Genomic DNA, 288358 nt, shown 5'->3' on the forward strand with positions numbered 1-288358 from the left:
TTCGATATTAGGTATACAAATTGTGATGAAACGATCAGTTTGAGAAATAACCTCTCAACACTCTTCCAAATCTCAATTAATTGAAGAAGTTAACGGGTGTTTTTTTTCGAGGTATATAACTTTAAGTTGGCATTACTGTTCAAGATGGCGACCAATTTAACAGCTGTCAAATGATTTAGTCTCAGTTTGGTTTGGCGATTCATCATGAATAGACTCACTCCTGAACAACGCTTGCAAATAGTGCAATTTTATTTCGAAAATAATGGTTCTGTGCAGAATACGTATCGCGAACTACGTCCATTTTATTTTGTTCAGCGATGAAGCGCACTTCTGGCTACGTCAACAAACAAAACTGCCGCATTTAGAGTGAAGCTTATTTTAAAGTGTATGTCATAACACCGTTACATCCAGAAAAACTGACTGTTTGGTGCGCTTTATGGGCTGGTGGAATCATTGGTCCGTACTTCTTCAAAAACGATGATGGCCAGAACGTTACAGTCAATGGTGATCGGTATAGAGCCATGATTACTAACTTTTCATTCCTGAATTGAACAACCATGATGTCCAGGAGCTGTGGTTCCAACAAGACGGCGCAACATGTCACACAGCTCGTGCCACAATCGAAAGACACGTTTGGTGACCGCCTAATTTCACGTTCTGGACCTGTGAATTGGCCTCCAAGATCTTGTGATTTAACACCGCTAGACTACTTTCTGTGGGGCTATGTAGAGTCATTGGTCTATGCGGATAAGCCACAAACCCTTGACCATTTGGAAGACAACATTCGCCGTTTTATTGCAGATATACGGCCACAAATGTTGGAAAAAGTCATCGAAAATTGGACGTCCAGATTGGACTACATCCGAGCCAGCCGTGGCAGGCATATGCCAGAAATCATATTTTAAATGTACTGCCACAAGATTATCTTGCGGATAAATAAAATACAGGTCAATCGAATAATCCATCGTTGTTTTATTGCAATTTAATTATTTAAAGTTTTATAGCTCTAAAAAAACACCCTTTACATATGAATAAGTGAAAGTTTATCCATTCAAGCTCAATATTCCAAAGAATACCAAATATTGGCTCATTATTATACCTTATTATGACCCAAAGGTAAAATTGGAACTCTAGTTCTCTAGTGAAATATGAAAAGCCCCACACCACCGCACTAAAAATGTCATGAAATATAGAGTTATATTTCTATTCACATTCGAGAGGTGAAGAGAATGGAGTTATTCACAAATTCTTGTTATCAGGCCGGAAAAGACTCAATTTCCCTCATTGTGGCACGATACGAAAGAGAAAATGAATATTATGGTCGGAAAAAACCCAGAAACATTCCGTCCAACCCCATATTTCCGGAATATGTAACACCATACGGCGGCACCGTATTTCCATTTTCGTTATTTATTGCGTCGTTTTTCCTTATCGGTCTGTTCGATCCAGACCAGTTTTTCTTTGCCGAATCGATTTATCAATTCACTGATCATTGATTAGATTACATTACAGTTTTTTACGATAGGATCCCGCGTTTTTTGTGGTTTCCGGAACGTACCGATTTCAGCATCCGGAAATAGGACATAGTTTCGTTTTATCTGAGCTATTGGAAATTATGGAAGCGAAATGATTGTCGACCAAACAAACAATGACCTCGGGCAGTTCTTGTTGAACTATTTCGAATATTTGCTTCAGTTGATTTCGTTGATTTATCTTACCGCCTGTCAGAGACAGAAAGAAGGTGTTTATGTCGATAGCAATGTTTACATCTGAATTTTGAGACGTGCATGGTATAAGGATGGTCTTAAGAATAAGCTCGATGTATAAGTACCAGATAACTTAACGCAAAAAAACATGATCGACCGAATTTCCAGCAGCGAATCGCAGCAAAATCGACCTCTTCTGAAACGGTGGGTGACTGGGATGAAAAGTGGATCTCTCACGACAACGTCAAGCGAAAACGGTCGAAACGCGATGAGCCAGCGGAAACTATGAGCTGCTCCCTTGCGGCACAACTGTTAACTCGAAACTGTACTGTCAACAATTGGACCGTTTAAAAAAAGCAATCGCCCAGATGCGGCCTGCTTTGGCCTATAGGAGAGGAATTGTGTTTCATCAGAACAGGCCACACACATCGATAGTGACACGTCAGAAGCTCCGGGAGCTTGTATCGGAGTTTCTTATGCATCCACCTTAAAGTTCGAACCTGGCATCAAGTGATTACTATCTCTTCCTGTTCATGGCGAAAAATTTCACTAGTTGAAAATTTTCTTCAACAGAGGCTTGTGAAAATCCTACTTCTGTTTCCATTTGCCAATAGGGACGAGGGCTTCTATGATAGAGGAATAATGACAGCGCATATTTGAGCTAAATCAGATAATTCTAACTATGGTAATTATTAAAGCTTTGTTTTTTATGCAAAAATTATGTATTGCTATTTACCACAACTTAAAAATTGTTAATCGAGTATCAACTATATTGACAAAGGTAGAACATCCAAACAGTGAATATCTAATAACGTTATTGGATCGGTTGAATATAGAAAATAAGAAAAAACGTTCTCAAATATAAAATAAATCCATGGAATTATGAACGAAATTGAACGGATTGCACTCCCACTGCTTAACATACTGTCTCATACTCCAGAACTGGCCCCCACTGATTACTGGCTTTTTGTAGGCCTCAAAAGAATCCTCCATGGAAATAATGTGATATTTTTTCTTGCCGAGGTTCAAGCCTATTTCGCAAGTAAAGACGAATCTCTTTACAGATAAGTGTTCAAAAGTTGGAGGGTCGTTGAAGAACATTCATCATTCATGAAGGTGACTTTATTGAAGAAAAGAGTCGAGTTTTCAGAAAAAAAAATTTCTTTCTAGTGAGGCTCGAAACTTATTGAGTGTTATTTGAGTGAATATAATTAAAATTGTTTAATTACTTATTGACAATTAGAAAGTCAATTGAAGATGCCACAATTCAAGTATTTATTCAGGAGGACTGTAAATTAGCGAATGAAATTCAAAATATCGAACATGTTCTCACAAATCCCAGGAGAACTATAAAAATATATGCAGCGTGAATATTACATGTCGCTCTTATCTACATCGGATACATAAATATCTTTACCACATACAATTGTAGGTTGGCTTATTCTGCCAACGTTGAAATTATTTTTGTCACGTTACATTTGTGAATCAACATATTCTTATGATATGAATTTTTTCTGTCACTTTTGCAATTTTCATTTAACTTGACTCTATTATTGAGAAAAAGGAGAAATTCCAATGCAACAAGACATGAGTCAAGACAAGGATTCGAAAAACAAGATTAACGGAACAATTTCATTTATGCTTTGATGCGTTACAGTCGTTATAAAAATTTATCGCTTGTGAAGAAAGCAATTCTTCATCCTTGTAATGAAAATAAATATCTTTCAGAAATGTTGAGAAATGTCGATTTCATTGATTTACAAGGCGTAATTTTTCCTTCCTGTACAATAATACACCATTTTGTACGGGAACGGCTGCTCTCAGATTTTGTCCATAAATGAATAAATAAAAAGCGTTTTTATTTAGGTAAGATAAAATGTTTTTGAATCGAAGTCCAGCAAAGGTATTCTACTTAACTCCAGAATGTCGTTCAAATGAAACAGAATTTCAGTATAAGAAAAAAAACACAGATAATTAAAATGATCTGTGGCCACCGTGGTCTCTGTATTCAACATTGATAGATTTTTTCCTTTGGTCACATTTAAAGAACAGCATTTTTCTTGTGGTAATCTAATAGTGGTAAATCCGTATACCCGATATCAGTGCTCTTTTTTTTTAACCAATAAGGAAAGCCCAATATATGGGAAACCATTCTGTTGATGTTAATCATCAACAAGTTCAACAGGCTCATTAAGATTTCAAATCTATCCTTAAAATTTGAAGGCAAGTTATTGCATTCAAAATTCAAACGTTTCTAAAGGGTGTTTTTTTTAGAGCTATAGAACTTTAAATTGCAATAAAACAACGATGGATTATTTGATTGACATGAATTTTATTTATCCGCAAGATAATCTTGTGACTTTACATTTTAAATATGATTTCTGACATATGACCGCCACGGCTAGCTCGGATGTAGTCCAATCTTGACGTCCAATTTTCGATGACTTTTTCCAATATATATATCGGCAATAACATGACGAATGTTGTCTTCCAAATGGTCAAGGGTTTGTGGCTTATCCGCATAGACCATTGACTTTACATAGCCCCACAGAAAGTAGTCTAGCGGTGTTGAATCACAAGATCTTGGAGGCCAATTCACAGATTCAAAACGTGAAATTAGGCGGTCACCAAACGTGTCTTTCACTAAATGGCACGAGCTGTGTGACATGTTGCGCCGTCTTGTTGGAACCACAGCTCCTGGACATCATGGTTGTTCAATTCTGGAATGACAAAGTAAGTAATCATGGCTCTATACCGATCACCTTTGACTGTAACGTTCTGGCCATCATCGTTTTTGAAGAAGTACGGACCAATGATTCCACCAGCCCATAAAGCGCACCAAACAGTCAGTTTTTCTGGATGTAACGGTGTTTCGACATACACTTGAGGATTAGCTTCACTCCAAATGCGGCAGTTTTGTTTGTTTACGTAGCCATTCAACCAGAAGTGCGTTTCATCGCTAAACAAGCGTTGTTCAGGGGTGAGTCTATTCATGATGAATTGCCAAACCAAACTGAGAATAAATCACTTGACAGATATTAAATCGTTCACTATCACGAACAGAAATGTCAGTTTAGAGTTATATACCTCGAAAAAAACACCCTATATAACGGTGAGTCAGTCAAATGCAATTTGATTTGATCCTAGGTTCTTCATTGATACCAATTCCAGCCATTTCATTTTATATAACCAAGATTAATTATTAATCATTTATCTTCTCGTCGAGTAGTGCTAGCTTTAAACTCCTGGCAGAGCGCACAAAATGCAAACTGCTGACGGAAGAAACAACCTGTCATTAACGGGCCTGAAATACTTCCGAGGCACTTTTAATTAGTATTCGAGTGCGTTAACCGGAAGTAAGAGTAGCCAGAACAAAGATCAATGAATCGAACCCCGCCATACCCCCATTCATCCATACCCTTCAGAAGCCCCCCTCTATCGAAAGGGCACCGCAAGCGACAAATCGAGTGCCTCGATGTAAAATCGGAAGAGAATAACGACCCGGTAAATTTAACTACCGCAAAGATAAATCCTTTAGACCGAAGTGTTTGCAGGACTTAATTAAAACCTTCTTATCTCATCCGGATTATAATTCAACGAATCGGATTTGACGGAAATACTGGAAGCTTTTCCAGACATACCGATTCCGTAAGCTGGGCTTTAGGTTCATTACGGATACCGGGATTTTTTCAAAAAGGGTGTATATGATGAACTAAAGGCTAATAAATACTTGTTTTTTTCTGTGAATTCGGTTTTATTTTAGTTTGAACTCCAAAATTCCTTATTGAGCGCTCGTTTCTGATTGGGAGATATAGGGTGTCCGGGTTAGTGGTAGACTTTATGGTTATTTTTTTTTCACAAAAAACCCTCATATGAGTTACTTCTCATTACTTCCTCTGAGTTACAGCATTTTCAGGGTGTAGATAACCATAAGCTAGTCAAACATTGGAATAATAAGTTTGTAACATTAAAAGGGCATCATTTTATTATTGATAGATGGCCAAAAAGACAAGCTATCAGAAAAGTATAAAAATCATTACATTTTAAATAAGAAACAAACAGATAAAGTTTTTTTCAACGGTTATCTCTAAAAAATTTTTCAAATTACACAAAAACAATTAATCAACAGTAAAAACACAAGAGATTTTTTTTATCGAATAAATTTCTTTTTGCAACGAAACAGTTTACCAATCACTAATTTTACGAGAAAAACTGACATGATAAAATCGCGACACCGAAGTTGGAGCGATTTTATCCGATGTCAGTTTTTCGAGCAAATTTAGTGATTGGCAAAACTTTGAGTTAAAGAGAAATTTATCTGATGAAAGAAAAGCTCGAGTGTTTTTTGGCTAGACAAATTAACGACAGAATATGTGGATGAACAACAACAATGTTTATCTTTATTAATACAACAAAGTTGGATAATTACCACACCGATTCAAAATAAAAGCACTATATGTTTAAAATTCAAAAATCTGAAAGACTAATTGACAGTTTAACTAGATATTGAAAAAGAGAAGTTTTTATCCGATAAAAAATGATGCACCTTTTTTATCGATGTCAAAGTGACAATAAAATTTCCAGGTATATGACATTTTAACATTGGAGTTAATATATCCATTATAAATTTCCGTCAAGTTTAGTCCAAAACAATCAAACTTTGTAATCCTCGCACGAAAAAATCCTTCAATAGATTTCAATTGAAAATCCGTTTTAAGTGAATATAATTCTCATGAAGCTGAAATTTATATGGGAGTCGTCGCGTTGCAGCAGAGTCACCTCTCCTCAATAATGTGAGAGGGTGTCTTAGGCAAAGATTACTGGATTTCCTAACTGAAAAGTGCATCAGAGATCTCGGGACAAAACACGTATAGGGTGCACTTACGTAAATTTGGCTTGAGACCGTCTTACCAACGATAATTTATGTTCATAAAGAAAAAAAATTATTTAGTTCTTCATATATATTCATAGAAAAACATCAAACCATGAGCAAACTGTCACAATGACAGTCAAAATGTCATAATCATTTTGAACTAGTCGTCACTTTGACATAGATGACCATAGTTATTCATGGAAACATAAAACGAGTTGTCATTTTGACAAAGATGAACATATACATTTATCTACTCCTATTGAATTATATATTCATTATTCAACTGCTTTTGAGCAATTAATAGTATATATTAACAAACAGCGTGAGTTATAATAACTCACTACTATAACTCACTATAATAAATCGGAAAATATGGATCTGTGCTTCTATACTTCTCTGCTTCTATTCGATTGGCCGAAAGGGAACATTCCATTATTGTTATTGAGGGGAGGAATGTCCGAGGTAATGTCACTTTAATAATTTTGACATTTTCAAATCAAGTTGGTATCTAATTATTGTGAATGTTTTGCTGGGAACGATCAATTCAGATAGTGAAGATGAAATATTATATAGGTATACATTTCAAAAAGACGAACAGCTATAGAATTACTTGCCTGAAAAAAATATAAAGGAGTTTGAAAACATTTTCAAGATTGGTGTAGCAGTAAGATCATTAAGTCATCGTTGACAGGGAATGTTTTTTGGTATATTTTAATGCATTCTTATAGGCAACTATTAAGGTTTTTCAATAAAGTTCTATGTGTGTACTCTATACTGGATTCGAGCTAGCCGAAGCTAGTTCGATTGTGATTGGTGACACTAAGTTTCCATCTCTCTTCTACTCGGGATCGAGCACATATGTTTATTCCCGTTCCTTCTGTCTATATTCTAAGTCTGCATTTTTTTCTTAGCATTTATTGATATAGTCGTAGATAAAGTATAGTATTCAACTTCCGGTAATGGTCATAACTCACTTGATGAATTACAGCACTCGCCTGCGGCTCGTGCTGCAAACTTCATCTGCGTGAGTTATAACCTACATTACCGCTCGTTGAATAATATACTATTTAACTATTTCTTATCCGACTTTCTCGGGAACTTATGATTATCAGATGCTCTAATTCCAAATGTAGAATGAAAACGTCAAAACGAATCATTATACATAATATTTTCAAAATTTGAGAGGGGAAGTTAAACTAAACATTCAACTAACATTTCAGTCAGATATTACTTTCGCTGAAAAGAAAGCATATTTCATGCCCAATCTTAAATTATATCGGTCGAGTGTACGGGAAGTCATATAACTTCTTAATTTTCTGGGGAACAAAAAGTTATAAATTGTTATAGTATATCCAAAGTCACTTGAACTGGTCCACAAAAACGCTTGGCCAGATATCCTTTTAAAGTGGACACCGCGATCCGCTAAATACCAGGGTTTATTTGAAAGTATTGTTAGGCAATAAATTCTCTGGCCTCGAGGGAATTTTTGGAAACTTGGACAACACTTGTATAATCGAAATATTCTGGCTTCCACCAAGCGACTTTGGCTATACTATACCAGATAGATTACTCATTTTTTTTGTGTATTCTGGATTTGCTCAAATTTGTGTGAATGCTATGTCAAATTTTGACGCTTATAAAATCAAAATAAATAGCCGCTCATATTTCTTTATTTACTGAATAGTCATATTGCATATCAAGTGAATACTTTTCATTGGCGGAGCACTGGTTGACTATAATGATCGTTTCAATCAACCTTTATCAAATGGAAGTTTCACCCTAAACATTCCATTTCACCCATTCCCAGCCATTAATAATCCGAACCAACAAACACTGCCTATAGAATCCTTTTCTCTCGCAAATCTCCAGTACAAACGTCTCAATCAACCTCATGTTGCGGTTCTCGACCTCAGAGCATCGTAATTCAAAGGGTTTAGTTTGGAAGTATCTGGAATCAGGTGGGACCATCAATTTGTCGGGTGCGACTGCCGTTCCATAGGGATGGACGGAATTCCACTGACCACCACTGATCCGGATGCGTTAAACAATTTATTTAGCGTTCAGCCATTTGTTGTAATAAGACAAGGTCCAGAGAAAAGGGTTTCTGCTTGAAGGGTTGAGAGATGTCACAGTTATTTCGTTTCCTGTTAAGGTAATGAGATGAATCTTAATTTAAACGATAATTGTTTGGTAGTATTCCATGACTTCTTAGGGTGAGGATTCTTGGATACCGTTGTTACAATGGTTTGAGCATGTTTGTAAATATGTCCGGGTAAAAATATATTGTTCCTACAGAATTCATTTCATTGAAGTATATTATCTGATAATTTATTTCTTATCAATCTATATGTCATAAGAATCTGTGAGTGATGTGCTTAATATAACCTACTGGTCTTATTCGAGGATGAATATATTTCCTCAACTTTTTCAATAATGAGATGGATAGGTGAATGTAATTGGCGATTTCTTTGATATGAGTAAACTGATCTTCAAAACCCAAGGATATTGAATTAATTTGAATTTTTTCGTCAAAAAACCTCAATTTTTTTTTCGAAATATATATTATATAAAGAGTATTTCAGGTGAGAACGATAATATTTCAAAAAATTGATGCATTGTCAAGAACAAAAACCCAGTATTCGAAAAAACATGAAATTTTATAATGCATACTTGTAATATCCCTATCATCCATACAAAGTGTGAATAATACGTGCATCGACAAATGCTTTGCATTTTTTTCGCATGATTTCCACCCAGTAATTGAGAATATTCTGCTCAATTTTTTGCCAAAGTTATGACAAAACATCTTTGAGCAGTTGAAACGTTTTTGACTATAGTCTGTGGGCATCAAGAGTTTCTAGAATTGGAGTCAAGTATGCTCAATTAGATTTGAGTGAGGAGAATCTTGGACATGATGCTAGATGTGGAATACTCCGGTAAGACCTGTGTAGCGATAAATTATCATCAATTTATTATCCAGAGAAAGATAATGTGCGGAAGATCCATAGGAAGAAGAAGGAACTCATGGTTGAAGAAACTTAAGAGAACTGCCAACGTTTTAGATATGCAGTATAAAATATGCATAGGTTCGATGACGGCACCTAAAGAAGAAGATACGTTTACGTATTTGAAAATAAAATATTAAGATGCTTATCTGACATATGCATCTTCGGAAATCATCAATACCCTCAACTTTTGAAGTACAGGGTGGGCAAATTTTGATGTTTTAGCACTACAACTTGGAGCGAAAATTGGAAAAATGGCGATATCGAAAAACATTTATATCTCCGCTAATACTGATGACAGAGCTCTGAAATTAAAACATTATACAGGCACTTTTTTACGTAGAATCCAGTGGCGTGATCGTATTTTCAGAAGGGTTTTTAATTACGAAGCTATGACCCAAAGTTATGCTTTTTTAAAAGGGAACACTAGATTTTTGTGCAATTTTCTGAAAGCTTAATTTTTCCTGATTTCAAAAATATTTAACATCGTATGATTCGGATCAATATAAATAAAAGAAAATGGCCAAAAACCTCTTTTCACCTAAAGTCTCAATATTTCTATGGTTTCAACTGTTGATGAGCACAGAAAAATTGAGCTTTCTATAACAAGAGCAGTGTCCTTCCGTCAATCTGATTATTTCTATGCTTTTCACTCATTTCTACAAAATTCGAATCTAGATATGTTTTATAAATTTTTTTATGTAAAAATTGATTTGGAAATAACGGAGAAACCACAAGATCGAATTTTTCAATCGAAAGAGTTCTATTGAGATACATGAATCAGAAGATTATTCACATAGCTCCCCAGAATCAATACGCATAAGTACCAATCATTTTAAACAGCATATGAAACAATGCATATATGATTGAACTCAACAATTTAATTACGAAGGGACAAACAAGGAATAATATTTAACCTAATAATGACAACAATTGCACAATGCACAGTCGACACCTCTTCTCGATATTTCAATAGATGGATATTTGAAACTGTGTTCAAGCTACCTAAGAAACTTTTTCCAAGTTCGTTTATCTTTTCGAAACTATTTGTATAAAATAAATATAGATCTGAATTTTGTAGAAATAAGTGAAAAACATAGAAATAATCAGATTGACGGAAGGACACTGCTCTTGTTATAGAAAGCTCAATTTTTCTGTGCTCATCAATAGTTGAAACCATACAAATATTGGGACGGTTAGATAAAAAAAGGGTAATGACCATTTTCTGTTATTTATTTTAATACGAATCATACGATGCTATATATTTTGGAAATCAGGAAAAATTAAGCTTTCAGAAAATGGCACAAAAATCTAGTGTTCCTATTTGAAAAAACATAACTTTGGGTCAAAGCTTCGTAATTGAAAACCCTTTTGAAAAGACGAGCACGCCACTGAATTCTACGTAAAAAAGTGCCTGTATAATGTTTTAATTTCAGAGCTCTATAATCAGTATTAGCGGAGATATAAATGTTTTTCGATATCGCCATTTTTCCAATTTTCGCTTATAACTCGAAAACAAAAGAAGGTGGCCAAAAATGAATACTACCCTTGTTAGTTTCTCAGAAAAAGAGACCGAGAATGGGGTATCAGATTTTGTCTATCATCTGGTTTAAAAGTTGTAGTGCTAAAACATCGAAATTTGCCCACCCTGTACAGTTTATTGTTCATTTCATAACTCGATCCAAACTTGACAGCACCGAAGAGTACCATATGGTGCTTTAGCCGTTCGTAAGAGAATAAGAGAACTATTAGCAATCAGCTAAAGCTCCAGGTACGATTGATTTTATTTTATGAATTGTATCAAATGACAGAAAAACCCTGAGGTTATAGAATTCAAACCATTATTAAAGTTAACTTTTTTGTAGGAAATCTCAGTTATAGGAAGTGATTGAAGTTTCGTGTGAAATTTTCAGTGTTTTCCACTTTCAAGGGAATGACTCAATCTATTTCGATCTATGTATCAAACTTGAAAGCTTTCAACCCTGTCCATGACAAGCCCTGACCGACAGACCCATTCTCATCTCGAAAGTTAATTACAATCCTATAAAATTGGACAAGCGGAAACAAATCATCAACTTCGATGGAGATTGTTCATTCGTTAACCGCCCTTGTCGCTCATCAAGCTTAGTCAGCGGACAAAATAAATTATCCAATTCAATTTGAATTGTTATAATTAGCAACTTCCACTCCTTCACCCCCCGGGCTTTAACACAACTTAATCCCTTGTCAGGTATAACTCAACCCTTGATAACTCCGTAACCAGTTCCAAGTATGTTTATACCTCCCCTGGTCTGGGGGTTGATATCGAGAACATCTCGTGTAAGTCACTCCTAACGGGAGAGAGGATTGTCGACTAACAGTTTCAGAGGCGGTGCTTGAGGGACTGGACGATTAAGGTAACATGGAAACGAGAGGGCTAATTCATCCCTGCTGAAGAGGAGATGTTGAAATGAGAACAAATTAGTGGGATTAGATCTATTGTCGATTTGGGAAGCTTGCGATCTTCGATGGTCTGATTGAGGGGGTATGTTGGCTCTGATCTATTGAACTCATCGTCAAAAGGATATCGAATTAATCTTTGTTTCTCAATTTTTTTTTTGTAATATGTATACAGGTCGATTAACAACCAAAGAGATAAACTAAAAATGTGAGTAAAGAGAACCAGCTGTTTCTGAAGTACTGCCATTTATGTATACTCATGGAGGTGGGTGCTAACTTCGCATTTAAAGAGTGTTATTTTCAAATTGAAGCTTAGGTTACGAACACAATTTTTTGTGTTACAAATAGTTACTAACGAAGAAATATCGGAAATGAAAAAAAAATAGAATTGTTGAAATGTGGTTACTAACTTAGTTTTCACGGGAGACATCTCCCCATCGAAGGTTCGGTTAGAAAAAAAAATTGTGTTACAAACAGTTACTAACGAGTAACGAATGCAAAAAATACCTTCATTTCAGGAGTGATATTTTTTCATTATAGGTTAGATTACAAACAAACATTTTTGTGTTACAAACAGTTACTAGCGATGGACTGATTTTTTCTTTCTAGAAAAATCTAAAAATCAGAAAAAGCTTGATGTTGGCACCCCAGTGGAATGCGATATTTTTCTACTAGTATCCTTGAGGTACAAACGAAAATTTTTGTGTTACAAATAGTTACTAACGAGTTACTAATGAATGCCAAAAAGACATTCTTCATTTTCGAAAAAGACAATATACAGGGTGTTTCCTGAAATATTTATGCAGAACTTTTTTAATAATAGATAGATTCGACTGAAAGTTCAATTATTATATGAAAATGCTGTTTTTTACCGAACCTTAGTGATAAATAATAGTTCCTTGATAAATTTTACAGTGTGCCTACAATTAATGGCCTTATTCAGTTCGGACCTGATTTTTTCCAATTTGTTTTTATTGTTGTTTTGATATAATAGATCTTAGGCATATAAGGTAAGTTTGTCCATTTACTCAAGATTCACCCGGAATGTAAAGTGTTTAAGATTGAAATGATAAGATTTCAAAGGAATTATGTAGTCGCAAGAGCAATAATAAAATATTGAAAAATAGTATATTTCAAAACAGTCCGAAGGAATACAGTCTTATTATTCATAGTTGGGTCAATGCTTAATTCAGGAAGGGGAAGCTAGGGTTGGGCTGATTCTATCTCTACGATTTGTTTATAAACTGAAATAATAACGCAAATATCAGGGAACATTGAAGGTAACGTAAAAACAGTGTGATAGATAGGCTTCACAAGAAGAGAAGATACATTCCTATGTGATGAGTTATTTAGGTCATTACCAAACTGTTCAAAATTGTAAACTTCTGGCTATTATATAGATATGAGACCGAAGCCCAAGGTTTTTATTACAGTGATAAGGATTTCGATTACTTATAGCAATTAGATAATTCAGCCCGTTATCTTGCAGGAAGCATTACATTTTTTTCAGGAACATTGCGAAATTCCACATAATTAATGTCAATTCATGATATTGAAGTGGAATTGCACTGGCTTCATTTTTCTTTGAGTGTGAGACACAAATACAATAATAAATTTAAGTTGAAACCACTAACTATAATAATCAATATTCATTCATTGAATGAATCCAATTCTTACCATAAAAAATAATATTTGTCTGGTTTCCACCAATGTTGAAGATTCAACATTCCCTTTATTTCAATATCGTCTGAAGGCGGGTCAACGAGAGCAGGGAAATCTAATGGAAATTTTTCTAACGATACCGGTGAAACCTTTCATCAGCGAAACGTATTGTTATATTCACTTGAGGAGTGGAAAATGAAGTTATAATCAAATTACAGAGCCCCGATATTAAAAGGACCATTAACAGTGAATTACACCTCAACCTAAAAATTAGGAAAAAACGGTAATGGAGTGGATAATTGCTTGTTATGCGGCTTAGGCAGGGTTGGATTTGTGCGAAAACAAGGATTTTTCACGATTAAGTTCCTTTCAGCAACAGCTGTCGACGTTCTTGATGACAACGTGAGTAGCAGAGGGAGAGTAAATTGCCTTTGGCAATTTTTTTTTTGGGAGTTTCATTTAACACACATACCTACAAGTACTGTACAAGTTGGGGTTGAATCTTTGCGTGTGTTAAAGGATGAATATCCGGGATAATTCCACTTTTTTTTCTTGTCCCTGTCTATAAAACCTGCCCTTGTTGGGAAAAGTTCCATTCATTTCCTTATATTATTGAATATCTGGAACACAAACTTCTGAGATTTCTAATTTTGTTTATGCTGATTTTTACTATAAATTCTGAATAAAAACTGAAAGGGATTTGTGAATGTATTTTTATATGTATATTTGATCATTGCTATAGATATTTTCTGCTGGGATCAGAATTATGTGTTTATTCACCATTATTATCATTTTTGTATAGGATTATCTAAAAAGAAGTTTTATTTTGAATAAACCGCTATCTGACCACGTGTTTCTTTTGAAGCTGTCATCTATTGAAATTTGAAAAATAATAACTACGCCATTTCAAAAATGGAACGATACGCGCTTCAACAACAGACTTTTCAAAAATGTCGTCTGTTTAAAGATATTGAGATTATCAACTTTTTCTCATGGAACACCTTATATAATAATTCATTTCCAGATTTAATTAATTTTACGTCTATTGTATGATTGCATTAGGTTTTTCTTCGGTTACTTTTATGTTTTATACAACACTCATAGCATAGAAATTAATGATATGCATATACATATAGGAGAGTTGGAGTTTTTGAATAGGATTAAATATCGAAATCAATGAGAACTATTTATATACCAGATGTCTCATTTAGAGAATGGAGTTGAAAAACTCAATATCTTTGAAACAAACGACATTTTCGAAAAGTAGTAGCGGGATGGTTTTCGAAAAATCTGCTGGTAAAACAATGCGTTAAAAAACTTAGAATGTTCCTTTTAAAAATCACAAACTCTCCTTTATATCTTTAAAACGGTAATTAATTATAATAATAATAATAATAATAATAATATTTATTAATTCCATAAAATTACACAAAGTAAAAATGGAACAGGTCGGACACAAACATAATTAACTTCCAGTACAGTTCTCTTTAAATTCACAAATACTATATGGCTCACAATTCAGAAGTAAAACATATAGGGCCTTCTTAAATTTAATATGACTCGATAGATTTCTGATATTTAAGGGCAACACATTAAATAGACTGATTGCCATAAATTCAACATTTTTTTCTCTCAACGTAGTTTTATGTGTTGGTACAATAAGAGGACACATTCTTCTTGTATTATTCAAGTTTTTATATGGCTCAAAATACTGGCTATGTTTACTGACAAAGATTAACAGTCTATAAATGTACAGTCCATAAACTGTAAGTATATTGTTACTTTTGAAGAAACCCCTGCATGATTCCCTATATCCAAGATGTAACATAGTTCTCAAAGCTCGCTTTTGCACAACAAAAAGACCACTCACATATGAGGAGTTACCCCAGAATATTATACCGTATGACAAAATGGACTGAAAATTAGAATAATACACCAGTTTTAGAATCTCAAGGTCAATCTGATTCCGTAACATGAAAAGCAGGTAACAAACAGAATTCAGTCTTCCTCTAAGTTGTTCTGTATGAGGTCCCCACTTCAGATGTTTATCAACTACAACCCCCAGAAAAACAACACTATCTTCAACCATGACATCTTTGCCTGAGATGTTAATTGACAAAGGATATTGTAGCTTGGATCTTTCACTATAAAAAAACATACACTGGGACTTGTCAATGTTCAATAGAAGATTGTGGTTACAAAACCATTCTCCTACAGACGTCAGCAATCCTTTAGATTCCTCGGTGGCGGTGGAAACATTGCGGAGTTTTAGTAGATAATTGGTGTCGTCTGCGAACATACCCATTGAATGTCTCACTGCAACTCTAGCCTTTGGTAACCGGTTTATGTACATAATAAAAAGTGCAGGTCCTGGAATGCTACCCTGTGGCACGCCCATAGATATCTCTCTTTCATCCGATATTAGAAGCTCACCATCCACCTCCATGACAACCATTTGTTTCCTGGATGACAAATAACTCTCAATGAGTCTCAACTGATTGTCTCTTACTCCACAGTCATCTAAAATTTCCAACAGTCTTTTATGCTCCACACAATCGAAGGCCTTCGACAGGTCCAAGAATAAGCCCATGGGAACCTCATCTTGTTCAATGGTCACGAGAACTTCCTTAATCAGCTCATAGACCGCAGTTTCTATATTTCTGTTTTTCACAAAGCCATGTTGATGCACTGAAATAACATTAAACTTATGAAAAAAAATCATTAATCTATTTGTCAAGATTTTCTCAAAGATTTTTGAGAACGATGGCAATATGCTGATAGGTCTGTAGCTATTCGGATCCCCGATAGGTCCCTTTTTGTAAAACGGTTTCACCAAGGCAATTTTCAGTTGATCAGGAAAAATGCCCTCCTTGAAGGAACGATTTATTATAAAACAGAGAGGTGATAGGATTATATCAATCGAGGATTTAACAACCTTCATAGGGATCTCATCATAACCCCAGGATTGTTTATCTTTTAAAGACCTTACCGTTTTCAGAACCTCCTCGTGAGAAACTTCAAACATGAAGAAAGAGTTTTCAAGTCTTTCTCCACTCGTTGTAGCCGTTTTATTCAGGCCATCTGTCAGTGTAGAGGGAAAATCAATGAAAAAGTCATTTAATTCATCTGGCAAAGGAGAATCCTGATTGCTGGAAACAGATGATGAAATCTTGCTCTTCGTGAGGGAATTTATGACCTTCCAGGAGGCTTTTGATCTATTATCGGAGTTCCTAATGATGTTACTGAAGTGCTCTTTCTTTGCTTTGGACAGAAGAAGATCATATTGTTTTTTAGTCAAGTTATATGTGGCTTTTAATTCAGGTCTTGAAAAAGAAATAATATGGAGTATGTCAAGTTGCTTCTTAATATCAACCAATTCAGGTGTTAGTTTAAACTTTCTATTTGACGATGAGGCATTGATCTTTACTTTAGGAAAACAGAGTTCAAAAGTTTCAGAAAATCGTGTATGGAATACATACCAAAGTTGATTTGGATCGCCTGGATGAGTAAATATATCATCCCAATTTAATTTAGATAGCTCTTGCAGGAAGACTTTGATGGTATCGTCATTTATTATTCTTCTTTCAAGGGTTTTTTCTTTATGATCATAAACTGAACAAAAAGTTGTGGTGAACTTCAGAGCTGAGTGGTCTGAAATATGGTACTCGATCACCTGAGTTTGGCCCACAAGAGATGTTACCACATTGTCTAAACAACTACCAGAAGAGGGGCGTGTTGGCTGAAGATTGGTGACTTTCAGGTTGAAACATTCCAAAAGTGATACAAACTCACTGACATCCGTGGAGCAAGACAGAATATCTAGATTAAAATCACCCACCAAAATGAATTCTGCTCTTTCCAGTGTACACCGTTCCAGAATTGTTCTAAGTTTCTCTAGAAACAGATCTACATCAGCTAAGGGCTGGGTATTAGGTCTATAAATACATATGATCAGAATTTTTCGATTGTCTAGAAAAACTTGGGCAGCACAACACTCGATAACATTTGGAATTGAAAGTAAATTGTAATCTGACCTTTCAGTACAGTTGAGTTCTTTCCTACTGTATATTGCAGTTCCACCATGGCTTCCTCTCAAACGGCAAAAGCTCGACACTAGGTTATAATCTACAAGTTTGTATATCTGAAGTTCCTCCTCACACTTCCAATGTTCCGTGATTGCTAGTATATCAGCTTTTTCTTCCTGTGCCATCAACTGCAGCCCGTTCAATGCTGTGCCCAAGGACCTAACATTTTGGAGGATGAGACTGAAGCTTTTAGAAGGCTTTGATTTTCCAACTGCATTGGAGGAAATTACGTTTTCTCGTTTTGTCTGTTCTTCCGAAAAAAATTTCTGTCAAAAGAAAAATCTCTCAAAACAACCCCCTGAGGCCAGAAGGATTCACAAAACACACTCTTGTAAGCATTTTCATTCGGTAAGCCAATACTAAAAGATGAATTTTGTCCAAGAGTGTTAAGTTTCTTTATAATGATATTCTCCTTACCTTCGATATCTTTCAAGAAAGTTAGTATATCCTTTTCTGAAATCTCTTTACCAGCAATTTTACCTACGTACATCCAACGTCTTCGTATTGCACCTTTAATTGTTGGGTTATCCGCACTATTTTCTTTCGTTCCAAAACAAACCTTAGTGTTTCTTGACTGACGTTTTTTATTTCGAACCGTGATCCAATCTTCCATTCTATCAGTGTCCTTAATCTTATGTACGGAGGTAGAAATATTTTTATTTGAATTGTTGATATTTATTTCAGGAATCGCGGGAACAGAATTGTTTACGTTGTTTACAATTCTTTTCGGCTCTACAAATGACATTTGCGCCTGCGGACGGTGCTCATGCGCATTACTTCTGTTTTCATGCACCACAGAACTATATGTATTCTTGAAAGCTGTGGCTGAGGCTACGGTATCAGTGACAACTGCAGGTACCTTATCTTGAAGCGTGTTGACAAATTTTTTTGTTGTGTTTTTACCTGATTTTATTTGGTTTTCGAGGATGGTGATCTTATCTTTCAAAAGATTGTTGTTTTCAATTAAAATTGAATTCTTACTCTTTGTTTCCTCCAATAAGAGCTTCAAATATTCAACTTCCGTACGAAGTGACTTATTTTCGGACTTGGCTGAAATTTCCTCTGCTGAAGCATGATGACAGGTGGTGTTTTTTCTATTAGCTGCTTTAACTAGGCAAGAGGGGTGAAAAATATCGTCACACTTGATGCATTTAAGAAATTCTCCCACTTTCCGATTGCAATAACTGCAAATTTTATCTGAGTTTTCACTTGAAATACTCGGACTCGCTGAGCGATCATATTGCACATCTTCACACGTGGACATTCTGAACATTCTCTATGACCTTTTAGGCGTATCATATGAGCCATAAGTCTTATAGTTCTCGAGATGCTTTTAGTAAGCATTGAATTTGGGACCCCAATTTACTTACTTATAACTCAATGTTATTCATCAACAATTGCTTCTAATAATTCCAGATGTTACTCAACTCGATGAAATTATGAAATGCTCAAAAATATTAAAAAAAATCCAGTGGTTATCGTACTTATCAGGAAGTTCATCCCTGGGCTGTGCAAACTATATTCATAAAAAGTGTAATCATGGAATTGGATATTTCCGGTGCAATTTTTTTGGGGACGCCTACCCTGTTGTTCTGAGGCATTTTAGTGCCCGAAATTCGAATGATATTCTGTGGAAAAGGCATAATACTACTATGGATCTATAACTTTATATTGGAATGACTTTTATGAAATGTTCGAGGCGAGTATAATGATCTTCATGGGAATAACGAGGTTTTTAATGATGCAATGAAAAAATGCCAAGGGAGAGTTGGAGGTTTCAGATAATTATAATTGTGGAAATTTTTATGTTTTTCATTGTTCCCCCAATTTGTATTTACTGATATATGCGTTTTCTCTCAGTTCCTTTACGTACATCATTTTTTGTTATGAATTTTTCATTGTTCTGACGATGCTATAAATAAACGAAATTTTGCACGGAGCTTTCAATGACTTTTTTTCAATTTACTCCGATCTGCTGTCACTGAATTTTTTACTGTTCTGACGCTAATCTTAACACAAAAACAAATCCGACTCTTCACATCGTATCTTTTTTTCGCGAAACTTTTTGTTACAAAAACATTACAAACGTGTTAAATATGGCCCCAGCAAAGAGAATATACGCTATATTTCACAGTTTCTCTTCAATAATAACGAAAATACAAACCAGGTAGCTGAAAATGTAAATAGTGTTTATGGCCCTGATGGTGTATCAGCCATTCATGCGCAATTTTGGTATCGTCGATTTCGTTCCGGTAATTTAGATGTTGAAGGTGCACCACGCACTGGAAGGCAGTTGTCGAATATGTCGATAAAATCATGGACATTGTGGAGTCCTACCTTGTGAGCACTAAAGCCCAAGGGTGAAAGACTGCACAAAATAACTTTTGGAATCATTTGCATAAGGTTTGTCTCAAGAAGAAGATAGATGTATGGGTACCACACGAATTGAAGCAAAAAACCCTCATTGACCGAATTTCCATCTGAGATTCGCTGCTGAATCGCCACCAAAATCGACCCATTATTGAAGTGGTTGGTGACTCGTGATGAACTGTGGATAACTTACGACAACGTCAAGCAAAAACGGCCGTAGTCGAAACGCGGTGAGCCGGCTCAAACGATGGCAAAGTTAGGATTGACTCCCAGGAGGATTTTGCTGTGTGTTTAGTGGGATCGGTAGGAGATAATCTACTATGAGCTACTTCCCTACGGCACAACTCTCGGAATTTTACTGGGAACAATTGGACCGTCTGAAGGAAGCAATTACCCATATGCGGCCAGCTTTGGCGAATAGAAGAGGAATTGTGCATCAGGACAATGCAAAACCACACACACCGAAAGTGACTCGCTAGAAGCTCTGAGAGCTTCGGGGCAGTTGGTAGGTCCTTATGCATCCACCTTATAGTCCGAAAAGGGCACCAAGAGATCACCTGTTCCTGTCCATAGCGAAAAATTTGGCAAGTGAAAAATTCGATTCAAGAGAGGCTTGTGAGAATCGACCTTCTCAATTTTTTGCCAATAGGGACGAGGGCTTCCATGAGAGAGGCCTAATGATATTCCCCCCAAAATGGCAAACAGTTATAAAACAAAACGGCGCATATTTGACCTAAATCGGAACATTCTAACTATGTAAATCAAAGCCTTGTTTTCCATCCAAAAATGATGGATTCCTTTCCACTACACCTTATATCATTGCGATTTACACATGGAAATTAAGTCCATGAGGAAGGTGTAATACCTGAACATCGAGCTTTTTTTTAAATAAAGGTGGCATAGATAATTTACAAAAAGTACAAAATAGAGGTATGAGAATTATTTTGAAATGTAATAAAAGAACTCCCATAAGAAATATGTTAAATTGTTTGGAAGTGATGAGTGTCAATCAGAAAATTATTTATAGAACATTAGCCATGGCCCCCCTGAGATTCTGATTGTCTCATTTTTCAGCACAAAACCCTCAATATTACTTTCTCAATCAAAAGGACATGGAAAAAAGGAAAGTAATGGATTTTCAACAATTTTCCGGTTTTCAATGACAATCATGGACGCCTTATCGTTTTTCAATAATTCTCATTTTGCCCCCGCTGAGAAAAATTTCTGCGGGCGCCCATGTACCTTTTGAACGCTGTATCATATCATCTGAAGTGGCTAGCCTAATATACACATAATTAAAAACCGCAAGAACTAAACCTAACAGAGTTAGCGCACGATTTGATTTTATTCAGAAAAAGTAAACTCTTCATCATTCAAAAAAGAAGGAAAAGCTTTTCACGATGAATTTTCGTCCGACCAAAAGAAAAAACAACGGTGGAAAATATGAGTGAAATCACCACCAGATTTCAGCGCCCTGATATATATTTCCATTTCCCTGGAATTTTCCCGGTGTGGCATTAAACTGAAACTGACAAATAATGAATGAGAACACAAATAAATTTAACAGTCTATTCGCGAAACCCACTTCTTTCCAAAGCTCTACAATCAACGGTAAAAAAAAGTAATATAACCTTTTTGTGGGCAACCTCAGCAAAGCATCTGCATTTCAAATGAGAAGGGGTGGCACTTTCAGTAGGATGAGAAATTAGTTGAGAATATCTCACGGTGATATCATGAGGATTTATATTCAGATATACCTCCTCAAAGGACATTCATTATCATTGTTTTCTTTTAATCAGGAGTTAAATACTGGTATCATCAGAAATTCAATTAGGAATTCCTTCAAAGGAATATCACCGACGATCTAGATTTTCACCGGTAGACTTTCGAAGGAAAAATGTATGATTATGACGGAGTGTAAGACGGTTAACCCGTAACATCAAAGATCTCATTATAAAAAAAAAAGAAAAATGGATTCCTTTGACCTGAACTTAAACATGAACACGAAAAATTTCAAGTAAGGTTGGATTTGTTGTGACTGAAATAGTAGGTTTATTTTCGATTTTCTGTTTTGAATTTCTATGGTTCTAATGACCATGATTTTGAAATAACTTGTAAAAATATCGTTGACATATTATATGTAGAAAAATATTCATTTATAAGGAACAAATAGGCATTGAAGGCGACATCTGGAAGGTTTTTGATCACCATGACTACTGAGATAATGTAGAATCTGCTTCAAAATCGAATTCTAAGTGATGAAGCGATGAGAATATTGAAGAAGCTGCTGCAAAAATAGTGGTGAATTCATTGCTTTAAAATTTACGAAAAATTCTTCAAGGAATTTTATGATAGGTGTCTGATAAAACAGAAAGATTGAATTCAATTAAAATCAGTTTTATAAGATTTTAATTTGGAGAGTCAAAAATAGCTAGATCACAAAAGTCATTACATATAAAATAACTCCAGATTCATTGGTATATATCAACTCAAATGTTATAAAACTTTCACACTTTGATCACATTTATAATTATAAAAGCCAAGCTTGCGGTCAAAAATGTTGACATCAATATGTATTCGAAATTATTTTTCAGAAGAGACAAAATATTGGATACCAAACAAATAAATCATATCAGACAGCAAATCGATCCATTTCTAATTAAAAATGAATCCATAATATTTCTAGTAGCAACCATTATTGCCATTGATGGGGCGCTAATATCAGATGAAATGATGAGACTAACTATAATCGATATCCAGGACTTGTGATCAATCATTTTGGTATCTGTAAAGCAATAGAAAAAACTATTCTATTGATTTTATTGCCAATTCTAAAATAGTTTTCTATGTCCGTTATAGATTCTTATATTGGCGTTGTAAAAATATATCACTGCTGCAGAGAGTTATGTTTAAAAGTCATAGAGAAATAAGAAAAAAATATGTGGTAAAATTCTTGTAGAGAAAAATTAAATGAAGGAAAACCAACTGTCAACTTCCAGCTGATATGTTTGTTTGATATTATGGTTACAATATAAGTGAAAATGTTAATATTAAATCAAACTAATAACAAAATCTTGAATTGGGTTGGCTATGCTTTTTTAGTCAGGGAAGTCAAATAGTAAGTTACACAGCTTATTAGTCCCCGGTCTGATGCACAGATGGCGGAGCTAGTATTAAATCCATATGATTTTTAGTTTGTACCCACCTTCAAACGATACATGCCAAAATTTGACAGAAGTCCGACTATCATTTTGTGAGATATTGGGTTGTGAGTGTAGCTACTTTTGTTATTTGAAAAAAAACGAAAGAAAAGAATTTCGTGTGCTGATAAACTATTTCTTTTTGAAAGGAAAAATACAGTTGAAACAAAATCTTGGCTTGATGAAGAGTTTTCTGGGTCTGCAGCAGGAAAATCAACCATCATTGATTGGTATGCTAAGTTAAAGCGTGGTGAAATGGGCACCGGAGACGGCGAACGCAGTGGACGCCCAAAAAAGGCTGTCACCGACGAAAAATCAAAAAAGTTCACAAAATAATTTCGAATGACCGTAAAGTGAAGTTGATCGGGATAGCAGACATTGTGAAGATATCATCTGAACGTGTACATCTTATCATTCACATATTTGTACATGAGAAAGCTGTGAGCAAAATGGGTGCCGTGAGAGCTCATAATAGATCAAAAGCAACAAAGTCTTAATGATTCTGAGCAGTGTTTGAAGCTGTTTAAGTGCAATAAACCTGAATTTTTGGGTGGATATGCGACATTGGATGAAACATGGCTCCATCATTTCACTCCGGAGTCCAATCGACAGTCAGCTGAGCGGACTGCACACGATGAACCGAATCCAAAGCGAGTAAAAACACAACAGGCAGCTGGCAAGGTTATGGCATCAGTATTATAGGATGCGCAAGGTATAATATTCATTGAGTACCTCCAAAAGGGCCAGACCATCAACAGCGATTGTTATATAGCGTTATTGGATCGTTTAAAGAATGAAATCGTTGAAAAACGGCCCCATTTAAAGTAGAAAAAGGTCCTGTTTCATCAAAACAATGCGCCGTGTCACAAATAAATGGAAACAATGGAAAAATTGCATGAATTGGGCTTCAAATTACTTCTGCATCCCCGTATTCGCCACATCTGGCCCCCAGCGACTTTTCCCTGTTCTCAGACCTCAAAAGAATGCTCGCTGGAAAGAAATTTAACACCAATGAAGAAGTAATCGCCGAAAGTAAGGCCTATTTTGAAGCGAAAGATAAATCGTACTACAGAAATAGTATTGAAAAGTTGGAAGATCGCTAAAATCTCTGTATCGACCTCGAAGGCAACTATGTTGAATGATAAAATCGAATTTTGCTAAAAAAATGTGTTTTACTGTGGTAGACCGGGGACTTTTCAATCGGCCTGTTATTATGGTATATATTGGTAATACAAAATGACTTCTCCAAGGCTTTCATAGAGTGGGAACTTACAACAAATGGCAATAGTTTTGTGCGTTGAATGTTGAACGCATGATATTCAATTCATCTAATTGCTACAGAGCTGTCTGTTGCCAACTATATCAGGCAATTTATCTTACTCCCAAGCGGAAATCTGACCACAACCGAAATGGTGAAGTGATGTATAATTCAGAAGGTAACAAACTGCATATTCTGAGAATTTACTAATGGAAATACGCGTTTGGTGCAACTAGAATCAACATCCTGAATACATTTTCACATGACAATTCCAGATGGCTGGATAGTGTTGATCCTACAGGAAACAGTGGTGTTGGGTTCTATTGAATTTCAGATGTGGTTGAATAAACTATGTATGATTATTCAGAAATGGCGATTCCTTCTTTACTATAGTCAGAAGTTATGTCAGATATTGAAGATCAATAATACATCCATTTTTCGTCAGATATCTTTTATAAAGTTGAACAAATTATATAAATTATTTGGAGTTTAACATTGCTACTTCGAAGTGAAAATGGTGGAGATTGAGAAGTAACTCGACAGGTTTCGAATTGTGGATCTATTTAATTAAATAGAATTTCAGAGGGGATGACTGAAACAGAATTTTCGGAGGAGAGAGTGCACATACAGGCAGGCTCTCATAAAACAGACCAAACTGATATTACTGATATAGTTGACCTTTCATGTCGATATATTAATTTATAGTGCTTACCATGTGCTTACTAGTAGTGTCGTTTCTCTCCAGATATAATACATATTCAAGTAAAGGGTGTTTTTCAGACCTAAAGAACTTTAAATTGCAATAAAACAACGATGGATTATTCGATTGAAATGAATTTTATTTATCCGCAAGATAATCTTGTGGCATTACATTTTAAATATGATTTCTGGCATATGACTGCCACGGCTGGCTCGGATGTAGTCCAATCTGGACGTCCAATTTTCGATGACTTTTTCCAACATTTGTGGCCGTATATCGGCAATAACACGGCGAATGTTATCTTCCAAATGGTCAAGGGTTTGTGGCTTATCCGCATAGACCAATGACTCTACATAGCCCCACAGAAAGTAGTCTAGCGGTGTTAAATCACAAGATCTTGGAGGCAAATTCACAGGTCCAAAACGTGAAAGTAGGCGGTCACCAAACGTGTCTTTCAATAAATCGATTGTGGCACGAGCTATGTGACATGTTGCGCTGTCTTGTTGGAACCACAGCTCCTGAACATCATGGTTGTTCAATTCAGGAATGAAAAAGTTAGTAATCATGGCTCTATACCGATCACTATTGACTGTAACATTCTGGCCATCATCGTTTTTGAAGAAGTACGGACCAATGATTCCACCAGCCCATAAAGCGCACCAAACAGTCAGTTTTTCTGGATGTAACGGTGTTTCGACATACACTTGAGGATTAGCTTCACTCCAAATGCGGCAGTTTTGTTTGTTGACGTAGCCATTCAACCAGAAGTGCGCTTCATCGCTAAACAAAATAAAATGGACGTAGTGCGCGATACGTATTCCGCACAGAATCATTATTTTCGAAATGAAATTGCACTATTTGAGGCGTTGTTGAGGCGTAAGTAAGTCTATTTATGATGAATTGCCAAACCAAACTGAGAATAAATCACTCGACGGCTGTTAAGTCGGTCACCATCTTGAACAGTAATGCCATTTTAAAGTTATATACCTCGAAAAAAAACACCCGTTATATATAATTTCGTTCGGCCTTATATATTAGCTATATTTATATCCAGTAATGAAACTCACCTTTAGTCTTCCCGGAAAATGCCAAACTTGGGATTACAGTAGAATGACACAAATTTTCAATTCTATTCATCCATATGCTGAACAAATTTCATTCATCCCAGTGTGATGAACTCATTAGATGTGATAGGTTAACACGATTCTTCATTCACCCATAAATTCCCCAAGAAGTAGTTTCATTTAGTCAAGTGGAATATATGGACGTCATACTAGATAGCAAACTTAAATAGTAGAAAATTACCTACGTTGGTGTAATAGGAGCTGCCAATTCAACCCCTGCAGTGGTGATTGAGATCACATTCAACTTGCTTACAACTTACACCTACATGTAAGGAAAATCAGCCTCCTTGATGCTATAAACATCTATCAGAGTGGGAAGCTCCTGCCTCAAAAATGGGAACACAAATCCTCGTACTTGAAGTATTAGATTTCTAAATATTTTTTGGCGATCATTCTTTAACAACAGAGCGCTATGAACTTCGTAAATCAATTGGACAACTTTTTCTATATGTCTTAATGGTATATCATGACGGTCATGAACCGTCTCTCTTGCAAGCAGTAATTCGAGCTCTGTGCATATGCGCTCAAAAGTGTTCCAAAAAAAATCCAAAGGTATATTATATGAGCACAACAGACTGCCAGAGGTAACTAAAAACATTCTGGGAATGCCGTAACATCATAAAGCAACTGGCTAGAATTGACAATGACACATTCCTATGGGTGCCAGGGCACTGTGGTATTGACAAAAATGAAAAGCCAATGAACTCGTGAAAAAAAGTATAAAGAGTTAACATCTGCCGGACCCCTACTTTTCTGTGGGCTTCAAAACGAACTCTCAGTAAAGTTCGAATTTTTTTGTTCGAGCAAACTTTAGTGTGTTCCTTGAGAGATGTCTTTGCTTCTCAGTGCCCCCTGCAGAATCACTACCCAGAGGCAATGATTGCTGGCGAAGATCTTCTAGACTTTCTAGAGGAAGTAGGTGCTGTCTCAAACATTATACTTTAGAGAGAACCATACCTTCACGAATTGACTTTCTGAATGTTTGAATTATTACAAAAACTCCATCAGACACCTCCAGAATTTGTTTGTGAGTTCATTTGGATGTGACGTGTTTGGGACAGTATTTACTTGCTTAGAAGAAATAACTCTGAATATAAAGTATTCAGAGTTATAACAACACAGATTGAACAAATATAAATGAAGATTATATGAACATCATGATCCTCTGTCAACCTCAGATATTTCCTCATTGAGGTACGTGACAAAATAATGAACAATAATGAGGAATACTTTTAGAGACTACATAGTATTCTTTCTCAAAATCATATGACCAATCCTCGTTAAATCACGAAAACGGGCAACTGAGGCAATTCATTATGCTCAACTTCATAAAATCTTTATCTACAGACCGAATGTGCATTGCTTTCCTATTTCAGACGGAAGCACATTTATCTTCATGAAAAATTCAGCAGAATAACATCCAAAGTCGTGCAACTACGTTTGCTGCTGCCGAGTTCCATCACATAAGGACATATATATTTTTATAGCCCATATTCCTTTTATGCCGGCACTCCTGAACGTATAACAAACTTAAATCTAAGTATGGAAAAGTTGATCCGATTTCCTGACCGATTCTATGTCTGAATTGCATACGTTTGAATCAAATCTGGTTATTCTCATGACTTGCGAGATTTACGAAAGTGCAATCCAAGGAGGATGCAGTGACGGAGATGGATGGAGGACTTGAGTATGATTAGGGTGCGTCATCCTAGTGATCTGTAGTAACTTAAAAAAAACGCAATCAGCCTAATAGATTTATTTTCAATTCATATGTCTTCTATTATACTTAATATTATGTATAATTTGAAAGACCTTGAGTCCTGTCAATTTCTTTTATTGCTAACAAATTATTGAGTTTTCCGTTTGGCTTTGGTCTTAAACGGTATGAGTTGACTCATGGATCACGAATCCCTTCTTAAATTCAAGGTCCTTGAGAATCATGAAAAATTCAAGAAGAATATTGAATAGGACATACTCAATATTTCAGTGATAAAAGGATTGAAATTATGCTTGTACTTACATATAAAATAACAGTTTCCAGCATCGTACCAGATTTTGTGAATCATTATCAGAAAAATAGAAAATAAAAATAAAATATCAAAAAAAAAAAATAACATTGATCCGACCGATCCCACGATATTGAAAATATATAGAAATTCCAAGCTTCGAGCGTAATTTGTGTCAGCGGCATAAGAACCATAGAAAATGTAAGCAGACTATAGAAAAAAAAATGAGTTGAGCACTGATAAGGAGTAAGTGGCTTTTGAACGCTTGTTCATTCAAGCTACAGTTCTGTGCTCATCAAGAATGTAATCGATGCGGCGTAAAAATCAGCGAGCACCCAAAAGATTCTGAATTGACGTCAGTGGTTTCCTCATTCCAAATACATATTTCTCTAATTCTGTGGTTATTCCGTTCATTCTTCTACATCTTGTAGAACAAAATCGTGCGAGAATATATCAGAAACGCACAGTTTTCATGGTTATATTTTATTATTATATGTTGGTACTACGAACATTCCGCCACGGCTTTATCTGTCAATTCATCAATTTGCCTTAAAGAAATCAGTTCTGCCAACCAACATTTTTCAATGCAAAAATCACTAAATGAGATTTATGGAAATATTTCATAAATTTCGATAAAAATGAAATGAATTAGAGAAAATAATGTATAATACTCGTACAGAAGGCTCATTCTACCACTCGTTCCTTCAAAAACTCGCCACTTCGTGGCTCGTTTTTGAATTTTGAACTCGTGGAAGAATATCAATGCCTTCTGCACTTGTATTATAAATAACTATTCCCTACCTCTCAAGAATACCTTCTCACGTCTTCGATTCTACGAAATATTAAACATGCAGAGGAATTTAAATATATCATGCTCGATATTACTTCAATAAAGAGCAGGGTTTAACAAGGAGGAAAACCTTTTCTTGTGAAAATCGAAGCCAATACTCACAGATCTGTTTCTACGTAGCTCATAGATCAATCTCTTTGTAGCTCACAGATCTCTTTGTGTTTTGCTCATATATTTTTGACGATTTTCAAGTCGGGATTTTGAAATCTTTCCATAATGGCGGTGTCATGAAAGGAATATTTTCATATGCTTGTACTTTCTGCCATCCAAAAATAGGTACTAAGTTCTCTTCGCAAAGGGGAACAACACCTGAAGGAAATAGGGAAGTACGGTAGTAAAACTGAGACCATGTGGTAGTAGAACTTATCTTATCTTGTGTGATTCGCTAGCTACCAAGATATTTGTTTTAGTCTATACATGACAGGGTGTCCCGAAATTAGGTTAAAAAATCAAATGGTATATCTAACGTCAAGAAATCGGACGGAAACTGCATATGGACCTATGCCCTGAAAAGTTCAGTTTTCAAGAAACAGGTTGTTGATGTTGATTCTCGGATGGCAGTCATCTTAAATTTCTGCCGAAATTAAGGACAAAAAGGGTGTGAAAATTTGTGCAGGGTGGGTCAAATTAGACACTTTCGAATGGAAAGTCTATACTTGATAGACGGAAACAAATGTAGGAGAAAATCGCAACCCCGTTGCTATCACTATCAAAATTTAAAACAATCTTGGCCAACATACAAAAAATTTACGAAAAATAAGTTGAGTGAGAATTTTTTTAAAAAAACCACAGGAACTGAAATATCTCAGAAAATGTTGATTTTCGGTTATCAATAAATGTAGGCTTGGTTATCGATCGTCTAGAGGTATGATTCGATTACCTGCCTTTCGTCTCCTTCTCCGTGACTTTGGCGGATTTGTAATAATTGAACACTTTTGAATTATTCACATCTATTTACAAAGCCACACTTTTACAGTACAAACTCAGTATTGAGAAGATCTTAATTACGTCTTAATTACAAGTTTCTGACTACGGTACTGAATTTCGTCTTTGACTCGAGTGTTAATTACTCGAAACGTCTTTGTATATCACGTCTTCGTCTTTAATTCAAGTTTCGGTCGTCTCGTCTTTGACTCGTTAGCGACTCGTCTTAATCTAGTCCGTGAACCGTCTTTACGTCTTAAGTTGATCAACCGAACTTGCTCTCAACTCGTCTTAGACTTAACTTGAAGTTACTTTGACTTAGACCGAACTTGAACTCTCTACCAGCTGGAATTAACTTTTTCTCCTCTGAATATCGACTTCCCTTCTTCCGGCTTGACCACACCCTTAGCACCACTCCGATATCGGGGGAAGTACCACCCCCTGGTCCAATAAGCGTTTTACTGTACCGCCCACAAAGCTCTTCGCGGATTCCTGGAAATCGAATATTCTCGAAGGACTAGAACCTGATACACAGATGTGACACATCTGGTACAACCGTCTTGTTTTCGATCTTTCCTTACTCCAGTAAATCTCCTAAGATTTACAATCGAGTAATCGACCTGACATCTCGAAGAATTTACACTTCCTTTCTGAGTTATATACAAAAGCAATTCGTTCCCTGTAAATTCATTGAAACTGTCATGCCCTCGACACTTGAAGAAACTAATAGGTCTCCAAGCATCCTGTTGACCATCTCAATTATATACAGGGAACAATAACTGGATGCTACATAAATATGGCCCAATCGACAGAGAATAAGTTATACTAACACCTCCTTCATATGATTTCGTTTTATTTTTTGACGTAGAACCATTGACTTTTTTCAACCTAATTTTGGGACACCCTGTATGAATGAAAAAAAGTAACCATTTCCAGAACTTTCCAATTATTTTTTTTTGTTCGAATGATTCAGAGTTACTCCATCGAAATAACCCGCATTTTTCGCCGCATTACAAACAGCTAGGCCCTGAATCAATTCATCAGGAAACGCTAGGAATGAAAAATTTTCCCACATTCCATACCCACCGGTCCTGAACATCGATAGAGACGACGAAACGGACGTGTCCATAATGAAACCGAGTTCTATGGTGAGATTTATATTCACAATTTTTATTGGCGGACAGATATGGATGGTCCGGACCTATCCGATACTTGATTAAATTTCCAACTCGTCCATGTGCAGCATCAATGGCCCTCGCTGGTTAAACTCAACGTTTGACGAGGTCATTACTTTGTTTGCGAAACATTTTCGGATCACTGAATTGGAATTTCAAGAATGAAAACATGAATTCGTGTTGGCAAATGAGCATGAATGCGTAGAGAGGGATATGATTTCATCTGTATTGCCTTTTTTTGTTTTTTTCTTTCAACTGGAGAACGATTAATTGCGCTAGTGATAAAACCGAAAACCAGTAGTCGAGTGGAAAACTCGGATCATTTTGCTCGTGCAGTGCTTCATTCTGTTATTGATTTTTCAGTACATATACCGTACTCTAATGAAGCCAGTTTGAAATCTATACAGGGGGCATCAAGTTCGAGTGTCTATTGGATATAAAATCTGGAGAACAAGCCCTACATGAATTATAATACTATTCGACATTCTCTTTTGAGCCTGCTACATATATGCAACTAATTCAGCCTACCTTGGCTTGATCAGACTAAATTGAGAGACTTACATAAGTGTGTAGCGGAAGTTGGAGCTTGAGTTGGGAATTCAGACAAAACCAATTGAGTACAGTCGTATCGTAAAGCAACCGTTTTTTGGATTTTGATTCCACATAAAATGCAACAGCTGTAGCAATAGGTACCCCATCAGACGCCATTTTTTTACGTTACCGAGCGAAGTACTGAAGTTGTTGTAGAAGCGAACAACAGACTTCATAGCAGATTCTGGCTTTGAAGAGAAACATTTTTGCGGCCATAGAACGACGAATGAAAATAAAAAACAAATACAATTTTCATTTATAGCTTTGAAGAACGTTTTTTCCAATTTTTCTTCTCTTTGGGAGTACAACTTTGTTTCCACCGTTCTGCAATAGATGGCTGTAGTCGAAATAAATAGATCGTAGATGTTACAAAATATGCTCTGGTATTTGCAAACATAACGCCATCGAAATATTAGTCGATTCCTGTCTGCATTATAAAGTTATTGCCGATTGAACATGTCAGCTTACGGCTTTTGTTTCCTTATGAACAACTGATTGCAAGGCAGAGATTAAAGTGATATTTGTATCGCATTGTGACTGCAGACGAAAAATGAGTTCTTTACTATTATTTCAAGCACAGAAAATCAAGGGGATCTCCGAGCCATGCTTCCACGTCGACGGCCAAACAGAATATTTAAGGTTCCAAGGTCATGCTCAGTATTTGCTGGGACCAACTCGGTGTAGTGTATTATGAGTTGTTAAAACCAACTGAAACAATCAAAAGCGATCGTTTTCGAACGCAATTAATGCGTATGTGCAAAGCATTGGAAGGAAAACGGCCGCAATACGACGAGAGACATGATAAAGTGATTTCACAGGATGACAATGCTCGGCCTCATGTTACAATCATGGTCAAGACATACTTGGAAACGTTGAAATGGGAAGTTCTAACCAACCCGACGTATTCTTCAGACGTTGCTCCCTCGGACTCTCACTTGTTCCGACAAATGACACACGGCCTGGCTGAGCAATGAGCATCACTTCCGGTCTTATGAAGAAGTAAAAAATTGGATCGATTCGTGGATTGCTTCGAAAGATGACCAGTGTTTTCAACGTAGGATTCGTACGCTGTCCGAAAGATGGGAGGAAGTAGTGGTCAGCGATGGACAATACTTTGAATCATAAATGTATAACCAGTTTTTCACAATAAAGCTTCAAATTTCGGGAAAGAACGGCAGAAGCAAAGATGTACGCCTATGTAATTTTTCAATTCTGAAGGACTCTCCATTCCAACTGCTGCCATATTTCAAATAATTTCCAATTTATCGATGAAATATATAGAAATATGCATAGTCATTATTCAGATGATTAGACATATAGTCTCAATATCCTGAACTGGAAGCCGCCTGCAAAGGTGTAGGAATATTTTCAATTTCTCGCCGCACCAATGTAGATAAAGAGCTAAACAAGGAAGCACATTAGGCATGCCTCAGACCGTTTACTTCTTGAAGAGGAATTTAGATGAATATACAAGAATCGAGAGATTGAGATGGAGATAATAGAACAGAGACTAGGTGCCTTACCGAATGATGTGAATTTGAGCCTGAAATGTTGTAATGAAATATTAGATTACTTTTCAGAATTTATTCGATAATTTATTTGTTGAGGCACTGCCTCATAGGACAAGTCTTCACTGGGTTGTTCTCTTTTTTCGAGTGCGAAGTCAAAAATCATAATGGAGCCACGAAGAATATCACTCCAACATAATGAATTATCGAGGTCTCGCTTTTCACATACAATTTCTCAAATCGGCTACAATCACCGTCAAAGGATCCCATCACGAGTCTGGTTTCATCAACAAGTCATCCTGCAACAACATAATGACTTGTGAATTAATCACAATACAAAATCCCCACTCTCGACAGCTTCGATGGGTATACTTACCGAGTCTAAACACACTTCGTTATTCAGAACACGCAGATACTGCGTGTAAATATTAATTTACCGGCTTGTCAAACATATTTCAAACGGATCGATTGTGTTTGGTGTGCGGCACAGTTCAATCGATTCGATATTGTCAATTTGCAGCTTTCAATCAGGACAGTTATCACTCAACTCAACCAGCGTTGTACGAGTCTAAACCTGCGTAGATGTATTTTGCCATACAGAATATAATCCTCTGAAAACAATTCGATTTTGATTATTTGTTCGCTTTGTAGACGATCAGAATAGCACAATTGTCTCTGTTCGATTTGAATTCTCTTCATTTGGATGTTGACAGCGAATTTCGTCAAAATAAAGTGGCACAATCTATTTTTTGACGGTAAACGAATGAATTGAAAATTTTCTCATATCCGCGGGTTTTAATTGAAAAACAGCAATGCAATATAAAGAAATACGACAAAAAACAGTTGCTGCTTTGAATTCCAGTCTCCTTTTTGTGCCGCTTAATGAATAAATGTTGTAGTGTTATGTAACAAATGTTGTAATGGTTATCCCAGAAGGATCTACTTGGTTGCTTCACAATGAGATGTCATGGTGTCGAGCGTGGTTTGATAATGCTCAAAATCGAAGAAGAGTCGGCACCAGACGTCAAAGAGGTACAAATGAAGTTCAAGATCGACATCTAAGACTTATGGCCATTAGAGACCGATTCGAGACAACTCGATCTTTGGCTGATGAGTGGTTAGGAGAACAATCTCTATCTATCTCTATCTATCTATCTATCTATCTATCTATCTATCTATCTATCTATCTATCTATCAAGGCCATCCTGTAACTGTTCGAACGGTTTACCGCCGGATTAGGACTTTTGGACTGCGCATTATCGACCGCATCTTCAGTTTCCTCTAACGGTTGAGCATCGCCGGCAGTGATTACAGTGGTGCAGAGAACGTCAACATTTTGAATGAGGAATGGCATCAGGTCGTCTTTTCTGATGAATCTCGATTCTCCTTGGGTGCACATAATGGCCGAAGAAGGGTTAGACGACGATGGGGAGAAAGACGTGCACCTCAGTTTGATGTTGAGCATCATGTACCTCGGATGGTAGGCGTTATAATATGGGGTGCTATTGCACATGCAAGTAGGTCACCCCAAGTATTTTTTCGAGGTAACATGACAGCTGCATTACCTTCAAGAAATAGTGGAGCCATATGTTGTCCCTTGTCTTAACCGGCTTGAGCATCGAATATTTCAGCAAGATAATGTCAGATCTCATGTTGCCAAAGTTAGTTTGAATTTTTTCGAAGCTAATCATGTGAATATTTTACCATGGCCGCCCAGATCCCCTGATTTTTCGCCCATTGAGCATGTTTGGGATATCATGGGTAGAAGGCTTGGAAATTTACCTTAGCACCCACGGAATTTGGCAGCTTTGAGACATGAAGTACAGGTAGCTTGGGATAGTATTCCTCAAGTAGAAACAGACCATCTTATTGCATCAATGTCGTGACATGTTGGGGAGTGTATATATAATCGCGGTGGACAAACACATTCTCATAAAATTTATTACAAAAAACTGTGAACTCTCGGTTTTTTTTTCTCCAAATTTCAATCATTTACTACTTGATGTGCTATCTATATTTCACAGAAAAAAAAAATAAAATTTAAACAGCTCTTTCTCGATGCTGTAGTTTCTTGCAGTATATTTTATGAAAAATAGGAGAGACCTATGTCCAACATATTTTCAAGGGTAATATTCCTATCCACCTAAAAAGAAAGGCGTTTAATAAGTGCGTGCTTCCGGTTTTAACATATGGCGCCGAAACCCTTACATTGACAACTGCAACTGCCAGAAAACTTAAAGTGGTGCAAAGAAGGATGGAAAGATCTATGCTGGGTGTAACTCTGAGAGATCACATAAGAAATGAAGACCTACGAAGGAGAACTGGCGTAGAGGATGTTATCACCGTTGTGGCCAAACTTAAATGGAGCTGGGCAGGTCATGTCGCACGGATGGGACAAGAACAGTGGACAAAGCGATTGCTGGAGTGGAGACCACGATCAGACAAAAGAAGTAGAGGAAGACCGCCTACACGATGGACGGACGACATAAAAAGAATATCTCATAACTGGATTCGGATACCACAGGACAGAAGCGAGAGGAATAAAATGGGAGAGACGCAAAGGGTTGTATGATGATGATGATGATGTCCAACCGAGGACGCAAAGGGTTGTATGATGATGATGATGTTTTATCTGTAGAAATATATATGATCTTGAACACTAACAAAAAAGTTTTCAAATGAACTTAGGGTAAATCAGAAAGTTACGAAACGTGCAATGGTTGGCTTGAGACAATATGATAAAATATGAAAGAATTTTTAGAATAAAGTCAATAGAACATGGGGGTCTTGAATTCTCTTTTATTGATTGGAAATTGTTCATATATTAACATAACACCAATGCTGGAGATTTTATTGTGCAAAACATCTATCAGCTTTGCGTTGATTCAGTATGTTTCTGCCTTTAAGGAATATAAATAAAATACGACGAAGAACAAAAGTCATACCGGTATAATACTACGCGTTGTAGATCAGAAGTGGCAATGGGTAGATCATTTGATTCACCAACATCCCAACGGATGGAAATGAAATATCGAATTCACGAATATTACGTTGGGTAAAATAATTGGGAAAATTCCAAATTTTTCCGAACAAGGTTATTTTTTCAATATCCGCTGAACGAATATAAATTAACACAGAAATGAGACGTCATTTTCAGATTCCACCCGATTCATTCTGATGAAATCAATCAATGTAATGAATGAGCAATCTGAATATCGTTATTTTGAACTTTCCTTTGAGCACACGGGCCGTATTCAGTCTTCCATGTTTATATCATGATGGTTCGGAAATATTCACAGTTGGATGAAGTCCAGCTTAACATCGATGTTTTAAATCGAAGAGCCCCGTGAATAGAATCAATTCGAACACGTTTTCGTTGAGTGATACCTTTTGTTTTTGAGATCGTAACACATTTGCCTTCTATTGATACGATGTAGCGGAATTGGATTTGTTTGAAGTTGATGGCCTTATGTTGTTGTTTCTACAGATATATATATATATATAGAAGTATAAAAGAGTTCTACGTAGTCGGTATTACTATCTGTTCGTATTAAACCATCAAATCTGACAGCACTATGATTTTCAACAATCACATTGCCACACAATGGGGGCTATCACGTATGAATTTGTCGCTAGGGGCGCTAGTGTAGCGTGAGGTCTCCGATCATTTGAATTTTCGAATGTCATTGTGTGTTGATGGTCTTTTATCAGCCATTATCATTTTATCAGATTATTTTTGCAATGATGCATTATAGTTCAATAAATGTGTTTCTCTATTTCTGTATCGTAATGAGTTCATTACAGTTCTAAAAAACAGTGCTGTAATGAACTCATTACAGCATCGTTTTCAGATATATTTTTCGTTTTGTGGTTGTCTATGCTGACTTCCAATCCTATCAAATTTCAACAAACGTCAATAATTGTCAATATAATATAATTTGGGGATATAGAGAAATGATTCGCTACATATTCGCAAATTCTCATAATTCTGGTAGTGTTCAATCGATTTCGTCAGACATAATTCACGAATTTAATGTGTAATTGTAAATTATGTCTAAATTCGAAACATACGATTCATATTAAAATTCCGTAATCTGTCAATTTACGCAACAGTCACACCAACTGCCAAGATACAATAAAAAAGTCACTAGGATATATAATCTGAATTTTTCATTGAATTTCGACAATATTTCACGAAATTTGACTGAAATAGAGAAAATATCGTCTAATACTCGTTGCAGAAGGCAATTCCAACACTCATGCGTTCCAAAACTCGCTCCTTCGTCGCTCGTTTTCGAATTTCGCATTCGTGTTGGAATAGGAGCCCATTCTGCAACTTGTTTTAGAATATACTATTTGAAAACTGATTTTTCAGCCAAATTAAGCGGCTTAAAAGAACAGCTGATTCAATGCTAAGATTGTTCACTGGTTCAATACACTTTTTTTTTTCCAAAGAATGCTCATTTTGCGAGTTAGGAGCTATGATTCTTTTTTTTTGCTGTCTCAAGTCAAGACTATTATAGATATAATAATTATAATGAAAACGTAAGTTTTACAGATATATTCAGATATAATTCGAAAATAAATGAAACCTAGGTAGTTCACGTGTTTTTCCAATTGAGATTTGAATCTATATACATATAGTATATGTGTTTTGATCGACGCCCTGATAATACTTGCGACACTGTACAATGGAATAATCATATAAATAATAGTGTTATCAACTATTGCTTAACTATGACAAGATCTCACGCAATAGTAACGCCAACTGGTGAGCAGAGAAACGATAGCCCCTATTGAGTTTTTCTTTTATACATCCTGTTAGATGACAATATTCTTTTATCGATCTGCTACAAGTAAGCATCACCCAGTAGTTACGAATTTACGAAAAATGGCTTTTCCAATAGGAGATTCTCGCTATCTGGGCAAGTGTCACTTTTAAAGCTGTTATATTTTGACAGTTGACAAGTGAAAACTATGCAATTACTAAAAATAGAACCAAACACGCATCAACAATGCATTGATGTTGTAGCATTCCTCTTTATTTATACATTTCAAGGTATAGATTTATTTGGTTTTCAAAATGGCAATGAATGACCATTTGCTCAAAATGTCCAGATATCAAGACACTTATTTTCTCAAATTTTTCATGAATTAGTTATTTCAGTGAATTCCTGCATTACATCCGAGATATTGAGAGGACATTGGATTCTGACTTAGAGAAAAAAGAATTGGTTCGAACATCATTGAGTTGATTCAATGAATAAAAAGAAGGAACAAGCTTGACCTTCAGATCTGAAACAGAAAGATTTATGAGGAAATTTCTTCAGGAGAAGGAAGTAGGAATCTGAAAACAAAACAAGATATAGAAGTCAGTTGAAGTCTTGATAGATTTCGACACATTTATTTATTTTTACTTACAAATTCAACAAATCGGTTAAATGTCTGAAATAATAAAAGGAACATTATGTTACAATAACAAGTGGAAAGTGATTTCGAAAATTTTTTTGATTGAAGTTTTGATATCATTTCCAGCACATTGTGAAATAGCACATGGTTTCTGCTTTTTCGAATACACATTTTCAACACAACGATTCAAATCGGACAATCCTTCCGTAAAACAAACAAATTCTGAACATGGAAGGAGGGAACAGGTTCACGATCAAGGATATTTTATTCTATCGTTTCTTTCGGGACAGTCTATATACAGGTGCTGATCATATTCCACGTTCATGCAATTCAATAATCGAAGTACTTTATGAAGTGCATCAATATCTCAAATGATGAAATAAGTAAATCATACATTTTTTAGTTCTTCAAACTGTTTTTTTTTTCATACATCTTGGTTGTTCAACAACTAGTTCACTAATCATCTATTAGTTCACGGAATAATAAGTACATCAATTGAATGGTTCTTCAGGTATTTTTTGAAAGTGGCAGTGATTGGCATTCGACGTGATGAGCTAGCTGTTAATGAAATATGGAACTCCCAATTCATATAAAACATAGAATATGAAATGATTTCGTTACATATGTAGGACTTATTAACATTCAATTCAATTTAATGTTCAAAATTGGCACAAAGATTATGTGTCAAAGTTTGTCATAGAGCTTTTGAAACCAGCTGTATATCGACGGTTGAAAGGCAAAAAGGCATTTTTCGACTGAGTTACATACATCGCTAGAATCACCAGATTTTTCCGCGTCAATGGTTGGAGTTTAAATTTGTGATGACAAAATGTCTGTGTTCAGCCGAAATTGTCGTCACAATACTTAATATAGAAGTACCTGCATTAGTGTACCAATGGTCTTTTGTGGTACTTGTGCATACAACTTTCTCATTTATAGAGTTCTCAGAAAGATACAATAAAGAATATCTTTTCCCTAATATTTTCCGTGTGCAGGCACCTTGATACCATAGCGCAGGCATACAACTCAGAGAATAAGAAAACGAAGAAGAAATTCACGGTGTACAATATGATTTTATGTCTGTAACCCAGATATAAAACTGGGAAAAGAAAGGAAGTAAGTTACGAAGTGATGATCATTTGAGTTAGTATAGTGTTCAAGGATGTCTCCAAGTGCTGTACCACCATAAAGTTCTCGTCTCTCGTTCATCACTATCAGTGTTTTAATATACTAACCAACTTGAGTTTTGATTAACTTATATATTTTGGTGATAAGACGAGTCTAGCGGACTGAAATTGTATTCACATATTCTCTTCTTCCTTTGAGCAGTATTATTAAAATGTTACTTATGGTGTTTTACTCAAATGCAGTGAATGTGTATTATGGTGATTATGTCGTCTTACTTCAATGCGATGTAACCCTTTGTGTACAGTGCATCCCATTTTGGGTGAGACAGCCAGGTTTCTCGCTTGTTATTTAAGATAGAGCCTTGCGGTTTTCACGTTCCTGTCCTACTTTTTCGTGAAACTCAAGTTGGTCTAATCAGATTCTGCATAACTGTTTCCGTTCAAAAGATACAGGGTGATTTTGGAAATTGATACTTTTCGGACCCCTCCTTTATCTCCGAAATTATTAGAAATAATGCTGAGCTGAAAACTACGTCTGAATCAGAATTCTGCGTAGAATCCAGTGGCGTACTCAATTTTTTTTTTCGGGGTATGGTTTTGAAGAGTCAACACAAACCTATATTTTTTTAATGGAACACCCTATATATCATTACTTCGTTGAATTCGTTATTTTTTTTTCCTTCAAAATGATATATGATACTATGTAGGTAGGATGTTCAGAAATGTTAAAAAAAACACTAAAACGTCAAATAATGATGATTTTTTGTAAATGGGCCATGAATTTTCTATGTTTCAATAAGAGGATTATTACTTTCGATTTTCAAGAGTAGTAGGTCATTGATGACACAACCATCCTTGTTGTTATTATGGCTACTATGCATTTGGGAGCATTGTTTTATCAAGTAGGCATTGGAGGGAAAAAACCAATCTGATCTAGCTGTCATCGCTATAAATTATTGTTGTCATTATTGATTCTTCTTTTCTATGGAAAATCCATTGCCCATTAACAAAAAATCATCATTATTTGATGTTTTAGTGTTTTTTTAACATTTCTGAACATCCTACCTACATAGTGTCATATATCATTTTGAAGGGAAAAAAATAATGAATTCAACGAAGTAATGATACACATGGTGTTCCGTTAAAAAAACATAAGTTTGTGTTGAATCTTCAAAAATATACCCCGAAAAAAAATTTGAGTACGCCACTGGATTCTACGCAGAATTCTGATTCAGACGTAGTTTTTACCTCAGCATTATTTCTAATAATTTCGGAGATAAAGGAGGTGTCCGAAAAGTATCAATTCCCAAAATCACCCTGTATCTCTTGAACGGAAACAGTTATGCAAAATCTGATTAGACCAACTTGAGTTTCACGAAAAAGTAGGACAGGAACGTGAAAACAGCAAGGCTCTATCTTAAATAACAAGCGAGAAACCTGGCTGTCTCACCCAAAATGGGATGCACTGTACAAGAGGTTACTCCATATTTCATTTTGGAAAGATAGGTACTATCCTTTATTAGCGATTTCTTGTTTTGAAGGTTTCAGTTTCAGTGAATTTGTTTTACCCAAACTCTTTTTTCTGTGATAATAAGTAACGAAATTCATATGAAAAAGTATAGTTTGCCAAGTGTCGCTCATTATATAGCCTTCGCCTTCAAATTGGTCGATATATAGGATGTATAGTATCAATTGAAAAAAGACGGCTATGACATAACGGATTTTTAGAATGTTAACATAATTCTCTTCAAACTCTAGGTAAACCTATCCCTTATTTCATTTCATGTGGGTACGTTTATCAGTGTATAGACTGTCCCGAAAGTAGCAATCAGTCGAAGACTGCTCCGTCCGTATGCATCAGACATTTGGGCAAACTTTTCACGGCATCACTAATGTTCGCAACACCGATCACGGGTGAAAGCGGCACGTTCTCGATATCCGCGTGGATGGTTTTCAACGGCAGTTGATTCTTTGAGGTCCCAGCCGACTCTTCGATGCACTCTATGGAGTTCGTCATTGGGACCTGATTCGCCAACCGGAGGGCTACACGTTGATCCGTAACATGCCTACGCTGTACACTCAGATCCGAAACGAGCCGGCTTTCACCTGGAAAAAAGAGACATTATTTCGATTTATGTGAGTTTCTCGACATGCTGAAGTGAGTGGCTGGCAACCTCAAGGGAGTATACAAGGTGCTTCATGAAGTTGGGTTCAATCATAGATCTATCTTGTCGAAGGACATATTTTTTCATCTAGAATTTTTACAGATTTGTCTAGAATAAGAAAATAGTTTTTACGGCAAGCAGACAAAATTTCAACTCTGGAAAAAGTACCTCCCTTGGCGGGATTCGAACCCGCAACCCCCGAATCACTAGTCCGTCGCTCTACCAAAATTTGTCTGCTTGCCGTAATGGTAATTTACGTAACAAGTCCGGAAAATAGGGTTTTTTTGGACGAATAGACAAAATTCCAGGACGAGCGTAAGCGAGTCCTGGAAGTCTGTGAGTCCAAAAAAAACATTTTCGGGCGTGTTGCGTACAATATTTTTTCGGCAACCATGTAAAATAACACTATCGCTTCTGCTTTCCATATTTTATTGCGATTGCGATCAAAAAACATGCAAATCTTTGACAACTAATTTCATATGAACTGTCAGCCGTTATCTCGGTTGCTATGGATTCTATGATTCTTTTCCGGCCTAGTCCGGGAAGTACGTACTTTCCGGACTAGGCCGGGAAATGCTACTTTCTCAGAGAAAAAGCGTCCGGGAAGTGAGCACTTCCCGGACGGTTGCCGAAAATAGTAATTTACGTAACAAGTCCGGAAAATAGGGTTTTTTTGGACGAATAGACAAAATTCCAGGACGAGCGTAAGCGAGTCCTGGAAGTCTGTGAGTCCAAAAAAACCATTTTCGGGCGTGTTGCGTACAATATTTTTTCGGCAACCATGTAAAATAACACTATCGCTGCTGCTTTCCATATTTTATTGCGATTGCGATAAAAAAACATGCAAATTTTTGACAACTAATTTCATATGAACTGTCAGCCGTTATCTCGGTTGCTATGAATTCTATGATTCTTTTCCGGCCTAGTCCGGGAAGTACGTACTTTCCGGACTAGGCCGGGAAATGCTACTTTCTCAGAGAAAAAGCGTCCGGGAAGTGAGCACTTCCCGGACGGTTGCCGAAAAAAACTATTTTCTTATATTTATCTCACAGACGTTAAACTCACTTTCGTTTGTCTAGAATGGTATGGTGTCATAATGGTATTATGATCTCCTGTACTTCCCATGTTTACACCACAAACTATTTATCAATAAATGTGAGCATAGACTATTAGTTCTATTATTAATATCATTATTATATTAGGTGGACATCTTTGCTTCAGCCGTTTTGCAATACATATATGGCTGTAGCGATCAGTGATAGTCGAAATAAATAGATCGCAGATGTCATACAATAAGCTTAGGTATTTGTAAACATAACGCCATCAAAATATTAGTCGATTTGTACAGTGCATCCCATTTTGGGTGAGACAGCTTGGTTTCTCGCTTGTTATTTAAGATAGAGCCTTGTGGATTTCACGTTCCTGTCCTACTTTTTCGTGAAACTCAAGTTGGTCTAATCAGATTTTGCACAACTGTTTCCGTTTAAGAGATACAGGGTGATTTTGGAAATTGATACTTTTCGGACCCCTCCTTTATCTCCGAAGTTATTGAAAATAATGCTGAGGTAAAAACTACGTCTGAATCAGAATTTTGCATAGAACCCAGTGGCGTACACTATTTTTTTTTCGGGATATGGTTTTGAAGATTCAACACAAACCTATAGTTTTTTAATGGAACACCATGTATATCATCACTTGAATTCGTTATTTTTTTCCCTTCAAAATGATGTATGATACTATGTAGGTAGGATGTTCAAAAATGTTAAAAAAACACTAAAACATCAAATAATGATGATTTTTTGCTAATGGGCAATGGATTTCCCATATAAAAGAAGAATCAATAATAATAATAATAATTCATAGCGATGACAGCTAGATCAGATTGGTTTTTTTCCTCCAATGCCTACTTGATAAAACAATGCTCCCAAATGCATAGTAGCCATAATAAAAACAAGGATGTTTGTATCATCAATGACCTACTACTTTTAAAAATCAAAAGTAATAATCCTCTTATTGAAACCTAGGAAATTCATGGCCCATTTACGAAAAATTATCATTATTTGATGTTTTAGTGTTTTTTTGAGATTTTTGAACATCCTACCTATATAGTATCATACATCATTTTGAAGGGAAAAAAATAACGAATCCAACGAAGTAATGATATACATTGTGTTCCATTAAAAAAATATAGGTTTGTATTGAATCTTCAAAACCATAACCCGAAAAAAAAAATTGAGTACGCCACTGGATTCTACGCAAAATTCTGATTCAGACGTAGTTTTTACCTCAGCATTATTTCTAATAACTTCGGAGATAAAGGAGGGGTCCGAAAAGTATCAATTTCCAAAATCACCCTGTATCTCTTGAACGGAAACAGTTATGCAAAATCTGATTAGACCAAATTGAGTTTCACGAAAAAGTAGGACAGGAACGTAAAAACCGCAAGGCTCTATCTTAAATAACAAGCGAGAAACCTGGCTGTCTCACCCAAAATGGGATGCACTGTACGAGTATCATGAAGTTATTCTCGATTAAACATGTGAGTTTACGAGCCAAATTCTCGTCATTTGCAGGAGGTTTTAATTTTCTGCTGTAATATGGAGAAATCCGGCTGAGGCTTATCAAATGCTCTCAAATACCTATGATGAGGCCGATAATATTGGAACAACGTGCCAAAAGCGGTTTTAACGTTTCAAGAACGGTGATTTTGACGTTGAAGACCAGCATGGAAGAGAAAGAGAGAAGGTTTTCGAAGATGCAGAATTGGAGACATTACTTGATCGAGACTCCTGTCAAATGCAACAAAAATTGTCAGGATAATTGGGAGTGACGCAACAAACTATTTCAAAACGTCTGAAAGTCATGGAAATGCGTAAGAAACAAGGACATTGGGTGCCGTACGAGTTGAAACCGAGAGATGTTGAACGGCATTTGTTTGTTTGTGAACAGCTGCTGGCAAGGCAAAAACGAAAGGGATTTCTGCATTGCATTTTGACAAGCTCAGTATTTGGTGAGACCAACTCGGCGTAGTGCACTATGAATATTTAAAACCGACTGAAACAATCACAGGCGGTCGTTATCGAACGCAATTAATGTGCTTGAGCCGAGTATTGAAAGATAAACGGCCGCAATAGAACGAGAGACATGATGAAGTGATTTTACAGCATGACAATGCTCGAACCAATGTTGCGAAAGTGGTCAAGACATACTTGGAATCGTTGAAATGGGAAGTCCTACTCCACCCGCCGTATTATCCAGAAGTTGCTCCCTCGGACTATCACTTGTTTCGATCAATGGCTCAAGGCCTGGCTGACCAGCACTTCTGGTATTATGAAGAAGTAAAAAATTGGATCGATAATTGGATCGCCTCAAAAGATGACCCGTTTTTAAAAGGCAGGATTATTACGCTACCTGAGAGATGGGAGAAAGTAGTGGCCAGCGAAGGACAATACTTTGAATCATAAATCTATAACCAGTTTTTTACAATAAAGCCTCGAATTTCGCGAAGAAAAACGGCGGAAGCAATGTTGTAGGCCTATGTATGCTATCCTTTAAAGTATATAACAAATTCGATAGCTCAAACAAACAAAACTGTGGATGAATCTGTCCAACAATTGAAAATTGGCATTCACAAAGAGTGATTTCTTCATATTAGCTACATCTCCTCATGCATAGAATTGCAGTTTTCAATCAATATTGGAATGAAAAATTCCTCTGTCTGATCAGAAAAGTTCTTCATGTATAAAGTAAACAAAATTGGATTAGTTGCACTGATCAATTACAGCTGGACTGAATATTATGATCATTGATTTGTCTGCGTCCCAAGTAATACAAAATTTCACTGTGAAATTATAGAATTTTGACATTCAATAAACTAGAATCGCAGAATAATCAGAAATCTACATTCCAAAGTTTAGCGGAGCAAGGTAGGTATTCATTTAATAATTCTTCAATACACAGTGCAACAAATATCCTTCAAAAATGCATAAAAATTTGATAAAAGAGAAACAAAAATTGACCTGTTTCAGGATTTTGTTGCCAAATATTTTTCTTCTGAGAAAATGAAATTGTTCCATAATTTTGACGCGCACTGTATATTTACCTTAGAAAAATAAAAATCTTGGATACTCACCCGAGACGCGCAAAAACTTAGACAGAAACACACCAGCAATAGGAGAACTGCAAAAGCTAGTAGATACACCGACCATGACAGCTGACAAGTCCCTGGAACAAATGTTTTATAATTGAAAATTGCTGTCGTGGTATGTATCGGTACATGCTGATACATGCCAATATGCAGGAACAGAATGGCAATGTATATATTATATATGCTTTGGGCATGCAACCATCCTTGTACTGTGCATAATAGTTATGCTGTGGTGTGCTAGTTATTCAATAATATATTGATTGTGGACGTTATTACAGGCAGAGCGTAGAACACGTATTCTGGGCGTTTGGGAGTTATCTATTGTTAAAGTTAACGAGAAGAAATATATCAAATAATGATATTGGCTCTGTACATGTACGTATATTGTTAAATGATAATCTGCATTTGTGGTAATTTAGCGCATTTGAATCTATAGATTGGATGATTAAATATACATGCGATTTGAATGTTTGATAATTGTTGAATGTTCTCTATGTGGTTTCGTGTAATAACGATCATTCAATAATTTTGGTAAACAATTTTTTTTGTAACACAGAGCTTTTGAATTCTTCGTTCTACCCATTTAATTTTTATTTTTGCTATTAGTTCGTTTGTCATCAGTAGGTTCTCCGAAAGAAGTAAATATTTTTCAAATGAATAGCAATTGAAACCCTACTTGAGTCACATTTTATTCCTCTCCTATTGATGACGGTTATTTTATCATCTAGAAGGAGTTTACTCGAGCATTACAAAATATAACTATAGTGTTAAATTATAAGAACATACCTACTTGAATGGTCACTCATCAGTGATCATTACTGTGGATGGTGTGCTTTTGGTTTTTTGTTAATTTTTATTATTTATTTAAATGTGTTAATAGAAATTGATTTTGATTTATGAATTTATTTGAATACTGGTCACTGTATTATATTTTGTTTATTTAGAAGTCACGTACAAGCTCACGCCTCTGTTATTATATGTAACTTACAGAAAAAACCATATTATTATTATTTTTCCATTCTGCCTTGTTCTTTCTGTTATAGGTAGTCATTTTCAATGTAATGAGTGGCATAGAAAAAAAAAAAACTTTTGGTTTCATCCGTCTTATAATGATAAAGTTCTTTTTGCTTTTGAGGTATCTCATCACATGCTATTCGATTGGAAAACGCTGTATTCTTTCAGCAATATACCAGACATATTCAATTATAATAAGAGAGTTTATTCAAGAAAATACATTCAATAAACTCTATAATACTGTAGAGTTTTATGAAAATATAAACTGTGCACAGTAATGAACATAAAATTTACTCTTTATACACCGCAAAATATATTAGCTTCTAATTAAGTGGAACAAACGTGTGCTTCATCATAGATAATGGTCGAAATCCTGTATTATATTTGTCAAAATCCTGTAGTATACCTGTCGAAATCGTGGTTTTAGTGTGTCATGTTCTGTATTTCTCTTTGTCATATTCGTGTGTACATTAAAAGTTCTGATTTATTATTTTATGTAATTTTGTTTTATCAAAGTCTATTATCCATTTTTTCAATTTTCATTTAAATGATATTTTGTTCTTCACATTTTTTATTTCTTGTGGTATTAGGGGAAAAATTCTCGGGGCTATGTAGGTGCAACATCTTTGGCCTATCCTCCTTACTGATCTTGGGCGTTCAAAGTCTTTTTCGGTAGTTCTTGTACGATATTGATGGTCTTTCGCTTTGACATTAATTTTTCGTTCGTAGATGTTCAGAACGATTTTCATTGCATAAACCTGTCTTGTATCGGGTACTTTGGCCAGTTCATAAAGTTGGTTGATTATCTTCGAAATGGTCACCTCAGTTCTGGTTATGTGATCTTGCACTATCATCCATAGTCTTTCCATGCTCACTGATAATTAATCTTGTGGAAAGGAAGTCATCTTGTAGAATCAAAAGCTGTGCTTACATTAGCGAAACTCGCGAAAGTCACTCGGGTGAAACTTACACGAGTGCAATTTTACACTACTCGAAGTAGAGAGCAATTTAGTGCGAAAAGTTGCTCGAGTCGGCCGAGCTGCCTACAGTTGTAGTGTCGGTTTTTTCCTCAGCCGTGTTTCCTGTCATATGAATGTTATTTTTGAGCAAGAAAGGGAAGAAGAAAAACACCGCTCTCGAAGATGGCCACTTTCATATTGAGCGAATCTCCATGAGTTAAACCCTTTGACGCATTCATTATTCAGGGGTCGGATAGCGTCCATACTAGGTGCTTTTTCCTCGCGAAATTATTTCGCGAGGGAATTGTGCCCAGTTAGAACGCATCTTATGACGACAATTTTAGAGGATATTCTGAAATTCTCTTCATTTGTCGTTTTAATTTTTTTCCTACGTTCCTTTTGTAGGATTATTAAGATCACTCATTCAAACCTTCTTTTTTGTACTAGACTCTGTTTCAATATGTTGGATAAATGTTTTTTCATATTATTTTTGATTTCATTACATTAACCTCGATTACTACAGATTGTGAATCTCCATTGTATGTAAACCGCAAAAGTTCCAGCGAGTTTTGGAATCACATAATACTCAAACGTTTCCAATTCAACGTATATTACTCGAATTGACGAATCAAAAGCACCATCGGAAAACCATACACCTACATAACTGAAGCGAATCTATTCGATCCGAGCCCATAATACTCAATCGACCTGGCGTAGGATTTCCACCTAACCTGAAAATTACTCGTATTCAGATTGCGTGCAGCGCTGTAACAGATCGCAGATTCGTGAATCAGGCTGAATTTACTGCGATAATGATGTTACCGGGATATTTGAAAGTGTATCAGTTCCATTCTGGTCTAATAGTTCTGCTGCTCGTCGAGAACAGTCTGATTACAATAGGTCATTATATCGGAGACCGAAACTTTAGGGTTTGGCGGTGAATTCGATCTATTTTGCAGTTTAGAATCAGTCGAACGTGACGAGAGTTGGCGAAGCTTCTCGGTTGTTTCTGTCGTCACGAAGTGCTTTCTGGGCTGTGTCGTGGTGGTTGCCATTGGATATTCGATAATGAATTCTTTATATTGAATGTTGACTAGTTGAGTTGTTCTGTCCCTGTTTAATGTTATTGTAGGAGAATGTATAAGTATGAGAAAGTGAGAGTATTAGTATTTCTGCAAAATAAATATCCAACCAAAATCTTTGATGAAAAAATGAAACAAATCTATCTAATCCATTTTTCTGCATGATTGTAAAGGGTGTTTTTTTAGAGCTGCAGAACTTTAAATTGCAATAAAACAACGATGGATTATTCGATTGACTTGAATTTTACTTATCTGCAAGATAATCTTGTGGCATTACATTTTAAATATGCTTTTTGGTTTCCCGCCACGGCCGGTTCGGATGTAGTTCAATCTGGACGTCCAATTTTCGATGACTTTTTCCAACATTGGTGGCCGTATATCGGCAATAACACGGCGAATGTTGTCTTCCAAATGGTCAAGGGTTTGTGGCTTATCCGCATAGACCAATGACTTTACATAGCCCCACAAAAAGTAGTCTAGCGGTGTTAAATCACAATATCTTGTAGGCCAATTCACAGGTTCAAAACGTGAAATAAGGCGGTCACCAAACGTGTCTTTCAATAAATCGATTGTGGCACGAGCTGTTTGACATGTTGCGCCATCTTGTTGGAACCACAGCTCCTGGACATCATGGTTGTTCAATTCAGGAATGAAAAAGTTGGTAATCATTGCTTTATACCGATCACCATTGACTGTAACGTTCTGGCCATCGTCGTTTTTGAAAAAGTACCACCAGCCCATAAAGCGCACCAAACAGTCAGTTTTTCTGGATGTAACGGTGTTTCGACATACACTTGAGGATTAGCTTCACTCCAAATGCGACAGTTTTGTTTGTTGAATTTGATGGTATCGATGACCCTTATGAAAAATCCCAGAATGAATCCTAATCATTCTTTTAATAATTTACAGAGTGTTCCATTTGGGTACATATAAATATAATCACAAAGAAAATATGTAATACTAAATAATACTAAATAATACAACAAATTCATGCTAATCCATACTTAATGATATTTTAAATTCTTCAACAAAACGCACAGAATCTATAGAATATAGATTGAGTATATAAAAGAATTAATCCCAAAGTTCGTAATTGACGCCAAATATTTTACCAAGAGCCAACCCTACTGTTCAATCTAAAATCTGAATTATCGGTCGAGCAAATTTACTCCCAATTCAGGATTCGCTCTCACACGCTTCCAAAATGCTATGCAAACATTTTTGCGCTCCGACAAAACTACCCTTCAATTACTTTTTATCCAGGTGCTGCAGTGGATGGTAAATCTACATGATCTGCGGATGTGTTGGAATTTAACATTTTTTACTCTGGAAATGGGAGCGAGGTGATTGGGGGACAATGATCGAAACACAATGTGTAAGGATTTTGAGAAAATGAGTTTCATTTCATGGTTTGATTCAGATCTCCAATCACCTTTTCCAATATACAGATGTTTCAGAATGTGATGTTTAGTTTTCGGAAGGTGTATCTTCTAATCAGAAAAGTTTTCAGAAACCTATGCCATACATCTTTCATCTTTGAAACAAGGTTTTGAAGTGTCAAGGAAAAAAAATTATCATAACCTTATGAATAATATGAATGTTGTATCGACTTTGCCACACTACAAATATCAACGAAAGAAAATATCAAAAAATTAGCTCTATATTTTAAACGAATTGAAGGTACTATTTTAAACCCCTTTATTACCTGTTACCTGCCAAAGTAACCACAACCAAAACTCTATAGTCGCTTTGCAGTTTTTACAGAAAAACTAGCATGTTTTTAGTTTCGCATATAACGGGTGTTTTTTTTCGAGGTATATAACTTTAAGTTGGCATTTCTGTTCAAGATGACGATTCAACAGCTGTCAAGTGATATATTCTCAGTTTGGTTTGGCAATTCATCATGAATAGACTCACACCTGAACAACGCTTGCAAATAGTGCAATTTCATTTCGAAAATAATGGTTCTGTGCGGAATACGTATCGCTCACTACGACCATTTTATTTTGTTTAGCGATGAAGCGCACTTCTGGTTGAATGGCTACGTCAACGAACAAAACTGCCGCATTTGGAGTGAAGCTAATCCTCAAGTGTATGTCGAAACACCGTTACATCCAGAAAAACTGATTGTTTGGTGCGCTTTATGGGCTGGTGGAATCATTGGTCCGTACTTCTTCAAAAACGATGATGGCCAGAACGTTACAGTCAATGGTGATCGGTATAGAGCCATGATTACTAACTTTTTCATTCCTGAATTGAACAACCATGATGTCCAGGAGCTGTGGTTCCAACAAGACGGTGCAACATGTCACACAGCTCGTGCCACAATCGATTTATTGAAAGACACGTTTGGTGGCCGCCTAATTTCACGTTTTGGACCTGTGAATTGGCCTCCAAGATCTTGTGATTTAACACCGCTAGACTACTTTCTGTGGGGCTATGTAAAGTCATTGGTCTATGCGGATAAGCCACAAACCCTTGACCATTAGGAAGACAACATTCGCCGTGTTACTGCCGATATACGGCCACAAGTGTTGGAAAAAGTTATCGAAAATTGTACGTCCAGATTGGACTACATCCGAGCCAGGCGTGGCGGTCATATGCCAGAAATCATATTTAAAATGTAATGCCACAAGATTATCTTGTGGATAGATAAATGTCAATCGAATAATCCATCGTTGTTTTATTGGAATTTAAAGTTCTATAGCTCTAAAAAACACACCCTTCACAAGAAAACAATTTGAATGCAGATTCTTCAACAACTCAAAGTAGTTCATTTGATTTGAGTGAGATACTAAGTAGATTAATATTAGTGGTATAAATGGTTTCTAATAACCTGCAGCTCAGGATGCCCAAACCTTTCTTACGGAGAGTTGAAAATTGCCTATAGTTCTCCAAAAACACTTGATACATCAATACGGAACATGTTGTGGGCTCAGCCATAGTGGTGAAAGGGCAATCTTAATTTTCGTAATTGGATAGTAGAGTGTCTGTTTATTATGCTGTGCGATGTATTCTGTTTTGTGTTGATACTCACGGCTTTTGTGTTGACATCATTCGAAGTCTATTATGCAAAATAAACATTCATCTGATGATCGAGTAACCGAGTTCTGCTGGAAATGAGATAGCTGTCCAAGTGATACATAAAATTCCTTTATGTTTAATTTGTTTATGCTACAAAGTGAAGAATATTTTCGAAAGTATCTTCAGATTATGAGAATGACAATATCGTAGCCGAAGGACTACATATTCGGGATAAGAGTAAGGTTGTTTATCGTGTAAGGAGTTATATTGACCTTATGTTCTCCATGAAAGCTGTTCTCAATACTATTCTCAATAATGGCTTCAAGGAGGTCACCTTCTGACTCCTAACAGATTATCATTCAAAGCACCATTTTCTTGACCCACAATGGAGAGACATTCTGTGAATAGGTGATCAGGAGGTTCTTCCTACTCCCAATAGAATCTGCCGCCATCATTTTTTGAAAATTCTATTCTCATAAGCTGATTCTTGAGTCGGAATTGCCCTGTTATGAATCCAGTGAAGATGAATCGCAAATTCTTCTGGGATTCAGTTACATTTTTAGCTCTTGCACCATTGAAGTTCCGATGGAACTTGTTGGAGGGATACCGGTTTCATCTTTTCCTATTTTGAAAATGTGTATTTTCTATTAACACAGAAACGTTGCGGATAGTATGAGGTATTCGTGGACTCTTCTCGATGAGGGTATTGGCCTCTTAGATTCCTTTTAAGAGTGCACTTGTCATTTTTTGCTAAACCAATTCTCATGAGGTGTTTCCTAAGAGACAATGCCCTGTGAGGAATCCAGTGAGGAGATGTATTATATTCTTGCTAAGATTCAGATACTTCTTGGATCTCGCAGTGTCGAAGTTTCGTCTGTTAGAATTATTCCCTCCATAGCGTGATCTACAGTTCGCCTTCCAGTTTCAGAGTTCTAATGAACCCCAGTATCTAGCATAGATTCAAGGAGGCTACTTCCTCACTTCACTTCATACTTATGCAGATTGTGCCTTGGCTAGTAATCGCGATGAATTCTATCAACAAGTGCTTCGGAGTTTCTTCCCACTCCCCACAGAATCTGCACTCGTTATTTTCTGCTAGACCCATTTTCATGAGGTGTTTCCTAAGGCGAAAATGCCTTATGCGGAAGCCAGGGAGGATTTGTAGTATATTCTGGCTAAGATCTAGATACTTCTTGGATCTATTATTGTCAAAATTTCGAAGAAACTTCTTGAAATGATCCCACACAGGAAGATTCCACCAGAGTATTTCTCTTTCGGTTTTTTCCTACTCCTGAGACTTTTACTTGTCTATACCACATAAAGGTTTCGGGCCAATGGAAGGAGTTTGTGCTCCTTTTCTGGAAAGAAGATTGTCCTCTTCATTCCCTTTAAGTTCCGAGTGGTCGGGAACCCAGACTAAAAAGACCCGGTTATTCTTGCCTATATCATTGAATTTTCTTCGGCAGTCCAATACCAACTTAGAATTATGTTAGCTCAGTGCTCATTGCTATAAAAATGTAAAGCTATATCTCATTTCTGAGTTTCTTGCTAGGTTAATTTCCCCACATTGTTCTATTGCAAGAATCTCTGCCTGAAAGACACTTAGACAGCGATCTAACGATAATGAGTATTTGGTACCAGTCCAGAATACACCAGTGTCAGTCTCTATCGTGGTTTAAGAACCATCTGTGTACCATTATATGGTTTTTTTTTGGAACTGGGATTGTGGACTCCCAATCTTCTTTTCTACTTAGTAGCCTAGTGAAGGTTTCCTCAATGCAATTTTTTTTGTTATCTTGTCACTGGGAAGGTTTGCTGATGGTATTCAATTAGTCAGGGAGATCCAGTCTCTGCAATTCCTAATTCCCCAACTGCCAGTACCTGGAGATGAAGTAATAAACTTCTTATATCGAAATCAACAATCACCGGGTTAAGTCATCAACTGAAAGTTTATAAAGTTTACATAATGGCATTTAATACAAATTAAGATTTCGTGAATAATGTAATTACTCCAACTCTCGAGTGCACTCATCAACCTCTTAAAAAAAAGTCTTTTACCAAGAAGATAGTTAACCTTTTCATCTGCAAAGGCAAACAAATTCTCAACCACAGTAATCACATCAGTTAATTCCAGCAGCAAAAACCACCCATTTACGTTTCAAGTTAATAAACGTCCACTATATAGCATCGAAAACTGAAAAGGGTTATTTGAACATCCAACATACAGAGTAACAGTCAAAAGTAAATAATCGCAAAAACGATATCCATGCAACGGAATGCGGAAAAGGGTGCTTGGCAGAAATCGGGTTGAAATACTGACCTAGTCTATATATATGACTGCTATTCCCGCATGACTCCCGCATTTCTCTGTTGTCCCATCCCACAGGGTAGACCGCTGCTCCCCCTACCACCAGAAGAGCTGAAACAAAACGAAACTGGGGTGGTTAAAATGTAGGAATGCCGCGTCCGATGTTGATATTAATGAAGCCATTATTTCTGCTTTGGGGGGTGAGAACGCACATAAGGGAAATTGTTAGAGGGTTGCTGGTGTAGGTGTCCGTGAATTTTTGCCATTATCAGGGGATAAATGATATCGAGAGGTCCGGTCAGTTCGAGAGGCATGCAAATATTTTCGTTCTTCTCGGCATGAATTAACGCAATTAAACAAAACAGAATTGGGGGCATGTATGGCGTCGGTGTTTGTTTTCGGACGGCGGATTGTTTTAATGCTAGATGGCGTGGGGACAATATTGCGAGAAGATAAAAAGAGGGGGGTGACTTATTGCAGTGACAATGTAGCGGAATTGAACGATTATTTTCACTTCGTTTCGAATAATGTACCATTTTGATGATATAGGAATTGTTTTTTCCGGAATTTTTCAGATACAAATCAAAGAAAAATCTATACAGGGTATTTCTAAATTGAAGGTACAAACGAAAATGACAGATTCCTCGGGTAATTTTAAGAAGAACGCTTCGTTTTCGAGATACGTGGTGTTAGAGTTTGATTTTTTTTAGAATTTTTTTCTCATAGCACCGTTCGTTCGGAAGATATTCAACTTCAATTAGGAATAGCTATTCCAATTTGATTTTCTCATCATGTGATATGCTGATTTTGAATGCAAAACTTCGGGGTAATATTTTCTCATCCAGAATTTAATTATTGGTTGACCACTGATTGTTTAGAAAAATGTAGAACGAAACTATGGGCTAATCTACACTTTTCGGTGTGCTTCAGTTTCGTCGGATTTCTTCTGATTTCAAGAAATAAATTTCAAACAATTCTCTGAAAATCCTCAGGATTACCCAAATTTTTTATGAAGATTCAGTAAGTGAGCTGTGATGAATGAATTGAATATGTGTTTCACCCAATGTAATGAAGAAAATATTGGCTAAACTGGTGAAATCATCACAGAAAAGAAGGGACACTAAAAATACCTTGTATCTCGAAAACAAATCGTGGGTCCCATTTTTCATTGTACATTCAACCAAGGAACACCCGGTATGTAGTTATGAGTAAAGTTAAAATTCTTCAAATGAAAATTTATGCTTAGTGATTTGATTGAAATTCGAAGTAGGATGTCTATCAAAAACATACCTAATAAGTTCAAGGCTTTTATGGATATATTGTTCATCTCATTTAGACGATTTCAGGGTGATTCCGATAATTTATAAGAGTGATTATTTTACCTTTGAGAAAAAAAAACTCGAAATTAAAAACTGATTTCCAAACTGGTCAATATTCTATCCAAACTTCGAGCGAATCTCATGGAAAATTCAGGAGGAAATCTCAAACAATAAGGTTCAATTCAATGATGATGAATCAGTGCAATTCTGTATATTCGTCTGTAAACGCGATAACTCCCGAAAGACAATATTTCAATAATGGGCAAAATCCGATTAGGATTTTCTTGAATTCAGAATTACGAATTTCACTGAAATACTTCAGCCTTCAGATGTAAAATAATAGTTCCTGGGAAATTCAGAGAAGAATATCCTCGAGAATATCAGAGAAACAACTAAAACCTCAATAATTTTACTCGGTAGTTCTGAGATTTTGCGTCTAGATATAAAATAAAAGTTGCAAGGTCTGTGCAAAATTTCGCCTCAACAGTGTAATAGCATATTAGAAATTTTTGTTGAAAGAGATTCCTTCGATAAATTCCAGAAAAAAATGTCCCCGCAAACGCTTTCTTTTCGAGATATGATGAATTCATATAAAAGATCAAGCTTTGATAATTAGTTCTGATACTTTTTTACCCATAGTGTGCAGAAGGACTACAAGAAACACCCTGTTTTCTTGTGGTCCTTCTGTACACTATGGGTAAAAAAGTACCAAAACTAATAACTAATTATGTAAAGCTTGATCTTTTGAATTTCTTTCTTCCTGATAGTAAGATAACGGTTTCAAATTTTCTCCTCAAAATCGAAAGTAGATAAGACAAATCTACAAGAAATCAACTACCAGTAGTCCACAAAAAACTTCTGGGTGAAAGATGTGGGCACTGATCCAAAAAAAATACACCGTGTAGATTTACATTCAAAATTAGAATATCACATGATGAAATCTTTAAATTGAAACATTCATATTAAAAAGACTTGGAAAAAATCAAACTTAACACCATGCATTTCGGTTGCGGACCGATATTGATAGGCCTTTTTTTTTAGAATAATCCGTGGAATCTGCCATTATTGTTCGCACCTCCATTTAAGGAACATCCTGTATAATTGATATCTAAGGTCTAAGCTGTTGACACCACGTAAATATTGGTGTACAACTTTGCTTCCGCCGTTTTGCAATAGATGGCTGTAGCGGTGAGTGCTAGTCGAAATAAATATATCGTAGATGTAATACAATTGTTTTAAGTATTTGTAAACATAACGCCATCGAAACATCAGCAACATGAAGTAATTCTAGATTAAACAGCTTACGAGCCAAATTCTCGTCATTTAATTTTCTACTTTAATATAAGCTCATCGGATGCTCTCAAATACCTATAGTAAGGCCACTAGTAGTGGAAGAACGTGCCGAGAGTGGCTTCAATGCTTCAAGAACGGCGATTTTGACGTAGAAGACCAGCATGGCGGTAGAAGAGAGAAGGTTTTCGAAGATACAAGACTGGAAGCATTACTTGATCAAGACTCTTGTCAAACGCAACAAGAATTGGCAGGATCATAAGGAGTGACGCAGCAAGTCATTTGAAAACGCCTGAAAGTCATGGGAATGATTCAGAAACAAGGAAATTGGGTGCCATACGAGTCAAAGCCGAGAGAGGTTGAAAGGCGTTTGTTTGCTTGTGAACAGCTGCTTGCAAGGCGAAGACGGAAGGGATTTCTGCATCGCATTGTGACTGGGGACCAAAAATGGCTCCATTACGATAATCTCAAACGCAGAAAATCATGGAGATATCGCTGCCATGCTTCCACGTCGTCGGCCAAACCGAATATTCACGGTTCCAATGCCATGCTCAGTATTTGGTGGCACCAACTTGGCGTAGTGTATTATGAGATGTTGAAACCGACTGATACAATCACAGGCGATCGTTATCGAATGCAATTAATGCGTTTGAGCCGAGTATTGAAAGATAAACGGCCGCAATACAACGAGAGACATGATGAAGTGATTTTACAGCATGGCAATGCTCGAACCCATGTTGCGAAAGTGGTCAAGACATACTTGGAATCGTTGAAATGGGAAATCCTACTCCACTCGCCGTATTATCCAGAAGTTGCTCCCTCGGACTAGCACTTGTTTCGATCAATGGCACAAGGCCTGGCTGATCAGCACTTCCTGTCTTATCATAAAGTAAAAAATTGGATCGATTCGTGGATCGCTTCGAAACATCACCAGTTTTTTCAACACGGGATTCATTCGCTGGCCGAAATATGGGAGAAAGAAGAGGCCAGCGATGGACAATACTTTGAATCATAAATGTATAACCAGTTTTTCACAATAAAGCCTCAAATTTCGGAAGATAACGGCGGACGCGAAGTTGAACGCCTAATATACATTCTTGAATATTTCGATGCATTATAAGAAATACAGGAGAAATAATAAACCCCTAATGTTAAATTTGCAGAGTTCTCCCACACAATATTGAAATCAATGAAAAACACCTTTCAAGGTTCCAACAAAATACGACAAAAATTCATTATTAACATCCCCCCCGATACAAGCCGAGAAGCAGATGTCGAACGACACGTCCGCAACCGGTATAAAATCGTTCCGGAATATCGGATGCGTCCCGGCCGAATATTTATTATAGCCGCCAAAAACCACCATCAGTGCCGCCAACCGTCCCCGGAGACGGCGTCGGTAGCGCCGCAACACCTTTACGGCCGGGCGTTAAAAACAACGCCGAATCCATATCCGCCCAAAGTCGCCGCTGACGCTAACTTTATGGTAGTTTGCCGGCGGAATTTATGAATATTTATCCCCCCCACCCCTCACGGGCCCCACAAAGGGCCCCGACGCGGTTCTCGGGTTTTAGTGGGTATACAAATCGCGAAATAAAATACTCGGATGAATTCGTTATCCTCTTTTCCACGGGAAATATTTGGCGATTGGCGCGTACATCATTTTTTGTCTTGGGGGGGAGTAATCAAAAAAAATTTTTTGAAGACAATGTTCACCCATATCTGTAATTTGAGAAAAAGATGATCGATAACGATTACTCGAAATAATTTTTTTTTTACCAATTAGATTGCTCTTATACTTTTATTGGATGTTCCTAAATTGAAGTTACGGAGGAAAATGAGAGATTCCTTGGATAATTTTAAGAATCAAAAGTCCCATGAATAGGAGCCTGCAAACGCTTTGTTTTCGAGATACTAGTGTATCGTACTTTTTAGTGATGCTTATATCAGTTTATCAAATCTTTATTAATCTTCGCTACAGAGTGGGTTAATAAGTACCAAAACTTATAATCAATTCATTAATTACAGTTTACTAGCAGGATCTTTATAAAAATTTACGTCGATATCTAACGAAATCGTTCGTACTGAAGGTGGCATTTCAACCGATTTCGAAGCCACTTCAACAAATATAAGATAAATGTCATGGCTAGTTCCCACAATTCAAAGTACTTTCAAAGAACTTTTGGATTCGTCGATTCCGTTCTGGTTATTTTGATGGCACTGGAATGCCAATTGTCGGGAAAGTCGATAAAATCATAGACATTGTCGAATACGACTGTCATGTAAGCACTGTTTCGATTGTTCAAGAGCTAAAGATTGCACAATAAACCGTTTGGAACCATTTGCATAAGGATGGTCTCAGGAAGAAGCTCGATGTATGAGTACCATACGAGTTAACGCAAAAAACCTCTTGGACTAAATTTCCATCTGAGATTCGCTGCTCAATCGCAAATTCGACCCATTTTTGAAGCGGTTGGCGGCTAGTGAAAAGTGGATCACATACGACAACGTCAAGCGAAAACGGTCTTGCTCGAAACGCGGTAAGCCGTGGCCAAGCTAGGATTGACGGCCAGGAAGATTTTGCTGTGTGTTTGGTGAGATTGGCAGAGAATTATATATTATGAACCGCTTCCCTACGACACAACTGTTATCTTGGAACTGTAGTGCCAAAAATCAACAACTGGACCGTCTGAAGTAACCGCCCAGAAGAGGCCAGCTTTTTCTAATAGGAGAGGGATTGTGTTCCATCAGGATACACATGAATAAGAGCCTGCAAAGGATGTGTTTTCGAGATACTAGCATGTCGTACTTTTTAGTAATGCTTATATCAGTTTATCAAATCTTTATTGATATTCGCTACAGAGTTGGTTAATAAGTACCAAAACTCATAATCAATTCATTCATTACAGCTTACTAGCTGGATCTTTATAATAATTTGGATATTCCTGATGATTACTAGAGAGCTGTTTGAAATTTTTTTCTCGAAATCGATAGCAGATAAGATGAACCTAGAACAAACCAAAAAGTATAGTACTGGACCAGAGTTTCTCTTAACATTTTTCTGAACTACCAGCTAACTAAAAAATGCTTCTGAAGACACTCTTCCAGAGAAAATATAACCTTGTGGATTTGCTTTCGAAATTAGCATATTACATAATGAAAACTTTGAATTGGAATAATATCTATGGCCAATTCAAATTAAATATCTTGCGAAGGGAAGGTTCTATGAGAAAAAAACTCAAATTTTAATAAGTTTTTTCTTGAAATGATCCGAGATATCATTCATTTTCATTTGTACCTCCAATCAAGGAACACCGTGTAGATATAGTCAATTCAAAACTAATGTCTTCACAAATAAATTGCAATTTGAATGAAACACAATAAACTGAACAACACAGCCCAGACAATTTTTCGATGCGAATTACTTAGTTCTCAGTTTTTTCTACATACTGAAATTTTATGACGAGAAGATACAAAAAACCGAAAACAACGGGTAAGTTTATACCGATAACGAATGCAAAAATCACAGATGGCAAATAAAGGGCGATTCCGAGAAAGCGGATAGATGAAGGAAAATAATAAACCTCGGAAAAGACGAGCTCGTAGTGCAATAATAGTACTAATCTTGAAAGCGATATAAACTCATAAACCGTAAAATGGTCTGAGTTTTTACTGCCGTGCGGATTTGGAAGAAAAGTGAAATGATTCATTCAATTTATGTAAAAATTTTCGTTTTTCGTCTTTGCGAGAATTCTGCAATTTTATATTTTGGAAATCTTGGGGGGGGGAATTAATTACCCTCAGTACTCCCCCCATTTCTACGCCCTTGGCCGGGCGTTAAAAACAACGCCGAATCCATATCCGGCCGAAGTCGCCGCTGACGCTAACTTTATGGTAGTTGGCCGGCGGAATTTATGAATATTTATCCCCCCACCCCTCCTGGGGCCCCACAAAGGGCCTCGCCGTGGTTCTCTCAGGTTTAGTGGGTATACAAATCGCGAAATAAAATACTCGGATGAATTCGTTATCCTCTTTTCGACGGGAAATATTTGGCGTTTCGCGCGTTGGGAGCGTTCGATAGGATCCTGTTATCTCGGAAAATATTTGTTCTCCTTAAAGGGGGGAAGTTATCTCGTTATCTCTCCTGAGCGTGAGGAGGAGAAGCGAGGGGTTAAGGAAAGGAAAGAATCGGAGTGTGCTGTGGAGATGTGTAGTAGTGGATGATGTGTGCGTCTTCGCCGATAAATTATGCATACTTATCTGATCGTTTGTTTGTGGAAGGGGGGTTTGTGGTTTGTTGTTAGAGTGGGGAGGAGAGGGGGTCGAAAGCTATCAGCAATGTTCATTTCTAGGTCATATCAATGGTTCACTGTTTGCTTTTAAAAAAAATATGATGTTGACTGAAAACAACCAGAATGACAATACGTCAATATCCAACGAAGTCGTTCGTAGTGAACCATTTCAACCGATTTCGAAGCCTCTTCAACTAATATGAGTTGTGTCTTGGCTAGCCACATCATTTCAAAATACTTTAAAAAAATTAGATTTGATAGGACTTATAGATGGCTTTAGTTATCTGTATCTGTCTTTATATAACTCCGATCCGGTTTCACTAAATGGTGTTAGAAAGATGAGTTTTCATACTACAAAAACTTCGCTGACAGTCTTGTGATTAGTTGACTCAGTTCAATTTGTGCGCGTAACAAAGATGGAGACAGAGAGTAAATACGCTATATTTTACAGTTTTCAGCGTCTGAAAATATAACTTGTGTTTATGGTCCTGATACTGTAACAGCCAATCATACGCATTCTTGGTTTCGTCGATTGCGTTCCGGTAATTTCGATATCAATGATGCACCACTTACTGGAAGGCTAATGGTCGAAAATGTCGATAAAACCATGGACATTGTCGGGTCCGACCGTCATGTAAGCAGTATTCGGATTGTTCAAGAGCTAAATATTGCACAGTAAACCGTTGGGAACCATTTGCATAAGGCTGGTCTCAAAAAGAAGCTCGATATATGAGTACCACACGAGTTAACGCGAAAAAACCTCATGGACCAAATTTCCATCTGCGAATCGCTGCTGAATCGCAACAAAATCGACCCATTTTTGAAGCGGTGGATAACAGAGAATGAGAAGTGGATCATTTACGACAACGTCAAACGAAAGTGTCGTGGTCGAAACGAGGTGAGCCGGCAGAAACTGTGGCCAAGCTACGATTGACGCCCAAGATGATTTTGCTGTTTGTTTGGTAGGATTGGCACAACTCTTAACTCAGAATTTAACTGTGAAAAATTGGACCGTCTGAAGGAAGCAATCACCCAGAAGCGGCCAGCTGTCTAATAGGAGAGGAATTATGTTCCATCAGAAAACGCCATGCCACCCACAGGGATAGTTACTCGCCACAAGCTCAGGAAGCTTGGTTGGAAGGTTCTTATGCATACATCTTATAGTCCGGACCTGGTACCAAGCGATTACCATATTTTCCTTTCCATGGCAGACAATTTTGCTGGTGAAAAATTCGCTTCAACAGAGGCTTGTGAAAATGGACTGTCTCAATTTTTTGTAATAGGGGCGAGAGCTCCTGCGAGTATGAGAGAAGCGTAATGCTATTACCTTCAAAATGCCGAAATATTATCCAAAAAACGGAGTATATTCGACCTAAATCGAAACATTCTAACTATAATTATTAAAGATTTGTTTTTTATGGAAAGATATCGGATATCTTTCAACTAACACTCGTAGAAACTGATAGGTCGATGGTATTTTCGTTGATAATTGTAGAAAGTTCGGAATACATCATCCAGGGAAACAAGGTAGAACGTTAAGGAATTTAACAATCTTTGTTTGTTTCATTGTTTGGATTGTGTTTTTCAGTTTGGGACGTATTTGGAAAACGAAAAACTCCATGCTCCGACAAATATGAATTTCCAAAACTTAAAAGTTAGGTCAGTTACATGCTCACTAACATTTTATCCCTTATCAAAAGAGAAACGATCAGAACCTATAGATATTTAGAACACTGAAGCTAAAAAAAAAACCCCAATTCAAAATTTGACTCGTTGAAATATTCTACTCTGCTTCAAGATGACTAAAAAAATGGTCTCTTCAGAACATAGCTTGAACTGACCTTGAATACTTTCATCTCTATATTGCCACCAAAAAATGTCAACTCCAAAAGCCTCAACAACACAATTCAAATAAGAATAGAATTCGCCAACGATAATAGCAGTAATGGGGTTGTTTACTCCAACGCAACGAAGATCCATATCTACCATTGTGTGCGGAAGGTCTCAGATTATATTCTTGGAATTCTGTCTGACACGGTTTGAGTTATGCAGTCCGATAACTTTCAGAGACCCCTCTCTCGTTTTGATCCACAAGATTTAATCATTGTTAAACCCTTTAATCTACCCCTAACCGTGGGGAGACATAAATTTTTCACAATCCCCCCGTTATTACTTGGGAATTCATTTCATGCTCGAAACTTTTTGGAAGTATTCAAATAGTAGGTGTTCCCGAATTGAAATTAATTCCAGGAGAAGTGTAAAGTTTTAATTGCTAGAATTCGGGATGAATTCAATTATGGATCCACCAAACTGTCCAGTGGATCAGAAATTCGTGACAGAAAAATTAATATCCTGCGATACTCATTACGTAATACGGAGCCAGGGCAGTCCTCGCAAGATGAATTTGATGGATGATTCGGAGCCTGGCGTTGCAGTGATTGCTAGATGGGCAAAATGATAAATATCAGATTAGCGAGAGGTCTGGCTGAGTCCGGCTAGACACGCAATGATTAATTCTTGATTGAACGGGTGCAAGAACTAGAGAACTAATGGAACATCACAAAAATTTTATTACCATACTGTAGATTTGGACACATTGTCTGACAAAATGATGAATTGTGGTAGTCCAGTCTCTGGATTAATTTTTGGGGGATTGAAGGTCAATTTGAAAAAGTTCGAACATCTTATTAACTTTTCTCTGAGCTTCCAAAGACCAATGAACCTAGGATGAGTTCTCAGAGAATTCATTTACGAGGTGTGTATTTGAAGTGAGGTCTGCAAGGCCATTGTATCGCCGCAAGTAGCGCTAGATGAAATCCGGCAGAACTGTTGAATACGTTAGGCCCCCTCCCACCAATCGACACCTGGTGGAGCTCATTAGGACGCTCAGTCTTGACGTAGCCGCAATGGAAGTGCCGGTTGTCGCTCCCGCCAGGTGCAAGCTACGTTCAGTCATTAAGTTGGCCGAAAAACTCCAAGATGTGTGCAGTAGAGACATTCATTCAATTTTGGTGAATAACCTGCAATACCGGAAATTGTCTGCCAGGTGGGTCCCGAAAATGCTTACCCCGGAGCACAAAGTCAAACGTGTCCAATGTGCCCAAGACTTTCTCGCCAGTTTTAAAGAGGAAGAGAAAGAATTTCGTGATTCAATCGTCACAGGAGATGAAACATGGGCTCATTATTACACACCGAACGATGAAGAAGTTCATGAAGCGGTCATTTCGTTCTTGCGCGAGGCGGCGGGATCGTGGTTCGAGGAGGGGATACAAAAGTTTGTCGTACGAATGAGGAAGCTCATCGAAGTGAATGACGATTACGTAGAAAAATAGCTTAGATTTCAAGTTTTACAGCAATGTACAAAACTTAGTATATAAATGTTATTCAATGTGAAAAAAATAAATGGAGACCTTACTTTAAATACACGCCTCGTAAATGTTTCGAAGTCGTAGACATAATTTGAACTATGACGTCTGATCGAAGTTGATATTTCGGATCAACATGAAACTCAAGATAAAGCGAAATTTTGTCCAGATCATTAATCCAGAACCCTTTTCAGCTAAATATAGAAAAATAATTATTTTTTCCCAATCCGAAGTGGAATTCAGTTGATAGATGTTAAATAAAGAACCGAAATGATTATGCCAAACTTCTAGAATATGTTGGTGCCAGATTCAGACAATAAGGTGAATGCATAAGAACCTCCCAACCAAGCTGGTGTTGTCCTGATAGAACACAATTCCTACCTTATTGGCCAGAGCTCGCCACATCTGGGCAATTGCTTCCTTCAGACGATCCAATTGTTGGAAGTGCAGTTTCGAGTTAACAGTTGTGCCCTAATTGGCAGCTCATAGTAAAAAATTCCCTGCCAATCCCACCAAACACATAATAAAATCTTCCTGGTCGTTAATTTTATCTAAGCCACCGCATGAAATCCGGTCTATAAGTTCCTCTATATCTAACTCTAACAGAAAAAAATCTATCTCATATGTGCATAAGAATATTAAAATCTTCAACAGTTTGCCAATTGATCTGAAAATACTACAAGATTAAATAATTGTCATTGATGTATCTTTACCTAATACATGTTTGCAATGTCTTTTATACTACATATCAAATATTTACTTCATCCAAAAAGGAAGGAGAGCAAAATACAATTTCCGACATCAACGTATTCTCCTTCATTCTAATTTTGTTTCAACGGGGAATGTGAGATTCCGAAATTCTATCAAGATAAGTAGTACGGCGAGAGTGTATTTCTTATATATGAACCTTCCAACAGAAGCAATGGCACTGAAGTTGCCTCTTCGAAATATACGAGGCCATTAAATGGAAGATGGTTTTATGTTAGGTGAAATAATGCTATTGAATCAATGAGAGGATGCTAGGATTTCTATTGTGATCATTCTCTTGCGATCAGATAAAAGAATCTTAGGACTTGTCGTATTTCAATTCGTAAAAGAAATATAGTTCGGTGATTTGTTTCAGTGATATAAATCGATGGTGAATGGTTATCTTTTATGAGTGAGGAGTAAATGTGCTCAAGCGTTATGGCCATAGTGAATCCACATCTCTATTAATGTTTCAAAATATTTTTTTGTGTCTGTAATTGGGAAATATGATAATTGGAAAGGGTTATGAAAGATATGTTGAGTTCTGAACAGGACTTTGACATCCCCAAATTGATTTGTGATAACTAATATCATGACCAATAGCAGCTCAAACTGACAAAAGTTACGAAAAAAATGATTATCTATAGATGATCGAATCGAGTTTTTCTACTGGACCACAATATTTATTATTAGATCTTACATCCTATAGTGGAATTATCTTCAAGTTATATCAAATGAGAGACTGTTATTAGTATGCTTATAGATTCCTCATTCAAATATCTTTTTATATGTATAATAGTTGTTTTTTACCTGATAAAAGTTGTGCAGATCCTGCAATTTTCGCATTGCCTGAGTGAATGACATATGTTATGCAGCAGGCAGCACTTGCTGTGACAGCTATCAGTAAACTGAGTGCACTCCCCGTACCAACAAGTATGGTACTTGCTTGCCACCATGGACTGGGGATATCCCAAAATCTGCAAAAAAAACCATGACATTACATGAACTGTCCAATGATCAATGTATTCATTTCAGAGTTATTCATATTTCATTAGAACGACGGAACAAACTAGTAAGCCAGCAGATCTATCTAGTTGGTTGATCTACTTATTTGGTACATGAACCTAGATGATCGATCTATATGGATGGTATATCTATCAACTGGGTGTCCCAGATTTAGTGGTCAATTATTCACCAACGTGTTCGTCGATCGAATGATTGGGGGAGACTTCAAATTATGTTCCTTCGAAAAATGTTTTTGATGGAACAACAGCTTCTCAAAGCTTCGTCCTTTAGTATGGATTCCATTTATTTCTCAGTGAGGCAAAACTCTTGAAATTTGGTATGACACTTATTATCTAGTAGCTCTAACTATTCTCACAAAAATTTCAATCAGGTGTTCCTCATACTGAGGTTTTCAATGGTTCATTTCACAATTTTTTGGGACGTCAATGTATTTCAAGTTTGATTAGAAATTTTTCTTTCCATTTTCCTCCTAAATTTTGCTACTGATGAAAAAAGGGATTGCTTTTTCAGAATAAATTCGAACTGGGGCTCGGGTTCGAAGATATCGCAGGGTATCCGGTTTGGGATATTTTTTGAGAAATGCTAACTCGATGAGATCCCTCAAAGAACTATGTTATAACCCAAATGACTATTCAAAATGCTATAATAAACGCTCAGTAAAGAGGAGACAACTCCTGAAACGGGAAATAGCGTAGTAAACTTTGTTTAGATTTACACAAACATAGACTGTGCGGCAACGTCACCTCAGGATAATGCCAACATGAAGCCCCAGAAATTTCCGAACTCTGTTGTTTTCAATTATCCTATCTGATATTCTATGATAAGAGGATAAATATTTCGAAACCTAAATATCACTGACTTCATCAGACTGATGATAAGTGTGTCCCTGTGGTCCAAACAATGTACAATGATTATGCAATGTAAGTTCACGTCCTAGCAATTTGATCTTCTGATCGTGATCGTAGTGTAATCGGCAAATATGATCATTATTCATGCAATCTGATATGCAGGCAGAAAAGTTGAAATAAAAGTGGGCCTTGAACGGACCCCTGAGCAAAACCCAGGTCATTGCTAAACTCGTCAGATTGTCGTTGAGTCCAACTCACATTCTGCGACCCTAAAGAAAATTTCTCAGAATATTATCTTATTTAGAAACAATAAAAGAGACAGTTTGAGTTGGCCTGTGAAGCTTGACGGATAGTTAATTTGGAATATTTTTTTGAATAATTATACATGCAATTATACCGGTTTTTTTGAGTTGACTCAGTCATAAATCTCGAAAAGAAAACATCCTATGGAAAAACTTTTCAAATCGGAATGGATACTTCAAGGTCATTCAGACGGAAAATTCAAATTCGATCACAGACTCATCTGTGACGAAGCATGAAAGAGTGTTCGTACAAAACGTCTATATTCTTTTCGTAAAATCAGCAATAAAAACAGCGAATTTCCATTTGAAATTCCAAAATTGACCACACCCCCAAAAAGGGAGAAATTAAGGATAAACATTTCATCATAAGTAGACTTCCCGCTCAAAACCATCAATATTTTTTTTCTGTGAGAGGTTTTCTTTTTGAGATTTTTGACTGATTCAACTAAAAAAATTCATCTGAACTCCAGAATTATAGATAGCTATGATGTGGAAATACATCTATAATTCGTTATAAGGTGGGTGTCTCTTTTTTTCTTCTCATGAATTGGTATAAACCTTGGTATTTTGAGGGTAGATGAAAACTTCAGAAAATGGGTATATAAATTAGTGCAAGAACTAGACCAAAAGCCACTGAAGTCATCTAGTACAGTGACAAAGTAAATAATAGTAGTGAAAGCCCTCAAGTGATAAGACTAAAAATAAATTTAATCAATTTCACTGGTTTATAAAAATTGTAATTCATCTCAAGGGTCATAGCTTTGAAATTCACCCTATATGGTGGTGAATTATTGACCACTAATTAGATTAGGGGACATCCTATATAAGGCAGTTAAATTAAGAGCTGTATACTTCACATTACATATGGGATTCTTTGAATTAGTAATGATATAATTTTATTTTGGATATTTCGTGAAATTGGGGAAGTATTGAACTTTGTGGAAAATTTGCGATGCTCTTATTTCACGAAAGAATAAAAAATACCCATCAGCTGCCCCGAATTCAAACCTATTTCGGTCCCAACCAAAGTGATTCCCCCGAAACACGTTCGTTTCCAAGTATTTTCCCGGGAAAATTCCGTAGAAGCCCATTCTTCCGAAAATTGAAGTTTACGTTCTGGAGTGAAAACCCTATTGACGAGTTACAAGGTCCAGATGATCTAAAACTCTTTGTGGAAATCCCCAGAGTCCTCTGGTTAAACCGAATTGTACGTTCAACACGTTTTCAGGCTGCCTTTGGAATGCAGCTGAGCGGAGGAAATCATGACTGGGAAAGTTTTTCAAGGATCAAAGAAAAATGAAACTATACTTCGTTTTATGAACGCCTGGAGTTATGGACCATAATTAAGTTCCTGTGAATAACTATTCAGTACTTAATCGAAATGTTCACTCTGAAGTGAGAGGTGGAAAAGAAGGTGTGGAATGCTCATTCAGTAGGTAATAATTCTATTATCGCACTTTGGATTTTATTCCACTTCTCAACGAAATTGGGAGTTGCATTTCTCATGCTGATTCTTGTCACGTGCTTTTCTTTATTATTTTTTTTTGTTGGGGTTCAGATTTATTTTCGACTTCCATCATAGTTTTGCTCGTAGTTTTGTTACCGAACGTATTATGCATGTGTGCCTTGAAGAATGTTTCTGTATAAGGAGAAAGAGGACGTTCACTCGTATGGTTTAGTATTCATTCGAAAATTTGAATTCGTAATTGCATTAACGATTTTCTTAATTTCAATGCTCTTCGTACATTAAATGAAGAGCAAATTGATACTTTGAGTTCTTCTAAGAACATATTTAAGGATGAAGAAATATACAGAGATGTTTTGAAAGAAAACTGATGTTTCTCTATATTACAGTATGTAAATGAAACCCGAACACTGACATATTCATTCCTAGAAAATTCTGAAAGTTCTGATATTGGAGGATCTCATTAAATATAGATTATTTCATGTTCGATTCCACGAAGAATATTGAAGCAACACCAAATTCAACTTTTTGGTGATAATGTAAAATCATAGCGTCACATTTTTTTTGCTTGTGCTGCTGGCAAGGCAAAGACGGAAAGGATTTCTCCATTGCATTATGACGAAAAATAGGGGTTTCCAAAAAATGCGAAATTCTACTTATCAACGTAGCCTCCGAGATGAAAATAGACCTCTTCATTTAAATTGGTTTTTCGATGAAGATCAGGATCATTTTTATGTATTTCAAGCTCCCATCAGCGAAGATGTGATATTGCTGGTGATTGAGTTTTGGTGTCAAATGAACTTTAAAAGTCTGAGGATCTTACTCTTCGAAGGATTTCGGCGAGGAATAGATAATCCTGAATTTTTGTCGAGGAATATGATTCTTTACATCACTAACTCAATTTTTTCACCACCATTGTCGGCCGCGAAGGTGCTTCACGACGACACATAAGTTTTTCACTTTTGCGAACTGTGACTGCAAAATTCTTACAATGCTTGTAGTGAATTTCAACAACTTCAATTCATTTTTCAGGCGTATTCCATTTCTATAGTAATGGCATATTTTTTACTTGACAATTATCAAATGATGACAGCTTCAAAATTTACGCTCTCCAGATAGCATGCTTTTCAAAACGTAATCTCTTATTGGAAAAACCTTTATTAGTTTAAAAGATTTTTCAATATCTCTGAGTTTCATACGAAATTTCGTGAAGAATCACATGAATGTAGGCTTGGTTAATCGATCGACTAGAGGTATGAATCTATAACCTGGCCTTTCGTCTTCTCCTCCGTGACATTACCCGGGTTTGTAATAATTGAACACTTTAAATTATATACATCTATTTACAAAGTCACACTTACCGAACAAACACAGTATTTAGAAGATCTTGATTAGCGTCTTAATCACAATTTCTCATAATAAGATACTGAATTTCGTCCCAAACTTGTCGAATCTTAATTACACGAAACGTCTTCGACTATCGCATCTTCGTCCTTCTTCAAGTTTCGGTAGTCTCGTCTTCAACTAATTAGCGACTTGTATAATTCTAGTCCGCGCACAGTCTTTTCGTCTTTACGTCTTACTTCTTGAGCCTCGACGGACCGATAACCAATAGGCTGAACTCCTCTGGCTATCGACTTCCCTTCTTCCAACTTGGTCACACCCTTAGCATCACCCCGATATCGGGGAAAAGTACCAAGTACCACCCCTAGTCCAATAAGAGCTTGGCCGTACCGCTCACAAATTTGTACGCAGATTACTGGAAATCTCAGTCGTGGAATATTCTCAAATGACCAGCACGTGATACGCAGATGTGACATCCGGAACCACCGTGCACGTTTTCGAGCTTTCTCAACCCTCAGTATATCTCTTGAGATTTACAATCGACATGACATGTCTTCGACACCTCGAAGAATTGAAACTTTCTTTACACATTACTTACAACAGCAATTCGTTCCCTGTAAATTCATTGAAACTGTCATGCCCTCGACACTTGAAAAAACTAATAGGTCTCCAAGCATTCTGCTGACCATGTCAATTATTTACAGGGAACAATAACTGGATCCTACATGAATATCAATTTGAACAGCAAGCAAAACCTCCTGACACAACATCAGTTCTTTTCTCATTCTTCTAGAATACTCCCAGTTCATAAAGTCGTGCTAAACTGGCGCACAAGCAAATATTAGGCACACAAGCGGAGTATCGACTGCAACTCCTGGGACCTAACTCCCTAACCATCCGTCATGGACATTCCATTCGAACGGAGCGCAAAAATCTCCCCTCGCACGTGGAACAAGTTCAAAGAAATAAATGTCGCAGAAAGTCGCTTTCCAAACTGCAATTATATCGCGACGTACCTGATTTGCGACTCGAAGTTCCAGCTGCTCCCGGGACTGCTCGAAAGCGATCTGCTATTTTTCCCCGGCCGGCCGAATTATGACACAATAACCGGAAGCGGGCAAGTTTATTCGGTTTAAGTAAATTATTATGTCGTTCGTTCTAGGCGCAGATGCTACACAATTCTTATAACGGCCGCCTTGAAAACTTAAGGAGTTTCGAGTGACCGTGTGCTTCGTAGCGTTCCTGGTTTAAATTGGAGCCTGGCAAGCTGCGATCGAGCTGAGGGTTTTTTTTTTCTTCAGCTCGATCTTAGCTGCCTGTGATCTAGGATGGACTTTATTGAAAACTTGTCGACAGAAATTAGTTGATGATGTGTTTGAGCGCCCGTTGTCCTAACTTTCAAATTTCAGTTAGAATAGGAGAATGTGTACTCGTATGGTTTACAATTCCTTTGATGATTTGAATGCATTGTATCAACATTTTTTCCTTACAATGCACTTGACAAATTCGGAAAATGAACAAACTGACCATCTCCAACCATGAGTTTCTTCTTTTTCCTATTGATCTTTGGCCCATTATCTTTCCCTGGACAATAAGCTGTAGCGACTGGTATGTATCTTTCCTCATAATATCTCCCAGGTATTGCAGTTTGCGAGATCTATTAGTACCTCAATGCGTTGAGGGCATGGCGTTTTCAATTGAACTAGTGGAACCATTGTCTCTTGTACCTACATTCAAGACATGTTAAATTTGTTCTTGAATGGCGAATGCTATCAGTATTCCACACGTAAAAGACAAGATCTTTGCGTGCCTTATCATGGAGTAAGCTAGCACAGAAAGCCACGAATCATTTGGCCATCAAAATATATTACCCTCTCCTAGAGTAAATAAAATTATGGCATTCATGTAAAAGACGTCTCAGACTCTTTTTGTTTTCTAGATGTTACTACTCTGTTGACGAATATATGCCAGATGAGTTCCAGTGAATTTCATTGAAATTTTGTTGATATTTTGGTTCATTGTAGTTTTATTGCATGTTTTTAATAATTTGTGAAATAACGAGCGAACATGTTGCGGACCATCTGTATATCATAAAAGCAACACTTGCAAAATACCCTTGGCTCGAAAATATTTCTAGCGAAAATCCACCTAAATTCTAGGAATCATAGAGTATTTCGTAGGCGGTACCGCCAAAGCTTTTTATTGAACAAGAGGGGTGGTAGTTAGTACTTCCCCGATACCGGGAGACCATGATAACCATGGTGGAATGATACGAGAGGACAGTTAACGATCAGTCTAGAGTCGAGAATTACCGGTCAGTGGTCAGCCTCAGACTTAAGACGAAGTCGAGATTCAGTCAAGAGTGATTTGTAGATTGGTCGCGAATTGAATACGTGATGAAACGACCGAATTAAAAGTTAGTTGTGGACAATGGTACACAAAGGACGGTAAAATAAACACTTGATTAAGAGAAATTGACTAATGAAAAAAAAAAGAAAAAGAATGATTCAAGAAAAACAAAACGTTATCAACGAAGCTTTGGTTACGAGAGGAAGAATATTTCTTCAATATGAATTTGTGACTGATGAAGCACTTTGTAAAGGCTTTAAAACTAGAGGAAAATAGTTTTGGATACTTTCCACTATACGGTCCACAATTCACTATACCGATAAAACAAGACTGGATGGTTTTCATTTGTTCAAGTAGTACAAAATTTTCTTGGGAATCATAAAACAGATAATTACATAGAATAGTGGAAACTATGCTTCGAATGTTAGAATTCTCGGTTGTGACAGAGCAGAAAAGATCACTACCCACACAGCCACCTCGATTACTTTCCAGAAAACCTGGATGATTTTAGTGAAGAACATTGGAAAGATTCCATCAGGACATTGAATCTATGGAAGATTGATATCACAGCCGATGGGTTATCCACATGATGCCCGACTATTGAGTGAGACTAAAGCGAAACCACCTTACTAATCTCCATGCTAGGAAAGCATATAAAAAAATTTTGAAATGATAAGTGACAAAGGTATTTTTTGATTGATTAATCAATATACAGGATGAACGACTATTGAGTACCAATTAGACTATCCTTGAGAAGAAGACATATTTGACATCTGAAAATTTGGATTATAATATCAGTTATGGGCACTGGATATACTGGCAATGTGGATCTATGGGCAATATGTATCTATGGGCAATGTGTTTCTATGGACAATGTGGATCTATACGCATTCTGGATCTACTAGCAATGTGGATCTATGGGCAATGTGAATCTTTGGGCAATATGGGTAATGTAGATCTATGGGCCTTATAGATCTATAGGCAATGTGAATCTATGGGCTTTATTGATCTCTCTACAAGGTAGATCTATGGGCTCACTAGTTAGTACTCAAATCAATATTCTTGTCGAGGAATATTTGAATTGATGCATTTCTTTCAAACTGTAAATATTTACAATCATAACATGAAATATATACAACTTACACATCCCAAAAAATAAATCAGATAGACAAAATCTGAGAACTATTTCCGATTCTGCACCAAAAAATCAACCATGAGCAGTTGAAAAATCGCGAGCACTAGAATATCTGTTGACCCGTGTAATCTATGATTGAACGACTCCTAGAAATTCACCAGAAAAATTTATAAGTCGCGAAATAAAGTAAAACATTGGGCCTGTCACAGAAACGAGTGGAAATTCTGAACTCCGAAACTTTAAGTGTTCCCATCTAGCATAAAGACTGCACATTCATTTCGAATCTGAAAAATGAAGTTTCCCATTCAACCACTCTCTCGGAAAAACTCATCGTTCATATTTTCCTCCTCGCGATCCTCCAGAACTGCGGCCATTGTTCACTGGATGCAACCGGATCGAACCCGATGAAAAATTGCCAAGAAATAACATTTGTGTCAACTGGAGACGGACTTTTAGGTTTTAATATTTCATACCGAGAGTGGGAGACTTAAGTGAAATCAATCAGTTGATGTTCAGGCACAAAAGGGAATGGCCGGAAGGATCTAAGCATCGACCGTTTGTGCTCAAAGCTTGTCGCATTAAGGCAGGACGTTTGGTGGTGCGCTCTCTGAGCACATAATATCCTGAAGGATATGACAGATTGAGTTGGGGTTATGGGACGTGTTGCGACCTAAGAAATCTGGAGGTTAAAGCAGCGGAATGAACGTGATAAGTGGGGGTACGGCTTGCAGCGCATATTGTTAGCAGGTTCTACCCAAATCCGTTGACAATGGCGTTTTTGCGACTCTTTTTCTTGGGGTCTAAATGTGATACAATACAATACTTTATTGGTCCATTAGGACACTGAAAGTGTTTAGGAGGAGTCAAGATAAAACGGCAAATAATTTACAAAATAATTACTTTCTACTGGTTTATAGTCTTTGAAAAATATTTCCATATCGATTTATCATTTCCTTCTTGTATTTATGTACATAGGCGAACAATTTTGCTTCCGTCGTTTTTTTCCGAAATTCGAGGCTTTATTGTAAAGAACTGGTTATACATTCATAATTCAAAGTATTGACCATCGCTGGCTACTACTTTCTCCCATCTTTCGGACAGCGTACGAATCCTGCGTTGAAAAAACTGAACATTTTTTGGAGCGATTCACCAATCGATCCAATTTTCAACTTCTTAATGAGACCGGAAGTGATGTTCAGCTAGGCCGTGTGCCATTGATCGAAACAAGTGATAGTCCGAGGGAGCAACATCTAGAGAATACGTTGAGTGGGGTAGGCCTTTCCATTTCAAATTCTGAGTATGACCACTTTCACAACATGGGGTCGAGCATTGTCATGATGTAAAATCACATTACTCATGTCTCTCAATGTATTGTGGCCGTTTCTCTCTTAATGCTCGGCTCAAACGCATTAATTGCGTTTGATGTCGATAGCCTGTGATTGTTCAGTTGGTTTTGACAATTCATTTTGCAGTGCGCGAAACAGGTCAATTTTTGTTTCACTTTCACCAAATTTTTATGCATTTTTGAAGGATTTTTTGATACACCCTGTGCCATCTCCATCACCGTCTAAATTTTTTGAATAGAGAAGTAATTAGTACGTTTCTACTGCAGTTGAAACGTACTAATAATTACCTACTTAAGATTATAACTGAAGTGCAGTGTTTCACACATTATAATTTTTCACGTGAGGGTGTTAAAAGGGGTGAAAATTGAGCATGAATAAAACTGTAATAGTCGACTTTCATTCGGTGACAAATTTCATCAGGTACCATCGGGTCGAAGTAAATGAGCCATGACATAGTGTACATACTAAAAACCTCTTTGAACTAACTGATTTTTCAACAAAAAAATTTTTTCTTGAAAATTTCTTCACACCTGTAAAGAAGATTCAGAGACCTTGCTAAAAAAGTAAACGAATAATGAGTCGATTGATTGAATAATTAAAACTGATTTTGAAATACCAATTTCACAATTCATAAACGTTGTTGAAGCTTGTATATTTTCATAACTTCTGAACACAGATGACAGGAGAAATGTAAAAAAATAATTCAGTGTTTCCGTTATAACCTTTTCAAATCGTAGCATTCTTAATGGAAAATACATACAAGGCAAATGTAGAATTTTAGAGAGGTTAAAATATTGATTTGAATGATCATCCATCTAATTATTCTCTTATGTGCAATAAACATTATTCAAACTGAAGTGTTGTTACCCCAGAGTAAAATATTTCACACAAGGTGGCCGAAAACAAGACCAAATGAGACGTTAATTAGAGAACCACGAGGCCAATAATTGTTGAGCTTATTTATGGAAGTGGAGGAATTATTGATTTGTTTGCATGAATAATGATATAGGATGACCATTTAGCTCCCTGTCGATGTGTATTCTAAGAAATTTCGTGCATTCTGTTGAAGTTATTAATATCACCAAGAAATCAGGGTGGACATCACTCTCTTTCTCTCTTTTTATGGACATTACTGTTTGTTACTCGGAATAGGACTGTTTTATTGATATTGAATCATTTCACCAACACCAACTGAAAAACTCATCATCGTCATCAAGTTTTTACAAGCTTATTGAAGCTCCTTACAACTCAGTGCCGAAACCGTTACTCATGCGTCGTCTGCAAACAATATCAACAAAGGACCAGTCAAAAATGGTCAATCATTGCTGAACAATAGAAAAAACAGTGGTCTCAACACGGAGCTCTGAGGATCCCCCTTTCCATATGACTTTCACATAAAAAGCATTCTTCTGATTCGACTGACAGTTCAGATGTGAAAAAAAAGTTCAGTAACAATTTCCTTTTGTAACTCAACGTATTAAGAGTATCGCATTATATGGAAATCAATGTCGAAGCTTGGTTCAGCTCTCTATTCAGATTCTATAAGGAAGTCCCTACAATTCACTTTATCAGCGTAATATTTCTCTTGGATATATTTGAGTATTCGTTCCTATAATTCTTCAAATGTTTTAATTATGTTTTTCTTCATTATTGTAAAACTTTAAGAATGTAATATATAAAAGGCTAATTAGGGACTGCTTCATCAATTCAACTATAGTTATCTACTGAATATTCCAATAATTCTAAAAGGTTCAAAATGTCAGTTATTCTTCTCAAGTGCACTTTAGAAATTCTTCAATATTTTTTGTTAGTTCAATAACATCATATTCTTATATTCGCAGATGAACATAATACTGATTCAAGCATAAAATAAAATATCAAGAAACCATTTCTCAGAACCAATTTCTATTTGCTTTTACCGATAAAGCATCTACGATCAGAAAACGAAGCATAATTTTATTGATACTGCATATTCTCTCCATTTGCATATCTGAAATACGACAACTTGAATAAAGTACAAATAAAACGATACAACTCAGGGAAGCGCAGTGAGAATAACGAGTGAAGCTTCACGACATAAACTTTTCATGATATGTCATAACTTTCCATTTGCAATTTCATTCGATCGCACAGGAGATGATAACAATGCTCCTCCTGCGGCATTTCAATGAACTTAAAAATATGAGTTTTATGTTAACGTCAAAACCAAACAGGCTCTTTCTATAATTTTATATACAATTCATTGTTATTGCTCTGTAGGTAATTGTATGAAATATCTCACATGGCATCAGTATATTTGAATTTTGTCCTATATTGGCTAAAATACATAGGCGTACAACTTTGCGGGCGGCGTTTTTTTCGGAAATTCGAGGCTTTATTGTAAAAAACTGATGAACTGTTTGTATATTATTGATTCAAAGTATTGTCTATCGCTGGTCACTACTTTCTGCTATCTTTCAGGCAGCGTGAGAATCTCACGTTGAAAAAACTGGTCATCTTTTGAAGCGATCCACGAATCGATCAAATTTTTCATTTCTTCATTAGACCGGAAGTGCTGGTCAGCCAAGCCGTGTGCCATTAATCGAAACAAGTGATAGTCCGAGGAAACATCGTCTGGAGAATACGGCGGGTGGGATAAGACGTTTCCAAGTATGTCTTGACCACTTTCGCAACATGGTGTGGAGCATTGTCATGGTGTAAAATCACTTTATCATGTCTCTCGTTGTATTGTCTATCAGTTCTCGGCGCGAACGCATTATTTGCATTCGATAACGATCGCCTGTGATTGTTTCAGTCAGTTTTAACAACTCATTATACACTACGCCGAGCTGATCTCACCAAATACTGAGCATGACATTGGAACCGTGATTTTCTGCGCTTGGATTATCGTAATGAACCCAGTTTTCATCTCCAGTCACAATGCGATGCAGAAATCCCTTCGACTTTGCCTTGCAAACAGATTTTCCCAAGAAAGCAAACGCCGTTCAACATATTATCTCAGCTTCAACTCGTACAGCACCCAATTTCCTTGTTTCTGAATCTGACTTTCGGGCGTTTTGAAATGGCTTGTTGTGTTACTCTCAATGATTCTGTCAATTCTTGTTGTGTTTGACACCAGTCTTGATCGAGTAATGCCTTTAATTCTGCATCTTCGAGAACCTTTTTTCTTCAATTGCCATGCTGGTCTTCGACGTCAAAATCACCGTTCTTGAAGCGATGAAACCACTTTTGGCACTTTCTTTCACTAATAGCGGCCTTACGTATTTGAGAGCATTCGATGAGCCTCAGCAGCAGATTTCTTCATTATACAGCAGAAAATTAAAACCTCCCGCAAATGACGAGTATTTGGCTCGTAATCTGACATGTTCAATCAAAAATAACTATTTGATGCAGATACGAATCGACTAATATTTCGATAGCGTTATGTTTACAAAAACCTTTTTAAGATTATTGCAAAACAGTGGAAGCGTAGTTTCACACCTAATAATATAGAAATGACCTTAAAATTAGTTGTTTTGATTTGGTTTTCTCTTATATTTGGTGGAGGTATAGACATGCTTTTGGTAAGGTCAGTAGAGATATACGTAGCCTGTGTTGAAGGAAGGCCAGATGAGCTGGAGTTGGGTGAAGATGTAGATAGCATAGATGATGTTAGGATGATATTTACATTATTTGATGAAATTAAGATTACATGGATTACTTCCTCAAACAATGATGTTTCAGATTAGGTTCAGTAAGGTTTGACAGGTTAAAATATTGGAAACATTCTTTTTCATATCCACAATATGGATAATGTCCGATTGCATGAAATCATGACGCTATATAAATTCCGAATCAACAGGAAGATTCATTCTGATTATGCTAAAGCCGAGTACCTATTCCCGTATTTCACATCGATGTGACGACTCATAAAGGGAGAAGAGGAGTGTAATACATGTTTGGAACAATCTATGTGTTTGGAACAAACTATGTGTTACATTCAAATACACAACATAGTACATTTTCGCATGATTTGTATAACAATCGCCTATAACCTTCGTCGGGAGTGGGCGTTTTGTAACAAGAGCGCTCATACGAACTTAATCAGGCTATTACATTGCTATTAAAACCCAATCGACCTCTCCCAGTTCACTTTATTATCCATGTTCATCGACGTTCCACGAACACGAACGTAATCTTCCTCTCACGAATAAATTCGATGCGTGTACCATTTTGGTTTTATACTAGCAATAATAAACTCTTGAAAAATTTTAACACCTCCATGAAGTACCCTTTTTCGAATGTGTAGAATGTGTAGATGTGTAGAATCAACCATTGGAAAGATGGTTTAATTCTTATTTTTTCTTCAAATACCAGTTTTTTTCCTTTTTGAACCGTTAGCGATCTGCAGCGTGTCCATTAATGAAGAATATATTTACGGCCTTCCGTTTATATTTGTAGTCAAAATAAGATTGATGGGAAAAGACCAAAAGACTGACGTTTCGGTTTATTCCTCAGAGCTCTGGAAGAACGATACAAATCAAATGAGGAGCTAATATTAATTTGTCCTAAGTTAAATAATGAAAACGTAATAAAATATAAAACAAGAGTCATATAAGAAAACATCACATTTCAGTTGACAACAAAAAGATAGCATATCTGTGTGACGTCTGAGGGTGAGAGGAAAATTGGAAAAACAAAACAAAAAACCACAAAAAATGAAACACAATCGGACAAATCATATAACAATTCTGAATAATTATTACAATATCAACCTGGTCTCTTGTCAACAAAAGGCAAAATCTTAAAAAACTCAAGTATTTAAAAAAATGGGCATATAAATGAAAAGAGTCAACATTCTAAGTGCAATATGAACCAGCCATCCAGGTTATTTATATGCGAAGAAATAAATGAATGTATCTCTCATTTTTTTTTGAATGACTTGAGTTTAAATATAAAAATAACAAACGTATGCTGCCATGTGAACACTAATATTCTGGCAAGGTATCTTTCAATGAAATAAGGAAAAAAGATAATGAATAATAATAAATTTCAATTCGACTAGCGAGACATACATTATTACATTGTATGTATAAGACAAGTCACAAAACTTTAAAATAGATAATAATACAGAACATCTGTTTCAAAATGTTTCTTTTGTTATTGAAAGCATTATTTATTGTTATTGATATAAATCATTTATGAAATATAGTAATAGAGGAATCTACTTGATTTTAAGAACCGAAATCGAATAAACGTCTCGAAACCAAGGCCGTCAAAATCTAAGAAAAAAATAATAATGAAAAAGAAAGGAACAATAGAGAAAAAATAAATGGAATAGAAAAAACTTGAAATACCCTGTGGATTGCTAACTGTTTAAATGAAAAAAAAATTATATTTGAATGAAATAATATTTCAAATGGCCTACAGGGAAAAAATGGCTGCGCCGAGACGATTAGTGACTTTTATTTTCGCAGACTTTCATAGAATAAAAAAATTTGCAACCTTTCAGAGAGAATTAAGGTAATCAAGATAAGTCAATCACCCTGTAAAAAAGCATTATAAACATTTCGCAAAACCTTTATTTTTTTCAAATGAATTTAGTATTCTCTTTTCAATGATTTATATATTTCATGCAATAATGGGATATAGTGTAAAATTTGCAGGGTTTATTTCCAAATCAGACATCCATACAAATCCTTTGGGTTTATCTCCTTACGATATGCATCCAGGGGGTTGTGGAGTCCACACGGGGTATTTCCAACAATCGGCGTAGAGAGACTAGCCATTAGAGTGAAAAACAGCGCCCGCAAAAAAACGTATAATACAGAGCATCCATCATAAATTCCCCGAGGAAAAAATATTCTCGTTTCACTCCTGACACGAAATTGGCCGGAGAAAGTATGGATGCTTCGGGGACCGCTCTATTTTGGGCAAAAAACCGGCTTTTCCGCATTCATATTCGCTGCCTTCTCCCGAATATGCAAAAACAAGGACATATAAGGATATCAGCTGAGGATCGATTGGAAATTTTCAGTTCTATAGAAGTATATGTCGAACTGTAAAAGTTTTAGTGGGATAACTGTGAAAGTACGTACTCTGAATAATATTTCGATTTCCTGATAATAAACAGAGTGATTTATGAGAATTATTCAAAAGTTCGGAGACTGCTATGAAGGGGATTTACCTACTTCGAAAAATTTTATATGAAGTTAGGTTCCATTTGACCTACTTGTTAGAGTGGAGAGGTTATTAACGGACATAAATTACAACAAAACCACTTTTTTTATACTTAGTTAGGAGACATACTGACATATTTTATGAGTAATTTCAATAAATAAATATTTTCTAAATGTTCGAAATGTTTCACAAATCTAGCCAATAATCTGTTTAATACAATTTAAGAGTTTACATTCATAAATTTGTATTATTAATTCTTATTCTTCATTTGTGTAAGCAGTCCTACGATAAATATTTTAATTAAAATTGAATCAAAGGCTACGATGTTAACACAAAGGGCTCCTATTTAATCTAAAAATTCAACTACTGTTCTCCACACACTGGGAGTATATTGTTCGATAAGGGACTGATGATGAGTGATTAAAAGTCTACTTCTACTGCAATCAAAACATCTCCCAGATTAATATTACCATGGAAACAAAAGGCACTCACTCATTAATGTCAGTGAGAACGCGTGCTGTTTGTGTATGTATTTGTATTGTGATTACTATTTCACTCCTTCCATATTCAATGAAAAAGTTCCCGTAGCGACGCCTGTTTTACTTCAATAAAAATCACAAGCTGGCAAAACCAACAAGTTGGCTTTTTAGCAATAAAATTGTACATTTCTCAAAATAAAGATGGCTTGGGAAATGAATAATTGTTAAATATTCAATTATTGTAGATCGTAAACGTATTTGTTACTGATTCGAAAAATGAGACACCAAGAATGGTAGGGATAAAACTAAACATGAACGACTGTGTGTATTCAGTTCTCGGAATGCCTACTGAACAGGAGCTACCTCTTAGATCGAAAAACATGTCCAGAAAGGTTAGAGAAATATTAAAACACCACTACGCTTTCAATTGAAGAAGAAAAACGGCAAAGATCAAAAAGAATCCAGTGTGGAATCTTTTGGCAATTGACTATTGAAAACTACGCCAGTACTGAAAACGAAACAATACAAGCTCCAACAATTGAATCAACTATTGAACTGTTTCAGCCCTTACTCTTTGGTAGTTGATCATGATAATAATGATAAAAACTAGTATTAATTGAATCAACATTGAAATTGTTCAAATTCACTACAAAAATGGTGAAAATTTTGTAGTCACAGTTCGTAAAACAAAAGCACTTTTGAGTTGTCATGAAGCACCTTCTCGGCCAGCAATAGTGAAACTGGTAGAAAAATTTGGGCTATTGAAACAAGTTAGTAGTATAAAGAATCGAAACCATATACGTCGCTCAAGAACTACTGAAAATTTTGCTGCTGTAGCTCGTATAGTTGGTCAAAACCAGGTTTGTCGATTCTTTGTCGATTTCGGAGTTTGAGCATTCTACAAACGAGACAACTCCGTATTTTGCATAATGCCGTAGGTCATAAGGCTTGTAAAGCTTAGTTGATACAAGAAATCAAGCTAGTGGATCACCAGCAACGTCGTATCTTAGCTGATTTGTTCCTTGAAATGCATCAAAATGATTAGGATTTTCATCGTCAGTAATGAAGGCCATTTTCACCTCGAAAAAAAAATGAACACTAAAGGTTAGTTTCCATTATTCGTCTTCGACTTAACTTGAACTGACTCTCGAGTCGAACTTACTTCGTCCCCTGACCGCAACTTACCCCGTCCACTCTGAATATCCTTCCCTCCTTCCGGCTTGACCACACCCTTAGGGAAAGTACCATCCCCTAGTCCAATAAGAGCTTTGCTGTACCATCCACAAAGATCTTCGCGGATTCTTGGAAATCGAATATTCTCGAAGGACTAGAACCTGATACACAGATGTGACACATCTGGTACGACCGTGTTATCTTCGAACTTTCCCAACCCCTCAGTAAATCTCTTCAAGATTTACAACTCCATGACATATCTTCGACACCTCGAAGAATAACACATCCTTTTTACATTACATATACAATAACAAGTCGTTCCCTGTAAATTCATTCAAAATGTCATGACCTCGACACTTGAAGAAACTAATAGGTCTCCAAGCATCCTGTTGACCATCTCAATTGTTCACAGGGAACAATAACTGGATCCTACACGTATATTGATTTGAAGTTAGCAACCCATTCCAAAAAAAAAATTCGAAACTGAATGGATAGCTTGGAAACCACCATGAAATTTATAAATTGGACAAGTATTAACCAAGTGCTCAATGGTTTCTTCTTTACCACACTCACATAGTTGGCTATCAATAGAAGGCCATTTGAAGAGCATAATATTACAACGATCATGACCAGTCCTAAGTAGATTTGAAATACACCAAATTTTCCTGGGAAGATTGAAACCTAGAGCTTCATCTGAAGGGTCAATGATAATACTTTTGTTGAAGACATTACCAGAACTCCATTCCGAACGCCAAATTATCTTGTCACTACCATTAGATTGAAGGAAAGTATTAATCCATAAAGGTTTGCGAGACTTTAATCTGGCATTTTTAATTTCTAGGAGCTAAGATACAATTGGAAATAAGTTTGGGTAGAAATTAAATTTTTCTCTGAGAGGCAAACACATTTGGACAACTAGATCTCGTGATTCGCGATCTTCAGTATTTTTTTTTTGATCACGTGGAAGATAAGGTCTATACAAGGATCCAAAATCGATTCAAAACCTTGAAGTTGAAAGTTATCGAGAACATAAAGCCGCAAATGTGCGAATTGGTCATGATTTCCTTTAAAATGTACCCGTTTTTTCAATATCGACATAACATTTTGTTCCGAGATGGAATTGGTGGCTTTCTTTTACCTATAACATTTCATGTTAAAAAATTCTCATATGGTGTCTATCGATTTGTTAGACTGTAATCAATACGTAATTGTAACAACCAAATTTGCGTACAAGTAAATCTTGTATGCAGGCACCCAGAACACGAAAATTTTCTCCGATGCTGTTTCTCCGAAATACCTCTAGGTAAAATATAGCGAATTTGAAAGTTTGCTCTGAACTCATCCATTTTTGCATGAGTTGTCGCGCTCTGCTGATAGGATCTCAGGATTAAACTCGAGACCTTAACGGAAGACCGCTCCACTCTCAGTATCGATCCAGCGCACATAAATCTCCGAAGATATGAAGGTTCATTTACTCATGATTGCATAAGGAAGGAAAATTCATCAAGCATAAATACGGAAGATCACACTAACAGTATTATTCATCCGCCCTTTCGTATAGGGATCAGCTTAAGATGGGAGCTTCCCTTTCACTATGATTGATACATTTTCTAGAAAGGTTTCGAGATGAAGACGTCCCCCGTCTGCTGCTTATCGGTCACCTTGTGCTCTACTTTATCCGGATTGAATAACTTTGAAGTCCTTTATCAGCCGTGATTTCGAGGAGATCATTTTCCGCTCGGAAGGTTTTTCAAGGAAACGTAAAGGAAGACTGATAGCGGGATGTTTTTAATGGGGGATTTTTTTAGTTGAATCTGAACAGGATTTTCGGATCGTGGTTTTGGAATATTTACACGCGGCGTATCACACACGGCGCTAAAAAAGTCCCGAGCATGGCCGGTGACATACCACTTTTTTTCTTATGAGGTTAGTCTGACGATATCAATTTAATCCTAGTTCCCTAGGTCTAGGGTATGGAAAATTTTACGAGAATTTTTGACAATAAAATATTTAGGTGAGTTCGAAATTGGGCTAATTATGGATCGTCAATTCTAATACCGCTTACCTAGTTTTCGTAGAATCATCAGTTTGGAGAAAATTTGAAATCGAAATTTGGGAAGAAACACTAAAAATTTAATCTCTATCCGAAAATCGTTATATTTTCTGAAATATTCGAAACAAAACCCTCAAAGATCGAAGATCGAGTTCTGATCTAAAACATAGTGAGGTTTCAAGTGCGTAGCTCACATCCAGGAGAAGTAGCAGCCTCGGCAAATTATCAATATTTTTCTCGAAAATATCAGATATTTACCTATAATTTATAAAATAATTGACTAATTACCCAATCGAAAGAATTTTCGTGACCTTAGTAACCAAAATTATCAATGATAAGGTACAATGTTCCCATGAAGGAGCTTTTAATTTTCTTCAATTTTCTAAGGTCTAGAGTATGGAAAATTTTACGAAAATTTTTGACGACAAAATTTTCAGGTAAGTTCGAAATTGAACTCATTAGGGATCATCAATTCTGACAACGGTAACCGAGTTTTCGTAGAACTCGCAGTTTTGAGGAAATTAACAATCGAAATTTGGGAAAAAAACACTGAAAATTGAATCTCTATCCAAAAATCGTTATATCTTCTGAAATATTCGTCATAGACCCCTCAAATGAGGACGTACAATATTACCACGAAGGAGATTCTAATTTTTTCAATTTTTTAAGGTCTAGAGTATGGAAAATTTTACGAAAATTTTTGACGAAAAAATGTTCAGGTTAGTTTGAAATTGGGCTCATTAGGAATCGTCAATTCTGACACCGCTAACCGAATTCTCGTAGAAGTCACAGTTTTGAGGAAATTTACAATCGAAATTTGGGAAAAAACACTGAAAATTGAATCTCTATCCAAAAATCGTTATATCTTCTGGAATATTCGTCATAGACCCCTCAAATGAGGACGTTTTTCAAAGATCGAGTTCTGATCTAAAACACAGTGAGGTTTCAAATGCGTAGCTCACATCCAGGGGAAGTGGCAGCCTCGGGAAAATTATCAATTTGTTTTTCGAAAATTTCAGATTTTTACCTATAATTTATGAAATAATTGACTAATTGTCCAACTGCAAGCATTTTCGTGACCTTAGTAACCGAATCAATCAATGATAGGACAAGGAGCTTTTAATTTTCTTCAATTTTCTAAGGTCTAGGGTATTGAAAATATGGTTAGTTCGAAATTGGCTCATTAGGGATCGTCAATTCTGATAACGCAAACCGAATTTTCGTAGAACTCGCAGTTTTGAGGAAATTTACTATCGAAATTTGGGAAAAACACTAAAAATTTAATCTCTATCCAAAAATCGTTAAATCTTCTGAAATATTCTTTATAGACCCCTCAAATGAGGACGTTTTTCAAAGATCGAGTTCTGATCTAAAACACAGTGACAAACACGTTCAAAAGAAGTGGCAGCCTCGGAAAAATTATCTGACGCCCATGCTTCATGGAATAACCTCGTATCTTTGGTATAGCCTGAATCATGTCACAATAGATAGCGTTTAGCGGAAAATGTTCAGAATATCGATTTAGTATATTCAATATGCTGCAATATGCTCAAAAAATGTTCCCTCAGGATGCCTGGAGCTATATAACAATATTACATGATCAAACTGAAATGAAAAACTGTATTGAAATTTCCATCAGTATGAACCATGTACGCGCCATAATTTTATTCAAGGAAAACTGTGGAGCAGCATCTGTCCTATGTATACTTTTTATCTGCGATATTTCATGAAATAATTTTTAATAAACGAGAAGACAGAAAACTCTTGTATGGTTTAGCTGAATATAATATTCTCTCTATGATATTGTGCCTCGAGAATACCATTCATTCGAGGTGAATTTTCTTTTGATATAGCTTTCGTGACATATTACATGATATATCATTATAGAGAGAATCACTTTTCCTAATCATTACCAGTTATGTAGTCTGTCTTTATTTCAATAAATCAATACAGAATCTTCTGAGAAAAACGCTAACTAATTCAAAGAGCAATACAAGAACTGCAACAAGTGCAACATAAAATTGATTCGCTTTCTGAAGGAGATATATGCAGGATATCTTGTCATCAAGGAAAAGTTAACATTAAGACTACAAAAAGAAACATTCGACACAATGTCCAGGAGTATGAATAGTTTTTGCTGACTAATCCAAACGGATAAGTATGGACTTGCTGATCATGCTCTTACCGAAGGACATTAAACCTTATTCTCGAGGACAAAATCATCTTACATATCAACAGCAAATACCCGTGGAAAAATTTGAAAGCCATCGAAATATACAAACATTTAAACAACATCAAGAGAAGAGGAGAAACACCAAAAGTACAGACCACTTAGTTACTAGCATTGATCTCACAAAAACGAAATTTCTCAGAAATAGAGAATGAGATGCTCACCGCAGCATTATTGAAAACCTCAGGTGAAAAGCCTTCTAGATCACAGCTAAAGAGACTGGAATTTTCCAATTCGGTCGAACAATCCAGCCGTGATAGACTTAAGCATTATTATCTCCAGCTTTGATGAAAATTAGTTAGGCAAATGAACCACTAGCAGAAATCTTCATTCGAATTCAATATTCTCTCCAATTATTTGAAAATCCCTGAAATCCATGTGGAGAAACTTTTAGCATTACCAACCGTTCCGACTCACTGTGCAGCCAGTCGAATGATTTCATTCATAGAAGGAACTTCGTGAATTAAACACTCTGTTGGAAGTTTCAAATACACCTATTTATAACAAGTTACAAATTCGGAAAATTATGTTCCTAGCAATGTGTTCACATTAACCAACTACAGAAACTTTATAAGTTTGAAGCTTCCCGTAGCTTCAAGTTTGAACTGTGTCATTTCAGGTTGGTGCTCTCATGAATTATGAGTTTCCGTTGTTCTTGAGTCTTCCAAAAGATTAAATCAGACTTTGAGAGAATATTCTAGGATGCTTTGATATGCTATGATGAAAGGTTTCTAGAGACCATCAAAACTAACGACGTAAAAAGTTATTTCATCTTACTAGTACAGTGTATTTAACTAACTTGAATAGAGGTAAAATGGCTTGATAGTCTGGGTTACTTTATGACTTAAGAATCACCCTCTTCTTATGTATAGTACTGAAAAATATCTGCTCTGTCATGTTTGACTTTCTTTCCAGACTTAGATATAGCTCTGCTCGACATACGAGTACTACACAACACAATAATCATTACATCATCATCAATCTACATCCATAATATTTTCAATTGATTTTTCGAATTGAATGTGCCACTTTGTTGATTTTTGTACTCAATACTCGTCCATTTAGGCATAAGCTGTACTCTTGGAGAACATAACACAAGGAATTCAGTGTAAACTGAAGTGATTATTGATTCCATAATTTGTTTGTTGCCTGAATAAGTTGCCTCCATAGAGCTTTAGGTTTCAATATCGAATTCTGATAAGTTTCTCCCTCAAACTTTACTACCGATTCTTCTGCATATGAGATTCATAATATCATGATATTATGAATATAAGGAACAATACAGGCCCTAGAACAGTTCCTTGAGGGTCGAATGCACGAATCTCATTTTATCCATTACAAATGTAAATTCACTTCAATATTTCAATCCAGCTTGACACCTTGTTCTGAAATTTCGCTATGCATTTCTTGAAGCTTAGTACGAGTAGAGGAAAGTGATATCAACTGTGAGCAGGCTCTTATCCGATCATCTTGTGGCGGCTTCTCATAGAGCTCCACATAGCAACAATAAACACAGCACTCGGTGGCCTAGAGGTTAAGACTGTAGACTCACTCACCGAGATGCGACAAGGTGCCGGGTTCGAGTCCCGGCGGCTCCCGATAATAATAAATTCTCCAAGCGTTTGTGACACGGCACACACAAATATAACAAAGTCACACTGATGAGTCCGGTTTGTGTGTGTGCCAGGGACGAAACGCATAAGTAGGCATATGTGGAATCCTACAATCTCAAATGATAAGTAGGTACCTAGGAAAGGGTCACGATAACTTTTTCAGATAAGCAGCTCAGTCTTTGCTTTATACTAGCGAAAATTCCCATGTAAACTTTCTCCTATCCAGGCAGAATTCGATAAGAGGCAGTGTCGACAACGAGAGCTGTAAATCTTCGATTTGGCTTGTTACAGCACCAGGATAGTTACTTTTTCGATGTAACTAGATCGCTCGTAGCTATAACGTCCGGGTCATCATCAATCTCTGCCTGCTAGTTGTTGAAAAAAATTTGATAAAGATGATAAATTCAGCTATGGGTTAGAGGAGAAACAATCTTGACGTGGAATGATAATAGATGTCATTAATCTTCCAGGCTACTATGTTCTCGGTTTCACGAGTTTCGCTGTTGTACAATGCAGGGAACGCTGAAAGGAAGACGTGTGTTCTCATTTGTGTCGGGTTTTCGTTCACTTGAAGGGGATATGTGATCTTCTGGATTACTGCATTCATGGCAGTATCTGGAGAAGAGACCTCATTTTTGATTGGTCGGAATTAATGTGATGAAGTTGAACTTATTTCTGGGGTAGTTCGTATAGAATATGTATGTTGGCTGTTCCTCAATTTTCTGGGTTACTTCGAAATATAGTTCACCAAGAATTCTTTGGAAATATAATTACTCTTTTTTTCTATCGAATAAAATGATTTCAAAAGAAATCAATGGATGTTTGTTTCATTAACGTTGGAAAATGATATCAGCCCAATGACAGCCACGGCTACGGATGCCTGAATTCTTTTTTTGAAATTCATACATTTGCGCCAGTATGTCGTCGATAACATCACGAATTACATACACGAATCGTCAAAAGTCTTGGCCCCTCTAGGTTTCTGAAGAAATAAACAATCTTTCCGGAAATGAGATGAATATCTTTCTCTATTTCAACTGCAATATATTTGATAGAAAATCTTTGTTTGTAACTCTTTGATGTATGCAGGATGAAAAAAAATAGGAAAAGTGAAAAAAAAAATCGAAATTAATATATTATTTATTATTACTTTTTGATTATTTATAGTTATTTCCCAACTGATCAAGTCATTATTGAAATTTTCAGGCAAATCGTTTCATTCTTCCTGAAGAGCTAAATTTCATCCTGAGATGTTGAAGGTAGGTTTAGGCTATTCGATATTGCTCTCCCTAAGTAATTCCAAACGTGCTCTACTGGATTCATGTCTGATGTGTTTGCTGGCTAGTTCATTATCTGGTTATTGTGCTCTTGAAAAAAATGTTTTGAACCCTTCGTGTACAGTGTGGTGGGGCGTTATCATCCTGATAAATTAAATTATCCCAAAATTCGTCGCGCAAAGGAACAATGATTGCTTCAATTATGTTTTCTACGTAGATGGCATCAGTCATTATTCGTTCAACGATAATAAGAGGGGTACAGCGACACAAAATTATACCCCCCCGCACATTATTGATGCGTCTTGAAAGGACACATCTTCCCGAGCGAAATTGAGTCGCTCTAGTCTGCCTGGACCTCTCCCAACCCTATCTCGTCGACTATTACTTTGTAAACCGAATTTTATATAGTAAAAGCCCCTGACCATTGCCGGCGGGTTGCTCTATGTCCAGATGAAAGCCGAGGTACTCTCAAAGGTCTTCTTGCCTTTAAATTTTGAGGAATGCAACCGTCTTCTATGGTACTGGTTGAGACTACCCGTCTCTAGGTCCTCAAAAAATGACTTCGAAGTGATGTTAAAGATTTCATTCGATTCCTTCGAGTAAAAAAATTATGATATAATAATCTGCCCTTGTAGATGTTACTCTGGGTGGACCAGGCACTGGTCTCCGGGCAACGCTGCCGATTTCCAGGATTCCAGGAGAAGAGCCACTATGCGCCTTACTGAAGTTCGTGGAATATTCATATGTTGCGCATTCTGGTGATTCGACGAAGCTTCTTGATGTAGGGCTTCTATTTCTGCCCAACAAACGGATTTATTGGATAACCCGGTATTTTCCAAGAAATATTCTCAATATTACAACTCTCGTTATTCGCTGAAAACTGATTAAGTTCGAAAACACCTGTATTCTCCGGAATAAGGAACTTTTTTTGCTGCTCTATTGTTTTCATTTAAGTTATAAGATAGTGAAGATTCCATGCACAAAAAATTGTTATCTGACATTCAACAAGTTGATAGTTGATAGGGGGGCCAAGACTTTCTTGACGAAGTGTGTATTTAAATTCTTTAATTGATTGTGGAGTATTGGCAAAGATCTCATTTTTCAAGTGGCCCCAAAGAGAAAATTCTGAAACTGTTAAATCACAAGATCTCAGTGGCTATTTATGATCATTTCTTCGAGAATTTACATGGCTTGGAACTTTTCTTGTAGAATTGGGATTGACATCATGAAAATAAACTTCGTCTACATAAGTATCTTCCAATTCCGGCCATAAAAAATCATTGAGCATTGCTCTGTGGCGCAATCTATTCGCCAATAGCACCAGCCTCATTTTCGAAAAAGTGAGGTCACACCACCATCCCAAAAACCAAACCGAAACAGTGACATATTAAGGATGAGAAGGCTTTCCAACAAGTATTCTTAGATTTTCCGAGTCCCAAATGCAACAATTCTGCTTATTAACTTAGCCTCCGAGGTGAAAATCGGTCTCATCACTGAAGGGGGTTTTTCAATGAAGCACTGTATCATTTTGACGAATTTCAAGGACCCAATCAGCAAAGATATACGAAATTGCTCATTTACGGGCTAGAGTTCTTGAGTCGACTGAACTTGAAAACGCTTAGGACCTAGTTCTTCATGCAAAATACGGTGTAATGTCGTTTGAGGAATGTCTAATTTCCAAGATTGATGAGGAATGGAGAAAAATGGGTTTTCGTCAAAATTATTCGTCAGAAACATTCTCAGTTGTTCTTGCGTTGCACACGGCTTCGATTTTTCATTAGCTTGTCCCAATAGCTCGAAGTTTTTACCCAAAAGAGCTTTGGTTTTGGGAACTGTGACTGCAAAATTTTCACGATTTTTGTTGTGAATTTTAACAATTTAAATACGTTGTTGAAGGGTGTACCGTTTCGTTTTGGCATAGTTTCACTTGTCAAATGTCAAAAGGTGGCAGCTTCGAAAGTGTGCTGCTCAGATATCAGGTATTTCGAAATGAGATCTCTTCTTGTAAAGCCCTTCATTTACTTCCAGAGTAACCTTTGAAAGCAAAGTATGAGTATTAAACTTCAGATGACCTGAGATTCTGGAAGCAAAAAACGATTCTTCTCACTAATCACCCTAAGAGCGTCATTCTACCAAGGGAATGAAACACTAAAATCGAGATAATGAAAGAACCGATATAAAAAATTAATGAATGCAAACGAGCCCTTGGCGCATTCAACGAACACATCTTATTGCACGGCTCTCCGTTTGCATGGAGGGACAACTTCAAAAGCCGAGCACGAGAACATGTCCAGTATCGTCAGCCAGTTCATTCTCTATGGATGAGATTCCCATTCTAGTCAAAGAAACGGTCTAGAGCGTGACGCCCTCTGAACCCGAATAGCAGAAACGAGGGCCGAATGCAAAGCGAAGACCGTCTGGCATCGTTGTTGCAACTTAACGAGAATAACAAATAAGCACGTGGATACTTACCTGGAGTATCGACCGCATTCCTCCACAATTTCAACAACACCCTGAGGGTTCACACGAGGGTAATTACACCGGCGAAAGGAGCTGAAATATGCATCCACTCTGCCGAGCAAACGACCCTGGAAAAAGAGAAAAACGTCAGGTTTACATTTCAACGGCGTTAAATATCTAAAGGGGGAAATCGGTTTTTGTGTATTATTCAAGAGGATGTGCCTGCCGGTGAGAATTTTTTATGATGCGTTGAGTGAGGGAGAACCGTTTATTTCAAGTTGTCACAGAATGTGCATGCTCGTTAATATGATGGTGAATTTTCGATACTATACTCAATGACAATGCACAGAAGGAACGATATGTCCATCTCTTTTCCCTCCCTAAAACTATAATAATTTATTTGAAAACCAAAGTAGGAAGTTAATTGGAACAAAAAGGAGACAAACTGATTTTTTCATCATTCCAGCTTTAGCATATGAGCGTAGGAGAGAAAACTCTTCTCGAAGTCGGCTTTGTCACTTCCTGCTAAGGGAGACATTCGCTCACTCCCGGATACCTAAAATATCAGAAGGATATTTCTTAGGTATAGGATGTTTTTTTTCGAAGTGTATAACTTTAAGTTAGCATTACTGTTCAAGATGGCGACCAATTCAACACCTGTTGAGTGATTTATTCTCAGTTTGGTTTGGCAATTTATTATAAATAGACTCACACCTGAACAACGCTTGCAAATAGTGCAATTTTATTTCGAAAATAATGGTTCTGTGCGGAATACGTATCGCGCACCACGTCCATTTTATTTCGTTTAGCGATGAAGCGCACTTCTGATTGAATGGCTACGTCAACAAACAAAACTGCCGCATTTGGAGTGAAACTAATCCTCAAGTATATCGAAACACCGTTACATCCAGAAAAACTGACTGTTTGGTGCCCTTTATGGGCTGGAAGAATCATTGGTCCGTACTTCTTCAAAAACGATGATGGCCAGAACGTTACAGTCAATGGTGATCGGTATAGAGTCATGATTACTAACTTTTTCATTCCTGAATTGAACAACAATGATGTCCAGGAGCTGTGGTTCCAACAAGACGGCGCAACATGTCACACAGTACCACAATCGATTTATTGAAAGACACGTTTGGTGATCGCATAATTTCACGTTTTGGAACTGTGAATGGGCCTCCAAGATCTTGTGATTCAACACCGCTAGACTACTTTCTGTGGGGCTATGTAAAGTCATTGGTCTATGCGGATAAGCCACAAACCCTTGACCATTTGGAAGACAACATTCGCCGTGTTATTGCCGATATAAAGCCACAAATGTTGAAAAAAGTCATCGAAAATTGGACGTCCAGATTGGACTACATCCGTGCCAGCCGTGGCGGTCATATGCCAAAAATCATATTTAAAATATAATGCCACAAGATTATCTTGCGAATAAATGAAATTCATGTCAATCGAATAATCCATCGTTGTTTTATTGCAATTTCAAGTTCTATAGCTCTAAAAAAAACACCCTTTATAAGTGTCCAGTCCTCGTAGCACCTTTGGTTCTTGTGGACGAGATTTCGTATCCTAGGTTTTTTTCTCACCGTCTTGCAGTACCTCAGAAGACAGCTCTTTGCATTATGTTGCTTTTATTGATATTTCTATTGAGGTTTTTCAGTACTATTCTAGTTGTTGAGATGTTGAATATAAAATTGTATACCAATTGCGTTCTGGAGGTCGTCGAATCTTGTTTCATAAAGATATTGGTCATAACAATTATGCCTCAGGATGGAATGAAAACTAATCTGAATCTGCTCTTCTACCTAGTACCTAGTTGATCATCTTTCATTTTTTCTTCAAGCTTATTTCGATTGCAGGCTTGATCAGTTTTTATATTCCTATTAATTGCATTCCACAATCTATATCCCAACAATTAAATTATGTCAATAGAGGTAAACAGCTTTACATTACAATGTTTACCTATTTCTAATCCGATTATGGAATTGTTCGTATTTATACCTTAATATCATATTCAATTTTGAATAATTATTCGAAACAGATCAAACTGAAAGCCAGTGTGGGTTATAATCATTCCCAACACTTGCGATGAAAGTCCTTTAGAGAGAGGTGGAATTTAATCGATTACTTTATATGACTTTTCCACAATTCAGCGCCAAAGTATTTTGTCGATAACATTAAAATTTTACCAGAATTGACAACCGAAATAAAAAAATTTCGATATATTCATTCACCAAATTACTCTAACAACCTTGAATAAAAAATGTAACTAGTAAGTACTATTATTTAGGCTGATGCCTCACGCATCGATGGAATTGGTATTCACTGGAACCAATATAATCAGATTTTGATATTGACGACCAGAAGTGTTTTGCTGTGTGTTTTGTGGGATTGGCAGATAATTATCTACTATTCTCTGCTCTCCTATGGCACAACTGTTAACTCGGAACTCTACTGTCAACAAATGGACCGTCAAAAGGAGCCAGCACTGACTAATAGGAGAGAATATGTGTTCCATAAGGACAATTCCAGTCCACATACAAAGATAGTGCACGCCAAAAGCTCTGGGAGCTTTGTTGGGAGGTTCTTATGCATCTACCTTATAGTCCGGAACTGGCACCAAGTGATTACTATCTGTTCTTGTCCATGGCGAACAATTTTGGTGGTGGAAAATTCCCTTTCAACATAGGTTTGTGAAATCTCAATTTTGTCAACAGGGACAATCGCTATTCTACCTTCAACGTGGCAACAAGTTATCGAACAAAGCGGCGAATATTTCACCTAAATCTGATCATTCTGACAGTGGTAATCAAATCCTTGTTTTTCATGCGAAAATAATGGATTCTTTCTGCTAGAACTGAAATAATAATTATTCAGTAACTGATGAAATTAAATCACTGAATAGAAAATATATATTGAAAGATATATCAAATTCAAAGGCATGATAGAGTTCATCAATTCAATATTTGTGAACAAAAGGGCATGATTGAAACGTAGAACATTTTGGCCTGGAAGTTAGCTGCTGGCTATGCTCCCACTCTATCAATACATAAATTTTCCAAAAAACGAGTGTGAATAAAACGTGCATTAGCAACGTGCAAAATTCTATCTAAACCGTTTCGAATAAAGCAATTTACCAGTGAATTGCCTGTTCATTGAACGCCCACAACGGCAACAAAAATGAATGCTGGATAAAAGATAGGAACGAAAAGTGATTGAGCCCTGAATTACTTGTTTTCATTTACATGCTGATAATTTCCATCATGAAAGCAATCACGTTTGAATTGTACCTCAAAGAAAATGTCATTCTCAATATTGGAAGCTATACGCACCGCTGAATTGATTGCCTTTCAGCCTGTTACAGATTTATTAAACTGAAAATGGATTTTCAATGTGCCTTTCGCATTCCCTCTTGTTTAGGTCCATCGCCATGCCTGGAATTCTTCGATCCCTTTTATCCTGACAGGCCGTGTTATTTACTGGTGTCTCTATTAAGAGAGATTACATAAAATTTTAGCTGGGGTCAAATTTCATAATTCTCCTCTTGATACTCATGAAAACATTTTGCTAGAAGCTTAAACTTGGTGTCGGGGGCTTTTGAAGGCCCGTTTGTTGCACCTTTTGGACACCACAGAAAAATTATACTCTGCGAGATAGAAATGCATCACCAAGAAGATTCGAGTTTTCTGACCAAATATGATAAAAATGTGAATAACTGATCGAAGAAATCAAATGAAATTTGAAGGCATTTTTTATGAATGTTGTATTACACCTTCCTTTGACAAACAAGAAAAAGTTTCAGGAGAAGGTAAAAACCGAAAGAGAAACACTCTGGTGGAATTTTCTGGGGTTGGATCATTCCAAAAAGCTTCTCCGAAACTTTGACACTGCGAGATCTAAGAAGTATCTAGATCTCATCGAGAATATACTACACCTCTTCACTGGATTCCTGAAAGGGCACTGTCGCCACAGGAAACACTTTATGAGAGTGGGTTTAGAAGAAAATGTTGAGTGCAGATTCTTTGGAGAGGAGGAGGAAACTCCGGATTATCTGATGACGAAATGCCTCGTCATCACTAGCCAACGCAAAATCCGTTCTGGACAAGAAACTTGTAGAAGTAAGGAAGTAGCCTCCTTGAAGCCTGGAGTTCATCAGAATCCTGGAACTGAAAGGCGAGCTATAGATCACACTATGGAAAAAATAGCTCTATGGCAATAATAGCCCTGTAATTAATTCTTAAATCTTAGACCTTCTCTTTCAGTTTGAAACTCCGTACACTTATTGGCATGGATTCGACCAGGTGATCGATTTCTTCCAGATGTTTCTGGATTCTTGAAGAAATTGATGAGCTCTTTGAGAGACGAATTTTTGTCACCCAAGTTTGGCCTCTTTAACTATTTTGGGTAGGTTTGAGTTTTCAGGAAAGAAGAGTTGACAAGAATTTTTTAATTCTTTTGGGTTGTCTTGTTGTACCTATTTTTCTACTCAATTGTATGTACATCTTCTTTGGAGCCTGATTGATAAACTTTTGGTTTATTATAAAAGTTGACTAGATGTATTCGGCTTTATACGAACTGGCAGTAGATAAGTACTTACTAAGTTTGAATATATGGGATTATTGTTGCATAAAATAGGCAAATAAAGTATGAAAGATCAGGAAAGTATTGTTTTAGGAAATTAGAATTAGAAGAATTAGTAGAGTCAAGGTACCGAGATTCTGGATCGGGTTCATGATAGGATTATTCAGGCGTAGAAGAACTGATTGAGTTTAGAAGGAAGTTTTCATTCTCTTTATAACAAAAACAATATATTTTATATTTGGTATTCCAAGAAGTGACCGGGCTATCAAACATGGTGCTCATCTTCTGTTATTTCTTTTTGGGACCTTTTGACAACGGGATTTTTAAATTATTGAATTTTCTATTGCACACGATAAAATTCGATGAAAAAAATGAAGCTTAACGTCATTATAGTTTTAAGGTTAATTTTTGACAACTTTTTCTTCTCGCGTAATGTTGAAATTTACACATTAATATAGATAGTAAAAATAATTAGCATGAATCATAGTCATGATATATTATACAGAGTTGCTAGTGGCTGGACTAGCTCTATTAGAAGATACGTCGAACAAAGCGCTGTGACTAGATCTGCGTATAACCATCAATGCTGCTTCACACAATTAGCAAGTCAACCGCTCGTTCAACAGAAGCCCCTTGAAAGCCTGCTCTGACTTCAATGGGGATGGAAATTTGAGACGAACTGATAGCTACTCGTCAGGAATTTCTCTGAATTCCTCCTGAAAATTTAACTATGTAGTTCTTTGAAGTTTTACTGCTTTATAATATATTTTCAATACGACTATCTTTGTGATGCAATGCAGAATATTTTCTACCAAAAAAAAAATTTCGAGTGTTCAGATCAAAGAATAATATTTTCAAAAACAATATTCATTGCCTCAAATGGGTGGTATCATCTATATTTGCTGATATTTTCTTTTTCACAGGTTCGAAATTTTTATTTTTTTTTAAATACACAGTCTGATCGATAAAAAAAAATGATAGAACTGACTTGGTGTCAGAAGCATTTGATCACTTGCCATCATACCCCAATTGGTGACTATAGCACTACTAGATACCTAAATTTATTACATTGATAAGATTCATTATGATATCTTCGTCGTCGTTTATTTTATCTTAACGGATCCTAATGATCCGATCTTTCTGAAATTTGGCATGGACATTCGAGTAATTATATGACATAATATACAAACAGAATGTCCACTTTATCTTATATGTTGTTATGGAAATATTTCGCATTTTTGTCCATATGCTGCTTCTATTATTACGGAAACGCGATCAACATGTCCCAGCTCTACGTGACTCTCAATTGTGAATAAAATATAATATAACGAGTCAGGAATGAAAAATAAGAAAAAGGAGTACGTTTTCCAAGAGTATAAAATATCATAAGATATCACTTATCTGGTAAATGTTTCGGCAAAATGCCATCCACATAACCATTGTCAAACAGAAGATTTCCACGTTATTACGTAGGAATCATATCGAAAGTTACCCAAGGAGAATGCACGCCATCGAAGAAGAGTAGCGATATACCGGTTTTACCCTTGTTAGGGATCATCAGTACCTCATAACTCAACCCAAGATGACGAACAAACGAAATAGCAGGCACCTTATTGAACGCTGGCAAATGCAAAGCAGTTTGTTCACTGCGATGTGTCACCCAGCGGACAAAAACCTAACTACTTCCTCCACGGGTACCTCGAAAAAGTAGATTCCCACGTCAATTAGGAGTCAGGAATGCCTTTATTTTGTTTTCCTACAATTGCTATGAAAAGTAGCTAACTGCACAGCTTACTGAATTCCTAAACGATGTATTGCTCATACTGTAAGAAATATTATTCCTCACGGCTCTTTACCCACACTATGCTCGATAGACCAAAGAAATTGGGCTTTTTGAAAGTCGTTTCTATGTGAACTCAATCCTAGGTACTGTCAACGAAAGCTATTTTGAATTGAAACAGGTACACTACTTGTATTATTTGAATTTCTGGAGTAGGGAAAATTTCTTCACTTGTTGCACAATATACTGATCCTACGACTTCCTCCTGAGAAGATATGTACCTCCAAATGGTACATAGTTTTTCTATGATAACTTCCGAACGAAATCTAGTACTTTTTTGAATTTGAGTAAAAACAAATATCAGTACCTATATAAAGTTTTGTTTCTGATACTCTCTTCATAAGTCAAACACTAGGAACAGACTGAAGTATTGTAGGAGAACCATTTAAAGGCACATTCTTAGAAGGTCGTCGTAGGAAGAAAAAAAAATCAAAGCATTCCTGACTTCATATACTTCAATCACACCTTAGAAAGCGTCACGTGCTGCCAGGTCACCCTGTATATACCCCTAAGATTGGATATGTTGATTGAATCTGTTGTCACGGAAATATTGCATATTTCTTTCCTCATATTTTTTTTTGATTTTCTATGGTTTTGATCTGTTTAGAATTCTTTAAAAGCTTAAAATACTTATTTAAGATGAACATCCTAATAACCTGTTGGTTCTGTAGTCTGGAAAATATTTGATAATTTTTTTGGAGAATATTTTTTAATTTTCTCTGCTTCTGGTGATCAATGAAAAATACCGGAATGAGCTTCAAAATAATTTGTTTCATCTTCAAAATCCCATACTTTATTTATGTTCAAACTTAATGTATACAGTGAAGCTTTATTGAAAAATTGAACAAAACAAATATTGACAAAACAAAAAAACAAAGAGAAGAAACCTTCAATACAATAATTTGATGGCATTTCAATCTTGATGAAGAATTTCTCACCACAATGCCTTAACCTTGAAGTCTTCTAAGCGCACAAAAACGAACCCCTTCTATTAACTAAAACGAAAGGGTTAAAACACCATCATTCTGAAAGAAATCAATACTTGACATTCGATCTCCGCCACTTCCAATTATCTCCTCAACGTCGATCTTCAATTCGGGTTTTTCCCCCCGTTCATTCTGGAGTTGGAGGGCCCGGAATCAATGAAACCAAATATCCGGAATTCAATTCCCTAGGCATTTTCACAAATGAACAGTTCCATAAGAACTAATTGCCTGACCGTCGTCTCTCCGTGGAATGGTCACTGCCTGTACAACGTCCGCAGCGATCCTCAGGCTCTCGCAGGATCGCAGACGTCTGGCTCCAGTGGCGGCGCTGGGCGTCAGCTATGTCGGCGACCGCCGACGGGTTAGCGCCCAAGAGACCCCGCAAAATGATGGACAATGTATATTACCATATATTGGAAATTCCAGGCGTTTTAGCAATGCTCTATAGTCGGCTATTCATCTGACGTTTCGCCTGCTGCAACGACAGGCATCTGCAGAGGTTACTAGGTCGTAGTTTGTAACTCGTCGCTAAAATTTTCAGAACGGAATGTCTTCCAAATTGACGGCTGTTTTCTGTTGTTGACTCCGTTTGTTTGTTGTTTCTTTCAAGTGTTGCTCTTCCTAACACATGTTCACCGTACTGATGACGGCCGAAAGCCCGAAACACGTGTCTACGGTTAGCACTTCTCTGTGAGGGACTGTCCTTATCCTTTTATACTTTGTTTTATGAACAATTAGCCTCGTAAGCCTTTTCATATGTTGTCTTCGGGAATGTCTATCGCATCTGGACGCTATGAACTGGTGGTGTTTCTTCTCTTTAGTTGAAATTATTCGATCATTTGTAAATTTTGATTCAGAACCTAGACTTTAAACGAAAATCTTGTGATTTTCTTTTTACTTTTTAAAATTTTTCCATTAGTTTAAGGACGTTATACATATGAAATATTGCATTGAATTTGCAAATTTCAACGAAATACATTATAGGATATGTCGCTATCGAAATATTAAATTTTTTTTTGATAATCGGCTCGAAAATTCAATAAATCCTATAACGAGATCAATCCAAAATTTTGAAAAACGCTTGAATTTATATTCTTGGTTCACCCGCAAAATCATTCAACTCAATTGGATCGGTGGTCACTGAAATATTGATTTTTTTATCGATATTCTTCTTAACTTTTCTCTGCTTTAGTGTTGGGATCAACATTAACTTAAATCCTTCATTCATACTAAGATGACAATTTTCATTTCCATTAAATTCTTAGATTTGAAATCATCAGAGAAATGAATTTCGGAACTGCCATTTACATCAATCAGTCAGATTTCGTTCATTAACGACCTCAACCAAGGCTCAACAATAACTTATTCTGAAAATTTCACGTTTTTGGGTGGTTCTTGATTCTTGAAGTGAATAGGTACTGATAGAACAATTTCTTTAAACATTGTTATAATCATAACGTTTCGGTAAATTTGGTTTTGAAAAGGGAAATAAGGTCTATGGTGGCGAATTTTTGCATCGAAAGCACTAGTCCTATTAGAATATCAGGATATACACTAATACTGCACTGAGAGATTGTATACGTGAGGAACGAGAGTATCCAACATAGCAAGACAGTTGGAAAAAAAAACAGGCTGGTAGCCTATAACAAGAGAAAGAAGAAGACACTAGGACGTTATTACTTAGCTTTTTTCATCTATTCACACAAGAGTCCAAGTTGGCCTTGTTGGTTCAATTCACTATTTCATGATTTGGCTAAGTATATAACCTTTTAATTTAACTGAATCTGCATAGTATTTTGTGTATTTCATTATGAAGAGAGATTTAATAGTATTTCATATGATATTTTTGATCTTGAATGTGACCTGATTGCATTGGATTTGATTTTATGATTGTATTTCGATTATGTATTACAAGATCATAGATCATATTATATACTACCACTTACAAAAATTTGGATTCATCGGTTGAATTTTTTGATTGTTTTTGAAGTTGATGATAAAATAAAAACTTTATATTGAAAGAAAGAATTGAAGAAATAAATATAAAAATTATCTTGTTAATAAACCCTCAAAAGTAATGAAGCAGGAAATGTTTATTGGTTTGTTTCATCTATTAATTATTGTACATAGAATAGAATAAAAACATTGTTTCTTGCCAGAATTCTTACAAGATATTAGCTTAACTACATTTACCGTTTTTTTTTTGCTGGGGAATGAATGTGGCGTCGCAAATCTCATTTGACCGATTTCTAGCGCCGCCACTGCCTGGCCCTTAATTGATGCGAATGTTCAATTGATTCCGGGTGGGAGAAATACAGATGGTCCGAATTGGATACATTCTTTCACGGCGGGCCGTAGGGAATCTTATAATTACGTTCGGCCTACCGCTTTTTTTTCAGGGCCCGATCGCTAATTGAGATTAGATTGGTGACATCCAGAGGGAGACATGCTGTATGGATCACAAATTATGTGAAGAAAGTTAGGGAGTGATCGAAGTTTAGGAAGAACTGGAAAAATTCAATTCACTGATGAAGAATTTGAGGTCGATCCTGTACCTGTTTCGGTTGATTTCGTTAACTGGCAATATTTTTCCGATGATTCACGACTTCAAATGGAATTTTGTTTCTCCAATGAAAATAATACTCTTTCTATAGTTGTGAGGTTCCTCGTCCTTAGCACTTAAAAATTTATATAAATATTTGTAGGTTTGGTTAATCGATCGTCTAGAGGTATGATTCGATTACCTGGCCTTTCGTCTTTTTCTCCGTGACTTTGTTGGATTTGCAATAATTAAACTCTTTTGAATTATTTACATCTATTTACAAAGCCACACTTATACAGTACAAACTCAGTATTGAGAAGATCCTAATTACGTCTTAATTACAAGTTTCTCACTACGGTACTGAATTTCGTCTTCAACTCGTTTGTTGATTACTCGAAACGTCTTCGTTTATCAAGTCTTCGTCGTACTTCAAGTTTTCGGTCGTCTCGTCTCTAACTCGTTCGCGACTCGTCTTAATCTAGTCCGCGAACAGTCTTTTCGTCTTACATCTCAAGTTGACCGACCGAACTTTACTCGTCTTCGAGTTTACTTCCACTGACTCTCTGCCGATTGGAACTACCCTGTCTCGGATATCGACTTCCCTTCTTTCGGCTTGACCACACCCTTAGGGAAAGTACCATCCCCTAGTCCAATAAGAGCTTTGCCGTACCGCCCACAAAGATCTTCGCGGATTCCTGGAAATCGAATATTCCCGAAGGACTAGAACCTGATACACAGATGTGATACATATGGTACGACCGTATTGTGTTCGAACTTTCTCAACCCCCCAATAAATCTCTTCAAGATTTACCACTCCATGACATATCTTCGACACCTCGAAGAATTACACATCCTTTTTACATTATATGTACAATAACAATTCGTTCCCTGTAAATTCATTGAAACTGTCATGCCCTCGACACTAGAAAAAGCATCCGGTTGACCATCGCAATTATTTAAAGGGAACAATAACTGGATCCTACATATTTATCTTGATGTTCTTTACGTATGAGCTACACGCACTCTACATTCAAATGAATTCAAATTCTTATGGAACCTTCACTGTCTACTGGAATACCCATAGCTACCAAATTTCATAAAATTAATGGTGAAGAAAAAGCTAATCGGCTAGAATGTCTGAAACTACGTATATATCTTTAGTTCAAGAGTTCGCATTGTCAAAATGGAGAAAAACACTCTTGGTCCACATAATTTTATATATCTATGTTGTGTCCAATTGGTGAATAAATGAAAGAGAATTCAAAAGCAGCTTTGTTTGCGATATGTATACTGCCGAATGGACGGACAGAATCGAATTCAGACACGGATTCGTTATCGTGTGGGACCATTCTTGGCACAAAATTCAAAAATTACAGACGATCTCTCAATATATAATCGAAATAATTACAGACTTAATGTCCGATTCCAAGGAAATATTTATAAAAATTTATTTTTCGAACATTTGTAGATACCTCAGCTTATTGATTCACATTGATTTCTTTATGATATATGAAAATTCAGTTTTATATGCCAATATACAGTTCTGAGTCCCAGGGCTAGAAAGCTTTCAGCGCTTTTCTAGAATTTTTATTTTTTTCATTAGGTACATTCACTTGTATCCATTCAGAATGGTATTTTTTCAACGGAGGAACAAAATTCATTTCAGTTAATAAAAGCTATCTTTTTTTTCACAGTAGTCTTCAAACTCCCTGAAATGAACTGGGTATGTAGTGGAATAAACTGTTCAAATTAAAAAAAAACAGAAATCAAATGTGATTTCACAATGAAAATAGACCGAGAGAAATATGCTTTGAAATATAAAACTCATTCGATATACAACAAAAATCATCATTTAATATCAGATTTCGATTGATGTTTCTGGTCATCAAACAGTCGATGGTATGATAAAATATCAAACCGCATCATATTTCATCTAGAGTCGAATGATTGAACGATGAACTCCAATAAATTAATCAGTGGACTGAACTTTGTGACACCAAATTCCAGAATCCTCGAAATACTTTCTGTTGAATTTATACCGATTCGATTGCTTTCTATGGTTGGAATATAACTGCCAAATATTTTATGCATTTATTATATCGAATTTCGAATATAAATTATTCTTTATACAACGGCTATTTTGACAGATTTATAAATGAAAAATTCCAATATTACGCTGGAATCGAGTGTACGAGGCCTTCGAAACCGTAATTGAAAAGACTCTAAATACCACCCATCGTTTAGAATAGCGCAACAGAAATTCATATCGACATGCCACAGAATAACCTCCATCTGACCTCTGTTCACATGGAAATTGAACTTGCGATAGAAAGAATTTGTATTCATTTTCCACGACCGAATTTTGAATGAGGAATTCCTGATTATGGCGGATTTGGGAAACACGAAACTCATTTGGATTTTCCCTGTAATATGTCACAGGTATTTTTCGTCCGTTCTAGACGAAAAATTGATGAATTCTAGAATTACGTAAATTGTATTGATGGCAGTCAATGATGTGTTATTTAACAGGTAAATTTTCTATATAAAAAATCATCTATGAAAAAATCAACAGACTTATGCGACATTATATTTTTGTTATTTTTAGTTATGAAATTATTATTATGTAATAATTATAATTATAATGATAATCATTATTATGTAATATTATTATTAAAAAACAATAATATTCCTAGTTCCAAGATTGAAGAGGAATCGAAAAACCTGGATTTTCATACACATTGGAGGCTATAGCGATTATATTCTCAGTTGTTCTAAAGCGAAGTACTCGGCTCCAATTCTTAACTTCATTAAGTTTCAGCATTACCGACCGAGAAGGCTCTTCATGACGATACCCAAAAATTGCTTAGTTTTTGCGAACTTTCACTATTTTAGTGAAGTGACTTTCAAAAAATTCAACAGGGTTCTTAGGTTTCTCGTATCATAATAATTTAAACTTACTTATATATCAAAGATATTACTATTTTTGAACAGCAATATCAAAATGTTCATAAATGTATGATCCTTGAAGAAACAGTTAATAAGTACTTATGTAGGATCCAGTCTATTGTTCCCTGTAAATAATTGAGATAGTCAACCGGATGCTTAGTCTCTTCAAGTGCCAAGGGCATGACAAATTCAATGAGTTTACAGGGAACGAATGGTTATTGTACATAATGCACAAAGGATATGTTATTCTTCGGGGTGTCGAAGAAATGTGTCAGGTCGGTGGTAAAACTTAAAAGATTTATTGGGGGGTTGATAAGGTTCGAAGACAATACGGTCATGCCACATGTGTTTCATCTTTTTTCTCAGGCTCTAGTCCTTCTAGAATATTCGGTTTCCAGGAATCCGCGAAGATCTTTGGGGGCGATACGGCAAAAGCCCTGATTGGACTAGGGGGATGGTACCTTCTCCTAAGGGTGTGGTCAAACCGAGAGAGATCTATTTTCGAGAGAGGGTAGTTCCAATCAGCAGAGAGCACAGTTAAGATTAAACCAAAGATGTGTACAGACGGTACAGTTTAACTCAAATCAAAGACGAGACAAGTTCGGTCGGTCAACTTAAGACGTAAGACGAAAAGACGGTTCGCGGACTAGATTAAGACGAGTCGCGAACAAGTTAAAGACGAGACGACCGAAAACTTGAAGTACGACGAAGACGTTTCGAGTAATCAATTAAACGAAAGTTAAAGACGAAATTCAGTACCGTATACCGTATAGTAGTGAGAAACTTGTTATTAGGACGTTAATGGGATCTTCTCAATACTGAGTTTTCACTGTATAATTGTGGCTTTGTAAATAGATGTAAATAATTCAAAAGAATTTCATTATTACAAATCCAACAAAGTCACGGAGAAAAAGACGAAAGGCCAGGTAATCGAATCATACCTCTAGACGATCGATTAACCAAGCCTACACTTTTTCCATTATATGAATATATAATCGAGAAGTCATGTAGAATAAAATAATGGAATGCTTTGATTTCACTCAAATTTCATCATTAATACCTTCTTTTGATTCTGTTCAAGTTCAAAAAAATAAAAAATTTATTTCTACCGTAAATTCTGCTCTCCCATTTACATAATTGATTTGAGAAACCTCCTCAATTTAAAAACCTACATTTTAATCATCTATCGGATTCATTTCTAGTTTCTAGACCTGAACAATAAATATAGAAAATAAGGTTATATCCTTATGGTCCTCAACGGTCAATGCCCTCAACCTTCGGTTTGAGGTCAAAACTCTATTCTTTTCACCAGTTGGGTCAACTTCCAGTTGAGGTCGAGCTCAACCTACGGATTGAATTTTAGTAGTTGACGTTCGGTTGAAATCAACCGACGGTTAATCACCCTTTATAATACCGGCTCTGGGTCCATTCTAAAACCCGCGGCATTCGAGATCAGAACCTACCTTGAAAATTTTAAGTTTCTAATTCTCTGCGGCCGAATATGAAGAATCTAAGCATTCACGACCAAATCAGGCTTCGAATTCGAAAATTCCGAACATCTCGACAAAATGATAGAGCGATCCGTTTGTCGAACGACCACCCAAAGACATCCAAACCAACACAATCGACAAAAATTTCATCACCCAAAAGATTATCTTCAATCTTCCCCCAAAAATTCCACCGATTGAAAATATATATCCTGCACAATCACGGAGACAGAAAACGTAAAGAATCCCCCCAGGGGGGTTACAAACTTCCCGCATCCGCCGCCATTTCCGAATTCATCGGATCTCTTCACACAGCCATCCCATCAGAATCGAAAATTTCATTAGAAAAATGTTAACTGAAATCGAAGCGACCGATCCGCCAGGGGGAATATAAAAGCCGATCCCTCCCTTTCATATCTTCGGGGATGCGAACGCCCTAGATGGCAATTCTTAGCGCCGCATAAATAGGCATCGGCGGGCGTCTTTTCAGGATCGTCCGCTCACCTGTAAATCTGGGGGAGATATAGTCGACGATGACCTCCGGATGTCTGAGACCCACGGAGGAATTCGAATGGGGAATTAGGATATGAAGGAGTGGCGTTCTGATGTGGACATTATGTTCATGAGAGTCGTAAAATGTAGAAAGTTTCGAGGATTTATGTATTAGGTGTACAACTTTGCTTCCGCCGTTTTGCAATACATGTCTCTAGCGAAATGAAGAGATCGTAATGGATGTTTTTTTTCGAGGTATATTACTTTAAGTTGGCATTAATATTCAAGATGGCGACCGATTTAACAGCTGTCAAGTGATTTATTCTCAGTTTGGTTTGGCAATTCATCATTAATAGACTCACGCCTGAACAACGCTTGCAATTAGTGCAATTTTATTTCTAAAATAATAGTTCTGTCTGGAATACTTATCGCGCACTACGTCCATTTTATTTTGTTTAGCGATGAAGCGCACTTCTGGTTGAATGGCTACGTCAACAAACAAAACTGCCGCATCTGGAGTGAATCTAATCCTCAAGTGTATGTCGAAACACCGTTACATCCAGAAAAACTGACTGTTTGGTGCGCTTTATGGGCTGGTGGAATCATTGGTCCGTATTTCTTCAAAAACGATGATGGTCAGAACGTTACAGTCATGGTGGCCGGTATAGAGCCATGATTACTAACTTTTCATTCCTGAATTGAACAACCATGATGTCCAGTAGATGTGGTTCCAACAAGACGGCACAACATGTCACACAGCTCGTGCCACAATCGATTTATTGAAAGACACGTTTGGTGACCGCTTAATTCCACGTTTTGGACCTGTGAATTGGCCTCCAAAATCTGGTGATTTAACACCGCTAGACTACTTTCTGTGGGGCTATGTAAAGTCATTGGTCTATGCGGATAAGCCACAAACTCTTGACCATTTGGAAGACAACATTCGCCGTGTCATTGCCGATATACGGCCACAAATGTTGGAAAAAGTCATCGAAAATTGGACGTCCAGATTGGACTACATCCGAGACAGTCGTGTCGGCATATGCCAGAAATCATATTTAAAATGTAATTTATTAGATTTATTTATTTAGAATATCTTGCGGATAAATAACATTCATGTCAATCGAATAATCCATCGTTGTTTTATTGCAATTTAAAGTTCTATAGCTATAAAAAAAACACCCTTTAGATATCATACAATAAGTTAAGGTATTTGTAAACATAACGCCATCGAAATATTAGTCGATTTGTGTCTGCATCATAAAATTATTCTTGATTAAACATGTCAGCTTACGAGTAATTTGCGGAAGGTTTTAATTTTCTGCTTTTATATGAGAGAATCTGCGGCTGAGGCTCATCGAATGCTCTCAAATTCCTATGATGAGGCCGCTGTCAGTGAAAGAACGTGAATAGAGTGGTTTCAACGGTTCAAGAAAGGTGATTTTGACGTCGAAGACCAGAATGGCGGTGGAAGAGAGAAGGTTTTCGAAGATGCAGAATTGGAGGCATTACTTGATCAAGACTTGTGTCGAACGTAACAAGAATTGGCAGGATCATTGGAAGTGACCAAATTATTCATTTAAAAACGCCTGAAAGTCAAGGAAATGATTCAGAAACAAGGAAATTGGGTGTCGTACGAGTTGAAGCTGAGAGATGTGAACGGCGTTTGTTTGCTTCTGAACAGCTGCTTGAAAGGCAAAGATGGAAGGGATTTCTGCATCGCTTTGTGACTAGAGACGAAAAAATGGGTTCATTACGATAATCAAAAGAGCAGAAAAGCATGTGGATATTCCGGCCATGCTTCCACGTAGACGGTCGAATCGAATATTCCAGATCCAAGGTCATGCTCAGTATTTGGTGAGACCAACTCGGCGACCGGCGTAGTGTATTATGAGCTGTTAAAACCGTCCGGAACAATCACAGGCGATCGTTATCGAACGCAATTAATGCATTCGAGCATTGAAAGACAAGCGGCCGCAATATAACGAGAGACATAATAAAGCGATTTTACAGCATGACAATGCTCGACCCCATGTTGCGAAAGTGGTCAAGACATACTTCGTAACGTTGAAATGGGAATTCCTGCTCTACTCTCCGTATTCTGCAGACGTTGCTCCCTAGAACTATCACTTGTATCGATCAATGTCACACGGCCTGGCTGACCAGCACTTCCGGTCTTATGAAGATGTAAAAAATTGTATCAATTCGTGGATTTGTTCAAAAGATGACCAAATTTTTTCAACGTGGAATTCGTACGCTGCGCGAAATATGGTTGAAAGTAGTGGCCAGCGATGGACAATACTCAATAATCATAAATGTACAATCAGTTTTTTACAATAAAGCCTTTCTTTTTTACAATAAAGAATTTCGAAAAAAAAAACGGCTTAAGCAAAGTTGTATGTCTATGTATTTATCTTCACGTCATACCGTTTTTGAGCGCTTGTTCCAGGCTAACAATAATAATAATAATAGTTTATTGTGAAATACAGTATAAACCTTCCACACGGAGGTATAACCTGTACGTATAACAATGGACTATCATTCTTGTTTTTCAATTCCGAATTTTGACAGAGGGGGCACGTCCCAAAAGTTTCGACACCCTAATAAAATTTCAAAAAGAAAACATGGTCTTACTTTCTTTTTCCAGAATGAGCTTAATTATACAGGGTGGTCCAGATTTCAATGCAATAGCTTTGGCATCGGATAAAACTTTTTCAATGAGGAAAATTCCTATAAACATATTTTGACTTCAATTTCATACGCAAATTTTCTTATTTTGAAATTCAAAGAAGAATTAAGTTCAACTCGAAGAGTATGATTATGCTTCAGGGCGGAATTATTGAAAGTTACATTCCATTTTCCTTATTTTCTTTAGTTTGTTGGTTATTCAAATAAAAACAGAAAAGTTCTGTTTTATTTGGATTATGGCATAAACGCCAATCAAAAAAATAGTTTTCCATAATTTTTAGTTTTTCATTTATAGTATTTCATAATTTCAAAATCAGAATGACAAAACACAAGAGCAATATCATCGGCATAGATGGAATTATTTATTTCGAAAAAGCCCTTAAAGTAGGTTTTCGAAATGAACAATTACCAAAACTTCATTGAACGGTTGTATGGATGTAAAAAATGTTCATCTTTCCTGTGAAGCGTAACCTAAAATCTTATAAACCCAATGTTCAGTTCCATAATTTTTTTGTATGTAGAATAACAGTATCTTTTCTCAGTAACAGCCTGTAAAGGTGAAATCCCACTAATGTGTGAATACTGCTCGTTCTCAAAGAAAATTCTACTCTCTGTTATCCTGCAGAATCCTTTATCATACCAGTATAATTCCACAAACTCCCACATAAAAGAGATTTAAGAATGCAACCGCACACTCCAAGCAATATGAACTATAATAACTATATCCGGTAAATGCGACACATAAATTCGTTTTTTGTTTCTAGAACGAAATGCATAAACGTAATTTAGACGTAGCCAGAGGTTTGAACGTCAACAAAATAAAGTTCCGAGTTTCAATCTTTCCGAGAATCCAAGAAACCGAAACGTCGTCTTCATAAAAGTTCAATAATAAGGTCAAAGGTAATTTGTGCTACGAGGGCTGTTCTTTTGTTGAAAAACATTATGATAATCGAGTTAGGAGTTATATCTTGACTTCTTGTCGTTTGTTACGGCAGTTTTTCGAGAATATTCGTGGAAATTGAAATTCTTGATTCGAAATGAGACTGGGAAAAGGGGATACCGAATGCATTTCTTCTTGTTTTCGTGACCTACATTTTAAGAATCTGAAATATTTCGTTCCTGATCAACTCTGAACTGAATGGATTATGTTATTCTCTTTCGTTATTGAAAGGCTGGCATCTCAACAGGATCCCAATTTTGTATCTTTGTAGAGATACAGAAATGGAACAGATTCCATTGGATGACATAACCGATTCTACTTTTTGGAATAACTGACTGAATGTGATTGCTTCACAGATGGTGGTGCAACTATAGCGACTTTATATTACTGTATTGAAAAGTTTTAATGATATAATTGGGTAAAGTGTAACTTCTTCCAATTTGTTCAACAATGTGATACTTGAATACCGATATTTGAACATCAAAAATTACTTCATTAGATACCCTGTATATATTACAATGTCGTTCATTTCAGAAATAATATTGGCGATATCACTCAATATAGTTCTTGTTCCAATTTCGTACGTTGAAAACAAAATAAGAGTTCAACTGAGAATAGATATTTCATTTTTCAAGAGCACTTATGGATTGATTTGAGTTTTGCTTTGCTTGGACCGAAATTAGATGATTTTCAAACAAATGAAAATCAATTTCCATTCAATCCATGGAAAGTATTGTTTTAATTCGATATATTCTTATTTCAACCCTATAGATTATTTTTCTGGAATGTACAATGAAGTTGTTCAGAGAAAGAGTATACTCAATTGAAGTATTCCTATCTTTGCCTTGAGTAGAAAGATAATTCAATACAAATGTAACTAGGGTTTTTTGAAACATACTTATTCTTGTTTGAAGTGAAGCTGTTTTTATTCTTATACTTATTTGGAGTATTTATAATTCAATTAGAAACTCAAGGAAGTTTCGCTTGAAGACTATGTTATATGCATTTCAATGAGACTTATTCTTAATTGAAGTATTTTCAGATTGTGAAACGAAAATTACTCTACTTTATCCAATTTTATTTTTCATGGAAACAAATGTGAGTTTCAATTAGGTATAAGAATAAGGTGCTCTTTAAATTGAGTAGAGTTATCTTTGCGGATATATGAGTCTAGGTCTGCTTTCAGTCAAAAGTACTAGTCTTGGCTACAGTGTACATTTTTTTCAGTGCATGAAGAATAAATAGAATATAATAGATTTTTGAGCATTCGTTGTATTTTGTATCTTTATGAGGTGAAATACTTTAAATAGTAAATAGGCAAAATACAACTAGGAGAATAGGGCCGTTCGAAATATTGGTAATTTCGCTCCTTCATTGATACCAGAATGAAACACCGCAATTATCTGTGAGAGAGAGCCTTCAATATTGGCTGAGAATGCCTCGCCAAAATGAAATTTGTTTTCAGTAGTTCATGCTATTCGACCATGAAAAGATACACGTTTCAACAACATTTATAAAGTGGGAATACCACCACGTGACTGCTTAGTTCAAAATGAAATTATAAAAAGATTTTTCCTCCTACAACCACCGATTTAATGGGATTTTCACATGATTTCTTCAAACAGTAAGGTGCATTGTAGAATGACAATATTTCTAATTTACGAAAAGAAGGAAAAATATGTTGGTAACGTCCGCTTTTCTCAAAAGGATTGATGAAACTATGTTCAATGTACAAAGTTTGTAGTGATACCTATATTTGTGAAATATTCGAGAAAAAAACTACAATAAATCATTACAAAAGAGGTATAATTTCGTGAAAAAACTAATCGACCGTCGTACAGTGCTGCCCTCTACATACTCGTATATGTTTTATAAAGAGGAAGAATATGAAGTGAATGTACAACTTCGTACACCGTACAAAGTTTGATCTTCGCAGGAGTGCCATAGGGGAAATATGTAACTAATGTTTGACTGATACGCCACATAGTGGTAATCCCTCTTGAATTATTTCATAAAAATCAGTAATTTGTTTTGAATATTCAGGAAAATTTAAGAAGAATTCATGGACGACATTATTCAGTTAATCATCTCAGTATAACTTATATATTAAACAAAATCATAATAAAGTACCAATTCGACGAAAAAATGCACGCATAAAAGAGAATAACGGTTTCACGCCATTCTCAACAATGGAGTGTTTCAAAGATAACAATATTTTTTCAAACAAGATGAGAAATTTCCATTTCTTTATCAATCCTCAATGAGTAATGTGAAAATAATATATCCTGAACAAAACAACATGCCTCAAACGTCAAAACCTATTTCATTATGAGACTTATATTTACTGTATTTTGACAATTATTGAAAATCAAAACTGCAGAGCGGGTGATATTTATAGTTGAGGGTTTGTTTAATACCTTGTTTGATCCAGTTATTGAAGAGATCAAGTTTTTTGTCATATATATCCGATTTCGCATCGAATTTTCAATGTATCCTTCCATTTCATTGAAAAATCATGAAAATATGCTTATAACCCGTCTTCTTTGCTTCTTTCCAGCCCATAAAATGAGCAGTAGTAAACTTTTAGCTGCTCATACGATAACTGTTATCGTATGAGCAGATTTAATAATTGAAATATTTCGGAATTTCAGATTCAATTCGCATGATGCACCTTTTTTGTTTGTTTTAATGCTTAATATTGACCCATGTTATTCAAATATAAATATGAGGTTTTGAAAACTATAATTAATATGGCAATTTATTCGGATCATAGATAGCTTTTATTCTTTCTTTTATCACAATATTCGCGTAATATTCATTCCGTAACAAGTGAACACTTCAACGCCTGTTAATTAATGCTCTTATTGTACCCTTGAAGACTGTAGAACTGCATATAGGTATTTATGTGGTTCTAATAAGGGCATAATTATCGCATGACTGAATGTACGCTCAAAAGCTGATGACTTCACATCAGTGATTTTCTCTTTTCATAATACTTCCCTAACTAGCTTTGATAACGAACTTTCGAAACTTTTCCCACTATTCGAGTTTTTCGTGGTGCACTTTCCATCAAAATTATCTCCACCTCACGGTTGACTTGTGCTCTGGAATAGCAAAGTTTATAACTCCATCGAATTTCCGTTTAACCTATAAAATTTAACATTTTATGGAAGTTCACTGCTCTGAAGTGTCTCGTGAATGAAAATTAACACAAATCAGCTTATCGAGATAGAATTAGGACGCTTCTTCCATTAGAAGGTGAAACTTTCTGTCTCACATAACTCCTCTCGAATTTTGAAGTGCTTTTTTGTTTATGGGTGTTTTTAACCCCCAGGGTAATAACCTTCCGAAGTGCCCAAAAGGAATGGAAGCTTTACGGAGAACTTCATTACTTCCTTTGACTCCATTCGTAATTTTAAATCATCATATTTCATTTCACTTTCTCATTTCCAGGGCAGTTGGTCTTATTACGTTTTTCGGTTCGCAAATGTATACGCCTGAGAAGAATATTTCTCTTGTTTTGGGACCTACTGATGGAAATCGGGGGAGATATGAATTTCTCATGATTTAATTTTATCCAGAACAGAAGATATTGATTGTAGTCGACTGTTATAAGATAATCAGTTCGATATTCTGTCAAATGTGAATTGAATGTTGAGTGAGCGGATATTTGAATTATTGAATAGAGAAAACTTCAAAAAAAGTACTTATCTGGCGTCAGGATTTTTTGAGCGCTCGTCATTATTGGGCATAACAGTGTGACGACCGTTTCAGGCGCCTCTATTTGAGGACCAGGAATTCGGCCCAGTTTTTTGACTGCCTTTTCATATTTCAACCTTGATTTTCAAAAACATCATGAAGTTATTCCGCTCCACTGCATTTGTCAATATTTCCTGCAATAAAAATTTTAAAACCGCCTTTATTGAGCCGTCTGTACAAACATGCCATTCCAACCGATATAAACAGAATTCTCTATTACCCTTATTGAAAAAGAGAGAAAAATCATTATGTGTTTCACAAAGACAAAAACAACACTACGCTTCCAAATTATTTGGAAGCCGATGTCTTATGGAAATTTCTTTGATTTTTATTCGGAACTAGTATTTGTTAAATGCCAAATGTTTTCAGCGAAACCCTTGTTTGTAATCCCAATTAGTTTACGAGGCAATACTGGAACTTTGCATGATCTACCGCTCTTTGTATCTTGTGGTGTGATAGGTAATCATTCGTCGATAGTATGCAGTGCTATATGTGAATGCAAGGTGGTAATGAGGGAGGTCATATTGTTATTGATATTTGAGTAGAGGCGCCTAAAAGTTCTTTGCTTCAGGTGCCAAAATTACTCGCGCCGTTCCTGATTGGGTCCATGAAGAACACATAATGTAACAGAAGCTTAAATCAGGTCATAAACGGAAACACGACTTCTAAAACACCCTGTATACGATATGGAATTGTTTATCATGTCGGTCTATTCATTCAGATCCTGCTTAAATTTGTATTAAAATTCTTAAGAAGATTTTACGTGATATTAGATGGGTTTACAATAGAAGGTTTCATTTTGAATAACACGCTATCTTGGAGGCTGTCACCTTTGGTGATGTCATCTTTTGACACTACACGCTTCAACGACGCATTGAAATTGTTGAAACTCACCACGAAAATTATGATAATTTCGCAGACACAGTTCGCAGAACTAAACCAATTATGGGTTGTCGTAAAGCAACTTTTCGGTAGTCAAAAGTAAAACTGATGGAGCAGTTGGGACAAGTTAGCGATGTAAAGAATCGAAACCAGGTGCGTCGCTGAAAAACAACAGAATGGTGTGTAATTAGAAAATGTGGCTGGTGCAACTGAGAACTGTGATCGTTATATATCCTAAAGTATTCGCCACAGACCCCTCAAATAAAAATGTGTTTTGAACATCTAGTTCCAGTCTGAAACAAAGTGAGGTTTCATTGGCGTAGCTCACGTCCAAGGGGATATGCAGCCTCGGGAAATTCATCAATTCTTTATTCGAAAATTTCGGATTTTTACCTATAATTTCTAAAATAATGTACTAATCGCCAAACTGCAAGCAATTTCATGATCAACATAGTCCAATCAATCAATAAAATGGTTCAATAGTCCCATGAAGGAAATTTGAATTTTTTTTTAATTCTTTAGAGGAAAATTTTATGAAAATTTTTCGACGAAAAAATTTTCAGGTGAGATCGGAATTAGGCTGATCAGGAATCATCAATTCTGGCACCGCTCATCGATTTTGCGTAGACCTCATAGCTTTGAGGGAATTCGAACTCGAAATTAGGGAAAAAATTGAATTTCCAACCAAAAATCGTTATAACTCCTAAAGTATTCGTCACAGACCCCTCAAATAGAACGTTTTTTGAACATCTGGTTGTGATCTGAAACATAGTGAGGTTTGGTGGTCGTTGCTAACGTCCAGGAGGAGATGCAGCTTCTGGAAATTCACCAATTTTTTTTTTCGAAAATTTCGGATTTTCACCTATAATTTCTGAAATAATATACTAATCGCCAAACCGAAAGCAATTTCGTGATCTACATAGTCGAATCAATCAATAAAATGGTACAATAGTCCCAAGGAAGAGATTTTAATTTTTTTCAATATTCAAAGGGTTAGGTGTGGAAAATTTTACGAAAATTTTTCGAAAAAAAAATTTTCAGGTGAGATCAAAATTCGGCTAATCAGTGATCCTCAATTCTGGCACCGCTCACCGATTTTGCGTAGACTTCACAGTTTTGGGGAAATTCGAACACAAAATTTGGGAAAAAATTGAAATTCCTTCCAAAAATCGTTATATCTCCTGAATTATTCGTAACAGACCCCTCAAATAACAACGTTTTTCGAACATCTAGTTCTGATCTAAAACATAGTGAGGTTTCATGGGCGTAGCTCACGTCCAGGAGGAGATGCAGCCTCGGGAATTTAATCCATTTTTCTTTCAAAAATTTTTATTTATTTTCGCTTTTTCATTATTGCGGAACAATCTATCGGAAAAACGAAAAAGGATGTAAATAAAATGAATGCATACTAGTTTTTCCATTTCGATTCACTTGTAATCGAGACTAATTCTCAAAACAATTCTCGAAACAAAATTCAAGATGAAACGACATTTTTAAAAATGAACACCTAAAATTCCCATGATAGAAAATTGCAGTATTTAATTCCTCTGGCGAGAGTCTGAAGAGACTTCATTTCATAAGAGTACTTGCGAATGGCTTAAAGCCATAAAAAATACAATTGCTCCTCATCTACTGCATATCCACGAAATGAAGAACGTGATCTCAGAATGAAACTGTCCTCTGGAATATTCAAAAATTCTTCAAACACACCCTTCAATATTAAGCCCCACTTGAGAACCGCTTACAGTGTAATAAAGTAATTTCTGGAGGAGGCGTTATATCCGTTAATTTTCTAGCACTCCATTAGCAGAAACCCACAGTTGGCTTTCTGGTCACGTACTTCCTTTTAGCAGGTCGAATATGATAGGAATATTGATGAGGTTGATAATTTTCAACAGTATATTCAGATTTATTCAATCCGGCTTGATATTTGGCGTCTCCTGGAAGTTTGCCAGTATTCGGTCGGTGATGGAATTGCTTCGATAACCTATATGATGGAAAAACGGGGATAGGTTATTGTACCGTTTTGATTTTGATGAGATTTTCTCGGGATCTAGATATAAACAGAGTTCACATAAAATTGAATTCAGTACAGGAATCGGTTTGCTACAAGCAAATGAAAAATTTGAAGAAAGTATTTGATATTTATTTTGAATTATCTCAAGTAAACTCATTTAACTTTAGAATATGCAGAAAGCACCCATGTAAAGTCAGCAGATTTCGAGTCCATGTTCATTCATTTCACAATTGGACCTTTGGACACAACAAAATTTTATACACTATGGACAACTATTATACGTTTTTATATTGTGAATATCCAACGCCAGGAACATATACAGGGTGGCCATTTGAAAACGAAACAGACGAGATTACAGACGAAATGAAGTTTTTCGATAGAAATGCTCGGACAGGTCGATTTCTGTTTCGAGGGGGACAACTTAAGATGTAGGTTACGGACGCATAGCGCTTCAACCCTTGCTACTACAACCCTCACCCCCAAATTTTGAATAGGGAAGATGGGGTGAGTGATACCTCATTTGAAAGGTATTTTTATACTGATTTCAGCACAGTGATTGTTTTTTCATTTTATGCATTAGTTCTCGAAATATTCTCAATTAAGTATTTGAAAATGAAGTGGTGTTTTTATGGCACTTGTAGTGTTTTGTGAAAAATCGACATTTTGAGCTTCAAAACAACCATGACTGTGGCTTCCTTCCTAACTAACTAACGCATGAATATTTCGAGAACTAATGCATAAAATGAAAAAACAATTACTGTGCTGAAATCAGTATAAAAATACCTTTGAATTGAGGTATCACTCACCCCATCTTCCCTATTCAAAAATTGGGGGTGGGGGTTGTAGCAGCAAGGGTTGAAGCGCTATGCGTCCGTAACCTACATCTTAAGTTGTCCCCCTCGAAACAGAAATCGACCTGTCCGAGCATTTCTATCGAAAAACTTTATTTCGTCTGTAATCTTGTCTGTTTCGTTTTCAAATGGCCACCCTGTATAAAATATAAAGCATTAATCAAATTACCATTGAATAGGAAAAATTCCCTCTCCAACATATCTTTCAAGAAAGGAAGGTACACGTAGGGGTGTTTGAAATTACTTGGTCTGAAATATTTGAATTTTGAGTTTTTTCATAACTTCATATTATCATATCTTTTATTTTGCGATATTATCATGGCCAATTTGTTGAGAAATTTCAAAGCTGAACATGAGCTAATTTAATTCTATAGGGGCGCATACATAAAAAAAACTCTCTCAACTCAGTTTTTTCGATAAAATATGCTACAAACACAAATAATAATATTTATTTTTGGTTCACTGTACAAATTCTCCTTTGATATTAGAATTTTTACTCTGTTCAAAGCTCTGGAATATTAGGAGTTTTTTTCGATATTCTGCATGTATTTACTATGTTTCTGTTGATGCTATCGAATCAAGCTTGAAATTGTTGCAATCTTCATTGTTCTTTTTGAATTTTGTATGATATTGGTTATGTGATAAGGTTGGAATTCTGCACAAAAGTTGAAACATTGTTTAATATGAACCATTCCCATATTTTCTGTTTTTCTGGTTATGCCATAAATATAAAACTTTGCGCGAAATTTGAAATAGTTCGTTATGTCCAAATGCAAATTTTCATTTCGATCGAAATCAACAAGACAACAGAATTCAATTTGAACGGTCATATTTAGCATGCATAGCACAAACCGTGTATTGAAAACAAATAAAATTCCTATGAAATATTTTATGTTATGTCTCAAACATTAATACGGAATTGCATTAGAATCAGACAAGTAGAACGTAATAAATTTTCTAATATTTGCCCATAATCAAAGAACTTGAATTTTTGTGGATTCACTTCACATGACCCCAATACAAATACCAATTTTTGTCAATCAGTGGAATACAAGACATGAAAATCCCAGAATATAACCTTTTCGGAAAATAAGGTTGACCTTTTGCAATCGGAGACCAATATTATTATTTTCATCCTCAAAATGCTCCAATAGACTAAAGTTTCGAGAACTGTATAGGCAGAGTTCGATTGACCTCTCAGCTATTTAATATAATATATTATTAATGGCACGAGATCCAACAATAACCGCATGGACGGATATTCACGAAAGCGATAACTTTTGTGATATTTATGTAGATTCCTGCAAAATGGATTTTTTCACATGCAATCGGGGAATTATTTGATTTAATCGGAGTATCCAAGAGCAAACAACAGAAAGCTTTTGCAGGTTTTTATTTCGAACAATTTTCGTATTGAGATTAGTGGTAGAATTCTGGATAAGGTAAATAAAGGTAACTCAGGATGTGAATGAAAAAAATTGTAACAAGAGAAATTATGCGTTTATTAGCATCAATTGAGTGCTTTGTGTGTCTGAAGAGCAATAATTCAAAGAATCTTCCATTATCAAAAATTTTCAATTCGAGAAAAATATCAAAAAACAATTTAATTCTAAGTGATAATAGATCCGATGGAATTGGAAATTTGCTTGTATATAAAGAATAATTTCATGCCTATCGCAGAATTTCAGGCTGTAGTCTACATGAAATTATGACAAGCACTCAAAAGCTACTGACTTGATGAAACCATTTTTTTTTTCATGAGAAGTAGAATATTTGCCAGATATTGAATGAGTATGCAGATACAAGAAGTAAAAATTAAAAATAATTATTTATTTTTGTTTTCTCATCAATTGAAAAAATGTGTTGAATTATTACGGTTCCATCTGCAATTTGGTTTCCGTTATCTATACAAAATCCTATCATTCTATTCTGAATATATCAGTAAACCAACCCATAAATATTTGCCGTACCGGCGCCTGCACCATTCTGCAACACAATAGATTCCAAGCACGCTCTACGTCTATAACTGATATAAAGCAAGATTGATTTTCTCAGAATAGAAAGGGATTATTGTCTTATATTTAATTGTTCTGTTTATCATTACCATTCACTGAATCAGGATCCATCAACTAAATGCGAATATGACCTTCATTTTCGTATCTGTATCGAATAGAATATTCATAAGGAAAGTTCATCACGCATCACAAAAGCCAAATATCCTCAGGTATATTCAGCCCAAACTATAAACCTAAACTCATGGGTATTCTCAAAGAAAGAATTATTAGGTATTCACTCTCCAGTAATCCAACCATGAATATTTCAGACGACTGTGATGAACAATGAATGAAATCAAGAACAGAGGGCGGGGTTATTTGATGAAACGGGAAAAATGAGGTCCACAAAACAAGGGATCTCTGTTTCAACTCCCCTGTTCAATTTTCGACATGAAGTTATTCTCGAATTGATGCTTTCTCGAAATAAAGAGAAAGGAAACGGCTGTTCAAGTGATGTAGAAGTGAGTAGGAATTTCAGATGTTGAATATTCGTTGTTTCGCTTTGAGGAAATGATGAAACCGACTGCTTTGTTCGGACCAATTGTTAGCAATGAAAATCATTTGATATCGTTTTTTATCGTTTGAAATGAAGCTTTCAGAAAGGAGGAACTAACAGAAGTAAGACGCCCTTTTCTCCACACAAATGAGTTTGATCTTCATAAATTGAAATTTTTTTTCTATCATAGAGAACTCCATAAAGTCAGAAGGACCAACTCAGTAGAAATCATCGATTTCAAATCAATAGTTGTTGATGTTATTACACTATAAATTAATACTTTACATTAATTTGGGTCATTTTCTGAACATTGAAGCTATATTACTTGTCCCACAAACAAAACTGTTATAAATACAAGGATGAATAAATTAAATTCTTTCATTCAATGTGTGGATTAAAATATAGGCACAGGAAATTAACTTCATATATTCCTGGCTAATTTTGATGATTTATGAACCAAATAGCTCATCAGAGACCTCTATTTTTCTTTTTAAAGATTCTTTAATTTACCCTTTAGCCAAACTAGGAGAAAAACATCCTCTATGTCTCTTAAGGGTGAGCTTATCTCCTCCATTTTGCACCAACATGGATGCTGAAGATGTCCAGTATAATCTTAAAGGTTTTCTTCAGTTTTACCAACACAAAGAAATTAAATTAGAAAGCTACATAATAGATGTTTAGACTGATTCAATTTTATTGTCTAAAATTTCAATAAAAATTAAAAGTATCTCTGCAAATAAAGACTTGTCTTTTGGAGATTTAAATCGAATATTTATACTTCGTTAGTTGAAACTTTCGTTTTTTTTTGTATATGCATCCAATCGATTGTTTGAAAAACACAATGGTGTTCCCCAAATCAAGTACGTTTATATTCTCTTTCAAAGCTAGACAACTTTTGATCATTGAGTTTCTGCTCCATAATTTTGAAGGTTTCCTACTGCTTAAAGCTCCTTCAAACAGGTATTCAAGAATATTGTCGCATAGAATATCTTCGCATAGATTACTTCGTATAGAATATCGTCGCATAGCAAGTACTGTAAATGTTTTTTGGCTCAGTGCAAAAGCAAATCCATAATGTTGAAGGTTTTATATTGCTTAAAGCTTTTTCAGATAGGTATTCAAGAATATCGTCGCATAGCATATCTTCGCGTAGAATATAGTCGTATAGAATATCGTCGCATGGAATATCTTCGCATAGAATATCGTCCCAATTCTGTACATGTTTTTTGGCTCGGAGCTGAAGCCAATCCATAATGTTGAAAGTTTCATACTGCTTAAAGCTTTTTAAGATAGGTATTCAAGAATATCGTCGCATAGAATATCTTCGCGTAGAATATAGTCGTGTAAAATATCGTCACTTAGCGAGTACTGTACCGGGTTTTTCACCATAATTTGACCCCCCCTTCAACTCTGTTACTAAAAGAGGTACAAAAAAATGTTTTCTACAAAAGTTTCACGAAATCGACTAGTGTTTTTTAAAATGATTTGACAAAACGAAATATATACAAAGTGAGCCACATATTGATTGCAACTTCATTTTTTCTAATGAAACACCCTGTACATTTTTCTATATTTGACTAGCTCTTTTTCCCCTGATTTCGAATATATAACATATGTTTGACCGATCTCCCTTATTCTGAGTACCACAGAGTTTCAAATTTTAAGAACCACCTGACATGCTCAGTAATCAGTGTTCAAGTGGTAGGCTGCGATAACTAAAAATGCCTTTTTTTGAGTTATCTTGTGGGCAACGATATGACATATAGTCAAATTGCCAACGAGATAACTCAAAAAAGGGCATTTTAAGAACCACCTGTCATGCTCAGTAATCAGTTTTCAAGTGGTAGGCTGCGATAACTCAAAATGCCTTTTTTTGAGTTATCTCGTTGGCAACGATATGACATATAGTCAAATTGCCAACGAGATAACTCAAAAAAGGGCATTTTGAGTTATCGCAGCCTACCACTTGAAAACTGATTACTGAGCATGACAGGTGGTTCTTAAAATGCCCTTTTTTGAGTTTCAAATTTTAAGAACCACCTGTCATGCTCAGTGATCAGTTTTCAAGTGGTAGGCTGCGATAACTCAAAATGCCCTTTTTTGAGTTATCTCGTTGGCAACGATATGACATATAGTCAAATTGCCAACGAGATAACTCAAAAAAGGGCATTTTGAGTTATCGCAGCCTACCACTTGAAAACTGATTACTGAGCATGCCAGGTGGTTCTTAAAATTTGAAACTCTGTGGTACTCAGAATGGGGGAGATAGGTCAAACATATGTTATATATTCCACATCAGGGGAAAAAGAGCTAGTCAAATATAGAAAAACATACAGGGCGTTCCATTTGAAAAAATGAAGTTGCAATCAATATGTTGACCACTCTGTATATATTTCGTTTTGTGAAATCATTTTATGAAATACTACTCGATTTCGTGAAACTTTTGTAGAAAACATTTTTTTGTACCTCTTCTAGTAACAAAGTTAAAAGGGGGGGTCAAAAACTCGGTACATGCTTTTGGCTCTGAGCAAAAGCAAATCTGTTGAAAAATTCATATCAAAACTCAGTTTTTTTCTGAAATAATTTGGCATTTATTCTTACGGATGCTTTTTCGCGGTTTATTTTTTGTATTTACTGCATATTCAGCTGACAACATTCATGCCTACTGCTCAAAAAGGGCAGATTTTCACATTGCTACAGCAATTCTTCCTTCCAACACCATACAGGACCTCTCTAAAGACATAAAGAGCATTCTTCATCCTTTCCCAATTAAGCGAATGAACATTAATCAAGACGAAGTGCCAGCCCGGCCTACCTTGCCATTCGAACGTAACCATCTTCTCCTTCCCCATTGACAACCACAGAACACGATATTTTATATGATTATTCTCACCGCCGCGCCGCCAGCAAGCAGGCTAGGAGAGAAAACAAAACCCGATCCGTTTCTGTGATATATCAGACAGATGACACGTGATGGAATTACGAGATGTTTTTCGAGAGGCTGCGGGATCGATCGCTGTAACGGGATATACCATCATCATTTGCTTCAGTTCTATGGAGTCGCCATAGAGCTGGTTATTCCATTCTGCTTCGAGATTTCTCGGTTTTGGCATGGATCGGGTTGCATTTGTAACACGTGATCGATCTATTATATTTCGTGCGTTCTGGGTTTATGTTTCTCTTGAATATTGGCATTTTCGTAACAACCTTCTAGCCTATAGGCCCACGACGGCCAGACCTTTGTCATTTTATTGGAGCTGAAAGTTTTTCTGTGCACATATAAATGTGTTATCTGACAGGAGACTTCGTGTTTTTGTCGATGACGAAAGTAGTAGTTTCAAAACGTTGAATATTGGACTTCCACAGGGTTCGGTTTTGGCTCCCATACTTTTCAATTCATACTTGTGTGACATCCCTGCTACCTTAACTGTGCACAGTTTATATTCCTATAAAACTCTACAGTATTATAGAGTTTATTGAATGTATTTTCATGAATAAACTTTCTTATTATTATTATTATCCCTGCTACCTTAACTGACCAATTCATCTATGACGATGATATTGCACTTGTATTTCGTCATTCTGATATAAATACTTTAAATGAAGGTCTGAAAATCATGAAAAATTATTTTCTTGAGCGGCGTTTTTGCCCTAAACCAACTAAAACAGGAGTTTTCTGTTTTCATTAAAATAATTGCATCTTGACACATAATTACAGTCTCAAATATCTTGGAGTTAAACTTGATTCTTCTTTCTGGATTTCAAGGTCCATTTGGAAAATTAACGATGAAATTGAAGTCGAAGAATATTCTTCAAAAATTAGCTGGTTCTTTATGGGGTGCTAATACCAGCACTCTTTGTACGGCAGCTTTGGATTTGGTTTTTTCTGCTGCTGAATACATTTGTTCTGTTTGATTCAATAGAGCTCACAGCTTAACATTCTTATGATAATTATCAGTAGAACTATTATTCACATTGGTTACAGTACTATCACATATACTTACGCCTCATATTCGTAGACAGGTTGCAGTCAAGTAATCTTGGGATAAATTTCATTTCTGCCCGAGCTTATTTCCAATTGTATCTCCCAGATACAAGAATTGCCAGATTGAAGTCACTCAAATGTTTATGAATAATACTTTCCTTCAATTTAATGATAGTGACAAAGAAATTTGGCGTTCGGAATGGAGTTCTTGTAACGTCCTCAACAAAGGTCTAATCGTTGATACTTCAGAAAAAAATGCAGGTTTCAATCTTCCTAGGAAAATTTGGCAAGGGGGTAGCAACCATCATGAGTGTCCGGCAATGGATGAAGAGTTTTTTTGAGTTAACCCGAAAAAAAACAAAAAACAAATTGAGCTTTATACTTTAACGAAGGTACTATTTTATCATCTTTACTACCTTCCAAAGTAACCAAAACCAAAACTCTATAGTTACTTGTCGTCTTTACGTGCGTTGAGTATATTCACAGAAAAATTTTCAGCTTTTATAAAATGACGAAATTCTGGCCATTGTGGGCTCTTGCTCTTACGAAAAATTTAAGGAAGTAGAATGACGAACACAAAGACTATTCGATCTGATTAAGCGATCAAGATTTATAGAAACAAGTGGAAAGTTACTGAAAGAAAAATTCCAAAAATTAATGTTGAAATGAAATAACAATTTCAAGTTCCTGGTAAGATTCCAATTTGATTACATCATCAGAAACATAGGAAATTCAAGAGAAAATTGGAAAGTAATACCCAATATCTCCTGAATAGGGTTTCGATCATATTGAGATTTGCGAGTTTCTGAAGCAAATTCGTTACAAATTTCGGGCGAAATTTCGAGTAGTCAGCTTTCCCGGAACCTTGAAAATTTCAAGGAAAAACTGAATAAAAAACCCACAGATCCGACTGCGTTGAAATGCTTATAGACAAGTTTCAAGCATAGTGCAAATTTTCATGTTAGAGCAATGTAAGTAAAAGATAAAATTTCACCGGAGACTTCTGGTGTTCATCCACAAACTTACAAAGTGCGATTCACTGAAACTTTGATATCTCATCGATGAAACAAATTAAATAGATAGTTTATATGTTCGAATCGAGTGATAAATGGTATCAGATATCCATTTCACAGCCTGAAACGTTAGCTCCCTTCAATTCTCCATTGGTGTTTCGTCATAGACGGAGAAATACCGAATGTAAAAGATACTTGAATCTTTGCCAATTGAATCCAATACGTCCGTATTCGTTGACGTAAAGAGGGCAAAGCTCTTGGATCCGGAGAATTGCTGGAAGACGACATCGATTTATTCGGTACTCTAGTTGAGGAGGTGATGAATGTGACAGGACTCGAGCACGTCTACCAATTTGATGTGAATTACACTAATATAATTCATGATCAATAAATTAGTACTAACGTCTCTTCGGGAGATAGCGCTCCAACGAGGAAATTAATCTGGCACAGACAATGATTTGCTACATCTGTGATACTCTGATAATGATGAATAGGAGGAAAACTCAGTTTTCAGTTTTGGAACTCGAATAATACTAATATTAGGATATACATTTTTTTCGGAAAAATTTCTAAACGAGGTTGATGCCTATGTATGCAGGATCCAGTTATTGTTCCCTGTGAATAATTGAGATGGTCAACAGGATGCTTGGAAACCTATTAGTTTCAAGTGTCGAAGGCATGACGGTTTCAATGAATTTACAGGGAACGAATTGTTATTGTACATATAATGTAAAAAGGATGTGTAATTCTTCGGGGTGTCGAAGATGTGTCATGTCGGTTGTAAAATTTAAGAGATTTACTGAGGTTGGGAAAGTTCGAGAACAAGACGGTTGTACCACATTTGTTACATCTGTGTATCAGGTGCTAGTCCTTCGAGTATATTCGATTTCCAGGAATCCGCGAAGATCTTTGTGGGCGGTACGGCAAAATTCTTATTGGACCAGGGGATGGTACTTTCCCTGAGGGTGTGGTCAAGCCGAAAAGAAGGGAGGTCGATATTCGAGACAGGGTAAGTTCCAATCGGCAGAGAGCACAGTTTAACTTAAGCCGAAGACGAGTCAAGTTCGGTCGGTCAACTTGAGACGTGAGACGAAAAGACGGTTCGCGGACTAAATTAAGACGAGTTAGAGACGAGACGACCGAAAACTTGAAGTGTGACGAAGACGTGATAAGCGAAGACGTTTCGAGTAATCAACAAACGAGTTAAAGACGAAATTCAGTACCGTAGTGAGAAACTTGTAATTAAGACGTAATTAGGATCTTCTCAATACTGAGTTTGTACTGTATAAGTGTGGCTTTGTAAATAGATGTAAATAATTGAAAAGAGTTTAATTATTACAAATCCAACAAAGTAACGAAGAAGAAGACGAAAGGCCAAGTAATCGAATCATATCTCTAGACGATCGATTAACCAAGCCTACATGTATTTATTAATGGTATAACCTTCAAAAGCAAAACCTACAAATTTGACAGATAAAAAATGAATCCGTGACATGAAACTTTCGAGTACCAACATAGAATAACAAAATAAAACAAAGAAATCTATGTGAATCTGCAATATTCTCGCAAAATTTCGTTCTACAAGATGTGGCAGAATGAACGGATTAGCCGCAAAATTAGATAAACTAGAATTCGAAGCCAGGTATAATTCGAAGCGGAACAAATCTAGATGAATATTCTCCCTCATGTGCCTCAATCTCTTGGATATCGACGATCTAAGCAAATGCAATCCAATTAGGTTATCTCATCAATCATCTTTAGACGTATTGAGCGAAGTTTGTCTATTAGGTCTTCATATTTCGGCTAATGAGGAGACGAGTGTACCTTCGAATGATATTAACTGATACAATTAGGAATTTCATATAACCTGGACCCATAATTTGTCAGTCTGAAGTTATGCTAATCTTTGGCTGGTGGGTGCTCCATCTTGAGGATGGATTAGGAAGTTCTATGTGTTCATGATTGACATAAATCAATTTATTGTTGGGTTAGAACAGCTCTCATAATACCCCTTCAGAAAATCATCAAATGAACGTTAAATATTCAGTGCAGTGAGGCGAATTCGAAATAATGATATAGCATCATATGGTGTGATCAAAAGCTCAAACTGAAGTCTTTTCTGAGCTTGGCAGTATCCAAGATGGTCTATAAATTTTCTTTGAACCTTGGTGAAAGTTTGTCCTAGTTTTCAATTCCTCGATATTAAAATCATTGTAAAATCAATTTTCTCGAAAATTTCCTTATGTAATATGGTAAAACTTTAGATGTGTTGTATGGAAAAAAATATGCTCTTTCGAAAGGCACAATCAAAAATAGCGGTTGCAATTTGAAAAAAAAATCAATGACTTCATAGCCAAAATATTTCGTCATCAATGCGACTAAACCTTGAAAGATGCGCATCTTGAAATAAAAGTTGACGTGTTCCTGGATTTTTCCAAAAAGCTCCACCTTTTTTGAATTATTGATTTATTCTTTGCTTCATGTACACACTTTATATCGCCAAGGGCGAAATATGGGCATGAAAGAACGGGTAATGAAAAAATACTGATATTCTCGATGTTTCTTTCGATATGAAATAAGTCTCAGTGAATATTTCGTCTTGTACTTTGTACCAAAAATAAAGCATTCTTTCCCGTTTACATCAAAACAAAGAGGCACGAGTAAAATCATACTTCGATTTGTTTCGCCATGGTGACCTATACCTTATTCCCTTTTTCCTCCTACAAACCCTTCTCGGGAACACATGTGACAAGCAGGGCAATCTGAATTGCTACGAATCCGAAAAAAATTGAACGTCAACCGCTGTTTTCGTGACCGATATTTCGCATTGAAATGATTTCCAATCTGTGGGCTGAAAACAGGCCACTACAATATTAACATAGCTCAAACCCGAGTTCGCAAATGCTCACGCAATCAGAGCAGGCCTTGCTAATGGAAGTATGAGCGTAGCGAAAGGCCCAATAATTCGAATCAACAATCCAGGTTGACTCTAGCGTCACGAAATCTCACAAGGGATCTCATAATTCTATTTTATACAGAATATTTCTTCGAAAGAATATGCCTAGAAAACTATTAATTCTTTCAATTCGAAAATGCTTAAATTTTATGTAATCGTCAATGTCTTGATTTGAATTCCCATATCAAATTTCAACAGAATTGTGCTAGTAAAACGCGAAATAATGAAATCCCAATTATTTGACGTTTGTGCAGGAGCAAGCTTTAACATCCGAAAGAGCTTAGGTTTTTATGGAACCACGTACAATCCGATCCGAATATCTACAACAGTAAAACACGAGAAATGAAAATCTTTGAAATGCTCAACGCGTTGCCTTTATCTGAAAAAGTTGAATTGTGTATGGGACGATCTACTATTAATATCGGATAAGAATTGTAGAAGTTCATGGTGTTATAAGGATGTACGGATACACAGATAGACAGGCAAGAAACCTAAGTTGTTCAAGATGGTTTGAAATGTATTTTGCGGTTGGAGATTTTGGTATCGAAGACTAAAATTGTTTTAATTCCTGAAGTGATCACAATGTACCTTTGGTAGTGTCGAAAACGAATCTCAAATTACATAAGACATTCTGAAAACTAACCAATTTGAAGATAAACAATCGATAAATCACATAACTTAACATAGCATGAAAATTTAAGATAGGAAAATGGAGAGCTTTCAGTTTTGATTGGATCCCGGATCTGGCGCACAGATGGCACGCCAGAGCCATTCCATAATTTTTTCTTGTTAGTACCAAGCTTCGAAAGATTTCTGTAAAAATTTCGGAATATAGATATGAAACTGAATTCAAATATTGAAGGTTAAGTTGCGCTACATTCGTTGTTTTTGAGAAATGAATGAAAAAGAGTTTCGTGCATTGATTGAAAACTATTTTTCAGGGAAAACCACTGTGCAAGCAAAGCAATGCCTTGGTAAGTATTATTCTTCAGTCAGCTCCATCGACAACAACGGCTGAAAGTAGATTCGTTACCTTTTTTCAGGTCGAATAACCAATGCTGAAAGCTTTGCTCTCATGCATTCGGCAGTTCTTTCAGAAAACCTCAAGCAAATCCACAAAATGGTTCTAAGCAATTTATAAGAATATTATATTAGGTTGTGTTGAAAGCAAATAAACTTTATTATTATTATTATTATTAATCGTTGAGATAGTTGACGCTACGTGAGATAGTGGCGGAGTTGAAGACATCGAAAAGTAGTGTAATTCACTTTTTTGCGTGAATTTGTTCATAAGAAACTTTTATTCAAAATGGATACCGCTGATAACATGCAACATTGCATCTTAGATCCAGAACATTGTTTGATATGATTAGGCAGAATAAATAGGATTTTTTGCATCGATAAAAACCCCAGATGGCAAGGTTATGGTATCTTCTGTATTTTGGAAAGTGCCTGGTATATTGTTCATTGACTACCTTGACAGAGGTAAAACCATCAGCAGTGAATATCAAATAAACCTTATTGGATCTGTGCAGAAATCAAAAATGCCAAAGGATAATATTCCCTTCCACCAAGACAATGCTCCTCTTTACGAATCGATGAAAACCTAATTCAAATTGTATGAATTGCGCTTTATTTTGCTTGGCCACCCAGTTTATTCTTCCAATTTGGCCTCCAGTGATTACTGTTTTCTTGGGGTTGGAGATCCCAAAAGAATGCTCCAGCGAAAGGAATTTGATTTTAATGAAGAAGTGATTGCAGAGGTTAAAGCCTATTTCGAAAGCAAATATGAATCTTTCTACAGAAATGTTAGAAAAGCTTTATACTACATGTATCGCTATTGAAGATGTGTTTATCTATGAATGAAATTGTGTTTTTTCTGGTGAGATCAGAAACTCATTGAGTGAAGTATTATGAGATTTAATAGTTCATTGTTTACAGCTTCTTCTCTTGACAATTTCAAAACTTGTGAAAATTTATTTGGTGGTGATTTTATAGACAATGAAGGAAAAATGAAAAAAGTACGATTTCCAAGTGTATATAAATATCATAAGATTACTTATCTTGTTAATGTTGCGTTGAAATGCCATCCACATAACCATTGTCAAACAGAAGGTTTCCACGTTATTACGTAGGAATCAAAATCGAAAGTAACCCAAAGAGAATGCACGCCAACAAAGGAGAGTATTGATATACCGGTTTCACCCTTGTTAGGGATCATCAGTACCACATAACTAATAACGTGGAAATCTTCTGTTTGACAATGGTTATGTGGATGGCATTTTGCCGAAACATTAAACAGATAAGTAATATCTTATGATATTTATGTACACTTGGAAATCGAACTTTTTTCATTTTTTCTCGATTCATTACCGAGTGTCAGCCATTTGTATTTATTATTTTTATAGACAATACTTTCAAGCGATTTGTATTTGATTAATTCGGTCTTCACTCGATGGAAATTCATTTTAAATAAATAATAATAAACTGCTAATTTCCACAAAATTTATTGATGTTAAATGACGACAATTGTTTCACTACACTGTAGCTTTTTCAAGTCGGATGCTGAACTGAGTATTCCCAAATTATAACATTCGTTTAAATAGGTATTGATAACATAGTTGAGGAGAAAATGTGTTTTAAATGAGGTAATAAACATTATATTGGAGGGTGCCGCTGGTTATTCCAGGATTGTATAAAGATGTTAAGTAGCGGTGATCTATTTACATCTGTTTGTTCATTCAAAAGGACATTCTTGGAATTATACCTGTTTATTTCTAGAGATTCTAAGAGTGTGAGACTAGAACTCTTGTTTTCTGTATGGAGAATCTGGTAATTATTGTTGAACTCATGTCCGCATTCTTTCAGGTGGTTGGCGTATGTAGAATGGGTGGTGTTAGATGTGAAACTCTTCTGATGTTCATGGATTCTCTTTTTGAAAGATCTTCCGGTTTGGCCTATATAAACCATGTGACAATCCCCACATTTTAACTTGTAGACTCCAGATTTGTTATCTTTGTTTGTTCTATCTTTATTATTTCTGACGAAAGTTCCCAAATTATTGTCTGTCTTGAAGGATACTTTGAGATTGAATTTATCTTTGAAATACTTAGCAATACGCTCGGAAGTTCGATTAACGTAGGTTAAAGATATATACTTTTTGGTGTCATCTTTTATGGGGGAAGGGTACGCTAACAGCAAAGCATGTTTTATTTGCTTATTGAACAAGATCTTATCTATGATGGTAGGGTTATAACCGTTATTGATTGCTATTTGTTTGATTAAGTTTAATTCTGTGTTGAAATGATCGTGATTCATAGGTGTAGTTATTAGTCTATGGATCATAGAATTGTAAGCCGCCATCTTGTGACTATATGGATGATTAGAAGTGATTTGAATGGTGGTATCAGTATGGGTAGGTTTGTGAAATATACTGAAGTTATGTGTGTCGTTCAGTTTAGAAATTGAAATGTCTAGGAAGTTTATTCTACTATTCATTTCTTCTTCTACTGTAAATTTCATGTTAGGATGTATTTCATTGATAAACTTCATAAACATGCTTAGCTGTCTATTAGTACCTATAAAGCAACAGAATATATCGTCTACATATCTGTACCAATAAAGGAAATATTTAAATAATGGATGTGTGCGGATTTTCTCTTCTAAATCGTCCATGAAAATTTCGTTTGTTTAAAACAGAAGTACTTTCAATTCAATGAAACTATTTATTGCTCCGACGAAGGTCTAATCATGGGTAATCCTCTAAGTTCAATATTAGCCGAAATTTTCATGGACAATTTAAAAAAGAAAATCCGCACACATAAATTTAATAGAATTAGCAGTTTATTATTATTTATTTCAAGCGATTTGAAATCGCTTGTTGCGTCACTCACAAAAATCCTACCAATTCTTGTTGCGTTTGACAGGAGTATTGATGAAGTAATGCTTCCAATTCTGTATTTTCGAAAACCTTCTCTCTCCTACCGCCCTGCTGGTCTTCGACGTCAAAATTACAGTTCTTGAAGCGTTGAAACCACGCTCAGCACGTTTTTTCATTAATAGCGGCCTCACTATAGGTTTTTGAGAGCATTCGATGATCCCCAGCAGTATATTTCTTCATATTCAAGCAAAAAATTAAAACTCCCTGCAAATGACGAGATTTTGTTTAATCGAGAATAACTTTATGATGCAGAAACAAATCAACTAAGTTCTCGATGGCGTTATGTTTACAAATACCTAAGCCTATTGTATGATATAAACACCTAATACATCTACCTCTTAACTTCATAATTGGAACATTTATTTTACGATTCCAGGAAACCTAATAATTTCCAAGTTTACTCTATTCTCCGACTCAATCAGTGGAATCACTGAACGTCAGTGCTTCTACGGTATTTTTCAAAGTTTTCTCGCGCAATCAGTGGTTGTTTTTCTGGCACCGAGACTAGATCTCGTTGAATTTTCGTTTCAAAGAAGAGGTATCGAGCTGTGAATTATTCATCGACAGCAAATTGAATTGGCGCGGAGCAAAGAAGGAATATTTCTCGAACTGGAAGTGTGTTGGAATTAACGAGGTTCCTGGAATATCCTTGTTCGAGATGGCGTTCCTGATTGGATCGGGCCACGGTGAATGGTGTGATGAATTCGATGTCATCTCGATTATTTTTCGCTAGATTTGACTCGAGTCGTCCGGGATGCAGATTACTATGGGAAAGTTCGTGAAATCTTGGATTAGTCGATGAGTATCAACTTCTGACACGGAGTTTGCAACTGAGATTTCACTGGATTATCTATTCGCGCTTAGGAATTGGAAAGATTTCGTCACCTTCGGGTTCAGTGAGCAGCTAATGCAGAGGCGGCCTCGGATAAATTAAAAAGAAGGTCAAGCTATTCCTCTGCAGCTCGACGAGCTGGACCAAAGAGTTTCTCCTCTCGCTTAGTTAATTAGAATTGAGTTAATTGATTAGTTTACGAGACCTTGTCCTCCGAATTGTCATCTGAGGAACATGAGAAAAAAGTCTAATTTTTAAGAAAAAAATTCTATTGGTAAAGGGTTCGATGTAGCACAATAGATCTTTAGGTCAAAGTGGTCTTTTCACGCATACCTAAGATATATCAAAATTATCTACGATGAACTAGTATTCAGCAAGGTGTCTGTCATATTTCAAATAACAAGTCCCAATCTTATCATCTTGAATCTCAATTCAAAAATGATAAAAATGTGAGCAATGCTAGGAACTATATATTCAATTCTTCCCAGCTTTGGAGATGGCTGTAACGATAAGTGGTAGTCGAGATAAATAGATGGAATATGTCATACAATAAGCTCAAATATTTGTGAACATATCGTCGACGAAATATTAGTCGATTTGTGTCTGCATCCTAAAGTTATTCTCGATTGAACATGTCAGCTGATACGAGCCAAATTCTAGTAATTTGCGGAGGTTTTAATTTTTGTTTCAACATGAAGAAATCTGCGGCCGAGGATCATCGAATGCTCTGAAATACCTATGGTGAGGCCGCTATTAGTGAAAGAACGTGCCGAGAGTGGTTTAAATTCGTTGGAGTCTACGGAGAAAAAAAAAGGTAGTGTCTAAACATAATTATGCTCCAAAATTCAATAATTTAAGAGTTATTCGAGATTTTATGAATTTGAATCAGTTTCACCATGACTCAGGGAGGCAGGTGGGTTAAGTATGGAAAAAAGGAGACAAATGCATTGTGCATGCTTTCACAAAGACATTGTTTTTTTCAGCGCCCACATTACCTTCATAAGAAAATCATCTTCCGAATACTTAACATTAGATTCAAGGGAAAAATCACTCCAACATATCATAAAACCTCGATGTATGAAAGAGGTTTCTCTTTCAATATGGCAAGATTCTCCAATAGTCACCCTGAATTTTTAATGAAACTATCTAGAGCTGAAGTCGAAGACCAGCATGTCGGTGAAAGAGAGAAGGTTTTCGAAGATGCAGAATTGGAGGCATTACTTGATCAAAACTCGTGTCAAACGCAACAAAAATTGGCAGGATTATTGGGAGTGACGCAAGAAACCACTTCAAACGCCTGAAAGTCATGGTAATGATTCAGAAACAAGGAAATTGGGTGCCGTACGAGTTGAATCCGAGAGATGTTCAAAGGTGTTTGTTTGCTTGTGAAAAGCTGCTTTCAAGGCAAACATGGGATTTCTGCATAGCATTGTGACTGGAGATGAAAAATAGGTTCACTCCGATAATCCCAAGCGCAGAAAGTTATGGGGATATCACAGCCATGCTTCCAAGTCGATGACCAAACCGAATATTAACGGTTCCAAGGTCATGCTCAGTATTTGGTGGGACCAGCTCGGCGTAGTGTATTAGGAGTTGTTTGAACCGACTGTCACAGGCGATCGTTGTCGAACGCGATTTATGCGTTCTGAAAGACAAACGACCGCAATACAACGACAGGCATAATAAAGTGATTTTACAGCATGCCAATGCTCGACCCCATGTTGGGTCAAGACATACTTGGAAACGTTGAAATCGGAAGTTTTATCCCTTCCGCCGTATTCTCCTGACGTTTTTCCCTCGGACTATCACTTGTTTCGATCAATGGCACACGGCCTGGCTGACCTGTAGTTCTGGTCTTATGAAGAAGTAAAAAGTTGGAACCATTCGTGGATTGCTACAAAAAGATGACTTGATCATAAATTTATAACAAGTTTTTTTTCAATAAAGACACAAATTTCGGAAGAAAAGTTGCGGAAGCAATGTTGAACGCCTATATGTATTATATTTTTTTTTTTTTTGCATGGATACATTCTAACGAATTTTATAGTATTCAGGAGTTCTTCAATTATGCGAAAATAATTGGAATAGGTATTTGGTATATTAATATCTAAAGTCAGATTAATCACGACTTGTCAATATTTCGACTCTACCAAAACCGTATACTGCTCGTGGAATTTGCTATTCATTTTCATTTCCAGTGCGAATTTGCGACAAATGAAATATCGAACGCCTAGTCTTCTAACTGCATGAAAAAATGCATACGATTTTTTTTCCAACATAGGTTTAATTCCCAAATGCACAGAAATCATCAGTTCGTGGAACGTAATCCTCTTATCACTCCTGCGGTTTTTTTTCCGGGCTCCTCATTCATTCCAGTAGTGAAATTACGTTTCAAACCCGAATGTACATATTTATAGCCACGTTGCGGGAAAAAGCCAGATTCGAGCGTAGAATGGCTTATATGTAATATCTGCTATGCAAAAATCCTAAATCCATCACTGAATTTACGATGCAATGTTTGGATATCGGTAGTGAGAAATAAAATGGGCCATTGCAAGTGAAAACTGCCGATGCGTTGAAGCCAGGGGTGGATTCGATTCTCTTCAAACCAACATCAATTCTATTTTCCTTGACTCTCCAAGTTGCTAATTGATATTGGCAATTTTTCGTTACTAAAAATGGAGAAACTGATATCATTTATTTAGAGCCATTCCATACCTCAAAACAGGCCTTCCTTACAAGTCGCTTATGAAGACATCAAAGGCAGACGAGAGCAAATTCTGTAGGGATATCGGAAAAATTGCCTTTCATTTCCGTGACAATAGACCTGTTTTGAATGAGCTTGCTCTTGTATATTTGAAATGACAATTTCCAGCTTCGTGGAACATTTCGTTTGATAGCCAATTTTTTCAAGTGCTTGTTCATGTATAAGCTTATTACACGCTGAGATATATCTATGTATACACAGGTCTAGAGCCTCCAATTGAGCAATTGGCACCAGGAGGAACGAGCATCCAAAAGCTTCTGCATTCACGTCAGTGCCTTCCATTCTCTTTTCTCTTTGAAATGAAAAGCCAGGAAAATCTCAAAATTAGGACACTCCCCGATCAGAGATAATTTTAAAATAAAATGGATGAAGAATTAGGATGAACTTGTTAGCGTTTCAAGTGCTCTAAACACGCAGAGCGTCATGACTTTACATAGCCCCACAGAAAGTAGTCTAGTGGTGTGAAATCACAAGATCTTGGAGGCCAATTCACAGGTCCAAAACATGAAATTAGAGGGTCACCAAACGTGTCTTTCAATAATTCGATTGTGGCACGAGCTGTGTGATATTCGCGCCGTCTTGTTGGAACCACAGCTCCTGGACATCATGATTCAGGAATGACGAAGTTAGTAATCATCCATACCGATCACCATTGACTGTAACGTTCTGGCCATCATCGTTTTTGAAGAAGTACGGACCAATGATTCCACCATCCCATAAAGCGCATCAAACAGTCAGTTTTTCTGGATGTAACGGTGTTTCGACATACACTTGAGGATTAGCTTCACTCCAAATGCGGCAGTTTTGTTTGTTGACGTAGCCATTCAACCAGAAGTGCGCTTCATCGCTAAACAAAATAAAATGGACGTAGTGCGCGATACGTATTCCTCACAGAACCATTATTTTCGAAATGAAATTGCACAATTTGCAAGCGTTTTTCAAGTATTAGTCTATTCATGATGAATTGCCACACCAAACTGAGAATAAATCACTTGACAGCTGTTAAATCGGTCGCCATCTTGAACAATAATGCCAACTTAAAGTTATATATCTCGAAAAAAACACCCGTTACTAGAAATTCTTCTATTTGAGCATTGTATGTCTATTCATTATTGGGGTATAATAGAGCATGTCTGAGTCTGTGAAACGTATCTGAACTAAAATTGGAATCAAATGAAGTGTACCCAGTCCCAGAGTCGAACGAATTCTCTAATTGGGGCCACTTGTGGAGAACAAAAGAATAATAGTTTAATAGGGATTCATACTTCATTATGCTGTTTAATTGGGTTGATTTGGTTGAATAGGAGAGCTGATATATTCAATTCAGGAAATTATATCGGATTGCAAAATGCAGTACAGGTTAGAATGGAATTAGATTATTGAAAATTGTCAGCAATTCATATATACCAACTAAAATGATAAAGTGACTCAGGTTTTTCGTGAAAAAAAAACATCTATCAGATTGTTAGGACCTAGAAACTTTTTTGATGACTTAAGAATGACATTTCTGTTTCGAGCGTTCACCAAACAGATCGCTTTATTATTCATCACAATATCTGTATTTCCTTATAAAAGTTAATTGAGTCTACTTGATGAAGGTGATTCAATATGAATATGATAATCATGAAATTATGAAAAATCATCTATCCCTGCGTTTTCAGATGATCTGCTTCTATTGAAGTCATTGCAGATATTTCCGGTGATTTTATGTCTCCTTTAATCTGAAATTACCTGTACCCAGATCTCAAATCGCAAATATTCAGTTGTCCAAAACAAACACACCATACAATATTCGAAAGCTCGCCTCATTCGGTATATTTCAACCGCAAGTTATAAAATTCAGACGTCTCGTATTTCAGCCGAAACGTGTGCTGGCCCATTGCATCCAATTTTCTGGAGGAAATTACAATCTCTGGCATGCCGGAGTGGTCTAGTACGTACCGAAACTTTTTCATCGTACAATCCGTTGGCTGGGACGTCTCGCAACATTAACCGATATGAAATACTGAACAAAATGAGATTTTGTCGGGAGCGCCTGAAGTATTCGATAATTTTCTCATCACGTTGAGATCTATTGTACATTTTTGGAATTGAGTAGCGCATAAGCCTGAACGTGGAATCGAAGATGCAGAATATTTTTTGATTCCAGGGAAATATTTCCAACTGATCAGAATCAATGAACATTCAAAAAAAATATTGGAGGAGAAAATGTAGAATATTTCTGTGACAATAGATCCGATAGAGTTGAAATTTTAAGAGAATATATATACAGGTTCAGAGAATACAATCGCATAGGATATTCAACATAATGCCAGAGATCACTGATTGTCCAGTGGAACAGTAAAACAATTAAGACATATGCGTAATAGGATATCGAATAAACTAATATTCTCTTCCAATGACGAAGTGGGGATGGTCACACTGGCGACCTGCGCTATGGCTTAGTCATCGAATATTTATCGCTCTCTAACCGTGGGGTGAGTGGTAAGCCTATATCGGTTGAAAATAAATACATACCTTAATTTGAATCCATTATATGCGAGGAATCCACACAAATAATATAATTTGTGAAAATGAGAACTTAGGCTCCTTTTTGCCATAACCGGTTTGAAAATTAAAATTCAAAACAAAAATCTGGCATACATTGTTGCGTCCTTTTATAAAACAAGATTATTGCCACTCCCAGAAATATGCAACTCATACTCTTACATTGTAAAAAAAGCCCCGTGGCACCGATTTTCTCAACAATTCGATATTATGTCATTAAAATGTTTTTTGAACTACCACAAATTCATTCATTATTTTCAAATGCTCTAATATTCCAAAGAAGAGTGTTCCAAGAAATTGATGAATGTGTAGCAAAGTATAATTTTATTTTATATTCTCATGATATTATGCCGCGTCCAGGAAGTTTTGACTTGAGATTTATAGTCAGGAGGAGGATTTAATGTCCTTTCCTCATTTAAGTAGGACAGAGAATGTACAATAAGTTATCACAATCAACTGAAAGTTGTGAAAGAATGAATTCGTGGAAGTCGGCCTCAATGATGGGTTGAAACATTTGTATTTTTTTGTTGTTTCAAATTTTGCTTTATATTCAATTTCAGAATAAGTTTATTATTTTCGGTGTATTGGCAAATCCTACACAAATTTCTGTTTGTCTCAGAGAAAATGAAGTTAATAAATGAAAAAAATTAGTAACACTAGATACTTGTTCTTATTCAATTTGTAAGCAATTTATATGTCGTGAAAAACAAAAGCCTATCTGATGAAAACAAGCACAATTACACAAGCAACAATTATTAACAGCAACTGATAAATCAAAAAATTATAAATTTTGATAACCATAGTTTTTGCAATCGTTAAAAAGTTACTCAATCCATCTTGTCCTTGGATTCACTTTCAAAAATTCGCCACATATTTGCTCGATAGAGTAGATCAGCAGGTTCCTATCAAAAAGCCAAAAACCTCCCTATTATATCGCCAAGGGAGGTAGCATACTGTGAATGATTATTCAATATCATCCTTCTAATGGGTGAGAAGTAAGGCGTAGGAAAACCCATTAGTTGACGCAGATGTTCTGGAAATTTGACATCTTGACATGTTCGTTACGTATTGCTGGGTAGAAATTCAGCCCCCACTGCGTGAAGTTCAAAGATATCGCATATAAGGGATATACATCGTTATTATCGCTCTCTTGTTAATGGGTCGACCTTGGAAGTTAGGGTTTAATGAAGTTGGATTTTAGATGAGCCCAGATGCCACGACTGAAGTTTGCCAAACTACTGCGTTATTATGTTTCCTTAATTACATAACTCTCCGTTTCGTTGCGTAATGAGCTGATCATTCAGAATTAGCACTATAGCGGTCATTATTCAATATCCGTTTATCTATTCACAGTACGAGACGCGAAAAAAAAATGAACGAGTTTTAGATTGTCATAAAATTATGTCCAAGGGATATCACTACTGAAAATAGTGATTATGTTATCAATTTGAAGTATAATGTTGAGTTCAAAATGATCTGATTATCCCTCTTCTCTTTCTTGTGATATAAAGAGTGTTTTTTTAGAGCTATAGAACTTTAAATTGCAATAAAACAACGATGGATTATTCGATTGACATAAATTGTATTTATCCGCAAGATAATCTTGTGGCATTACATTTCAAATATGATATCTGGCATATCACCGTCACGGCTGACTCGGATGTAGCCCAATCTTGACGTCCAATTTTCGATGACTTCTTCTAACATTTGTGGCCGTATAGCGACATTAACACGGCGAATGTTGTCTTCCAAATGGTCAAGGGTTTGTGGCTTATCCGCATAGACCAATGACTTTACATAGCCCCACAGAAAGTAGTCTAGCGGTGTTAAATCACAACATCTTGGAGGCCAATTCACAGGTCCAAAACGTGAAATTAGGTGGTCATTAAACGTGTCTTTCAATAAATCGATGGTGGCACGAGCGGTGTGACATGTTGCGCCGTCTTGTTCGAACCACAGCTCCTGGACATCATGGTTGTTCAATTCAGGAATGAGAAAGTTAGTATTCATGGCTCTATACCGATCACCATTGACTGTAACGTTCTGGCCATCATCGTTTTTGGAGAAGTACGGATCAATGATTCCACCAGCCCATAAAGCGCACCAAACAGTCAGTTTTTCTGGATGTAACGATGTTTCGACATACACTTGAGGAATAGATTCACTCCAAATGCGGCAGTTTTGTTTGTTGACGTAGCCATTCAACCAGAAGTGCGCTTCATCGCTAAACAAAATAAAATGGACGTAGTGCGCGATACGTATTCCGCACAGAATCATTATTTTCGAAATGAAATTGCACTATTTGCAAACGTTGTTCAGGCGTGAGTCTATTTATGATGAATAGCCAAACCAAACTGAGAATAAATCACTTGACAGCTGTTAAATCGGTCGCCATCTTGAACAGTATGCCTACTTAAAGTTATATATATATAAAAAAACAACCCATATAATGGTTAGTTCAAAATCTGATCTGATTATCCCACTTCTCTTTTTATTGGTTATTCCACAACACCCTCACTTCCAGCAAGCATTGTGAAGCATTGTGGCTGTTTTGAACCACATCATTATTTTAGAGTTTTTGCAAATAAACACTATTTGTCTTTGAAGTGTGAAGAGATAGTACCCATGTTTGCAGAAAAAATGTTCTTCCTTATTAATACCTACTACCTACCCTATGAGTTTTGCTACATCATCTCTTGGACACTCTAGATTACTTATTTACTTATTCGTTGTAACATTGAAATCATGCTTCATGTCATCAAACCAAACCAAACAGACAATTCATATAAAATCATCCCAAATATCAACCGGAATTGGCTCAATAACTGACAAAATTACATAGGACATTCGCTCATCCAATGGCTCATAAATGTAACAATAACACCGTGATTGGCGTTTCTCTGGTGCTCAGTGTCAGAATACGCTGAATATTTAACCTCCTTGATGAACGCGAGCGATTGAGTTGATAATAATTTAACATTTCTACTTATGAGCATTTATCTACCTGAACTGACATGGTGCACGTTAGTTAGCCGATGTAGTCAGTTATTTGTTTAGGTTGATACGACGTACAGCTCGTTAATGCATAATATAACAGGAGTCAGGAAATATACGATTTAATTGGATATTTGAGTCAAGTTAAACTGATAATCTTGAGTCAGGTAAAAGTAAATTAGTTGATGTAACTCTTCAGTCCATGAATCACGGGCCTCACCAGTGATTTCTTCTTAGAAATTTCTTTTTTTTTTCAGCATAGTCACCTTTCAGGAGTGATACATGTAATCCAACGCTCCTACCAATTTTCATTGACTTTTCTGTAGAGACATTCGCCTTTGCTTCAACATCGACAATCACTTCTTCATAAGAGCCAAATTTTTTCCCAGTAGCATTCGTTTGAGGTCTGCAGAGAGACAATAATCACTGTTGGACTAGATCTGGAGAATGGACTAGATGGTCAAGCTGTTGGAAGAGCAATTCCTTCGAAACATTACAATAATAATAATTTATTCCCAATTATATTTCACTGACAAAAGCACACAAGCACCATCCAAAAAGTAGTATTGAGGGACGACACTTCGAGGAATAAAGGAGGCAGAAGTCTTCTAGACATCACGGAACTTGTTCATGGGCAAATAGAATGCCTACGAACGTACTTCAAAGACAAAGCAGGTACGTCAGAGTTCTACAAAATACTGTGAGAAGCTGACGGATCAACATCTTTACAACTGGGGCAATTCCCATACAACCACCAGACAATCCAAGTACAAAGATGGAGAGAGAAGCCCCTGCATGGAAGACATTTCAACGAGGTGAACCAGGATCATGTCTACATTGAAGCGTAGAACAGGTACGATGTGTCCAGAAACAGAAGGTTTTCTTTTAGCCATCCAAGATCAAGTGATCTACGGCAAGCATATCATGAAGAATCGAACTATTGCTGACTATCTATGCCGATATGCGTGTCCAACGAATGAGGCAATCCAATATATCATGGGAGGATGACAAAAGCTTGCAGGAAATTAATATAAAGAGAGACACGATATAGAAAAGATACTACACAAAGAATTGGCAACCATATTGGAACTAACTCATCCTGAAAAAGTGCCATGAAAAGTACCAGCTGGAGATCATCCTGGAAAACGAATACTTAAAACTGTACTGGGATCGTACGACTGATAAAACAGTCCCTCACAACAGACCAGATATACTAATAGTCGATAAATATCAGAAGACAGCCATACTCATCGACGCGACGTAGCAATACCAAATAACAACAATATTTCAACATATTCTGGAGAGTGTTCAAATATAGATGTTCTGTGCGCGTCCAACACGTATTGCTTCTCATTTCTGAACAGACATGGTTTTTTTGTCCGTCTGTTTTTATATCGTTTCCACAACTATGATATGATTTGTACGAAATTTGGTATAGATAAGACAAATTTCCGCTTTTCCAAGCACGGCTGCATGTTGACCATCTAACCTGATATTCCCGAGATCTCAATATTTCGTCTTTTACTTAATAATCTAACGATGATTAAATTCAGTATGGGTATTAAGGTCATAAATGGTCCCAAAGAGTATTCAGATTTTCTGGATCTTCAGTATTTAGTTACGCTTCCTGTGAAATTCGCAGGAACCGGTTTGGGACCTGAATAGGACCATAAAAATGTCAGCTCCCTCAAATATATCGCGCACAGGCGTGAATTTGGAGATAACATTGTTACACAGAATACGGATCATACACACTAGCTTTCCTGTGCACAGAACTGAATGGATAAATGTTCAAGGGGTCCCAAATTCGGAGGTTTTCTCGTTATCGTGCTACATTTTCAGTAAACCAAAAATACTTTAACCCGTTTCGATCTTTCTGTTATAATTTCTGAAATACATGGTAATTTTTGAATGTTGCTCTTCTTATCTCTTGGCTATTGCAAACTATATGTTGAAGCTTTCCAGAAGGAAATTCAAGAAGTTGCATCATGGACTATTTCAAGGATATTTTATCCTCTGATGATTTTTGAGATAGAGCTTTGTTGCGAAGATGAAGCTCGAAAAACATCTTCAGCAAATCCAATTATGGTATTTTTAAATTATTATTGTAGGTGTACGGAGAATGAAGCTCAATAAAAACATTTCCAGCAAATCCAATAACGCTATTTTTAAATTATTATTCTAGGTGTACGAAGATCGCAGGATTGGTCGAGGTGGACCTCACGTATGGCCTGCTTGATCCCCGGACCTAAAATCCTTGGATTATTTCCTTTGGTAATCTAAAATCATTGGTTCAAAGATCCGTGGAAGATGTGGACGATTTCAGAGATCGGATAGCTGCTGGATGTAACTCAATAAGATACGACCCTGGTGTTTTTGAAAAATTCGGCAGTCTATGAGGAGAAGATTGGATGTTTGCATTCGAGCTGGAGTTAGCCATATTCAACAATTGTTGTAGGTTGAGAAATGTTCCATCTAATTTTTAGTGATAAATATTTATTTGTTGGAAATTTGTTTCGTCCTATTGGCAATTAAATGTTTGCCTCATGTTTACCTAAGACCCTGTATACACGCAAAATCCCAACTCGATCAGTTCTGTAATCATGAAAATATTGGATATTTATTATCACACATTCTTCTTGAACTTTCTGATCATGTCATCAGCTTGAAAATTTGTACAGGGTGGGCAAATTTCGATGTTTTAGTACTACAACTTTTGAACCAGAGGAGATAGACAAAATCTGATACCCACTTCTCGATCTCTTTTTCTGAGAAACTAAAAAGGGTAGTATTCATTTTTGGCCACCTTCTTTTGTTTTCGAGTTATAAGCGAAAATTGGAAAAATGGCGATATCGAAAAACATTCATATCTCTGCTAATACTGATGGTAGAGCTCTGAAATTAAAACATTATACAGGCACCTTTTTACGTAGAATTCAGTGGCGTGCTCGTATTTCCAAAAGGGTTTTTAATTACGAAGCTATGACCCAAAATTATGTTTTTTCAAATGGGAACACTAGATTTTTGTGCCATTTTCTGAAAGCGTAATTTTTCCTGATTTCAAAAATATATAACATCGTATGATTCGGATCAATATAAATAATAGAAAATGGTCAAAAACCTCTTTTCACCTAAGAGTCTCAATATTTCTATGGTTCCAACTGTTGATGAACACAGAAAAATTGAGCTTTTTATAACAAGAGCAGTGTCCTTCCGTCAATCTGATTATTCATATGCTTTTCACTTATTTCTACAGAATTCGAATCTAGATATGTTTTATAAATTTTTTATCTAAAAATTGATTTGGAAATAACGGAGAAACCACAAGATTGAATTTTTCAATCGAAAGAGTTGTATTGAGATGCATGTATCAGGAGATTATTTACATAGGTCTCCAGAATCAATACGCACAAGTACCAATCCATTTTAAACAGCATATGTAACAATGCATATATGATTGAACTCAACATTTTAATTACGAAGGGACAAACAAGAAATAATATTTAACCTAATAATGACAACAATTGCACAATGCACAGTCGACACCTCTTCTCAATATTTCAATAGATGAATATTTGAAACTGTGTTCAAGCTACCTAGGAAACTTTTTCCAAGTTCGTTCATCTTTTCGAAACTATTTGTATAAAATAAATATAGATTCGAATTTTGTAGAAATAAGTGAAAAGCATAGAAATAATCAGATTGACGAAAGGACACTGCTCTTGTCATAGAAAGGCTCATCAACAGTTGAAACCATAGAAATATTGAGATTCTTAAGTAAAAAAAGGATTTTGACCATTTTCTGTTATTTATTCTGATACGAATCATACAATGTTATATATTTTTGAAATCAGGAAGAATCAAGCTTTCAGAAAATGGCACAAAAATCTAGTGTTCCCATTTGAAAAAACATAATTTTGGGTCATAGCTTCGTAATTGAAAACCCTTTTGGAAATACGAGCACGCCACTGGATTCTACGTAAAAAAGTGCCTGTATAATGTTTTAATTTCAGAGCTCTATCATCAGTATTAGCGGAGATATAAATGTTTTTCGATATCCCCATTTTTCCAATTTTCCCTTATAACTCGAAAACAAAAGAAGGTGGCCAAAAATGAATACTTCCCTTGATAGTTTCTCAGAAAAAGAGATCGAGAAGTGGGTATCAGATTTTGTCCATCTCCTCTGGTTCAAAAGTTGTAGTGCTAAAACATCGAAATTTGCCCACCCTGTACAGAGCTTGGAATCATTTTCTGATATCATCACCCAGAATCTCGACTCCGTTGTCTGGTCATACAAATATTGAGTTATTGTTGTTTCGATATTCCTCTTCAATTTACTATAATGCTGATCCACAATCAATATATGAAATTTTTCTCTAAGATTGAATTTGTCATTTTTCCTCCCAATACAAATTTCCATCTCGATCGAATATAAAGCTTTGAAATTAACATTTACGAAACAACTTGTCTGATATTGACTATTATCAAACTCAGCTACGCTGAGAATTTTAAGGTTGTAAGTCATTCCATTCAAGAGTTATTCTCTTGTGGGTCAGCTAGACGGACGAATAGAGTCAAATTTGATGAGGGATTAGTCTTCAATCATTCGATTTCGAACTAACTTCTCCTGAGCCTAATCTTTCTGAAATCATTTCGTATAAATCATCTTCACATATACGAAATGGGGAAATACCTGAATCCAAAAAAAAAGTTTTACAATAGTAAATATAAGAGGACCACAACCTTTGGGATATTTTCTCGGATAATGTCATCCGTAGCTTGAAGAATTATACATTCATACAACATACAGCCCTCTACAGCATTCAACAAGATGCTCGAATTGAGTTTCATTCGTATCCCGGACTGAAATGGCGAATTTATGAATAGGGAATGACATGTCAGAAAATTCAATGGGTACCTAGTAACCGATTACATTCGCTGGTTGAACACATGATATATGCTCAGAGTTTCTTCACGATGCTGAACCTTCGAGCAAATAATATTTAGATTCGGGTATTCATTTATATTTCGACATAAATTCTACTTTTCGCACTTTTTATCTTTAGAAGGTTTTTTTTGTCATCAGTTTCCTCATTGTGAAATAGACCAATCACAGATAATCGTTTATGGAATGAATTCTGAAATTTACTAGGTAAGTGAAAAAAGTGAATTGAAAACCTACCTGTTTTATTGTGAATAGAATTGTTTGTTCAGAAAAGTTGAGACAGCATTTGAATGTTCTTGAACATTTTCTTCTGTCAATGATTCACTCCACATGCAATTTTGAATAAAAGCTTGCTTTTATTCAATCCTATAATTCATCCCTATATATAACAAAAAACGGAGTAACTGGGGATGGCATCTAAGCGAAGAATCTTGGTCCAATGCAAAAAAAATAATTGCTACAATCGGCCGCAGGGTTCAAGAGAAATTGAACTACAAACTTTGTTGAGATTTTGTCCGTTCTCCAAAGTTTGACGTTGTTTATATTTTCACAGGAAGGCGACAATATCAGGAGATTAAAAACGTATAAATTCAAAATTGGTTAGATGACTTTCGACTAAGGCTAACGACGCATTTATAAAACTTTGATCGGCCGATCAACTCATTGATTGATTGATTGTAGCTCGAAATCTGTGGAAGTGTCAAGAATGAACTGAAATTTAACACATAAATGATTTGATTGAGCAAATCATCTCGATGAGAGTTTTATGAAACCAATCATTAGTCATATAAAATGATGATCAGGAGTCATATATTTTCTCAAATCAAATTGCATTTTATTTATTCGAGAATGATTTCTGATCTTCTGTTGCTTCAAAAATGTAATTTTGTTCCAATTTTAATATTCCTATGTTATCCTGTTCTGCAATTCTAACATTTCTAATATTTCTCCCAACTTTAACTGACTGTACTGAAAAAAGAACTATATCAATTCAATAGATATTCCTGAATAATTTCAGAAAACCAATAGCGATATTCTGATTCTATGAGTTTCATTGAGGTTTAAAAATGCATTTTATACTGCCGCGCCCTCACTGAATTAACTATCCTTTTTGAAGGAGGTGTAAACCTGTGGCATATTTAATAGATTTCGACCGAAACATCTTTTAGCAGAGAATGAATTAAATGTATAATTAAGTTATGGAAGTGGTTTCAATGGAAATAAATCGAATTGTTGATTGGCGAGTTACTAGTCGATAGAATAATGATCCACTAAATTTGGTAGTGCAGAATATACCGATAATAAAACTCACGAGCCACCACTGCTTGGGACGTCCGGAAATATGACAAAAAAAAACAATGGTGTAAATCACACAAAGAGAGCTAACTCTTCAATGAAATTCAGCGGAAATCATAGAATGAAACAACATTCATCATCAAAGTCAAGTAGTGCCAACCAACAAACAAAAAATCTTCCACGAAAAATTCTCCTTTTGACACGGCCTGCTTCCATTTATGGAGGAAGTTCGAGAATAAACTAGCCCGATTCAGACCAAAGTGCCATTAATTAATGAATTTATGTGAGAGCTTTCGAACTCAATAGAAACTTTGCTGATTCCGATTTTTCACAGGACCTTTTTTCTGGAGGAATTTCGTCGTCAAAGCCTGTTGAGTTGTGCCGAGTTCTTTGTATTCAAATTCAGTCAGTTCAAAGAGAAATGACCCCATTACGATTTTTTTTATAATTTGTCAATTAGTATGAGAGTCAATTTCGGTGCAAATTTTATTCTACAAGCGCAACGATAATTATGAAATAATTTCATAGAATTGCTAATAAGAGTGATGAAGAAATGTTATATTGTCAAACATACTCAATGAATAAGAAAAGTAGAGAAAGAAAAAAACTGTATTAAGAATAGATTTTTTTATAACCAGAGAATGCTTTTAATTCCCATTTTAGCTTACTTATTACTTGTTCATAATTTTCCTTTAACACCTCCAATTTAATATTAATTCAGTAATAGTATATTCTAGAACAAGTTGCAGAATGGGCTCCTATTCCAACACGAATGCGAAATTCGAAAACGAGCGACGAAGGAGCGAGTTTTCGAACGCAAGATTGTTGGAATTGCCTTCTGCAACGAGTATTAGACGATATTTTCTCTATTTCAGTCAAGCTTTGTGAAATATTGCCGAAATTCAATGAAACATTCAAATTATACATCCTAGTGACTTTAGTATTGTATCTTGGCAGCTTGGTGTGACTGTTACGAAAATTGACAGATTACGGAATTTGAATTTGAATCAAACGTTTTGAATTTTGAAACAATTTAAAATGCCGCATTAAATTCATGAATTATGTCTGACGAAATCGATTTAACACCACCAGAATTAAGAGAAATTGCGAATAATGCTGCAAATCATTTCTCTATATCCAAATTATACATTATGTTGACAATTTTTGTCGTTTGTTGAAATTTGATAGGATTGGAAGGCAGTAGAGACAACCACAAAACGAAAAATATAACTGAAAACGATGCTGCATGATGAGTTTATTACAGCACTGTTTTTAGAACTGTAATGAACTCATTACGATACTGAAATAGAGAAATTATATTACATGATTTATACATTTAAATGCTTGCCCAGCTGTGAATTAGCATATAATAATATCCCTTTTTGCGTACTCATTCGTTTTCCCTTTTCGCTATGTCATTTCGTTCCGAAGGCTGTAATTTTCAAATTTTGAGGCAGAGGTGGTCTCAAACCATAAGGTTCGACCCACCGATGACGAATGAGTCCTCAAATTTGATTCTATCCATCCAGTTGAACGGCAGATCGACTCCAATCACGATTACTCTCCAAACAGAAAGACCTAGAAACTCAAAGTTTTTTGGGTAGATTCAGATATCGAATACAGCGGTTTAGATATTGTAGGTTAACAATATCAAGTTCCATTCAAAATTTGTTGTTGCTCCGGTCACCAGAACCCGAGAAAATTATCGAAAAAGAAATTACTCAATATTTCCGAGACCTGGAAACTAACGAATTTGAGATTGTGGATGCAGATATAAAATAAGATTTCAAGCTTCTTCAGAAATTGAGAACATCTTCAGAATCATTGAAAATTTTAAAAAATATGAAAAGATTACCAAGTAGATCCGATCTTGATTGTATATTCATAATTACTATTACAAATTTCCTCCGTTCCTTAAATGATATGCCAAGCATTTCTCTCATCACAATTAGGTAGAAAAATTTCAAGGGAAGGGTTAAATAGTAGGTGAACCAAAACCCAGGAGCCTATGGTTAATATGAATGGAAGAGAACGTGAATCGGATCAATCGGACTGTTCGTGATGATCCCGAACTTTCGATTAGGAAGCGTGCTTTAAACATGCATAGACCATCGCTTCACTGCAATTAGCTCTAAGTCATCAAGATTCCCAAATGTTCCCGAGCGAATTCTAGTCTTGTACTACGATGGTGTGCGCCAAAATTTCATAATGAATTGTTACGTTTAAAAATAGTGAATCTTTTTTAATAACAGACATCATGGAATAAATTAAAAATCAAATTGTTCAGAAAATATGGGCCTGAAATTTGATTAATATATTCAGCGATATGGCTAAAGCGCCCCACATGGTAAATAAAAATTTTTTGAAAAAAACATGATCTCGTTCTTTCACCTCGTTTTTATTCAAAGATAAATTGTTTCTGAAATTTTATATCACAGTATTATAACTAAAGAAACTCCTACGTTCTGTGTTCAAAATTACGAAAATTGTTCAAACGGTTCACGAGAAACTTCGAATTTTTCCTTCATTTTTAGTGGTGCGTTAATTTTAAAACGCAGTGTTGATCAGGTGGATCCGATTGAATTTTTGAATTTAGATGAATTTCAATTCCTGAAGATATTTATTGAAACAGGAATTACATTTCTGTACATATGAATAGTTTTTATCGGATTATTTGATATCATTCTAATTATCCGAATCGACCGAATCTCTGGTATATTCGCGAAATAATCATCCTATATTGCCGCTGCTAATAGCTCTTAATCGACGAAAAAATTTGCAGCCAATGAAACACATGTGTTCAACTGAATACCGTGCCATTTGCATCCGTATATGCGGTATATTCAATATTATTTAATAATTTACCCCTCGGGGATCGAATAATTATTTTCTGTATCGTGTGCTGCAGAATACGTGAACCGATATCGAAATAAATTTGTATGGAGTACTTATGGCTCGTATTCGCCAAAGCAGAATTCTGCTGGCAGAATGTTTTAATTTATATTGTGCATTAAATCATTATTGTTCCACATAAATTAACGATGGTTTGCTGGTTTGCGAATGCATTGTTGCGAGTTCTGTCAGTAACAGTGGTATAATCTGTTTTTTCAATATAATGGAGTAAATTGGTCCAAACGACCCATGGAAATTTATATTTGAACTGGTATGAATTGAATTGATGTGATTTTCTGAATCATTAGTGAATTAGGATATGCTAAGTGCACTCGCTCTTGTCATGAAAATTTCTGAATTGTTAATGCTAGAAACCATAGAAATCGTACTGGATGTTTCACAACCGATGGAAGTATCATAATAGTAATAGTATAGTAGCAAAAATGTAATAATCCCTAGTCGTGTATCATTATAAGAAATGCTTTATTTTGAAAACCATTCATTATCTCATTTGCTATCTTCCTAGGTTTTGTCCTTAGTATTATGTCTGTTTTGTTATGAAGAATAAGGATCTATAGCGTGAGGTCAAAGAGCTTCTGAGAACTCATTTGCCAATAGCGCACTTGGAGACCAAATAACTGAAAAATTATTTTATGAGGCAAATCACTACGATCGAAGTTTTATGAATCACATCACTAATGCCAAAAATGAAATTGTAGCCAATTGTCAATTGTAAGTTGTAATTACAGTTTTACAGTTCAAAATTTCCGGAAAAGTTGATAAAAAATCGGTCGAAAAGTGAGAAATGTCCACAATATACGTCAAATCAGTTAGATCGAATACCGAGATATTGCCGTGCTTTGATGCATTCATTTTGTAAATTACAACGTCATCGTCATGGATGATGAAAAGTAATTCACTCTGAGTAATTCCAATATTGGAGGAAACCGACATTATTGGAAATTGTCGAGACCATGTTAAATTCAAGCAAAAGGCCTAATTTGCTATTATGAACTTATGCGGGACAAGTTAGAGGCGAAGCTGTGGACAGTCAAAGATACAATCAATATTTCGCATATTACATATGCGTACAACTTTGCTTCCGCCATTTTTTTCCGGTATTCGAGGTTTTATTGTAAAAAAAACTCATTACACGAATCAAAGTATTGTCCACTCTGCTGGCCACTACTTTCTCTCATCTTTTGGCGTACGAATCTCGCGTTGAAAAAATGAGTCATCTTTTGAAGCGATCCACGAATCGATCCAATTTTTTACTTTCTCATAACATTGTGCGCTTTGGATTATCGTAATAAACCCATATTTTGTCTCTATTCACAATGCGATGTAAAAATCCCTTACGTCTTTGCCTTGTGAGTAGCTGTTCACAAGCAAACAAACGCCGTTCAACATCTCTCGGCTTCAATTCGTACGACACCAATTCTCTTTGTATCTGAATCATTCCCATGACTTTCAGACATTTTGATATGGCTTGTTGCGTCATTCCAATGATCCTGCCAATTCTTGTTGCGTTTGACACGCGTCCTGATCAAGTAATGTATCCAATTCTGCATCTTCGAAAACCATCTATCTTCTACCGCCATGCTGGTCTTCGACGTCAGAATCACTGTTCTTGATGCGTTGAAACCACTCTCGTCACGTTCTCTCACTAATAATGGCCTTACCATGGATATTTGAGAGCATTCGATGAGCCTAAGCCGCTGATTTCATCATATTAAGGCAGACAATTGAAACTTCCCGCAAATGACGATAATTTTGTTTTTAAGCTAGCATCTTTAATCGAGAATAACTTATCATGCAGACACAAATCGACTAATATTTCGATGGCGTTATGTCAACAAAAAACTAAGCTCATTCTTTAACATCTACGATCAATTTATTTCGACTACCACTAAAATTAGTTCGACTTCGATTGAATTCAGGATGGGTATTCGATTTGCACACGTGTAAATTAGAACTTTTAAGAAAATGACAGTGTTACAAGACTGAAAATTACGTACCGCACAGGGTTGGTTTAGAGACGAGAACGAGAAAGCACAGTGCGACACCAATTTGCAGAGAATTTTTGTTTAAAAGTGAAAGTTCCAAGCATATTATCTAATAATTATAAATCTAAAAGAGGTAATATTTTTCTTCTCGAGAAAACAATAAATCAAACCCATAAATCCAGCCCCGCTCAAAGTAGTAGCTCTGTACACCCACAATAATTCAGTATCAAAGCGATAAATCTTCATCTAGCAGATGTTTAAACACTCCCTTCCCCTACCCTCCCGCACATTAAAAATGCAGCGGCGGCGGTGAATTAATAATCGTCTGAAATGTCTCGGGTGTGAAACTTAGTGCAAACAAGTTACCTATTACGAAGAACGTGCGGAGGTGGCTTTGCAGGGCGATGGGATTTTACCCGGGGCGCGGTTGGCTATTGTACTGCCAGGATTGGGATTATTATTGCGGGATCGGTTCCGGGCGCCGTGTTATGTTTAATTGGAGTTTTTGTTCTGTTTATCAAAATGGAAATCGAGTTCGGTTAAGATTGCATAAAACCCGGCTGCTTAAGTCGGTTGTAGTCGATATTATTTATTCATTGAAGATTTACTGCCGGGTTTGTAGAATTAGGGTTTATTGATTATACCGGGTGATGGTCTAGATTCTAGATATTTCAGGATGATAACCGTCGTTTCCTCTCAAAAAGAGGTTTGAGGTTACATTGAGATATAAAAAACGAGTATATATCAAGAGGAATCAATGAATGATTATTTCATTGTGTTTTTATTATACAAGGGTTGTCCCAGTTTCAAGCAACTCATTTGGAGCTGGTGCATAAATAATATCATACTATATCTAATATCTCTTTGTCGGCACTTTGGAAAGCACATTAATAATTTAGTGACTATTGAGCCCCACGTTGGGTGCCAATTGATATGATTTCGTTTTTCTGCTGTTGGACAACAGGAGCTCCGCAACGACAGTCTTTGCAACAATAGTTAAAAAACTCCTATAGTATTTCCAAAGTCAATTGAAGGAAGCCAGAATGTTTTGATTATACAAGCGTTGTCCAAGTTTCCAGCAATTCATCAGGAGGCAGGGTATTTATTGCATAACAGTATCTACTTTTGAATAAACCTTGGTGTTATAGCGGATCGTCCCTGGAACTAAAATGTGTAGATTTGGTTATTTCTATTGGCTAATGTAGTCCACGTTCCACCGCATGCCGATTTGGTTACTTTCGTCAGCTGCAGCTGTCATTTCTTTTTCATCTTTCCAATGATTCGAATATACAAGTACAGTTCATCATGTCATGTCTTTTATCATCAAGCTTCTTATTATTTTTTTAAACTTTTTGTTCAGTTCTTTTCATTTGTTCATCTATTTTCCCAGCGAATTAATCTAAAACAACCATGAGTTGTGGAATCAATTGATTTGTACTACTTGCTCTGGCCTTATTCATCTTCATTTCTTCTATTCTTCTTTATTTATTCAATTATCAACAATTTCCCTTTTAAAAAAATTCTGTTTATTATTTTTAGAATAATTCTTTTGATTACTTCAACAAATTGAAATAACTCATATGGAGTATGAATTTGAATCAAATTGGAAAGCAAATCAATTATTAAGTGATTATCCAGCCCCATGTCGGGCGCCATGATATAATTTCGTTTTTCTGAAATCTATCTTTTTATGTTAATTTCTAATTATTTGTTTTATTTATCGATTTCCACTAGAATCCACCCCAATTTTCAAAATTCAAAAAAAATAATAAGTAATAAACATAGAAGGATAGATTTCAGAAAAACGAAATCAAATCAATTGGCGAACAACGTGGGGCTAGATAGTCACTAAATTATTAATTTGCTTTCCAATTTGATTGAAATTCATACTTCATATAAGTTACATCAAATTATTGAAGGATTTTTCCAGAAAAAATGAACAAAATTGTAATTTTGAATAGGAATTGTTGATAATTAAATGAATAAAGAATAATAGAAGAAATGAGGATGAATGAAGCAACAGCAAGTAGTACGAATCAATTGATTCTTCAAATTATGGTTATGTTAGATTAATTCACTAGGAAAATGGATGAACAAACTAAGAAAATAGACCAACAAATGAAAATAATTGAACAAAAAACATAGAGGTGACATGAAGGAAGAATTCAAAAGATTAGAGGGATGATGGATGATTAAAACAGCAAATCAAAATTAAAGAATTGATGATGATGAAAACAAGATACAAAATAATCAGGAAGAATTTGGAATGATTCACTTAAATACAGTTCTGTGGTCTCGAACTCCATTGGAGGAGCAATTGATTGTCTATTGATTTAAAAAATGTAATTCCATATTCTGTTGTGTACAAATAATTTCCCGAGCAAATTTTGTATTCATCTAATATTTGGTGAGTCGAATCGTGACCTAATCCTTCCAATAAATTCCACATAATTCATAGCAAAGGATGCGCGAAATAGCTTATAACAAATGCAATTGAATAATCAAATAAGCGTGAAAATCGGTTCCAATTCTGTCACAGTTGGCAGAGTAGAATGGACTTTTCATTAGACCTTGTTATTTGGATACAGAGAATTAAGAATGATTATAACGTTCATATGGAACAAATCGTTCATTAATTGGATAATAACAATTTAATTCCATCAGCCGGCCAGAGACATTAAACATCTAAATTGAGGCAACCGCAACGCGTGTGTTTATTTTTAAACGCATATGGCGGATGTAATGGAAATTGTACGTGTTTGTTTTCGATGCTGTCATTTGGTTTTTTTTACCATCGATGTTCGATTTCAACGATGTGATATCACTACAGAGAGAACGATTATCGCTTTATCAACAAGAATATTGTTTGTTGACACATAAAATTGTTTATTTATATCTAAAACAATCTGAATGGATACCGAAATGCTCCAGATTCAACCACTATATATTATAATCGAATCGTTCTGTTCTTGTTGAAAAAAAAAACTGATTCTTTCAGTCGGTTTCAACAACTCATTATACACGATGCCGAGCTGGTCTCACCAAATAGTGAGCTGGACCTTGGAACAGTCAACATTCGGTTTGGCTGTCGACTTGGGAGCATGGACAGGATATCTCCATGATTTTCTGCGCTTCGGATTATCGTAATGATTTTTGTCGTCTCCACTCACGATGCGATTCAGAAATGCCTTTCTTCTTTGTCTTGAAAGCAGCTGTTCACAAGCAAACAAAAGATGTTCAACATCTCTAGGCTTCAACTCGTATGGCACCCAATTTCCTTGTTTCTGAATCATACCCATGGATTTCAGACGTTTTGAAATGGCTTGTTGCGTCACTTCCAATGATCCTGCCAAATCTTGTTGCGTTTGACACGAGTCTTGATCAAGTAATGCCTTCAATTCTGCATCTCCGAAATATTTGCTTTTCCATCTTCGAAGTTTCCATTTCAGACGTTTTGAAATGGCTTGTTGCGTCACTTCCAATGATCCTGCCAAATCTTGTTGCGTTTGACACGAGTCTTGATCAAGTAATGCCTTCAATTCTGCATCTCCGAAATATTTGCTTTTCCGTCTTCGACGTCAAATTCACCGTTTTTGAAGCGTTGAAACTATTTTCGGCAAGTTCTTTCATTTATAGCGGCCGGTATTTGAGAACATTCGATGAGCCTCATCCGCCGATTTCTTCATATTGAAGCAGAAAATTTAAACTCCCGCAAATGACGAGAATTTGGCTCGTAAGCTGACATGTTCGAGAATAACTTTCTGATACAGATATAAATTGACTATTATTTCGTTATGTTTACAAATACCTTAGCTTATTGTATGACATCTACGATCTATTTATTTCGAATACCACTTACCGCTACAGCCATCTATTACAAAACCGCGAAAGCAAAAATGTATACTAATAATTTACCATTTTTTTAAATTCGGCCTAGGTGGAAAGTTAGAAGTGTTCAATTGTTTCATAATGGACTATTGCTCTTTTGTACTTTCAATGTTTACAATATATCAAGCTAACGCAGAAGTCAATTAATGTGGACATCGAAGTTCTATGAATTAAATCATTCCTTGGATGAAGTTTGCCTGATGTATTCAATTGAAGTGAAAATCAATAAACTTAAATGAAAAGAATATATGATCCTCAGATATCGATATCAGTTTTCGGTAATCTATGACAGGAATAGAACATTCAAAATTGTCCAATTTGGCCCACCCTGTACATCACAATCTGAAACCATCGATATATCGTTTTAACCGTAGAGACTTGGAAGCAACGCAAAATTAATTCCTTCTCAGAATGCTGGCTAAACTCGTTGATGTCTACGATAAGGCTATTTCGGGTTCTCGAGAAATTGGAGAAGAAAATTGCTAATTTCGCACAGCGTGGTTTTTATTTGGTTGGTTGAAATGCCACATTGAACGTCAGTCACTTGATATCTCATGGCAGAAGGCCCGATGAAGAACGAGCTGTCTTGATTGCACCACTTTGCGGAAGTTGGAGAACTCATCACTTGTAAGAGTTCTGGAATTACTTATGTTGCATCTTAGCGCCTTCTGTTGAAGTTATTTCCTCTCTGGTAACAGTCTTGTTTGTGGACCAACAAGATGGGGATGATTATAATTCATTACTTTCATTATCTTTTATCGTTTCCGCAATATAACAATGAAACTAGAAATGTCAGTGTTAAGGTGGTGATTTTACGAGAACTTAGCTACTTTCCTTATTTGTATTACTTCTGCTACAAACCAGAATTTTCAGTAATACCTAATGGGATAAAACAAACGAAATAAAACGTTCACTTGCATACTCACATGCTTCTGGGAACAAGTATTAAGGGTCATTTCTGAAGATCATGTTAGCAGTTCTCCCTTTCGCGCATTCTTCAACAATTTTTGCCGCTTTTGATGAAATATTCATTGTAGATTATTATCATTCAGCTATTTTATGTACGAAATGAGCTCACCGCACTTGCAAACGTTGAAGTCGGCAAAGCTTATTACTTTCATAACTGTGATACAGTTTTAATGAAATTTCAAATAGGTAATTGGTTTGGACCCAGATCTTCCTCTAATTTCAGCTGCTCCAAGTGTAAGGTATGCCTAGCGGCAGTTGTAATTATTAAATCCCTACAACGAGCATTGTTGCCATGTCCCATTCCATTGATATCCTTTCCAAAATGGTCGCTCTCCGATGTGAAGTGCTCAGTTTCTAGCAGTTTCTACCTACTATCTTTGCAATTATTTTTCATGATTACAATTGTTGTTACTGGAATATTCATGCTATCAACATGAAATTTTTTATCAAACTTGAAATGGTTATTCTGAATCCAAATACTAGGTATAGGAAGAATAAATAATCTATCTAGAAAGAAGTCCAACAATAATCAACTCAAGTTTCTTGAGGCTAGACAGCGTCTGACAATTCTTAATAAGCTTGCCCAGAATTTAAAATAATCAAATGCTATAAATTTATATAAATCAGCTGAAACATAATATTCTCAGTTGATTATTGATTGAAGTGAAAATTTCTCTTCAACAACGTCAACCAGACGATCTGAAGTCTTGTCAACGCTGAATTTGATGGAGTGAACAAAAGTATAAACCTTAAAGTCTTCAATATGAACGATCAATTCATATCATGCTCAAGACTTGAAGCCAAAACATTGGAAAAATATTCTTTGGACGATATCATTGGAGCCTCTATTATTTTGATGGCTTACACTTCTCTGAAATTGCTGAATTCTAGTCAAACAGCGTTTACAGAATGACCTTCGCTAGAATTTTAGTGTTCATTGGGCATCTATTGTGGTCCTTATCATTAACTTGTTTCTTCTGGCAAATTCTTGTCTTTGCTTAAACTGGTCAATGTGATTCATGTTAAAAAAAATGCTGAAAAAATATAGCTAACTGTCGCCCACTATCCATTTCTCCTGATTTTTTTCATATTCTCAGATAAATAACATTGTTTTAGGATTGACCAATCGAACTAGACTGTATTTTGCGTTTGTGCAAGACAGCTTGGATGGAGATTCACATGATGCGGGGGTTTATACCTTTCTCATGTATTATTTTTGCTTCAGTATATTCATAATTGGAAATCTTTATGAGATTGGCATCAGTGATGAATTTCGTTATCAGATATAGAGAAACCTCTATAATTGCTCCATAATTGTCCAAACTACTGACTGTATTTTCAATAAATATCATAATAAGTGAGGCGTCTCCCAGGGATCTATTCTTGGACCACTATTTTTATATTGTTCACCAATGACTATCGAATCCGCAGTTTTTAAATCAGCAATAACGATTGAAAGAAAATTTCGAGTGGCAAAATTTTCGATTTGGATTATTTCCATCAACGTACTTGACCGTGGTGTTCAAGATTCAAACCAAAGCTCAAAATTTCTGGGTTATTTCATTCGAATGTTATCGTATCACGGATGGCCGGGATAACATAATACAATTTGAGGATGTAAATGAAATCTTATGGTTTGAGAAAATTCCCATCGTGACAAAATGACAGAACAATCGTTTCAGAGAACGAGTATTCAAAAATAGGTAGAATCATGAAACGAATGGAGTATGCCGAGTATGTATTCCTCCTAACAGAACCCCAAGAAACGATAAGATACCTTTTTAACATTCTATCGCCAAAAATCGTTATGCTGATTGCATTCTTGGAGATCTTGTCTCCGACTACTTTCAATGCCGTTCGAGTATGGATCTTTGTGTTAATTAAGTATGCGTTAGGAGTTTTTCGATTAAGCTTCCGCCTTCTCCAGCCATGGGTTGTTTAGAAGCTTCGGAATCGCTAGCGGCAATATTCGTTCCTTTCGTCTTTCGCTATAAAAGTTTGAGAGGTTGGCGGTGAAAGGAAAGCAAAAATAACATCATGTTGATTTTCGTTACGGAAGTATTTCTGTTTGGGTTATAAGTTGAAGAGATGAAATTTATCGGCAGTTTATTGCTTGGATGGAATTGGGAAGTCGTGATTCATCCTTGATGTTAAATTGGGAAAAGAATATAAGCATCAATATTATGTTAGGAATTGATCACTTCGAAAATTCGCATAGATACTCCTACTCTTTCATTTTGAATTTCATAACACTAGGTACTGTAGTTTTAACATTCAAGTGTGTTCTACGATATTTGAATCCATTGAATTATAAATAATGAAAGAATCTGTTCTCGATGTTGATTCTTCAGCACAGTTTATTCCGGGCTCTGGAGCCGAGGTCCATTCAATATTTGAACTGACCTTAAAAGACATCTTCAAAGGTTGTAGTTTATAATTCGATGCTGAAATGTTTACTCTCTGCATTACAGTGAGTTTCACTTCTTAGTGGTTCGGTTCTGAAAAGGCGGATTTGTGATTCACTATGAACGATTAGTGTCCCTTCTCTCCTCTTGAGATATCGGAATATTCTGATGGTATTCTGGTGGGTGTATATGAATTGATGTGAAAGATTTGGGAGGAATTTATATGTTCAAGAATGTAATTTTTCAACAATTACATTCCCGAATTCCTTCATATGGAGGAGTCAAATTGAAATTCAACTATATTTTCCATGTTATAATTTTGATATTTCTCAATTATTGAAATTGAAGAACTGATTCAGGAAAACGAACACGCAACTTTTTGGTATTCTTACTTTTTCTCCTCAAATCTGTAGTTTCACTACAAAACACAAAGACATAACTTAGACCATTTTTTCAATTGAAGTCAGTGATGTTATAATTTGTTTGAGAAATTATGTATGCAGCTATCAAATGAAATTTAAATTACCTAAATGTATTACATTAGAATTCTCATAATGTCTTAAGGAAGTTTTGACATTATATATTGAAAAAATGATATTATTCGATTCAATTGAAGGAAGTAAATATAACAATGAAAACAAACTGAAATAGTCACATAACACCTAGACTCAAAATTATAGAGAATTGCCAATGAAAATTACCATCCTGAGAAAAAGCACAACTATATTCTCATTTGAAATAATTCGGAATAATCCTGGCAGTGTCATATTCCAATAACTTCACAACTTCGAAATTTCAGTCTGATGGCTTGAAATGAAAATTATAGAAAATTCAATAGGATAGGATTATCGCTAAAAATTTACCAATACTTTCATTAACTTCCATAAAATTGAGATTAAAGCTTTCAATATGAAATACCAATATGAAACTCTGTACAAAATGTCAATTATTTCAACCATGAAAGTCGTCTGACCTAATGTCTACCTTGGAGGAGCCATCTGTTGGGACTGCGAACATGATTTCAGAAAAATATCAAGTATGCTATTTTTGGAATAGTAACTTTCTGCTCGATCGAAATATGTGAAAATATATGTTCCATTTGGAACAAAAATTACATAGCGATATCTCATGATATATCAGTTGGCGAAAAATTCAATCAACGTCATCGAATTTCACATAAAAAACTGCTTCGAGAATGCTCTTACAGAAATGAGAAATTTTCAACAGAATAAAAGTTACAGCAATATTTCGAAAATTAACATTCTCGAATAACACCCTGTAACTATGTTACGGTGATAGCTATGGAGTTGCGGTTTTCGTGAATGAGTTTCTCATGAAAATTAGCCCTCAAAACCGACATCAGTTTTCTTCTTTTTCGTTCATTTCGTATATTTTTCGTACATATCAAAAGTGTCGAATTTGACGCTTCCTGACATAGAATCATTTTCTGACGTGGGTATTATTAATTATTCAGATTTCCATGATAAAAAACATTATTAATATTCTCGCAAAACAACTGGTCAACTGTGTGTCCAATAATTATAAATTAATCAAGATAACGCTATGAGCTTTCCCGATGCGTTTTCCATTCTAATCACGGATTTCATCTAGCGGTTATAATTGAGTGGTAGGTATCTACGGATTGCGATATGCGATATTCAATCATTTTACTAATGGAACGATGGTACTGGCGGCCAAAGATAAACACATATGCAACAATTCTCCCTGGGGATTAGACCAGCAAAACCATTAACAGCATTAACGTGTGCCACGCTTTCCATCTGGGCTACAGTTTTCGGGGAATTATTTGGTCGCATGTACCTATTCAAGTGTAATTATCTGTCGCAATATTAGGCAGATGGTTATGTAAGAGACTTTCCCTTCTTCATAGCTCACTACTGAATTTTAAAACTATGTATTGCTCATTCTGTGAAAAAATAATATTCCTCACGGCACTCAAACCTCGCTTTATAAACCAATGAAATTGTGCTTTTGAAAAGTTGTTTCTATGGAAACCAAAAAAATGCATAGAGATTAGAGATACTGTCAACGAAAGCCATTTTAAATTGAATCAGTTAAATTACTTGTATTATTTTGATTTGTGCAGTTGTAGAAAGAGTAAAATGTGCGACATGTGGAGAAAATAATTTTTCCCACTCGTGAGAAAAGTTTTCAGGGTATCGCGTTTTCATGAGGATCATTAAAACACTGATGGACGACAGACGAGAACTTTATTATGGTACAGAACTTGGAAACATCCTTGAACACTTTACTAATTCAACAGGTCATCACTTCGTAACTTACTCCACTGAACTCCCGTTTTCCCATTTTTATACCTGGATTACAAACATAAAATCATATTGTTCACCGTGAATTTCTTCTTCCTTTTCTTATTCTCTAAGTGAGCCTGCGCAATGGTATCATGGTACCTGCACATTAATTAGGGTAGGAAAAACATATTCCCCATTGTATTTTTCTGAGAACCTTATGAATGAGAAAGTTGTATGCACAACTACCACGAAAGACCATTGTTACACTAATGCAGGTGCATTTGTATTAAGTATTGTGACGACAAATTCGGCTAGACACAGACCTTATGGCTAATTGCACAAGTTCAAGAAGAAGAATATCAAGGTTGCGGAACCTGAGAACCTGGTTTGAGAAAAGCTCAGCAGGACCTTTTCAAGCTGCTACCAACAAAATTAAGATTGTGCCAATATGATTGCCAACATTCGAATCGGATAGGTACTTGAAGAAGGTAGGTCTATTCTATTTCGACTCTAGGTATTTTTCGTCTTTGTGAAATACATAACAATTTTATTCCTCTGTTAATGAGGGTAATAGGGAATTCTGTTTATATTAGCAAGGCACACACGAGAAGAATTACTAAGCGATCTGATCCGCAGTTCAGATATGTCATTTTGCTACCGCCGATCTGGTCGGTGACCGACCAGATATTTCATTTCGCATTAACGTACATATCTCGTCTTCTATAATAACAACATATCTGATATGTGACAGAGCAGATATATTAATTAGTGGCAAATTCTCTCAAAGATCAAGGGGATTGGACGGAGGGTTAGATATTTGATACGTGTATAAAATCCTGACGAGAAGTTTTGTGTAATATCGTTTTCGAATGCCTTGCAAAAAGAAACGTCTGCAGATTTTTATTGCAGAGAATGTTGACAAACGCAGCGGAAGCAGGTATATATATGAAAAGGCGGCCAGCAAACTGGGCCGAATTGCCGCCCCTCAAATAGAGGCACCTGAAACGGTTCCTCCAATGTTTCAACCTTTGTTGGCTGATAAGGAAACCAGTGCAGTAGATTATCGTGCGTAAGGTCAGTCAACTCTGCATCGACTAAAGTATGTTCTTGCCTTTAGGTATGCGTGTTCGAACGAAAAATATCTATAAAAAATCCCTTAATCAGTTATTGGGTTTTTGTCAAAGAGACACCGCTAAAAATCTCTCCTACCAATTCACAACCCCCCCATAATCCATAATCAACACACCACCTCAACTTTCAACCCCTGATTTACGTAACCCTTCCACGTCCCGAGTTATCACCGCTCATCCGTTCCCCAAAAAGTGAGACTAATGGCCGTATTACGCAAGTTCTCGATGCAGAAACGTCGCAACAAAAACCGACAGTTCCTTTCGACGTCTCCCGTTCCAACGATCCCCTGTTTTTTCCCGTTGTTTCTTTGATGTTCACTCGGCGTGACTTTCGTCGTGCTGCTCTTTTACGCGCCAGCCATTTCGGTACCTTCGGATGGGGTCATAAGTCCCCGACAGTGGCGGCTGAAGGGAGGTGATGGGGCAATGGCCTTCGTATAAATTTTCTCGGGAAGATTCGATGATTGGGTTGACATAATTATGATTCAGTTATTAATGGTTTTTCTTTATTTCAGTATCGTAATGAGTACAATTCAGTACTGAAAACAGTGCTGTAATGATCTTATTACAGTTATATTTTACGTTTTGTGGTTGTCTTGACGATCTTATCAAATTTCAACATGCTTCAATTATCAATATGATATAATTTGGGTCAATTTCCGTAACAGTCACACCAACTGCCAAGATACAATAGAAGAGTCACTAGGATATATAATCTGAATTTTCTCGTTGCAGAAGGAAATTCCAACACTCATGCGTTCATTTCGCATTCTGCAACTTGTTTTAGAATATAGGTACTAATAGTGTTTTACTTTTCCCAACACTTCATTCTATCACATTGTCCGTAATGAATTCTTAGCCTGGAATGGTCAAGATATGATACGTTTCACTGATGACAAATCCGTTGTGGCGGCTTCTCATAAAGCTCCACATAGCAACAATAAACACAGCACCCGGTAGCCTAGAGGTTAAGAGTGTAGACTCCCTCACCGAGTTGCGACAAGGTGCCGGGTTCGAGTCCCGGCGGCTCCCGATAATAATAAATTCCCCAAGCGTCTGTGACACGGCACACACAAATATACCAAAGTCACACTGATGAGTCCGGTGTATGTGCCAGGGACGAAACGCATAAGTAGGCATATGTGAAATCCTACACCGTCTTCAAATTCGATTCCATCAGATAAGAAATAGAAACTTAAGATTTTTGTGGTAGAACTCAACTGCTGAGATTCGTTTCGTTAATGGACAAAATTTTCGAGTTCCAAGTAGTTTTGGATACCTAGGAAAAGTTGCGATGTATTAAGTGATGTTCGTGAAATGAAAGTCATCGTGGAGTCCCAAACCAGTTGTAAATGTAATATTGTGGAATCGCAAAGCCAGTTTTAAATGCATGTAGAGAGTTATTGATATTTCATTACTTGATTATTGAGACATTGAGAAATTTCAAATTCAGTTATAAGAGCATAAAAATAATTTTCTTCAAATGTTCAGTTGAACATCTAAGAATTCAGTTCGTTAGTTAGATTATTTTTGCTGTTGTTTCAGTTCACAACTATCCGCGTATGCGCCTGAGCTCACGCGACGCATTTAGATTACGCTATTTTTGATTCTTGTTTAGGGCTTAGTGATTCTATTCACCTCGTTAGATCAAATACTGATTACATGCGGTAACTATTGCATATATATATATTTTTTTTGCGTAATTTAGTACATTATTGAATTATTGACTACAATAAATTGTCAGCGTAGTAGTTCTTGAGTATTGTTTTGCTCCCTCAAGTTTCTAGATTATTATTAGAGGTATGAAGACATTGTATTTGTTGTACTTCTGGAAAAATAAACAGTTAAGAATCGATCTTTTTTTTATTCCAACATTACTTGGTTGATTGGTAATGTTGAAGTAGTATATTCTAGAACAAGTTGCAGAATGGGCTTCTATTCAAACACGAATGCGAAATTAGAAAACGAGCGACGAAGGAGCCAGTTTTGGAACGCATGAGTGTTGTAATTGCCCTCTGCAAAGAGTGTTGGACGATATTTTCTCTATTTCAGTCAAGTTTTGTGAAATATTTTCGAAATTCAATGAAAAATTCAGATTATACAACTTAGTGACATTTGTATTTTATCTTGGCAGTTGGTGTGACTGTTACGAAAATTGACAGATTATGGAATTTCAATTTGAATCGTACGTTTCGAATTTTGAAATAATTTATAATTACGCATGAAACTCGTCAAATATGTCTGACGACACCAAGAGAATTAAGAGAAATTGAGAATATAATGTCGCAAATCATTCCACTAAATCCAAATTATATTATATTGACAATTTGACGTGTGTTGAATTTTGATACGATTGTAGTCTGTGTAGACAACCACAAAAAGAAAAATATAACTGAAAACAATGCTATAATAAGTTCATTACAGCACTGTTTTGAGAACTATAATGAACTCATTACGATTCTGAAATAGAGAAACAAATGTATAATATCATAGTAGACTATCATTTGGGGATAAAGTCAAGTTGAAGTCATAATTGATAATAAGGTATCGTTAACATAGGTTGATTTAATGTACAAATTATTAATTTAGTAATAAACCCTTTCCGACCGTCCTATAAGTACCCATGCTTATTATTTCCAACCCAATCTGCTTGTACGCTGATACTCAAACCTAGGTGGAACGTTAAAAAAAAAGTTTGCTCAGACGAAATTTTCGTAAATCGAGTAGTGTGTTAGATGAACATATTTCAAAAATTCTTGAAATAAATCTGTTAACCCACTTCATACCTCCTGACAGAAAAGTAATGACTAACGAGTCGCTACTGCCACCTTCAAAGGGAGGCATAGGCCTCGCAGCTTTTTATTTCGACTGAGATAAAGTCCGATTTGTGGAGGGGAAAGCGCGCTACATAAGAAAAAAGGAAATTCGCATAGAGGAAACGTTACGCCCGAACGAGCACATGCAAATAAGCCCAATGTGCCGTGTTTCGCAGTTAGGCCCGAAGAGGTGCAACGGATGATCCGGAATGACAAGTGAAAGCCTCGATATGTCGGCGTAAAAGGGAATATTCTACTAGTCAGGTCGAATTATCCAGATTGATATTTTCTTCTGTTGCTTTGGCGTTTTTTTCCGTTTTCTGGCGTTTTTCGTATGGTTGGTTTCATGTGTTGAGTGGCGGCGAAGATAGGCGGAGGTAGGGCTTTAGCATCCAAGATGTTAACTCCTTCAGCTCAACAGTAGAACCAATTTCTTCGTAAATTCAGAATTATGTTATCACATCATTTATGAAATATGATTTGTTTTCTGATATCAAGATACCGTGAAATAATATGGAGCGCACTTGAACACATCTAGCGAAGTTCTAATTTACGTGTGCTAGGCCAATTATTTATATGTCATTGATATTATAAAACAACTTAATCTCAATACAAGCACACACATACAATTGAACCAATAGTTGACATATCAGCAATAAGAGAAGAGGACTCAAGTCCTCAATTGTTCATCATCATGAACGAGATCATCACTCATGTTAAGAGGTTAGGTAGAGGTTACAGACTCACTACTGGCGAAACAAAAATCATATGCTACGCAGAGAACGCAGTGATCATAGCCAAAAACGAGGATAACCTGCAGACTCTTGCATGCGTTTTATCAGAAAGCGGCTGAATACAACATGAAAATATCCACTACGAGAACTAAAACTCTCGTCATTGCTAAGGAACTCATAAGATGTAATCTTGTAGTTGGAAATTACCCACAGCCAGAATAGAACCAACGATGTGAAAGATTAAGCGTAAGTACAGGCCAACGGAATAGCCGGTGCTCTGAGAGAGATGATATGGAATAACAATACCCGAGCTAACACCACATTTTATAAGAATTGCATGAGATCTGTATTAATATACGCCATAGAAACTCGGGCTGATAACAAAAAAACAAAAAACCCTAGGACCAACAGAATTCTCAGAAGTATAGCGAGCTACACTCTGAGAGATATGAAGCGAAGAAATGTTGTTAGGAAGGAATGTGAAATCGAAGACGTGGTTAGATTGGGACGAAAGTGGCGACGAGCATGGAACAACCACATAAATAGAATGAATCTGAACCGGGCAACAAAAGATGCGCGGTATGGTCGACCACAGACCCAACGACCTCCAGGCAGAACCCCCAAAAAATGGAAAGATTCCTGGACTTTAATCTCACAAGGAAGAGCTGAATTGGGAAATGCAGGCCCTACGACCTAAATTAAGAGGAAGAAGAAGAAGAAGCCTTCAAACCAAGAGCCAAAAATGCCCAAACCGAAAAAACAACTAAAAGAGAATCCCAGGATGACCACCAAAACGCTGGTAAGGAAGCTGGACTTCGACATCCCAAGAATGAGGAGCATTGCAGAAAACAGAAGACTTGGTGAATACTCAAAAGAATTGATCGGGAAAAATATTGTTGAAAATTAACCGAAAAATGACAACTCCAGCAGACAGTATATATTGCCACAGTTTTATTTTTTTGTGAGGCTACAGTATATTTCCTGGACAAAGAGGCGTCCATAAGCGTTCTGGCGAATATAATGAAGGACTGGACATACAAGCCGAATGGTGGAAACTGAAAGCATGCATTATTAATTTATGATCAATCCATCCACTGTTTATACCAAAGTATCAAATTTCATTTAAAATAATCTAAACTCTACTCTGCAAATTCAGGTCCAGAATAATGCCATTTACTGCGATAGCATTGATTTGATTATTGTTGATGGAGCAAATTCTTGTCCGATAAATTCAATTCTTTGTATTTCCAACAAATCTCCAGCTTTTTATTCTATTCAGCATGGATCCATTCGGGTCAACAAAAAATGAACATAAATTTTCAACGATTTGACATTCAAACGGATAATCTGTATAAAGTTCGAAACGTTGGCGTATCCTTAAGTCAATATTTATGGATCTGATACATTCAATAAAAGGGGGATAAATTTTTGAATCCGCAATTCATTCGAAGTTTATTGCAGAAGTTCAAATAGGCGATTTGGATTATACTTTGGGCTAATATGGATAATCATTGAAGTTAACAATCCTGTTATGTACATATCCTAGTTTATAGATTCATAACCTTTGTCCATTTTATATAGTTATTTGTTTTACCAGGCAGCAAAGAAGTTGATTGACTTCCGCGGCTGATAGTTCATAGCTGAGCGTAAGGAGGCTAGGAATTCAGCTAAGGCGGTCAATTTACTACTTTGCTGCCGAGTTGAACATATAATTTTTTCTTCGATTGTTTAAAATGTTATAATTATTACATTTCCCGCAACCTTTTTATTCTTACTGTAGTAATAAATAAAAACGAAATTCGACAGAAACCGCAATTGTTGCAGTGGTTGTTAAATGGAAATGAAGATCCATAATGAATATAGTTTGAAAATTTATGAAATATCCCACAGTATTCTGGAAAATATCGGATATATTCAAATTATCGATAGTGATAGCTACTTAAAAGGACTTACACCTCCAGATATAAGGGAGGTGCCAAAAAATATTGATTGTCAGAAAATGCTGAATGTTTTATTCCCATTGAGAATAATCATTTTGCTGTCAAGGCAGAAAAGTAGTTACTTTGCTGCCTAGGCGGGAAAAGTAATACTGTGCTGATTGATATGTATCAAAATCAATATTTGCTTTCAATCGGAGATAAAAATGTTTATTTGCTCAATATGAAATTTGGCATTATTTGCTAGTGAATAATTATAGATAATATGTTGCCAATTCATATTTTGTGAAACGGCCTCTACAGGATACAGCATAAGTCAGTTTGCACCGATATGCATACACAACATGAAAAAACAATATCGTAAAGAAATATGGTTTATTGATTATACTATTGATATACCATATACAAAATTAACACAGAGTAAGGTCTGGTGACCGTGCTGGCCATTCGATTTTTCTCCTTCTTCCTATCCACATGTGAATATCGGCATTTAGATATTCACAACGGCCCTGTATATAGCTATTAGTACGTTTAATGAATCCAGAAGCGAATATGAAATCTTTTCCACAAATCCAGCAATTTTTAAATTCACAAATATTTCATCTCTTGTAACTTGTAATCATAATATATGAATCATTAAGTGAAATTTCAAAACTACGGAACTGATAGGAATAAAATTCTCCGAATGTATAATGACAAGCTCCATACATAATATCATCTTGATCAGTTACCCATCTTTTTAAATAAATAACAACAGAAGAGTCATATTAAATCATTCACGTAGACTATTCAAATCAATACCTATAGATTCAAATCAATGTCTGAAAATTGAAGGATAACATACAATTTTAATAAAAAATTGAAAATAAGGCATTTTTACTCCTGCCAGATGACGGTAATCCGTAACCTCTCGAGAAATCTAGAATGTTTTCTCTTCCAGAAACTGAATCCCAAATGGACGTTTCGACATATCCTAATATATAATTCAGTTCGTCGTTGGAACCTCCATATTAAATGGAGTTCCTATGGAGTCGGGTTCACAGATAACTTTTCAAGAGACCATGTTCCTGTCTACCTCAATTTTGTCCAGATAAGTTCATTCCAAAGAATCTGTAGTTACTACTACAACTTTCTCCTCATATATTCTGTATAAGTTTCTTCGTAAGTTCGGAGATTTGGAATTGAGAAAGTTCAAAATAACCATGAGTATTTCTACCATTAATATAATTTTATGAATGAAAATGTATGATACATGTATCACAAGTTTGTTTCTCTATTTCAGTATCGTAATGAGTTCATTACAGTTCTAAAAACAGTGCTGTAATGAACTCACATTGTTTTCAGTCATATTTTTCATTTTGTGGTTGTCTATCTATGACTTTCAATCCTATCAAAATTCAACACACGTCAAACTGTCAATATAATATAATTTGGATTTAGTGAAATGATTTGTGACATTATATTCGCAATTTCTCTTAATTCTGTTGGTGTTGAATCGATTTCGTCAGACATAATTGACGAGTTTCATGCGTAATTATAAACTATTTCAAAATTCGAAACGTACGATTCAAATTGAAATTCCATAATCTGTCAATTTTCGTAACAGTCACACCAACTGCCAAGATACAATAAAAATGTTACTAGGATGCAGAAACTGAATTTTTCATTGAATTTCGACAATATTTCACAAAACTTGACTGAAATATAGAAAATATTGTCTAATACTCGTTGCAGAAGGCAATTCCAACATTCATGCGTTCCAAAACTCGCTCCTTCGTCGCTCGTTTTCAAATTTCGCATTCGTGTTGGAATAGGAGCTCATTCACAATTCACAATTATCATTATATTGTTTCGTCAGAATATCTGTCAAGAAGTTGTCATATTTTCTTTGTATTTTTGTAACGTGTTTTTAATAGAATACAATCAGTATAAATCTACGGGAGATGATTCCCCAATATAAGGGGCTTGTAGCGATCCTGGTACACCTGAAGATTCGAAAAATCATCACTTGGAGAATCGGTCCTGGTTTGAATAAACCCTCCCGATTTTGGAGCAGATTTGGTACCATTTACTTGAAAATTGAAGGGATTTCTAAGAACAGAAGTGATTTATTTCCTCGACATTGGTCATAGACAATAACCCGGGGGTCATCCTTCTTCAAGAAACCCGCAAGACAACTGAACAACAACTCTGTGAAAGAGGATTTTTAGCAGGTTATGTATTGATATATGGCTTATTGAGTTCTGTTTGTTCTTTGGCTTATTATGTTGGAAAATCATTAGTTAGTTTTTGGCCTATAAATTTCGATTTGATTCTTTCTTATCCTTCAATTTATTGTGGTGATTTCCACTGTCATCATTCAATGGATGATGTAATTATAACATTTATTGCTCTTTTCAGGTTCTTTTCTTCTTTATTTTCAGATTTAATTACAATATATGCGTTGTCAACTTCTGGTGAAGAGGAAGGATGAAAGGATTTTATTTGAATGAAGAAGAAGCCCTTCAATATAAATATGTCAGCTCATTTTGTAAACAAACACATAAACCAATCACCATACCTATACGGGGAGACAGAGTTTTTGCTGAGGTTTTTATCTGTTCTCTTGTATCATACATTGAAATGTATAATGACCCGTTACATTTCCTGTGCCGATACTGAGATTCATAGACAAATATGCTTCATTGTTTGAAATTAATAATTTGTATTGCTCTATTATATCAGTAATATATGAATTCCTCGAAATAGTGTATTATTTCTAATAAAGACACAAGAGAAGGCTCTACGCAAAAAAAAATTATTATTCAGATGTCGACATTTTTTAGCGCTCGTTAACCAAACAGATCGTTACAATGTCTGTATTTTTCGAATTTTGAGCCGAGACTAGTCCCAACTGATAAGTACCACTCTCTGATGACGAATTCGTGGTCAGTCGTAAATACGATAATTTGAAATTTTCGAGGTACTTTCTGATCTCGAATGGAAGGATCGTTAATAGGCTAAATTTTACTGTCAATTTCTAAACTACGGATTACATCGAGATGTCCTTCATCGAAGAAAAACTATGAATTATAACGTATTTTCTCTTTGCAGTGTCCATATTTGACGGGCATTCAAATTAATCTGAATCAACCAATCACAAAACTGTCAGAAAAGTTTTTGTAATAGAAGATCTCATCTTTCTCACGTCATCTAGTGGAACTCGATCGGACTCATATAATGCGAGATACAGATGAATAAAGGCATCTATAGGAGAAATTTTGAATTCTTTTTACTACTCCTAATACAAAACACAAACGAAGTTGAGATTTTGATTGAATATAAATGAAAAATATAATTCAAGCTTTGCACTAAACTCCCAAAATTCCAAGCTGATAAAAAAAGTTATTAAGAATATCGAGAAACAAAAAGAAAGCACTGACATTAAGTTGAGGAGCTCTTATGCGCTTGGTATATGAATGAACGAACGCTCAAATGCCGTTGTATTAAAATCGGTGCTTTCCTCATTTTTTTTTCCTGTCCTCACATCATTATTCTTGAAAGGAATATAATCGGTGATCAATAATTATTTTCCCAATGTTACATTTCCTAGCTACCCTTTAGTCAGGAGATATCTGTTATCCCCTGAATGAAATATTTTCCTTCATCCCTCAACACTCCAAACCATTTCGTTCTAAACTCGCCGTTCACTATTGAATCACGGAAGTCTCTAATGATGCAAATGAAATGAAAATGCAGTGCCGCATTCCCAGCACTCTAAACCGAAGTCAAACTCTCCAAATTTTCAGCAGGAAGTTTCTTCATTAAAAGTTTACCCATATATTGTCCTGATCGTTCATGCACTTTTCGGATAGGTTATGTTATTCGTTCGTATGCATTCGTATGATATTAGGAAAATAATACGGAATAAACTAATAAAAGAATTTTATGAATTTGGAAAAGTTCAAGTCTTATGCAACGAAAGTTTTCCCATCGAAGTTTCTAAACTGTAGGCGAATGGAATATGAAGATTTTACAATTTTACAAGAAGAGTTTCCGATTTCACGATTTGATAGACGGTTAACATGTGTTAAGTGAATTTTGCTGTGAAGAAAAAACATCGGTAATCGTTGAAAGGAAATGAACTGCATTCGAAAGTTTTGAAAATCAGTTAGATATTCCAATTTAATATGTAATTAATTTCCCTCGGAATAGGAAAGAAGGTTAGAAATGAAAAAGTCCGAAACATTTTCCTAGGAGTGACAATATTAATTATTCTAGATGTGGAAAGTAGTTTAGATATAAAAATAAAATTTGATATGGAAAAACAATAGTAAAACAATCGAAATTAAAATCATCATATTTCCACTTTCTAATTCTGTAAATTACAATTTTTTCACTACACATTAGTTTCTTTACATTTTACATATTGAACAATTTCAATTTTGAAAAACGAAACTCAATTATATAGGTTGATATGGAGTAGATACATGATTCAATAATGGATTCTGGGAATTCCATCCATAAATGTCATCAAAATATTTGAGAACGATGAAATGTTAACTTCCACTTGGTCTTTCAATAATATTTCGATTTTATTGTGTCGTTTTCTAGAACTCGAAAAAAAGTTTAGCCATATCTACTATTATTTTCATTATGTAGAATTTCAAAATTATGGTCAAACGTTGGTCATAATTCTCATAACTGATTGGATTATATAGAATCATTCTTATCTAAAAGCAAACTCTATAAAAGTTGATTATTTGTAATCTCAAAGATCTCTTCATCCTATATTATTTATACTTACTTCTTGGAAATCATTAACTTATTTACTCCTGGTTTATCATCTTTGAATGTAGTATCTTGGATATCTTCGATGAATATAATAAGATTTGAATATATTCTGAAAAACATTTATTGAAATTGATTTTTTGAATTCGAAATTCATTAATTGGAGTCTCTAACCAAAACGTGGTACAGTGTCTACAGTATAGTGATATCCTTTTCCCTATAAATGACTATTTCACTTGAGTTTTGAAACAAATCTGTTATTTTCATCAAAAAATCATTTTTGATTTTCACAAATTAAGTGTAACCATTACTTTGAAACTGAAAGAATTTTTCGATTTTTAGCCATTTTATCGTAATTTTTAGCGAGTGATCCGACATCAAACAGTCAAAAATTCATTGCATGTAAAACTGACTTCATTTAGTGCTAGGTGGACAGTCCTCGTAATTATTACCCTGAAAAGGGCTCCAGAATTGTGTTGGAAAACTTTAATATACCTATTTTATTCCCCAGGTATTTCACCAAGTGATTATCATCAACTCCTGACCCTTGACAGGAGTAAGGTTCTTCTAATGAGTTTAATACTACCGATGGAATGTAGCAATTTTATAATTTCAATGTTCAGGCGCATGATAATTAATATAACACGTAGTTTTTTCTAGTAGCTATCATTTTACAGCTTAAAATTTAGAATATTCCCATTGAATATTTGTGGTTTGCAAAATGGCGCAGGATCCGGTTTCACAACTCGTTCCTACCATTTACTCGGAAAAGAACCATAATTTGAATTATTCACTAAATTCAGATTGATCGACCTTTCGTATTCGACCCTTACTCCAATGATCAATACAATCATTCAAGCAATTTGTAAACTCATTTTCAGTAGGAACATATTCTAATCAAACGAATGTTAAAATCGAACAAAACAATTTCTGTCTGTTTGATGTAATTCAAATTGAAAAAGACAGTGTCTACAAAATTTGCCAGTAATCCTTTTGATAATTTCACTTCATGTGCTATGAGAAAAAAAAACTTGAATGAAAATCAACCTCAGTATCTCGAAAATGAAGCATTCTCATTTTTTAAATAAGTTTATAGAATTATTCGAAAAATCTCCGATTTGTTTGTATCCCCAATTTAGGAACACCCTATATAAGCAATACAACATGAAGTGAAATTATCAAAAGGATTTACACGCTATGTTCTCATGAGAACATACGAACTCTCTGCATAATCGTTTTCATATACAAACAATCAAGGACATAACATAAACACAACCTCAATAGTATATTCTAAAACAAGTTGCAGAATGGGCTCCTATTCCAACACGAATGCGAAATTCGAAAACGAGCGACGAAGGAGCGAGTTTTGGAACGCATGTGTGTTGGAATTACCTTCTGCAACGAGTATTAGACGATATTTTCTCTATTTCAGTCAAGTTTTGTGAAATATCATCGAAATTCAATGAAAAATTCAGATCATATATCCTAGTGACATTTGTATTGTATCTTGGCAGTTGGTGCGACTGTTACGAAAATTGACAGATTACGGAATTTCAATTTGAATCGTATGTTTCGAATTTTGAAAAAATGTAATATTACGCATTGATTTCGTGAATAATGTCTGACAAAATCCATTTAACACCAACAGAATTGAGAAAAATTGCGAATAATGTCGCAAATCATTTAATTATCCAAATTATATTATATTGACAATAATTAACGTGTGTTGAATTTTGATACGATTGAAAGTTTGACTTCTGTGTTGGCAACCACAAAACGAAAAATATAACTGAAAACAATGCTGTAATGACTTCATTACAGCACTGTTTTTAGAACTGTAATGAACTCATTACGATACTGAAATAGAGAAAATAACTTTGCAGCGCTGAAAGCCCTGGAAGAAACGTCAAAAAAGCATAGTGTAATCGTGCCAGACATCTGTCACAAACAAGCACAGAAACGGACACGAAAATAGGCGTCGAAACAGACACGAATAAGGCTTAGTGTAATGGAGGCTTCACTCTACGTACACACCCTATGCACTCATGAGAAATGCAGTGGAGCGTTTGATAGCGACTGCACAAATGACTTGTTTTCTTGGCAATATATACCCAATTATATTTTATGCGAAACCACCCCTCGAACGGCATTTGAATAGGGCCTCAATAAACTACAATGTCTGCCAAGACCATTTAACGGAGACAAGGCGGACATACTCGTATACACAAATAATAGATTTATACTGGCGCCCCAGTCGATATTTCGAGCAGAAATAGAGTTATGCCCGACGATGCATCTCATTTCGGATGAAATTACCGATGCAGATACGATGCCAATTCCATGCATCGAAACGTGAATCTGAATATGTATCTGCATTTTTTTCAAGGGTCATATCGAACATCGCGTCACAGTTACAGAAATGTGGTATCGTAGGTTTCTAGGATTCGGTTGGTGATTTATATTGAAGTGAATCAGTGGCGGCTCGTCAAGGACATGGTAACGGGTGTTTTTTTCGAGGTATATAACTTTAAGTTGCCATTACTGTTCAACATGGCGACCGATTTAACAGCTGTCAAGTGATTTATTCTCAGTTTGGTTTGGCAATTCATCATGAATAGACTCACGCCTGAACAATGCTTGCAAATAGTGCAATTTTATTTCGAAAATAATGGTTCTGTGCGGAATACGTATCGCGCACTACGTCCATTTTATTTGTTTAGCGATGAAGCGCACTTCTGGTTGAATGGCTACTTCAACAAACAAAACTGCTGCATTTGGAGTGAAGCTAATCCTCAAGTGTATGTCGAAACACTGTTACATCCAGTAAAACTGACTGTTTGGTGCGCTTTATGGGCTGGTGGAATCATTGGTCCGTACTTCTTCAAAAACGATGATGGCGAGAACGTTACAGTCAATGGTGATCGGTATAGAGCCATGATTACTAACTTTTTCATTCCTGAATTGAACAACCATGATGTCCAAGAGCTGTGGTTCCAACAAGACGGTGCAACATGTCACACAGCTCGTGCCACAATCGATTTATTGAAAGATACATTTGGTGACCGCCTAATTTCACGTTTTGGACCTGTGAATTGGCCTCCAAGATCTTGTGATTTAACACCGCTAGATTACTTTCTGTGGGGCTATGTAGAGTCATTGGTCTATGCGGATTAGCCACAAACCCTTGACCATTTGGAAGACAACATTCGCCGTGTTATTGCCGATATACGGCCACAAATGTTGAAAAGAGTCATCGAAAATTGGACGTCCAGATTGGACTACATCCGAGCTAGCCGTGGCGGTCATATTCCAGAAATCATATTTAAAATGTAATGCCACAAGATTATCTTGCGGATACATAAAATTCATGTCAATCGAATTATCCATCGTTGTTTTATTGCAATTTAAAGTTCTATAGCTCTAAAAAAAACACCCTTCACAAACTGAAATTCAAATTCGTCAGATATTGTGATATTGAAATATTTTGTCGATTTTTTTTGGTTCCGGTAACACGATCGATATGGAATTTCGTCAACAACTTTAAATTGTTATTTTCAATCCACATTCAGAATTTAAACTCGTTCGCTTGGAAAGTCTGCTTGTGAAAGATTTGATTTCGTATTTGGAAAATCTGCCTGCATTTTCTGTTCGTCTGATGAGATGATCTACACAAAATTTTTCACGGAGTACATATTCTAAACTACATGACATGACGTGTAGCAACATTGTGGATTATTATGTCATTCTCATTCAGCAGGTTCTGCCATTTAAGCATGGAAACATGCACGCTTCAACAGAGTTCAGAAAATTGCTGAATTGTTTTATCACAATTAGTACTCATTTGTGAATACTAAGATGAATTTGAAAAGAATTCTTTAAGTGAGGACATTATTCAGTTAATCGACTCACTATTCATCGTTTATAGACAAATTGAATCTGAATTATTTACTCCATATTTATTGATTTATTATTATATAAAGGAGTATAAGTGCGAAGTACTAAGCCTTACTTGTTACCACTTTCAAATTTGTTGAGGAATTGTGAGTCGCTTTACTGAATAATGTCGTCATTGAATTCTTCTTGAATTTCTTCTAGTATTTACAGATGCGCACTGATTTTGATAAAGTAATTCAACAATTGCTAAATGTTGTTGAAGCGACTATCCTGCTATGCTTAAACAGCATAATCTACTAAACACAAATGCCATAAAAACATATATCGTCCAAAAATTTTATAAGAAAGATCCTAAAATAATGTTGCCATTATAACCACTTCAAAATGTATATTTATCATTAGAAAATTGTTCATTTTGTGCAATTGACATTTCCCTGTACGTCCACTAGCTAGCCTCTGGCTATGCAGAAGAATACTTCATGACTGACTCAATTTGCAGGATGGACAACTCAATTCATTCCCTGATAACCTGGATTAACGGCCTTCTCAAAATGAAGCGGGCTTTTTAACTTTGCTTTGAATATTATCACTCCCACTTTGAGAATACACCGATGTTTATTTAAAGAGAAAATGAATGACGACGAAGCTTGAAGGATTATAAAAGACTGAATTCAACATATTGCAAAAGGAATGAGAGCTTTTATTCTATACATTCTTTGAAGGGTACTCTTCATGACTATACAGAGTTTTTCCAAAGTTTTTCCTCATAAACTGGACAATCATAATAAAGTCGTCTATATGAAACCATTTATGAGAATCATTTTTGCCTTCGTTTTCGAAGCATAAGCGAGATACAGGGTGTTCAACCTTCATTTCTGAGCAATATTCTAATGACTGTGGTCAGTTATGAATGACCTTTGAATTTACGAATTCTTATCACATAAGAATATTTTTGAGTGACCAATTCAGAAAAGGTGGATAACTCTGAAAAATATTCAAAATGGCCTATCACTTGCACTTGCAATGTCCGAGATTTTTTTAGGGTTCATCCCTTTTTCTGAACTGGGCACTCAAAAATACTTTGATGTTACCAGAAATATTAACTTTGGAGGTCATACAAAACTGATCACACTCAAAATGTGATAGTGAACTCCCTGTATCTCGCTTATTCTTCGAAAACGAGGTATATATCATGAAACAAAAATAATTCTCCCGGTGTCATCTATACGACCATATATGTTTGTCTCATTTATGATGAAACACCCTATATAATTAGAGTTGAGCCATCGTGGTTTCGATATTTATATCCAAAATTATTTAGGATTGCATTCATTACAAATAATATCGAAGCCGTAGCAGACATTTGGCTGATATTGTTCTCCATTGTTAATTGTAAACCTTCCTCTTTACAATGAATTAAAAATTCAATGCTTTTTTCAACAATATACTCGTTTTTTTTTATATAATAATGAAATCTCTCAAAGAAAAATTCATTTATCGGAAAACACTCTTTTAACTGATATCCACTCTGACCCAAGTTTCTTCATCCAGAACTTAAATCATCCCTTAATAAGAATTAAATCGTTATTTCTATCGGAAACGAAATCAAATATCAAAGCTGTGAGATATGGGCTCCTGAATCCAATCCTTTATGTGTAGGATACGCAAAGATATTCCCTGCTCAATTAAATGAGAGAATAGTGATCAATATCTTGTAATGGAGGGATCACGTTCGAGCAACAAAAACAAGTGGAGATATTGGTTCTGCAGTCCCTGAATTTACATAATTTGTGGCTCAGGCAGTCAGAAGAGGCAAAAAATCGACAGGCTCCTGGGACTGGTATTGATAACATTGTATATATTGAACCCACTCGAAATTCATCAAATGATTAGGAGTTATTATTGAATCTTTTGATTGTTAGGACTTTGTGTTGATAACCAAAATTTTATTGTCGAAGTAAATGTCGATATTACTCCCCATTCTTTGATCGAAAACAGAAAAATTTCAATACGTTATTTCATAAGATAAAGGATTCAAAAATAAAAATATTTTGCGAATTAGTTCTGTTTAGAAACTATTAGGCCAATTGGAAAAACCCCGGTCTGATGCACAGATGGCGGTGCTAGAATTGAATCCATATGATTTTTAGTTAGTACAAACCTTCAAACGATACGTGTCGAAATTCGACAACATTCTGAGCAGTTTTTCAAGCTGTTTGAGAGCAATAAAACTGAATTTTTGCGTCGATATGTGACAATGGATGGAACATGGCTCCATCATTTCATTCCGAATTTCAATTGACAGTCAGCTGAGTGGACTGCATACGATGAACCGAATTCAAAGCGAGGAAAACCCAACAGACAGCTGGCAAGGTTATGGCTTCAGTGTTCTGGGATGCGCAAGGTATAATATTCATTTATTACCTCCGAGAGGACCAGACCATCAGCAGCGACTTTCATATAGCGTTATTGGTTCGTTTGAAGGACGAAATCCTTGAAAACAAAAAATTCTGCTGTTGTGACTTACCATGTAATATTGATGGTGCATTTTTATGATTGTATCTCCACATGTCATAAAATAAATAGTAAAAAACGGCCTCATTTGAAGAAAAAAAGGTGCTGTTTCATCAAGACAATGCGCCGCGTGTCACAAATCAATGAAAACAATGGAAAAATTGCATGAATTGGGCTACGAATTGCTTCTGCATCCACCGTATTCGCCAGATCTGGCCTCCAGCGACTTTTTCCTGTTCTCAAATGTCAAAAGAATGCTCGCTGGATAGAAATTCCGCGCCCATGAACAAGTAATCGCCGAAACTGAGGCCTATTTTGAAGCGAAAGACAAATCGTACTACAAAAATGGTATCCAAAAGTTGGAAGATCGCTATAATCGCTGTATATATACAGGGTGGCCATTTGAAAACGAAACAGACGAGATTACAGACGAAATAAAGTTTTTCGATAGAAATGCTCGGACAGGTCGATTTCTGTTTCGAGGGGGACAACTTAAGATGTAGGTTACGGACGCATAGCGCTTCAACCCTTGCTACTACAACCCTCACCCCCAAATTTTGAATAGGGAAGATGGGGTGAGCGATACCTCATTTGAAAGGTATTTTTATACTGATTTCAGCACAGTAATTTTTTTTTCATTTTATGCATTAGTTCTCGAAATATTCTTAACTAAGTATTTGAAAATGACGTGGCGTTTTCATGGCACTTGTAGTGTTTTGTGAAAAATCGACATTTTGAGCTTCAAAACAACCATGACTGTAGCTTCCTTCCTAACTAACTAACGCATGCGTATTTCGAGAACTAATGCATAAAATGAAAAAACAATTACTGTGCTGAAATCAGTATAAAAATACCTTTAAATTGAGGTATCACTCACCCCATCTTCCCTATTCAAAAATTGGGGGTGGGGGTTGTAGCAGCAAGGGTTGAAGCGCTATGCGTCCGTAACCTACATCTTAAGTTGTCCCCCTCGAAACAGAAATCGACCTGTCCGAGCATTTCTATCGAAAAACTTTATTTCGTCTGTAATCTCGTCTGTTTCGTTTTCAAATGGCCACCCTGTATATATTCTTTTGAGAAAGAGCAATACAAAATATTAATTTCAAACAATCAAGCATATGTATCGCCCTCGAAGGCAACTATGTTGAATAATAAGATCGAATGTTGCCAAAAAAATATGTTTTACTATGGTAGACCAATTGACCAGTTAATTACAAATATTCAATGAAAACTGAACAACCAATAGGTAAAAATGTTTTGAATAATACGTGCAGGTGCGAAAAATGACACTTGATAGCCGGGAAAGTGACATCTTTTCGCCGGGAAAGTTTGAAGTATGTAATGATTCGCTTCCCGACTATTTTGAAGAATATAAATCCATAGATTAGGTACCTACCGATTGTGAGTAAAATAATCTCACCGCAATTCATAACAACATCCTACATTGTTGGAAATTCATTCAAAGGTTTCTACAGAATCACAGATTGTACAACCCTTGAGCAAAGTTAAACATTGGTACGAGTATTGAATTTTCCAGAGTAAATTCCATTCAAGTTTCACCTGTAGCACAAACCGAATAAAACTCTGGAACGTTATCGCCAACTCATTCGTATTTCTGCTCACATTTCATAACTACCGCCAAGGTATTAATTTTCCATCGTTTTCCCCACTTTCTGTTCGAATCACGTTATTAATTTAATGGATGTTATCGTTAATCCAAAGCGACGAACTCGATGATCTCTTCGCAGTCGATTTCGTCCTCTGTTGACCAATTTTCTTCTTTATGTAACTTCTAACCTTCAGTTGAGTTTTCTAACATGGGAACTTCTCAAAATTTCATTGATTATGGAAACTTGAACTGCAAGTAGCCTCAAATGGTTATAGAGGCTAGGCTAGACTCGTATAATCGTAGAGAATGAATAATCTGTGATCGTTGGTATACAATTAAGTGTGTACGTGTAATAATTCTTCTTTTTCTTCTACTAAATTTGGGTCGAACTATAACATCTCTAGAGAAATTGTTAAATTCATTTGAAGGTCATTATTTCGAAAAGTTCAATATCTCAGATAAAATCCATTGAATTCTTCTTCGTTCAGAAGTTTGGCGATTTTCGATACTGCAGATGTAAACAATTGGCAGTTGTTTCAATTGAACCATTCTTTCAAGTTCTTTAACCAAGAGTTTCTTTTTCTTCCTATTGATCTTTTACACATTATCTTTCCTTAGACAATAAGCTGTAGCAACTGGTATCTATCTCCCCTCATCCATTGAATTGTTTTCACAATATTTTGTGTATTCGAAGGGCATTAATGAAATTAGTGTTCTATTCATACACCAAGTTGTTCAATGTGAAAGGGATACGTTTTTTTTAACGGTAGAAATCATTGATTTTGTTGCTTGAGAAAATTCAGAAAAGCTCCTGATTTTCCATTTTTGCTTTTGGTTTTCTATTTTGTATATTTATTACTCCATAACTCCATAATTGTGTGCACATTTTATATCTTTATGAGATGTTATTTTTAAGTAGATGCTCCTTTGAGTGTAACCATTTTCGTTTAGATAATATCAACATATTTTCTTTAAATGCGGTTTTAATTCTATGCTATTATGTCACTTTTTCTTCTAGAATATGTGCTGTAATTTTCTTCTCATATATATCAATAATGAAAAGAGACGGAAAACTGCACTTTTTCGTTGAACAGAAGCTCTTAGAAGCTTGATTGCTACTGATGATGTTATATTTGAAACAATGAAATCATGAGAATATGTTGTAAATAATATTATACCTAATTAACTCTATTTATAAGTTGATCATTATTGACAGTAAGACTATCTCTCACCTTTGATTCAAATGCTCAATGCAATAAATATTTCATCATTCAACTGAAGAATATGTTCCATATTTCAATATATCACATACCAATTCTAAATTTAGCCACTGGACAATGATAAATGATAAATATTCACTTTATTCGTCGAATTGAAAAGTATTGCTTACTCACGCCCATTCAGAATTATTGAATTGGAAATTCTGAAAATAACATAGGAAATGATTTGTGAAGCATTCAAGGGTTATTTGTCATTACTTTTATTCTTATTTTCAGTCGAATATCATGGAAAATAAAATAATAGTTCTGTACGGCGTTGACAAGCATTTGACGTTTATAAGGTCGATCGGTGACAAAATGACTGCACCTGAAACCACAAAAATACATACAATTCGAGAGTTCATGGAATATTCAAATTTAGCGATCTTTGTATAAGATGTCTGAAAACCTTTTTGTACTAGGAAAAGAAGAAGACAATCGAAAAAAGAACTGCGTTCCACGCTAATTTCAATTCATTTTTATTTGTATGTTTGTGTTTTTATCGACTATTTTCACTTCATTCTCATTCATTTTCATTTGAATGGCATCAAGTGAACTTATACTTATAGTCTTATTGATTATTTTGCCTGCCCGAAAGGTGGCGTTATGGGCGTCGCACTACACTCTATTGTGGCCCAGAGGGTTTAAAGGAGTCGCTGCGTTGCAGCAGAGTCACCTCTCCACTATAGTTCGAAAGGGTTTCTTAGGCAGAGATCGCTGGATTCCCTAACTGAAGAGTCTACTAGCGAACTCAGGACGAACGATTATGATCCTTAGAGAGAGGGCGCACCTACGTGAATTTGGCCCGAAATGGTTTCGCCAAAATGTCATTCTAATCTGAAAAATACAGTCTAAGAGATTTTTCTCCAGAAATCGAACAATGGACTAGTTTTCATTTTTTTGTTAAGGATTAATTCTAAAAATTTAAGTAAAATGAAACAACAATGTGGAAGAATCATTGAAATATCTCTAGAAATGAAAAAGTTATGGAACTTTGAAGTTGCGCTTGGAAGAATAATTTCATAGTACGTGTAAGTGTCGTGACGTCACACACTAGACGACTGTATTCGCAGAGTGCTTACGAATTCATTGGTGTACAATCACTTGTGCCGTTCGTGTCGTGTTTTGTTCGTTTCACGATGGCTGAAATAACTTCCTATATACATACATATAAATTACTTTTTTCTCTTTTTACTTTTTACTCCTCACATAAATATGATTTGCCATTGATATACTTCAACAACCAGTACTCAACTACAAACTGTTTATGAAACGTTTTTTAAATAAATTATCGTTATAAGTTGAACCATGATGAAGCAAACTCAAAAGTAGATACTTAGTTGAAAAGTTCAACTCCTTTCATTTCTGCACTGACATAAGATGGATTTGAAGATAAAAACTCCATCACTACGAATATATCTATTTTAGGCAAATTGTCACTTTGTCCTTTCACGAAGCCTTCTTCCATTATGGTGACATAAAAACAAAACAGTTAAAAGTACACTGTACAACTACAAACGGCGCGAGAGCCTTGGCGCGGCTAAGTATTTGAACGTAATTTATGGTGTAGCGATCACTGGCAAGAGCTGTGACGTCAGAGACCAAAGACGTTCCGCGCTAAAATACGTAAATTTAAATAATCTATTTCTCAGTCATTTATTGATGGATTTTCAAAATGTTTCACTGATTTATCAGTTTTGCTTTATATTTCAATTCTATCGTGTCTAATATAGTAGTATCAACATCACTAAACTAGTCCATTGCTATTGTATTTCACATATGAGGGCTAGAAGAGTGTTTAATGATAAAAAATTCCACCTAAAAATGTACCATGGTCAACACGAAACAGATCGATGCTTCAAATAATCAGTAATGAAAACAACTCTTATGATCCATCTTATACATACCGCATCCTGAGAGAAATCCGATTATTGCATCTCTTCAGTTCCGCAGTAACGTATATTCCATAAATCCCTATTTCCTAAACGGTTTACCAATGCGTCAAGCACTGGTCGATATCTGACCTAAGTAGAATTTATTTGCCATCATGAGTTATTACCTGTGAATCTCCAACTGTAAACGAGCTGTTTTGGCAGGATGATTTGTTTTCGTGTAATTTTCGGTCGGAACGAATGTTTTGATGCCCTTATTACTATGTTCCTTTTAATTATGCCACAAACAAGATCACTCATGCAAAACAAACATCTATACAAGATAGCTGGATAATTATACAGAGTGTTAAACATATAACTGTATGGGCTTTCAGTGCCAATGCAAGCCATTTCATGGAGTCTGAAAAACTGTTAGAAATATTTCCTAAGTGAATTCTTTCTAGAATTAACATTAGCATCGAGAAAATTTTTACTACGATGCTAAGTAGAAAAGAATATTGGGAAAAGGAATTCCAGCTCTCGGAAAGAATACCATTGAATGGTACACAGATGATTCTGAAATCACGATGGGGGCTGGCACTGAAGTTTTTGGGACTGTTACCAAATGCTCATACCACAATAGAAAGATGAGTGGAAATCAATGTAGCAAGAAACTATCAGAAATGTGATATAGCGATACATTCTAATAGTCAGGCTGTAATCAAAGCACTGAGCTTACATATCATCTATTCTGAAATGGCATTAGATTGTCAAAAAACTAAAATAGGCAAGAATAACAAGGTCTCCCCAGCTACTCAGGAATCAAAGGAAACGAAGAAGCCAACATACTCTCCAAAAAAAGAGAACAAATTCCTTTCATTAGCCCGGATCTTCTCTGTGGTAAAGACAAATCTACATACAAGAAAGGGTTTTCGGAGGAAGAAAAATCCGGAAGAGATACACTCTGGCGTAATCTTCCAGGGTTGGATTATTCCAAAAAGTTTCTTAGGAACTTTGACGCTACGAGATCCAAGAAGTATCTGAATCTTAACAAGAATATACTATACCTCCTTACTGAATTCATCACAGGCCATTGGCGCCTTCGAAAACACCTTATGAGAAGGGGTCTAGTAGAAAATTACGAGTGCAGATTCTGTAGGGAGGAGGAGAAAACTCCTGATCACCTGGTGACGGAATGCCTCGTTATCACTAGCCAACGCAAAATCTGCTAAGGACAAGAAACTCGTAGAAGTGGGAAAGTAGCCTCCTTGCCATACCAGATACTGGAGTTCAATAGAACTCTGGAACTGGAAAACGAGCTGTAGATTACGCTATATCGAGAATATCTCTTAAGAAGGGTACAATAGACCACTAGATCACAGAGGAAGGAAACTTCCGCAATAAAATTGAATACGATCTATTTCTTTCAATAAATAGAGTCTTTTTAAAGTATTTTATCCAACGCTCTTGTATATTTCCATGAAAATTTTAGGGAGTAAGTATGGGAAACTTTCCAAATATCACCTTTAGTGACTTGTTGATAATGCAAGGCAAGACTGAGAAAATATTATTCTTCATATAACATGTTGTATAACACCTACTACATCAAATTTTCAAAAAGTGTTTCATCCTTGAAAGCTATTGAAAAGCACTAAGGTAATAATGCCGCCCTTCGCAACTATATATTATGTACCATCGAATATTTTGTTTCATTTTTGTTCTGCTGGATGATTTTTTTTTCCCTAAAATACCCTTAAATATCCATTTTTCAGAATAGGCCGTAGGTTGCGGAGACAACGTACAATATTCACCTCTTTACGGCCTGATATGTATATATACACAATGTACGTTAACAGTTCTGTCATGTCTCTGTTTCAATTAATTATTATAGATAGCTTATAAGGCTTACAATCGACTCTAACTAGATAGCTCCAATATAGCAAATGATATGAAGCCAGATTCAACAAGTGAGGCGAAACGATCTGACCAACGGTGTTCTCTGACTATGACTATCAAACGTTGGGAGTCAAACCAGTCTCATTTAACACGAGGAAGCAAGAAGCGAGAGCCTACCCACTATGTACGTATCTGCCTGTTACACATCTGCCCACGCACAATATTTGTGTTCGAATCAGTACACTTGCAAGCACACATACGCAACACTCCACTCAATCATCCCCTGATTTAAGCAGTAAACCACTTTTTTTTAAACGTGAAATAAAAACGTCATATTTTGACTGACAAGATCATGGAAAAGTTGTATTTTTTCCCCACTGGAGGAAAAAGTGTTGCTACTCCAAACATATGTCAACGATGAATTACTTTTGCATCCACTGAAGAAAAAAGTGTTGCCTAGCCATGATTAATACTAACCATAGAGTAATAAACAAAGATAGACGGAGTAAAGGCAATTTTTACATGGTTAGATTATATTGTCGGATTGTGATATATTTTCAAATCCACAATTTTAATAAATCGTTATAAATGTATAATTATATTGAATGAATTATATTTATTTGAGTGATTCTCGATTAAATATGCAAATTTGAATATTTGGAATCCGATATTTTTCCTAATTGTCCAATTTATAATAAGCAGAATATTCATTATTTCTAGTATCTATCTACCTGCTGATATTCAAGGTTTGGCAATTTTTGCTCTCCTAGTGTCATCGGTTGTTTTAGAACATTTGGCGCATTTGAATTTTGTTTTCTGAATTTCTGATATATTTAGGTATTTATTTCCATATATTTCGAGTAAATATGAAACTTTGATTCATTATGGAAAGTAAGAAACGCGTTCTTTATGGAGAAACTTTCGAATTTAGTGAAATATCTTATCATTGATATGTTTTCATTTTCGCGCGCTTCATATCAAATTTGATAGTTTATGTTGGTGACAAAATTTGCTGACTGAAAATTACATATGCTCCCTCTGTCTATTAACTATGTACTATACTTCATGTCCGTCCAAATTAATTTAGCAAGACAACAGCAGCTAGGCATATTTTATATTGATCAATCAATTATAACGATCGTTAATATAAATCCCATTTGAAGTTGGATTTTCAGATTTTCATGAATTACACATTATAAGAACAAATCGTTATGATTTATTGCCTCGGATCTAGAAGCTGAAAATATTCGCGAATAATAGAGGTTTATATTATAAGAATCAACAGTTATTAAAGGTGGAAAATACTAAAATCATTAAATAGACCTCAGTCCCAATCCCTCCCCATACATTCTTTTGGCACATTCCGATAAGGTACAAACATTTTCAAACACAGAACAAATACCATATATAGCACTCATCTGCAGAGTAAAACTCCCAAATATCGTTATGGGCCATCTCTGTATCTCAAAGAGTACGTAAAACATTCAACATTGATTTTTATTCAACAATAATATGTTTAATCCTCAATTGATGGATTTGGTAAGGGGGGCTTTACTCTGGAGTAACTCCTGCAATCGCTCCCAGATATACGATCACAGCTGTATAACGGTTTCAGTTTTTTCACGTAATAATCTCAGTTGCAAATTTTCCAACGTATAAAAATCGCAAAATCTTCGAATACCTTACGAACAAGAAACGAAGAGAACTCTTACACTTCATTATTTCGTCACGCAACCCCCCACTTAATTTCCATTGATCCGGTAATGAAGGACCATTCGTCATCATTTGAACATTCCTGCCGGCCACGTTTCAACATGCTACAACAACAATATCATTCGGGGACTGGCAAATGTCCACAGAAACATGAATCAAACGATACACCAACCTGAATCCAAAACGGCAGATAGAATCCTGAACAGCATAACAATGCGGCCGCAAGGGACAAAGTAGCCCACAGAATACCGACTCCAGTAAGAGAGGTCGCCATTGGAATTCGGCTTAATCCTCCACGCACTTCACTTCTCTTAACCAAGAATGTCCGGATACCAAGTCACGGCAACATCTGAAACAAGATATGGGATTTAGATGCGGTTCGCAATGTGGGATGTAGCGGTTGAAAGCAACAAAAGGATTCGTGGTATTAAAAAATGAGGGAAGTATTGACGTGGAATCAAGAGGTTATGGGCCCTTGTTCATTCTAAGTCCGGTCAATAAAAACATATCAAATAACGAAAATTCTCGCAGAACCGATCATTGACAAAGACCTTGGATACACCGTTACTCATAAAATGCCAAAAGTCATCATCAATCCCATGTCTGTTGAAAAAGTTATTCAAAATCAAACATCAAACTTCTCGATGTTTTGGTTACTTCTTTTGAAGGGTAAGTTATTTAAAAATATTGAATCAGACAAAATTGTAATTCATAACAGTATCTACGAAAACTGTCTTTATACTTTTTTGTCTTAGAATCAACAATTTTGAGATATCGTGATTTTAAAAATTTGGAAAAGTTGAAGGAGTTACATTCTACAATATTGGCAAAGATACGTTTCGATATTTTCGATATTCAATACAAAGAAACGAGATGGCATTAGTTGAATAAAGATTGTACATTTTGTCATTTGAGCAATTGCCGTTTAAATATTGTTCTGAGAGAAGGGGGGTATACGTAAGCATAAGTGACTTGTTTCAACATAGTGAGAAGTCACATTGTTATGAAAGTAGGTACCTGAAAATGTATAGAATAATATATTGGTCATCACTGAAATATCATTATGAAAGTATTATTTATATCGTAAAAATCATCAAGCAGAAATCTACTCGTACTACTAGGTTGTGAGATGATGAAAGAAATGTACATCAAAATAAATTCTGAACACCGTACCAAAGTTCCTGAATGAACGTCAACGTTTTACTCATTTGTTTTCCTAGTAATGTTTATTATACGGTTCTTATACCTTATACGTTAGTCTACAACCTTAAAAGAAATAATTGAAGAAAAAATAATTTAAAAAGCACTTACGAAAAAGTCAAAAACTTTCGGTGCTCGTTCATTCATTATTCAATTGAACCTCAAGCAGTATGTGGTCTACAAGAGTACAATGTACGCATAAATGAAAGAGATTCTAACTTTACGTCAGTGCTCCCCTGATTTTTTATTGTTCTGATCATAATATGATCAGCTTGAATTTTTGCCGTAAGTTGTTTTAGGGTTTTGAGGATGTGATCAATACACAATGTTGCATTGAGCTTCAAGATCCTATTCTACATGTAGATGTAAAAAGGAATTTCCAGCTACATCCAATTTCATCTACATCAATTTGTGACCTTTAAATAATAAGGAAAACAATATTTCGGACAACCAAAAATTAACCGCTTCTTTCGAAATCTGAATCTACCTTGAAACTGTGTAGGACTTTATGTTCGAGAGGTATCGTGTTTTCGGATGGATGGCCAGAAATGAATTTGAGGACGCATTCATTATCAGTAAGTCAAACTTTATACTTTGATACCATTCCCAAATAAAAATTGAAACCATGGACACTATCAACAGTTCCAAAGGTATTTGTATGAAATATGGCACATATCATAGGAACATTAATGGCTTAAAAAATATGTACGCCACTTTTTTTCCAAAAATAAAAATTATTCTTGGAATCTCACTTCATTCAAGGTAAAGAATATATATTCTGGTAGTTTTCGTCTGAAGAACAATTTCCGATAAAAAAAAATCAAATTTCTCTATTTCAGTATCGTAACGAGTACATTACAGAACTAAAACCAGTGCTATAATGAACTCATAACAGCATTGTTTTCAGTTATATTTTCCGTTTTGTGGTGTCCACACTGACTTCCGATCCTATCAAATTTCGACACACACTAATTGTCAATATAATATAATTTGGATATCGTGAAATGGTTTGCAATTTCTCTTGATTCTGGTGAAGTTAAATCGATTTCATCGGACGTAGTTCGCGAATTTAATGCTCAATCATAAATTATATCAAAATTTGAAACGTACGATTCAGATTCAAATTCCATAATCTGTCAATTTTGGTAACAGTCACACCAACTGCCAAGATACAATACAAAAGTCACTAGGATGTTTAATCTGAATTTTTTATTGAATTTCGACAATATTTCACAAAAATTGACTGAAATAGAGAAAATATCGTCTAATACTCGTTGCAGATGGCAATTCCAACACTCATGCGTTCGAGAACGCGCTCTTTCTCCGCTCGTTTTCGAATTTCGCATTCGTGTCCGAAAAGAAGCCCATTCTGCAATTAGTTTTTCATTTTGTTTGAGTCAATGTTATATCCTTCAAGTTGGTAGTGATTTTATAATACCTACGAAAATAATTGAATTTGATTATTAATTACACGATGGCTTTTCATTATAGATAAAATAACAGAACAAAGTAATTTCCTGTAATGTAAAGTAGATTAGTGAAAATAACTTTGTTTTACTACCTTTTCAATTATTAGTATATTCTAAAATTTTTAGAATATACTAGAATATACTAATAATAGAAAAGGTAGTAATACAAAGTTATTTTCACTAATCTACTTTACATTACAGGAAATCAATTTGTTCTGTTATTTTATCTATAATGAAAAGCCATTGTGTAATTAATAATCAAATTCAATTATTTTCGTAGGTATCTTAAAATCACTACCAACTTGAAGGAAATAACATTGACTCAAACAAAATGAAAATAATTAAAATGACGAAACAAAATATAGCTCAAAATTTGATAGGTTTTGGATATTCGTTCATAAGAACTTTTCTTTCCAAAAGCATCTACGAATGCAGATACTAATTACTCTGAAACATCCTGTGTAGGTATTAGCTCAATTCGTCATCAAAGACTTGCATAAACATAAAAGACGGTTTCATTAAGCTCCAACGAATCCACAATTCCAATTACATTTCCAGTTCAATAATAATTGTGGAAATTTTTTGCATAATATCATCCTCTTTCCTCGAATCATTCCATTCGTTCTTCCGCATTCATCTAAATGTATTAAGGGAAATTTATAAAATGAAAACCTTCAATAATCTCCAGAAAATTCAATAAAGACAAAGATACACATTTGAATGAACTAGCTGTGGGGATTTCAACTTCGAAATATATTGGAAATTTATATGTTGGTATATACTTTCCCTCTGATCTTTTTCATCAACTCGATGAAACAACTAGCCCCAAAGACGTAGATGATGAAAGGATGTGAGCAGAATTTGTTTTTCTGCTTCGTTCTACCCGAGCTCCTGCAAAAAGTTCACTAATTGTCCTACTGCAGTACACAGAAAAAACTACAGTCTGGCTCCGTTGAAATAATTTTCTACGCTCCCATTTTGACTTCTATAATTGGACTAATTAGGAGTGTTAATTAGTGAATGTTTGTTTGGTAATGAAATTGTTCGTAATGATTCGAAAAATTTATGTACCATGGTACATGCAGCTTAAGTGGATATATTAGAGGGTTGTTTTCATCAAGAAACATCATAATATTGTGTATTCCATTGAAAAAGGTTGGACAATTTAGAGGTCATTCCACCGAATATTATATTATAAAAAATTAGAAGACCACTAAAGTGAGGACAAAAGCTTGTGCATGCTTGTTTAAATTCGTAATCAAATTCTAAATTTCATGTGATCCTCCGAATTGTTATTACAATTCCTCATTCAATCTGTAAAGTGAATGAATGCGATGAAAACATAAATTTATGTAATACTTTCAACAACAACAACCTTTCATTCATCACTTTCTCGAAACAATTACCTTGAGAAATCAAAAGCATAAATACATGCTTGTATTTTCCGATTTTGATTTATGTTATTATTTATGTGAAGGATTTTTCAATACGATTGAAACAATTTGAATGCTGAACGACGAATGGTGAGTTTATCAACTGAATAATGTCGTCATGAATTATGTTTGAATATTGAGTATTCATAAATGAGTACTATTGTTGAAGCGTGTATATTTACGGCATAAATCACTGAATACAATTGACATAAGGAACTCACAATTGAATGGAAATAATGGGTAATTTTGTTTTCGATAGTCTTCTTGAACTTTCTGAGATAATGGTTAAGCGATCGAATAGAAACTATGCACAAGGCATTAACTTCTCGAGGATACTTTTTTTTTAAGAATTTTTTTTTATTTGATCAACATGGATCAAAAAATCGAAGAAATACAAAAAATCACGAGGTTGCAAAAACATCAAAATCGAAGCATACAAATATGTGGCTTATGAGTAGACAACTTACGCAACCATACATTCTGTGGCTAACACTTCATTGGCACTTTCCGCATTTCTACCTCCTTCTATGTCCGCAATTTTTATCACAACGTCGATTGCCTTAATCTACTTTAACTGGGAAGTGATTCATTCACTTTAATCTAATTTCAGATACTTTTGTCCATGCTCTTTTATCTTTTGAAAAAAAAAAGCTTTAATGAGAGTCTTCCTCGTTTGTTCATATTGGTCTTTACTTTCATTATGGTTGAAGCAATAGAGGCGTTTTCCTTCAATGATTTTAAAATTTTACTATTTTCTGTATAAGAAACATGAACTGATTATTGACTCATTCGGGAAGTGGAACACCATGTGACTATATTTGTTTTATAGCATCCAAACATGTACTTTTAATGGAATCAGATAAAACAACACCGTCATAAATTCGGTTTACTGTGTGAAGGCTGTCCTAAACTGGCTTACATGCTTGTCATTCTTGTCCGTTAGGTGATGCTCGACACTATAGATAAAAATTAACACACATGTATGACAATCTAGAATTACTGAGTGGTTTGGATTCTTGAACCAGAACTATGCTACAAGAAGATTTAATTCATAATTATTCATTCATATTCATAATTGCCTATTGCAGAGGTAAATGAAATCAAAATATTATATGAATAGAACAAATGAATATAAGAATCTGTTGAAAAAATTTCTAGAAATTTAACCAATCAATAACAAAAACTGCTCTTTTTCTTTCATCGTTCACATTCAGACTGACATGTTTGAAAACCAAGAAGTCTAGTCTTTGAAGGCCGCCTTGGTGGCAGCAGTGGGATGGTTCCCGGCTGCCAAAGCTAAAGGTACCGGGTTCGAATCCCGGCAAGGGCATGAATGGTTGTGTATGTCCTTAGTTCGTCACAAAAACAAAAATTCTCTAGACTTGAATGTAGTATGACTGAGTAGTATGCAATAAAAACGTGTCGAGACTTGATCTGTGTACATACCGAAAAATGGTGAGCACATTAAAGAGAGGAATGAATGAATGAATCTAGTCTGTGTGTTGACCATCAATGGCGCGCATGGATGTCAGACATGTTTGTCGCACTCACATTCAATAATAATATTTTGTTGCAAAAAAATTCAGGAAAGTACTAACAAAAAGAAATAGAAACAAGAAATAATAACCTTGAAACAGCAATGATAACAACAGGTCAACAGAGAACTATCATCTATTTCATTAACAGCCTTCCCTCAAAAATTTTCTAAATGATCTCACAAGAGCACTCCACATGACATTAAGTAAACATTATGAACCATTACTGCATTATGAGTGAAGGAGCCCTGAAACATAGCTGAACCGAATCTAGGCAACATAAACCTTTGTCCATGCCTAATGTCAACTTCATGGATATCGCACCAAAAAAACAACTTTTCCCTCAAATAGGGAGGAATAGATTATTTTCAACGTTATCGTCATCTGAAGCTGAAAAATGTTTTTGACCCATGATCCAACACTTAATTCCCTATCATATTTCCTCAAGCCAAAGATGAACCGGCAGCACAAGCTCTGTACCTTCTGTAGTCTATACCTCGTAACAGAATCAAGACAAGGATTTCACACATGTATGCCAGTTTGTGGCTGCCTCAATAGCCTGACGCTGTTTCGCTGAATTTAGAATTTCATTTTTCTATCCCATCTTCTAACGACATTCTGTGGATTCTTTCTAGCAAATGTTGATGTAAATCATATCCACCAATTTGTAACTGAAAATGACAGAAATCACTGGGACCAGATCTGGAGAATGAGCTAGGTGGTCAAGCAGTTGAAGACTCAATTCGTTCAATTTGACCATGGTATTCATCGATAATTATCTTGCTGAAAGAGATTTTTCTTATTTGCTTTCAAAGGCGTTTTTTTCTTATTTCTGCGCTCAACCGATTCAATGAGCTCATGTATTATTCACTATTCATTGTTTTACCTTTCCCAAGATACTCCAAAGACAAAATATTAACCACATCTTAAAATACGTATTCCATAATTAACGGTTGTTTTTTTTCGAGGTATATAACTTTATGTTGGCAATTCTGTTCAAGATGGCTACCGATTTGACAGCTGTCAAGTGATTTATTCTCAGTGTGGTTTGGCAATTCATCATGAATAGACTCACTCCTGAACAACGCTTGCAAATAGTGCAATTTAATTTCGAAAATAATGGTTCTGTGCGGAATACGTATCGCGCACTACGTTCATTTTATTTTGTTTAGCGATGGAGCGCATTTCTGGTTGAATGGCTACGTCAACAAACAAAACTGCCGCATTTGGAGTGAAGCTAAACCTCAAGTGTATGTCGAAACACCGTTACATCCAGAAAAACTGTCTGTTTGGTGAGCTTTATGGTCTGGTGGAATCATTGGTCCGTACTTCTTCAAAAACGATGATGGCCAGAACGTTACAGTCAATGGTGATCGGTATAGAGCCATGATTACTAACTTTTTCATTCCTGAATTGAACAACCCTCATGTTCAGGAGCTGTGGTTCCAACAAGACGGAGCAACATGTCACACAGCTCGTGCCACAATCGATTTATTGAAAGACACGTTTGGTGACCGCCTAATTTCACGTTTTGGACCTGTGAATTGGCCTCCAAGATCTTGTGATTTAACACCGCTCGACTACTTCTTGTGGGGCTATGTAGAGTCATTGGTCTATGCGGATAAGCCACAAACCCTTGACCATTTGGAAGACAACATTCGCCGTGTTATTGCCGATATACGGCTACAAATGTTGGAAAAAGACATCGAAAATTGGACGTCCAGATTGGACTACATCCGAGCCAGCCGTGGAGGTCATATGTCAGAAATCATATTTGAAATGTAATGCCATAAGATTATCTTAGGGATAAATAAAATTCATGTCGATCGAAAAATCTATCGTAGTTTTATTGCAATTTAAAGTTCTATAGCTCTAAAAAAACACCCTTATGCAAGCGGTTTTCCCAAGAAAGTTATAGGGTAGGTGTGCCCAAGGTTTGGAACTTATCACTTATCGAATGACTTAAACGTGGCATTAGATTTCTTAACCTACCGTGAAAATTTAAATTTTTCATTTCTTCATCGTTTTTATGCCAGATGGTTATGATTTAATTTTACACGGCATTTGAAACCATACCTGATTCGAAAAATATAGAAATCTTAACGAAAATATAAAGCTATCGGTTTGGGGAACGACTGCTGACAAATATGAATTATTAAAATCTATCACAGATATAACCAAATAACCATAACCACAAAGTATGAGCTACTGGGACTTCAAAACCCTTCAAAATCGAACGGATATTCAGAATTTCCACTTATAGATAGACTCCAACGAATCGACGAGTAAGATGTAACCCAAACCAACATGACTGCGATATCACGAGGCAAATAAAACGTTCCAACCATTCGTTTTAACATCCCTACCGCTCCGTTAACAATTTGGAACAGGGATTCTGCAACATGCACAATTTCCTCTGAATTTTTGCAGCAGCGATCAAAAAACGAATACATGTGTACTTTTCAGGTGCACCGGCGTATCTAACCCGTATATTTCTTCCATAAATGTCGCCGGCTATACTCGTTATAAATCTCACATACAGAAATAGGTATTTATCGTGCAAGTTGTTGACAAACAACATGAAATATCTCCAAAGTTTTTCATCAGACAGAGCAAGAACGTAGGAAAGTGGACGATGTAGCAAAAATGTGAAATCTTTTCCAGAGAGATTCGTGAGGTATAAAATGGCAATGAGAAATGGTTAGAGCGTACAAAACGGATGGCTGTTTTACACTTCCGTGATGCACTTGGATTTTTTTGGGGTTAGAGTGTGAAATCCTTCAAGGGATTTTGGGATCTCCCAAAAAATGTGTTGTGTAGGTCTCAAACATCGTGAAGGGAATAAACGTATAGTTTGATTAACATATATTTTTACTGAAAGAATGAAAGTGATATATCATGAAGCACTCCTATAGCACTCAATAAGTTCTGAGTCCTACCAAAAATTCTATTTTATTCGTCAACATACTCAACTCGCGAGTGATACATGTAATGTATTGTAATGCTTCTCCTTTCGAAATAGGCTCGGCAATATTTTCTTTATTAGAGCGCAATTTCTTGCCCTGGTTGTAATTTTTAACAGATGTTTTCGATTGAGCAGAATCTGAATAACCCTTATCAAGCTATTGCACTGCTTGCATGATATTTTTTCATCAAAAAACACTGTTATATCCCAGTAAACGCTGAGGGCCAGTCTAGGTGCATTTTGTTGGTTGGTTAATCTAGTAGAAGTGCAATTTGTTCAATTTGACCATGGTTTTCATCGATTCGTGATGAAGGAATTTTTTGTGAAAGAGATGTGATTTTTTATGTATTTGGAAATGTGTTTTCTTAATTTCTGTACTCAATCGATCCAATTACGTTGTAATTTTCACTATTGTTGGTTTTACCTTTGCTTAGCGACACATATAAATTGGTTTTTACAGGTTAGGGTTGAACTTATTGATTGAAGTGTTAATAAAAGGAGGTTAATTAATTCGAAAACATCAATTATATAGATTTGACGTTCAAAAATATAAAATTTCATTACCAATAAAAAACAACGCAGAATTTTATGGTATTAATTATCCACTAAACTTCAACAAAGGCAATAATTAATATAATATGTTCAGGAAATAGTTACAATTATTGTTCGTCAATTTATTTTCGATACAGAGTCAGTAGGTAGTTTAATTGATCATAAAACATAAAAGGGATGAATAATGCAACAGATCTGCGGCACTCAACATTTTATTTGTAATTCAAAATTCATAATAGACTCTGCATTCGATATGTCCCATCCTTAAAAAAAATGGTGGAACGTATTTTTAACAAATTGAAAAACGAATCGCAATTAACCAACGAAATAACCCCAACTTTACGCTCAATTTTTATAACCTACTATTTTATTTTACCATTCTGCCGTTGGATGCTCAAATTGTTAAGGTAAATTTGTAGATAGATTTACTGAATTTGACTTATGTTGGCTCCAGGTTTACATAAATAAACCTCAGATAAATTTTGCCTCAAGATACTACGAATTAAAATTAAAAATTTTATCAACATAATACAAAAATAAATTGATATTGGTTGCTGAGGACTGAATACAATATAACAGGAAATTTACAAATAGGCATATGGTCATAAATTCGAAAACTTCAAGCTCCAAACAAAATTTGAGAATGTATCAAGTAATAGAGACAAAATCCTGAAAATCTGGTAACTGAATCTAAGAATTTTCATGAACAGTTCCATCTTGAAGATCTTGAATCTATTGGCGTATTTGCATAGATATTATATTCCACCTAGTTCCCACGAAAAAAGTCTAAAGGTATTGAATTACAAGATTTCGGTGGCCAATTTTTATCACTGCTTCGAGAAATAACACGTCCAGTATACTTTTCTTGCAAAATTGCGTTTGTTTCATTTTTTGTGTGGCACGTTGTAGGCAATAGACGTCGTTACTATCAATATCTTCAATTCTAGCCATAAAAAATCATAAATCCCAAGATCGTCGACAAAACTTACTGCAGCAGTATTATTCTCAGTGTTCTTGAGCGACCCAACTGTTTCGATTCTTCACAGAATCAACTCGTCTCATCAGCTCAAATTTTTTCACCAGTTTAACCATTGTGGAGCGAGAAGGTACTTCACGACGAACATAAAGTGCTTCAGCTTTGCGAACTGTGTCTGCAAAATTTTCACTATTCCTATAGTGAATTTTAACAATTTCAGTGCATTGTTGAAACTTGTATCGTTTCATTTTCAATGACTAAGTGGTTTTTACTTGTCAAATATCAAAAGATGACCGCTGTCTAAATAGCGGGCTACTCAAAGTGACACCTCTTATTGAAAAACCCTATATTTCTCTTATTGAAATTAAGTAGTTTTTTAATTCTTCAACATACCAAAGTATCCAATACATTACCAAAAAAATATTTGATGACTTTCATTTAAATTCTATTTCCTTCGTGTTCTCTCTATCTCTCTCCAGAACAGGTGGCTAAAATCAATTTTAATCGAATCATGGTGTAATCTCAATCTTTCCGGGTAAACATGAATAAAATTATCCAACTTGGCCTGCTATACAATTAATTGCAGGAAGAATCGGAAACCATGGATGAAATTCCAATATCCCTTGCCTGTTCACAAAGGAAATCGTTATCTTCTACCTGATCCAAACTTTGATGTTTGCTCCTTGAGAGCGAAGATCAAACGAAATGCGCCCTCTCAGAAAATCTAACACCTCAATCTTCCTTTCAAGCTATTACTGGCCTTGATACTCCTGGTTGGATATTGGGCGAAATCTGTATACAACTAGTTTATCGCTAATTCTGTGGGAAATATCATTTGGTTTATCTCCTATCCAGAGCTTCAAGGCACATAAAGCGAGCTTAATGTAATTAACTATAGTGGAAACTGGATATTTGATTACGTCCGTTGAAAGGTAATAATATCTTGATACGAGGCAAAATGCCAGTGTTGATTTCATTGTTGCATTGGAGTGAGCTAATCAGTCGTTATTTGAACTTGTGGTTACAATGATATCTATAGCAAAATGCATTCCATTTTAGTTGTATCTAGGAAATGCGATAGTTTGTGCAATTAGAGACATCAAATAATAATGTCCAATTAATGTATGATAACAATATACTTTCCTAATTCCTCACGAAATATTTCCGAAAAAACTAATAAATGTCATGGAAAAATATAAAATATAGAACTGATCACTGTCGTAGGCTTCGGGGCTATATGATATTCTGATTTATCACGAATTCCTTGAAAATTTTGTGAAAATGTGTGGCTTTCAAGTTGAGGATATTGTATGATAATATGAGATAATCTTCTCATATGGGCCATAAAAATATTCGAAACATATAAAAAGTATTGATAGTTAATCTAAATCCATCATTCAGTCTATTTTAGTATACAGGGTGTTTCAAGTTCGACTTCCTAATTGACGTTTGTTCACGATTCCCTAATTATCTAAAATATTTCTGAAGCTCCAGTACTTCCGGTTATTGAATAAATAAAAAAAAAAATTCGAAAAAACCTTTCGTTTTCATTTGATTACTTAGATATCATGATTATTTTCATTATCAATCACTCATTTCACAAATTATTGAGTTAATTCTAATACTTTTCAAAATATCAAAAAAAAACTGAGAAAACGAGAGAATTTCCATAGTCACTATTATGTGAATTATTTTTACTAAAGGGTGTTTTTTTAGAGCTATAGAACTTTAAATTGCAATAAAACAACGATAGATTATTCGATTCACATGAATTTTATTTATCCGCAAGATAAATCTTGTGGCATTACATTTTAAATACGATTTCTGGCATATGACCGCCACGGCTGGCTCGGATGTAGTCCAATCTGGACGTCCAATTTTCGATGACTTTTTCCAACATTTGTGGCCGTATATCTGCAATAACACGGTGAATGTTGTCTTCCAAATGGTCAAGGTTTCGTGGCTTATCCGCATAGACCAATGACTCTACATAGCCCCACAGAAAGTATTCTAGCGGTGTTAAATCACAAGATCTTGGAGGCCAATTCACAGATCCAAAACGTGAAATTAGGCGGTCACCAAACGTGTCTTTCAATGAATCGATTGTGACACGAGCTGTGTGACATGTTGCGCCGTCTTGTTGGAACCACAGCTCCTGGACATCATGATTGTTCAATTCAGGAAAGCGCACCAAACAGTCAGTTCTTCTGGATATAACGGTGTTTCGATATACACTTGAGGATTAACTTCACTCCAAATGCGGCAGTTTTGTTTGTTGACGTAGCCATTCAACCAGAAGTGCGCTTCATCGCTACACAAAATAAAATGGACGTAGTGCGCGATACGTATTCCGCACAGAACCATTATTTTCGAAATGAAATTGCACTATTTGCAAGCGTTGTTCAGGCATGAGTCTATTCATGATGAATAGCCAAACCAAACTGAGAATAGACAGCTGTTAAATCGGTCGCCATCTTGATCTTGAACAGTAATGCCAACTTAAAGTTATATACCTCGAAAACAAAACACCCTATATAAATATCCTATGCGTGAACTCGATTCATTTTTCTGTAGTAGATGAAGGAATATTGTGCATCCCTTAAACTTCAAAAATATCATCACAAAGTGTTTCAAATATTGTGCCAATAATTTGATCCTAACTTTCGATTTTCAAATTAGAACCCTATTTTTTTATGATTGCGTTGGATTCTACGGAGAACAATAAAAAATGTTTCAACTGTCCCCAGTAATGAGAAAAATAACTTTTTAGAAGTACTATGAACACATTGATATTCTAAATCATTAAATCAAACACAAATATACCACTCAACACTGTCTAAAGAATTATTTAATTGCAAAATGAATACATACAAAAATATCTAATTTTTGCTAATAAAATCACAATAGGGACCTTCTAAAAAAACCACTACGCATACAGAGCAACGGCATCCAGAGTTTAGAGTTTTGACTTGTCGTTGACTTTGTTAGTCCATTGAAACCTAAGTTGTACGAATATGCCTAACTGTTCGTGAGATGATCACTCAGTTTCTATGCATCTTGCGTTTTGAACCTACTTTGTTACATCTACTTAAAAACACCCTGTATAACTTTATAGAAAAACCAAAAGATTCTATAGTGTTTCTAATCCTACACCAGCCGCTTCCCCCAAAATGTCTTCCTGAGTTTCCTGACATAAGTGCATTGTAAAATGAACTTGCTGCAACCGTAAACCAAAAAAATTTCAAACTTTTATCGAAGGAAACACTTCAACAGTCGTATTTCGCTGTTGGCAATATGATCCAACACCCGCGAATAATGCATCTCACCTGTCATATCCCAAGGTAATCTCAAATAGCTTTTCAGCTCCCCCTTGAGGCCGTCTATAGGGGACTATGGAAAAATACATCGAGAAGAAGCATTAAGGGAGATGGGAGCAAACGATATTACATATAAATCCTATAGTTCACTTCCGAAGGTTTGAATTCGATTTGGATATACACAAATGCGATAGGTGCCACATTAGCTATTCTACCAGTGGTGGCGACTGTTGTAAGAGCTGAAAAACTGGTTCTGGGAGTGGTAACATTCTCAGCATTTAAAGGTTTTTTTTATTATAAAAAAAATTGAATTTTGCTATTCATGAACTGTGATGTTCATCGCCTTATCTTTTATGAGCCTCTGTAAAATCTAAAACGGCAGCAATACGGCAAAATTGATCTGTCTTGACCTTGGCATCGACCAACGGCAATTATTCGATGTGGTTCTGACATAGGCTGGTAAAGCTGCATCAAAAGATAACCTTATTACCCCCATAACATTCCATCTCGATGTAACTTTCAAATTATCAGCCATGAATTACTTTACACTATTTTCTTCCAAATTGAAAGAACCTAAAATGATAGATTTGGGTCTTGAGTTTGGTAATGAGCATAATTCGACCATGGTTCGAGGATATTTTTTAAAATTATACTCAATATTTCGATAAAAACAAACTGTGCACATGAAACAACAATGTAAAAACTTCTGGTCGATAGATCTATGAAAACCATTGAAAATACAAGCAGAATTTCGAAAAAAAAGCTTAATATTTCACTGGTGATGGTGACTGGTGATGAAAAATGGATTACTTGCGACAACGTCAAGCGAAAACGGTCGTGCTCGAAACGCAGTTAACTGGCGGAAACTGTAGCTAAGCTAGGAATGACGGCCAGGAATGTTTTGCTGTGTGTTTGGTAGGATTGGCAGGGAATAATTATCTACTATAAGAGGCTCTTCTACGGCACAACGTCTGAAAGAAGCATTTGCCACGAAGCGGCCAGCTCTAGCCAATAGGAGAGGAATTTTGTTTCATCAGGACAACGCCTGATCACACACATCGATAGTGACTCGCCATAAGATCCGGGACCTTGGTTGGGAGATTATTAAGCATCCACCTTATAGTCCGGACTTGTCACCAAGTGAAAACTATCGATTCCTGTCCATGGCAAACAAATTTGCTGTTGAAGAATTCTCTTCAACAGAGGTTTGTGAAAATTGATTGTCTCAATTTTTCCGATAGAGACGAAGATTTTATGATGATAATTATAATATAACCTTCAAAATAGCCACAAGTTATCCAACAAAACGATGCATATTTGACTTGAATCCGATATTTCTAACTATGATAATTAAAGCTTTGTTTTTAATGCAAAAATAATGGGTTTCTTTCAACTACACCTTTCATAAGAGAATCAACAACCATAATTGGAGACAAGTTCGGTTGTTGAATTATTTTTATTTCTTTTTACGGAAGTTTAAAAGTTTGATGATTTCAAGGAAAGTATTAAGTAATATTGAAGTTAATCTAGCTGAGTAGACTGGAAGAGTAAACAATGCCATTCAGAACTCTATACTAGCAGATGACGCAGACACAATTTCTTCTGCACCCCAAACCATTAACTTTGAGTCTCATATATTATTATATAAATCCCGATTGCTTTAGTTCGTAAGGATACGCATCATACTTTTTGTATGTGAAAAAAATCAATTCATCATTTCTGAACTGCTTCAATGGTCATCTTATGGCATTCATAAATAAGGGACTATATAATACTAAAAACTGGCATATTCAAATACAATGATACACCCTTCCCTCAAAACAACTCTGGAAAGGGAATTGGGCAAATGACTCTTTCACTCTAAGTTTATTTGTATGGGTATTCATCATATTAAAATGTTTTATTATCACACTGTATATAAATACGCGCTATCACAAACGTCCATAGCAATCTGATTCTGATTTAAATGCATGTCCTAATGAGTCCATAAAGACTCGTACATATCCAAGAAGAACACTCAAACAATTTCATTAAAAAGATTCAAATTCCAATTTGCAAAATCTCACAGAACAAACCGATGCGCTTATTCCCTGTTCGAGAATGGACGGAACTCCTTCACTAGAGAATTTCTTCAACGGCACAAACTAATTTCAACTTTCAGCATCTCGGAGGATTCGGTAATCAGAACTTGAATTCTTCAAAAAAAAAACAAAACTCACAGTTTGCCACTCCGCATCTACATTGCAGTCTTGTCCAACTGGGCGCAAACAAGAGATCCTTTTGAGACTGTCAAATGAAAGTAGTAAATGACGGAGTCTAATCACTGAAGCTGCCATCCAACTCTGCAAGTCGGATTGAATGGAGGTATTCCGAGGAGATCTGAGATATCTTTTTTTTTCGGTAATATTACTGTTTTCTTACAGTCGAGTCAATGAAGCAAATGATATTTGAACAATGATTAGAGCAGTTTGCTGCTTTTGCATCGATGAAAATTAGCACAAAGCAAGAATGGTGATGAACTCGATTTTTCCCCAGATTTGGGAGGAAAAATATGAGAAAAGCACTGGGTAAATTAAGTAATGAAGAATATAAGAAAATAAATATACAATATTCCCATACAAATGAGAAATTGTACAGATGCGATCCCACTGAGAGTTGTCATGTCTCTAATCATGTTTTTATGATTCCAAGCTAATTTTTTAAAACGAGAAACCTTATATCGAACAGAAACTAATTCGTTAATTCAATACAAACTGACTGGAAAACTTTGTTTCATCTCTAATAGTAAATGTGGTGTGATAGAGGCACCACCTGCAAAATACAATGTATGTGAACATATTCGTCTTTTAATTATAGTGGGAACAATTCCGCCCACACTGTCTCGTGCATGAAAATAGTTGAGTTGAAAATATGTCAATAATGGAATAGCAATAATGAATGGGAATTCGAATAATTGTATGATCGGAATGCGGCCATATCATTTAATCAAATATGGAATTATAATTGCAAGCTTTGTGCAAAATTTTATGTTTATGGCGTCGTCAAAAGAATACAAAATACAACTAGAATATCGACAAAATAGGGAAAGCACTGACGTGATGTTAGAAGCTTTCGATCGCCGATTTCGTATCCCAGAGCTGAGCGTGTTTTCTAATTTTTATGTTTATTTTCTGTTGGAATAATTTATAGTTGTGATGACACTGATTTCAATGAGCTTCACCTATAGAATTCACAAATGAGCACTAATTTTGATTAAACAATTCAACAACTTCCTAAACGCTGTTGAAGCTTGTATTATTCTATATTCACATGGAAAACACACTAAAATAGGAATAGGAATAGAATAGAAATGACATATGAAATATTGAATAATAATACACATCAATTTTAGGCATTTTAAAATGTATAATTCCTACTAGAAAACCATATGCGTCTTCTAATATAACAAGAATTATAATGATAATCGAGAAATTTAACACCACAACACATATATTCCACGTGGGTACAAATCCAGGCAGAATAAGCCAACCTACAATTGTATGGGGTAGAGATATTTATGTATCCGATGTAGATAAGAGTGACATGCAACATTCACGCTGCATATATTTTTGATGGTTCTCCAGGGATTTGTGAGAGCATTTTCCCTTATATTGAGTTTTGGTCGGCAATTCATATTACTCCTTACTAAATACATTTGATTGAAAAATTTTTGGAATGAGAAATAAATAATAAATCATTGTATAAAATTTGCATTCTCTTCAATTCCTGAAGATAATAATCTGATGTATTGGGTATTTGATTTGTAGGGATGGTCCTTAACTAATTTTTTTTATTTTGATTTTTATCAACGTCGAAAATATAAACAAACGTTACAGGCTGAACCCTTTTTCAATGTCTAAGAAACAATAATAAATCACAAAAATAAGAAAACCAGAGAATTCTTTGGAATGATTTATATTAAGCAAAATCAGAATTCAATAAATGATAGAAAAGACATAAAGGGATTTAACAAAATTTATTCGACCCTTATGCAACAAATCAAATGTAACACAAATTAATAATAAAAAGAAGAAAACACAGCCTTACATTTATTTCTCATGACAACATAAGGTGTTAACGCTAACAATTTGATTTTCAAACTAAATATTGTAATAAGTTAATTTTATATCACTCAAAAAGATAATGAATCTCTATGTGTTTGTTTTTTATATATAATGTTTGTGATTTATTATTATTTTTTAGAAATTTGAAACGGGTTTAGCCCGAAACGTTTGTTTATATTTTTGACGTTGATAGAAATCAAAATAAAAAATTTTAATGAAGGACAATCCCTACAAATCAAATACCCAATACTTCAGATTATATAAATTAATGGAATAAATAAGTTTCAACAAATGAAGGTAATAATATCATTGTCGTAACGCAAGTAAATATTAAATGAATTAGGGAGTGGCTATTACCAGGTACTTCAGTAGAACGCACTGTGTCCATTATGAAAAACGTAATTATTATATTAAATATATTAGAAATTTTTGCAAAGACTCACTTATACCAAATTGACTCCTATAAAGATCGTATTCCTAATGAAATCTTCTCCGAGACAATTATCTATTTTACCTTCGAACTGATTTCGTGTATAACAACAATAATTTGTTGATTTTGAACGTTCTAGGTTAATGAAATCAAGTCATGAGTTCACTTAAGGGGTTAATTATGAATTGAGGGTGGATGCTAATGAACACGTGCTCCAAAATAAATTTCAACTACCTAACTAACATAAGCAGGCGGGGTTTCGCTGTTACGGAATTACCTTACACATGAAGACACTCAGACTAACACGAAATCTGGAGATCAAGTGACGCTGGATCGACAGTTTCAAGTGTTGAACATTGCCTTAAACATATGCGATTCCATTAGACTCATCTTTAAGGGAATGACGTTTATATTATGGTTTGGGAATACTGATGTATGTGTTCAGTTTCATTTCATTATCGGGTCCAATGTAGATTACACTTATACTAATCAACAATTCATTGAATAAGGCCCGGACTTTACCCTTATAACACTTTTTTTTTTATTTTTGACTTTATTCGTCAACCTTCAAGTGAGATATAGGGTGTTTTTTTTTGAGGTATATAACAATTCATGCAATTTCATTTCGAAAATTATGGTTCTGTGCGGAATACGTATCGCGCACTTCGTCCATTTTATTTTGTTTAGCGATGAAGCGCACTTCTGGTTGAATGGCTACATCAACAAACAAAACTGCCGCATTTGAAGTGAAGCTTATCCTCAAGTGTATGTCGAAACACCGTTACATCCAGAAAAACTGACTGTTTGGTGCGCTTTATGGGCTGGTGGAATCATTGGTCCGTACTTCTTCAAAAACGATGATGACCAGAACGTTACAGTCAATTGAGACCGGTATACAGCCATGATTACTATTTTTTTCATTCCTGAATTGAACAACCATGATGTCCAGGAGCTGTGGTTCCAACAGGACGGCGCAACATGTCACACAGCTCGTGCCACAATCGATTTATTGAGAGACACGTTTGGTGACCCCCTAATTTCACGATTTGGACCTGTGAATTGGCCTCCAAGATCTTTGATTTAACACCGCTAGACTACTTTCTGTGGGGCTATGTAAAATCATTGGTCTATGCGGATAAGCCACAAACCCTTGACCATTTGGAAGACAACATTCGCCGTGTTATTGCCGATATACGGCCACAAATGTTGGAAACATCGAAAATTGGAAGTCCAGATTGGACTACATCCCAGCCAGCCGTGGAGGTCATATGCCAGAAATCATATTTAAAATGTAATGCCACAAGATTATCTTGCGGATAAATAAAATTCATGTCAATCGAATAATCCATCGTTGTTTTATTGCAATTTAAAGTTCTATAGCTCTAAAAAAACACCCTTTACATATACTCTAGCACTCCTCTAGCTCTGGAAGTCTTCTTCTGTAGAAATATTCGTATCTACCTTTGAGGGCTTCATTACCTTCAATATAGGCAACTTTCTCTCTCTGGAGCATTTTTTCTTTTGAGTCTTTCTCACTGGGAGGTCAAATCTGGAGAATAAGTTGGGTTGCTAAGAAGTGGGAAGCGCAATTCCTTGAATTGGCCATCGATTTATGACGAGGAGCATTGTCAATTCACAAAATACGTTCTTATTCATTTTTCAAAAGAAAAATGATCACTTTAATATTTCTATCCGGATTTGAACCTTTTCGTTTCAAAATTTTCACACACATCTTTTGTAGCTTGGTACAAATGGAAAATAAATGATACACAAGCAAAAACTTCATTGAGGATCAGTTTACTGCGGGAGTTTCTATTTTTTTCATCTGAAAAAAATTTAAAAGAAATATCAGAAAAAAATCACGGAAAAACTTCAGCAATATCTGCTGGTGTCAGTTCACAACCCCCTCACATATTAGGGCAGAATTCAAGTGCGCAAAACGGCTTGGATGGAACTCATTTAATATTTCACACAAAAGCAATTTCATCTTCCAACAAAAGCATGTCGTTTTGAACTCATGAATTATTCCGTTGTTTTCTGGGTCACCAGTCACCAAATTAATCCTGAAAAATACAAGTTTCCCAGACTGGAAAGCCTTAACAGAAATCATAATTCACGAAACAACTCTGAGTCACCGATTCCATTTATCTATCTAATTTAGGGAAAACTCCTCTGGGGTTGAGAGAGGAGTGGTATAAGGATTAGGAATAGAAACTTTTCGAAGGATATAAGGAATCCTATATATTTGCCTATATGTCGAGTATCTTAAAGAGTCTTATTTACCAACTTAAAACTTTTATATGTACTTCACAAAAATTTCAATTGAGGAAGCTAACTGAAAGGAACAGTTTCTTTAGTATGGATTCACAGAGAAAACAGGTAGTAATAGATTTTCCCTCTTAGTCTTCCCTGCGAAATATAAATACAAATTCACGTCCACAATAGAAACAACGATTTCACAAAGTTTCAATTCATCGTTTAATTCATGTTGACACTTGATCAATAAATAATCAGTTTGAATTATAAAGGTTTAATGAGCCTACTCGATAAAGGTAATTCAATATAAGCATCAAAAACATTGTGCCAAAACCTTCGAAATATGATATAAGACAATTTTTGTCCAAAATTGTTCCAAAATGATACAAAATTGACAAAATACAAATAACTTACCAAAAAATAAATTCAAAATATACAAATACGAGTACGTAAAAATTGACTCAACGATTAACAAATTGAATAGACAGACGTTTGTTATGGAATTTGTCTTATAGTCAGTTTTCTGGTCGTGAAGCAAGTTTTCATCTAATGTCTTGTTTTTCAAGTGTCAGAAATGTATATTCTATGATAGATATAAAATGTATAAGAGTCGGGTCAAGAAGTTCTGTAAAAAAATGGCAAGTTGTAGATGTTCTAAATAAAATCATATTAAAAACCAAATCATCCTGATTGTTTATCCCGATATAATTCAATTCTATGTATATGAATTTCTCTTCAGTCCGTTTCAGTTTTCAATGAGATCAAATGGATTTATTCAATTAAAAATGGAATGTTGAACATATCAAGAACTGTTTCATCCAAGGAAGATGTCAACAGAGCCCTTGAGGTATTTGAGGCTGGTCGAAAAGAAGTAGAAGTGATCAATTTCTTCAATGTTAGCTAAAGTATTACCCACGTACTTTGCCACTGGAACTGTTCGTCAAAGACCCCAATGTGACCAGAATTCCAATAACAGACTATTTCTATACTCTTTTGGCAAGAAGACAGCCTCTCACCACTTACAGAATGCCAGGAGTCAACATTTTCAAGATGCAACAGGTACTTCAATTAGAGACCATAGTACTGTATATGAGTATATGTTATCTCAAAGGGCTCAATACCTACTTGAATTGACAAGTATTCGAATTCTTCTGACTCCACTTCTGTGGTCAATTTTTTGGATATTCTGCTTGAATAGTCTATGGTCCTAACTTCGATATCAACCCAAAATTTTGCACGAAGTTTGTGAATTGTTTTTCTTTCAACTCCCGAAATCAGTAGGTACTTATAAAATTCAATAAGACTATCGAAAAAATTTTACCCAGTTCTTCCCCCACCAAGAGAAACAATCTGGCGGAATCTTCCTGGGTTGGATCATTCCAAGATGGTTTTCTGAAACTTTGACACTGCGAGATCTGAAGAGTATCTGAATCTTAGCAAGAATGTTCATTTATATAATGTTGTCTTGTTATTCTTGTTATTATATTTTTTGTGAATAAACGATGATGATGATGATGATATGCTGCACCTTCTCACTGTATTCCTTGCAGGGAATTCTCGCCTCAGTAAGCACTTCATGAGAATGTATCAAGCAGAAAACGAGTGCAAATTGTGTGCGGTGGAGGAAGAAACTCTGGATCACTTGGTGATAGAATGCGTTGCCATCACTATCCGCAAAGCAAAATATGCTATGGACAAAAAACTTGCAGAAATGAGGAAGTATCTTCTTTGAAGTTATCCCTGATACTGGAGTCCAGTAAAACTCTAGATCTGGAAGGCGATCTGTAGATCACGTAATGGTTAGAATAGCTCATATGAGGGCATAAAAGACCATGAGGTCGCAATGCAATGGAACAAGGAACCTCCTTAAATCTAATCTGATCTGTGGGGAGGATGAAGAAACTTCGGATCACCTGGTGATAGTAAGCCTCACCATAACTATCCAACGTAAAATATGCTTTAGAAATGAAACTTTTAGAAGTTTAAAAGTATCCTCCTTGAAGCCATCTCATATAATGAAGTTCATTAGAACTCTGGAACTGGAAGGCGAGCTGTAGATCACGAAATGGTGAGAAGAGCTCTAATGGTGTGTACAGAAGACTATTAGGTCGCTGTGCGATGGAACCTGCTTGAATCCAATCTAATCTATTTCGATAGTTCATTTGAAATATCAATTCCAAGTTTTGTGCGAAATAAAAATATCAATACTCCACGATAATCGGAGAAAATTCAAAAAGATCATTAAAAAAGAAATATATTTCACATAGTTCTGTGATCTGACGGCGTATTTTCAAAATGAGAAAAAAAGAAAGCACCAAAAAGAATCCAAGACCTTTCAAGGGCTCTTTGATTAATGCATCAACTGCACCCTTGAATATATACAATTCTGCCGTCACCAAGGGCACAATTTACATATGAATAAGCGAGTGCTCAAGAAATCCCCACCTCACATCAGGGCTTTTTTTGGTTATTATAGAAGCAATGAAATATCTGCTTTTCTGTCTATTCAATGTCTGGTATTCTTTCGTGAATGGCTTATAACAAACAGGTGTGAACCAGCAAGTTACGACAATCACAGATTATCCAAGCAGCGAGCTCGCAACGCTGCCCTAAACGCAGATGGTGTTATGGCGTAATATAAAGTCCTAGACTGGGAAAATCGTCTCGAAAGAGCGCCAGTTCATGTTCCAGGAAATTCTCTAGGCCAGCTGCAACTCTGAATATAACCCGATCTATTCTCATATGACTCTGTCAGATTGTTTTGCGAGTTTCGAAATGTCGAAAACTGTAATAGGGAAATAAAATATCTAGCCCGGATTTCACTTAATGAAATGCAGGAAAGGGGATATAAATGGGACTTTGTGTGCCTACGGATTGGAAAATGAATTGCTATCTATTTTATTGTGCACTGGGTAGTTCAATATTATTCTCATATCATAATGAAGATTAAGACATAAAGGTAACAAGTTGAGAAAAAATATTGCGTCCAAATATTAGACATAAGATGTTTGTGTTCTGTATTCTATTGAATCAAATAACCATAACCATAGAAGAACGGACAAAACAAAATGAAAAACAATGATAAAATTCGAAAGTCTACAAACGAATTGACTAGAAGTCTATACATGTCTAAATTGAAGAACGAAATGAATAGAAACCCAGTGACAGAGGCAGAAATCATAAAAGATAGCTGGAGAAAGATTACAGACAACAATGTGAACAGAAACAGAAAATATAGAGAATATAAATAAAACATTGGTTTTATGATTAAGTGAAATTAAAGTGCCAAAAGAAAACGAAGGCTTATCTTAAATATAGATCTACAAGAACCGGAAAATAACAAAAGGAATATGAGACAATTTGCACATAATCAAAAAAGTTAGTTATAGAAAAGTGGGAATAATTATTATAATTATCAAAAATGAAAGAGGAACATAATATGATCTGGAAAATGATGCGAGCACAAAGAAATGAAATGTAAGAACAATAAAGGTTGAACGCATTAAAAATGACTCAAGGATGAATCATCTCAAACAACTACACAATAAAAAAAAAATTTAGTACCTGAAACATCGGAAATCAAAGTGGATGGAGCTAAACATGCAAAAGAAGAGCAGAAACAACAGGCACAAGAAAAATTGAAGGACAGAAAGCTAACAGAAGCTAACTAAAGAATTGACAACATGTTTTTGAATAAGTTTTTGATACAGAGATCAAAGATATCAGAAAATACTGAATAACTAGCATTATGATACTAATGCATAAAAGGGGTGATGAAACGTATCCCAATAATTACCGGGGAAACAATTTCTTGAGTAGACCTTCCCTGTGTAATAGTGGTTGGTCAGAAAATCAATCGAAGCTTTCTAAACAATTTCAGTTTCTCATGAAAGACATTTCTTTATCTATTGTTTCTCCATTAAATCTACTCTTAAATCGAATTAGTTGGGAGAATGCTAAAAATACCGATTCAATTCTCCACTTTGTAAGTTCCAAGCAAAATAAATGGATAAATGCTGAGATACTGGAATAGTTTATTGTGTATCTAGTGTGAAAAAAGGAACATTTTCTACGTGTGTAAAACATGGGTAAGAAATGGAGTTTTCGCAAGTGTTACACACTTCTCTTTTTATACGAATGTGAATAGCCAGTAAACTTTCACGGAATAGAAAATTGACACGCTTAAAAACCATTGTATTATTTCGAACATGCCTTCGATGACAGTTTATACTTTATTTTTCATAGTAGGAACTTTTCAAAGGCCTGATTTCCTTGATCTACCAATGTGCGAAATCATTCTGCACAGTATGAGCTGTGGGAAATGATTCAGCACGGCTTTTGAGATAATATAGTCGATAAAATAGTACATAAAATATGGTTTTTAGAAATAACATGCAGAATATTTTGTTTTCAATGTTAGTGAATGATAATACTAGGTGGCCATGAGATATATTTACATTTTGGATCATTTGAATGGGACTGTACTCAGAAATGGTGGATCATGGCGCCTTCCAAAGAATGGGCATTTTGGTTTTCAGTCACAATGGAGCAGTGGTTGGTAGACCAACGTGTGTTAGAAATGGTAAATCAGTGGGTAGCTCAACGAGCGTTTCGCGTACATTTCAACATCAGCCTGCATGGAGCAGTCCTAAGTCGACCTACATGATGAATTGGATTAAAATTTTCGTACTATTAGCAACATACTGAAGAATACATCAGAAATAGCATTGATCACTGAGGAGATACTGAAACGAGTGTGGATGAGTTTCTTGGACAGAATTGAAAATTGCCTGAAGAAAGAAGAACGTCACCTTATTCACCTTGTTCTATTTTCTTAGTAGAGTAAAGGTCCTATACCCACAACCATGTAACGTAATTTAAATGAATATGAATATTATCTTGGAAAATTAATATTCTTTTATTATTTCTATATTGTTACGATATTTCGTAAAAGTCGTATAAAAAGCAATTTCTATCAATGTTGATGAATCATAAAAGAAAATCGGAATACTGTCACGAATATAACTCGATTCTAGAATTATATTACATTTTCACCATTTCAATTAATGATAGTGTGTTATTAGCGATTTTCTGGATGTTCTCTTTGGCTTGGAAATATTTTAATAACATAGGGAAGTGAACTGTACGAGATACGTTTCGAAATGAACAAGAATAAGAGTCTGGAATGCGAAATTACATCCATGTGAATAATTACAGATTTGTTTCCAACATGCTCTGTGATATTTGATTACTATGTCCTCATATACCTACAAGTTGTGTCTTTTGCGTTTGTCTGTTCTGTAGTTACCCTTGATGGGATGACATGTCATATAATTTTTCTTTCATCTTTTTGAGTAGTCGTTCTTTGAATTAGATGCTCTATCATTCCGTTAGAATGTCTGCATTATTCGAATTTTAAGCCAGCAATGGTATCGAACAAGATTCGACAAAATCGTCCTCAAATTCGATTCTGCCCGGCCGTTCATGCGTAATTACGATAACTGCCTAAAAAAATAAACAAAATACTTCATTAATTCGACTATGGGTTGCATGGAGTTGGCCGTTTGAAATTTTGTGCTTCTATTAATTAAAAAACTGCAGACTCGATGCAGCTGAAATTTAACAATTTCATGTAGAATAACAGTGCCTAGTGAAAAATTCCATGTTGATCGCTAAATCGGAATCAGAAAAAAAATTTAAGAGGAATATTTGAGGAATATTATCAAATATTGCCGTGACCACAACATCGACGGTGTTGATATTTCGAATGTTTACATGAAACATCTATTTCAAATTCCATGCAATCCATTCCAGGTGATCACATACATACATAATTCAAGGAGCATATTGCGAAATTAATACAAAATATTTCCGAGATAATGGGGTTGATAATTTGCTTGTATGAAAAGGATAACAATTTCAAGCTTCGTGCAGAATTAAAAAACAACAAATTTACACAATATTTCCTTCACCACATAACCGATAGATTTGAGATTCTGGCTGTTTTATTCTTAAAAACAATTTCAAGCTATGTGCGAGGTTTATAGTTGATCAATATATCAGCACTATAAAAATGTCCCCAAGATACTCAATATTAACTTAATAAATTATTAGATCGGAGACTTTCGTTTATACACCGTGTCCGTAAAGTATGGAACAAATTCATTTTCAGCTAAACAGAGCATGTTGAAAAATAATCCTGAAACACGTCCATTTTTTATCTTAATTTAACGTATTTTGAAATAATAATCTAATACACAGGGTTAATTACTTTCGAGTAATGACGTCACCGTCATTTTTTTCAAATGGAACACCCCCATTTTGTCTCAATTTTTCGATTACTCTAGCTGAGCTGATTCCAAAAATGCATCACATGTTGATTCCAATTGGTTCAGGGTGGACAATAATACAATAGTTTTGTGTGTGCTCATAAAGCAACGCGTAACATTCTTGACTAGTTAAATTAACAATACTATCAAAAATACTTATTGTCTAGCGGCAATTGGTTTGAATGTAACACCCTGTAGTTTGTAACATTTTTAGATTAATAAAAATGAGCTGTTTCCAAACATGTTTGGTACTTGTGGTCTAGCAGACAATATGGAAAAAAATATTTCTTATCAATTTAAAAAAAAAACTAGTCGTCCATTTTTTTGTGAAATGTCATTATTTATTTAGTCATTTATTTTTGTTCAATGACGGTTTAGTACTACAACATTTTTGGTATTCGTGAATGTTTTAATTATTGCTTAGATTCAATTTATTATTTTTGTCCACCCTGTACCAATTGGAATCAACATGTGATACATTTGTAGAATCAGCTCAACTAGAGTAAGCAGAAAATTGAAACAAAATGGTAGTGTTTCATTGAAAAAAAATGACGGTAACGTCATTACTCGAAAGTAATTCACCCTGTATATTAGATTTTCATTCTAAAATACGGTAAATTGAAATCAAAATCGAAGTGTTTCAGGAAATGGTCTGTTAAGCTAAAAATGAATTTGTTCCATACTTTACGGACACAGTGTATATGGAAAAACCATATCAAGCTTCATGCAAAGTGTTTTATTTATAGTACTATCCGAATCATAGAAAAATCGAACAGAATACTGACAGGAATTTTTTGATAATTCCTTCACAACAGTTCCGACCAAGTGAATATAAAATCAACAGCGGCAAAATAAGGATAACGAACAAAATCTCAACAAAGTTTGTAGTTCTTATTCTCTTGAACCCTTTGGCCTATTTTAGGAATTTATGTTTTAATTATAAGTTGATATCTTGGTAACATAACTGTGCAAATAACGTCCTCAGTTAATTTTTCTTTTGTTATATACAGAGGTAAACATAAAGAATGCATTCAGACCCTGCAGAGTTAATCGTCTGTCAACGAATATTTTTTGCTCGTCCCTGTATCTAAAAAAACGGAAGTAGCTGCGAACGTCATCTGAATAATTACGTTCCTGAAGAATCAAAAATCAAAGAATAAAAAAAGTTGAGATGAAAAAATTGCTCCTTCTTCAATGCGCTGTATATACGATAAAAAATTCGAGAAGAATATTAAAAAAAAGTATTGTCACCGGATTGTGTTTCATTTCATGAAAATAATTACTTTATTGTTCATGACGCATTATAACCTTTCATGAACTAACGGACAACAAGTACATCATGACAAATCAAATCTCATTTATTTATATTTTTAATTTCATGATTCAAAGGGCAAAATAGCGCTTAGGAAAAATCATTTTATACGGTTGTCGAAGACTCAGAAAACATGAAATGAGCCAAGCCTACCTTGGCCCCTAACTTCATATACAGTCCAGTTCTGAAGTAAAACGTCGGCCTTATCTGATCCGACACTTTTACGAAACCGCCAGATGAACTGTCACAGATCGAGATACGGAACGTGAACGCGGCAAGGGATGCTGGACGTGCAACCGGTCGCAGTCGGAGGCTGCTCTGATGCTGACAGAGCTATCGTGCTGCGGAGACTGAGTAGGCATTGCCAACTTTGGTCTCTTCGTTGCGGCGACGGTTTCCTCACAGCCGACAAACAACGCACGCGTTATCTGGGAAACGACAAGTTTCCCGGAGTTCTTGAGACCCTGATGAATATGATTCTTGGACACTATTAATTGGCCTTCTAGTGTCGATCGAGTTGGCGTGGTTTGAGGCAAAAAATTTGTATATCAGGAGTATGATAGAAAAGGTCATAAAAAGGAGTTGAGAAGGCATTTTTTGTTTAAATTTGAAATTTTTTTTAGTAAAGTATACCTGATTGAAATTTGGAGAAATTGTGAACGGTTCACAATTTTTTTCGATAAATTTTATAAAAATGTGTTTGTCACGCAATTATTTATCTATACACTCCCAAACGCGTCTCGGTATTGATGCAATAAGATGGTCTATTTTTTCTTGAGAAATACTATCCCAAGCTACCTGTACTTCATGTCTCAGAGCCGCCAAAGCCCATGAGAACTGGGGTAAATTTCCAAGCCTTCTATCCATGATGTCTCAAATATGCTCTATGGCAAGAGAACGGGGGATCTGGGCATCCATGGCAAAAGATTTACTTGGGTCGCTTCGAAATAGTTTATACTTACCCTGGCAACATGAGGTCGAGCATAATCATGCTGAAATATTGGATTCTCTAGCTATTTAAGGTAAGGGAGAACATATGTCTCAACTATTTCTTGAAGGTAACGCAGCGCTGTCATGTTACCTCGAATAAAGACTGAAGGTGGCCTAATTGCATGTGCAATAGCACTCCATACCATAATGCCTACTCTCCAGTGACAATGACGCTTAACATCCAAGTGAGGTTCACGCCTTTCTCCCCGACGTCATCTAACCCTTCTTAGGCCATCATCTGCACCCAAGGAAAATCGAGATTCATCAGAAAATATGACCTGATGCCATTCAACATTCCAATGTTGACGTTCTCTGCACCACTGTAATCGTTGCCGGCGATGCTCAACCGTCAGAGGTAACACAAGATGGGGTCGATAATGCGGCAGTCCGAAATACCTCATCAGATCATCAAAGATCGAGTTGTCGCAAATCGGTCTCTAATGGCCAAAAATCTTAGACGTCGATCTTGAACTTCACTTGTGCCCCTTCGTCGTCCGGTGTCTACTATTCTTCGATTTTGGGCATTATCAAACCACGCTTGACAACATCTCATAACAGTGGTTGGATTTCTGTTCGTTCGGTTAGCGATTTCTTGAAATGACAACCCCGCCTCCCGAAGACCAATAATTCCACCTCTGTCAAATTTACTTAGCTAGCGGTAAATTCCGCCTACACATACTCTAGGCATTTTAACAACAAAAAACTTGCAAAAAACGACTACAATATTTAAGTAACAAAAATTGTTCACATGAAAAAAACTTCACGAGTTTTTTCTCCGAATTCAATCATTTACTCCTTGCTATACTACTATATTTTACCAAAAAAAAAATTAAAATTCAAACAGCTCCTTATGGGTGTTGCAGTTTCTTTGTCAGTTAGTATAGCACCAAATAGAAATGGGAATTTCTATTCTGAAGCTTCTACGACATTGGTTACAGAATTGCAAATTTCGTAATAATTGGAAACAATCCGATTTACCATCAATTCAATTCGATGAAGTAATTTCGATGAGAGTTATAGAATGAGGTCAAATCTAATTGTTGTTATGATACTGATGATGGACTATATGTTAGATAATTATTCGAGCTATTTCCTTCATCTCATGATGATGATGATGATGATGATGATGGAAACCGCCCGAATATTATCCAACAGGGTCAAATCTATTATACATTCAATATTTCTCGTTGCATATTCTGAAGGTACCCCCTTTTATAGAAGGCACTCTGTATATTCTGTTTTGAGGATGGCAACTGAAACGGTAATAAATCTTCCAGTCACTTAGGAACAAGTGCGCGTAGAAATTTATTGCGTCGCCATAAATGTCTACAGTGGTAAAGTCTCTTCTGTATGAGTGGAGGAGCTTCTCGATGCATATTTTGATTATGTACATCTGCACCAAACTTGTCTTTGAGGCTAAGTACTGGCTGTCATCAAACGTTCCGTGAGCAATACCTACAGAATACAGAATTATCTGATTTTTGTATTCTACTACTGATCATGACGTTTTCTATGCAGGTTAGAGTCTTTCATTAGCAAAATACATTCAATAATATGTAGTTCATTGATAGGTGATGAAACCTTTTAAAAAGGAAAAAGATTTTGACAGACTTGTTCTATTAGTTCGCACTAATTGCAGTCCAGTTCAAAACTTGGATGTTTACTTTATCAAGGAGTCGCATAATTTAATAATATTTCATTGACAGTTGAGTCCTCTCAAGACGGATAAAGAGTTCGACTTTAAATGTAGTCCCAGACATGTTTAATGGGGTTCAAGTCCCCACTAATTGCAGTCTTGTTCAAAACTTGGGCATCAAAGAATCTCACAATATCCTTGTCACGTGGAGAAGGAGAACTTTCGTCATCATGTATTGGGCAGAAATCACTTCCAATAAATGCGGACATGTATGACGAAATCTTATAAAATAAACTTAATGCACCTGTCAGCGGTTAGTGATCCTCCAGCTACTACAACCAATTCTGTGTAAGGGGACCAAATTAATCTTTTTTTCTTAACTTTACCTATTCATGCATACCCAGGGAGCACATCGATACTGATAATATCCTCAGGAGCCTTGGATATTACTTCGTGAGTATCCGGAACTGACTTTTCCATGTGAGTGATTCTTAGGCCAATCAACCCCGGACATATGTTCCGCTGTTTCTACCTACTTTCCATAGAGCCTGCAGATCTCATCTGATGACTCACATATGCAGTACAAAAGGCATTTGTACTGACAGTGTACTGTCAGGAGTACTACTTTTACCCGAAGCTCTAAGCTCAGCTCGTGATAGTTTCAAGAGCTTCTTGGTATAGGTCGGAGAAAACACCACAAATTTCTTCACCTGACCAAGACCCGCATTGTTCCTCCAGATGGTTATTCCATTGACCCACTCCTCAATCATTGTCTCATATTAGTTGTGTAAGGAGATATCTCCCTAAAGCATAACCTGTCACTTTTATAATCTGATACACAGATAGCACTAACAGTGCACACCCTTCTTTCTCATTAGTACAAAGCTTTCAAAAGAGAGAATATGGAGTTAAGTCTGGATCGACATATTGAAGATCCAGTGATGCTTCGTTTATTGTAGTTCAGTATTATTAGTGGTATTTATTGTAGTTGAATAGTATTATGGGTAAACACAACTGATAAAACACTGTTTTTTGAAGGTGAAAAAAACTGTTACAGCCGAGCAAAGGCTTCATGAGTGTTATTCAGACCTTCTTTTATCGATAACAGCGATTGAAAGATCCTACAGCAAAATGAATTTGGCTCTTATGAAGGAGTGATTCCCAAGGTTGAAGCCTATTTTGAAATCAAAGAACGAATCTTCCTACAGAAGATGTATTGAGAAGTTAGAGGAGAGTTGGAGTATATGTATTGTTTTCAGTTATAATATTGACGAATAATGCCGAATTTTAAAGAAAAAAGTGCTTCAATTGTTATGCCAGGGACTTAGTGATGTATTACACCTGAGGAGTGCTTTTTAGAGCCCTTGAGCTTCGTTCATGGACTACAAAATCACCACCGAAAAAAAACCCTGTTTTTTATTTCTTTGGTTTATAATCAACTATTGTTCATCCTTTTTTCTTCTGTATACTCCTTATACATTTCAAATAAGAATTAACGGAATGATTTTAGTGAAATTATAGAGCGCCACATACTGATGGTGAGATACTTTGGTTCTTCAAAGTTGTCAAACATCTATCATCTACGTTTCCATAAACCATGTGGATAAGTCCAGAATACGTGATAACATAATATCCCAACGCCTCCAATAACCACCATATCCCACCAAGACCAGCTTCTGCGATCAGACACGAAAATAAGAAACGCTACCAGCGTGTCTCTGCATCGACTCCTCGCAACATTTTGTATGAATCGTAATGAATCCCCTGGGCTCACGCGGCGTTCACGTATGTACTCAAAATTCAGAAATTGTTTCCCTGCCTAATTTCCCTCAAGACCACAAGCAACCAACAACTCGATAACTTCCAGAACTTATACAGCCGGAATAGGAATTTCATACACACCTAATGCATTTCACCCAGGCTCAGCCTGGAGGGTCGAAGGAGTTAACAAAGTTTCTGCAGGCTTCGTCCCGTTCCTGTAATGGACGTGATATTCGCATGGAATTCCTGAATGTGCGTGCCTCATTTTCTGGTTTTCCTGGATAGGTGTTTAGTCAGCGAGGCGTGAACACGTGAGCTTGTCGTGTGATCAATCAATGTCACATGAGAATGAAATTGAAAATATCTTATGAATATCAAGTTGGGAACATCTCGAGCACGTGTTCTTCTATTTAGATCCCTTGTATTTTCATCAATCTCCTTGCTGTTGTCGGAAATATCAGGCGATATTATTGCTTTCCGGGGGAAAATGAGAAAACTTGATATACATCATTCTTATTGTTGATGATTAAACTGACAGAATTAATAATTTATTTGCATCATTTCAAGATTGTCGGTTCATTTTTTAGAATAATCGTGTATAATTTTGATTTATTATTGATACAAGTTATATACTTCCTATATTTTCACTATCAAAAATTTGATATTTACAATTTTGGGAATACATTGTGTAACCGAGCAGTTCAGAACTTATTTCAAGTTCATATTCAGACAGCGTCTAAAGATTTGTTGACGACAACGCTTACTCATATCTGGAATGTTACGAGAAAAGTTTGATTACAAAAATTGAACCAAACCACTGGTTATTATAACATTTTTTGATAACCGATTCGATTGTTCTTAAATTATACCTGTTGTTCCTAAATTAGAGGTACGAAGTAAATTTAAGATCCCTTGAATAATTTTCAGAATAAAATGTTTTATAAACAACACGATCGCTTTGTTTTCGAGATACAGGGTATTTCTTGCAGTGCTTCTTTTCGAATCTTCATCAATTCTCGCTACAGATTGGGTAAATAAGTTACAAAACTTGAAATTAATGTATTCATCACAGCTTACTTACTGGATCTTTATAATAATTTGGATTTTCCTGAGGATTACTAAAAATTTTTTTTTCTCGAAATCGGTAGTAGATACAACAAAATAACAAGAAAAAAAAAATATAGTTCTCGACTAGAGATTCATTTTACATTTTTCTGCTACTAGTGGTTCACCGAAAAAAAGTTCTGGAGGAAAGAAGCGGGCACTATTCCAGAAAATATATAATTCTTTCGCATTCAAAATTAGCATATCGAATGATGAAATCTTCAAATTGAAGTATGAATGAAACACATTAAATTGTAAAACACAGCACACACAATTTTTCGATGCGAATAACTCAGTTCAGTTCTTTGATAACTGCAGTATTGTAAAAAACGGGAAAGTCAGTACCGATGATGAATGCAAAAATTACAGATGGTGAAACAAGGGGCGACGCCGACAAAGCGGACAGATAAAGGAAAATAATAAACCTCGGACATAGACGTACTCGTAGTGCAATAGAAGTAATCATCTTGAAACTCATAAATCGTGAAAGGGTCCAATTTTTTACTATCATGTCGATTTCGTCGATTTCAAAGAAATGTAACATGATTATTGGTTCTTTCTATGGAAAAATTAACGTTTTTCGTTTTTGTGAGCATTATGAAATTTTATATTTTGTAAATCTTGAGGGGTGCAATAATCCCTAGTAACTTCCTCCCACCCCATTTATACGCTCTTGGGATGAATAATACTCATTTGCGCATTGACCATTTCGAACCAAGAATAAATATTATTATTTCCTTTGTTACAAAATGGTGAATGCGCAGGACAATTGGAACATTCAACTTTATTTCGTTTTGAATGTTCAGAAAATATAACCTCTATATCAAATATGTATTGATTAGGATGTGAAGGGAATGTTGTTCAATATCATTCAAGAAAAATGTCATCAATACCCTACAAAAGGCTGTTATCATTATTATCGAAAGGAAGAGCTATCTGCCTTTTCCGTGAATGAAGCTTTTACCTCTCGATTATGAACATATAGTTATTGCAGAAATAGTCAACCTTCAATATCAGATGTATTTTGGAAGATTATCATAAATAACAATTTAATAAACCCACCAAATTGACCGATTGAATACAATAGAGGATATTTAATGGATTCGGTCCTTACTTGGCGGAAATTCATTATAAATAAAATAAAACGAAGTAATTCCATTATATTATTTAATTGTTAGCAACAATTGTTTCGCCACACTGTGGCTTCATCAGGCTACATTTCTGAACTGATAAGAGTACAGACGTTTTCGGAATCTTATATAGGAGCAATACAATAGAGGATGTATTGGGGAACAAATATGATACAAAAATCTGAAATTTTGATGGATATTCGAGATCATTTTTCCACTCTCATTATAAGGCAATAAACACCGTCATTTATATTTCCCGAATAACAATATGGAGTGTTATTCATCCCTCGCTGCCGCCCTTTAAACGTGAGTTTTATGTTATTGTTTTAATCTCCCCCTCTTTCGATCATATTCTTCACACTTTTCCTCTTCACAATTGATTCAGGTTATTCCAAATGTCGGAATATTTGTTTTTTTTTGCCTTAGCATGATTTCATGTTGAACACCTGTTGAATAAATATCAATATGAAGTGAGGCGCAATAACAATAACAATAATTAAAAAACAAGAATGACGACATCTCCTCAACGAAATTGAAGATTTTCCCACAGTTAATCTATTCAAGACGATCTAACCTCTAACTATGTAAATTTTTCCGCTTGCTTCTGTATACGCTTTCATAAATCTGAAGGTCAACTAATACACAGAATTAAGAAAACATAAAACATATTCCGATTCAAAACTGTCAAAAGTGGTTTTCATAGAAAGAATTACAATTTAACTTTTAACACCTAGATATATATGTATACATGGAAACTTATAATACATTTGATGTCTTTTTTGAAGAGTATCTATTTCATTGACGGTGAGTTTATAATACATCTTTTTATTCATATCGGACACTATCACTGTCAAAACTCTGTAAAAATTGTATATTTTAGGTTATCGTGTTGTGATTTTATTTTTATATCTTAAGTTCAGCTGACCTGATGATGGCCTAGTGCCGAAATCGATTGTCTTAGAATACAATTATTTAAATAAGTGTGTCTTCCATTTTCTTTTCTAATTCAACAATAACCCCATATGAAATCTTATATTATTTTCGATATTCTTCACAAGAACCACTGAATATATATCAAGTTCAACGTCTTTCTAATGTAGGATTAGTTTATCGATCGCCTAAAAAGTATGATTCAATAATCTGGTTCATCTTCTGGTTGCCTTTGCTTGAGGTTGTACTGATTAAACATTTTTTAATTACAAACACATGTATTTATAAGGTCGTACAATATTGAAATAATTATATATTATGGAAGATATTTCTGTCTTAATAATAATATCTCAATACGGTACTGAATTTCATCTTCATTTCTGATTGTTGTCACGTCTTCTAAGTACCGTCGTCTACGTCTATCCTTCAATTCGATAGTCTCGTCTTGTACTCAATTCGCGACTCTCCTAATTTTAGTTCTTTAACTGTCTTCTTCTTGACGTCTAAACAATCGACTGTTAAGACCTTTAAGTCTTGATTGTTGACTGACCGATAACTCTCTTACCAATAGCTTTTAATTCTTGGCTGTTTAATGACTGATAACGGTCCTCTTAATCTACTATGCTTATTTAATTTTTTCTATCTAGCACCCCCTTGGTATTGAGGGAAGTATTAAGTACCACCTCTTGTCCAATAAAAGTTTTGGCCGTACCCCTCATGAAATATTTCGTGGTTCCCAGAAATTTAGGTGGTAGAATTACAACAGAAACGACATGCCTTCGATACCTTCAAGAAATGAAATATTTTTTGAGATTTCTTTACAATGGATTTATGATTCCAATTCTTGATTTTTTATGTCTCTACTTGCCGGAAATTCATCTTAGTATCTGATGATTAAATGGATTTTGTGCTATCACGTCCTTGAGTAAACATAACGAAAGTCAAATTACAGGGTAAGCACCATCGAGATCCACGTTTCGTTTTTATATTTAGACTTCAACAAGGCAATTTAATTCAGTCGAAAAAGATGATGTGTTTAGGTACAGAGAATATAGGACATCTTCAGTACCTAACAGTACTAACCTAAGCAAGAAATTAATCCTGGCGAGAATGAAATGATGACAATATTTAGAAACCTCTGAACAATATTTATTTCATTCAATATTGGGATATTTCCAGTAACAGACAATTATTCATTCGGAAGCAAAAGGATTATTTGATATACCCTCAGCTATAAACATCCTCCGGATAGAAATCCGTTCGCTCATAATAGGTCAACCAGTGATTGCTATCGTACAATACCGAAATAAAGTTCTTGCCTAACTACCCCAAAGTTCATTGTTAGTGGAGACTGGAGAACACCTAATTGATTCGATTATAAGCAAGGTACTCTTGTACAACAAATCTATGAGAGAGAAACTTTTCATGAATATAGAGCTATCATTCCGAAATGGCAGAAATACGGCTCAAACCGATGTGTTAGGTGGATTCTTGTCCCTAGGCTGGAAAAGCACTCAGCCATCGAGGATTCGGAATTGAAAATCCTCGAATCCCAGGGCTTCTCTCGGGCAGTATTCTGAATTATTATGCTGCTATATTCGCCTCCTAGATACTTTGGCAAGTTCAATAAACTTGCATGCACATGCATGAGTGGTCCGAGAAGTAGATGGAATAAATGAATGGTATTATGGAACCATTAAGATTTTGGAGATAATAAAACGGAATGATGCTCATTACTGATTTGATGTTGACCATCAATAAAATAATTCATTATTTTAATGGATGGAAATGTAGCCTAATCCATGTTCCACTGCTCATTTTAAGGTAGTTAAAAACAGTGAACTAGCGAGTTGGAGAATGTCACCGACGTGGAGTCTGAGCTTTGGAGTGCACGTTTAATCATGAGGAAATTGCGCCCTTGAGGGACCACATATACCTATATACCATTCTGTGGTATCTGAAGACGCATTTTGCGCATGAACTATGGATCGTCAAAAGTTTCTGAATTCACGAAAGTGTTTTCTCAATTTTTTAAGACCTTTTGATAGTCAACTAAGCACAGATAAAGTGAGATATTGAATTCTCTAGACCTTTCAATGAGTTGCCTGGTGTTTAATATTCGATTCCTCGTTCATTTCCTTGGGATAAACCCAGTTTGTTCTCTTAAAATTTGGGGAATATAAAATGTTTACAGGCGTTAATGGATTCTATGGAGAAAAGAGGATGTTCAGTACTCAGGCAAACGTCCTACAACCGTAAGTAACAGAGTTTCTATTCCTTATATGTTCTGCATAAACTTAAATTACAAATCGATCGAATCCATCAAAGAAATATTGATTTATTTTTTTTAATCATTCTTGTGTCCTATTGAAAAAGTTGGTTTCAGCTCAGACTAAGTCATTTTTTTCTTTTGCTCCAACCAGTAAGTTGGTGTCGTCTGTGTAGCTTATAAATGACTCTTCTTCCTCCACAATGTTCTCTAGGTTGCTGAGAAATATAAGAAACAGAAAGGGGCCCAGGATCCTTCCTTGTGTATACCTCTATCGTTTATTAGTTCTTGGGATATATCTATTGGATATATCTGGACGTATTGGATATACTTATCTATTGGATATTTCTTTTCAAATATTCTTCTTGTTTTATAGTTCTGATGATATAATCAACTTGAAATTGTGATTAGAGCTCGAAATTATCATAAAACAACCAAAACTTCTTCACCGTTGTTTTTATTGTCACGTACTTAGTACATATTGGGTAGTTTTTTTCGATATTCATTTAGAATTTTCTATGGTTCTGATTAAGCGATCAAATTGCCATTTTTTTTCACATGCAAAATTACACAAGAAGCAAATTCATAATATCATAACAACTGTAGAAATTGTTATATATATTCAAAAAAAATCAAGTGATGGTTTCACATAACAATTCTCAACAAAGTAATTTGACAATTCTGACTCCAGCCTACTACTCAAACAAAAACAATTTAAAGGAAGGTAAAATTAGCTAGATAGACTCGATATTTTTGTAGAGTGGAAGTAGTAGGCCGAAGCCATAATTTTCAAAATACTTTGTTGAAAGTTGTTATGTGAAACTATCATTTGATTTTTTTGTACGCTACAAAGAATGTTGGTATCAGCATGATTATGTTATGAATAGGACGTAACTTATCAAACAGGATTCAGATTTTCACAAAAGTAATGATTTCACATAACAACTGAACAAAGTAACAAGTTTTTTGACAATTCTGGATCCAGCCTACTACTCAAACAAAAAAAATTAAAATGTAAGTTCAAATTTGCGTAGTCAGACTCGTATTTTGTAGAGTGTGATACATCGTTGAATCCATATTTTTTTTTGCCACACCATAAGGAAAACCAATAAAGAGAAAAAAATTTACTCTGTAACAGTGAAAAACTGAAAAATCTGTCGACACCATAAGGATCTCTATATTGAATAATGGCCACAAACAGAATTTCGTGAAGTTATCTCCAAAAACGAATTAGTTATACAGAACAAAAGAAAATCTCGATTTTAATTTTTTGGATGTCTTCACAAATTTCTGTAATTTAAGGCACCCTGTATTTCTGAAGGTTTTCGATATACCTGTAGTGTTCGTACCCTGTATATAAATCTATACAGGGTGTTCCACCATTGAGGCGATGCTCTAGTACTACAAACTGACATAGTATAATTGGGCTCCATTAGAGCTACATTCTCAAATTGTTTGAAAATTTTACAAATTTTATTAATTTCGAAAAATCTCTTACCAAATGAGAAAATGAAATATGAAGTGTGCCAATATTTTGTTAGAATTAATCATCAATAAATCATCTTATTTTGAATTACCAGTAGATATCCCAATGATTATCGAGAAGTCAATACATCGAGTTCTATTTCTAGTTCCTCTATAAGTCACTTTCGAAATCCCATTCAAATTAACTGATTCATCAAGAAGTCATTAGATTTTTCCAAAGCCCCCCAATTTATAGAAAACACATATGTTTTGTCAGTTACACTTTTTTGGTACACCCTGTGCTTTTCCAAACAATTTGAGAATGTAGCTCTGATTGAGCCTCATAATACTGTGTCGAAAAAAATTTTAGGCGCTTAACCGTAATTGAGCATCGCGTCAATGGTGTAGATATATATGTGGTCTTCAAGGAGGTAATTGGCGCATAATCATCCGATCGCCCTAAAGCCCATGACTTCAAAGCAGTGCTTTCCTCATTTTTTAAATCCAGCATCGAATTTCCCGTGTAACTCCACGTTTAGGCCTAATAGCTTCCATCCCAAAGGGGTAATAATGTTTTCATGTTTTCTATTCCGCTATTTCACACTCCATCCCACTCCTCACCCCAGAGGCTCATCTCATATTCATAACGAGAGCGGCACCAATGAAAAGTTCAAGAAAGAATGGTTTATAGCGCACCGGAAGAATCCGGTTATCGGGAAATCATCTTAACAGCGGCTCGCCCTGAAGATGGATAATGCTATTAGCTGTGGATTATCGTTCATGGGAATCCAGGGAGGCTGCGGTTTGGCATACAAACGCCGCAATTAAAGGCATAACGCCTCAGTCAGGGGGTTATATGAGAAGTTATGAATATATAAGTTGAAGCGATGAATTAATTTGTTGTAAGGAGTGGGTTTAGTGCCTCTACAAAATTGTCGGGATTCGTGAAATCATGATAACATCGAAATCTGAATTTGTGGATGATGGAGCACTTGTTTTAGGGTCGCTGATTTCTTTTCTAATCATGTGGATGGTGTTTTTCTTGGTTCTCTCCTACTGGATTCAATTTACATAGCTATTTGTGTTGTAGATTCCAACTATTCCGAAATATTAGGAATCTTCGACAAAAATCCTGTATCTCATTTTATACCATTTTGTTGTCTATTTGTGTAACCCCCACTATTTTTGGACGTAGTATCGACTGAAATAATAAAAAATATAGGTTCTAATTTGAAAATCTTGTGTTTTAATGAATTTGAGTTGTCCTAGTTCATGATCCTTTTATAAACACATTTTTGGCCCAAATCGCAAACAGTCTTATAATACAACGTATTTGTGGAACCGTCAAAGAAAAACATTTTTTGGAAAAAGCTATTCTGCGGTAATATTAAGAAAAATATGAGTCCTCATCGCCACCATTTTTTTCATAAGAATTCCAATAACTCATAAACCGTTGAGTTTTTCCCAAGGAATGGCATATTGCCGAAATTGCCATCAAAAAAGCAATCTAATGATGCAATAATATACTGGGTGTGCCATTTGAAATGAAGAAGTAGAAGTCTGTTTCCGGTATAACCGGAAGTTGAAGAGATCTGAAAATATTTTAGGGAGAACGAACATTGTCTCAAACCCCGATATGCAAATTTTCAGCTCAAAATTATGATTAGTTTTCCATAAACGTCTAATAGGCCATTCCGGTGAATCATCCTGTATGGTTGTTTACTGGTTAGTCCCGAAACTCAGTGAGTGAAGAATGTGTCAATAAAATAACTTCAAAATTGAAGGAAATAGCTAACATAACAAATAGATAACAATAATATACATAAAGTGTGTTCAGTGCCAGCGAAAAACTTAATTTCTGGCAAAGAAAACATGTAGTGTATCGTCTGTATCACTGGTATAACAATATTCATATCAGATCACATCGTTACTGCCTAATGTCAACATGATGTTTTGAGAACCTCGAGATGATTATTTATATTTAACAGTAACCTTTCTTATGTTTTTGTTTAGCCTCTGTGAATGATGCCAATGAATTTCGTTTTCATGCCTGAAAGTCACTACCAGTGAATTGTCTGAAGTTCGTCATCAGTTATCTACTGAAGCCAAATTGCAGTATGTGAACCGTATAACGCCATTGAAGTACTCACTTGACACACAGTTCTTCATTGAGGTTTTTCCCAAATAAAACAGAGGGAGAAAAGTATCTCCAGACATCCATCATATCGCCCTTGGAAAATTATTCCAAAAAAAAAACTCCACCACTGATCCCAACAACAAGAAAACTCCCAAAGGATATCCACCAATTCGTTTATCCCATTTTGTTTTGCGAATAATAACACCAAACTGACATCCAGACTTACCCGCGAAACCCAAAATGAGATTATTTCAGGTCGGGATATGCATAAGTTAATATTTCCATGGAAATGAAATATTACTGTTGAAACACGAGGATTTCAACTGAAGACAATTCGATTTTCTCAACCAACTTTTTTCCCTGGAATTGAAAATAAGATCTTGATGCATTCAGATCGAGTAACTCGCATCCAGCTCTGGTATCTCTCAGTATTTTTTCACTCGTCAGATACTTTCCTTTGTGAGAAGGATTCACATGAATGAGTCATTAATTCGGGGAAGATTCTTCAGATGTATATAACTTTGCTTCCGCGGTTTTTTTCGAAATCCGAAATGCTTTATTGTGAAATAATGGTTTTACATTTATGATAGAGTATTGTCTCTGGCACTAACTGGTCATCTTTTGACGCGATACACGAATTTTTTACTTTTTTTTTTACTTGGTCAGCCAGGCAGTGTGCCATTGATCGAAACAAGTGATAGTCCGAGGAAGTAACGTGTGGAGAATACGGTGGGTGGGTTGGATTTTTTTGACCACTTTCGCATCAGGGGTCAAGCACTGTCATGCTGCAAAATCACTTAATTATGTATGTCGTTGTATTGCGGTCGTTTGTCTTTCAATGCTCGGCTCAAACGAATTAATTGCGTTCGATAACAATCGCATGTGATTGTTTCAGTCGGTTTTAACTACTCATAATACACTACGCCGATCTGGTCCCACCAAATACTGAGCATGAACTTTGAAACGAATATTCAGTTTGGCCGTCGACGTGGACGGGATATCCCCATGATTTTCTGCACTTGGGATTATCGTAATAAATCTATGTTACAATGCGATGCAGAAATCCATTCCGTCTTTGTCTTGCGAGCTGCTGTTCATAAGCAAACAAACGCCGTTCAACATCTCTCGGATTCAACTCGTACGGCACCCATTTCCGTGTTTCTGAATCATTTCAATGACTTTCAGGCATTTTAAAATGGCTTGTTGCGTTTGAAACGAGTCTAGATCAAGTAGTAACAATTCTGCATCTTCGAAAACCTTTTCTTTTTTTTATTATTATTATTATTATTCTCTTCGACGTCAATATCGCCATTCTTGAAGCGTTGAAACCACTCTCTGCACATTTTTTCACTAGAAGCGGCCTCACCATAGGTATTTGAGACCATTCAATGAGCCTCAGCCGCAGATTTCTTTATATTAAAGCAGAAAATTAAAATCTCCTGCAAATGACGAGGATTTGGCTCGTAATCTGATATGTTTAATCGAGAATAATTTTATGATGCAGACACAAATCGACTAATATTTCGATGGCTTTATGTTTACGAATACCTAAGCTATGGCATCTACTATCTATCTATTTCTACTACTTACCACCACAGCCAACTATTGCAAAACGGTGGTAGCAAAGTTGTACACCTATACATATCTTTTTTCAGCTTTTTCTGGATTAAATGTAGATGGTCTTCCATGAAATTTTCATTTTAAACTCTCACATTTTTTTCAAACCATCTATTAGGTGTAAAAAAATTAGGGTACCTATTCATATGGAATAAAAATCAAGACATCATTCTGTAAAAATGGATGACATTATAAATAAATATTTATGTGACAAGGTGGTTAATTCTGAACTTAATTGGCCTTACCAAGCTTCTTGCTGAAACACATTCAACAACGTAGTTATGAATATTTTGTTTAGTTTATGCACCCACTGTATTCGTAGGTATATCTAAAATTCGCTCATCACTGAGTTTAGTTATTCAAAATGAAGCTGCTGTGTAGCCAAACATTCGTTTTTCACATAATAAAATAGTGGGAATTAGAATGACACGTATTTAATATCAATATTAATGTATATGCCACTTTATGATAACTTCTTCTCCATCATTTCCTCATAAGACCCTATCCGTGATACTTGATCAGATGAGATGCGCTAAGGTCTCACATTTAACGTCATCTTATTAATCTATTAGACATGAATCTTTCTCCAGGGAGGAGCTCATCGTATCGGCAATCTGGTTCAGTGGCTAGTTTATTGTGAACTTAACGTCGCGAACCGATAAGGTTATCGACTGGGTGCCATTAAAGTAGCGCCATAGCTCCATTCTAAAACACATAAACATGCTGTATGATAATGCTGAATTTATTACCACTATTATCTGAAAGTTTTTCCATCCGTGCAATGAATCTATATATCCCCTAGCTCACTCGAAGGTGTAGAAGGGCCAAACCGGTTTTTAACACTTAAGCTTTCGGATAGAGTTGCAGAAAAGTTCAGACGTGTCAGTAGAAAAGTTCTTAGGGAACTTTCAACTTTGAGTTGTTTCAACTGTCTGGAAATTTGCGAAATAGTTTGTTACAGCGCGATTGCTTGTTTATTATGTGTAGTTTTTCACGCTAGTATTGATAATGAGATAAATATAAAGATTATATACTGTTCCAAATATAACGTGCTGATAAGGCATACCTGGAACTATGAGGACGGTTCTTCAAAAAATACAGATTCAATTCAAACATTGATTTCATATAACAGTTAATAAGTCCCGAGCCCAACCAGTAGAATACTCATTCATTATACAAAGAAAAAAGTATTAGATTTCAGCTAGAATCTTATATTTTTCCCGTATATAATACACAATTTTTTCTGTGATGAGAAAACGACGATATAATGAATATGTTCAGTAAAAGAATCCATTATTTCTTCAATAGATGGCTTTAGATATTACTTGACAGCCTTAGCTAACATTTTTTGTTTGACTCCCTGGCAGTATTAGTTATCCTTATCTCGCGTTGTATAAGTCAGATCGGGTTCCACTCACTAGATGGCGAGAGAAATATGAGATTTCGTACTACAAAAACTTTACTGACAGTTTGTGATTAGTTGACTTAGTTTAGTTCAATGAAAGACCAAAGATGGACACTAGCGTAGATAAAATACTCTTTATTTCACAGTTTTTCTTCGATAAAGGCGAAAAGCGACTGAAAATGTAAAAAGTGTTTATTATTCTGATACTGCAACAGCCAATAACTCTCCATTTTGGTATCGTAGATTGCGTTCTGGTAATTTCGATGTCACAACCTGTAAGGCCAATTGTCGAAAATGTCGATAAAATCATGGACAATGTCGAGTCCAACCGTCATGTAATCACTGTTTCGATTGACCAAGATAGAAGATTGCACAACAAAACGTTTAGAACCTACTTCATAGAGCTGGTCTCAAGAAGAAGCTCGATGTATGGGTACCACACGAGTTATTGTGAAAAAAACTCAAGAACCGAATTTCCATCTGCAAATCGATGCAGAATCACTACAAAATGGACCCATTTTAGAAGCAGTTGGAGACTGGTCATGAAAAATGGATTACTTACGACAACATCAAGCGAAAACGGCCGTGCTCGAAACGGGTTGAGCTGGCGGAAACGGTGGCCAAGCTAGGATTGACTGCTAGGAAGGTTTTGGTGTGTGTTTGGTGGGATTGGTAGGGACTTATATAATATGAGCTGCTTTCCTATGACACATCTGTCAACTAGTAACTTTATTGTCAACAATTGGACCGTTTGAAGGAAGCAATCACCAAGAAGCGGTCTGTTTTGGCAAATAGGAGAGAAAATTGTGTTCCACCAAGACAACGCCATGCCACACAAATCTACCCATAGTGACTCGCCTGAAGCTCCGGAAGGTAATATAGAAAACGAAAAACAATGAAGACAGAAAATTTTTTATTGAAATTCGGGAGATAAACGACTTGATACGAGATGTAGAAAGGGTATAATTGAAGAACAAGAACCTTCACATTCAATTTATAATCAATATTTTGTTTGAAAAACCTTCAATTAGACCTGTTCAGAAAAATGTTTCCATTTCAAAATTAAGGGCAAAATTTATTCCAAAACTTTTAAGACATACGTTGAAGATGATATTTTTCTTCAATTCTTCATACTGACAATCATTGTAATTTCCAAAGGAAAATAAATATGATGTAACTACATAAGTAATAGCGATCAATTAAAGCACACAAGGCGAAACCGTATGGGTTTACAAAAGCCATCAAATCAGATGAAGCATACAGAGATTGAAATTATCTTTCTCCATATCGTACCAAGAGATGTTGGGCTGGCGCCTTATCCCACAACTTCAAGTTGTTATTAGTGGATTATCGTGAGAGTGTCTCGGAATATTATGAAGTTTGGGGTTAATTCAACTGAAAGCATCTCTTGGTTTTACGAGGCTGCTATCCTGTGTGTATTCCGGTTCGTCTGTCAATCCGAAGTTTCAATGTGTTACACTAAGATTGAATTACTGGCGACACAGAATCAACAGATCTCGTTCGTCAGGATGTTGATGTTAGGAAGACTTGGAAAATTATTGTTTGCTCATGACTTTTTGGATCATGTGGATATATATGGTAATCACTTATTCATTATGATTATTTGACCGTTTCTTGAGGTTTTCTATTGTAAAAAATAAAGTGAAATAATCGAAGCAACAACAGAACTCGAAACCTAAACCTCTGGATATTCGAAAATTCATAAATCTGGGAATGCCCTTTATGGTGAAAAACACAATATTTCTTTATTATTGTCATATTTTTGAGTATTTCAATAGTCAGTTTGTCCAAGATGAACTCAATATATACTTACAACAGAGTTCCGGAGATAAGCATTTGAAAAATGTAAAATTATGACTTCCTCTTCTGTTATTCTCTTCTTGAAAGCCAATAATGTAAAGCTCTCAAAAGCTCCTGACTTCAGGTCAGTGCTTTCCTCTTATTTTTTTTTAATATTCTGCTTGAACACATTTTTGAGTTTTGAAACTAGTAGGAACTTACCTACTTATTTAGGAGCGAGATAACTAATACAAAATACTTGAACTGAAGACCAACCACTATTGCTTAACGTTATTTTGAGGACTACAAAGAAGAGAAAAAAATATTTCAAACGAAATTCTTTATACGAAATAATTAAATCTTGACAAATGTAAAATATCGTGTTTTCAACATTAGTATTCATAATATTTACCAAATTTTCATTTGAAACTTTTAATGCTTCTTAAATTTGTGTGTAGAACTGAAGTTATGTGTGGAAAATGATTATTCTCTCGAACTCGATAAGGGAAATAACTATTTCATACCTTTTATGGGACCTATTTTTTCAATGATATGAATTCGGTATCGGGAAACTAGCGCATTCGCCATTTTGCAATAAAAAAATGATTATTCGTACACATATCTTATGAAGCAGAAAAGCAATGAGGACAAAAATCATTTGAAAACTAATAAAATTTTACACTTACCTCACAGATAAGAGACATAATTTCTTATATTCATCCATATGATAGGTTTCATAAAACTTTTATTGAATTCACTACTAAATTCAATTTCAGTTCATTTTTAATCTCGAGTGTTTCGGTTGAGTTCAATAATGGGCAAATTTCGAGAAGGTGGAAACACCTCACGTTTGAACATTTTCAATTTTCCGATGACGGATTATAAAAACGAGGAATATGCGGATGTTACGAGTTGTATGATAGGGATGCCTCAGCAGTACAATCGTCTTAGTTAGACCAATTGGAAAATATGGTTCACAATGCCCACATCAGAACAATACCCCCATTATACACCAGTCAGCCCATTGAAGTGAAGAATGGACTTCTGCCGATTTCTCCTAAGCTGAGACATTGATGATCCTGAGTACATACACATATGTTATGGACAGATGAATCAAAATTCGATGCAGATGAAATTATCAAGGACTATAATGAACATTACAGACGTTTTTTTTCCAGTGTATGGATGGAAGTCATCCACATTTACATTGTTGGGCCAATTTTTCTCCCGGAAAACTTGAATGACGTCACGTACGAGAACTTCTTGTGCGATCGACGTTCAATGCTATTGGAGAACGTACCAATACGATACCTGTCATTATTTCATATTCGTGCCACAGTGGATGATCAAGAACTCACCATATCCTTGGATAGGTCTTGAAGGAGCAATTTCCTTCCCTGGCCCGCCAGATTTCCAGACTTAACCTCATGTGACTTCTTCATTTTAGGTCACATAAAAAGTTTGAGTAGCGACACCAGAAGAATTGAGGGAGAGAATTTTGACAGCCTTTCAGCATATAAAACACAGTGGGCTATGTACCTGCTTAGGGAATCAAGGCAGCAAATTGTTGAATATCAAAGTTTAAGTAGCTTTATTCCCTCTTTTTATTCCATTTTTCATTCGATGCCGTGGAAATTTTGTTTACATTTATACAGTCTCAGGAAACTAATGAAACAAACAATGAACTTACGTTATTTCTCAGTTCACTGGATTTCTTCGAGAAATACACATTTGATTCGGAGAAATTTTCCAAAAACAAAAGTTTGGTCACTTAACACAATTTATTTCATTGTTTAAGTTTTTCTCTCATTTCTCAGCTTTCAAGGAAGCATCAATAATTAATTGTTTGAAGCCTAATAGTTTCAACACAATTAATTTTTTTCCGAAACAACTAAGAGATTTCCTGAGAATTCGAAAAACAGTTATAGCTCAGTTACCATCGACATTTGACCTCCTATGTAGTTGACTAGTTTGTAGCAAAGGACCTCTAGAAAGTCCACTTCAAAGGATCACGTCGAATTTTGTATGTATACTTATACGTGTTATTGTGTATGCAGCATTCGATTGAAAACCTCTGTATTCAGGAATCGTCAATTCCACCGAGCAATACCCATGACTATATTGCAGTTTTCACTCACCTCTGGTAGTTTCTTAGGCATCTTCAAATGAATTTTTCCAATCTCAATCATATTTTGTTAAAGAGGAGCTTTTATACTCTAGAGGAATATTTTGGGAATTCTTTTTAATTGCTTTTCTTATTTGCTATTTTTGTATTATTTTTTTTCTGGTAACAGGACCTATGTCAAATGTATTAGATTGTAAATATATGGTATAAAGGATAAATATACATTATTATTATTATTATTTGGAACTAGAGGACTTGGAAGATTTAAACTCAAATGAGTATTGATCAGCATCAAACTAGACCTTTTATTGATCGAGGGTTTCATCGACGCCAACTTAATTAAAATAATTATTCAATTTTTCTTTTTATACTATTCTGTTAGTTTCACTATTTTTTCTTTTCATTGACTATTAATTGTTACCTATTGTTTTGTAATGATTTGTTAAATTAAATAAAATTACTAAATATACCTCTACCTATGATGGTTAGAAATATAAGAGCTAACGATGGCGCACCCTGTATAATCTATCAATATTCTGCCGACAGTCATTTTCGTACTTGATAATAAGCTGATTTTCACCAGTCTCGATGATAATGTTTTGTATCTACAGGTTTGATGTAATCAGGAATCGTCAATTCCACCGAGCAATACCCATGATATTTCAGATTTCACTCACCTCTGGTAGTTTCTTAGGCTTCTCCAAATGAATTTCTCCAATCTCAATCACATTTGGAACCAGAGGTCTCAAACATTTAGACATAAATGAGTGTTGATCAGCATCAAACAAGGCCTTTTGTTTGATCAAGAGTTTCATTGACACTAACTTAATTACTAAATATACCTATACCTATGTATGCCCTGTACAGGGTGGACAAATTTCGATGTTTTAGCACTACAACTTTTAAACCAGAGGAGATAGTCTCTTTTTCAGAGAAACTAACAAGAGAAGTATTCATTTTTGGCCACCTACTTTTGTTTTCCAGTTATAAACGAAAATTGGAAAAATGGGGATATCGAAAAACATTTATATCTGCGTTAATACTGATGATAGAGCACTGAAATTAATAAATTATACAGGCACTTTTTAAAGTAGAATGCAGTGAGTAGCGTGCTCGTCTTTTCAGCAGGATTTTTAATTACGAAGCTGTGAACCAAAGTTGTGTTTTTTCAAATAGGAAAACTTTTTGAAAGCTCAATTTTTCCTGATTTCAAAAATATATAACATCGTATGGTTTGTATTAATATAAATATAACCTATAACGGAAGCAAAGTCGTTCCGTCAATCTGATTATTTCTATGCTTTTTAAATTCTACAAAATGCGAATCTATATTTCATAAATTTTTAGTTCAAATGGATTCGGAAATAACGAAAAGATCCACAAGATCGACTGTTTCAATCGAGAAAGTTCTAATGAGATGGATTCATTAGAAGATTATTCGCATAGATATTCAGGATTTTCATGTATTTTTCTGTGTTCATCAACAGTTGAAACCATAGAAATATTGAGACTCTAAGATGAAAAAAGAATTTTTGGCCATTTTCTATTATTCATATTGATACAAATCATTCGATGTTATATATTTTTGAAATCAGGAAATATTAATATTCCAAAAAATGACACAGAAATAAGGTGTTCCCATTTTAAAAAATTGAAAATTCTTCTGAAAATACGAGCACGCCACTGGATTTAACGTAAAAAAGTGCCTATTTAATGTTTCAATTCCAGAGCTCTATCATCAGTATAAATGTTTTTCGATATCGCCATTTTTCCAATTTTCGTTTATAACTCGAAAACAAAAGAAGGTGGCCAAAAATGAATACTTCCCTTGTTAGTTCCTCTGGAAAAGAGACCAAGAATGGGGTATCAGATTTTGTCTATCTCCTCTGATTTTAAAGTTGTAGTGCTAAAACATTGAAATTTGACCACCCTGTACAATCTATCAATATTCTTCCGACAGTAATCTTTATACTTGATAATGAGCTGATTATGTTTTGTACCTACTTACAGGTTTAAAACTGTAAATATTCAAAACGAAAGAAGGAAAATGTTTTCACCTCAAGTAGAAACACATTAGCTAATCCGATTTCATCCCCACTTCCATTCCAGATGAATCAAAACGAGTACATAATACATGAGCTCCACCTCAACTCTCTCTCGGCTTTTCCGCGTTCTCCCGCCATATAATTGAAAGCCGGAAAAATAATAACCAGATGAAAAATCGCAATCAATCCTTTACCTCCAAATAATTCAGGCAAACCGCGTGAACGCTTCATAACCCGCGCGTTTTTTCAAATCCGCTAACGCCTCCTAGTGGTAGAATTTTTCATTGTGGCGAAATAATAAATGGGATAAGAGCCTGAGCAGAGTATTAAAAGGGCGGCGATTCCAGAATCTGCCGGCGCCAATATAGCACTTCATTGAACAGCTGTCTCTGAGCAGCCAGCCTGCCTGTACGGAGACTAATTTGTTTTCGACCGAAAATTCATTACCATCTTCTCTCGCCAGGTCCAATATCGAGATCTCTCGCAACGATGCCTTCTCAGGAGATAATTTATTGGAGAGGTCGGAAAATAATGAAATTGCCCGCTAGGAGGTTTTCATAACCGTCCATTCGGGTTTGGTTGGGTTTTTATGAGCAGCTATCTGTTATATGCCAGTTCGATCAATTCATGTGTGCTCTTGATTTGGCAGGTCTTTATTTGTCGTGAAGGGTCATCCATTTGAGGCTTTGAAACTTTGAATGAAATAGAACCGACATTTTCTGATGATATTTGACTGTTTTAGAAGTTAGTTTTTGTTCAATAAACAATTTAACATAGCATCAGAGCCCCCAGATGCCAGTCTAAGTTGACGTATGAGTTATGGAAGTTTCTGTAGACAATGTCCCCCAATAAGCTGAACTTCACTCAATAACTCCCAGTAAAAAAAGAATTTTGACATTCTCCGACAACAAAGTCTACATCAAGAGTGTCACTAATAAGTACTCCAGCGTTTCTGCACCATTTCAATACCTTTTCTGTAGAAATATTCGTCGTTGCTTCCGAAATAGGCTCCAATCTCTCCAATCACATCTCCATCAGAGTCAAATTTCTTTCCCTGAATCATTCTTTTGAGTGCTATGAAAAGCTTGTAATCACTGAAGGCCAGATCTGGAGAACAAGCAGTTGGAAGCGCAATTCGTTCAGCTTGACTAGGGTTTTCATAAATTTGTGACAAGGAGTTCTGTTGAAAGAAAATATTTTGTATTTGCAGACGTGCAGATGAGGAAGCTTAACCAAGCTGAATATACATTAGCACCTTCTCTCACCAGGTCCAATATCGAGATATCTCGCAACGATGCCTTCTCAGGAGATAATTTATTGGAGAGGTCGGAAAATAATGAAATTGCCCGCTAGGAGGTTTTCATAACCGTCCATTCGGGTTTGGTTGGGTTTTTATGAGCAGCTATCTGTTATATGGCAGTTCGATCAATTCATGTGTGCTCTTGATTTGGCAGGTCTTTATTTGTTGTGAAGGGTCATCCATTTGAGGATTTAAAACTTTGAATGAAATAGAACCGACATTTTCTGATGATATTTGACTGTTTTAGAAGTTAGTTTTTGTTCAATAAACAATTTAACATAGCATGTGAGCCCCCAGACGCCAGTCTAAGTTGACGTAGAATTATGAAAGTTTCTGTAGACAATGTCCCCAATAGGCTGAACTTCACTTAATAAGTCCTAATAAAAAAAGAATTTTGACATTCTCCGACAACATAGTCTACATCAAGAGTGTCACAAATAAGTACTCCAGCGTTTCTGCACCATTTCAATACCTTTTCTGTGGAATATTCGTCTTTGCTTCCGAAATAGGCTTCAATCTCTGCAATCACATCTCCACTAGAGTCAAAATTCGTTCCCTGAATCATTCTTTCGAGTGCTACAAAAAGCCTGTAATCACTGAAGGGCAGATCTGAAGAACAAGCTGGGTGGTCAAGCAGTTGGAAGCGCAATTCGTTCAGCTTGACTAGGGTTTTCATCAATTTGTGACAAGGAGTTCTGTTAAAAAAAAATATTTCTTATTTGGAGACGTGCAGATGAGGAAGCTTAACCAAGCTGAATATACATAGGCATCTTCTCTCATCAGGTCCAATATCGAGATCTCTCGCAACGATGCCTTCTCAGGAGATAATTTATTGGAGAGGTCGGAAAATAATGAAATTGCCAGCTAGGAGGTTTTCACAACATTCCATTCGGGTTTGGTTGGGTTTTTATGAGGAGCTATCTGTTATATGCCAGTTCGATCAATTCATGTGTGCTCTTGATTTGGCAGGTCTTTATTTGTTATGAAGGGTCATCCATTTGAGGCTTTAAAACTTTGAATGAAATAGAACCGACATTTTCTGATGATATTTGACTGTTTTAGAAGTTAGTTTTTGTTCAATAAACAATTTAACATAGCATTAGAGCCCCCAGATGCCAGTCTAAGTTGACGTATGAGTTATAGAAGTTTCTGTAGACAATGTCCCCCAATAAGCTGAACTTCACTCAATAAGTCCCAGTAAAAAAAGAATTTTGACATTCTCCGACAACAAAGTCTACATCAAGAGTGTCACAAATAAGTACTCCAGCGTTTCTCCACCATTTCAATACCTTTTCTGTAGAAATATTCGTCTTTGCTTCTGAAATAGGCTCCAATCTCTGCAATCACATCTCCATCAGAGTCAAATTCATGTGTGCTCTTGATTTGGCAGGTCTTTATTTGTTGTGAAGGGTCATCCATTTGAGGATTTAAAACTTTGAATGAAATAGAACCGACATTTTCTGATGATATTTGACTGTTTTAGAAGTTAGTTTTTGTTCAATAAACAATTTAACATAGCATGTGAGCCCCCAGACGCCAGTCTAAGTTGACGTAGAATTATGAAAGTTTCTGTAGACAATGTCCCCAATAGGCTGAACTTCACTTAATAAGTCCTAATAAAAAAAGAATTTTGACATTCTCCGACAACATAGTCTACATCAAGAGTGTCACAAATAAGTACTCCAGCGTTTCTGCACCATTTCAATACCTTTTCTGTGGAATATTCGTCTTTGCTTCCGAAATAGGCTTCAATCTCTGCAATCACATCTCCACTAGAGTCAAAATTCGTTCCCTGAATCATTCTTTCGAGTGCTACAAAAAGCCTGTAATCACTGAAGGGCAGATCTGAAGAACAAGCTGGGTGGTCAAGCAGTTGGAAGCGCAATTCGTTCAGCTTGACTAGGGTTTTCATCAATTTGTGACAAGGAGTTCTGTTAAAAAAAAATATTTCTTATTTGGAGACGTGCAGATGAGGAAGCTTAACCAAGCTGAATATACATAGGCATCTTCTCTCATCAGGTCCAATATCGAGATCTCTCGCAACGATGCCTTCTCAGGAGATAATTTATTGGAGAGGTCGGAAAATAATGAAATTGCCAGCTAGGAGGTTTTCACAACATTCCATTCGGGTTTGGTTGGGTTTTTATGAGGAGCTATCTGTTATATGCCAGTTCGATCAATTCATGTGTGCTCTTGATTTGGCAGGTCTTTATTTGTTATGAAGGGTCATCCATTTGAGGCTTTAAAACTTTGAATGAAATAGAACCGACATTTTCTGATGATATTTGACTGTTTTAGAAGTTAGTTTTTGTTCAATAAACAATTTAACATAGCATTAGAGCCCCCAGATGCCAGTCTAAGTTGACGTATGAGTTATAGAAGTTTCTGTAGACAATGTCCCCCAATAAGCTGAACTTCACTCAATAAGTCCCAGTAAAAAAAGAATTTTGACATTCTCCGACAACAAAGTCTACATCAAGAGTGTCACAAATAAGTACTCCAGCGTTTCTCCACCATTTCAATACCTTTTCTGTAGAAATATTCGTCTTTGCTTCTGAAATAGGCTCCAATCTCTGCAATCACATCTCCATCAGAGTCAAATTTCTTTCCCTGAATCATTCTTTTGAGTGCTATGAAAAGCTTGTAATCACTGAAGGCCAGATCTGGAGAACAAGCAGTTGGAAGCGCAATTCGTTCAGCTTGACTAGGGTTTTCATAAATTTGTGACAAGGAGTTCTGTTGAAAGAAAATATTTTGTATTTGCAGACGTGCAGATGAGGAAGCTTAACCAAGCTGAATATACATTAGCACCTTCTCTCACCAGGTCCAATATCGAGATATCTCGCAACGATGCCTTCTCAGGAGATAATTTATTGGAGAGGTCGGAAAATAATGAAATTGCCCGCTAGGAGGTTTTCATAACCGTCCATCCGGGTTTGGTTGGGTTTTTATGAGCAGCTATCTGTTATATGGCAGTTCGATCAATTCATGTGTGCTCTTGATTTGGCAGGTCTTTATTTGTTGTGAAGGGTCATCCATTTGAGGATTTAAAACTTTGAATGAAATAGAACCGACATTTTCTGATGATATTTGACTGTTTTAGAAGTTAGTTTTTGTTCAATAAACAATTTAACATAGCATGTGAGCCCCCAGACGCCAGTCTAAGTTGACGTAGAATTATGAAAGTTTCTGTAGACAATGTCCCCAATAGGCTGAACTTCACTTAATAAGTCCTAATAAAAAAAGAATTTTGACATTTTCCGACAACATAGTCTACATCAAGAGTGTCACAAATAAGTACTCCAGCGTTTCTGCACCATTTCAATACTTTTTCTGTGGAATATTCGTCTTTGCTTCCGAAATAGGCTTCAATCTCTGCAATCACATCTCCACTAGAGTCAAAATTCGTTCCCTGAATCATTCTTTCGAGTGCTACAAAAAGCCTGTAATCACTGAAGGGCAGATCTGAAGAACAAGCTGGGTGGTCAAGCAGTTGGAAGCGCAATTCGTTCAGCTTGACTAGGGTTTTCATCAATTTGTGACAAGGAGTTCTGTTAAAAAAAAATATTTCTTATTTGGAGACGTGCAGATGAGGAAGCTTAACCAAGCTGAATATACATAGGCATCTTCTCTCATCAGGTCCAATAACGAGATCTCTCGCAACGATGCCTTCTCAGGAGATAATTTATTGGAGAGGTCGGAAAATAATGAAATTGCCAGCTAGGAGGTTTTCACAACAGTCCATTCGGGTTTGGTTGGGTTTTTATGAGGAGCTATCTGTTATATGGCAGTTCGATCAATTCATGTGTGCTCTTGATTTGGCAGGTCTTTATTTGTTATGAAGGGTCATCCATTTGAGGCTTTAAAACTTTGAATGAAATAGAACCGACATTTTCTGATGATATTTGACTGTTTTAGAAGTTAGTTTTTGTTCAATAAACAATTTAACATAGCATTAGAGCCCCCAGATGCCAGTCTAAGTTGACGTATGAGTTATAGAAGTTTCTGTAGACAATGTCCCCCAATAAGCTGAACTTCACTCAATAAGTCCCAGTAAAAAAAGAATTTTGACATTCTCCGACAACAAAGTCTACATCAAGAGTGTCACAAATAAGTACTCCAGCGTTTCTCCACCATTTCAATACCTTTTCTGTAGAAATATTCGTCTTTGCTTCTGAAATAGGCTCCAATCTCTGCAATCACATCTCCATCAGAGTCAAATTCATGTGTGCTCTTGATTTGGCAGGTCTTTATTTGTTGTGAAGGGTCATCCATTTGAGGATTTAAAACTTTGAATGAAATAGAACCGACATTTTCTGATGATATTTGACTGTTTTAGAAGTTAGTTTTTGTTCAATAAACAATTTAACATAGCATGTGAGCCCTCAGACGCCAGTCTAAGTTGACGTAGAATTATGAAAGTTTCTGTAGACAATGTCCCCAATAGGCTGAACTTCACTTAATAAGTCCTAATAAAAAAAGAATTTTGACATTCTCCGACAACATAGTCTACATCAAGAGTGTCACAAATAAGTACTCCAGCGTTTCTGCACCATTTCAATACCTTTTCTGTGGAATATTCGTCTTTGCTTCCGAAATAGGCTTCAATCTCTGCAATCACATCTCCACTAGAGTCAAAATTCGTTCCCTGAATCATTCTTTCGAGTGCTACAAAAAGCCTGTAATCACTGAAGGGCAGATCTGAAGAACAAGCTGGGTGGTCAAGCAGTTGGAAGCGCAATTCGTTCAGCTTGACTAGGGTTTTCATCAATTTGTGACAAGGAGTTCTGTTAAAAAAAAATATTTCTTATTTGGAGACGTGCAGATGAGGAAGCTTAACCAAGCTGAATATACATAGGCATCTTCTCTCATCAGGTCCAATATCGAGATCTCTCGCAACGATGCCTTCTCAGGAGATAATTTATTGGAGAGGTCGGAAAATAATGAAATTGCCAGCTAGGAGGTTTTCACAACATTCCATTCGGGTTTGGTTGGGTTTTTATGAGGAGCTATCTGTTATATGCCAGTTCGATCAATTCATTTGTGCTCTTGATTTGGCAGGTCTTTATTTGTTATGAAGGGTCATCCATTTGAGGCTTTAAAACTTTGAATGAAATAGAACCGACATTTTCTGATGATATTTGACTGTTTTAGAAGTTAGTTTTTGTTCAATAAACAATTTAACATAGCATTAGAGCCCCCAGATGCCAGTCTAAGTTGACGTATGAGTTATAGAAGTTTCTGTAGACAATGTCCCCCAATAAGCTGAACTTCACTCAATAAGTCCCAGTAAAAAAAGAATTTTGACATTCTCCGACAACAAAGTCTACATCAAGAGTGTCACAAATAAGAACTCCAGCGTTTCTCCACCATTTCAATACCTTTTCTGTAGAAATATTCGTCTTTGCTTCTGAAATAGGCTCCAATCTCTGCAATCACATCTCCATCAGAGTCAAATTTCTTTCCCTGAATAATTCTTTTGAGTGCTACGAAAGCTTGTAATCACTGAAAGCCAGATCTGGAGAACAAGCTGGATATTCAAGCAGTTGGAAGCGCAATTCGTTCAGCTTGACTAGGGTTTTCATCAATTTGTGACAAGGAGTTCTGTTAAAAGAAAATATTTCGTATTTGAAGAAGTGCAGATGAGGAAGCTTAACCAAGCTGAATATACATTAACATCGTCTCTCATCAGGTCCAATATCGAGATCTCTCGCAACTATGCCTTCTCAGGAGATAATTTATTGGAGAGGTCGGAAAATAATGAAATTGCCAGCTAGGAGGTTTTCATAACCGTCCATTCGGGTTTGGTTGGTTTTTTATGAGGAGATATCTGTTATATGGCAATTCGATCAATTCATTTGTGCTCTTGATTTGGCAGGTCTTTATTTGTCGTGAAGGGTCATCCATTTGAGGCTTCAAAACTTTGAATGAAATAGAACCGACATTTTCTGATGATATTTGACTGTTTTAAAAGTTTTTGTTCGATAAACAATTTAACATAGTATAAGAGCCCCCAGACGCCAGTCTGAGTTGACTTATGAATTATGAAAGTTTCTGTAGACAATGTCCCCAATAAGCTGAACTTCACTCAATAAGTCCCAGTAAAAAAAGAATTTTGACATTCTCCGACAACAAAGTCTACATCAAGAGTGTCACAAATAAGTACTCTAGCGTTTCTGCACCATTTCAATACCCTTTCTGTAGAAATATTCGTCTTTGCTTCTGAAATAGGCTCCAATCTCTGCAATCACATCTCCATCAGAGTCAAATTTCTTTCCCTGAATAATTCTTTTGAGTGCTACGAAAAGCTTGTATTCACTGAAAGCCAGATCTGGAGAACAAGCTGGATATTCAAGCAGTTGGAAGCGCAATTCGTTCAGCTTGACTAGGGTTTTCATCAATTTGTGACAAGGAGTTCCGTTAAAAGAAAATATTTTGTATTTGAAGAAGTGCAGATGAGGAAGCTTAACCAAACTGAATATACATTAACATCTTCACTCATCAGGTCCAATATCGAGATCTCTCGCAACGATGCCTTCTCAGGAGATAATTTATTGGGGAGGTCGGAAAATAATGAAATTGCCAGCTAGGAGGTTTTCATAACCGTCCATTCGGGTTTGGTTGGTTTTTTATGAGGAGCTATCTGTTATATGGCAATTCGATCAATTCATGTGTGCTCTTGATTTGGCAGGTCTTTATTTGTTGTGAAGGGTCATCCATTTGAGGCTTTAAATTTTTGAATGAAATAGAACCGACATTTTCAGACTGTTTTATAGGTCAGTTTAAGTCAAATAAATGAAAAAACATAGCATAAGACCCCTAGACGCCAGACTTTAGTATTGTAGTGACTTTGTCTGCCCGAGAGGTGGCGTTATAGATGTCGCATCACAGTCTACTTCGGCCCCGGCGGGTTTATGGGGGTCACTGCGTTGCAGCAGGGTCACCTTTCCACGATGGTGTGAGAGGGTGTCTTAGATAGAGAACGCTGGATTGCCTAACTGAAGAGTTTGAGTGGAATAGAATCGACATGTCATTTTGTCAGTGTTTTATAGGTTAGTTTCAATTCAATAAATAATCAAACATTGCATAAACGCCTCAAGCCGCTAGACTGATGAATTTTGAGAGTTTCTCTACACAATGTCCCCATCAGGGTGAACTTCCGTCAATAAGTCCAAGCAAAACCAGGATTAATGTTATTGATTGAATCGGAAAATATTCAGTAATAAATAGTGTTCTGCACAGCCCTCAACTACCAAAAAAAATTTTTTTTTTGGCTTATCACTAAATAATATAAATTGGTGTCAGTCAAAGAAGGTAATATAAGGCAATTAGGAATTACTTAGGGCGACAAAATTTTATTTCGCCGGAGAGTCAAAATATCTGTCGGCGGCTCTGCACGTGACCACAATATTTTGCCTTCTTCTAATTCAATTTTAATGAAAGATGGAGTATTCAGGTAGGGACATAAAAAGTTCATTAGGAATATCCGTTATTACAACCATATAATGCAACTTGCGCTTCTATAAAATTTGAAATTTTCGATAGAGAGGTATGATAGCAGAGCAGAGGTTGGACGATGTTGGCACCACTCGGCACAAGATCCAGTAAGTTGGAAAATTCATGGGGAGGTCTATATCCAGGAGTGGAAGCAACCAAGCTTTCAAAGAAGAAGAGAAGGTGTGCAGGTGGAGCTATTTGAGATTTTCAGACTATTGGATTATTGTTTGTGATTCTATAACGATGACTCCATCCATTTCATAATCACATTTCGAATCAGTTTATCTTATTATGCATTATCCCCTCCAACTGATTCAACATCAGAGTATAGGTAAAAATAGTACCAACAATAGCCATTATAAGCTCCCCATTAATATCGAAAAATCCTTTTATGTTCACTATTCTTTTCTGGTGAAGCATTTCAAGTAGAAAAGGATTAATCTGAAATGAAAATGGGATTGAATCAAACACTTTTGATGAGCCTATAAAATATTTTATATATTCTGATTTACCTCCTTTTGTGTTGCTTTCGGTAGAGTTGGGAAATGAGAAATGATAATATTTTTCATTCCATTCATCTGAAAAAACAAAAAAATTAATTGAATTGACTCCCCAAAATTGGGTTGAAAATTTATTTTGTTTTGAATTTTTCAATTGCTTTTGGACAAAAGATATTTTGAATGTAGATAAATTTGATGATAATTTATCACATGGTCAATATGAACCAAAAGATAAGATTGGATTCTCAAAAATAATTATTGTGATCTGAAAATTATTTGGTAAAAAGTGTGGCAGTGAGTTATAAGCTTCTATTTTGACATCCTAAAATTTGTTTCAAAACGTACATATTGTGGGTGTCTGCGACTATTGAAACAACAAATGTTGTAGGGAGTTCAATCCTACACAATAATAATAATAATAAAACAAATAGCGAAAAGGCATAGGCAACGAAATATTTCAAAAATTCACAAATTCACTAACATCTTGTTACAACTACTGAATGAATTAGTGAACAAACCCCATACCTTGCTTCTCATATAGAAACAATAACAAAATAATTCTGACGTCCTTTTGATAGACATCAAACCCCACACTACTGAATTCGATGAATGAGACTGCATCAGAATATGGAATACCAAAAATATAGACAAGAACAGATCCCTATTAGCAACACATAACATTATTTTCCAGTAATTCAAACACACTTCATTCGTGATAATCAAGTATTCATTATACTGATCTACTAACAGCTTGAAATCTTCAATTTTTTTGTCATTCTTCTTGTTGAAATTTTCTGATGAATCATCTATTACAACACCTATCATCAAGAGGGATGCACAAAATTTTGACACTTTGGTAGTCTTCAGTATTTCAGAATATTCCCAGAAAAACGAAACAATAACCGTTGGAATAAAGTTACAACCATTATTTAATAGATGTTTTCTAGTCCAGTACATTACATGAAGAGTTACAAGAGTACATTCGATTATGTAAAGTACTGTAATGAGTGTCTTTGTTTTAATCATTTTTTCTTTTAGACTTTTCGGTAAAGTTGTTTTTTGTGACATAATGTTCTCCATTTCGTCAGCTGAATAAAGGGCAATCATAGAAGAGATTACTTCGAATATATTGACTCCGAAGCAACCGTAGAGGTTTACTGGTCCATGGTAAACATTTGGACAAGCAAATATGGATTTTTTTATAACGAAAATCACGATTAGCAGGAATAACCACTTCAATACAGATTCCAAAAACCTTATATAACCACTGGTAGACTGACGCAAACATTTTAGAGACAGATAGTAATCCACTGGTAAAACATATTTCAACACTATTTCTGAACATGCAAGAAACATATCTGACTCAAGTACCTAGAATATTTGATAAGTAATGAGAATGGAATGAACTTTCCACTCGATTACGTTTCTCATTCATTATGTTTTCCTCATTGATCCTCTTAGATGTAATGGTATAATGACTTCAATAATCATAATTCTTAATAGAAATGAAACATTTAATACTGCACATTGAAGTTGTTTTCTACTCTTCGAAGGTCAGATTTGGAGGCAGAATTAACACTTCATCAATGAGTTCTGGGTAGGGAAACTCTTTGTTGTTCAAAAAATGTTTTGTCAACAAAGACACTTTCTAGAGACATGTACTCGAACGCTCCTCTAACTTTTCAATAGGATCCTTTTCGTATTCGTCTCTGCTTACGAAATAGGCTTCTCACTCGGGCATCACTCCTTAATTAGAGCCAAAACTAAAGTCAACATATCAACTTTCAACCGTTGTAGCCGATGAAGCTGAGTCTGAATATCAAATGTAAATACATATCTTTATTAGCTGTATTTTTCAATCAAAACCAGTATTCAATCCATAAACGAAACTCGTTTTTATCCAATTCTCAAACAACAACTTATGTAGCATTATCTAACATGTAATATATAGATCTGAACTACATAATTTGATCCATGGATTTTTGTGTATTTTTACTGAATTCGAAAAGAGATTTTTCGAATATACAAAAAAAGGCAAGCAGATAAACTTACTTCTGTTTGCGAATCCATGAAGTAATAAAATAATCCAAAAATCCGTTTGAGTACCAAAAAATCCCAAATGTAATGAGTAGGATTTCCAGAGATAAAAGATTCTCTATGCAAGGAGTATTGAAAAACCATAAATATAAGGAGCAAAAAATCTCTAAGCAAATAAGCAACTAAAAATGTTTTATTTTTATCGATCATGTTACGAATCAGTTTATATTTCCTTTTTTGCATTTTCAGTAAAATACTCAAGGCAGTTCGATTACGGATCATCTTCCGGATAGAACCTTCACTTTTATTGAATGCTATATTCACAAGATCCATGGAACTCGTCTGCTCTATCAATATAGTTGAAATCAATATCTCTATATAAATGCCCCTCAAGACGAGCAAGATATGATAATCAGTAAGGTTCAAGTTTTTTAATAGGATAATAGCAACTTCCAACAAAAATGAAGAGTACATACTGATTTTCCAGTTCAATATCTTTCTGTTAAAATGAACACTTTTACTATTCGGAATATGTTTCCTTATATCAAAGTATACACGCCTTGAAAAAAATACACATAATACCAAATTGAAATCCAACGCATTTATGAGGATGCAACCATAGAAACCTATTGGAGTACTGAAATCCTTCCAACAAAACTCGGTGTTTTTCAGAACTAAAAACAGGTGAACAAGAACGCATAAGATTCTGAGCATTGAACAGATGAAGACATATTTTTGTTTTGATTTAGTAAGGAATTCTAACAACAGTACTTTTTGTATCAAAGTAATATAATACAGGTGTGGATCACAGCTGGATTGAGTCATTTCGCTGAATATTTCTTCATTAACTACTGTCTAGGCGGCTAGGTAATTACCTAATTTCACGGAAATAAATAACACCTTATCTGGAGTGTCAACGATAATTTGGTAATACAAATTTTGTTTGAGATAAGATCAGATCTTATCTGAATATTATTGATTTACCGTCAAATATGAATTTACTTATACAGTTATACGTGCTAAAATAATCAATGAAATTGTGATGTTCATAGATGAACTCCAAAACGAATATATTTGAAAAATGAGGAATGAAGTCACGAACATGAACCTATTGACCTCTTAGAGACCAAAATATTGTATATGGGTACATGCAAGGATGCTATATTGGTGGATGAATTAACTAGCTCTCAGAAGCTGTTAATTTCATATAACTGAAAAAAAATATCACATATTTCACATAACTGCTTCTCTCATTTGTTTCTCCGATATTATTCTTGAATTCTTCAATAACTTTAATGACACGATCAACGTAAAATTTTAACATTGAAAGGATAGGATTTGTTGACAATGAGAAATAAGGTTTATTTTTGATATTTTGTTTGGAGACTCTATGGTCCTGATGGTGCTATCAACATGAAATTTTGCACTAAGCATTTCAAACCATTCCGAACAACTGTAGCTTCATAATTGTCTGTCTGTGTGTCCGCAAACCTTTAATTTCTCGAATTACTACCCGGTTTTAATCAAATTTTGTCTAAAGCCCATAAGCAGTTCCATACAAATATCAGATTTTCCAGATGCAGGGTACTCATAGATCATGCAAAAACGATGCTTTCTCTACCTTTGGTAGAATAGGAAACTAAGTCAAACTTTCAAATTCTCTGTGACTACTTCTGAATGAACAAGTGAACAAACCCCATACCTTGCGTGTGATATAGAAGCAGTGAAGAAATAGTTCGGCAGTCCTTTTTAAAGACATCGAACCCCATATTTTAACATTTGTTGTAGGTGTCCTGGTTACAATATAGAATATCAAAAACGTAGAAAAGAACACATCCCTGTTAGAAACACATAAAATAATTTTCGAGTAATTCAAACACACTTCATTCGTAATCATCGAGTATTCATTGTACTGATCTACAAACAGTTTGAAATCTTCAATGTTTTTGTCACTCTTCTTCATGAAGTTTTCGGATGTGTCATCTATTATAGTACCTATTATCAAGAGTGACGAACAAAATTCTGATACTTTGGTAGCTCTCAATATTTCAGAATATTCCCAAAAAGTAGAACAAACGATTATAAACATTAAGTTTTCACCCTTCACAAGTTGTGCACCTGACCAGTATACTACATAAAGGGTTACAATAGTACAGTCGATGATGTAAAGCGCTGTAATGAGTGTCTTTTTTTTAAGCATTCTTTCTATAATAGTTTCCGTTAAAGTAGTTTTCTTTAAGGACATAATATTCTCCATTTCTTCAGCTGAATAAAGAGTAATCATAGAACAGACCACTTGAAATATATTGATGCCGAAACAACTGTAGATATCTACTGGGTTATGGTTAACCTTGGGACACCCAATTATGACTAATTCCATATTGTAAAACAGGAATAGCAGAATTAAGCACTTCATTACAGATTCTAGACACCTTATAACAGCACTGGTAGACTGACGCATACATTTTAAAGACAGGTAGTAATCCACGGGTAAAACAAACTTCAACACTATTTCTGAACATGCATGAAACATATCTGAATGAAATACCTGAAATATTTGATAAATAATGAGAATGGAATGAACTTTCCAATCGATTACGTTTATCCTTCATTTTGTTCTCATTATTGAACCTCGTAATTGCCATGAGTTCATAATCATAAGTGATAATGGAAATGAAACACTTCTCATATGAAGTTCGTTTTTATACTACAAAAGTCAATAAAACAAAATTCGGAAAACAGTGTTTTATCGATAACGAAAATTGTTTTCTATTTCTCAAACAAAAAATAAAGCATCATTTAACCTTTAATATATCAATCCAGACTCAAACCTTGAAAAATGGTTTAGTAAGTAAAGGGTGTTTTTTTAGAGCTCGAGAACGATGGAATACTCGATCGACATGAATTTTATTTATCCGCAAGATTATCTTGTGGCATTACATTTTAAATATGATTTCTGACATATGACCGCCACTGCTGGCTCGGATGTAGTCCAATCTGGACATCCAATTTTCGATAACTTTTTCCAACATTTGTGGTCGTATATCGGCAATAACACGGCGAATGTTGTCTTCCAAATGGTCAAGGGTTTATGGCTTATCCGCATAGACCAATGACTTTACATAGCCCCACAGAAAGTAGTCTAGTGGTGTTAAATCACAAGATCTTGGAGGCCAATTCACAGGTCCAAAACGTAAAATTAGGCGGTCACCAAACGTGTCTTTCAATAAATCGATTGTGGCACGAGCTGTGTAACATGTTGCGCCGTCTTGTTGGAACCACAGCTCCTGGACATCATGATTGTTCAATTCAGGAATGAAAAAGTTAGTAATCATGGCTCTATACCGATCACCATTGACTGTAACGTTCTGGTCATCATGGTTTTTGAAGAACTACGGACCAATGATTCCACCAGCCTATAAAGCGCACCAAACAGTCAGTTTTTCTGCATTTAACGGTGGATTAGCTCCACTCCAAATGCGGCAGTTTTGTTTGTTGATGTAGCCATTCAATCATAAGTGCGCTTCATCGCTAAACAAAATAAAATGGACGTAGTGCGCGATACGTATTCCGCACAGAACCATTATTTTCGAAAGAAAATTGCACTTTTTGCAAGCGTTGTTTAGGCGTGAGTCTATTGGTGAATTGCCAAACCAAACTGAGAATAAATCACTTGACAGCTGTTAAATCGGTCGATATCTTGAACAGCAATGCCAACTTAAAGTTATTTACCTCGAAAAAAACACCTGTTACTTGTGTTGACACATCTAGACTTATTAGGGAGGGTCTATACTGTTTCAGCCATCAATTCAAATATTAGTACGCTTTATTTCACGCTAGAGACCATTGATTTTCACTATTATTCATTTCAGGAGTTTGTCATTTCAGAAAGTCCTTGTTTATTCATTGAAGAATTAGATTAATTTTTATATTGAAGAATAAATATGTGCATGATATAACTTTTCGAACTAACATTTATTTTTTTATGAGTTTTTACATGAAAATTTTATACAAAAAGTTTCGTCAAAGGCTGCAAAAATGGTTTTTCTAAAATTAAATAAAAGAATCAAAAACGTATTTTAAATTCTTGCATGTGATAGAAAAGGACGGTAAATCAGAGGAACGCTTGAGATTGCTCAACACATCCTGAAAAGTGGTATGATCTCAAAACCGCTGAGAAGAGAGGAGTAGTTATACTTCCGGAGATCACGAGAATGCCACGCTTTATGAACCCCTCTTAAGTGAAAAAAATGCAAAAATTCATCATTTCTTCATTACATATATAGAAATCATCGAGAAAACCTATAAAACAACTGAATAATTTTCAATAGTTACGAAATACCTATTGTTAAGTGAATATACGCTTGAAGATGTGGTATAATCGTTTTGGTGTTTTGCCTACTGCCATATTGTAACGTTCTGGGACGTTCGCCAAGAAAAATAAATTGAAGTCAAGCTCAGTGAAATGTCATTGAATTTTTAAAAATGCAACGCTTTTGTTATGGTTGCATTAATCAATAATGAATCCTATTCGTTATATAATCGTTATAACGAATACATACTCGAGCATGGATAATATATTTTGATTATACAAACCTCTTCACTCGACGTATTTCGTGAAACACTATCGAGCTACATTATCCTGTTATTTCGCGAACTTAACAAAAAAAAGTTCAAAAAAAATGAATACGGTTAAACTTACTTTTTTCTGCGAATCCATAAAGTAATAAAATAATCCAAAAATCCGTTTGATTATCAAAATATCCCAAATGTAATGAGTAGCATTTCCAGAGACATAACCTTTGTTATTCAAGGAGTATTGAAAAACCAAAAATATAACAAACAAAAAATCTCTCAGCAAATAAGCTACCAAAAATCTTTTATTTTTATCGATCATATCACGAATCAGTTTATACTTCCTTTTCTGCATTTTCAGTAAAATATTCAAGGGAGTTCGATTTTGGATCATCTTCCGGATAGAACCTTCACTTTTATTGAATGCTATATTCACCAGATCCATGGAACTTGCCTGCTCTATTAATATGGTTGAAATCAATATCTCTATATAAATGCCCCTGAAGACAATCAAGGCCGGATGTTTAGGTTGGTTCAAGTTTTTGAATAGGATTATAGCAACTTCCATAAAAAATGAGCAGTACATACTGATTTTCCAGTTCAATATTTTCCTCTTGAAAAGAACGCTCTTTCTATTCAGAATATGTTTCCTTACATCGTAGTATACACGTCTTGAAAAAAATATTAAGACTGCCAAAATAAAGTCGGACAAGTTTATAAGAATGCAACCATAGAAATCTATAGGCATAGTGAACACCGTCCGACAAAACTCAAGTTTTTTCACAAGAAAACACAGGTGCACAAGAACGCATAAAATTCTGATAATTGAACAGATATTGGCATGTCTTTGTTTTGATTTAGTCAGGAACTCTAACAAAAGTAGTTTTTGTATTGAAGAAATATAATACAGTTGTGGTTCACAGTTGGATTGAGTCATTTCGCTGAATATTTTTTCAACTACTTTCCTGGAGACTACAATATACTTAATTTCACAGAAATGAAAAACACCTCATTCGAAATGTCAACGACAACTTGGTTATACAAATATTTTGAAGGATAAGATCTGATCTAATCTGAATATTATTGATTTACCGTCAAGTATAAATATACTCATACTTTTTGAGCTGTCGTTCTCTCCACAAATCACTCTATCATGCTTTCCCTCCCTTTAATAGACTGGGAAGCAAAGTCGAATTTTCAAATTCATAATAATCTTGTGAGTACTTTTGAATTAACTAGTGAACAAATGCCATACCTTGCGTTTGATATAGAAGCAGTGAAGAAATAGTTCGGTCATCCTTTTGAATGACATCATACCCCACATTCCAGTATTAAATGTATGTCTTCTTATTATAATACGGAATACCAAAAACGTAGACAAAAACAGATCCCTATTAGCAACACATAAAACAATTTTTTCATTATTTAAACAAACTTCATTTGTGATCATCGAGTATTCATTGTACTGATCTACAAACAGTTTGAAATCTTCAATGTTTTTGCACCTTTTCTTCTTGAAGTTTTCTGATGTATTGTCTATTATAACACCTATTATCGACAGGGACGCACAAAATTTTAATACTTTGGTAGTTTTCAGTATTTCAGTATATTCCCAGAAACATGAAGAAATGACTGCTGTCATTAAGTCTCCACCTTTTCGTAGGTTTGAACTCATCCAGACTGAGATATAAAGGGTTACAAGGGTACAGTCGATTATGTAAAGGACTGTAATGAGTGTCTTTGTTTTAACCAATTTTTCTTTTAGAGTTTTCGTTAAAGTTGTTTTCTCTAAGGACATAATATTCTCCATTTCTTCATCTGAATAAAAAGTAATTATGGTACAGACTATTTGAAATATATTGATGACGAAACAACTGAAAAAATCGACCATCTCATGATGGTAATTCTTGGAACACACAGTGATGAATATTTTTATATCGAAAAACAGAACTAGCAGGAATATCCACTTCAATACAATTTCCAGAGATCTTATTAAACCACTGGTAGACTGACGCAAACATTTAAGAGATAGATAGTAATCCACTGGTAAAACATATTTCAACACTATTTTTGAACATTCAAGAAACATATCTGAATGAAATACCTAGAATATTGGATAAGTTATGACAATGAAATGGACTTTCCAATCGATTGCATTCATGCCTTCATTTCGTTTTCTTTATTGGTCCTCTTAATTATCATGACTTCTATGATCAAGGGGGAATTGAAGTGAAACAAACATGCATCACTTAACATACCTACTAACTGACAAAGCAACTGCAACACCCAGAAGGAGCTGTATGAATTTTAATTTTTTTTTGGTAGAACATAGGTAGTATAGCAAGAAGTAAATTATTGAAATTTGGAGAGAAAAAAGGATGGTTACGATTATTGCGTATGTTGAGTATAAAAATATCCCAAATGTAATGAGTAGCATTTCCAGAGATATATCCTTCATTATTCAGGTAGTATTGAAAACCCAAAAATATAACTAGCAAAAAAGCTACCAAAAATCTTTTATTTTTATCGATCATGTCACGAATTAGTTTATACTTTCTTTTCTGCATTTTCAGTAAAATAGTCAAGGCAGTTCGATTTTTGATCATCTTCCGGATAGAACCTCCACTTTTATTGAATGCTATATACACAAGATCCATGGAACTTATCTGCTCTATCAATATGGTCGAAATCAATATCTCTACATAAATGCCCCTCAAAATAAGCAAGACAGGACATTCAGGTTGGTTTAAGTTTTTGAACAGGATTATGGCAACTTCCATAAAAAATGAGCAGTACATACTGATTCTCCAGTACAATATCTTCCAGTGGAAGAGGACACTCTTACTATTCGGAATATTTTGACTTATATCGCAGTATTCACGTTTCGAAAAAAATATAAAGAGTGCCAAAATGTAGTCGGACATATTTATAATAATGCAACCATAGAAATCTATAGGCCTAGTGAACACCGTCCGACAAAACTCAAGTTTTTTTACATGAAAAAACAGGTGCACAAGAACGCATAAAATTCTGAGATTGAACAGATATTGGCATGTCTTTGTTTTGATTTAGTCAGGAACTCTAACAAAAGTATTTTTTGTATTGAAGTAATATAATACAGGTGTGGTTCACAATTGGATTGAGTCATTTCGCTGAATATTTTTTCAATAACTACTTTCTTGGAGACTACAATATACTTAATTTCGCAGAAATGAAAAACACCTCATCCGAAATGTCAACGACAATTTGGTTATACAAATATTTTGAAGGATAAGATCTGATCTAATCTGAATTTTATTGATTTAACCGTCAAGTATAAATATACTCGTACTTTTTGAGCTGTCGTTCTCTCAACAAATTACTCTATCATACTTCCACTCCTTTTGATAGACCGGGAAGCAAAGTAAAATTTTCAAATTCATAACAATTTTCTGAATTAAGTAGTGAACACATGCCATACCTTGCGTTTGATATAGAAGCAGTGAAGAAATAGTTCGGTTGTCCTTTTGAATGACATCAAACCCCACACTCTAGCATTCAATGTTTGTACTCTCGTTATAATACGGAATACCAAAAACGTAGACATGAAGAGATCCCTGTTGGAAACACATAAAACAATATTCCCATAATTCGAACAAACTTCATTTGTGACCATCGAATATTCATTGTATTGATCTACAAACAGTTTGAAATCTTCAATGTTTTTGTCACTCTTCTTCTTGAAGTTTTCTGATGTATTATCTATTATAACACCTATTATGGACAGGGACGCACAAAATTTTAATACTTTGGTAGTTTTCAGTATTTCAGTATATTCCCAGAAACATGAAGAAATGACTGCTGTCATTAAGTCTCCACCTTTTCGTAGGTTTGAACTTATCCAGACTAATATATAAAGGGTTACAAGGGTACAGTCGATTATGTAAAGGGCTGTAATGAGTGTCTTTGTTTTAACCAATTTTTCTTTTAGAGTTTTCGTTAATGTTGTTTTTTCTAGAGACATAATATTCTCCATTTCTTCATCTGAATAAAGAGTAATTATGGAACAGACTATTTGAAATATATTGATGCCGAAACAACTGAAGAAATCAATTATCTCATCACGGTAAATCTTGCAACACGAAGTGATGAATATTTTTATATCGAAAAAGAGGACTAGCAGGAATATCCACTTCAATACAATTTCCAGAGATCTTATGAAACCACTGGTAGACTGACGCAAACATTTTAGAGATATATAGTAATCCACTGGTAAAACATATTTCAACACTATTTTTGAACATTCAAGAAACATATCTGAATGAACTACCTAGAATATACGATACGTAATGACAATGAAATGGACTTTCCAATCGATTGCATTCATGCCTTCATTTCGTTTTCTTTATTGGTCCTGTTAATTATCATGACATGTATGATCAAGAGGGAATTGAAGGGAAAGAAAAATTCATCATCATGCATATATACTAACTGACAAAGAAACTGCAACAACCAGAAGGAGCAGTTCAAATTAAATTTTTTTTGGTAAAACATAGGTATTATAGTATAGCAAGAAGTAAATGACTGATAGTTGGAGAAAAAAACGAAGGGTAACGAATAATGCACTCTGCTCGAAAACGACAGCAATAACAGTCTAATAAAAGCCAAACAATAGAGCCACAGAGAATTTCTTCATATTATAATGAGATTTATTCTCAACAAAAACTAATACTTAGTGTCCCTATCTGAAATAAAAAGAATCAATACAGCCCTCTCAAGTAAAGGAATTAATCTGCAAAGCAAAATCTGCTTACACCTAGTTTAGTGCTCATGGCTAAATATGCTCTTGGGAAGATGCACCAGTTAGCAAGTTGCAACTTTGGAGTACAGTTGTGTGTGCAGTTGGCCCTGTCAGCAAGAAATTAACAAAGAAACACTCGACACATCTTCGGACCAATTAAAAGTTCAAGGTTCGAGTTGCTCAAGAGGACTTAAGATTCTCCAGATAATTTCGAATGAGGAATGCTGAATACCAGAATTTCTGATATCTTCCCCTCGCCCTTCGTTGCTGCTGCTGCTGGAAGAGAGGTCAGAAGGGTCGTTGAGGTTGATAATGCCCGCATATACTTCGATGTTCTCGCAGTAGGCGTTGGGATTTTTCCAGAGACGGTTTCAATATTTTTTATTTCCTGGTTATCACGATGAGGTTTGTGGCTTGAATATTATCGGGAGTTGTTTCCGGGAATTTGATTTTGAATGTTATCAATAATAACTCAAATTATTAAGTGGAGATGTTCGAACTGGATATATTTATGGAAACATAGAATATTTATGGTGAAAATTATGGAAAGCTGTTTCTACACAACTTTGTCTGAAATGTCTGTAAAAAAAGTATGTTTAAATCCACTTTCTGTGGAGGGGATCTGAGTGTAAACTTGTTAAATTTTGAAAAAAAATTCTTTGGGAAAATATAATGAGATATCTATATACTTTTCTATTTTTCCTCTGATGGCTGTTCATTCAATTCATTTTTTTTATCTATTTCAAGATTTGATTTGTGAAAATTCATGCAATTGATATTTCAATAAACGTTATCCTAATTTCATTATGTAAAAAGCAATTGTTTCGCTGTAGATACATTGGCTTCTTTAGATTTCTTACATTTGAAATAACTCTTATTTGAAAAAATGTTTTGCATTTCAAATAAGAGTTTCTCAAAATAATAATAATATCGAATTTTGTTTTGACACAGTATGATTATTATGATCCATTAGAACTGCATTCTCAAATTATTCGGAAATACACAGGATATACCAAAACAGTGAGGATTACCAAACATATGATTTGCCTGTGAAACACAATTAAAAATATATTATAATTGGATTGTTTTATTTTTCTCCCTCACTTTTGGGGAGAAGAAATCGGAAAAATAATAAAAGAAATTAGACTTTTCCGAATACCATGGGTAATCAGCATTTTCAGAGCCCTAGTATTCACATTTATATACAATTTTATGACGTAGATTCCTGATAACCAATTAAAAAAATGGGTTCCAATTTGAAAATAGAAAAGTTTTTAGGTTTTTGTCATATCTTTGACATTAAAACCTAAACACCCTGTATGTTCAATTGAATTTTTAATTAACAGAGGAGAAACAGTAGTATGTCTTGAAAATATAAAATTCTTATGCAAAAATCTCAAAGTTATTAACATTGGAATGAACCCAATTTGGGAAAATTTCAAGATTTTCCTCAACATTTTTCTGGGAAGAATATGCAAATGATACATCGAAAGAATGTAGAATTCAACGAGTAAAATGATTTTGAATAAAAAAAACTGGGTGTTACATTTAAAAAAACGAAGGTTGGTATAATTTCTGGTGAAACCGAAAGTCAAACGAATCTGGAGTTTTTATATCGGAACCCTTTATTTTCATCAAAGCTTAATTATTATATAATGTCTGTTTGAGTCTTCCTTTGAAATATCTAACGGTCTTCTTGAAACTCTATGTTGGATATGGATAAAACAGTCAACAGAGAAGTATCAACTGTGGAAGGAAATTGAACCAACAATTAACGAATATTATAAACAATAATTGTTAATGAATTTGGAATCTGTCACAAGATAGAATCAATGAAAATTGAAAAAGAAAAATACCTCTGACAACAAGTCCATAAACCCATAAAGAGTGTTTCATTTTCGAGGTGTATAACTTTAAATTGTCATTACTGTTCAAAATGGTGACCGATTTAACAGCTATCAAGTGATTTATTCTCAGTTTGGTTTGGCAATTCATCATGAATAGATTCACGCCTGAACAACGCTTGCTAATAGTGCAATGTCATTTCGAAAATAATGGTTCTGTGCGGAAAACGTATCGCGCACTACGTCCATTTTATTTATTTGGCGATGAAGCGCACTTCTGGTTGAATGGCTACGTCAACAAACAAAACTACCGCATTTGGAGTGAAGCTAATCCTCAAGTGTATGTCGAAACACCGTTACATCCAGAAAAACTGACTGTTTGGTGCGCTTTATGGGCTGGTGGAATCATTGGTCCGTACTTCTTCAAAAACGATGATGGCCAGAACGTTACAGTCAATGGTGATCGGTATAGAGCCATGATTACTAACTCTTTCATTCCTGAATTGAACAACCATGATGTCCAGGAGCTGTGGTTCCAACAAGACGGCGCAACATGTTACACAGCTCGTACCACAATCGATTTATTGAAAGACACGTTGGGTGACCTGTGAATTGGCCTCCAAAATCTTGTGATTTAACACGGCTAGACTACTTTCTGTGGGGCTATCTTAAGTCTTTGGTCTATGCGGATAAGCCACAAACCCTTGACCATTGGAAAGACAACATTCGCCGTGTTATTGCCTATATGCGGCCACAAATGTTGGAAAAAGTCATCGAAAATTGGACGTCCAGATTGGACTACATCCGAGCCAGCCGTGGCGGTCATATGCCAGAAATCATATTTAAAATGTAATGCCACACGATTTTCTTGCGGATAAATAAAATTCATGTCAATCAAATAATCCATCGTTGTTTTATTGCAATTTAAAGTTCTATAGCTCTAAAAAAAAAAACGCCCTTTATATATGGGACATATCGTTCATATTTCAAAATCTCATCGAATTCTATTCTAGAAACGGACCTGATTCGCTATATTGAGATGCGCATTACTTCTTCATTTTACATATTCACGTGGGATATCCAGTACGAAACTGCGGATTTCATATCCCTCCGAAATCCTTCGGTATTGCAGCTTATCGTCCTTCATTCATGAAATTCCCATGAGCTTCCAAATTAACCCTGTGATTCCATGAGAGCACTCAATTCTTCTGTTCTTGGTATAGAATAGCTGAATTTCGACGAAAAGGGATTGAAGTTGCTTGTTATATCTGCAGTTCGGGAAATACTTGAAGTTGTGTAATTTCGTGCAGCGCATACGTCGATCCTGGTTTTTATCAACAGGTGATGTTGATTTTCAGTCTGATTAAACTGCAGTTTTTGAAGTCAGTCGAAATATATTCCATAGAAAATTCTTCGGTCTACCATAGTAAAACACATTTTTTGGCAAAATTCGAGGGCAATACAGCGATTATAGCGATCTTGCAACTTTTCGATACCATTTTTGTTGCACGATTTGTCTTTCGCTTCAAAATTAATTTCAAAATTTCTTTCCAGCGAGCATTCTTTTGAGGTCTGAGAACAGAAAATTGTCGCTGGGGGCCAGATCTGGCGACTACGCTGGATGCAGAAGCAATTCGAAGCCCAATTCATGCAATTTTGCCATTGTTTTGTGACATTGTCTTGATGAAACAGCACCTTTTTCCTTCAAATTGGGCAGTTTTTTAACGATTTCATCCCTTAAACGATCCAATAACGCTATATAATAACCGCTGTTGATGGTCTGGGATCTGGCCCGTTTGGAGGTATGAATATTATACCTGAATAAAGAAGTCATAACCTTGCCAGCTGACTGTTGTGTTTTTCCTCGCTTTGGATTCGGTTCACCGTGTGCAGTCCACTTAGCTGACTGTCGAGTGGACTCCGGAGTGAAATGATGGAACCATGATTCATCTATTGTCACATATCGACGCAAAGATTCAGGTTTATTGCACTCAAACAGCTTCAAACACTGCTCAGAATCATAAACACGTTGTTGCTTTTGATCGATTGTGAGCTCGCGCGGCACCAATTTTGCACACATTTTTTCATGTACAAATATTCGTAAATGTGATGATGTACACATTCAGATGATATCTTTACAATGTCTGCTATCTCGATCAACTTCACTTTACGGTCATTCAAAATTATTTGGTTGATTTTCCTGGTGCAGAAAAACTCTGCATCGAGCCAAGATTTTGCTTCAACTGTATTTTTTCCCTTCAAAAAGCAATATTTTATCACCAATTCTTTTTCACTCGCTAATCAGTTTATAAAATATGTATTGTCAAGCGAATATCGAAAAAAATCAGTTTTTATGATTTTTCTGAATATTCCTCACAACAGTATTTTTTATCGAAAGCCTTCAGCCTTCAAGGCCTTTCCCTGCTACGAGAAGAAATTAAGGAAATTTTATAACCTACTGTAAGTATATTTCCGTAATCAGAATGATTTATTCCACAATAAATTGAGTTCCCCAGTAACAACAAACATTTTCGATGATCAACATTTTACTATCTTATTATTGAATTATCGCTTCTTTCGCTTCACAGCTTATCCCTGAAATTGAAGATAAGTATTAAATACTTCGTGGAATGTCTCAAATAACTTCTGAGTTCACTTGATAAATTATCTGGAATTGTTATAAAGAGACGAGACTGCATTTTATTATCATAAGTAGCCGTAGGAGTTTTTCAAATTTATGTACAAACATTGAAATGTATTCAACAAAATCTATCTATCTCATATTAGTTTTGGTGACTTTAGGAGTTGTGAGTACCAATTTTTTATAATTCTGTTATATTCAACCACCATTTTATTTTATTACTACCTTCTCAAATAAAATCAATGTGGTCAATATCGGGCCTGGCATAATGATAATATCGCCATTACCATACCACTTTTTTGCCAAAATATCGAAACATACGAGTTAAGTCGAGATATTGATTGTTAAGTGGCGCTACATATTATTTTTCGTTTTGAAATGGATAAAAAAGTGTGTCGTATATTTACTTATATAAAACATTGCTTTCTGATGGGAAAAAATTTTGTGCAATAATCAAAAGGAATTTATCTCTAATTGAAGCGATTCAAGCAATCTACGAAGTGATTCCCGAGGTTGAAGCCTATTTTGAAAGCAATGATGAAAGTCAGAGAAACGTTAGAGTAAATAAATCACTTTGAAGGGATTATGTTGACGCCCTATGTCGAATTTCTAAGAAAACATTTATTTTCACTGTTTATGCCCGGGAATTGTTCAGTGAAATGTTATTCTTAACAACTTAAATAACACAATTTTGTCATTTCCGTTGCCCTCCACAAAGTGATGAAACTGACATGTTTATTTCACGATTTTCAGACAGGAGAGCAATCAAAGTGTGCAAAAGAATTGAATGTAGAGAAAAACGACTGGGTTGAGTTCAAAAAAGACCCCACAAATCCAGCTGAAAAACTGTTGTGCTTCTTCAAATGTGAATACACCAGATCTGGAGCACTAAAAGAAGACAAAACTTTGAATGCAGATAAACTAATCCAGCATATTGAGGAGTGGAGAATTTTAAAAGCGACCACAAAATCTGAGATCAAAGAATGCGTTCAAAAATTGACAATACCTGTCAATACATGTGCTGATGTTAAACCGTATCATATATGTGTGCATAATGCTGTTCATAAAGAGGTGAGAATATGACCAAAATGAAATCTGAATAGAATAAACAATAATTTCATATATAATCATCAAACACAAATAATGATCTAGGTTCATTGCGAAAATTGCAAAGCTCTATCGATATTTTTCGAGGTTATCAGTAGATTGTTATCGATGATGAACTCTCATTTTCAATCTGGAAATTTCTTTTTGAATATTTCAAATTCGAGCTATGGATAGAGGTCCAATATGAAATTGAATGAAAAAAAATTTCGGATTTCTCATCTTGAGCTTTTTTCAATTTCATAAATTTTCCTTCGAAAATCATTTGAATGAAATTCTGGTTTGAACTGTAAAACTTCAATTAAATGAGAAAGATTAAAAATTGAAACTATTTTATCTGGGTTGATATGTCATTAAAAATATATTCATTTTCAGAGATATGAATAATTCTTTTGTTGTTTGTTTATTATTTTCAAACATAAACCTTTGGAATCGTTCTAGGAAAAAAAATTCACGCAACCTGAAATTTTCACAGTTTTCCTTTTGGACGTTTTAGATTTTGAAAAAAAAAATAGCTCAGTCTGCCTACCATCCAGAGCTTTATCTGGTAATTATAAGAGCTTTTTGGATGAAATTTGCTCCAAAAATGAATTGCTAATCCACATTGATTTTCATGGAAACTAAATTTAAAAATTGAAAACACATATGCCTACGATAATACGGAATACATTATTTTTTTATCGCAAGGCCCCAGAATTCATAGGTTTAGATTTCTCAATTTTTGACTATATTATATTCCAACATGAGCATCAGAATCAGTTGTGAGGAAGATAGATTAAGGATTATCATACGAACCTCTGAGTCCACCATAGTGTTGTCTAATTTTTTTATTTCGTTAACACATTTTTTTATATTAAACATATAATTCGATATTCTGAAGGTTGATAATTAAATGAAAAAATATTTTTTTCGAAAATACCTATGTATGTAGGTATTGTATAATATGTATGTAACAAACTGATATACAATATTTGAATGAAGAAGGAATAATCTTACAATTTAAGATTGAGATTTAATTTAGGGGTGTTCCATTTCACTGCGACCTAATGGTCTATTGTGCTCGCATAATCTTGTGGTGCTGAATATAATTATGATTCATGGTATTAGTGTTTCAGTTTGAGTTTTTGGATATTAAAATAACTTCAGATAATCAGCAGTTAGCAGAAAATCATATTGATCATATTGGTTTAGTTTTTTTGAGTGAATTTTATTTTTTTTTTAAAAAAGCTGTACACAGTTATCATTGAATAACTCCACAGTATTTTTTAAGTTTATTTGTAGTTTTGGAACGAATAAACTTATTATTTATTATATATTTATTATTTATTATACAAAAAAGGAATAAGCAAAAAGCATACCAAAATGTATATTACCTAAGTATTATTGATATATTGAAATGATGACTTATAAATTTTTCATAAATTTCTAATATAAGGCGAATATGGTTTTCCAAAAAAATTTTTAGATATCAGAGAAGGCAAAGTTACTTTTGTATGTTTAGATTTTGCAATTATCGAAACGTTCACTGAGGACACTCAATTATTGAATTCACTTCATTTCTTCATTTAATTATTGGCAGAAAAAATCGTGGTATAGTTGTGATGCTAATTAATTTTTTTTTCAGTTGAATGAAACCCACTGAATATTCATCAACAAGAAGCCAATCAATATTTCATCATCCAACCGTATCTTTCAAAATAAATAATGAACTTTATTCAATGAGTTTTAATTCTAATTCCCTCTGGTCCTAATTAGTGGATGCAACAATATTTCAGTTGCTACTAGTTTATTGGATCGATGACTCCTCGGTTGGCAGAACAGAGTGTTTTGAACCGAAATTTTAGCTTCATTACCGCGCAAACTTGCACTTCGCCGAAGGGCTGATACAGCATAAAATACATAATGTGCATAAGGTAATTATGAGGCAGTTTGGCTTGAGGAGTTCCTCTGAAGGGTTTAATGAAAGATGATTCGACGCAAAATTCACAGACTTGCACAAGGATAAGATTTTTCCTCATTATATACTCGAACATGACAGAGTATAATATGTGATAAAGTCAAAGGAGGCATAAAGATCATTAATTCTTCTGTAGCTTCATAGAAAATAATAAGTTTGTAGACATTTAAATTTAGGTATACTATAGAGGTAAGGTAGTAAGGTGGAAGATGGAGGAAGATAATGAAATGCAACGTGCAATACATAATAAGCAAAATGTTATTATAAGGCAGTTTGACTTGAGGAGTTAAAGAATGTAATGAAAAATTATTCAGACTTACAATAAGATGGAATTTTATGTGATAAAGTAAGACTTAAAATATCATATTTTTATAATTTTCTGGAAAAATAGGGTTCAGGACGTTTTTATATATTTTTCTCTAATTCTGTGGTTATTCCGTTCATTCTTCCACATCTTATAGAACATTTCATGGTTATATTTTATTATTCTATGTTGGTACTCCGAACTTTCCGCCACGGCTTTATCTGTCAATTCATCAATTTGCCTTAAAGAAATTAGTTCTGCCAACCAACATTCTTCAATGCAAAAATCACTAAAATATATTTATGGGAATATTTCATTAATTTCAATGAAAATGCAATGAATTAGAGATAATAATGTATAATACTCGTACAGAAGGCTCATTCTACCACTCGTTCATTCCAAAACTCGCCACTTCGTGGCTCGTTTTTGAATTTTGAACTCGTGGAAGAATATCAATGCGTTCTGCACTTGTATTATAAATAACTATTAAACATTCAAATGATGTATAGGAGTAAGATACGTTCATACAGCTGAAATATGGGAAACTTTATTGAAAAACAGTACGAAATACATAATATGGAGAGTTTATGAAGTGAATCTGAAGAAGTTTTCATGAAAAATCGAAAAAAAAATCAGAATAATATTATTTTTCCTCATTCTATTATCGAACATTAGGGAGTATGTAGTGATAAATGAATATGAATTTATTGAGAGGCAGAAATATCATGAATATGGTTCAATGTTGAAGGATAAGTTTGTACCTAACTTTTTTACATATTTCAATATTGAATACTAGTAAGATGCGTCTCATACAGGAAAAAAGTACTGAAATAACTTCAAAAATATACTAGCGTCATATTCAAAATAAATTTGTTGGTTTGAGAGCTATCCAATCATTTATTTTTTTTGTTTATTAATGCATTTTCCTAGGTTTCGTTCATTTCAAAGTACAATTAAATCGGCTAGTTTCTCACGATCTCCAGAGCTTCTGGTAGGAATCATTGCCCAAATAATTTGTCTGGCTATATTGATTACCAATTTTAATGATTTATGTATAATATACATGAAAATCGGTTATCAGAATTCAAGAAAAGTTTGCTTATTGCGATGTCTATATGTCACTCAATAAGTCCAGAGCCTGTCGCACAGATGGCGCCGCCAGCGACATGAGTTCGATTAGTGGGTGATGTTTTAAATCAACTTAGGCATGATATCAATTATTAGGAGGGTACACATTCAAGATATTGGTATAGGAAGTGTTTGAAATAGATTAAATCGAACCGCCCATTTTGAAACTGTGAGATTAAATTCACTGTACAAACCACTTTTTTCTAGTTTATAGCAAGCTTCAAAAGATACGTATCAAAATTTCGGAAAAAAATATTTCTATAGAAAGGTTAAGGTATCGTTGGAGTAAATGTTCATAAATACATGTTTCCATTATACAAAATCTAGCTACCTCATGCTAGTTTTTCAAATAACATTTATGAATTTCAGATCCCATAGTTAACCTCAGTTTTTGAAGGACAAAGAGATTTTCCGCAAAGTCTTAAATAATGGAGTTTGAATTCATAGGTTGCGTAAAGCACAGACGTGAAATCAGCTCGTTCTTGTATGCACCAATTACATCCTTGAAGACCACAAAGATTTATATATGTACATCCTAGAGTGCAATGAGCGATTAAAGCAAAACCTATCAAAGACATTGATTCAGTGGTCACGGAGATATGAGTTAATTTTTTTCAGATATTCTTTTCATTCAATTTCAAGCGATTATCATCACTGAACTTCAGACTTTTATTGTGAAATTTTATTTCCATCGAATTTATATTTTTGAAATTTTTCACATGAAATTTTGCATGAAACTAAAACTTGTTATTTTCCATTGGAATGCAAAATTTCATTTCAATAGGATTGGCAGTTATGAAATTATAAGGAAACTCAAACCTAAAATTTAAAGTTTCTAAGTTTTTAGCAGTTTTCAAGTGTTTAAGGACGGACGAATTCCTAGCCCAAATTTTCAAAATTACATACATCGTTTTGTAAAAGATCGAGAGGTCTGTTATATGAATGAGGCTAAATGAGCACTTAAAAAGTCACATATTCGAAATTACATGAATTGAAGACGAAATATTAGTTGTATTTCTTAAATTCATATTCAGTAAAAATTACAATCATCTTAGATTGAACCCCTTAAATTCAATAAGCATTCGCACTCGCTAATCAGCATTCATTATTAGTAAATAAATCTATTTAAATTGTTCAAAATATTTGAAAGGAAAGGTCGCAAAATTCACAGATAGTTAAGTTTTTTGTCGAAGGATTCAAAATAAAATATAAATCATTATACTGGAGATGATAAACCGAAATAGTAAATCGTTGATATCGATTTAATTTGAATTTTGGTTCCGAGAATATTTCTCAACAGATGAAGTATATTTTGATCTGTAATCTATGTTATAGTTTGCAGACCTGTACAATAAAATAACGAAAACGAAGTATTTTGGAACGGATACATCGAGGTTAAATTCAAACTCGATTACAGAGCCATCTGTGACGATTCGCGAAAAATTGTTCGTACAAAACTTTTGTATTTTTTGCCATAAAACAAGGATCTGTTTTAAAAACTAAAGGTTTCTATGTGAAATTCGAAAGTCAACTCACGTACATCCCATAAGGAGGCATTAAATGGAAGAGGTTATGACATAAGTGGACTTCCTTCTCAAAACCATCAACTTTTCATTCGAAACAATTTTCCGTAAGATGTTTCCTTTTCGAGATTTTTAACTGATTCAACATAAAAAAATCACCTGGTATACTGTCGTCTCCAAATGCGCATGAATGACGAGCGCTCAAAAGCTTCTAATACCAATAACTTGGTACTTTTCTTGAATTTAACAGAATGAGTCGACAACATTCTACTCATCCGGTACGCGAAAAAAACCTGAATCTTTATCGAATAACCTTGAATTCTGCCAATGACTTGCTGTCTACCTTTTCACATCAACTCTCAATAATATAGATTCATTGTTTACATACTTAAAACATCGAGTCAATGATGCCATAAAACGCTTCATCACTTCGATAGCAATTTTTTATATATAATAGATATATGAAAGCAAAACCGACAGTGTCGAATTGATTTCATCACATTTAAGATGAATTTTATTACTTTTGTGCTTACCGTATTGTTATTTGCATGTGTTGCAGTATGTATTACGTTTTTTTTAAGTTTTGTGATTAGTGGATATGCATCTATTCATTTGACGAATTTTATTATCTGTTGTTGTTGATTTATAGTGTTCCAAACTTCCTTTTTATCTTGTTGAATCTTTAATTTCAGGGTTATCAATGTATTTGAACTGTTGTCTTTGAACAGATCGCCCTATCATTTCGTCACACTGTGTGTAGTTTTCGAATTCGATTCTGACCGGCCGTACTTTCGTATTAAGGAAACCGAACCTAGAAAGCAATAGAAACTTGAAAATTGCAAAATAGGTTAGGATCTTGAATGCCGCTGTTATGTTGCTTAATGTGCAAAATCTGATTTATTGAATACGGATCCCGTTACGACATTTTTTTTCATTAAGCAAACCCCTATTACTCTTCAGTTTTTTACCTATCCTAGAGACGGGGTCAACTTTTTTTTTGAATAACAATATATACTAAATACCATTTTGATCAAATAACTAAAGTACCTATTGGTTTGATCATTATTGACTTAAATAACCTCTGTTTCCTAGAGAGCAGAAGATTGTGCTTCAAAATTCAATGTAACGGCCGAAGATTGGAAGGAATTAAAGAAAGATACTGCCCATCCATCCGAGAAGATACTGTGTATGTTGAAATGCGAATATGAGAACGATGGTGCATTGAATCCTGACAAAACTATCAATGCTGAAAAACTGGTGAAAAAAATCACATCATGGAAACATCTGGACGAACCAATAAAAGCTGAACTCAAAGAATGTGTGCAGAAGGTTAAAGTTCCTCTCAACACTTGTGCCAACATGAAACCATACTTCGATTGTGTTCGAACAGCTGAAAATGAACAGGTGAATTTGTCTTTCAAATAAAGTCATTTTAATCTGACAAAAAACTATTCTTTTATCTTGCAGTTTCTTGGAATGATCTCAAGATGAAGTTTGAATACGCAATTTCAAAAGTTATTTATCCTCTCTCAAATGATGCAAATTCTTCATTCGAAGCATTTTTAAACCTTGAATATGAAAATTATGAATCAAAAAATTATTTATTCACGAACTATCAACTCAAAAATTAATTCGACATGAATAATTGAATTAAATAGTGAATCAAAAGGAATAATCCTGTTTCTATTTCTATACTTGTCATTGAAACCAATAATAATAAAAATATGAATTTGTTATAACTTGCAATTTCAGTTTTTGATATCAAAATTCGAAATATGTTTTTTTCTGTAATCTACAGTTCGATAATTTTAAAAATTGCTGACGTACTTCATATTGAACAGTATCGCATTTCACTAATTGTTCTATTTGTTTCAGGATAACAAGGTATCTAAAGCATAAACTTTCAACACTGTTTTACCATTGTCTGAATCCTACAAGTTTTTGAAGAAGAACCAGATGATGATTATAAAATTTTACCACGGCTCGAAATAAAAAATAATTAATAATTGGATGGAAGAGTGCAAGCTTTTTCTCTTCGCTATTTGTTTTTGGTGAACTACTACTATAGTTTGAAAAAATGTTGAAAGAAATTTTTATCAAGTACAAAACTTTTTGGTTTCATGCAGTTTTGTAATGTGTGCTACCGGTTTACAAATTATCATAAAAATTCAGTTAAAAAGCTGTTATTCATAAATTTGTTTGTTGTTCATTTTTCACATATGTAGCAATAATTCATTGATATTCGATCAACTCTTCTAATCATCTAGAAGAATAATGATAACCAGATATACTGAATGAAATTTGGGTAAAATAACTTCAGTTTCTATTCGTATAATCAATATCGACATAAATAACCTTTGTTTCATAGAATGGGGAAGATTGTGCTGCAAAATTCAATGTCACGGCAGATGATTGGACGGAACTCAAGAAAGATACTGCCCATCCTTCCGAGAAGATACTGTGTATGTTGAAATGCGAATACGAGAACGATGGTGCATTAAATCCTGACAAGACTATCAATGCTGAAAAACTGGTGAAAAAAATCACAGCCTGGAAACATTTGGACGAGCCAATAAAAGCTGAACTCAAAGAATGTGTGCAGAAGGTCAAAGTTCCTCTAAACACTTGTGCCAACATGAAACCATACTTTGATTGTGTTCGAACTGCTGAAAATGAACAGGTGAATTCATTTTTCAAATAAAGAACTCATTTGACAAAAAAATGGTTCTTTCATCTTGCAGTTCATTGAAAAAGGCATTTATTCTCTTTTCAATGTTCAAAAAACCATCAACTCAAAAAATGAATTTGAATTCAATAACTGAATGAATAAGTGAATCAATAGGTATCATCCTGTTTTTACTTCTATACTTCTTATAGAAACAAATAATCATGAGAACTCACTTCATCTGTTTTAGATATTAAGTTTCAATATATGTTTTTTCTGTTTTTTCCAATTCGGTAATTTTATAAATTGCTCCCTAGCTTCAGTTCGTTTCAGATTTTTTCTTTATAGTTCCTATTGCTCATTACAAAGATCGAATAGTATCGTATTTCAATAATTTTTGTACTTTTTTCAGGATAACAAAGTATCTAAGGCATAAACTTCCAACACTGTGTTTCGCCATTGACTGCATTTCACAAGTTTTAGAAGCAGAACTAATTGATGATGAAAACAAAATTGTACAACAGCTTGTAATAAAAAATATTGCATAGTTCGAATTTTCAATTTCAATTCCTTTGGAAAAAATCCTTTCCCAATAAAATTTCCGAAAAAAAGAAAAAGACAATATTAGACTAAAAAATTTATGATACAAGAATAGAGTTGAGGTATACTTCTCACAATTATCCTAGAGAAGATAATTGTTACTTAGAACTGTGCCTTCAACATTCACACTTATAACTATAACTATATTTAAAATTTTTAAAAATTGAAATTTGTTTGGGGGTTCCACTGGTTTGGCCTAGATTCCTCTTCTTATTCAATAATATTTCCTCAATTTTTCAATCAATCAATCAATCAATAAGTTTATTAAGACAATTGTCAATAAACATACAGTTACAGAGGATTCCTAATGAATCCTGTGAGTAACATAAAAATAAAAAAATTTCCTCAATTACTCCCCGCAAAAATTAAAGTACTTATGACCTATAACTATTCTATAATTTTCAACATTCACTAACTTAACCTTCACTCTAATATACACATTATGTGTAATCTTATTCCCCACAACTATCGCAGCAGAGATCTCGCACCAGAGCATGAAGCTTTTGGATTTTTATTCAGAAACACAAAATAAGGTTCTCGAATAATATCAGAAAAAATTTTCGATATCTCCACTTCAACTTGAACCAATGTTTATGAAAATATAAAAATAATTTTTTAATAAATTTCATCCTTGTGGATCATATGTTTACCAATATTCAGTTATGGGGTCTCCAAGGGTGCAAAGTGCGTATTAGTAAATGAACGCTCAGAAGTTTCAGGCTTCAGTTTAGTTTTCAGTTAGTGCTTTCTTAATTTTTTCCTCATTAGCAATAATATGCAGTAGAATCTAGTAATAATGTATTCAATAATATATGAAAATAGTAATTTACGTAACAAGTCCGGAAAATAGGTTTTTTTTGGACGAATAGACAAAATTCCAGGACGAGCGTAAGCGAGTCCTGGAAGTCTGTGAGTCCGAAAAAACCATTTTCGGGCGTGTTGCGTACAATATTTTTTCGGAAACCATGTAAAATAACACTATCGTTGCTGCTTTCCATATTTTATTGCGATTGCGATCAAAAAACATGCAAATTTTTGACAACTAATTTCATATGAACTGTCAGCCGTTATCTCGGTTGCTATGGATTCCATGATTTTTTTCCGGCCTAGTCTACGGCTACTTTCTCAGAGAAAAAGCGTCCGGGAAGTGAGCACTTCCCGGACGGTTGCCGAAAAAACTATATTTTAGAGCTCCAAAACTCAGAGATTTTCTTTAGTATTCCCAAGAATATATCCTAACAAGTGATTGCATATTATTTAATAATTCATAAATATTCATAAGGAACAAAAAATAATCGCAATCATATTAAAACCGAATATATAAATATTTCTATAATTGAAAATATTTCTAATACAAAAGGCTACTATCTCGTAAATCAAATATTAACTATCGCTATAATGAGATTCCAATTTGGCAATAAGAGATTCTACAACAGAACAGTCTCTCAAGAAGTCCATTCCATTCGAATAATTTTTGGTCTTGGGAACATCATGAAGTTAGTGATATGGCTATTGATGTTAGGAGTTCTAAACATATATGTGGTTGTGAGTTTTGTTTTCTTCGTAACCAGCTTGAAATTACTAAAGGCATCTATTTTCAGTTTGCTAAACCATCAAAATGTGCCATCGAAAATAATATAGGAAAGAGGGACAGAATCGAATTGAGTAAGAATCCCTACAAGCCCTCTGAAAAAATATTGTGTTTCCTGAAATGTGACTATGAAAGAACGGGAGCTCTAAGAATTGATAAAACAGTGGATGCAGATAAGGTTGTGGAACATTTGAATGCATGGAGATCTTTGAAGCTATCTACAAAACGGAGAATCAAGGAATGCGTGGAAGAAGTGAAAACTCAAGTAAATAACTGCTACGATATCGAACCATATTATCATTGTGTTCGAAAAGCTATTCAACTAGAGGTAAGATACGAAATGAATCATTTAATGCCGAAGATTGAAAATGAAGAATGAAATGGTAACTGTTTTATACAGGTGAATTTTTTAAGTTGAATCAGTTGAAAATCTCGGAAGGGAAACATCTCATAAGGAAAAAGTTATGAATTAAAAATTGATTGTTTTGAAGGGGAAGTCTACTTATGATAAAAACTTTTTCATTTACTTCACCTTGTGGGAATTATGGGGGTCAACTTTGGAATTTCAAATTAGAGCCCCTGTTTTTTATTTAAGATTCGTATTCTAAAGCAAAAAATACAAAAGTTTCGTACCAACTATTATTTTTCATAGGAAAAAATACTAGCAAGCATAGCAATGCATTGATAAATATTGAAAAATGGTATACCTGTCTTTAAATTTGACTGTAATGTAAAAGTGATTGCTGAAGTTAAGCTTATTTCAAAAGCAAAGACGAATCTTTATACAGAACAAGTTGTGAAAAGTAAGATTAGCTATGAATTACAGGGTGATTCACTTATCTTGGTAACTACAATTTTCTCGGAAACGTCGAATGTTTCCATAAAAATAAAATAAAACATAATAATTTCCACAGAATTATGTAATTGCTAGCAACAATTGTTTCACCTTTCTGTGTCTTCATCAGGCTACATTTCTGACTGATAAGAGTACAGAGCTTTTCGGAAACTTATATAGGAACAAAAATTCGACATTAGCAGAAAAATATTCGATAGGATATCATAAGCTTCAAAGTGTTTTCATTCTGAAAATCGTCGAAAAAATAAAGACGCAAGAAGTTGCGGCGCTGTCTATTGTTTTTCCAAGAAATAATTCTATTCATTACCTATAGGTACTATTCGAAAGATGATTCAATTATCATTTTTTTTCTAAATACAATTTCTTACCATTATAAATTGTTAGCGATATGCAGCGTGCTGTACATCAATTGTATTCCATTCATTTTTTTCTTTATTATGGCAATATGCCTTGTTTTGGTGTTAATAAAAAAAGAATTTTTGCACCTTTAAGAAATACGTCTCCTTTTTACTATAAACTTATAAATATAGCGTCGTACTTTTAATCAATGCAGAACGTTTTTTGATGAAATCGACAAAACGTCGTTTGACAAATTTGACAAGGCGATTTTAAGTTGAAGAATACGAAGAATAACAGAGGCCGCTTCGAAGAAAATTCAAATAAATTAGGTAAAGAAGAGCAGCGAAATTTTATTTTGCCTGGACGCTAAAATGTCTGGCGGTGGCCTTGGGTGGGCCTAACCCCTATGAATTCAGAACATTTGAAAATAAAAATAATGAATGCATGTGCCAATGTAAACAGAAATTGTCTGGTGACAATGGAATGAGAAAAAAATATAATTTATGTAGGTATGGATCATAATGGTTGGCATATAGAATATACGATTTGAAATATTTCCTTTTTTGTAAGAAGTTGTTCATAGTTATTAAAATATTTTATTATTTTATATATCAAATATAATAACACAGAAATAGTTCGTTACAAGACCTGCTTGATTTTAAAAAAACAAAATCATATCTATGTTACCAAAACAAAGCATACTGCCACCATTCAGAATTGAAAGAATGAAATAGAATTAATTTAAAACACGTTGCAGATAGCTTAAGGTTGGATATTTATTCTTCAACCAATTTTTACGCACATATCAAGTCAAAATTGACTAGAATAAAACGTCGTTTATAGATTAAAAATATTTTCGGCCGTGTTCGAGACAATTGGAGTTACCAAGATGAGTAAATCACCCTATACATGAAGTACTGTTGAAAATGCTGCTGAGAAAAATAAAATTTGTAAGAAAAATGTGCTTTTCAAGTTGAGTAAGGGCCTTTTTGAGCGAAATTCTATCACTGCTGGTCAAATCTGTTGTTTTTCTTCAGAAATTTACAGAATTTTCTGCATTGAATCCATTTTGCTCGAAGTACCGTTTCAAATTCAGGGAGGAAATTTAAAAAAGGTTTCGATTTCTGAAAGAATAATTCAGAATAAAATCAGGACAATGAAATTAATTGCCATTACCATTATGTACGACACCAAGTCAGTCAATCTTTCAATCAATAGCCCCTCTTCATATTCCTGCAAAAAATATGTATTTATTTCGATTTTCTTCTGATGAAAAAAAGTCAAGATATAAAATAGTTACGATTATATACATTCAACAATTCTTGAAATCAATTCTCCAGATCAAATATTGTGGACAAAATTTCTGACAGAAATATATATTTCATTCGTTACGTTCTTTGTTATCATTTCCGAATGGCAAATGTGTGAAGTATTGTTATTTTGTTAATAGCAATTACCTACTATACCTCCAAATCAACTCTTAAAAATATGTTTCTTCAATACTCGAGTAAAGTGAAATATGCTTAGTATGCCATGAAAAATAAACATTTCTCTCTTTCACTTGAAATTCTTTTTTTCCTATCTGTTGTTTTCGAAATATTCGTTTCCTCATTCGATATAATTGTCGATGAAAATGCAAGTATGTAAAATTCAACTAATTATTCCTTTATCTAAATCGGGATTATTAACCACATTGTATTGAAATTCTCGCCTCAATAAATGATGTAACAATATCATATGAGGAATTTGAACCTAAAATCGAGTAGAATATACACAGTGGAATAATTTGTCGAATTCAACATCTTGACTTTTATTTACAGTTCAACAATAATGATCAATTAATTTGTGGTATCACATAAAAATGTCAATAAACATTATTCAGCATTTGATTCCGAGAGCGTTATCGAAAGTCAATGTTAAGGTCGGTTGGTAACGCGATAGGGCCTTACAAGTATATAAAGATGCATTTCTAGAATGTAGGCATCAGTTCACTTCAGTACTCTTCAGTGAAAACAAAAATGTTCAAGGCACTCGTAGTCCTCTGCTTGGTGGCACTTGCTGTCGTGAGTAACTTCATAATTTTTCCAAATTATTCCAATTTAATTGGTCCAACTTCTATTTATTTTATGAAATAAAATTATTTCCAAAAATAGGATTGGTAATTTCCTTTTTTCATCATCATTCATGAATAATATATTTTCAACTGAAAATCAGAAATTACCACCAATAATGCCTTACAAAACATTTTATGTTACACGTTTTTGTATTGTTCGAAAGTATATTGTGCTGTTAAATGTTTGGTACAATCATCTGACTAGAAATAAAATAAATCACATTTGCATTCTTCAACTATTAACTATTATACATAACGTTTATTTTCAATTTAAATCTTAAATTTAGATGTATGCAACTTTTGAATATCAAAATCCCAAAATTCCATATCAAATTTATAATATTCATCTTCGTCAAATACCGTTCAGAGTTTTGAAAAGTGAATCGTCACTGAGAAACTTTTGGAAACATTATTGCAAACTGTAATAGTTCAATTCCTTGCCTATATATATATATATATATTTGTTCAATTTTTCAACACCTCCATTATGTTACAGGCAAAAGAAGCATCCAAATGTGAGACCAAATTCAACATTGTTGATGATGACTGGAAAGCAGTGAACGCTGATGACTCAAAACCAACTGAAAGACACCTCTGCTTCTTCAAATGCGTTTACGAGGATGAAGGCTCCGTCAACAGTGATGGTGTCTTGAACGCTGACAAACTTGTCGAAAATGTACACAAATGGAAGCCCCTCACTGACGATGCCAAAAATTCCATCAAAGAATGCGTGAAATCCCTTGGACCAGTCAAGACCTGCAATGACGTCAGTCCTAGCTACCAATGCGTGCAGAACGCTCTTGCTAAACAGGTAAATATATATATATCGGGTGTCCCAAGGTGAGTGGCCTATTAGATTATTATGGAAACTATTGATGGTGAAGATTTCAAATTTTGTGGATAGATATTTGGCCATGTAAGGTACATTTTTGAAATAATTTCACATTTCCAGTGTTGCCGGATGTACGACAATTCGGCAACAACTTTGTTATTTTAAATGGGACATCCGGTATTTCTATTTTTTTATGATACTCCATAAAATATTAAATCTATTCACTCTTACTTTTCCATCCCTATCTTTAACGGTTTTTGAGTTATTAATTATTTTTCGAAATTTTAGATCAAATTGGCGTATTACGAAAATGACTCTAGTTCGCTCAATATTTGAAATTTAAGTCAGAAATTTTGCAAGTCGCTAGATATTGATCTGATCTGTGTTACTGCTTTCGAATTATGGTTGTCAATAATACAGGACGGACCAAAAAAAATCATCATTTGCCAAGTTACAAAATTGTAAAAAAGTCTATTTTTTCAAATTAGACACCTAGTATATTCTTCAATTTTTGGAATCAGTAGAACACACTCTACAATTTTTCTATTCACGTCCCTATACCTATCTCAACTGGATTCCGAGTTATATGCGTTTATTAGATTTCACATTGATTCAATAAGCGTTAATTTCGTTTGTATTGTTATTTTCTCTATGTCGTTCATAGATGGATATATCAATGAATCAGTTAAATCCATAAGTGTTAAAATAAACAATTATTGACTAACAGGTGTATTGTTCCGAGGTTTTTCTATAAATAATGGCTCAAGAAAGATATACACATATAACGCATATAACTCGGACTCCAGTTGAGATAGGTATAGGGACGTGAATAGAAAAATTGTAGAGTGTGTTGTACTGATTCCGAAAATTGAAAAATATACTAGGTGTCTAATTTGAAAAAATAGACTTTTTTACAATTTTGTAACTTGGCAAATGATGATTTTTTTTGGTCCGTCCTGTATTATTGACAACCATAATTCAAAAGCAGTAACACAGATCAGATCAATATCTAGCGACTTGCAAAATTTCTGACTTAAATTTCAAATATTGAGCGAACTAGAGTCATTTTTGTAATACGCCAATTTGATCTAAAATTTCGAAAAATAATTAATAACTCAAAAACCGTTAAAGATAGGGATGAAAAAGTAAGAGTGAATAGATTTAATATTTTATGGAGTATCATAAAAAAATAGAAATACCGGATGTCCCATTTAAAATAACAAAGTTGTTGCCAAATTGTCGTACATCCGGCAGCACTGGAAATGTGAAATTATTTCAAAAATGTACCTTACATGGCCAAATATCTATCCACAAAATTTGAAATCTTCACCATCAATAGTTTCCATAATAATCTAATAGGCCACTCACCTTGGGACACCCGATATATACTGAACACAATTCAAATTAATCTTTGACAAGTTTGCATCATATAAAATTTTGGAGGTTTTAATATTTCTTCTTTCTATTTTCTTTTGTTTTTCTCTTTATGTTCTAACAAATTATCATCCAAAACCATGAAATTTAATTATGATTTTTTTTTGCAGAAGAAAGGAACCGCTTAAGTGAAGTACCTCCAACCATTTGACCAATCGTGATATTACAGATACAGATACTCAAAATTTTAACACCTTCAAAATAAATTCTTTAGATTAAATTTATCTTGTCTATTCAATTCACAATCACCCTTTCCACATTCGAACCAAAACCCCATTCTTCCAGAAAACAAATGACAAAGTGAGATTCTTGTAAATGTAAATGATGTAAATCAAAGGTACCTAATCAATATGGGCACTCAAAACTAATCAATCCAAATTGTTTAATATTTATGGATTATAAAGTTTGAATTATTCAAATAATTTTGAGTTCATGAGTCAGAAAAAAAATAAGAATTAGGAAGAAACTCTGAATGATGTGATGAAGAATTGGTAGTAGAGTTTCTGAATTGAATTTGAAAAAAAACTCTCAGTTTCGACCATTTGCCCAAGTTTTGAAGCTTCGAAAAACTTTTGTCTTGATCTTTTTCAGATCAGTCCCTTTCGAATTGTAGAGCACCATGCAAGAATGTTCTAATGGTATTTGATAAAACTATTTCATGAGACCCCAATTACATGTTTTCAAAGGTATTGTAATTTTTGATGAGGACAGCTATCAAGTCTTGCCGCGGATTGACTCGAAAAAACAGCTGACAGGGGCTGTATTACAGTTTTGGCGGCTTCTCATAAAGCCCACATAGCAACAATAATAAACACAGCACTCAGTGGCCTAGAGGCTAAGACTGTGTTCTCACTCACCGAGATGCAACAAGGTCCCGGGTTCGAGTCCCGGCGGCTCCCGATAATAATAAATTCCCCAATCGTCTGTGACACGGCACACACAAATATACCAAAGTCACACTGATGAGTCCGGTGTGTGTGCCAGGGACGAAACGCATAAGTAGGCATATGTGAAATCCTACACAGTTTTTCCATTTAGAAACCATTTGTAATTCAAAATTGAGCTTTTGACATATCGATCGATTCAATTCAATTCACGAGCGAAATTCCTTTTGCATAACTTCAATAAGATCAATATCATGAGAATGAGTGGTTTAGCCTCAGTATGACCGACTCGCTAAGGGTTTTCTACAGAGGAATGTCCAGATTTATGATACGCTGTCCTACCCTAATGAAGTATGGGATAGAGCAGAAGTAATTCATTTCTGGTGGTAGAGCCATCTGGTAGGTAGTCTAAGCGTGAGACGTCTACCCACCTATGAGCTCCCTAGTTCCGTGGTTTCCCCCATAGCTCTGATTACGAAACTCAAGCTTGAAGTAGTTCCCCAGGGACTTGATCGGCAAGCCTACTCCTACTAGAACTTAATCACAGTAAAAGGAGACGCCTCTCGACCCTGATCTTGACTCAAGGGTCTTGCGATTTTTGCGAACTAGCACGTTTAACTCAAATCCAAACTCCTAAGCAAAGGATTTACCTTAATTCGTGCCGGAAAGTTATAAGAGCAGAGTTTTTTGAAAAGTTTATTCATTTTGACCTTGAGCAGTGCGCTAACATCCTTTTTTGTTATCCTCTAGGTCCTAAACTGGCGTCCGCGGAAACATAAGCAACCCTTATTCTACCACGTGCTCAAAGCCAAAGTTGGCATACTCTTGCTTCCTTTCGTCCTCTTTTGTCACCTTCTGTTAGACTTGTCAATAAAATTCCGCCTACCTTTATGTCCTCTGTCTGGTTGGTTCTACGTCTCTACCTTCTCTTTGGTGGACGTAACCAGCTGGCTGAGTATTTGCTCTGCTTCTCTCCTCGTGTTGTTCATTCTGCTAGAACCTGTCTCTTGGAGGGGTAGATATTTGAGGATGCCTTTAGAAGTGTGCGAGTTATTGACAAGAATGTAGTGTTTAGGGGATCATGGGATTGTTGAGGTATAGGGAATGTAGCAGTCTGGGATTAGCCACGCCACATTTTTTAGTCTTATTTTCAACAGGCAGTTACTACAAGCCCTCCCATGACAGCAAAGCTCTGACCTCTGGAGAGAACCTAACCTAACCTAACCCTCTGCTTTCATCTGTCTGCACTCAATTCTCCCACTATATTTTTCAGCACTTTGCTGAATTTATTTAGTATCTTTTAGTCAAAAATTCAAAAGGGTTGTTTTATCCACCAACCCGCATTGATTCCAGGAAACATCCAACCAGAATAACGGTTTGGAACAATTCCATCCGACGGAGTGCTTAAAATTCCCCAATTTCCGTGAAACGCCGGCAGAAAATGTAATAAAGTCTCGCCAATCGATTCAATTTCGATTCACTCCAACAGGCTCCATCTTCAACCCAGTTACCGACTACTACTCGATTCGGCTCTTGAACACAACCAGCGGAACGGTAATTGGGTTATTCCGCTATGAAATGTCTTCGTTTTCACCCTTCCATTTCGACTTCAAAGTTGGAATATTATGTTAATATTTCTTCCTAAATGGCGCATTCAGTAACAGAAGAAAATATTCGGATGTTCCTCACACAAAGTAAGCGGGAGACATTCCGAGTCATTCCAGGTTATTTCGGATGTAAGGACTCGAGTCCTGTCGGATGGAATCATGAGAAGAGTGTTGAACAGGGGGGGTAGAATGATTTGTTTTGTATGTCAAAACTTTGCAGGTTCATTTTTATTAATGATGTGTTCCTATTTTTTTTTGTAGACTTTGAATTATATGTTTCCGAAGACATTGTTTTGATAACATATTATATAATAATAATAATAATAAATGATTTATTCCCAGTAAAATAAATACAAATCAAAAGTAATTCAGTTTTCTCTCATGTAATAGGAATAAACCGATGATACCCATGAAGTAAGACTTGTTATGGGAGTATCTTTCGATTCCATCAAACATTCCAGAAAAGAAAGATTGCAAACATTAAGTTCTGAAAAAAGAAAAATAAAATTTATCTCTACCAACGAATAAATGGAAATGGACCAATCAAACAACGACGTAGGGATTCAAATTAGCGTAATATTATCGTTGATTATGTCAACCACAATCTAATCAATTCATATTTTGAGTTGAAAGGTACTTAAAATACAGTGTGTAGTGTGTTCCCATTTGAAAGGTACGAAATTGATAGATTTAATAATAATGATAATAATAGGACTTAATTGATTCAAATTCTTTACAAATGAACAGAAAATCAAAACAATCCCAGGGCGAAGTTCAGATGGCATTCCATGATGCCTCTGTTCTGCCACTCAAACCCTAATTTTTCAGATGATTTCAAGAAAAAAAAAAGTCCACTAAACATGGCCCCGCAAAAGCTTTGTTTTCGAGATACAGGGTGTTAAACTTTGATTTTTTTCAGGTTTTTTTCTCATTTCCCCTTTCCTCCACAAGATATTCAACTTAAATTTGGCATAGATATTCTAATGTGAAATTTTCATCTAGTGATTTGCTGATTTTGAATGCAAATCTACAGGGGGATATTTTTTCTGTAACAGTGCCAGCTTCTTTCCTCTAGAACTTTTTTTTTGGGGACTTTTTTTTTGGTCCAGTTCTACACTTTTTGAATTCTTGTAGTTTTGTTGTGTCTGCTACCGATTTCTAGAAAAAATTTCAAACAATTCTCTAGTAGGTAATCCTCAGGAAATTTCAAATAACGATGGAATAGCTGAGAGGAATAAATTAATCATTAATTTTGGTACCGAATTTTTAGCGAACATAAATAAATATTCGATAAACTGATCTTATCAAGTGAGTTGAAAAAAAAAGACATTGTGGAATTTACTTTATTGAAATCAAGGAGAAAATAATGGAACCTTGCAAAAAAAAAAGGTACATGCATCTGTAACAACGTCAAAACGTGAAGATTTCAGACAATAATTTCTCTAATACATTCTTAATTAATTTAATAATCTATTGTTTGAAAAAATTTACATTAGTACCAAAAAAAAGTTTCAATTAATCAAAAAGGCTTCATAAGGATTGGAAGAAAAATTTCCTTCTTTTATTCCAAAGATCTATCACCAGGGCCGTCGCTAGCCAAATTGCCGCCCTAGGCAAATTCCCAATTTGCCGCCCTAACAGTCAACTCTGCAAAATGCAAAAAAATTATTTTGGCTCCTCGGGGTCTTCTACCGAAATATGGAAAAATTGAAGGTGACTGTTTGGGAAATTTTAATAATAATAACATAGAAAAAACAAAAACAAAACCAACAAGTTCAAACTTATACAAAAATTAAATTTCATTTTAGGATTGGTAAGTAACTATAATAATAGGAACACATGAATGACTAGAACAAAAAATGAAAGTATCTGTCCGGAAAAAATATTCAACGGATTATTTAGAAATTAACTTTTCGATCATTGGAAAAAATGATCGAAGTTATACATTATTTCCATTTTTTGAACCAAAGAGAAAAGAAAACGAATTAAATATAACGAATTCGGTATGTTTTTTTGCCGACATTTCTATGTTTTCTTCAAATTATGCCGTAAATTGTAAAGAATCAAAAAGATGGAGTTCGCTACCAATACCTTTCGTCCTTTCATATTTCATAATAATATTCAATAAGGACCCGCTCTAGCGTTTCTGCCGCCCCGGCAAAAATACAAGTCGACGCCCTTGCAAATTCGTGATAAGATTTTTTTATAAAAAGTTAAAAAGGTTTTATGGACGTAATATGTATTGAGTGTAATTATTTCTTATGAATTCAAATTTAATCAGGAAACATTATTAATTGATAAACTACTAAAGAAATTAATGAAAATTGTTGGACGAAACAGATAAAAATTCCATTTCTTGAATATATTTGGTTTTTTCCATGAATTGTTCGTAAACCCGTATTAGGTCACAAAAATCTACCCTCGATTTCAGCAGCTGGTATAACGTAAACAAAACCGATCTTCGACAGAGGCAATAAAGTGATAAAACTGTGCTAGAAACCAATTGCTAGTTATGAAAGGAAGCAAGGACGATTTCTCATAAAGGCACGTCACGGTCCGTAATGTTTTTAAGATGTTAAAAATGTGGTAATGGAATCTATTACAAATGTTCGAATGATAACTATTTCAGTTCCGTTAATATCGCTCTTATGCCTACTACCGAAAACAAAATTGCAAGACCCTCCGAATTTCAGAATTGTACCTAGCATTTTAACACCTGACAAAGTACCTTATCAAGTATCTGAAAAAGAATCTTCAGATAGTTATTTGAATTCTTTTTTTTTAAGTATCTTAAGATACCTTTGCAAAAAAGTATCTTATTTTGTATCTAGATACACTTATAAAGTAAATTTGACGGCTTTGTCAACTTTATTTTAAAATATAGGTAAAATTGATTTATAAAATTTGAAATAATATTCCAATTTCCAATCAGCATTGAAAAATCAAGTTATTAATCCGAAAAAAAAATCACGGTGAAAGTAAAAAGAAATATATTCAATACATTCTTCTAGTAATTTAGTACCTAGGTTTCTCGGAAAAAGTAGAAAATACCTTCCTTCAATCTTTGCCGCCCCTCTAGAATAGGCTCTGCGATTTCAGGTTCTTCTGCTGAGTTCCACTTTATAAAACGTTTGAACATTTTGTTTTTTTTCAGGGAGTTTAGACGACATCTGGATATTTATGAGTTGTTGTGTATAATGCGGCACCTTTGATGGTTTAAATTGTTGATTAAATTGTCTGTATATTTTCGTGTTGTTTCTAACCGATTTAAATCTCATTTCTTACTTTGAATTTTTACACATATGATTTCTGTTGATCAAGATTGAAATGCCTCCCCAGAATTTTGCCGCCCTAGGCGGTCGCCTCCCCTGCCTACCCCCTAGCGACGGCCCTGTCTATCACTGAAAATCATAAACAAAATATAAGACCCCCTCGGTCTAAAAGCTGATAGAGTGCACTTATCTAATATCAGTATAGTTCATAGTTCAAACTGATATTTTCTTTATTTTTTGAACAGAGTTGTAGGTTTATATGTGATGATGAAGCACTATGTTGAAATATAATTCTAAGTAATCTATCCCTGATTAGAACGCTTCTATCATTTCGTCACAATGTCTGTAATTTTCGAAGTTTCAACTCACTGATAACGACTACACTGTCTTACTCCTCGAAAATTGTAACAGCAGTCTATACGATCAGAACATCAGCGTCTTCTACTGCCTGCTTGACTTGAATCTCCTTGGTTTCCAGTTCACCCTTCAGCATCTTTATAAAATTCAGCTTGTGTGTGTGTCATTGGAGAGAAACCATCATGCCATTTTGAGAAAATTTCTCCAATTTAGATCGGCTGTATCTTGCTCTATATTAGGCTTAGGGAGAAGGTTCTGACCATCAAATGGTAGAAAATTCAATTCTCTACCTCTTTAGAAATGAACAATTTGGTCTTAAACTACTTAGTTCAGAAATTAAGAGCAGAAAAACCGATAAAAGACCGAAAATGTTATCTGTCCTCAAGTTAGCAAAGGGTTCTCGAGTTGGATAACTTGATAGAGTAATCCCATAGGTACCCCGAATAACCTTTGAATGTTTCATCAAGTTTTTTCCAGGTAAAATGTACATACCTACTAGACTAGAAAAGTAATTTCGTAACTTATAACTTTCAAAATGCAAACTCTATAATTGTTCTCATCTTTTTCGAGTTGATTCTGTGAGATAAATAATGAACCCCTGCTCAGATTCCCCTGCGTTTTCTGTATCGTTGCGCCCTACTTGTACATCAACAATCAATTTCACGAAGACACAACCAAGATGCTTGTTCGGCAAAATGTCGAACCGAACTTATTCAGCTCGTTTATTCACCTGTCTCCTGGAGAAAAATGAGCTTCAGGATATTGGCAATAGTTCTTTATCGAATCAGCGAAAGCATCGTGCCTCTAGGGGCGTACCTGTTACCGTTTTCTTGTTATAAAGAATCGGTAGTGAATATTGACAGTTGGATAAATGGACGCGCTGGACTGGTGTGTCCTAGGAATACATAACATAACATATAAAGGTGTTAT

The 288358-nt window shown here is 35.3% G+C and overlaps 6 protein-coding genes and 1 long non-coding RNA gene across 11 annotated transcripts; 4 read left to right on the plus strand and 3 right to left on the minus strand.

The window, feature by feature from the left end:
* Window positions 1-41409: 41409 nt before the first annotated feature.
* On the minus strand, window positions 41410-217611 carry LOC123670709 (LHFPL tetraspan subfamily member 6 protein-like). Of its 3 annotated transcripts, none has more exons than XM_045604238.1 (7): window positions 217429-217611; window positions 189571-189747; window positions 92996-93111; window positions 66535-66701; window positions 54724-54822; window positions 46310-46401; window positions 41958-42118 (listed from the first exon to the last, which is right to left on the minus strand). In XM_045604238.1, exons 2-7 carry the CDS (start codon window positions 189670-189672, stop codon window positions 42092-42094), a joined length of 603 nt encoding a protein of 200 aa, XP_045460194.1. In that variant the 5' UTR covers window positions 189673-189747; window positions 217429-217611; the 3' UTR covers window positions 41958-42091. The 3 variants fall into 3 exon arrangements, with proteins under 3 accessions (XP_045460196.1, XP_045460194.1, XP_045460195.1); XM_045604239.1 differs by lacking the exon at window positions 217429-217611 and adding an exon at window positions 193968-194017; XM_045604240.1 differs by lacking the exon at window positions 46310-46401 and having other exon boundaries at window positions 41410-42118.
* Window positions 183855-184220, minus strand: LOC123670710. Its single transcript, XR_006745972.1, has 2 exons — window positions 184138-184220; window positions 183855-184082 (listed from the first exon to the last, which is right to left on the minus strand). It is a non-coding gene; the product is annotated as an uncharacterized LOC123670710 (long non-coding RNA).
* Window positions 217612-248450: 30839 nt separating the features above from the next.
* On the minus strand, window positions 248451-257749 carry LOC123686503. The gene is made up of 3 exons (XM_045626693.1): window positions 256853-257749; window positions 248998-249063; window positions 248451-248926 (listed from the first exon to the last, which is right to left on the minus strand). Exons 1-3 carry the CDS (start codon window positions 257684-257686, stop codon window positions 248762-248764), a joined length of 1065 nt encoding a protein of 354 aa, XP_045482649.1. The 5' UTR covers window positions 257687-257749; the 3' UTR covers window positions 248451-248761.
* A 7086-nt stretch (window positions 257750-264835) lies between these two features.
* Window positions 264836-267680, plus strand: LOC123670565. The gene is made up of 3 exons (XM_045604058.1): window positions 264836-265028; window positions 265616-265933; window positions 267591-267680. The coding sequence occupies exons 1-3, from the start codon at window positions 264975-264977 to the stop codon at window positions 267606-267608; spliced, it is 390 nt and encodes a 129-aa protein (XP_045460014.1). The 5' UTR covers window positions 264836-264974; the 3' UTR covers window positions 267609-267680.
* Window positions 267681-271267: 3587 nt separating this feature from the next.
* Window positions 271268-274090, plus strand: LOC123689067. Of its 3 annotated transcripts, none has more exons than XM_045627862.1 (5): window positions 271273-271436; window positions 271971-272282; window positions 272754-272762; window positions 273247-273558; window positions 273956-274090. In XM_045627862.1, exons 1-5 carry the CDS (start codon window positions 271386-271388, stop codon window positions 273977-273979), a joined length of 708 nt encoding a protein of 235 aa, XP_045483818.1. In that variant the 5' UTR covers window positions 271273-271385; the 3' UTR covers window positions 273980-274090. The 3 variants fall into 3 exon arrangements, with proteins under 3 accessions (XP_045483819.1, XP_045483818.1, XP_045483820.1); XM_045627864.1 differs by lacking the exon at window positions 271273-271436 and adding an exon at window positions 271710-271725; XM_045627863.1 differs by lacking the exon at window positions 272754-272762 and having other exon boundaries at window positions 271268-271436.
* A 1426-nt stretch (window positions 274091-275516) lies between these two features.
* LOC123671013 lies at window positions 275517-276113 on the plus strand. Its single transcript, XM_045604647.1, has 2 exons — window positions 275517-275688; window positions 275745-276113. The coding sequence occupies exons 1-2, from the start codon at window positions 275542-275544 to the stop codon at window positions 276111-276113; spliced, it is 516 nt and encodes a 171-aa protein (XP_045460603.1). The 5' UTR covers window positions 275517-275541.
* Window positions 276114-278821: 2708 nt separating this feature from the next.
* Window positions 278822-281532, plus strand: LOC123688874. The gene is made up of 3 exons (XM_045627595.1): window positions 278822-278992; window positions 279539-279853; window positions 281419-281532. The coding sequence occupies exons 1-3, from the start codon at window positions 278948-278950 to the stop codon at window positions 281434-281436; spliced, it is 378 nt and encodes a 125-aa protein (XP_045483551.1). The 5' UTR covers window positions 278822-278947; the 3' UTR covers window positions 281437-281532.
* Window positions 281533-288358: the final 6826 nt, after the last annotated feature.

Source organism: Harmonia axyridis, chromosome 1, assembly GCF_914767665.1.
Source record: "Harmonia axyridis chromosome 1, icHarAxyr1.1, whole genome shotgun sequence".
In the NCBI taxonomy this organism is placed as follows: Eukaryota; Metazoa; Arthropoda; class Insecta; order Coleoptera; family Coccinellidae; genus Harmonia; species Harmonia axyridis.

What these genes read in the sequence shown, in the direction of transcription:
- LOC123670709 (XM_045604240.1), bottom strand. Translation starts at nt 189,672, where the DNA reads ATGGCGACCTCTCTTACTGGAGTCGGTATTCTGTGGGCTACTTTGTCC. An exon ending in ATCTGCCGTTTTGGATTCAG is followed by an intron (nt 93,112 to 189,570) that starts GTTGGTGTATCG and finishes CTCTTTTTCCAG; the next exon opens with GGTCGTTTGCTCGGCAGAGT. An exon ending in CAGTCATATATATAGACTAG is followed by an intron (nt 42,119 to 54,723) that starts GTCAGTATTTCA and finishes TCTTTTTTCCAG; the next exon opens with GTGAAAGCCGGCTCGTTTCG.
- LOC123670565 (XM_045604058.1), top strand. Translation starts at nt 264,975, where the DNA reads ATGTATTCAACAAAATCTATCTATCTCATATTAGTTTTGGTGACTTTA. An exon ending in TTTTGGTGACTTTAGGAGTT is followed by an intron (nt 265,029 to 265,615) that starts GTGAGTACCAAT and finishes CACGATTTTCAG; the next exon opens with ACAGGAGAGCAATCAAAGTG.
- LOC123686503 (XM_045626693.1), bottom strand. Translation starts at nt 257,686, where the DNA reads ATGTTTCTTGAATGTTCAAAAATAGTGTTGAAATATGTTTTACCAGTG. An exon ending in GCTTCTATATCAAACGCAAG is followed by an intron (nt 249,064 to 256,852) that starts GTATGGCATTTG and finishes TTGTTTTTTCAG; the next exon opens with ATGAATGGAATGAAAAATAT. An exon ending in CGAAAGCAACACAAAAGGAG is followed by an intron (nt 248,927 to 248,997) that starts GTAAATCAGAAT and finishes TTTTCATTTCAG; the next exon opens with ATTAATCCTTTTCTACTTGA.
- LOC123689067 (XM_045627862.1), top strand. Translation starts at nt 271,386, where the DNA reads ATGAATTTTATTACTTTTGTGCTTACCGTATTGTTATTTGCATGTGTT. An exon ending in TGTTATTTGCATGTGTTGCA is followed by an intron (nt 271,437 to 271,970) that starts GTATGTATTACG and finishes TCTGTTTCCTAG; the next exon opens with AGAGCAGAAGATTGTGCTTC. An exon ending in GAACTGCTGAAAATGAACAG is followed by an intron (nt 273,559 to 273,955) that starts GTGAATTCATTT and finishes TACTTTTTTCAG; the next exon opens with GATAACAAAGTATCTAAGGC.
- LOC123688874 (XM_045627595.1), top strand. Translation starts at nt 278,948, where the DNA reads ATGTTCAAGGCACTCGTAGTCCTCTGCTTGGTGGCACTTGCTGTC. An exon ending in GCTTGGTGGCACTTGCTGTC is followed by an intron (nt 278,993 to 279,538) that starts GTGAGTAACTTC and finishes ATTATGTTACAG; the next exon opens with GCAAAAGAAGCATCCAAATG.
- LOC123671013 (XM_045604647.1), top strand. Translation starts at nt 275,542, where the DNA reads ATGAGATTCCAATTTGGCAATAAGAGATTCTACAACAGAACAGTCTCT. An exon ending in TTCTAAACATATATGTGGTT is followed by an intron (nt 275,689 to 275,744) that starts GTGAGTTTTGTT and finishes ATCTATTTTCAG; the next exon opens with TTTGCTAAACCATCAAAATG.